The following is a 288,358-nucleotide window of genomic DNA, read 5'->3' on the forward strand; positions in this document are numbered from 1 at the left end:
AGTGACGGGATTCAACAGGAAATTGCTCAGGAGGAAGCCCCCTACAAATAATTCTCTCTCTTCCTTTGCCAGAGGTGTAATGTGAGATCACAATGAAAGTACCGGCCCCACCACAGCCCCATCTCCTCTCCTCCTGTGTTGGTGTAGGATGAGTAGCACAGGATAATGTTTCTTAAAGAGCAGATGCCCCACCTGAAGGCAAAGGGGCTGCCAGCTGATAGCTACCCCTGAGGAAATGAACACGGCTCATTCATTTCTGCTTTCCTGGAGAAAGCCCCAGTATTCAAGTGCTACAGCTCTGTCTCTTGAACACAGAACTGCTCTGATTTTCTCATCCCAGAAAGTGGGGCTGTCCTGGCTTATCACTACTGCCAGAAATAACAACATGCCTGTAATAATTTCAGGCCTTAGTTGGGTTATCTGAGCACTGAGCACTATGGCTTAAATGGTGATGCTGTGTGGGAACAGAGCCTGAGAGGAGTGGTGATAAAAAGGAAAGTGGTCTTGCCCTCATTAGGTTACACAGCTCATTAGTTCCCAACAAACTACCTGGTACCCACATTAGAGGCAAGACAGTAGTTTTTTCAAGATCTTATGCTCAACTTCTGTCTTAAATGCCAAAGCATTTGCATGTCTGTGCTGCCATTAAGGTCCTGGCAACTGCATCCTATTATAAGTGCAATTATCTGAAGTCCATCCAGTGATTAACATGCTGTACAGCACCTGAAAGACAGCAGCTGACTCTCAAGGGTTGGCAAGGCACAGGGTATGGCTGTGGATACAACTGGCAGGATGAATAATAAAATACTCACGTAAGAATCTCATGTGATTTCAAGTATGTACTATTTTGGACACTTTTGAAACATCATTTTAGATGAGACAATGAAAACTGACTCATTTCTAAATTTTTTGCAAAAATAAGTTGGATGAAATTGAGCTGCAGGAAGAACAAGTTAAAAAATATACAAGATGGCCTTCAGGCATCTCAGAAATAACAGCAATTGTCACATAAATACACCTATTAAACCTTTTTGCTTATTTTTATATCGACACAGCAAGTGCTCAGCCATGATCTTGTTTTCCATACACCCTTGTACCACAATTATTCGTGTGCAATTCAGTCTTCCTCACTAGAGAGAAAACTTTATATATAATAAAGTTATAGTAAGATCCAGTCACTTCATGGCGCTGTTCAATCCTTGCACCTTGCAAAGCAAATTCCAGGGCCTTGCTGTTCACCTCTTTCCAATGCACACGGAGCCCTGATGTAACTCTGCTACCAATTAAGGCAGCTGAGCTGATTTAAATATTAATGATTTAATGAGTGCTCTGTGATCTGGTCAGTGCCTCCCACAGAACTGGTGGGCAGGGTGCCAACACCCAAGTCCAGCCTCTGTTCAGACACAACTGATAATTACCTTTAAAAGCAGCAGATGTTACAGGCAGTAAAGACAGGCCCACAGGATTTTTTGAGATACCAATAAATCATCTAAGGGAAAAAGGTTTGGGTTAGAAACTCCATGAATCAGAGCATTGCAGTTGCTCTTTTGTAAAAAAGAAGGGTGTCTTCTGTCCCACTGCAACAGAAACACAACAATTCTGAAGTAAGAAAGAAAAAAGGTTCTGTTTCTGAGAAGTCGTAGCCTTTGTCCATATAAGATGGGGAAGAGGCTGAAGCTTCTTTAACTGTCCCATTTTCCCCTCCCAAAATACCAATGTCTATGTACTACTACTACTACTACAACTACTACTACTACTAAAATTAGTAAATAAAAAAAAAATAAACAACCACAAATTTAAAATTATTACCATTATTACTGTTAATTTAAATATCTGGTTTTCCTATCACATTGATACAATGCCCCTGGTAACCCAGCCAGTATCAGCACTGGTCTGTTAAGCAGCACCACACCAAAAAGGAACATTTCCCATCTGTCCCTGGCTAAAGGCTGGCACTGTGCAATGCCTGATTGTTGTGTGTTACAGCAGCTTTTTAAATGCTAATCAAAAAATGCTCTGGAGCCACGATGTCCAACCTCCTCCACCACCTGAGCACTGCAGGAGAAAAAGTACTATCATCGAAAAATCCAAGAGGACTGATTTTCCTTCTTTTCCTTTCTGGCAATTTGGTACTTCCTGAATTCAGTGGGATTTGTCCTGCTAAAAGGGCACAGTATAAAAGATAAAAAAATAGTGATATTCAAAAATAGTTCATTTTATCCCAGAGTAAGAATTATCAAATAGCAGAGTATGATGGACCTACTAGGATGGCAATCTTAATAAAGAAAAACATGACAGTACCAAGGAATCAGGCATTTTAAAAACAGAGGCAGCCCCTTTATATTCAGGCACAAGTTCTTTGAATTTCTATAAATATCCAATGCAATTGAAAGAAAAAAAAAAACCTCTGGAAAAGGCAGTGTTACTCCCTGATTAAAAAAGAAAATGAGCCACAGATAAAAGAATGGAAATAATTTATAAGTCTTACCAGAAACCCATCAAGAACAGTAGCCAAATATCAGATAAAAGTAGGTTGTTCCACAGCTTTACAAAATGGTGTTTTAATTTATGATTTCCTATTTGGGACAAAATTGAAAGAGTTCAGGAACAGCAACAGAAAAGTATATTCTCTGCAAAGTCAAGGCTGACCTGACTGTTCAGAGAAATGCTTTGACCACTCTAAGATCAGAAAACCTGTTGTAGATTGTGGCAGAGCAGTTTAAAGAAAAACCCCAAATCAAAAAAACTCAGAATATTTTTTTCCAGTATTTTATTACATAAAAAGTTGATTGTCCATAGGAAATTTTTCACAAAGTGCAACCACATCCTGCATAGCATCACTGACAAACTGTTTTTTCTGAGTAGAACAGCTGGGTTAAAAATTTAGCACTAGATCAGAAAAGTTAGTTCTAGCACTAGAACAGAGAAGCCACTATGCTGGGAGGAGAAAGGCAGCAGATATTTCACTGTCATGAAAACAGATGATTTTTCCATGTACCTCTGTATAGAACTAGAAAAAAAAAAAAAAAGGAAATAGTAAGAGCTATAATCACCACCTTAGTTTTAAAGGAGGTATCTCAATGGCCTGTATGTGGAACCAAAAAATCTGTTATTGAAAGCCTGACAAGCCTCCAAAGAGGCTTGTCATCTTCTGAGGTACTCATGGAACGTTCCTGGAATTATGTAACTTTTTGAGGCTATTTATACTAAAAAAGAAAAAAAAAAAAAAAAAAAAAATATATATATATATATATATATATATACACACACTCGTGTGTGTGATAGGGTTTGGGCTTCTTAAATCATCACCAAACATTTACTTATGTAACACTGTCCCAGGACATGTGCAACTACCAGTTTAAAAACGCAATTGAGGTTATTCTTGATTATATCCTGATATTCAGGATATTCAGTAATGAACTGTGACAGCAGAGAAAGATTGGCTGGGGTAAAGCAGCTCCTGCCAGACTGCCATATTACACTTACTGGTATATTTCAGTATTTGTTTAGTGTAAAGGATGAAAAAGGAAGAAGAAAAAAGGAAGAGTAAAATAAACTTTTTTTGTGAAGGCAGCATTTTGTGTTTTATACCAAAAAGCAACTACCAAGTCATCACACAGATTAAAAGCATTAAAAAAAAAACAAACCAAAAAAAAAAAAAAAAAAAAAAAAAACAAAAACAAAAAAAAAAAAAACCCAACCAAACATTTTGAAATCTGATTAAGCTATTTGGCACAAGACTCACCTGCATTTGGCATGGGAAACTGACCCAGAAAGAACTAACCAACCAACCAACCAACCAACCAACCAACCAACCAACCAACCAACCAACAAAAAAGTCAATTGGCTGGTTCAATTTCAACAAAGCTCCTTTTAACTACAAAGGGGAAAGACCTAATCTATGGTAAATGTAGATTTATAAATGACTGACGTAGATAAACTCAAAAGTTGGGCTATAGCTGCAGTGTAGTAATTGTTTCTCCAACAGTCTCAAACCCAACCTGATCAAAAAGAAAACAACATTAGGAGGAATTTAGGAGGAATACAAAACTGCATTTCCATGTCATTCTGATCAAAATCTGAACTGTCACCTCTATACCATAACTTAGAAAAACAAAAACTCATTAATATTTCATTTTTATAGTCTCATCTGACCTCTGTTCTTCCCTTGAGATGATAAGCAATATTGTTTACAAAAGGTGGTGCTAACCCAGAATATGTGACCAGATGATAAATTAGTTATGCACAAAAATTGGACTGCACAACTCAACTACCCAAGTATCACTGAGACTCTTCTCAACTCTGCTGCACATCTGCATTAGTAGTAGAATATAAAAAGTAATAGTTAATCCTGAAAGAAAAAAAAAATTAATTTTCCACTCAAACAGGTACAGGCCTATTTAATGAAGTGTAGCTGCAAAGGTTTCTTTAATCTGAATTCATACAAATATAATTAAAATTAAATAAAATGAATCAACTGGAACCTTCATCATCATTTAGTCCTTACATACAGAAACCAAAGATGAGTTAGTGTGCCTCTTGAATACATAACCAAATGCAGATCTATTTAAAAGGTTTTACTACTCCTCAAAACAGTAATTTTAGTGACATCTTTTATTTTAGAACAAGGACTCAGTTACAGTTTCATACTTTTGATACCGAAGTATTCCACAAGATCAACCATTATGGTTCAATTAGGACCTTTTATCCAAGACACTTGGATTTTAGCACCTTAAAGAAAAAGTAACACCATACCAGTATTGAATGAAGACAGCTGATACTGCGCTCATCCTCTGCAAAATGATGTGGACCACACTACTCGGTGCCTTTTGTCCCTAACTGGTAGTAAGGCAGAAGGGAAACAATTCTAAGCAAAGCATTGGACTGAAAACAATCTGAGTAATAATAAAAGCTCCCCAATTATATACAGTATTGGCTCCCATATGTCCAACTTCATAGTATTTGAATCAAATGGTCATTTACAATCCGCCAAGTCAGTCAGGAATCTGTACCAAGAAAAAACTCCACCAAAATCTAACCAGATCAGCATCAGTGAGTGATATGTCTGACTCAAAGTTTAACTCTGTACTCTAACTAGCACTTTTTCAAATATTTAAACAAACCATTAAATCAGTAAACCAAATTAACTTCAGAGCTAAAAGCTTTTTCTTCCAGCTCACTGCCTGAGTAACGGGGCACAAGGAACAGGTGCTTCCACAGGCACAGTCCTTTGGCAGCAGGAGCAACCTGAGTGCCCTGGGTTCATCTTCACTTTTCACCCTGACACTGCTCGTGCAGGTGCTACAATTCCATTCACTTCTGCAGGGCACAGAGTGTCTCCTGTACACATCTGGAGTGCAGGAACAGAGCTCCTACCCAGAGTCCCTCACACTCCAAAGCACAGATCTCCTGGGACACAACGGGTTGAGTTCATTTTAAAGAAACAGCCAGTCTAACCAAACATGTCCTAAACTCCGTAATTTCAGGCATCTTTGGCCACTATTCTTTGCTACTTTGGGCAGCTTTGTGCCAGCTATGTCTATCAAACCATCTTCCAAGAGAATCTCTGCACACTGTACGTGGCTCTCAGCAGCTGTGAATCCATGATTTGCACACACCCAAGATGGACAGAGCTACTACAGATGAACATCAGCGTATTCTGAGACCATAATTCTTCTTTGCCACTTAAATTTGTGATGTTAGACACACAGATTTGTATGCTAGTTTTAAACAACAACAAAAGCATAAAAAATTACAAACTAAAGCAGTCAATTGCTGCCATGAAGCATTACCTTTCCTGTAACTAACCAAATGGTCGACAGCAATGAGTAAACTTGTGAATTTCAACATAAATTTAAACTTCAGTAGTCTCTGCTTCCTTCCTCCCCAAAACCCAGGACTCATCAGCAGATTCCCTTCAAGGAGCAGCAGAGCAGGATTCAGTCTGGGTACCGTGGCTGTCATAGCTCCTCTCTCTGGTTGGTTGCTCGGTTGTCCTCTTTGACACCGTTGGATTTCTTCTCTGTGTCTTTTTTCTTCTTTGCTTTTTCAGGTTTTGTTTTGTTTTTCACTTTCTCATTTCCATCTGCTCCCTTGCCAGGATAAACCTGACCTTCCAGAGTAACATCTGCACACCTTTCCTGATTGATCAGGAAGTCTTTGATCTCCCAGGCATAGCCACCATCCCGCAGCATGAAGATGGCCCGATTGGAGCCAACAATAAACCTACAGGAAAAATCCAAATTTTCTTCTGTTAACTCTGTGCTTTTCAAACACTCCAGCATTTGCTCAGAGAGCCTCCATGACTGAGGCACGTGTTTAAGAGCAAGAAGCTGGTCTAGTTGTTGCCTGGGGATGGGGACAAGAGAACAATATTCTAGGACATTTAAGAATAAAATGTATGAAGTATATCAATGAGTAACCAAGGAAGTAAGAATAAGGAAACAAATTTAGAACTAATTTGGCACTACGTAAAATCCACGAATGAGCATTAAATTTGCTTTATACACATACTGCAACCTTTCTCAGCCTCAATACAAGAGCACAAAATTCTTCTGTTTCAAAATTATTCTCTCTCTCAGAGAGAAAGAGAGTCTCATTTTTTAACAGGGGAACAAAAAGCCTTTTGTGGTGACAGTCTTCAGAATGTGATGTTTCCCATCAAGCACATAGAGGCAAACTAATGCAGCTAGAACTGATAAATAGCTGAACCATAGTGAGATAAAAAGAACTGGGGCTATACACACACACGTAGTGTACAAGCATTGAAGAGGTTTCTGCACCACACCATAAATTTAGTCACAAATGACAAAGAAACACAAGTAGTAATGGATGATGGAGATGGAGAACAGCAAAGGATGAATAGGTTGAAAAGGTTTTCAGGAAGAAAGAAAGGGTTCTGCAAAGGCAAGAACTTTATCCTTGGGCACAACAGCTCACCTTTGCACATCATAGTTTGCGTTGAAGAGGCTGCCCTGCCACAAGCTGGTGATTTCTTCTGTCTCCTTTTCTGTTGGATTTCCTGACACTGTGACAAACATCATCAAAGTCTTCCCCTTCTTTGTCAGCTTCAGGATGCTTTCAGGCTTGCCTGGATCTATTTTTGAGAAATCTATTGGTGCCGGAGGCCTCTTGTGTTCAGGGAGATCTCCCTCTTCAATGTCATCATCTTTCTGTTTTGAAAACGACAAGGAAACTTTAAACTCAACTGCTCCACAAATATATTTTGGGTCTTATTTTTTTAATTTCTCTTTTTTATAGAATAACTGTGCTTTGATAAAATATTTTTTAGTTCAATGATGGAGATTGTGAAACCAAAAGAAATAGTGACTGTTGTTTCAAGATACTTCACCAAAAATGCTCTCTCCATTTATACCCCTCCCCTGAAAAAGATGCACATTTTCATACTGACAGGTGGAATCTCATTTTATCACATACTGAGAAATATTTCAGCCTTAAGGCTAATTCAATACAATTCCATCTATGGAACTCATAAAATGGTATTTTTTTTCTTCAGTTTCACAAATATTTATTATGCATGCAAGATGAAATGGGAAAGTTGCAATAAAAAGCCTCATACACACACATATGGAAAAACATTCATCCAATACTGCTTTCAGAGGTCAAAACTCACTTCTGGGAATCCTGTGATTGCTTGAGAATTTAAGTTCCCTTACTTTGTGTCTTTAAACAATTAAACCCACAAGAATTCAGATCTTCTGTGTGCTTATGCCACAGAAATACTTTGATTAAAGTTTTCATGACTTTTCTAATGCACAGATGCAGCTCCCAGCCTGACAACATCATCACCCAGAGTAAATCACTCCCACAAAAACAAAACAAAAATAACCTCTTGATGCCTCTGCTGAAGCTGACAGCCATTTAAATATCTGGAAAGGCACAATCAAACTGCTGCCCCTTAAAACAGCTCAAAACTGTGAGCTGAATATGGTGACAACTTACATCAAGCCAGAACCTGATTTCTGTAACAGTAAACTTTAAATTTTAGGGACTACAGAACAGAAGCTGTAGGAGCCTTAGATTTTATCCTTTCTCTCCTTACTAATTATGTCTTTGTTTCAATTTTGCAAGTCTGAAACATGCTTCAAGTAGTTCACACGCCTTGAAATTTCTGAAATGAGTGAACTGGAAGGAAAGGAGAGCCCAAGAAAGTCCCTGCCCTCACTAAGTGGGAACATTATCTTACAGGAGGCCAGAGAATGGTCAAATTGGTAAAGTACAGTGAAAATACAAAATATCATGTGATTGACTGAAAAACATTCTCCACAATTAAAAGAAGTTTAAGTCCGGTTTGATTAGAGCAAAGCCAGCTTATTCCACAGTTTTGAAAGAAAAAGGCAGAAAGAAACATCTCCAAATACTCTGAAATATAGATACGAGCTACTAACATGTATTACCTATTTTTTCCCTAACTAAATGCTCCTGAAGTTGTACTCTTTCACTTTGAATGGAAATATCATCAGAAGATGCCAAGAGCTCCCCTACATGGCATTTATTTTCTTATTTCCTGCACAAAATGTCATGCAGCTGTGCTTAAAGCTATCTAAAAGGAAAAAAGTGAAGGAAAAGTATAAGCTTTTGCTTTGAAAAGTCTAGCAGACTGTCCTGGTTTAGGGCAAACTTGGGAGGAAACTTCCGAAGGGCTCCCTCTAGAAAGCAGATTCAAGAGGCCACTTTTTCTATTGGTCTGGGAAAAGATTTCCTTGGAGAAAAGTGGAAAAAACCCTTTATTTAAGAAGCAAAGTACTCACAAGCATAAAAATTAAATAATATTAAAGAATTAAACCTCTCGCTGTTCTGAAGAGATGGCAAATTCAGAAAGTCCTTTTAGTGGGGTGTGGCTCAGCTCAGTCTCCTCTCAGTCCCTCCTGCACTGGAATGCAGTGTCCCAGGCCCTGGTGGGCCACAGGTGTGAGCTCCAGTGTTCTCCTGGGTTTTCAGTCCAGACCAGGGCCAATCAGTTTGAAAAAAAAGAAAAGCCACAGTACACAGAACTCTCTGCCTCAGCTAGCTAAAAACTGAGAGCAAAGGAGAGCTCTCTCCTGCTGTCCATGAGAAGGAAGGCTTGAAGCTCTTATCTCTGTGTTTTTGAATACAGCTGCCTCAGACATCCCACTGCTTCTCCTTCTCCTCCCCCTTCATTCTCAGACCTAGTTTTAAGAGTGCAAAACTTACTTCTGGGCCAAACAGGCAGACGGGGATACAACTCAGCATCATAAAGTCACCCCAGGACTCACTCACTTAAACAGTAACAAGAGGTTCCAGAGGAAAAGCATTACACAGACATAGGAAAAACTGCATATTCCTTCACTTGCTCCTCTCCTCAGCTTCCATTGTCAGAAATTTTTTATAAATGCCCTGCATTTTGATTTTAAAAAGCATTAGTAACTATCCCACTTTAATTGCTTTGCCTATTCAGTGATCAGAGTCAAGCCTGAGAAATCCTGAGCTTGTAACATTAATGAACTATTTAAAGCACTTGACATTTCAATAACTAAGAGTCCTCTGGCCCAGATTCTCAGTTCTGTGTCCAGCTACCCAGGACTCCAGGCTTCAGGAGAGTCCCTTTCCATGAGGAAAATCCCTCGGTGGCTTCCTCCAAGCTCTAGCTCTGCAACTGAGCTGCTGAAGCTCCTCTGCCTCTTTGCCCTGCTGCCCATCCTTGTTTTCCACCAGATCACTCTCCTGGATCGGCAGGCAGTCATGCACAGGGTGCAAGGGGCAGCACGAGACCCTGTGCAGAGGTGGCTGCTCCTGCTGGGAAAGCTGCTGGAGCCACACACTCAGGCTTGTGGCCGACCCCAAGCATGTCATAACCACCATCCTCCAATGGATTTAGACTAATTGCCAGGGAAATAAAAAAATCTTTGGAGTAATTTCATTCAGTTGAAAGTAATGACATTTGATTCTGTACAGATCATTCCTGTGTCCCTCATTCCCAAGCACAGTTCCTGCTCTTACCGAAATTCACAGAGGCCCCTTTGTTTCTCATCTCACTCCATCAAGTGCACTCACGCCCTTTCTTCTGCTCCACCATCCCCTCAGGCCTTTGTGTCCTGACTCCCACCAGACAAAATGCCCTGCAGCTGACCATCCCAGGAGACCAAACAACCCCCAGCTGTTGAGCCCTGCCTCGGTCCCTGCTCTGCTCTCTGTGCCTCCCCCCAGGGACCCCCCAGGCCCAGCAGTGACTCCTCAGCTGCTCTGCCACATCTGCATTTGTGCAGGACACTGTGACCTGGATCAGGGACCTGCCCCAGCTGAAAAGGAAAAACCCTCCAGAGCCTCCTGACCTGCCCACTAGGGCTGGAGCAGAATATACAGTCAAGAGTTACAGCAGCATGAACTCGAGTCTCCCTTTCAGCCATTTCATTAAAAAGAGATGCTCGCCTTTTAAGGCTTTTTTTTTTCCTACAAGGCTAAATTTGGTTCAAGTTGGGCAATATGAAGCCTTGATATTTTGGAAGCTGGGCCTGCTGGGTCCTTGGCTGATACCACTAACAGAAAAGTGAACTTTGAACCTTTTATTAATTTTATTTAAAATTTTAACTCGATTTTCTAAGAACCTCCCTTCCTAAAGGGACACATGGAGTAACAATCCATGGAATAAGCAGGTCCATAACCTGCCAACCAGGACCAAGGCAGGCATCCATACTTCCTGTTACTTTATCTATAATTTACATATAAAACACAATTCTCCACCTTGACTTACAGCTGCGACTGGTGTTACATAAAACAAGTTCTCTCTCTATTATTTCTTTCAGGGTTTTTTGCAAAATATTCCAGGGAAAAACCTCACGGGAAAGAACAAATGACAGTGAGGAGTGCTCTGGCACTTATCAGAAGACGATGGAACACAACATAATGAAAAGAACCTAACAGTGGCATGACAACCACATGAAAAAGAGAGTGATGGGAAACCGCCAAGGAAAGTTAAGGCAGCGGGCTGATAAGAATGCAGGCGATGAGAGAGAGCTGGAATTAGAAGTTGTTACTATGAGGAAAGATAGGAAAAAAACACCAAACCAAAACAACGTATCTACCCTGTAAATGTGAAATTAATACAACTTGTGCTATCCACCCCTCGGTCACACAATGTGTATCGCTCAATACTTAGAAAAAAACCAGACTTTTCAGCCAGACGAAGCTGCTGGCAGGCACCGAGCACCGGGCTGGGTGCTGGGGCTCTGGGAAGGCGGGGCAGGGCCAGCCGGGCAGGGCAGGCTGAGGGCCGCTCGCCCCGACTTTGAAACCCCCGCACACGGACCCAGAGCCTCGGAGGAAGGAACACGGCACCGGCCACCCTGCACCGGGCTCGGGGATCCCTCCCGCCCGGCCCCGCCGCCCCCCGGCAGCCGCGGCGCTCCCTCCGCGTGGTGCGGGCGGACACAGCCGGCCCCGGCGCCTCCCGCACCTCCCACTGCTCCAGCAGCCGGGCCATGTCCGCGTCGTTGTAGTCCCGAATGTCCTTCTTCTTGGGCGGCCGCTTCCCCTCGGAGCCGCCGGTCGCGGCCGCCGCGCTCAGACACAGCGCCAGAGCCAGAAGCGTCCAGCCCGCGGCCGCCGCCATCTTCTGCCGCTCCCGGGAAGGCGGCCCCGGCTCCCTCATGGGCGGGGGCAGCGCGGCCGGGCCCGGAGGAGGAGCTGCAGGGGAGCGGGGCGGGGTGGATCGGGCCGGGAGGAGGAGCCGGGAGTGGGGCGGGATGGATGGGGCCGGGAGGCGGAGTTGGACGGGCGGTTCGGGCCGGGCTGGGCGCGGCCCGGGCCGGGTCCCCGGAGCGTCCGGGGCTGACGGGCACTGCCGGGGCTGACGGCACTGCCGGCCCCCCGCCGCCTCCCCGGGTGCCGCTGTCCCCGCACCAAGCCCCGCTCCAGGCGGAGCAGCCCCCGGTGCGGTCCTGCAGGGCCCGGGCAGGGAGCGAGCGCTGGGCACTGAGATGATAAAACGAGTAAATAAAACATGTGCCCAGCGCCTGGCATCTAAACTATGTGGTTGCTTCTTGTTTTTTGTTGTTTTTTTTTTTTGTTGTTTTTAAAAGAGAATGAAAAGTATCTGGGTTTGCTGATCTGTGTGATGGGAACTGGGCCCATTGCAGGAGTCTTCTGATTTTGACTACTGTCTCAGCAATATTAGGTTCCTAAAGGAAAACTATTAAAATGAATTCTGTTTTCTACTAAAATACAACTCCAGAACATCTGACCACCACAACAACGTATGAGATACGGGTTTTTCTTTGTACAGGCTGTTTTTCCATTATCCAAACCAAATTACATGCATGGATGTCTGCACAGCCTTATTTAACTCCCAATCTTCATTTTTTCCTCATGACAGCATTTTAATTACAAATAGCACAATCTTCTCTTCTTACCTTTCCCCTTGGATTCCAGAAAGTTTAAACTTGGGAATTCAAGGAAGCATCACTGTTATTGCTGCTGGTAGATTTTTATTGCAGTCAAGCTGATTAGAGAAGAGGCTGCTTTTCCATTTCAGCATTGAAGGTAGACCAGGTTCAGAGCAGAGGAACTAATTGTGTTGAGAGAACTCTTCAACCCCAATTCTGTTACTGTATCACAGAATCCTGTAATCATAGAATGGTTTGGGTTGGAAGGGACTTTAAAGATCATTAGCTTCAACCCCAGATGATCCAGTTCTGGTCGAATAATGAACCAGGAACCCACTGCCTTTATGGGCAAGGCGTGCACACAGAAAACAAACAGAGTCAGGAGGCAGAGGTGTGGGTTTGGGGGGGCTCTCCAAAGCCTGGCTGACTCTTGGAGTGAGCAGACACTGCAGGGCCACGTAGCTGGTGAACTCCAGGGAGGCAGCACCTGGAGGAGCAGCTTGCCAAGCACATGTACCATGAGAAACAGCAGAGGAGGATCTGGGATCCAAGATTTCAGTCCCCCCCAACCAACCAGCCTGGGCTGCAGCCTCCATACATTTTATAATATTTCAGACATGCTGCCAGTGCCTGAGGAACAGGAAGCAGCTCAGAGCTATTCGTGGAGCTTGTTAAATGTACATAACTGAAACAGGGTTTAGACAAGTACTTCTCACAGAGCTGTCCAATACCAGAGCCACTTATGAGCCCATTTGCTTGGTGATCTCTCATTAAATATAATGAACATCAGGTATACTATATCAGATTGCTGTGATTAATAAGGTTTTACTAAAATAGGTTTCTGCTAACTTTTGTTATTACTGGATCTTGCATACATTCACTGGGGAAAAAAATATCCTATCTTGGAATGCTGGACTTGCAGTGTAAAATATTTTCATTGAATTTCTACTAGGAAACATTTTCTTCAATTCTGTTTTTTCTTGTTAGAACCAAGCCAACTTTCTTTAATATCTGAGACTATGTTCAGATATGGATCTCAAAAGTAACCTGATTCCCTTTGCTAGGTGAACAAGTTGTTCAGTATACCCAGGGCTGCACCACCAAAACTATACATTTCATTGTCGTGCCAATAAAAGCTCTAATTTGAAAAGGAGGTAATTTTCATGCTTGGCTCTGACTTTGCAACTACCTCTGTTCAGGCAAAATTCTGTGTCTGGGAAGACTCGTTCAAGTCTGCTGCTTGTGGGGTCAGCTGCAGGATAAACACCTGTTCAGCCCCTGCTCTCTGCTGTTCCTCTTTCCCATGCAAGAAACAAACGCAATACAGCACATACCACCAACAGCAGCAAATTAAATTGCATTCTCTTTTTATTGAAGCACAGTGTGTTTTGATCAGAGCATCCCCTGAATCATGCCAATATGCTTTTCATGGCTTAAAAATTTTCACGTTTCTTAACAGTTTTTATAGTCCTAGCAGCTAACACTATTAGGATTGCAATACAGAACATCAGATAATACATGGCTACTTTCATTGTGGATTGCAAGGGTAAGATGGTAAATACTTACCTTGTAGCTAAAAGTCCCATCTAGTCATGCCAGGGAAGGTCTCAAGCAGTGACTGTCATTTTTGCTTCTGCAACACTCAAGTTTAATTAGTATTACTTTTAATTACAAAGTTAAATCTTACCAGAAAGGCAAATCTACCTTCCCTTGTAAACTGTTTTCATGATTGAGCAGGGCTGGATCAAGCTTTAATATGAGGATTCAGGATGTTCTAAATTTCTGTTAATGAAGTTTTAGATTATCTCCTTTTTTTCCCCATTTTTGGAACTATATTCCATACCATTCTTTCTTATGAGTTGGGAGAAAAATGTGAATTTTTAACTGCCAAAAGCTCTCTCAAGTCTTAGGTGGTGGTGGAGTTTTAGATGCAATTTTCTATTTTAAAGTGGATTGCTATTTGTCACATTTTACTTTTCTTTGCAAATACAGTGCAGTAGAATCTTAAAGCTTGTTCTTTGTCAATCCTTGGAATTAAACCTTAGAAAGAACAGAGAACTTGACTTCATTAAGGAAAAGGCACTGCCTACCTTTTTGGAAGGACATACAGACAAGACAGAAGATCAGCACTGAGCATGCAGAAAGGAGAATGAACATGCAAGGGCTGCCTGCTATCTGTGTCTGGAAGAATCAATTCATTTAAAGAACTCTACTGGCACAGAAGGATGTTTATTAGAAGCCCACATGAATTAAGTGTTGTGCAAGGCAGCCTTGCAGTGGTAATTTTGGATGCAAGTTTTGAGATGCCCCAGCATTCAGCATATTCTTCCCTGTTTAAAAGCACTATCATGCATTTTACAGAATGTCAGGCTATTATGAGTTATTTGCAGTAAAACATTCAAAATTATTGTTTTCATAGGTCAAATTATCTCAAGTACCTGAAATGTTCCCCTGCAGAGAGAATCTAATGCCCGAGCTCTCATGCACAGACAGTGCATTTGTTAATCCAACCCTCTGAATTTACTCACAGGCAGAATTAAACCTGAAGAATCAGAACATGTTATCTTAAAACCAAGAAAATGTCTAAGACAAAAAACAGCACAGCAAGCAGAATATGCTGTCATCTCGAGCGTGAACATTTGAATAATTCAGAATAATTTCAGTCCTCAATTTAATTTCATGCGTAAGACAAGCACACTTACTTGCCATCTATTAAAAGAATACAAATTTTTGTTCCACAGTTTGTCAGATCTTGAATTCCTGGACCCAATTTAAAAAACTAAGTCTTTAATTAAAAATTTTCCCAGATTAGTGATTAACTATGATGATTCTGACATGAAATTCTAATTCAGGTACTAACCTTGAAATTCAGATTCTGACTTGAGTTTTGAACATAAAATAAATCTTTACCCTGAATTTGTGTTATCATGTGAACATGCATTTTATAAATTAAAATTCATTGATGGGACGGAGATGCCTGATAGATGACATCACAGCTCTGTGTCATTACCTACCTGCTCAGAGCTGGGGAGGGGGTATGCTGCCTGTCTACTCAGCTGCATTAGAGCTATACAGTGTGATCCTTGAATTCAGAAACACCACAGAATGTTCCTCTTAGAATCTTCCATCTGACTGCAAGATTTGCCACAAATATGTGCTGGTTAAAACTATGTGCTGGTTACACAATTTAAAGTTACCCTATTAAGAAAAGAATTACATTAAATCAATGTCAAAGAAGATTTACAGAGTTCCCACAAGAATTCCATTTATACTCTAATTTTCAGAATCTAAATGAAATTAGTTTTGTAGTCCCAATTTCATTTTAGGTTTACAGGTCAGTTTTGGCACCTACATCTAATGTAAGTAATACATTACATGAACTTCAGATGAATTAGAGGTGCTAGGCTTAAATTGTTAGTGATCAGCAGCCCTGCTCACAGAACACAGAGAGAGGCACAATGAGAGCAGTGTAGGATCAGAGACTCCTGTGAAAATATCTATTAAACTTCTCTCACAACACATTAAAAGAGGGCAGGGAGGGGAGAAACCCAAACCCTTCTGTAGAGTATTACAGCTGCAGGACAGAACATACAACCAAGAGTACAATTCAGGAAGGGTGGGCCCTTGCACATTTTCTTCAAAATACCATGTTCTCCTTTGATCTCAAAAAAACCCAGACGTAAGAGACTAAGGGAGGGTCGTGGATTCCTGTTTATGCTGGACCACTCTAACCAACAGCATCTGCCATTCTTGCAGTGAGTACTCCTGAGCTTCAAGGTTACAAACCTGCCTCTGGCCCTTCTCACCTGCTCCAGGGAGGGAGAAGGGAACTACATGGGGGGAAGGAGCTACATGGAACCTCCTGGGCACCGGCCCCGAGACACATGAGGTGCAGGAGGGATGTCTGTGTGTGAAGATGGCAGGCAAGAACAAGAAGCAACAAGCCATTGTTGGCTGTATTCACATAAAATATGGCACAGCTGTCCATTCAGAGCAAGAGGAGTTTTGTAGCTGCATTTTCCTTTTCATAAAAATGTGTCTCTTTTCCACATTGATGTATTAAATATCCATGGTAACACCAGGGGACAACCAATTGATTATATACAGCAAGTGGTGAAAACAGTGCAATAAATAATGAATGAAAGGACAACAAAAGAAAAACCTCTTTTGCTGTATTACCTTTCAGTTGAGAAACAGGAACTGACCAGCATCCCACTACTGGGATGTTTACATTAATGTTGTCTACATAATGAATTTGTTCTACCTTTGATACTGTGGTTTTGACTATGCCACGTTAAAAAAAGAACAAACACAAACCACCGGAACATCAGAACACCAGATTAATTAAACCTGTATGTGAAAGCCCACCCCCTATCCTAAAACCTATTTATTTATAGACAAAAGAAACAAACTTGTGATTGTGTTTGCACTTTGCTGTCTCAAGTGCCTAGTTAACTGTTCCTCCAGATCTGTGTTTCTGGCTACAAGCAGACCAGTTCTCAGGTTGCATCCCTGTGCATCGACCATGGCTACCTCGGCAGACCCGAGACAGACCAAGACCTCACAGTTTAATCTCTCATGAAGTAATGGCTGTAAGTACTGACCACAAAACCCTTACTCAGCACCAAAGCATTTAAGACAAAATAGATCTTAAGAACAATAAGCTGGTCATTCTTGGAAACTTGCCTTTCCTTCTGTGTGACTTACGCTGCTGCAGAGAGGAAGGCCCATCTTAATCCACCCTCTTCTGCAAACTCTGCTTTGGTATTGAAGTATGTCTTCCATCAGTCCCTGCCAACTTTATCCTCCTGTGATTTTTAGTTTACAGCCTGACAAAACAGCTGCATCCCTCAGAACTGGAGCTATCATTCCTGTAATTACAATTACCACCTCATGGGTTTAGTCACATACAGCTGACACAGGGGAACCACTGAATTGCCTTTTATTCCTTCATCAGCTAGCTCCCTATTAGGTTAGATCAATACATCTGTACAGGAAAGTAATATAAAGAAGTACAACCCACCATACAGTAACTTCCTCTCACCCACCTGGCCACATACAGTGCTCATGAAATTATTACAACTTGGTATTCTTCAGCTATTACTCAACAGTGGCTACACTGGCAAAAATCAATTCCTCCTTCACAATGAAATATTTTACTAAGCAATAAAAGGGCTAAGTTCTTTCAGATGATTCAGGAAAGAAGACTTCAGCCTCCAGTTTCTGTTGTACTAAGCACAATGCAAAATAAAGATCAATGTGACAAAAGAAGAGCTCATACAAGTAAGCCAATCTTCTGTACACTACTAAGCCACATTAAAAAGCCTTTTAATCCCTTGTATCTGACAATGCCTGCTGGTTTGAACCCCAGAGAGTTAATTCATTCAGACTCTGTCACTGAAATCGTTTTAAAGCCAAGCATGGCCACCTGATTGTCACATCATCAAGTTTTTATACCAATGCAGTGAGCTGCCCAAGCCCTGTGGATCACCTTTGCACTGAAATAAATGGGCATGAATACATCCTCCTTGAAAGAGATGTGCAGAAGACTTAGGAAGAAAATACCCACCCAAACATCACTGAGTACAAGTCTCCTCCTTAATCACAGAGATGCATGAACTGGCACTTCAAAGCATGTACCTTGCTCAGGTACCAGCCCAAGAGAATCCACCTCCAAGGCTGCATTTTAGAATGAGACTGCATGTTCATGGGAAACACAGACTAAGAGGGAATCCAGCTAGGCCAGGTGTACCTAGGCAGCAACCCTAGAGTCTGTAGGATGGATCTCACAGGGACCTGCTCCAGGAAAAGCCACTTGCATGATAAAAATGACTAATGAAGGTGGTATTTTCGACATTATTTTTTCAAAAAGCAAAAGCTAAGTGACTCTTCCCCAAACATTTAATATGCAGAAAAACTAAACACCCAAGGCTTCTATGGGAGGACAATGACATTTGGCAAGACTTCCTTGGACACTGTCCACATGCAACACCTACTACAAGACAAAAATTACCAGTTTTCCCCCTGGCTAATACCAAGGCAGATGAGGACTAGATCAGCCTGGTGGATAGGTTAGAAGAGCTAGAAAAAAAAATTGCTTTATATTGTAGCAGTTACTAAGGGCTTTGGTCAGGAACTGCCATGGTTAAGGCCCAGCTGGGTATCTGTGGAGGGAGACTGGTGGAGGAGGCACTGCAGGACCTGTCCAAAACAAGGATCTCTCCCCTTTGTCCTTGGGGCATGGCACAAATCACACAGAGCATCGTGGCAGGCAGCAGCATCTAAAAATGGAAAAGATTATTAGGTCATGTAACACCTCTTCTAGCCAGGGATGAGACCTACGTTTTCTAAAATGAAATCTTTCAAACCCTAATTAAATGTAGTCAATCCTCATTAAAGATAAACTAGGTTAATATTTATGAGAGACATTCCTTGTGCTGGATACTATCTCACCTCATTTAAGGACGTATCTGGAAATACTTTGAAATACAGTTCAGCTGGCTTCTTCTGCCCATTGATTTTTATTTTTCAGAGCACTCTGAAATCATTCCTATTTATACTTTTGAAAACAAGTTGCTGGCAGTAAGCCAAAATTGTTTAGGCCCAAATCATGACCTTCCTAGAAACTGCTATAATCTGACTCAAGTAAACAGAATTTCCCTCACACTGTTTTTGTGAGGAGGGATGGGTGGAGAACTGCCCTATTTTTGACACACCCATAGACCAGTATCTACCCCTTTCCTCAAGCCTGGATTTATGGCAAAGGCTTCCCCTGCCCTCCAAATATGTACACCCTGTTAACCTCCCACTTTCACATCTGTGCTCATCCTGCTCTACAAGGAGAAGGCCAAAGGTTCTTCTAGCCAATGGCTAAGAATGTGTGCAAATAAACTTGTCTGAAGCTCTTTAAATGTATGGAATCCATTTGCTGGGCTCTGTTTGTGCCAGGATATTGTTGGACCTGAGCTACAACTGCAAGTGAGGAATCTGGTTCAATTTCCATTTATTTCAAGGTCACTTACACCCCTGCAGCAGTAGGAATGTAGCAGGATGTTAACTGCGAATCGGGACAAATGTACTTCTGAAGCTCTGTAACCTGCTAAATGCATTGTAAATGCCTAGAATTAGGCAGCTGGCTTAAAAAGAAAATTCTGATTTAAAGGTGCAAAATAATGTTATTATTTAGCTGCAGCTTAAGCTACAGCAAAATACATAAAGAAATGTAATATGTGGTTTCAACATGGGCTTTGATTAATCAGAATTATATTGATGCAGATACTGTGCAACAGGACGGAATCTGATGTGTGCCTCAGGTTTACTGAGCGTAACATCTTGCTTTTGACAAGAATCATCTCAAAAAGTTCTTGGTGTACTGCAGAATGGAATCAGATCAGAGGAAGTCTTTGTAGAGCTTTCAGTACACAGCAGTGTCAGTAGGTTTACATTTTCCCTGCTGAAGTCTAATAAGCAGTAACCAGTGTTCAAAAACAGCGACAGAAACAGGAGAGCAACAGACCAAATTCGTCTTCATTGGTTTAAAATCTGGGTCAAGGCCTGTGCTGAGAGCAGTATTTCTGTGTAAAGAAAGCTGAGGCAGTCCCCCATCCCGCGTTTTCAGCACTCCCGACGGCCAGCCCGGGCCGGGTACCCGGAGCCCCGCGGGATGAGAGGCGGGCCCGCGCTCCGAGCCGCACTGCCTCGGGTTCTGCCACTCGGGGCCGGCTGGCACAGGGACGGGTTCTGCCACCCGGACCGGGACAGCCCGACACGGGCGCTGCCTGGCGGGCCGGGACCTCCGAGCGGAACGCCGCACTCACCTGGCGGGCTGCCCGGGGCAGGGGCCGGGCAGGGAGCGGCACCCGGGCCGGGGCTGGGGCGGCTCCTCGCTCTCCGCTATCCGACCGCTCCGTGCGCCCCCGGGCCGCGCTCTCCCGGCGGCCGCTGTCCGGCTGCCTCTCGCCTTCCTCCCAGGGGCCTCTCGCTCCGGCATCCCCGCTGTTTATTCGTGGAGCCCCTCCGGAGCCCGGCGCGGCGGGGACGGGGCAGCGACGGCGGCGGACGGGCGGTGCCGGCGCTGCTGCCCCCTCCGCCTGGGAGGAGCGAGCGGCGGCGGGCGCGGAGCGGCGGCGGGGGGAGGGCAGGATTTAAACGAAGGGCGGTGACACCGCACAAAAGATTTCGATAGGCTCAAGTGAGGTTACAGCAAAGGCAGCGGGGCGGGGGAGCTCCCCCGGAGCCGTGCAGCGTCTGGCTGGCAGCGCCGTCGTAGCCGCCGCTTCCCAGTAGTTTGTCTGAAAGCCAGAAAAAGGGAATTTAAACGAAGATTTCCTAGCTCTCTCCTTTTTTTTTTTTTTTTCCTCTTTTTCTTTTATTTTTTTTTCTTTTTTCCCTGGGAGTTGGCCGCTCAGCCAGGGAAGATGGCAGGAGGAGCGCAAGGCCGGGCGGGTCGCAGCATCCGCGGCTGCAGCCCGCGGCCACCACCCTTGTTTGCGGGAAGAGCCTAAGTTGGTGCGGCGGCGGCCACCGCGGGAGCCGGCGAGGAGGGCCCGGGGCGCAGGGGATGGACGGCGGCGGCGGGGAGCGAGCGCGCAGCGGCCGCGTGAATGATCGCGGCAGGAAGGAGTGAGGCAGCGGCAAAGGAAGGGGAACGGATCCGCCCGCCCGCCCCAGCACCCGGATCCGGTGGAGCTTTTTTTTTTACCCCCTCGTCTCTCTCTTCTTTTTTTTTGTTTTTCCTTCCCCCCGCGGTCCTCCGCGTCCCGGCTCCCCGCCGTGCCCCTCTCCCCTCCCGGGCCGGCTCCCCGCGGGTGCGCGGCGGGGCCGTGCGGGGCGGGCGGGCCACACCCTCCGCGGCGCTTCCTGCGAGCCGGGGCCGCGGCGGGCGCCGGGGGCGGCACATGGTGCGCAGCCGCCGCCCCTCCGGCCCCTGCGAGCTGCGCCCGGCGGGCGCTCCCCGACCGGAGGCGCCGGGGGCGCGGTAGCAACTTGGAGGGCAGCGCCCCTGCCCCAACTCCGCGCGGCGGCGGAGCGTCCCTGAGGTACCGCGTCTGGTAAAGGGAACTTCGCGCAGGATCCCGCAGCCTGGGAGCCGGACGAGACGGTGGAAGGAAGGCGAGCCAGCCTGCGAGAAGGAAAGGAGAAAAAAAATTACGTATTTTTAGCTAAGGGATGCCAGACCGGGGCCCGGGGGCGCCCGGCGAGCGCCGCCCCGCCGCGGGAGCGCCGTAGGAGCGGAGGCTGGCGCCGGAGCGGGGCGGGCGCCCCGGCCGAGCTCGCTCCCCGAGCAGCGGCAGCCCCGGCGCCCAGAGCCTTTTCTTGCCTCCCGGCGATTAATGGAATGATGTTGCGGAAAAGGCAGAGCGATCCTGCCGGGCTCAGTCGGGACTGCTCGGGCGGCGGCGGAGGCGGCAGCAGCGGGGTAGCGAGCGGCATGCGAGTGCCCCCCCGGCGCTATGGCTAGCGGTGGCTCCGGCAAGTCCAGCAGCGAGGTCTCCGGCGGCGGCATCCCCAGCAGCAGCTCCCTGCAGAGGAAAAAGCTCATCTCTATCTGCGACCACTGCAAGATCAAGATGCAACTGGTGGCCGATCTGCTTCTGCTGTCGAGCGAGACCAGGCCGGTGAACACCGAGAGTCTGTCTGTCTTCGGTGAGTCCTTTGAGAAGTGCAGGGACACGATCATTGCCAGGACCAAAGGACTCTCCATCTTGACCCATGACGTCCAGAGCCAGCTCAACATGGGGCGCTTCGGGGAGGTGGGAGAAAGCCTGATGGAAATGGGGGAGCTGGTGGTCTCCCTGACCGAGTGCTCTGCCCACGCTGCCTACCTGGCTGCAGTGGAGACTCCAGGGGCCCAGCCTGCCATGCCTGGCTTGGTGGATCGCTACAAGGTGACCCGATGTAGGCATGAGGTGGAGCACGGCTGCGGGGTCTTGAAGACCACCCCTTTGGCAGATATGAGCCCTCAGCTCCTGCTGGAGGTTTCTCAGAACATGTCCAAGAACTTGAAATTCCTGACAGACGCCTGCGTGCTGGCCAGTGAGAAATCCAAGGATAAATTTGCTAAGGAGCAGTTCAAACTCAGTGTCAAATGCATGAGCACCAGCGCCTCTGCCCTCTTGGCCTGTGTCAAGGAGGTCAAGACCTCGCCCAGCGAGCTGACCAGGAACCGGTGCGTCTTGTTCAGTGGACCTTTGGTGCAGTCTGTCTATGCTCTGGTGGGCTTTGCCACTGAGCCCCAGTTTTTGGGTAAAGCTGCCACCATTAATCCAGAGGGCAAAGCTGTGCAAACCGCCATCCTAGGAGGAGCCATGAGTGTGGTATCTGCTTGTGTGCTCCTGACCCAATGCCTCAGGGATATAGCCCAACACCCCGAAAGTAGCACCAAAATGAGCGATTACAGGGAACGGTTGAGGAACTCAGCTTGCGCCGTCTCGGATGGTTGCAACCTGCTATCTCAGGCACTAAGAGAAAGATCTTCACCCAGGACTTTACCGCCAGTGAACTCCAATTCTGTGAATTAACCCCCACATCTTCTGTTTAGATCCCAGTCATTGCTAAAGGAAAATAATATCCCACCTCCTCACCCCTTTTTTGTATACCAAAGAATTTGCTTGGATGAGCCCAATCCTTTGATTTCATGTGGTGAAGAAGCAGAACGTATTCAAACTATATGTACTAATAAAGGTAGCCAGTTTTGGCTTCTTTTTATTTTACTTTAAAGTTAAGCAAGTGTCTGCAGATAAATTTTCCTTTATTCCACAAGGTCTTCACACAAGTGGTAAAACTGTTTCAAAGTTTTTTATATTTGGGGAGGTGGGGGTATCTTAGAAAAAGGACAAAAAAAAAAAAAGAGCTTTAATCGCGCTGGGTGCGGTTTTTAAAGTTTGTCTTGTCTTGTCTTCCGAAGTTTCCCTTCTAAATTTTGCTGTTCGGTTGTGCAGGAAAAAGGTTACCTCAGTTCTAAGTCATTTAAAAAAATGAAAAAACCCAACAACACATAGATGATGGATGTAGCTACTATTTTGTTTGTTTTTGTTTTGTATGACTTTTTTTATTTTGCATCAAGTGTTAGGTTAGAAGTGCATTTGGTGTGTAGGAGTGGAAGGACTGGAGGTTGTGATTATGTTTTCCATGTGTTGATTTCCAAACTGGGGGAAAAGCTACTGTGAGTGTTTAAACAAACAAACAAAATTACACTATAACAAAAGTGATTTTTAATTTTTTCCAATGTCAGTTTTTATCTTGCATGTACTGGAGTATTTATTTCATCTATTAAAATGTTATGTTTCTCAGATGCTTTTCTGTGAATCTTTTAATACTTGAATAATTGAACAACTAGGCCTGTTTGTATTCTATGTCATTTCCCCCAGGGAATGGGTGGTACAAACCTAACTGTAAGTTCTAGACAGCAGCATGCAGGCTTCAATTCAGTTCTTTTATTTTCATAAATACTGTCCCTCTCCCAGTACTACCCCTAGCACCCTGAGCTGCTCCAGTTGTATCTGTGGGCAGCTGGGCAGTGCTGCATACTCTGGGACTGCTCTGCAGAGCACTGGTGATTGCTGCAGCAGGGCACAGCCTGGCTTTGTTTGTCTTTATCAGCATTTGGTGTTACCTTTTGAGAAGGTTTTGTATTTTAACTCTTGCAGGTGTTGTGGGCCATCTGTGTGTAAATCTATGAGTTTCAGTACGATTTCTTAGAAAACTGCTGGTTAGCCTGGCGTGTGCCATACGTCTTCTTGGGATTGTGAAGGTTTGCTGGAGTGGGTACTTTAATTCCTCAGAGGTTTGTGTTGGAGCTCCTCAGTAGAGATTTCTGTCACAGCAGTTTGAGTTTAGTGTTGTAGAGGATTACAGGAGACCATGGCTAGCTTTTGAGGTGCAGCCGACCTCCAGTTGAATTCCTTGGGAGGTGTGAGTGGAGCTTAGTGCAGACTGCAGTAGTTCCCAGAGCTGCAGTGATGAATGTTGTCAGCCTGGCCCTGTGAGATCTGTTGCTTTCTATATGTTCTGTTCAATAGAAGAGCAGATCTTCTGGAAAGGAGGTTTTGTTTCTCTGTCCTGCTCCATTGCCTAATTGGGTTTTTTAATAGGTCTGCAGATCGAACCATGTTGAAAGCTATTGACACCTTAAAATGTTACTGTGGCTTAAACCTCAACAAATACCGTCCTATTTATTCCTTTGGAGAAGGAAACCTTTGGGCTTTGGGTATGGAGTGGACCTGGAGTAGTGAAAGGTCTTTGCTTTATAGCATTATTGTTTCTCTTGCATATGATGCTTTTACTTACTTAAGTGGAGTGAACCGTTACTGGGTAGTGGACAGACACATCTGTTGGAGGAGATAAAAGCTACATCCGTATCTTCAGGGTTAGAGAGAAATAATTCCTTAAGTACAGAGGACTTCTGTATTAGGTTTTGTTTACATTTAAATGGAACTTTTCTGACTTCAGTGAATTGTATGAACAATTCTTTGCCATAATCAGCCCCGGCTGCACTCCTTCAGGGTGGGATGTTGTCACCATGCAGTGTGTGCTGCAGAGGCATGGCTGCCCACAGCTGTGTGGTGCAGTATAGAAGTCCTCTCACTTTTCTTTAATAAATAAATCTATGCACACAGTGTTCTAACTTTGACTGGGATGCCTCCACAGCTATTTGCTCAGAGGCTCTCAGGTGTGCACACACAAACCTGTTCCCATAAGTAGGCAGGAGCAGCTGTAGGTGTCCCAAGGGACTCGCAGGAGGCCAGGGCCATGTCCAGGTGGCTCTGTGCTGGGTGCAGTCTCTGCTCAGCTGTCCTTTGGATCTCCCTCCCTCGCGTGTCTCCGGGGGAGCCGAGGCACCTCCCCAGTGACTGTTCCTCCTTCTCTTTTCCGCCGGGGCTCTGGGGAAGGAGGAAAAGGGGCAGTGTTCAGGATGTGCTATCTCCTGCCGCAGACAGGAGGTGAGGAACCTGCCCCACCCTTCCTGTGCGGGATCCCGGTGGGGCAGGATCCGTGCAGGACGTGCAGGGATGGGGCTGGGAGAGCTGCAGGGCACAGCTACAGCCAGCATCCTTTAGCTCCAGGGCTTTGCAGGTACTGTCACCTCCTTGGTGAGGCCTCCTCCTGCCAGACAGAAACCAGAGAATTCTCAAGGGTAGCTCTGCAGAACATCTGACAAAAAAAAAAGTAATGTCCCACTGGCTCTTTTGATGTTTCTACTTATTAGTTTTTGGTGCTGCTGAACTAATTAGATCCTTTTTGATTCATTTTTTCATTATTGAGATTATATGGATCACAGTACAGCCTCCTTTCTACCTCTGCATATGAAAGGCACTGTATTATTAACGATGATAACGCTGATTTTTGTTGTGGTAAGATCTTGTTTGAAGTGGTTTAGTGCAATTTTTGTTTTAACAAGGTTACTGTAGATTCTTCCTCCCCTTTCTTATTATATTTTTAAGTGAGGTACCTGCATACAGATATAAATAAGTATGTATCTTCTTCTTTTTTTAATACTAAAAGAAACCAGACTGCCTTAGGTGTCCTTTTGCTTTTGAGCTGTGTGAGTTCAGGAAAGATTCAGTTTTATAAATAAAGTGGGAAATGTAGCCAGGCCATGATTTTTTAACAGGCTGACAAAAAAAATACATATACGCAAGTAGTAATTTCACCAAAGTAACCTCCTATAACATTTTAAAACAATAGTAATTTTAACAGTTCAAAATGTTCAATCATTTCTTTCGAGAGTAGAGATCACACAAAGGGAGGCACACACTGCACCCTGGCCCCAGCTCAACACTATATCTGTCAAAATGTGCTACTCATGTAATTAGCACAGCAAAGTTGAAAAAAAAAAGTTTTGATGGCAACAAGCACAACTTGCACATTGTAGCATTTTTCTGAGCTGAAAAAAGGGGGGGTCCCACTACTAAGTGTGAATAAATGTATCTTTTAAATGCTGTAGAGCCACATTTATAGACTTAATGTATATTGTGATAATTTATTTGGAATTTGTTCCTATAGAATATTAATTCTGACACAAGACATTAGTTCAATAGGTAGATTCATGCTGTTTGCTTACTCTGTACTCTCTGGGCCAGAAGAAATACCAAATGGATGAGTTTTCAGGGTGCACTTGAAAGGCCCATCCAGGTCAGTGATTATCACTTAGCACCATACTTAGGCCCCTGCTCCCAAATCTTCCACACCATTCAAATTAGCAGGTACTGTGACTATTGCATCAAGGGGTTACACAAGCATGAGATGTTTTCTGATGTGGAGTCTTGAAGGAAAAAAAAAGTTTTAGGGTGCTTATATCACATATGTCATAGACTACTCTAAAAGTGCATTTAATAAAATGGTTAACTTATTTCTAAAGACATTATGCAATGCACATTTGTAGCCAAAAACAACGCTATCCCCACCACAAGAGAAGTAAGCTTGTTTTTTAAATGTAATAACTTTTTAACAGGGAAGAAGCTGCCACCTTTGTATTGTCTGTAAATTTGATACTATCTTGTGGTTGCTTCTTCAGCATGGGGAAGGTCATTATTGATGTAATAATACAGCAGCTGAGTTCGAGTTTGAGATCAGAGCAATGTGTTTTCTGATTCTAAAAAAAGTAAGTTCTGTAAGGCAACCAGTAAGCCAGCAGCAGAATGCTATTGGAAAGCAAGTACACTATTTAAGGGAACTTGCAAATGTAAAGCCATGTTATTTTTCAAAACTAAGAAAGGAAAAAAAAAAAAAAAGACCCTGGGTCAGATAATTCCCTTTACTTTTTACCACAGGAAATGATCAAAGTAGCAGAAAATCTGCTCTTTTTGGCCAAACTTCTGTCAGAGACAGAAGGGGTCCAGCCAACACATGGTGTATGCAGCCTTGCAGTAACAGGGGATGTGGCTGATGGGAAAGGAGGTGGGACCAGAAAAAATCTGTAGGGCAATACCTCTTATTAAACCCACAGGAATTTTCCTATTCTAGATAAAACAGCAGCTGATCCAATAAAGCAGATTTCAGACAGCACAGCCTTTCTCTGGGGGCTGTCAGGAGGCTGGGAGGGAGGACGTGGGGCTGGGAGTGTTTGGGATGCTCTGTGCTCAGCAGCTGTGCTGCTGTAGGGAACCAGAGGTCTCTAGGGGGGCCCTAAGATATGTACAGGCACAACCTGTACCTGCCAGAACAGTTTGGTGGGAAACGAAGGGGTTGGGTTTTATCTTTCTTTGCTTTCTTCCCTGTCAGGTTCTCTCCCGACTTCACAAGCAGAAGCAGATGGTAGGGGCCAGTACATTTTACTTCTTTGTTCTTGCTGCCTGTGAAAGGTGCCAGATGGGCAATGATAAAGATAGAAATTCTCTTCCTGTAGCCCAGGGATAGCGGAAAGCGCAGAGCTTCAAGGCTGCCCTATCCACACAGGATCACCATAACATGTTTTTTTGGGCCCACTGTTTCACTCTTTGATTTTTTGCCAAGAAACTGACAGAAAATCCCAATGGCAACTTGACAGGGGCATTGAGGACCAGTTAAATATTTCCCATATGACACCAAACCACCACCAGGTTTGGATCACTCACAAATGATCCGAAAAGGGGATGGGCTAGGTATGAAATGCAAGGCCAGATCCTACATATGAATAACTCAGAAAATTGAATACTGTACGCTCTGAGGTGTTTACTTATATGGGAATTAGAATTACCATATTTTCTATATGTAAAACTACATTCAAAAGTGTATTTAATTTACATAATTAGCAGCAGTACTCAGAACCATCTTCTTAATGAAGACAGACATCTATGGACATGAAGGGCCTTTTCCATGACTTTAATTAAATACTGATGTTTCCCAAAGTATGTTCAAATATTAAGGGTTGTTTTTTGTGTGGCAAAGTAAGGAATTACATATTGATTTTCATTAATCTGAATATTTTCCTAGAGCTGGTTTTATTGTGCTTGAGTCCTTTGAACCTAAGAGGGTTTTTTATTTTGTTTTTCTAAAACCATGCAGAGCATGATGCTATATTCCAACAAGTCAAAAGCAGCATTTGAAGATTAATGCAGAGATTCCTGGGGTCTTTTGTTAGCTTGCCAGGCTCTTGTTCCTGTTCTAATGTAATTCTTTATAATTTCCTTTTATGTTAATAAAGTCTTCTTGTGGCTGTAAAAGTTGAAGTTGTCTCACTCCATAGACAGCCTGGTTCTTATGTAGATACTATTTAGATTATTTAGAAATCCTGCTGGTTGCCAGATGGAGCTCTTCTGGCTTTTATGTTAAATACTTGGAAAGCTAAATAGCTTGATTTTCCTCTCCTCCCTCCCTCAATAAAATAAATACTTGAAAGGTGATTACTAACAACTTGCTTAAATTCAATTTTAAAATCAAATTATTTTCAGCTGAAGTGACTGGAGTACGAGATGGCTCAGAGTAGTTGGGTTTAGGTCTGACTTACCTACCAAGATCTTAAAGCAGCAGTTTTGTTTGGGCAGCAGGAACCTGAACTTTAGTCTGGGGATAGAGAACACAGCCCTGAAGCCTGTTGGGCACTGGCACTGATGAACTTCTGTTTCATACTGAATGCACACCAGGTGTCCCCCAGGTCATGCAGAAGGTGCTTGGGAAGCACTGGGAGTCAATGTCCCACTAACCATAATTCTGTTGTTGTCAAATTACAAAATGTCAATAGAGCAATTCTGGCCCTCGGGGTTATGGTTTTAAGCGCAGAGTAAGAAATTGCCTTTTCCTAGTCAATTTTTTTCAGTATTATTGATTCTGTCTGGTTCACATTACATAAAGGAAGTCTCTCAACTGGCTGCTCAGGTGCACTTTGGCCCTTGTTTGCATTCTGACCATGCACACAATGGAAAAATGTGAGAAAAGTCATCTTGATCTATATAGAGAGTGACAAATTATAGGCCCTGCAGCACTTCTGAATTGGTGTGCAGTTAATGCTCTGGTCTTATTTAAATGCTTCAAATTTAGTCAATGTTTAAAAATTTACTTTCTGTTTAAAAATTTACTATGAAATCAATCTGTTCTGTTTGTATTAGATTCATAGTTCAAAAACTTTATCCTCTTTCATCATCTTAGAGTAGTCATTGGTCTAAAACTCTTCAATCTCTGGGTCTGGCTTAAAAAACAAAAAGAAACTGAGCCCTGTATTTCAGTTTAAGTACTTTTGAAAGCTTTAAAGCTAATGAGTTGACCCATTTTTAAATTACAGAGCATGGAAAAATAATGGATGTATTCTTTTTCATGCTGAAGTGAGCTATTGTTTCTCTGCTCATAATTAAAAACTCACTTTTAGAAACTCAGGTCCTAGGCATTGCAAGAAAGTCTGTAAGTGAAACTGCCTGCGTGAAATTTCCTTAATACTGAGTTTAGACATGGATTCATTGAGGATCTGTAATCTTGTCTTGTCTTGTGACTGGCATTGGAGGGGTTTGTGCCTGCAAATGGAGCTGGTAACATGTGAGTGGGCTGAAGAGCAGTTGTTGAAGTGAGTCCTACATGCTCCAGACACCAGCACTATCTCTGAAACTCCAGATAGGTGCTGCTGCCTGGGCACTGCAGGTTGTGGTGCTCTCAAGAAATTACAGTGAAATATAGGACTGAAAAAAGCTATGAGCAAGAGAGGCTCAAAGGGACAACACAACTTGGGGTTTTTAAGGGGGGAAAAAAGGAAAATACTTGGTCAGAACTATTGGAGTATTTAGGGGCTGAACTCCCACTGATTTTCAGTGGGGGGTGTATGTCTGGGTGCTTTGTGGGCCTGGTCATTTGTGATGAACTTTAAATGCCTGTGGGTTTAAAATTAATTTAGGATGTTGGGTAGGCTCTTACTGAAACTCTGGGAAGCTAGGGAATTTGCAGTTCCAGTACCAGCATGGGCCATAACTGTGTTCTGCCATCCTGACCCCTCTGCATGGGTTACAAGCTCTTGTTATCCTTGCAAGCACCCTGGCTGGCAACAGCCCAGAGGCCCAGCTCTACCTCATGTGTCTTTTATGGCTGCCAGATGCCAGCATTGTGCATCTTACTTTCACATCAAAACCACAGATTTCATCTCTGTCCCTCCACCCTCCGCTCCTGGTGCAACACCCAGATTGGAAAAGAGATCCCTTTGTGCACATTATCCCTGCAGAGGCCACGTGTATGAGGCTAGATCCTGGTCACCAAGGGCCAGATGGCATTAGAAACATACCTGCTCTCTCTGGATGTGAAGTCCAACCACCTCCATGCCATGGACATCCTTTCAAAATGTGTCTTGAAGAGTTGCCCCAGATCTGTGTTCCCTGGATCTGCATTTCATATGTCTTGTCAGAGCTCTAATGCTCCCTGGAAGGAAGGGTAATCTGCTTTAGGTATTTATGAGGTGATTTGAGCTGGGGGGGAGGCAGGGGTGTTGGATAGTAGGTTAGTGGCCAGCTTAGAGTTATAGCCCTTAAGGTGTCCTTTTGGGCTTTTGCATGGCATTTTCTGCTTCTATTTTTACCTAATTCTGCTGTTTGCTAACCTTGTGTATTGAGTTGATTTGCAGCTTTGAGTTCAGCAAGACAGAGGAGGCATCTGAATTTACACTGCTATGTAATACTATTTATTGAAGAATCTCCTATAACTTTCTGATATTGGACCCTGAGGCTTCTTTTTTATCTTGCCATGAGTGTTTTGTTTATGAAAATTACCTTAGGTTTCTCTCCAGCTGAAGAAAATAACTTCAAAGGAAACCCTATTTGGTGTATTTATCCAATTCCTTACCTGTCTTCCTTTTATGGACAGTTTCAAGACAATTAGATGAAAATTACTTTCTTTGAGAAAGTAATTTTACTCCTAAATATCAAAGTCATACTCTGAAATTTGTGAGCATTTTCTTTTGCAAGTGATTAAACCCACATCTGTTCACTGGGTAGAACAGAGGAAGAGCCATGCTTTTCTGTCTTGGTATGTAAGACAACAAAAGACCAAATGTTCTTCTTTGGTTCACTTTCATGACTGTACTGTAGTACACAGAAATGTCTGACTGCATCAACAGTGCTGGGTTGGGCACTGAGTGTCCTTTGATTAGAGGCCCAGCACTTTGCAGACACTTGTATTGGGGAAAAAGAAAAATATGGTAAAGGACCCATGTTAGTACATTATATTGTTCTGTATTAGGTTTGGTTTTGTTTGAAACAAGAAAGCTGAAATCAGAATTATGTGCCAATTCTTTATAAGATCCCACTCATTTGGCAAAGGAATTGCATTAATTGCCTCTTGTTTTCTGTACTGTGTCATTACAGAAGAGAAAGCACATGCTGCACTTGTGAATGAAATAATTCACTCTCATCTTTGAAGCCTTTGCTGTATTTTTTCCCTTTTCCTTTGAAAATAATGGTGGCTTGTAGAAGACTTTCCCTGGATGATAAATATACTTTGCAAATGTACAGTGGTGATCAGGAAGAAGCTTGAGTAAAACAGACTTCTACAATCTAGTAAATCTATCTGATAGAAACATGATTAAAAGAGTCAAAGTACCTTTTAAAAGCCTTTCCCAAAGGTGTATTACCTTAGCCATAGCTTTTCCTGGGTTGCTGTTACAATAGTTTACTGTTACTGTGGACATCTCCTCCCCATGAGACGATTTTAGAAGATGGACAGGTTTCACTTATGGAAGATGCAGTTGCTCACTGGGTTTGGATCCTTTTTAAGACTGTGATCTCTGAGATGTTGCAGGTTCTTCCTTGTGAGACTGCATTTTTCTGAAGTGATCTGGAGTTTCTGTTAATCACTGATGTCCAAGTAAAATCACTCCTGTCAAGAGAATAGAGCATAAAGAATGGTCACAGTACTGCTGTAGGAAAATCCTGTAAGATGGACACTTCTCCTTCAATAACTCTGAACTAGCCTTCTACCTCAGGACTATAATTCCAAAATATAAAGAATTTCAGCTGCCAAAAAAATTTATGTTCAAGAAAGCCTTCCTTCATATTTTGCTCTTTTCAAAATCTATTTATCAAAATAACAGGTTAAATGTTGGGGGGGTTATGTCAAAAAGTAGCAGTTTTTTTCTATCAATGGGGAAAAGGCAAACTGCTTTAGTTTACAGAAATGGGCTGCAAAACAGCCCAAAGATACAAACTCATTCAGATGCTCTGTAACTAAGTTATTCTACTTCTTACATTATTCTAAAATAGGTTTTTACTGCTGATTAGCATTGACGTCCTACAGTTTTATTTTAGAAAAGTGCTCAGCTTGTTAATATGCTTCAGTGGTAGCGACTATATCAGAACCAAATAGTCCTGGTTAGTGACAGAGTGAAAAGATGTGAAATTTATTTCTAAGGGAAGAAGCTAGCACTGTGCTGAAGTCAGATTGATGATAATTTCAACCTTGTAATTTTAAATGCTGCTGTATCTGTAGTAGTGTTTGAGGATTCCTGTAAGCCTGAAGCATATTATTTTCAAACTGTTTCATTTCACCACTCCAGAAAGTACAGAATTCTCAGACCATTTTTTAGGGGGGGAATTACAGCCCTTTAGAATGTGCTTAGCAAAATGTTCCTAGTTAGGTCTAGTTTGCAGAGTGAGTCCTACCTGCCAATATAGGACTGGGATGTACAGGTTTAACATGTTCTGAGAGAGGTTGTTGTAATGTTACCCTGAGGTTTGGGTATTTTGACTTTTCAAAGAAACACAGATTTTTTTATTATTTATAAGCAACCTTTTAAATTAGCTTTTTGAGATGAAAGCCCTAGAAGTATTTTAATAAATGTCTCATCCCTCTGTAGTTCTTGTCAAATAGTTCCATTGCTTATCTATTTATTTAATTATTTTTAAAATACACAGCACTGTACCCTGTGCAAATATAAAGTATTGATGTTGGCAGCAAATCAGCTTCTGTTTTCAGTGAGGACAGAGTTTATACCATGATTCTCTTCATTGGATAAATCCTTTGTGTCTAACATCTCCAGATAAACAGCAGATCTACCAAATTCCTACTAAATGCTTATTAAATACTAAGTAACTATTAAATTGCAAAAAAATCTGCCTCAGAACTAGCAGCTAGTTGAGGGACTATGTAAGCAGGGGCCTATATGGAAATATATTTGGTAATAAGGTAAATGCTTGTCATCATTGTTCTCTGCCAGTGATGTTGGGTCTCTGCATGTTACAACTGGGAAAGAAGGTGGAAACTTTTTTGGTCAAACAGTACAGCTCAGTTCTCAGGGAATCAAAAAGCCCTTGCAGGGTTGGCTTGGATGAGCTGATAAACAGGGAGCTGTAGCTTGCTGATAACTGAGGGGTTTGTAGAGCACATCAAGCCACAGGAACTGTTAAGGACAGTTGGGCCAAGTCTGCTCACAGTGAACAGGCTTCTTTCTTCTTCATCAGAACAAAAGGTCTTATTGTCTGTCCCAGGCTGCCATGTATCTTCACCTTTGAGGACTGTGCCTTTCCTAGCACAGATAAAAAACAATGCACCTGCTTCCTATGAGATATGTCCCAACAGTCATCACTTTTTTGTGGCTGTCTTGGTCCTGAGCATGGCACTATGTAATACTGTCCAGTGATGCTTTTTTTCCCTTGCTTTTTACACTGTCACTCACATATTCCTTAGTGCACATCATCAGACTAGAAGCCATAAATCACCTCTGTTTCTATTTCTTCTCTAATGCTTCCTAAGATCTCTTGTACTGACTTCTAAAAACAGCTGGAGCTGCAACATCACTCCATTTTAAGCTCTGAATTGTGTTACCCATTACATTGGTTCCACACGCTGCTTGGGTGGAGACATCAGTTAAAATTCCCAACACGGCCAGGAATTCCAGCTTTGTGCAAGTGGTGGTGACTTTCTAATTTTTAACTACATTACACTAAAAAAAGAGAGGATTTTTCCCTGAGCAATTTACCAAGAGGGGAAAAATGGAAATATTGTTTGAGGATGACCTTCCACCCCGGTGATCTGGGGGTGACGTTGGCTGACGTCTGTTGTTGCTCAGCTTTCCTGCAGTAGTTGAGTGCTTTGTCACTGCTACTAAACAGAAAACTCCTGAGCTCACTGAACAGTTTGTGAGGGGTTTGGGAAATGGCAGAAGGATTTACAAAAGCAACTGCAGAACAAAGTATTCCTCAACTTTACCTGAAACAAACGTGGGTCCTTTTCGAGCAGATTAGAATGCGTTGGTTCCAACAATTTCTTCAATCTGAAGTGCTATTCCTGACCCCAAGATCCTGAGAAAGAGAGGAGAGATAAAAAAAGAAGGGAATTGCTTTGCAGCACAGGAGCAGAAAAAAGTGTTGTTTTGATTGTCTCCAAAAGAGAGGCAGTGCTGTAATTCTGTTTCGTTTTCGTCCACAGAACTTGAAAAGATTTTTCCTAGAAATGTGTAATGGGACTGTCAGAAAACAGACCCCTCCCCTTCCCAGTAGTTTCCTGCTGAAGTCATTTAAGGCCTCTCACAGCTTTCATCTGTGTAGGCACTGAGAGCTCATGGGCCAAGATTTTTTTTTTTTTCAAAGGGAATACTAGCAAAACTGAAGCACTTTTTAAAAAGTCATAAGGAACAAAAGTTGGAAGTTTCTCTGCATGTGAAGCTGGCTCTCCACCTAATCAGTTTCTCATTTCCGTTCTGTTTCCGCCAGCCCCAGTGCAGTGGCTGTAGGTGTTTTTCTTGTTTTAGGTATGGCTAAAAGCATGTATGAGAGCTGCCCAAAGGGGCGGAGGGGGAAGTTGTTCCTTACTTCACTTCTGGGACTGTCTGTTCCGGGCTTTACACAGGAGGTGACTTGGAAAGGCTTGTGAATTCCATTTACTGTGCCCTCAGACCTGATGATCACAGTAGGCTGAGCACACAGAACCTGCTCTGCAGGCAACAGCCCTTATGCAGTAGCTATTTAGGAAAAAAAAAAATCCCTTTGTGGAACTGGCAGTTAGCCTGCATTTGCAAAGATGGGAATTTTTGTTGGTTATATATACACAGTGTTTAACACAATGATCAAGGCAATGTGCTCTTAGAAGAAACCATTACTACTCTGAATAAATGGATGCTACTCAGCATGCATTTTCTAGTTGGACTGAATTCAAGTCTCCCATTCTGAAATGGATGGCTTTTTTGGATCACATTCACTTGTCTCTCAGAGAAATCTGTAGTGTGGATTTGCTCCTCAGATGAATGATACACATTTCATCCGGTTTCTTTCAAGCTGAACTCTGCCTGACACAAGAATGAGAAATGTTTTTTTTTTCTTTCTCCTTTTGTTTAGAAGACCATGTTGTATTGTAAAAGATGAACTTCATTCCCAAGAGAGATGAAGTACATTCAGAGGTGGATTTACTGGTACATGTTTGTAATGCTACAGCAGTGCCACAGGCACCTCATCAGACAGACACACACTGGGGTAGTCTTGAGCCTTAGTCATACTGCAGGTATCAGTTCTTCTGTAAAGCTTTAATTGGAAGTTATGTGTCCTTAAAGCCTAGAGGAGTCTTCTCTCTAGGGAGTGAATTCCCCTACCTTGTTTTAGTATTAGTCTTTGAGGGTAGTACAGTATACAAGTATAATATACAAGTATTTCAGCCTTGGAGCATGAAAAGCTTCTTGATGTTAGCTGGCTATTATAAATTACACATGCATTGAAGAGAAGAAAATGCTAGTATTTAAGTAGGCCACCAGCATGCTGTTAATGCAATCCACTGCATTCATATGACATTTAAAGTGTGTATTTGCATTTGCTATGAAACTGTGCATACTTAATGTGTAATTTTTGGGGCTTTCCTTGATCCAGTAGATAAAGAAGCTCTGTGAATTGAGTACAGCCAAAAGAATAAATTTAGTGCTTTGAATTATACTCCTGATCAGGTCCCAGGATCATATTTGGGCCTGCTGAACTAATCACTACCCTTGGAGAAAAACTAAAGTTCACTCCCAGCAACTGACCCTTATCCTGCAGTGCTAGCAAGCCCTGAGCATTACCTGCCCCAGTCACCTGCCCACATCCCATCTGTCCTTGTGATGAGACCATAAGTTTGAGGCCAGCTAGACAAGATGTTCTGTGGCCTTTCTGATAAGGGCTGATGAGGCCTGAAGTGAGAACATGGCACTATTAGATATTCTGGATTCAGCTTGTCTGCAAGGGCCACTGGGAAAGGAGAAATTAGGTTATGGCTCAATACCTGTTTCTAGAAGTGGCCTTCTCAGGTACAATGTAAGCAAACCTTAATTTGCTATGGTTCTATTTGTGCTGAAAGCCTTATCCAGCCTTTCCCAAGGCTTTAGATCTTTACCTGCTTGCTTAAGTATTCTTGTTTGTCTGTCTTATTACTGGAGTTATTCTTGTTGCTTAATTACAGTGTTGGCAAAAGTTCTTGTCATATTGAAAACAAGATTTGAACTGAATCCAAAGACTGTGGAGTTGGTGCAGCTGTATGAAGGGGAGAAACTGGCACATGCTTTCTAAGATTTGAAACTATTAACCATATATTCAAGGAAATGGCATCTGAAATGTCCTTATTTCAGATGATAACTCATAATTTTAAACAAGTGCAGCTTTTGATTTTTATTACAGCTTCTGTTGAGAGGCTAAGACTAGCCAACTCTAGCCAACTAGCCAACTCATTGTGAGTTAGCAATGGTAATTAGAAATGCCTGGTCTACTTTACTGTGATATGTTCATACTCTGCTAAAGATTGATAATAGGGAAGTTGTCACTCAGAAGCCATTCTGCCAAAATGTCTGTCTGCTGTTTGGCCCCTTGTGTAACGAACGGCGCCAGTCACCACAAGTCACCGGGGGTGACCTAATGACCAGTCACCACTAGTCACCACCTAGTCTCAGGGCAGCAGCATTTTTATACAGAATTCCTTTCTGTGAAAGCCCTTCTAAGAATCAGCAGAACAGCTGGCTCAGTAACTGAGGCATACAATGCACAGGGGTGACAAAAAACCGTACGAGCAATGTAAACCTTCCTTGTGAAGAACAAAACAGTCAGAGCTGCTGGCAGAATTGCTGAGAGTGTCAGTGGCTGCCTAGGTTAGGGGAGGATGGGGTGTGTTCAGTGTTTGTTTAGGTTTTTCCTCCTGGGACTACTTTAGTATTTCAAGCACGTTTGGGAACTTTCTTTCCCCCAGTGGTCTGAGATGTGAACTGGACAGTGTGTACGGATCTGAGAGAATAAGAGTTACAATGCTTCAGAAAAAGCAGTTGCATATCCTATAATGACAGCTTTGTTTCTGGGTGCCTGTGTAGACTCAGTTTTTGTTTGCTGACTTTTCTTTCAGCTTAAAATACACAAGAAGATGTCTGTTGGGGCTGAAAAACCCTGAAGATAGACAACTGTAGAGTAAAATGGAGCTGAAGCCAGCCTTGTCTGGGGAGTCCCTATGCGTGCTGTATCAGAGGGAACAGCTGGGGTCTGCTACTGACACCATTATGAAACTCACATTACTTTCCACCTGACTGTATGCTTAGTGTGTATGCCCTGTCCAGCAAAATGGAGAGCTGATGCTTGTCTCCTTTTTACTCAGTGTCTGTGGGAAGGTCATTTAGAGCAACATTTGCCTGAGTCACTTTGTCACAAGCCCATTCAAAAGGCATTTGCTGTACATAAACTGCTCCAAGATGAGGAGTAGGCACAAAGGGACATACTTGTACAAGTTGCTATTCAGAGATCTTGAAACATAAAAGACACATAGCTTTGAAGGAAAAGGCCAAGACCCTGAAAATAACTGTGCAGGGTAATGGAAATTGTTGAAAGAATGATTGGGAGCAGCCCCAACCATTTCCAAAATCATTACATTCATCAAGCTGAAAAATGACCCTGGTGGTAGCAGTACATCCAGATGGCCAAGGACTCTAAGGAATATTGATAACCCACCCATGTGCCTGGTTGGAATCTTGTCCACACACCAGCTCAGGGGACACTCCAGAGGGGCTCCCAAAACCCCAAGCACTGAGCTGCAGGGGACTCGGGCTCCTCAGCAGTCTGACAGTCACTGAGGAGGCCGCAGGTGCAAGGGAGCTCTGTGTGCAAACCTGGCATGGTGATGTTAACTTGGCTGGTCCAGAGCCACTCCAGACCCTGCATTCCAGTGCCTGTGTGTGCTGCCAGTGTGGCTGGGTATGTGCCAGCAATTAGGGACCCCAAGAGGTCTCTGGAAAGTGATGTACAGGCTTGTGCAGCTCTCCTTGCAACACAACTTTTCCCAGCAGAGTATGATGGCTGTAATGTGGGAGGGAGCTTTGCTCTATGCATGCTAAGCACCCTTATCTCTAGTGCCCTAACTAACATAATTAGATTAAACTAAGAGGAATTGGGCCTAATCTTGTCTCTGTCTTAGATTCTGCCACTCCTTTTCAGAACCAGAGAAAGGGCTTTGAGTCCAAAAGCCTGCCTGTTCTTTCCAATTATATTAACTGGCCTAAAAAAAGATTTCTTTTGGTTATGTTCTTTTTCTACAAAATCTGTTTCACTCTTGCTACAATACAATTGTTAGTTGCATCCTGGAATGATTGGCATGTATGTAAATTGGAATAAAAGGATCTGATCTGAACTGTTAACTAAGTTAAAAAAAAAAGCAAAGCTATGCATTAGTGTAAGAAAGCTGTCATTAAAGGGGAAGTGGTTTTTAATACAATTAAAAGTCAAATATTATGGTTACCATGATAGTAAGTCATTCTCCCCACAATTCACCTGTCCTTTTAATTAGGACAAAACTTTCTCCATAAAGCATCTACTTTATTTTTAGACAAAACTGTGGCTATTTAATGTCTAGCTCATTTTAAAAACTACTAGCAAGATGGAGCAAACAGACAGTGGCATTACAAGTAAACCAACTCTTTGTTTACTCATTTTTAACCTTTTCTATTATACTTATGTTACATTATGATTTCTTTTTTACACTGACCGGCATCCTCATATACAACTGCAAAGGCTTGATGTGGTAACAGTGAACACTAGAATAATTGAAACTACCCTAAATATCCCCATCAGCACTATGAAGGGAGGTGTGTGTCACCTGCATTAGCAAAGTAAAGATGCCAGGGACAGGGACATTCTCTCTCTTTTCCTATTTAAATAAATATTTAAAAGACAAAAAACCTCCTCTCCAGTATGAAAACTGAAATGTGCTACAGAATGATTCACATCAAATAAATAAATGCTTTTCAGTTGCAATCATTCCCTATTTAGTTGAAGTGGTATTATGCTGTTTTAATCTCATCAGTTCCAGAAAGCATGCACAAATGAAAAGAAGTGATTTTAACACTGTAGGAGGGGGAATAGCAGCTTGTGCAGAGCATCCAGCCAAAGGAAGAGGAATAATTTTACAATGACTGACCTCAATTCTATGCCAGTTTACAAATTCCACTACAATTAATTTCATTATAATCTCTCCATTTCATTCCTGGAAAATTAACCCTGCATGGTAACCCATCATTCTTTAACCTATTCACAGTTTCCACACTTTCTGCCACAGAAGAGTTTAAAACACATATAACTGTTTCCCAGTTCCTTCTGATTGCCACTCCTACCCACCTTCACAGGGAAATTCAACTTCTGCTGCCATCTTCAACAACAATCAGCCTTAGAGGGTATCAACAAACATAGGCAACAGCCTTTTGAAATGGACCTTTTGGGCTCAAATGCACACACAGGAACACTCCCTGCCTAATGCTCAAACACAACCACCTCTTTGGTGAGCAGCATAAGTAATAGTGTTGCTTGTAGCAACACTAAATAATCATCTACTTAGCCTAGAGCAAAAATTGAAGCAGTGGGAATGTATAACCTTTGAATCAGCATTTGTTGAGGAAACATTTCTCTTGTGGCACAGAAACCTTATTGACTGCAAACATCCAGAAACTTCGTAGTGCAGCACCTAAAGCTGGTAAATTCAGAAAAAATTACTCCAGTACTCATGAATCTTGTTGATGGTACCTGTGCACTTTTGGAATGATCTCTTCTTACAAACATCAGACTTCTTTGGGAAAATTTTTCATATGTACAACAGGAAGCTCCAGTCCTGCAAAATGATAATATTATGATGAGATTATAGTCAGAGATGGTGCAATCAATAGTCATGACACTAATTCGTCATGTACAGCTAAATGAATGTTCTGCTTGAATGAATCCCTCCCTCTCTAGACTCAGCTCTGTACTGCAAACACTTGGTTTGAGGACTGAATTTGTTCTTTCTTTTAATACTTCACTACTCCTGGAGAGCTGAGGTCTGATGTTCCTCTTCACGTGGAATAGCATCTAATTTCCCAAGGTGTCTATTGGTGTGAACAGGATCATTTGGTATTAGACATACCATGGAGATGTTATAGATAGCATTTCTGAGGTTTTTCTGTGCTGAAAAACAGTTCTGCCAAGGATTTTGCTCATTAAAGAGCATGGAAAAGCAAATCTTGGTAACACCTGAGTGCATTTAAGTTAGTATGCTTAATAAGTATGCTTAAATAACAGCAAAAATATGTAGGTGATTTTCCTATGCTATTGGTAATAACACAAAGGTGTATTTCTAGCTTCATTTAAAGTTCAGTTTTTCATTAGTTTTGGAATGTCCTTAATATAGAAAAACAAACAAAAAAATCTCTTTTTTCCCAGTGGTGCTCATTACAGATGCAGACTTGTCAAATTGCCACTACACTGCAGAAAGGTACACAAATCAAAAGCCTTCATACACTGGAAATTTTAACAATTTGGCAAGCAGAATATACAACTCATATACTTAAGAACAGAGAGTAGGCACCAAAAGAATGGAAATAGCTGGTAGGCTTGAGGGCTTCTTATTACAAGAACATTGTCTTGAAATATTATTCATAGATACTTCCAGGTTATCTGAATTCAGTCCTACCAACATAGCTGCCTTCTTCTTGAAAAAAATACATGCCAAGACATTGTAATTAACTAAAAAATTCTGTTGTTAATTTGAAAACTGCACAGAATTAATTTCAATTGTAAAAATTTAGATCAAACTGTTTACTTCTATAACTATATATATATATATATATATATATATAATTAGCAGTGTTGAAAAGTCTAACCAGATCCATTTTGATAGCAGCCAACTGCTCACTAGTAAATATGCTCCACCTCTCTACTAGGAAGCAGCAGATGAATTCCTGCAATTCTCTTTGTAACTCTGGTCCAAGTCCTTCTGAAGCCAGTGGAATGATTTATATTAAATCAGCTTATTAGTTCTGCATTTTACATGTTTGTCTCACTGAGATGAGTGCTTATTTCATCTTGATATTTCAGAGCTTCCAAACTCAACTCTACAGTTTGTCAAGAGCTGGTTTTTCTCTTGAAACTGAGATAGTATACTAAAAAGAGCACTATTGGATAGCAACAGACATTTCTTACTGGTCCATGGCAAGATACCAAATTGTATCAATGCTAAGAATATAATTTCAATAAATTTTGAGAGAAAAGTCATGCTGACCGTACAGAATGTCCTTAGGTGACACCCATAATGAAGAAGTCACTTTTGATAGGCAGTTCTTGCTCTTGCAGGTGTACTCTCATAAGGCTGGGAAAGTCTTTATTTTTGGGGGTTTCCATGGTAATGCTGGCAGTCCTAAATGGAAACAAAAATATTTAAAAGGAGATGTTAAAAAAAAGCATTATTCCAATGTGACTGAAGTTTGTATTTTTCTAAGAGTAGAAAGCAGAAATGTTGTATATGGGTTTAAAAATTCTATATAAATTAAATCCCAAAACAAATTCAGACACATTTTTACAAACTCATTTGGGTTTGGCATTATAAAAGACTCTTTAGAGGCAGCATTTTAAGCATCTGCAAAAACAAAGTAATTCTTTTTATGTTTTTTCTGAACCTGGCAGCCATTTTCTACTACCTGACTTTCCATACAATCAAAATAATCTTTGCAAGGGTGCAAATGCTTGCTCCAAAATTAAGTAACACAGAAGTCCAAGCAGATTTAATTGATTTTTAGAAATAGCCTTTAGGCACTTGGAATGATTGAAGTGAAACTGAGGCTGCCATCTTGAAAAGAAGCCTGTGACACTGGAGAGATTTTTAGATTTCCATTTTGCTGCTGGCAGTGAAACCTTGTGAGTGACAGGGCAGAGCTCAGCGAGTGCTCCCTGCCAATCCCTCCATCCTCCAGCCCCTGGGATGTTCCAGGAGGAAGGCTCTGGAGCTGGGACCAGTTCTGCACTGTCCCCTCCAGAGAAGAGCCAACAGCACACGTGGGAGGGCAGTCCTGGCACGGCCTCAGCAAGGCTGTGGAGGTGGCACAGGTCCCCAAAGACCTCAGGAGGGACAAGGGAAGCCTCCTCCTCTCTGCTGTCACAGCAGGCTGGGAAGGAACACGTTGTGGGAGCCTTTGCCTGTGTTCCCTTTGCCTGGAAGGCTCACACTCAGCTGGCCCAGCACTCAGGCAGTGCAGGGACCTGCTGGCACTGGCTATTTATACACCCTGCTTGAAAAAGAACACTTGAAAGTGCCTCTGTTACAAGGTCTTACTTGTAAAAAAACAACCCAAGCAATTCCACATCTGTGAAACTTTCCAAAAATTGCTTTCCTCAGTGTAGAAGCCGGATATATATTTGTTGAATTAGGCTCTCGATTAGGTTGGACACAAAGGGTTTTCTCCCCCTGCAATACTTCCTGCTCAACAACAGAGTTCCCCCTGCTAACCCTGGGAACATTTCATGGGGGACATTTTTTTGGTGGTATTATTATTTAATTCCACTATAGAAATCAGCATCTGAGCCCTTTTCTTCCCCCTTCCCCCACTCCCATTTTAATTTCAGGGTTTTTTTCAGGCCAAATTTCTTCCCACTTACTTGGTCTGGTCTTTTCATTAAAATAAGTTCTTCCAATGACCCCCAATCATTTGCCCTTCCTGTCCATTCTTGGTTATGCCAAAACTGTTAGTTCACAACAGGAAACCAATAGCTTGTGCTATCAGGAGACATTTCCTTCACAGCACAAAATGTCTGAATAATAATTTCAAGAAAGGCTTCACCCATTTCCTGTGAGTGGAGGGAAGTTTGCCTATCCCAGTCCCTCAGAGCTCTTTGTTTCCATCCCTTCATGATGTAATGCTTTCTACATAGGGAGGATGGATCATTTTCCCTTAACAGCACTGAATTCAATGTCCTGTGCAAAGTTCTGATAAAGCTCTTCAGCAATAAAACATGTAACATTTACAAATAATAAAAAGTTAAGCTCTAGTTTATACTTGTGGAGTCTCTTTCAAAAAACAAACTCAACTTTTGGTGTCTGGAAAATAGCTATAATGAAAACACAGAGGCTAAATACAGTCTGGTTTACAAAATGTGTTACTTGCAGGCTATTTAGCACTACAGCTCTACTACTGAGTATCCTCCCAGCATGTGGGAGAGCACACCTGGGATAATTCACAGAAATAATGCAGATGGATAAACTTAATCATCAATTAAGCACTGCTTAGTTTCATCCCTATATAGCAAAACAGGCTTTGACCAAATAGTGAAGAGTGACTGCCTTTGTGATATGGTATATCAAAGCCTTATTAGAAAGGCAATGCTAAATTGCAAAAGGGGAATATCAAGCAGTACATGTTAGCTCTTCGGTGCTGAAATATTTAGGATGCCTATTTTTAGGCAACAAGTGTGTCAAGCTATTCTATATCTAAAAATGTAGGCATAGAAAATGCTATATGAGAGCTACTTTTTCCCACTGAGCCCTACTGTGGTGCTTCTAAACTTATTTTTGTTAAATTATGCAAACTAGAATCTGAATATATATTTTATTTAATTTTCTACTTTTCTTTTTAAACAAGCTTTATAAGGGCTTGCAATTGTGATTTTTTTTTTACATCATATGATTTTTTTTCCAACTGTTGGGGGAAACAAGAAAGCTTAAAAGGAGAATTTGTCAAAGAGTTTGAGAACCCTACAAATCGCTCGTCACACTTGTTTTTATAGTGCAGTCTTAATTACAGCATTTTCTGTCACACAAAAACCATAATAAATCTCCCCATTATTCTGAAAACAATAAAATTTTTATTACATTTGTGTCCTCTCTGTAATTTGAAATGTTCAAGTCAACATGAAATTCTACATCTCTTATTCTAATTCACTTGTTCCCAAGTGACTGAGCCGAGTCAAGTCTCTGTTTGCATCCCCCCCTTAACCAGCCCTGCCTGCACGTCCTGCTGCCTGTCTCCTCAGCTGGGATGCTGCAGGAGGCAGGCACCTTCCTCCTCACAGACTCTAGTCATGTTTGTGTTAGGTAAATAAACTGATTTAACACCTCTGCACCTCTGTGTTTAAGAGCAGCAGCTTTGTGTTTCGACATAGAATGTAATTTTCTTGCTGCCAACTGGCAGAACCTCTGCATTTTGTATTTTCCAGTCCATTTCCAAAAGTGCACATGTCAGTTAGGGACCCTGGCAGCAGATGTCACCCACTCTGACCGCCTTCAGTCCTCACTCTCCCCATCAGTGACTGTAAGACAATGTCATTCTCTTTGTATTTGCTTCAAAGGAACTATAAAGATGAATTCTATTTCATTTCACTTTGGGGCTGAGGAAAGCATTTCCCTCTCAATGTCTTGGACAGACGAGAAAAATGTTTCTGAGGGAAAAAAAAAAATCTGTAAGATATTATTCAGTCCTTTATCCAATTGTTCAACCTTAAACATGGACATCTTATTGAAAACCTCCTTTGAGGGTGATACCTCAAGACTATTGCTGCATTTTGCTCTTCTTTCTTTCCCTTCCCAATTTTGAATCCCCTTTCATCTGGCCATTAAAGTATGAAAAAGTTACATTTAATTGTGCACTAAAATCTCAAGCTGTTGTTCATTCAGCAGTTTGTAAGGCCAGATCTGGAAACCTTTTCTTTGTTCTGGCCATCTGCCTCCAAAGCAGAATAGCAGGTGAGCTGGGGAGAAAGCAATGCAAACACCAATGCCCAAAGACACCAGCACCTGAATATGTCTAACTGTGCCTAGTGGCAAGAAAAGCTAATAGCAGTTTTATTCTATTAACTATTAGGAAAATACCAATGCCAAGGTATAACTTAAAATGACAAAAAATCAGGTCAATCATGAGAGAAAGCTTCCTGTCAATCCTGTGTTTTAATACTACAAAAAAAATCTTATAGCAACTGTGGGAACACAATGTCCTTTTCAGCTTGTAAAACTACATTTGCAAAGCACTGTAAAAAGGTCTGTGGGACCACAAACTGTCAAGAAGTGACATCTTTCTTCCTATTATTAACTTGTATAATACTGTATGTACTCGAGTAAACTTCACTAAAAATCCAACATGAATGGGAGTTTGTTCAGAGTATTTCTGTTTTGCTGTGGAATAGATGTCAGACCTCTGTACATCCATCAAAACACAGGAGAAAATGAATGCCTAATCCTAATTCTCTAGTTGGTGAGCTGAGACTTGGGGAAACTAGGAAACTTGATAAAGGCTGCACAGAGAAAGAAGCAGCTCACAATCTGTTAGGCATTACAGGGGCTGCAACTGCACATGCCAGCTTTTGGGACACATCACACAGAGTTAATGTGCAGAAGGTTCTAGAATTCCCTATAGAATACATGTCAAAATGGTCAGAACTGTCTAGTGCTCTCACTGCAGCTGCAGTGATGCTGCCTGACATGGCTGCAGGGGAAGGGAGCAGAGGTGCTTCAGAACAACCCCAGAAAAAAGGCAATGCCAGGAGCTGGGAATGATCAGATGTCCCTGCTAAACTCACAGAGCTACAAGAGGAGCTAATAGTTGACATTTTAACACTGGAATTTTCAGGCAAGTGAAATCATAATTTTATCAGAATAGTGATATCAACATTGTATCATATATAACTCTTGGCTTAAAAGTCCTGGTAGACAACAGAGCAGTTCTGGAAACCAGATACCTTTAAAATCTATGTCCCTTAAATAGGTTAAATCCCTCTAACACCTTTCACAGCAACATTTCTTCTGCTTGGACCTCAGGCTCTCATTATGTTTGACATTTTATTTCCACTATTGAGTTGTCTTTTCCTTGTTTTTGCCCACTCACGGGGAATGCTGGCCAGCCTACAAAAAAGTAATTTGAATGTTTTAAACTAGACTAATATATTTTGACTGTATCCTCTCTGACACAGAGGACTGTAATGCAGCCAGCTGTTCATTGTTACTATGTTAAATAAAGTAGAACTCCCTTGTGGCATTCCATATGCTAACAAATGATGTAATGAAATTCTGGTCATGTGAAAATTCTATCATTATACCACCCAGCATCCCCCATGAGCTCTCAGAGGCAAACAGACTTCCCTGAAAAGCCCCATTATCACATCCTCCTTACAATGCAGAACTGCAATTGGTTTAACCTGATGTGCTCCTTGTTTTCTGTGTGCTATGTGCCCCAGTGGTACAAATACACTTTTCTCTGTATTGGTGAAAAGGTGCACAAGACAGAGAGAGAAAACTGTGTTGACATGATGTTAACTTTGTAAACTTCTGTAAACATGGGGTGTGAGGAGCTGATTGCAAGAAATTATGGTCTACAAGTGGCAGGTGAGACTGCTCAGGTGGGCAAAGACTGAGGAGGAGTGAGAGAAAGCCATGCAGGGAGAGAAGGAAGGTGAATCCTCTGAAAGACCTTGGTGAAGTCAATTTAACAAGTTTGTTCTTCCTCCCTCCTTCCCTGCCTCGATAAATGTTGTACCATTTCAGTGATCTGGTTTCTAACACAAGCCCACACACAGTTGTAGGATCACAGCTAAAGGAATAAAGAAATGCTGAGTGGGAGTGAGACCAAATGCCAACTGTTAAAGCTTTACATCAACACTGAAACCAGCTTTCAGAGAGCTGTGCCTGGAAGTGTGAAAAAAGAAGCAAGGATAAGAAGGAAAAGAAATAGATGAGCTTTACCTTGGAAAATGTGGCTACAAATTAGAAATAGAAACCTTGACAGAAATTTTAACTTTGATTTAGGTGATTCTGGGTCAGCTCTGTGACTTACTAACTTGAACCAGGGTGGCAAGAGGTACAGCTCAAATGGGCTAGAGGCAGCTGAGGAAGCAGGAAAGGAGATAAAAGCAAGCACAGTGTTTTTACCAGGGGAATTTTCAGACAAGAGAAACCAAATAATAGCAAAATAAATTTAAACTTTTAGAAGCTGCAGGTGGGTGATCAGTTCCTCAAAGTAAAATCAATATGTGGGGGGACCATCCAGCCAGTCACATGCTGCACAGGAGACTTGGTTGTGGAACTGAGTCCCTTAAATCAGCCAATCAGCTATGGAAATTGGGCACTGCAATACAAATCTGAATTCCCTGGAGATGTAGCAAGCAATAGCCCTGTGAATTCTGTTACATTTGAACCATGCATCTCTTGGCCTCTTCAGAGCCCATGGAACCCACTTGTGGTGGGCAGCAGATGCTGTCTGGAAAGCAGTGAGGAGCAAAGGGGAAGGTTCTGGGCCAGCAGGGGAGCTGGGGAGAAAATGACTGAGAGCAGCCATTCCCAGAAAGCAGTGGGGCTTCCAGGGCAATCCTGCACAATGCTGGGCTTTTTGACCACCTGAATAGGATCTCTAGAGCATGAACAGGAGCACTGCATCATACCTGACTGTTGGATGGCAGTCTCTTTTATCAGAAATGAAGACAGTGGGAGATCCACAACTCTTCCCATTGCACAGCCATAATTCAGCACTGCTAGCAACAGTGAGGGCTGATTTCTCTGGTGGAAAAGATGTGAGTTTGTCTCTGTGAGTTTGTCAGTTTGTCAAAAGGAAAGGCAAAAATAACCTGAAGCATTTACAGAGACTAAAAGTTTGAAATGAGAAGAAATCCTGAGCATGTATGAAGCCAACAAGTTTTGTGCCCCACAAGGCAGAACTGTTTGAGAGTTACCTCCATTCTCCTGCAGCAGACAGTGGGGCTGTACAGCCCAGAGTGTGGCACACAGAAGTAGCAGCACATGATGATTAGTCTTATGCAAAGCCCCACTGGCACAGCTGTACTGGCTCAGGTTCTGGAGGAAACCTGCTTGTAGCCAAAACAGGTATCTCTACTGAGCAGCGCAGACATAGCCCAAGAGCCCCTACAACCAGGTTAAAGCAGCCTGGATGCATCTCTGACAGCACTGGGTTATGTTTCTCTCCATGATTCACAAAGGACAGGCAGGAACAATAAGTCAGCAAGCACCAGTCCCACATAAACTTGGCCTGATTAAGGTTTTCATTGGAGGGATAAAGTCTCATCTGAGCTTGAGCCTGGCTAAGCCTGGCTTGATAAACACCAAGTTTTGTTTTGGTGTTTATCTTTCCAAGAGAATTCAAGGCAAAAATGTCAGCAGGCTTTCAGTAGCAATGATGAGGATGAGGAAGAACACCATATGGCATTTCCCAAACATGCTCACATGCCTTTCACATGTTTACATTTCTTGACCATGGTCTGAATCCAACCTCAAGGTAACCTTGAAAACTAAATACAACCCTGCTAGTGCAGCTGGAACAGGTGAGAGAGCCAGATAATACTGAGAGAGCTTAATCCAGAGTCTTAAGAAAAAAAAAATAATAAATTACTCCTCAAAATCTGTGCTGCTAGAGTCACTCTTCTTGGTACACTGACAACTTTTTATTCTGGAAATAGCAGTGCAGTATGAAATTCTGAATGAAAAATCCAATAGTTTTATTGCCTAAATATAGCACAGACTAAGGACACCTTAAGGACAGAGAGAGAGACTGCTGACTCACCCACCCTTGCTTCCAGCTGAGCAACAGCCTTGGGGAACAGTGCAGCAGAAAAGCCATTATACAAATCTGCTCCTACTTGTATTCTGTCTGAAGAAAATAGAGAGATATTCCCTTCCTGGACCCTGGATGGTGTCTGTGAGCAGGGCTAAAGCTGTGCAGCTCCCACAGAGCCCCATTTCTACCCGAGCTCCCAGGAGAGCTGCTGACCCAACTGGAGCACCTGGGGGAATACTGTGTTTAAATTCCCACCAGGGGACAGGACTGTGAAGCTGTGGGCTGTGATCCAGGCTCTGAGCCTTCCTGAAGCAGTTTTATTTCTGCAACATAATTGGTGATGTAAATGAATTGGCACTGAAACACCAATAAAACAATTCTTAATTCTTAACATGGCCTCAGATGTTGAATCATAAAATACATGTTATATAATATTTATTTTCTTTTTAAATTCACTTTTTAAAAAACCCAAACAAACAAAACTGTTCTCCCCACTTCCCCTGAGAGACAGATAATATTTTGTGAACCATTTTGGCAGAAGACACAGATTATTGTATTTATTGGTGACATCATAATGAATTAAAGGGAAAAAATTAAAGCTATTACAAAGAGGTCAAATTCCAGCTATCTGTCTGGAGTAAGGCTCACTTTGAAGTAATTTTTCAAAAGAGATTTTACAGTTATAATTTATAATGAGGTTAATTTGAAACTGAATATGCTAATCACTGGTTTGATACCCTTGACACTGCAAATGTATTGCTTCCCTTGGTGTGATAATGTTATTTATCATTTTTCTATTGCTACTCTGTCAAAAGAATAATTTCAATTTCAGTCAGAGGCTCTGACTTTCATATTCATGGAAGATTTTGCTGTTCCATTATCTTAACACTGGAAAAAACCCATCTCTGGATGAATCACAACAATTGGAGTTGGTAAGGATGGAAAATGGGATGCTGCCTGCTGAACACTACCCATTCAGGATTGCTATGCATAGGCTGGGAGTCTTTTCAGAGAACCAAGCATGAATTCCACCTCATCTAAGTTGCTAGTCAGTTTGTTTGGGGTTTTTTTAATTACTTTTTTTTTTTTCTGTGACTTTTCTGTTATCATTTATAGAACAACTCTCAGGAAGTAATGAGTTTAAACATTTTCAGAATTTGCAGGTTTTCATCCCCTGACTTTGAAGCCCATATGAATTCTACAAGGCAAAAAAGGTGAAAATAATGGTTTGCTTTCCACCTGCAGGCCACTGAGCTGAATCATGGTGCCCTGTAAATGTTGTTCAGCAGCATAATCAAGTGGTGCTTACACCTTCAATACATTTCCTAACAGAGTTGTTAACAACATCCAAACTCCTCTTCTGTCTAGCCCTACACAGCCCAGTCCTCTGGCAGAACTTAAAAAGAGTGAGAATTGAGAGAGGCAGCAGCCCCAACACAGATGTTTACTATGCAATTAATTAACTCTGTCAGTGTTAGTCACTGCACATTCAGCTCAGAGAATGGAAACGTGCTGGGTGGACAACACAACAGAAAAAAAAATCACTAAGAAATGAACCCATTTCAATATGAATTGGGCAGAAAATAAAATGAAGATTTCAACCCAAAACCTGTGTGCTCTGCCCACAACTCAAAACTGACAAAACTACCCGGCAATATTGTGGTTTCCAAGTTTGTTCTGCAACCCAACAAACACAGAGGCATTGCCATGGAGCAAGTTCTGTGAACACTGAGGGTGATCAGTCCTCCTTCCCTCCTCACCCTCCTCAGTGAATGTTCCTTCCTGCAAGGCTTCACCACTACACAATTTCCCTCTTTTCCCATTCCTGCCCAACTCACAGGAACCTATGAATTAGCCATCATCCCTTCCACACATCCCTTTTCAGAGGCCTGGTGAAACACATGGATCTACATGGAGGAGCTGCTTTCCTGTTTTACTGCCTGGACCAAAGTGTTCTGAGCTGCTGCTTCTTAAACTGTGAGAAACTAGCTAGTGCAATACAATGGCTATCTCCACCCTAAAGCCTGTGTTTTCCAAAACCACAAACGGACTACATGGCAGCCAAGTTCCTTACTTTTTAATATATATTTATGTAGATATGTATTTATTTATATTTATAGATTTATATGTGCATTACAGTATATTTATACTCAATAAATGGATAACAAATGAATCTACTGTCTTATACACAGAAGATGTTGGTGCAGGCCAGTTTGGATGCAGGATAGAGTTTGGATACAGAACTCCATTAATTTTGTTGAGAGGAAAAAACATCAAAAATATCTGTGCTACATAGTTAAACACACTTCTGAACTCTGCCTAAGCAATTACTTCTGTACAAGGCTTGAAAGTACAGCTGCAAGCTGTACAAAGGAAATGACGACAGGATATAAAGGACTAGGGAATATTCAATATTTACTAAACAAAGATCTTACTTTGAGCATGTGTTCAGTCATACCATAAGTATTTGACAGAAACAGCTCTCTGTGCCTGGATAGTTCAGACAGTCATTGCTGTCATTTTGCAGTGCATGTAGAGTAACTCACTTTGCATTAAAGGTACGTGCAATAGCTGACTTTATCCTCCCCTCTTAAATTATGAATTCAATCCAGGAAGGCTCTGGCAAGCCAAAAGTCACTGATAAATATCAGAACAAAACCTGGAACCCTGAAAGACCACGAACATTTTGAGAAATTAATTTCGTACCTTAGTTGTTCAAAGGAACTCTCTTCAAAGGAAGAATTTCCAAGCTCAGACTTGAAGACAGGTTAAAATCACACCAAGTTGTTGAAAGGGATTTTACAACTTCATCTGACTTCTTGGGCGACTGGAGAGCAGTTCAGAACATTTTTAATATTACCAGATGAGAGTGGTTCCTTTAACACAATGTGTTACGTCTTCTCCTTGGGAACTGAAGAAAAGGGCTATTGTAAAACATGATTATTTATGAACTGTGTTATGGTGTTTGCCAGATGACTGTGCAAGGGGCCCCTGTCTAATCAGGCTGTGCAGAGCTTAGGCAGTGACAGACTGCCACATTTTGGGAGCCTTTAGTCTGCAGAGGCAATGGAGGCAAAAGGTTGGAGCTGATCACCCCTGCTGGAGATGGCCAACAGTGATTAAATTACTTGTCCAGCTTCAGAGACTGAGATCTGCCATAAAGCAGGAAACAAGCTCAGATCTCCTGAGACCCATGGTTGTACCCCTGATGTGCTGTGACTCTCAGTTAACTCATGGTTGATTAATGATAATTAGGATTTCAGTTAGGAGGGATCACCCATCTCCTCTGCCATTCACATTTTCTAGGACTACTTAAGTAATCACATTTTATGGCACTTATTTTTTGTAGAAATTATTTTTGAGGCCCAGATATTGAAGCATCTGCAGACATTTTGGTTCACAAAAGATGATAAAAGACATAAGAGTAAACTGATAATTCCCTGCCACTCATCTGAGCCTCTGTGAGCAAGCAGCAATCTCAGTTCTGATAAGAATTATATGAAAAGACCTTTGATTTGTCAGCTATAAATTTGGGGAAACTGTGATCTTTTTGCAGTAGACCTTGGCTAGAATAAGAGGTATAGTCCTAGAATAAATTATTTGCTAACTCCTTCAAAGTAGACTCTGTTGGAGGCGGGACGCTCTGGTGCTCCCACATTTATGGTGGACTTGCAGATTTTCTGCTCTCATTTTATCAGGATCCTCTGCCATCATTGCATTTCCCAAATTTTCCCACCATCAATTTACTTTTTTCTCAGATGCTGCTTCTGCAGCAATTTGAGCAAAGAGTTAAGTAAACTGGATCAGTGTAAAAGTAGGTTTCTCTTTCTTCCTAGCTGCTAACATGGGTATGAGATTGAAGAGAATCACAGACACAAAAGAATAGTGGTAAGTCAAGCTTTTTGCATCTTTGGAACATCTTTGTAATGCATCCTGCTCTCATTTTACCTTCACAGTTCAGTAGTGAACTATTAAAGAGATCTCCCTTGTTCAAGCAAAGCCTGACTCCTGTCTAAGATAGCAGTTAAGTTTTACACCCCTGCACTTCCCATTCATTCCAGAAACACTACAGCCTTCTCTGAGTTGGCTGCAGATCTTCCTTCCTCCCCCACCCCCACCCAACTGAAAGTTGCAGGAGCAAAACGTTGTAATATTTAGTTTCCTTGCAAATTTTTTCATGCTGCTTATCTCTGGAAGGGGTTTGATCTTTTCCTGCTTTGATTAGATGACCCAGATGGGAAAGTACAGTTATTTTGTGCCATCAGCAGAATTATAATTTGTTCAAGTTGACAAATTTACCACTAGATTCTCACTAGGTGAGGATTTATTGTAGGAGGCCTTAAGGTATAGAAAGCAACAAAAATAGATGTACAGATGGTTAGCAAGCCTTACCAGAGTCATTTGCTTCAGGTGTGCTTGACATTTCTGTGCAAGGAGCCCAATCACTGCTCTGTAGTTAACTTTCTCTTTTATGATCCCATTTTTCCTTCAAACTGTGAAAAGGAAAGAGTTTTGCTCAATCCTACCAGCTTGTTCCAAAGTCAGAGGACACTGCATTCAGTACTGAACAACACAACAACATGTCAAGAAAAATAAATGAAATGGCTTTGTGGTGTCAGTTTGGGAAGAAATGAGATGAAATATTTTTTCCATGTGCTGAATGAGCCCAGACAAAATCTGTCTAGATACTAGACTCCCTACAACCTGCTTGTAGCATTTTTGGAGGAATTACCAGTCTGTTTTATGGCAGACACTCAACCATGCTACACACTCTGAAAAATACTCCCTTTTCTCAGAATAAAATTCCTTCATAGTTAGATAAAACAGAGTGGAAGTTATTTGGTAGAGTCTTCTGGAATAGCAGAACACATTAGCTCTGATTCTACACAGCACTCATATTTTTTTCTTCATTTCTAACTCCTCTTGAATCAGAACTAAATTAATAAATCCCAATAAAAAGAGAATTCAAAAAATCAAGTGCTTGTTCCAGGTGACCTCATATGTTGGAGAGCAAGTTCTGGGTAACTGTGGGTTACTGGAAGTCTATTCTGGCTGGAAATATATGTGATTTTTTTTCCTCCAAGGCAAGGATGAAACTATCTTAGCTTCTACTAAGCTGATTCCAGGTAAATACATATTATTTAGGCCTTAAATTTTCAGTTCACAGAAAGTTCAGACTGTTACTCTCTAATTAATAACAAACAAAACTAAGCCACAAATACACAACAAAAACCCCAGCACTCCCCCCAAACAACAAGAACACACACATACCAAAGAACATCTCAAAACCAAGTTAATATGAAGTGCAAGTTATTCCAGGGAGGACTATCCATGTGTAAAATGGGCATTTTTTCTGCCTTTGACCTTCCCATGTTCTTGTGAATTTCTATTAAATTACTATTAAATTACTATTAAACCACTATCAAATAGGAGCAACAGCATTTTCTGTAACCTGCAGCCAGTAAGTCTCATTTTAAACACTGAAAATATCACAGTTCTCAGCTTAAGGACAGCAAATTGAGCACAAAAGAAGAAACTTTCTGGATAAGCTTTATGTGCAGAGTCTCTTAGTGTCCTTGGGGGCAAAACCAGTACTTTAAAGAGATTTATTTTTTTATACAGCCAAGAATTCTTGAGTTTTTATTCACAGCTTCTAAAATATAACTACATTAACACTCATAAAACTGCTTTTTCCATGGCTACATTCTACATGCTAGAAAGACTGTTTATTCACAGCAATTACTAAAAGCACCACCCATTCTCACTGTATCTCTCAGGCCACAATCACTGGTGTCAGATGTGTTTTTACTAACCAGACTGTGGAACTGGTAAGCAGAGAGCTTTCCCACCCTTCCCTTCTCCCAAGCATTTGACAAGCTGCAGTTTCAGGGTGGCCACACCCTGCTTGTTATTGTTAAATTGAAATATTAAAGGTGGGTTCTTTTATATTTTTCCTTAGCCTTTCACCTCTGTTTAAAATAGAGTGCATTCAAGGGACATCTGTGTTATTGGCAACACCATCACATGAAGGAGCTTTCTATAAATAGCACCACTACTAAATAAACAGCTGAAGCACAGCCCTCACCAGCATGGTGAAGTCAGTATTGTGTTATTTAGTCTTAGCAGATCTGGTGGGTGATGAATAAAGTTTGCATTTGTTTTCATTTTGAAATAATATGGTGAAAGTGGAAATAAAATTAAAAAGTAAGAGTCACAAGATGCATTGCCAAAATTGCTAAATTTATTAGGACACACTGGCAAAATGATTGATATCTGCATTCAAAAGGGGCTCCTGAATTTTTACACTTATGGTTTTAGAGATCATTTTTGAAAGTGTCATTTCTCATCTCTCTTATCTCTGTGTTTTTCAGCTGTAAAATGGGGTTAATAACACTTAACTAGTTCACTAAAGTAGTATGATGGTGAAAATATTCAAGTGAGTAAAATGCATTAAGTTTCTCTGACTGAATGAATCACAACAAGACAGAAATGATTTCAGTTTGAGATGTCTGGCATGTGAAGGAGCAAGGTAAATACCAAATCATTTTCTCCTGTTCTCACAACGGAAAAAAATCACAGACTTCATAAAACAGAGGCCAGACTTTCAAAGAGCTGTGGAAAAATCTATCCAAATATACATTCAGAGCTTTATCTCATGCCAGTCCTAAATTTTTCTGCTAAGGATTGTTCAAGGACTTGTCAAATCTGTGATTTGCTGGTGAAATTCATTAATTACTTGCTCTCTAAATTACTACTCCTAAATACACTAACTAGGTAAACTTAGTTTGGTTGTTTATGTTTCTCAAAGCAGACCCAAAATACTGACTAATTTACTTAACTTTTTCTTTCCAAATCACTCAACATCTCTTAGAATAAATTCACACAGAAAACCCTAAGAAAGAATAATCAGGAAAGAATAGAGAACAAAACAAGAAATATCTTTTTGCACTGTGTAAATACATTATTTACCTATACCTTATATTACTATGTGCAGCTCTGGTTGCTCTACTTCTGAATCAATCATTGGGAATAATGCCATGTGTCATTAAGTGGAGGTATGTTTTTGTATTATTTTTCAGGGCTGATTGAGTAAGATCTCAGATTTTTTTATTGAGATGCATCATTAAAATATTGAATGCTGAAATCAGTAAGGTTGAAGGAATACAACTGCCAAGTAAAACAAATCAGAATTAAATGTACATTTCCACTGCACGGCTCCCATGAGTTGGTATATGAGCCTTAGGAGAGGAGTAGGCAGGTTAGGTCTCACAGACACTTGTTTTCTTTGGCTGGCAAACAGCTAATCATTTTTTAACTTGGCTCTTGTTTCATATATCACATTCTATGTGACTGCCCTTATGTTCCCCTCTTTTAAGTATTCTGAGTTTCCTTCATATAGAGCAAGGTCTTCTAATTCAATATCAGTTTTTCACTTAGAATAAGAAGGCAATCTGCTGTGTAGTATATTAAATGGAAACCAAATATTTTTGGTGACAACTCAACACCTAAGGGTTCAAGCTGACCTTACACTAATGATTGTTATCCTATCCTGTATTCCCCAAGCCATATGGATTTTTGATTCCAGTGCAACCACAGACTTGCATACTAGACCAGTCACTACAGTAAAACACCAGTAATGACACAATCAGATGTGTAATTTGTGCTGCTCAGCCATCAGTTAGAATCTATCTGGAGCTGCAGTACCCTGGGGGAGAAGGGTGAGGCACACACAGTCTCTTCCAGAGCAGCCTCACAGGACTGAGGACAGCAAAGCTTGCACCCTCTCTTTTAAGTTAAGCTGATTGACTGTCAGCTTGTTCTCTGGCATGACTGCAAAAACAGATTAAGAGGCACTCAGCAAAATGACCCTTCAGGAGCAAACTTTGATGGGTTACCTCAGGTTAGAAGTAGAGGCTCCAGCTGTGATTGACTTTTGCAAACTTCTCTGGGGTGCTGGACTGTGGTGAGAAGCTGGTTCTCCTTACCTTCTCCCAGAACTGTGCATTTTCCAGCATGCTGGTCTTCTGAGGAACTTCAGTGGGGTAAATCTGCAGAGCCAGGTATGACAGTGGGAATTCCATTTTCAGTGCCATGTTTGGGAGGCTGACTACACAGCCTGCATTCATAAAGAACAGTATTGGTGCTTTTTCATAGCATTTTGAGGGTTTATATGTTAAAAGGAGTGAAATGCAGCTTTTTTTGTGGAGCAAGAACAAAATATTGTACTCTGCATATATTTACATTTCTTGATTAAAGATAACAAAGATCAACATTCAACTACTCTCCTTTTACAACGTCAGAAATTTATGTCTGATTTTAAGAGAGGTTGCCTGGACTCTTACAGATCTGATTCCATGCAGGAAACATAAAAGTTGCAAGAGGAATTAAATGATTGCTTGATAGGGCAGTCAGGTCACAAACCAAAAATGCAACGGGAGAACTTTGCCTTTAACAGCACTCCCAGATCAGTCAGGCTGCAATCACACTTAGCACAAGAGGAAAAGTGCACTGATGACAACATTATGCTCAGGGCAGACTTATTTAACCTACTTATATAAGTCTGTATTTGACACTCTGTTCTAGCAGACAGCACATTAATCATGTGTATCTGACACCATTCATGAAGATTCTCAGTTCACATCTATTACCAGTGCATTACATTTACTTTATGGCTTACTACAACTTGGAAAGGAGCAAACTGCCTTTGCTGATGTTATACAGCTATTTCTGCAGTTTTACTTTTGGATTGACCCCAAAACTTTCACAGCAGTGAATCCCAAAATACTTACAATCAAGTACTTGCTCATCTGGGAACTACTGAAAAACATTATTTCAAATAAAAGCACACAGAGCTCAGCTAATGTTTGTCAGTCTATCAAAATCAAACAACAACAACAACAAAAAAATCTCAAAAGAATGACATAACATTAACAGTAGTTTCAATATTAAACATCACAGCAATATCTGGTTTTGTTATGTCTTTTGTTTCTAATACAAGAAAAGGCAAACTCACTGTACCATACCTGCAAAGCCTGTTTTCTCTCCCATCTAAATCTGACAGCAGGGGATTGGGGTTTTTGGACTGTGTCAGAGAGATGAGCAGAGAGGAAGTGAAAACAGCCACAGCCTCATTTACTGACCTCACTATGGGAATGAACAAGAGTCACTTCTTAAACAAGGTGATTTCCTCAGAAAATCTGGCATCTCACAGCTAACCTGCAGGCAGCCAAGTTAAACACCTGCAGGCCAGACAAAACCAGCTGTCTGTCCATCTCTGCCAGCCCACCTGCTCAGTATACCTCCTACCACTGGGCTGAGATCTTTCAGGAAATACCCAGTCCAAACACAAGGTTGTTTAGTATTTTCCTTCCTTTTCTCTACTCTTCCTTAGGACTTTAATTTTCAAAGCATCCATTGATTAACTACAGTGATACAACTACCTTTACTTTCACCAGCAGCTTGAACATCACCTCCATTTTAGTTGATGACTGTGGAGATATAAGTAACATACACACTAAATAAGGTACTATTAAATTGCTTTTGTCTTCATTACTCATAGACACATAAATAGTATGTTACTCAAGCTTTTGTCAAAAGAATTAAAAATTAAGGATAAGATTATGTTTTCACACAGTTAATTTATCAATGGATTCAAGAAGGGATTCTATAAGGGAAAACAGAAATTTCTTTTGTCTGTCCAGCATTTAAAAATAAGTTAGCTGCTATGGAGCATACACAAATTTAACACACAGACACAGAATGGATAGACAAAAGGGATTGTATAGGTGTTGGAGTCAGGAAGGAAAAAATACTTAAGTTGCCTTTCATTTCATCTTTAGCAGCTCCACAGTTACACACAGATGTTATTAGCAGTAACAGATTTTGAATTTGTATCAAGGGAAGAAATGCCATCCCACCCTCCCTTCTCAGCACAGAGGTTCTCAAATCCATCCTCACAAAATGAAGTTTTCACAACTATTAATAAGATATAGGTGGCTTTGCTTTTTACATGTGTAACAGGAGTCTCAGAAAACCCTCATCAAAGTCCCACAAAACCAAACTTTGCAAGCAGTCTCTGCTATCAGGCCTGAACATGGTACCCCATTTGTTCTAAACAACAGGATTTATTTTTCCTTTCCTCGCCCACAGACTCACTTTCTCCTTAGTTTCCAGGTTAGTTGCTCCATCTGTTTCAGAAAGCATTTTGGCATCTGACAGGATGAAGGGCGTCACTTAGAAAGACTAATAATAATTTTAACCTCTTTTATCTCTCCTCCTCCTCATTCCTGTGTTAGTATTTTGAAGGAGGAGGACATGTTAAATTTGTACAGAAAGTGTGCTGTGTCTGAAGAGGAATGACTGTGCAGTCACCTTTGAAAAGTTCCCAGCAGCTTTGCTCTCTGTTTGCTGGGTACTGGGAAGCTTCTCCACATGGTGAACTCTTGGTTCACTCTTTGTTCACACAGACTATCTTCTACTATCACTACTATTTTCAAACTGGTAAAGCTGAACTGGTGCTACACAGGATGTGCCTGATCAGGGAGGCTAATACAAACCAGCAGGACACTTCCAGCATTGTGTTCATTCTCTTTATATGATGTCACCCTACTGCTGTCTGGGGAGGGGGGAAGGTGAATGGATTGATGACTGACTTTTCTAAAATTTATAGGTAAATTACATAAACTAATTAAAAATTCTTAATTTCAGTATATTTTCCTGTGTAAAATACTTAAAAAGAGGTAAGATAGAACTTTATCCCTCCTTTTCTAGCTTGAAATCACTTGCTGTAAGGTTTGCAGGTATCCATGAACTGCAATTTAAAATGGAAGTTTACTTTTAAGTAAGGTGATGCAAAAAGATTTTGGAAGTGGATCATGGTATTACTTAATTCTACTGTACCTGGAGTGTTCCTCTGGCTCCTCCTCTCTCCAAGAATGCCCTACTAAAAAGTGTCACCTTAGGTCCTGGAAGAGACAATGCTTCATGGCTACTTACAACCTGCTCATAAAAACACAGCATAAATTTCATGTTCAGGCTGGTTCTAAATGCTGATGGTTTAGCAGCTGCACAACAATCAGTGCAGAAGGGCATCAGCCATTCCAATGTGAGCTGTGCCCCAAGTACCAAAATCTCTGAATTTGATATTCCTTTATGGCTATCTAATCATGGATATACAATCCTTTGTTTTCTTCCTTTCACTGCTGTTTTTTAAAAATTAAAATACCTGGGGATGAAAACATATCAATATATTTTATAGGAAATTATTTTTGTTAGTGGTACAGAACTGCATTGCTTGCTTAACTATGGACTGATCCCATTGAACTTGAACTGGCAGAACTCCTAACAGTAAGGTGCTTCTGGGAAGTTCTGTTGTCTTTAACTACATCCAAACCAGAGGTAAAAAAACCAAATTATTTTAAGTTTGGGCTCAAAAGCAAAACCACACTTTTGAATTCACATCGATTATCAAAAATGTGGGATGGAAAATGGTTCAGAGTAGGAGGCTACATCTCAAGTTCCTTTCTATTTTAAAGTAGTGTTTGCCCTATTTGCTACTGTCAGAATGGCAAGAACTCAAACAGAATATTCACATCAAGGTCATAGTTCACCCCTCTAACTACTGACTTGTGTGAGGGAACGCAAAGAATTTAATACAAGCTGCAAATTGTTCCATTTCCCTTAATTATTTTCCCTGTGTCAGATACAGTTCTTTGGTGGGTGTTTGTTTTTGCAACCATAGTGATGAGATATATTTGCTGGCTGCAGTCAAAATAATTCCAAACATTTATCTACTGGCAGCATTTTTTATTCTGAAAATCCAGACATTTGCCTGCTTTACACCCAAAGGGTAGGAATTTGGAGGCTATACTCCCAAAATAACTCTTACATTATTTTTCAAAATCAGAGCAAGAGTTTAGAGGTTTTTACACTTATTCCCACAAAAAGTCATGGCCACTGCTCACACTAACACAGAGCTGCATCCATTTAAATTTTTCTTACTCCTTTCTTGAAAAAATCCCCAGATGATCTCATTTAAATCATAAATATAAATATTCTTCAGAGCAACTTCCCTTATAACATGTGTGCAATAAATCACTTTTCCCACAGTGCGGCTCTGCTACTACTCCCCTCTTGGTGGGAAAATCTCACAGTATATGATTTGACAAACTGCTGACAAAACCAGCTTCATTTTAGAACCATAGAGGAATCAAATGCTCACCAGGAGATCGTAGTTAACAGGCAGAAGTGTTTTTAAAAGCATGTGTATACATGCATACAAATACACATTGGCTAGTTGACTTCCCTGACCTTGCATGCAAGCAATGATTTTGACAGATCCATACTGGTGACAGCTCTGAAGAACAGGGTTTAACCCCCTGTGATTAGTTTGGAGGCTCCTATTACAATTTTTGCTGGAGTAATGAGTGCTAGCAGGATAGTGACCTTTTCAGCTGCTGAAGTCAAAATCCATAAAGAACTGTGAATTGGAGCCTTCAGCAACTGCTGCTCACAGGACAGTAAAAACTGAATTTTATGGCTGCTTGTTCTGCTATCCCAAACTGGGTGTCTCAGGGCAAGAACACTGCCCAGCTGCCACCCCTCCCACTGGCCTGACAGCATCTAGGAGAACAGGCAGAGAGCTGGAGGCAGGGATCTCTTTAGTTATGCCAGCCGGAATTGGCAGAGTTTGGGATTCCAAGCACGTAGTCACATGAGCAGGCCTTATTCTCAGAGCTGGAATAGCCCCATTGATTCAGTGTATCCAAAGCAATTGGATTATGAAACAAAAGTAAATTCTGTCCTGTTTTCTCTACATCGCTTCCTCTTTGCATGCGCTGCTTTGAATTCTATTTTCCAAAACCAGACCATGGCTGCAATATATCTATGCTCAGAGTGTAACCAGCCAGTTAATAGTGCTGAGAAGCTGTGGAGAGCTGAATATGCTGGTAGGAAAGGAAGGAGACACTTGATTTGGGAAAACGTCAGTGGTTAATACTGTTTCAAGTAATTCTGGGCAAGTTCCCATCTATTTGAACTCAAAAATTGTTTCAGAGCAGTGGTTATTTTGCCAAGACTTTCCAGGAGGTGCTCTAAGACATTATTGGAAGTAGCACATGACTAAATACTCCAATTTTTTGTCAAATTACAAAATGACATTGACTGTTAAAAGGTAACGAAGGCATAATCTTGCTTGCATAACCTGCAATCAGCAAAATACTCCTTGTCTCTGGCACACAGTTTGAATCCAAACTGAGGGCAGAGATGAATTCAGGTCCCCTGACTGACAGCTTTCCAACATATTCACTTTCTGTCATGAAAAACACACTGGCACAATGACTCTAAAGAAGCCTTTGTGCAGGACTGAGTGCAACAATACAGCATTGTGGGAGTAATTTGTTACCTTTTCAATAATGAAGATGTGTAAGACTTGAAGTACTGGTCACTGACTTTCCATCATTTCTGTGAGAGGTGGCATTTTCTGTTCCCAATTTAAGCAGGAGTGGAGATGACAGTCAGAGCAGCTGATGTCCTCTAGGATGGGTGTTGCTAGAGAGTATTATTGTTTAAAAATAGTTTCTAAACAGAATCTTGTAGGAGGATGAAAGTTCAGTTGAAGTTGGGCAGTGGCCAGCCTGGGTTCATGGAGTAATTGCTAATTGTGTAAGCTCTGCCCAATGCTCTGTTTACCAAGGATGTTTTGCCCATTTTAGCAGAGGTGGGGCTCATTTCCTTAACAGACACAGAACAGAGCTGCAGTCTGCTCTGTATCCTGCTTGACAGAGCATGCTCAGATCCTTAGGCATTCATAAAATGTAAAAGTAACTTCTCCCTCTCCCTACTAAGTAGTGAGCTCACATAAAAGGATCAGGATGTCCTCACATTCAATATTTACCTTTTCCTACTTGTATATTTCAGAAACATTCACAGTCAAGTTCAAATCAGCGCTTGTCCCAGTTAATCCTTGCTGTCAGACTTGGTTTAAATGCAGCATTCCCAGTATTCCATTTTGGTCATTAGGGCATGACAGCAATACAAGAAACTGAATACACAGTCCCTGCCTTGAGTTTGTTCATTAACTCCTCACAATTACCAGCAGTGCAGCAACACATGTGGTTGCTGACATGAGCAAACCTTAGTCCTGACTGCAGTCAGAGGAAAACTAAAATTTATTTAGTAACAAAATTTGCTGTGGGTAACAAGCTCAATGGTAGATATTAGTGCATTCATATAAGTGATTTACCTCAAATAATAGCCATTAGCTGCAAAACCACAGAGTATACGAGCATCAGTTTTTTGTTAATGAGCTCTTGTTTCCTTCATTATAAAATTAACCCAAGCCTAAATCAAATAAAGAAGTTTTTGAAATAACCTAAAACTTAAAACACAAGGTATCTGATTGAAGGAATGGTTTTAGAATGCTCAAAATTCTCTGCCAAGCATTCAGAAACTACAGCCACAACACTTCTGTAAATCAACGCCAGGTCAGAGGATTATAATTATAATTTACTATGATTATTCCTCTCGTGCCACATTACACTGGTAATTGCTGCTACTGTTGCAGTTAGGGCACCCACCTTTACCTTCTTATCTTGTAAACACCCCATTCTTAGAAATTGCTCAGATGTTGAGGTATTTATATTTATTTATATAGTTATACACTTGAACAAGTATCCAGAGCATGTTACATGGAACTGGGTAGGCAGTGGATGGCCCACATGGAGCTGCATAGCTGCATTACACGTAATGGTGCTGGAGTTAATTATGTCTGCAACAGCAGCCTTAACTCTGGATTCCTCAGCCTTAGCCAAGTTACACCTAGAACATGGAAAACCTTGTATGCCTCTGTTTGTTTAACAGCAGTATGATCCACATACCTCACCCTTATAAACAATGAGGAAAGAGTTGGGTGCGTGAGTCTTTCACTTTTAACAATGATACGGCGCTGGAGGAGGCAGCAGATACCAAATAAAGCAATTCCTCGCACCCTGTCCCAAATCTGAGTCATAGCCCCTGGGACCTCAGGACCTCTGAATAGTATTTCCTTTGCATGTTGTCTTTAGCTTATTAGCACACCCATCTGACTGAAGGAGACTGCTACTGATTGTGTACCACCTCCAACAGTAAGTCAGGGTGGGTCCTGGGGGGAAGGATGTTTGAAGTGCTTTGGAACAGAAACCCTGCAGCCAAAACTTTAAGGAATATTGTTCCCCAGGGTTTAAACTCACTGAATTGCATGTCAGTGCTTGAGACTGCAGTGTACCCACTGAACAGAGAGGACATCCAATTGGGCAAAATTTGTAGAAAATCAGAAAAAAAAAATCCTACCCTCCAGGAAAAGTTGCATTCTTGGAATTGATGTTCACAGCCTTCAGTATAGCCCTGGCAAGTTCTACTTACAAAAGGCAACATGTTTTGTGTTTCAGCCAGGATCACTGCACATACTGCCATTACACTTTTGTTTCCATTCTTTTCTATTCCTGCATGTTACAGCCCCACAATTCCCTACAGCAGGGCTTGGCTGCCACACTTTGCAAGATTTCATGGACAGTGAAAACGACATACTTATTATAAAATACTTCAGTGCTTCTGGTTTGTGTTGGAATTATCAAGACTATTCATATTAGAGCCACAGGAGGCTTCTGTGCTACTGCCCAAAAAACATCTGACTAACTGCAAATGCACTCTGTGTCTGTTCTGAAAATGCAACATGGACATATCTGGAATCTCCAAACTGCAGTGTCTCTGCCTAAGCTACTGAACATCCATAAATCCTGGACAAATGTAGAAATGGCTCAAATTCCTCCAGCAAAAAAAAAAAATTCCAGATGGAAAAAGAAGACTTGCACAAGAAAATCAGACCAATCAGACCTAATTTAGAGATGCCTTTGCTTTCCCTTGTCAAGAAGGATGTGCTCACAGTCTCTTCTTTTTCTATTCCAGTCTTCTGATCCTTCAGTGCAGAAGTCAATGTTTCAAAGGTATCTTGTGACACACAAAAATGCCATTTAGTTGAAGACAAGTCCTTACCTAATTAACTCATCACATATTTAAAAAGAATGTTTGCTATAAATAGGGCAAACAAGAAGCACACATACCAACACCAACCTCTCCATGCTCTTCCACTACCTACTGCTTTGCCTTTAACAATGAAGTATTTTCCAGTTACCTAAATAAATGCTTCTATTTACCTTCTCAGATAAATCAGGACTGTATTTCATGGTGTAGTTTCACAATAACCTGAGAAAAACAAAAAAAAACCAAAAATGGGTAAGATTCTGTTTCCATTCTCTTTTATGCCATTCCTCCCTTCTTTGTTATGGTCCCACCCTTGTTACTTGCCCAAACCACAGCACTAATCACCTATTTTCATTAATCAATTCCATTTATTAACTCAAGAAAATCCTGTCCTTTTCCTGCAGGGTGAACAGGTTAAAGTAGATTCTCTCAAGGGCTAGATAACACACAGAAAGTGCTGGGTGTGTTAGCTGGGAGCAAAGGAACAAGATTATCCTTTCAGAAGTGGTAAACTACTAGATCAGCTCACCTTGCCTCATGAAACCACAGGCTTAGAGGTTTACCTCAACACCTGAAGGCCCACAGATAATCCACTTAACCTTTTCTGGGCAAAGAATGTGCTCAGCCAACAGAGAGCTCACCAGCAACCCAGAGCTCCCTGTTCTGCCACTGAAGGAGGAGAACTTCTTCTTCATAGCACCTCATGTCCAGAGCTCCAGACATGGCTGCATTTACATCAACATCAGTGGGGACTGCTCCTTTGGTAGATATATAAAGGGAAAAGAAGGAGAAAGGGAGAAGGAACTGAATGAGAAACCAAGTGCATTTAATATTTTCTGCTTGCTTACTTTGTTATTCACACACTTTTCCAGTCCAGAGGTTAATTCCTTTTGCATGTTAACAAAATTTGATTTGTTTGAGGTGTTTTTGGTTTTTTTTTTAAACATGGAGTCACATTTGCTGAGGTAAATCCTTTCAGATGTCAGAATCTCATCTATTTTAGTTAAATGGAAAGCAAAACTGTCTTCCAAAACTTTGTTGAAATTAAAATATATGGAAATAGAGGATTTTCTTTCAGCAGAATTTAGGAGGGAAATCTGCTTTTGACCACAGCCATGTAATATACCGGTACAAAAAAAGATCTAGTTTATTACTAAAATGTAGGAGCAGGTTTTAGTGCCTCTAATGTCACTTTAGAAGTATCACAGTTTAAACTTGTGGTTCATGCATAATAACATCAGTTACAGACTAGTATACATTGCTGACTGCCTTATTTCTAAAGCTTATAATTTCTAAAATTATGTTCCATAATTAAACCAAACAATTCTATAATATAAGAGCATTAGTTTAATGAAAACCAGTTATGTATCAGTCTTAAGCTTAATTTGCTCTTCACAGACTCCAGAAATAAAGGGATTAACTATTGCAAATCCTCCTGGTACTTTACATTTAATCACAAGCAGTTTATGATAATTTATTCCACATGTCTGATGCAACTGAAAAAAATTTGCAAATAAAGCTTGCTGATGCCTCCAGGAAGTGAGCTTTCATTCTGTTCTAATCTTAGCAGCAGCCTGCACCAGTGCAGCATGGAGCACTCACTCCATACCCCCAGTGCTGTCAGCCATCACTTTATGCACACACAAAACCAACGAGTGTTTGACAGCGATTGGGCTGAGGAACATCTGCCACATGAGCACTGAAAGACTTTCAAGAACTGAAAAAGAAACTTTACTGACATTTCAATCCAATGGTAGAAGAGTGTCAGAATCAATTTTCTGCTTTTTTCATAATTGAAATAAGGTCTCAAAGTGAGAAAATACTTTTAACTATGGCATATGTTTTCCTGTCATGATATTGCACATAGTGCAATTATAGTGCATCCCCATAGCGATGGTTTGTTTTTCCATTTTATTTAAATCTGCTAGGTTCTTGAAAATCATAACTTTCTTCTTATACCAGGATGCTGCAGCAGAGGAGCTGCTTTCTAGGTTACTGCCACTGATGACTGACCAAAGTACCCCTGGTATGGCAACCAGGGGCTCACAGCTCCTGTTGAATTCAGGGCAGTGAGATCCTCTGGACTCACTAGCTCTATCCTCACTCTGGATGAGGACAGGGCACCTGGCTCTCCCTCAATTTACAGCTCAGAATTAACCAGGAAACCTACTATTGGCACACACAACTTCTAATTTGGGAAAAGAAAATACTGCCTGGCAAGCTTGCAAGGCTGCTGACCCTGGGCTGCTGGAACAAGGCAAATCACCCTGCTCTGTGCTGCATCCTGAGCTAATCAGTCCTTCCTTGGCTGGCACAAATCCTTTGAAACTGGTCTGTGAATCTGTGTAAAAGATCCACCACTCCTCTCATCATTTTATATCCAGCTTTAGGTGTATAATTTTGGTATTTGATGTAATTCTTTTTAGGGCTTTTGAACTCCCATGTCAAAGCACAACATGCAGTCATTTTTGGACCTTTAGGATTCTCTTAGGCAAACTAGAGCTCCCCAGGAAATAGTGGCATGAAAATGCCTGTCTAGAAGCTGCCTCCATGGCTTCCAGCTCTTATTTCTAGAAAAAAAAATACAGTAAAATGAGTATTTACACTGCAGAGAGAGGCCTGATTGGCATTTAGATTTAGATATTATTCAGTTGACATAATAATGACTGTTTTTCATTTGTCCATATTTTGGAAAGAGTTTAGAGGCTGGCTTTCCCTGGACCCCCCCCTCCCCCCTGAAACATTTGTTCTCTATCTTCCTAACCATAGCTCTTCCCTAAAGGCTGTAAACCTAATTATGAGAGGACTAAAGAAATTGATTAATTTCCCAGTAGCACCATGTCTTCAGTTACCATGTGTATGTCATTAAGGAATACTTTGGTTTCTTAGCTTGCTGCTTTTTTAAAGCCCCTTTCTGGCCTGTAGAGACCAGCAGGGCCAAGGAACAATAGCCATCTTGGCACAAAAAGTACTACTGACCTTGAAATCCAGATTATTAATTCACTTCAAGCACTTGTTGCAAGGCATTGTTTCTTCATGTTGTATAACATCTTGCTATATGAGGTGGTAGGATCCAAGCTAGAAAAAATCATAGAAATCCTGCATTATTAAATGTCTTCAACCATTAATAAATAAATAAATTTCTTGAAATTAATTTAGAAGCACAAAGCAGTTTTAAAAGGCTAGAAGTGCTTGGGCCACTAGGTAACCAAACATAAATTCTGAAAAATTTAAAACATTAAGTCAATTTTCTTTTTACAAATATGGCAAGAAGAAAACCAGGGAATTAAGATTTAACAATCAGAAATTTGGTCAGGACAGATTACACACCCAGAAGATTTGGAAATAAGGTTTAAAAGAATAATTAATTTTCATTAGAAATAAGAAAGAATAAGACCTGGTTGGTGTGGCATCTCTGTATGATTCATTTGGCTTTGAAAATGAGAAGCATTGTTACACATTTGGCTGGGAATATTACAGTTGAACAGCTCTGAATGCTGTGGGTAGAAATGGAGGCTTTATGTGCCCTGCAATCAGATTAGGTAGCATTTTATTTAAGTTTAAAAATAAAGTCCCTGCTATTTTTGTCACCAGGGAAAGTTCTTAGACATGTAAATCACTGAAACTGCCCCACACGTTTCAGCAGAATTCATGCCATGTTTACAAGCAAATTTAAAACAAGGAAATCCTTCTCAGATACAAAGGCTCTTACTTCCTATTGTTTTCCCCAGATTTAAACCCTGCTTCCTGTTGTATACCAGAGTTTTTAACGTTAGTCCACTACTGACATGTCAGTTTTTATGGGCACTTTCAAGAGTTCAAATGGTAGCATGTTTATCATTTTAGCAATTCTTTGCTCTCAAGCAGCTCCTGTTTTCTCTGAAATCCAAAATACCCAACAGAAATTACATGAGCAAACACACAATTCTATCATATGAATGATGATCTTTGAACACATTTCAGGAAAAAGTGTGTGCTATTCTAAACAGCATTAAAAATAGCTTCTGTGCAGACAATGTTTTCTGCCCAGTGGTATTTGTTCTGTGTAAATGAATCACCTTTACAGCATAAAATGTGAAGGAAAATGATGAGTGGGGAATGAGTGATGTGTATGGGAATCTCAAGGATGACACACTTCCATTGTGTCTTTGCAGTGTAAATCTTTCCAGCTGTAAGGTTACAAAACAGTTCAGTTCAGGATTTTAGGGCAGGTTTGCTATTTCCTTCTGAGAATCTATGGTTGGTGAGGATTCCAGAACTCTTTCTACTGAAGACTTTCTGCTAAAGAACAAATCCAGTTTGCCAAAACAAAAGTAGATGTTTCTTTTCTACTACAAGGTACTAAAGCACAGGTTTGATGTAATTCTCAGAATAAAAGATAAAAATGGATTTGAATAATTGTCAGTTTGTCAACATATGTTAGGTCTGCATTAGTAATTTGGGCACAATAGGAATGTATCAGTACATCAAAACAATTTATTCTCAGGCCTTTATGCTTACACAATGTACTTTTCTAGGTTTTCTCTTTGGACAAGATTTAGTCCTGCCCCCAGATTAAATGTCTCCCACACGCACAGTTTTACATCAGCCAAAGGATCAGTCACTGGTACAGACTGCAGGATTATTGAAGAGAGAGGTATAGCTAATACAATTTAAACACTGTCCTCAGTAAAAAATGAGTCTAATTAGGGTAAAATGGTATTTTATTCACTAAGAAAACAGGCATCCATTCTAAATTCCTTTCAGACTAAGGCATGATGACACATTTGGCATTAATTACATTGTGGTGCTATAACACTTATTTGCAGGACTGACTGCCACTGAAAGACATTTTCCTGTTCCTACCTTCAGCAAATTTCTAGAAATAATCAGTGTAACAAGCAGAACAAATCAATTTCCAAGGGTCAGAGTACTTTGGCATATCTACCACTAAAAACAAAAAAGCACCGAGGCACTATTTGCTCTTGACCACATTGAGAAAAATCATTCTGTCTCACTGCCTCCTCTTCCTTCCTGAAGTTCCAGCCTTGTTCTCCATTGTATCCACAAGGATGCTGGAATCATCATTTGCTTTGCCTGACACTCATCATGTTTCATTCCCTCCTTGAATCTCATTTGCAGGTTTCAACTCCCCCCTCCAAGCTTCCTGTCTTTACCCTTCATGTCTACATAGCATCACCTGCAGAGCCTGCTCTGACTCTGGATCCTTGTGCTGCCCAGACAGCTGAGGTAAAAACTGCACCTGAGTACTTTTTAAAAAAATGTATAAAAATACATTTTTCAGGATACTACTGTGGCGAAGCCCGAGGATGAGGATAACACAGAAATACATGAGAATAACTTGCTGCTGAAAAGAATGGTAAGGACACCAAAAGATTCCATCTGCTACCAACAAGCTGCATGAAAATACTACAGATGAGAGTCTGGACAACAAGAACCACCATAAGGATGTTTTTAATTTCAGTGCTTTGAATTGCCTTAATTCCTTTTTGCACTAATGACTGGTCATAAGCATATAAGCAATCTAACTCCAGTGAAACAGAAAATACCTGGACAGCTCTGGATACCACCTATCCATCTTGCACTGAAATGCCTCTCTTAAATGATTCACTGATTATGAATTCTACTTGAAGAAAACTGTCCTTAAAATATTTTTTTTCTCAGAAGTTCATTTCTCTTTCCAAGCCTGCAAGTAATCCTAGTGCTGAAAATGGTAACACAGAAGAAGTGAATTTATTATACGTGGCAAAAAAGAAGAAAAATTTCCTGGCCTGCCTCAACAATCATTGTAATAATTGCCAACAAAAATCAGTAAAGTGAATCTTTTCAAATGTCTCTCAGGGATATCATGTGCTATCCAGTGTACCCATCACCCTGGTTTTCTTCAAGATATGAGGAACTCTGAAGCATGAGCTGGAAGTTGTTACAGCTCTAAGAGCTGACATTATAATGTACAGATGACAATCCAGAATTGGTCCTCTATGCTGCCCAGCTTCAGTTTGCAAACATCAAAATCACAGAACCATAGCATGACCATCTCCATTCAGAATTTTTTTATCTCAAAGCTGACTCTACTGAATCATTTACATACCCTGTTACATCATGGGAAATCAAGCAAGTCTTCTGTAAGACACCATTGCTGCTTTAAGTTCTGCCAAAGACTGCTGCCAGGATCAACAGAGATTAAAAAGTTCTTTGTGGATTTAGTGATTGTTCACCACAGAGAACTCTATCACCACATGAATTTTTTAAGAGACAGAACAGTTTTTGATGCCAAAACACTACACTAAATGGAGATATAAATGCAAATGCATTTCCTCTTTGATAATCATCTTATACAAATATCAGTCCACTTACATGAGTGGTGTACCCTGCAACAAGAAGAAAATCTATCTAAGCTTTTCTCTTATTGAATATAATTAATTAGTTTTTATATCACTAATTTCTTCTTTAATTTCTTGTTTGCTGTAGCTACTACTGCTTAAGATTGCTCAAATGTTGTATTTGGGTTTCTCTTTCCATATGAAAGTCCTAGTTAAAAAGCTTAATAACCTTGACATTTATTTGATATTGCTTGCTCCTCAGTAACTCCTATCAAGATGATAGGGAGTATCAGAAACTTTCCTAGCGAGTAAGATATAAACAAGTCATATGGATTATGATGACTCTATGCATTCTTTTGTGTATCTGCTTCCTCCCTCCAAGATGGATTCTCAAAAGTTTAAATAATAGCAATGCTTATGGTCTGGTGATCTTCATAATTAGTTCTGATATATTATTGAAAATACTTGCTGCTTCCAGAAGCAGGTAGAAGGGAAAGCTGCTCTTTGATTTGCTCAATCAACATAAATAACACATTTTGAACACAATTTATTCTGAACTTCAACCAAGAGTTCCCTATACCGATGAGATGCCAGTGCAATTCTGAGCTGCCTCCAGGATCTCCCCTAAGAGGGGAGTACAGGCCCCCCAGAGCTCTGTGTGATCACAGAGACCCCATGGGAGCAGCACAAAAATACATTTCCTGCACACAGACCAGATACTCTGCCTCCTTTGTAAAGAGCTCAGCCCTTGCTTTTACAATAATCCATTTTACTTGCTTTTTTTTAGGAGGCTTCAGTTAAAACTCAGATTGAAAATGGCCTATTCTGTATCATTCCAGTCCACTGAAAACTACATATAGGATGCCTCTTTCTAATAATTAAAAGTTATTTCAGAAAGAAAGTTATTCCTCTGCAGAACAGGTGTTCATGGAATGAATGGTCCAGCTTTTTGGTTTGGACTAGCAAATAAAATTTGTATATTACTGTACATTGCAATGACCATTTTAGCAATTTTCTTATTTATTCCATTATTTGTATCCATTTGTTGCATCCTCAGCATTACATTGCAACACAGTTTCTCTCCCACAGCTCAAATAAAAGCCACCAGCTAAGCAGCACTAATTTACAAGCCCATTGTTACATAGAAATGCTAAAATCTTCTGAGACTCAAATTAGAACAGTTGCCAGGGTCTTCAGACATATAAAATATTTTCTGTAGGCCGTGATGTCTGACATAAATACACTGCCAGAGTAGGGTCAGCCAATTCAAAACCATAAATAGCAGAATGGTGGCAGAAAATGTTAAAAACAACTACAATACACATGTTCTTTCCCCCTTAGGACAAAAGAGTCTCATCACGTTCCTTTTTGCTCTGCCAGAAATATTTAACTGATTCATGTTTTGTGGTATAAATATATAAATCAGTTTCTGTTCCTGTTTCTAGACAGCTCATTTTATGTAACACAGATTCATGTGAACCAAAGTATTCTGATCCCTTTAATTTCCTTATCTCTAAACCTTAACTACCACAAATAAGCTTCTAATGGGGGCCAGTGGGATACAGTTTCTAGCAAACAAATTTAGGAAAGGTTTGAAGATAGACTGACCCATATCTCCAGTGTTATTTGTGTACATCATTACTTTGCTTCAAGACTGGAGCATATATTTACACCATGAAAAATGAAGGGAACAGACTGGTCTATTTTTTAACACTATCCTCACAGGGAAGGAAAACCCAAAAGGAGGAAAGTGACATCACTTGTGTGAAGTGACATGACAGGGCAAGGATTGATCCAATAGGCAATTCACAATAAAGAAGAGGAATCATGCTGCAGGCAAGGCTCAAAAGGGAAGCAAAGACAGCCCAGAGCACTATCTATAGATAGCCCTAAAGTGGGAACTAACAGAATGATCTGGGTCACAAGAGGACGTGCAGAAACGTCGCCTTCCAGTTTCAGGAGCAGTATGCTCATATTGGCAGGACTTTATGCCTGAACAACCCACACAGTCAAAGTCAGCTTAAGTCATGGAGCTTAGGGTTATTTTTTTTTTCCTCTACAGATAATCATGCTATTGCTTTTTACATTGCAAAAGTTGCTAACAGAAAGCAAATTTCAAAATCTCAAGCATGAGTATTCATGGAAACGAAACTTTAAACAGATCAGCGACCTGATTTCCATCCATTATAATAGGACCATCCCTCAGCCACAGTGATTTTATGTCAGTGCCTGTTCTGAGGACAGAACTCTGCAGCTCAACACATGCAATACACTCCATACCTTGGAAGTGGGTGAACATCACAAGTCTCTTCAAGCAGGTCCCAAACAAGCAGTTCTTAAGAGATGTCACCTGAGACTATTTCTTAGCCGATGACATGGCCAGTCTCATTGTTCTGGTCAGACACCTTGCAGAAATACTCCACAGCTTGGAAAAGAAGAATTTTAAATTGCCTAAGGGTAGACGTACATGATACACAGTCCTGTGAAGAGATAAGTGTAAGAAGCAATGGAGCTTGTTAATGGTGTTTCTGCTCACACTAAACTATTTATTGCTAATGAAAGTATTTTAGCTGATTCAGAGTTAATACAGATCTCTGAAAAATAAAGTGTTATTTCTTGGAGACATACTTTAAAATTTCTAGATTCTTTTCATAAATTACTGCTTCTGGAAAGACAATATTTTTCTGAGAGATACAGAACTCTAGTGGTTTTTCAAGTCCATCTGCTGAATGGAATTCAGCCAGGAAGAGGAGAAAATCTTCAAATGGCTGGCATAGTCAGTCATGATGGAACAGCTCAATTTGAAGAAAAAATATTCATTATACAATTTCTCTAAAGGGAATGCTCTATACAAATCTAAATTAGAAACTAGTAGAAAACACCATGGAGATGTGTATAACTCAATCCAAACTTACTGGCAAGTATTATTATTACTATTATTATTATTATTATTATTAGTCTTAGACACATTGAAAATTATTCCCTTTCCCTTCCCTCCTTCTCCAGCAGAATCCTTTGGTTAGAAAACACCAAATTACCAAAAATATCCATTTTTGGTGCCTTTAACCAGATCCCGTATAGGGTAAATTTCCTCTCATGTACCTGTATCAGCAACTTACTGCCAATATGGCACACAAGAATCCTGCTCCTTTTCCTTGTAAAAGGTAGACTAAAAGGTCAGCTTAATGGATTGCTAAATTTCAGAAAATAATGTACCATGACCAGGTTTACTGCTTCCCAGCAAAAATCATTACAGGAAAACTCCACTCTGCATTCACAGCCAAAATGGGAGGCATCCCCACAAGTGACAAAACAACAATCCTTAAATCATATCACATGAACTACTTAATTCCTTTTGTTCTGTGAACAGAGGAGTGTTTGGGGCATAGGTTAGAATAAGAAACTATAGTTATATTATTAACAAGTAGATTAATCATTTTAATAACCAGAAACCTAATAGCAGCAAAGAAAACTGATTCACAGCATGTGTCAGAATAATGCTAGTGTAAAATAATAACATGAAAGGAGACAAATTGTCCCAGAGAACATTTTACTCATGAGCAGTATTATTTAGTCTGTGTTCTTAGTCAAATTTGGCATACTCACAACTTTCAAAAGGAAAAAGAAAACAGGAAAAAACCCCATAGCCACACTCCCCAGGCAGAAAAGGCAGGTAATAAAAAAATTCTCATCCAACATGCGGGTGATTTGATTACTTATTTTTAGTGTTTTTTGGTCTGCCACTTTCTCTAAGTAAGATCACATTCATCTTTCATGGACATATGTTCACACCCATTCAGACCCTGTCCTTTTAGCCAGACTGGACCACACACAATAATTTTTAGTACTGATATATAACAATGCATTTATAATTTCAAGAATTTAAAACATGTTCTAGCTCACACATTTCTGACAAGCTTAAGGCAATTAAAAGTCTAACCAGCCCAGCCTTTTATGTAAACTAATGGCTTAGGCAGCTCTAGGTGCTATTTGGGGGCTTCTCAACAATCTAGTTATCTTCCATTAAAAAACAAAAAGAGAAGATAAAAAGGGTAAAAGACCTGCAATTCCAGACAGTAGAACAGTCTCTGAAAGTAGCTGGCTAAAATTTTACTTAACAATGACTTAGAAAAAAAACAAAACCTAAAAACCTGCAATATTATTGTACTCAGTAAATCACATAGACCTTTAATTCTGGTCAATTTGTATTCTGGCATAACTTGACACACAAAACAGATCAACTCTTTCACAAGCACAGCTTTTCTTCACACCATTTAATAAAGCAAACAAATGTTAGGAGTAAACACAGTATTTATCTGCACATAAGGCAACTGAGCTCAGTTGAACAGCCTGTAACCTTTCTTGCAGGGAAGATGTGCAATTTTCAAACACCTTTATAGGAAGCTCTTTTTGTTTGTTTACAGGAAACACTGTGTAATCAGAAATTAAATCCTTCCAGCTGACAAGGATACTCAGCATAATCCTGCTAAGAGATGCTTGGAGATATTTCTGTACACAGCTACATTTTAGTACAAATACTTCTCTCTGCATCAGAATGTGTAAGTAAATAAGTACAGACAGTGCATAAGGCTACAAAATTCTGGAAGCTTGCTGTGAATTCTATATATGCTACAGCAAGCTGTGCACCTGCTCTTAATGACACAGATAAGCATAATAGATGATTTTATAACAATGATTTATTACTGAATATTGATTGAAGTGGCTTAATTCTGAAATAAGAGAAAGGTGTTTGGCTTTTAGCATTTGAGTAAGATGCACAAAGTTTCTTCCTTGTTTTAATTACAAGTTTCAGCATTGCTGACAACAGAGCTAGATGTAGGGAAGTGTCACTTACCAGAACTGAACACTGAGTGGTGCTGTTTGAACAAAAATAGATAGAATTTGGTCATTAAAAGTTTGGGATTTGCTAAATAACTTTTTGAGTAATAACGTTTTGGGTTAAAAAACAAACAGGAAAGAGCCAAGTTTTATGTGAATTACTGTCAAAGCTGCCTGATGATAAGATGCAGCCCAGCTGTCCATGCAAAAAACCATTTTCTTTTAATCTTTGTAAGTTGTCCTGCATTGAAACCTCACAATAGCAAGCTTGCAAGAAAACCGTGACAGTGGTAAAAGGATTAAATGTGTTGTGCAAGGATTTACACCTTCTCTGTAGATCATAGGCTTAGCCTATCTGGAAAATAAACACAGGGCATAGTCACTTAGCTTAACTTGCCATGTAGATTTCAAACCAAGATAATAACAAAGCAAAACATCTACAATAAAAAACATTCATGTGATACATTCACTCCCTCTAAACACTAGGAGGTTTTTCACAACAAGGAAGGTAAAACACCAGCACAGGTTTCTCAGAGAGGTTGTGGCTGCCCCATCCCCAGAAATGCTCAAGGTCAGGTTGGATGGGGCTTGGAGCACCCTGCTCTGGTGAAGGTATCCCTGGCAGGGAAGGGTTGAAACGAGACGATTTTAAGGGTTCCTTTCAACCCAAACTATTCTATGATTGACAGCATTCACCAACAGTGCAGTGATTATGAACTAATTTGTTGTGTTAAACAAGTGCACATCTTTGTCTAAGACGCAGTGCAGAAGGCGGGTGCCCGAGGAGGCTCTGGCCTGAGAGGCTCTCACTGCTCTGTAGAACACACATGGTATGTGCTGGAACACACGTGGTATGTGCTGGAACACACATGGTATGTGCTGAAACACACGTGGTATGTGCTGAAACACACGTGGTATGTGCTGAAACACACGTGGTGGTAAGTGCTGGAACACACATGGTAAGCGCTGGCACAGAGCGAACAGCCTCAGGCTCTGGTGGAGCTCACACTGGGAACTGCTCCCCCGAAAGGACTGGCAAGCACTGGAACGAGCTGCCAGGGCAGTGCTGGAGCCACCACGCCCGGGGGTATTTATTTATGTGCACTTGGGGACATGGTGCCGGGAGGGCCGGGCAGTGCTGGATTCACAGTGGGAAGGGACGATCTAAACGCTCTTGTGCCCGGTCAAACACTCCATGATCCCATGGCCCCGCTCCGCCCTCAGCGCCACTCAGGCCCCACCCCTGCCCCCTCCCCCCCTGCCTGGCGCGAGCTGGCCAATCGCATACCTGCCCTTCCCAGGCTGGCCAATCGCCGTCCAGCCCTCCCCGGGCTGGCCAATCGCAGCCCCTCCCTACGCGGACTGGCCAATCGCAGCGCGGCGCGGTCGCTATGGCGACGCGGGACGCGGCCCGGCCCGGCCATGGCTTCCTACCGCCTGGGGGTCCGCATCGGGAACTGGCTGGAGGACGAGATCGCTCAGCAGGTACCGCCGTCCCTGGGCACCGCCGTCCCCGGGCACCGCCGCCTCCCCCGCTCCGGGCTGCGCCCCGGCTCGCTAAATCCACTTTATACGCGAGATCGTGGGTGCTGGATAACATATCTGCTCTCTCCTTTGCCAACAGGACCTCCTGAAGGATTTTATCCGTAAGAGAGAGAAAGGACAACTTTTTGTACAGAGATTGGCCAGACTTAAAGAGAATATTTTCAAGAAGGTAATTTTTAAAGAAGGTTGTGTCCACCTCCCCATGACCCCTGCAAAGTGGCATAACACCTATTATTGTTCTGCATGCACTAAGAATGCTGTGGAAATTATATACTAAAATACTTCTGATGTTAGGTTCAGATAATTCTGTAAAGTACCATGTAAATTCTAATTTAGGTAGAGCTGTCAGTATCCTCTGATGGATTTGTTCACTTTGGAGATACCGTGTTGCTTGTGAACCCAGACAGCAAATCCTCGGAGGAGAGGGACCCCGAACTGCGTGGTGATGTCACTCTGGCTGTTGACATGGAAGAAGTGTCCCTGTACTCAGATGAGCCCCTGCAGATCTCTCGTGGACTCAGTGCAGTCAAGAGGGTGGACCCCATAGGTCGAAATGCTTTCTGTATTGTAAGGTCTGCTACCTTATTCCAAGTTGTTTTCAATTAGTAGTTTATCTTTAGGTATCTTGTTTTGAGAAATACACAGCAAAGTTTGCTAATATACAAAGGAATATGAGTAAATTTAGTTAAGAAAGAGTCTTCAATCATGCATTAAGCTTGATTCTACACTGCATATTACTCTGATTAATTCCAAGGACCTCTAAATCAGCTTAAGTTTGAAGACAGAATCAAGTTCAGTGTATCATTTGGTAAATTCTGCAGCTGTTTTTATTCCAGTTGCAGACAAAACATGTCCAAATATCACTAGTATTAATATTCACTCTCCTGCAAGCAGAAACACGTGTCATTGCTTTTGCTTTCCATGAAGTGGCTCTGTTCTAAAAAATCCAGCATATTCTCTCTCTCAAATATATAGAACAGAAGAACAGGGTCCTGCTCAATAGTCAAAAGTTCAGCCTCAGGTTAAGATATTTTACCTATTTTAAAAGGTAAACAGCACAAAATGTTGCCACAAAGCAACATCTAACTGTAGCCCAAAACAGACAAAACCCCTAAACAATAGTAAAACTGATATTTGAATGTACCTTTTTTCAATTTTAACAGTGTTGATGGAAGTGCAGTGGGTGAACCACTTAGATACGGGCAGAACTTTCTTCTTGGGACAAAAGGAGGGGTTTCTGACAAACTGGTAAGGCCACAAAGTTACAAATGGCAGTGGTAGCATGTACTGATAATGTGCATTGAATCCCTCTCCAAGAATAGATATATAAAGCTGTACACTGGTGCAATGTCTTAGTTTTACAAAACAGGCTCAGAATCATGCATTGATCAAGACAATCAATACCTAATTAGAAAGTTCATGCTACTTACCTGAGGTCAAGTGTGCAGACCAAGGGGGCTGTTAGCCAGAATGACTGAATAAAGGAAATCTAAAAAGGAAAGAGAAAGAAATCACAAATAGATTGTGAATCATGAAAGAATTCTTCAAGGAGATTTTAGGGTTCTGTCACTTTGAACAACTCACTTAGGTATTGGAGTTGATGATCCTTGTGGGTCCCTTCCAACTCAGAATATTCTGTGAAACTCCAAAATGAGAAGATTTCCTTTCTTGTGCAGATAATCTGTAGTAGGAATATAAAGTCATGCATTATTCCATCACTCTGAGGAAGCAGACTTCTATTAAATGGTAACATTCTTTCCCTCTGCAAATTAAAAGCAAGTAAGGTATTACACGTATGTATGCACTCAAAATAAATCACCACAACTTTGAAAATGTTTTCCTTCTCAACAATCACTTTGGTGAAATAAAAATATTTGGAATGAAAATTCAGTTTTAAATTAGTATTCACAAATCTGCATATAGAATAACTACTTAATGAGTTTATCAACAGTATAGAATCTATCCTATGGGTTTTGCCTGCATAGTTTTAGCTGGGAAGACTGATCTGTCAGGAGCCTAGAGAAAAGTTTTTGTTCAAAAATATGTTTCAAAATTGCATATCTTGTTTCTTTTACATTAATACTGTCCTTAATATATATCTTTTTTTACAGTTTTATCTGGCAAGTGACCACAAAACATTTAGAGATTTTGCTAATAAATCTCGCCTTCAGAAAGTATTTCTGACAGCTGAGCTTTCCTATTTGACTTTCTGGCAAGCAAAGTGCTTGGATCCACAACTGCGTCTTGAACATGAAGGATTTCCAGTTCCTGTAAGAAATTAAAACTGTAGGAAATGTTATGAATATTTAATTGAAACAGGTGGACTACTGGGAAAAAAAAGTTATGTTGATTTTATTCACATATTTCCCTCATGCCAGTTCTGACCTCTACTTTTAGGAAGGAGGAGAGGGAAGGAACAATCTCTTTAATTAGGAATCTGCTTATAAAAATTGTTTCTACTGTTCATTTTGAGGCTGACTCGTTCAGTTTTTCTCACCAGAAATTTTCAAAGCTTGACATTATAATGTTGTGAGGGTGCATTACTTAGCTGTTTTTCCAACCTTTTGAGGCAGTAAATTCTGTTTCCAATATTTGGAGATGCAGTTAACTAAGAAGTCCTGTACATTAAAGGTCTAATAAAATTCTCAAGGCATCTGAATAAATGGATGATTTTCCAAATGTTTTCAGCCTTTTGTAAATACAGTATTTTCCTGTACCAGATAACTGCTAGGCTTCCTGAAGTGGTGTACAAGAGAGTATCACAAATACAATTGTTCCTTCCCAGCCTTGAACTAAGACACATTTACATGAATAAGCTCACTAATAAACACAGTCAAAATTAACTAATTGTTAAAGACAGTCTTTATTCACAGTATTGGTTTAAAAATGTTTGTCAAGTGTCTTCCCTTGCTCTTTTTTTTCCAGGCAGAAACTAAGATTGTTATTACTCATTGCTACACCAATCGCAACTTAGCTGTTCCAAGGACCTTCTGTGTGTGGTAAGAGTAACTTACAACTGGCAGGGGAGTGCACAATGATGGGCCAACAGCAAGAATTACTGTGAGGAACAAGAGAAGTGCTTTAAGAACACACTGAGGAAATGGAAAATAATGGAAAATGCCGTTCTCCTTTCCCTTATTTTACTTCTCGGCTGTAACATGTGCTGCTGTGTTGCTGCAGACAGCTGGATCAGTCTTAGTTTGGAATTTTTTTTTCATTTTTCATTATCATATCATGCTTTTAGTGTTCTCTAGTTTATTGGTGGTTCTCCCTTTGAATATCTTGAGCAATGTCAGTTTTTTGGGTTGCTTTTGGAGGAAGAAAAATGATATACTAAGAAGTGTAAAGAAAAAGGGAACTAAATAAAACCACAGTGCATAAAATTATTGATGCTTATGTCCATCTAAATCAATGTCTCAACAAATCAAAGTTAATCTCTTAATTCAGTTAATATACATGCATTAAATTAATATTGATTAGGCATTGCTAAGGAGTACACCAATGTTTCCCATTAACTTCTTAGCAAGACCTGAATGAGAATTTGTGTAATGTTTTTGAGGATGAAAGTTCTGAAAGTTTGAGACTGAAATCCTCCTCAGTCAGAGAGAAGTGGGGATGAGGGCCTGCCTAACCAGCTTTTACAAATCGAGTTGGTCTATCAGGGCCTTATTCTGCTGGGGCTTCTTTTAGCTCTGAGGCTAGAAAGGTGGCATTTGTTTTGGATTTCAGATTCCTAAATTATTCATAAGAAACAAAGTGGGTTATTGTGTTTCTTGTAAGGGTCTGGTAGTTGAAAGTGCATGGTGATATTTCTGAGTATACCAAGAGAAAAATGAGAATATCTCAAACAATTCACAAGTAATGAAGATTTGCTGAATTTGTATATATGTTGGTTCTCCCTGCCTATCCCATCTCTTTTGACTTTGCAGGTCTTATTTTGGAAGAGAATTTGAAGTCTTTTGTCACAATTATCTGGACTCTCGCAAAGTTGAAGAAGATAAGAATCACTGGGAGATAATTACAGGAAATCCTGGTCCTGAAGATGGCACAATGCCTGAAAGACCCAAGGCTCTCCCAGAAGGGTATGAGAATAAATTAGTTTCATGAAAAGACAAAGGATATAAAAGCCCAAGACCAAAGCCTGAGAGATGAGACTGATTATTGTTTCTTTCTCTTTATATTTTAGAGATGTTTATTTTAAAAATGGAAATTAAAGTCTGCCATTAGTAATATTGCATAATCTCATTAACTCATCAAGGTTATAGTGGGCAAAAAACTCTTAAAACTTGATGAACCACATGTAAAAAATTGTAAATGAGGAAAGGCTCCTTTTCCCATTTTCACATTCACCAATGACAAAAGCTGTCAGAACCCAGGAAGCCTAATAGATTTCCATTAAATTACTGGCTCTCAGAGTATATTTAACCAATTCTTCCAAAGCCAAACCAGTGTCACAATTTTTAAAAGGGTGAGTGGACAGTTTCCAAAGCACTGAAAACCAAACACACACAAAGTTATCATGGGATGCTTTGACATTTAAAGTTCATCTGAAAGAAAGTTGGTTGCTGAGTTTGTTCCACCCTCCATCAAGCAAAACATTGCAGATTATTAAATTACAAGTTAGACTTTTTTATTTTGAGATTATCTTCTAATTCATGGATATAAATTGCACATTTTCACAATGGATTGATCTAAGTCTGTTTATATTTTGTAGATATTAAAGTTTAGTAGATAAAGTTTTGTAGATAATTAATTTTAATAAGACTTAAACTGCAGGAATGCACTGTAGTGTTTCTAATTTGGCCATTAGACTTTTCCTGGTATTAGATGCAGCTATTTCAACTCTAAGTCTCTTAACTCTGGGTCAAATGTTGGAAACAAGAAGAGGCTTTAAACCAAAAGCATTTCTGAAAGGAAGCTTCGTGTAAACTCATGTAGGAATGAGGACTGGGTGGGCAGGGTGCCTGGGCTGGCTGATGTTTTGGGTAGGAGTATTTGTGTGTGTGAGTGGAAGGAAAGCAATGCACCCTGTACAAAAACAAGTTTTGCAAAGACTTGGAGGAAAAACAAAGAAATAAACAGATACAGAAATGAGTAAAAAAGCAGGTAATGTTGGAATTTGGTTCTGATTAAAAGTGGCTTGGAGACTTGTGTGTTTTGATCACTTTGTGCTCATTAGAAAGGATTTCTTGAGCTGAAAATAAACAGGATTGAATCAATATTCCTGATTCCATTAGCAGTGTAAAACCCACAGATTTGTGCACAGCTCTTATATCATATCATACATATTTATAATTCATCTAATTCACCGTAACAGACACTTACCCATTTCCCAATTTTTTTTTAAAGCCGGTTTTTGCACGTTTTAATATTGTCCACACGATGGCAGCACAATTTCTAAACAGCACAATTCCTGCCGTGTCTGTAAAAGAGCCTGAGATGTTCAAATCCAAACGAGTCCCTGAAACAATGCCACAGAAGGAAACCAAGTTAAAACACACTTGAATTCTAGGCTAGGATATGTCATTAAAGTTATAGCATCTTTTTGGAAAATCAAGTTAAGCACAAAGGTAGACAGAGCAATGCAGGACATTGTGTATTGCATTCAATCAACTCCTTTATATTAATGAGAACATTAAGTAATTTGTAACAAAAGCATAATTAGAGTAAGTTAGGAGCTTTTTCTTTCACTTTCTATGTAAAGATATGAAACTTGATGTGTGACAAGCAATGCATATTTTTATAGGGCTATTGCCATTCCTTTTGCCAATTTACAGAAATTAAAATTATTCCCATTTTCACAACAGTCTGACATAATTCTGCTTTGATTCTGTAGGTACTAAACTAGGAAAAATCAGGCTGTGTAGAGTGCACTGTAGGGTTGGTAATTTATCCATTTTCTGATAAACACAGGATTTATTATAAAGAATGATGGGATTGAATATTAGTGGAGAGTATGAACAATCCTGCTATTGCCAGTTAGAGTCACAATATTTCTGGTGGTTAAGGCAATGGAGACCTGAACCACACCCCAGACCTGACCACTGTGTTGCTTTTTCTTGTCCTAATAGTGCATATCATGAAATAAGGGCAGTGCCCTTTTCCCTCCTTTGCAATGCACTTTGTTTTTTGTAGGTGTATGGCACAGTCATGTATTTAAAAAGCTTTCAATGCTTCTTCCAAATTCCAATATGGATAGCTCCACAAAGTACATTGTGGGCAGATAAAACTCACTTTGCCTCCATCCCAGACAGCTCAAAAGCTGTTAGGATGAAGCTGGTCCTGAGCTATTAGTCCTTGCTGAGGGCCAGAGTGCATTAGTCCAAATTTAGTGCTGGGTTACAATAGCTTTTCACAGGCCTGAGGCACAGAGAGTGCTCATATCTGCACGTTTTGCTCTGCAGTTGGGTGCTAGCAGCACAATATTGAAGTAAAGAAGAGAACTCAGAGTCAGCAAAGAAAAGCTGACTGGTTAACTCACACTTAACACTGGAAAATGAAAATCCAGCTTAAATATGCCTTTTCACTTCCCTCTCTTCCACGTTCTTCCCCAGCTCATATTTCACATCACATCACTTCTCTGCCATGTTGTCAAGCCCAAATGTACTGATTTACTGTGGTTATAAAGTGCTCTTCTAGCACTCAGCACAAGCTCTTGGCCTCACACCTAATCACATCAGTATCCTCAGAGCTGCTTTTCTGTTCAGTGATTGTCATCAAGTATTGTTTTAGCTCAGACAGCTGATAGAGGAGGAAGCCATATGCAGATTTAGTAACTGAATAAAACATCTGAGGGGAAAAAAGGCACAGAGAACATTACAATAAAATTCTACACATCAGTGGAAGAAAATATCCAAGCACTGGAAAATTTGGTGGAGTTGGCAGGTAAGAGGGTGATTTTGCTAACATCTGTGCCCACTCACCCTAAATTAATATTGCACGTCTGTTGTAATTTGAGTGGGGTGGGTGTGAAATGATCTTTTAAAACCATAGTTGTTGTTTTAGAAACACTTAAGACTTCAATGTACGAAAATTGAGCTAGGAGGCCACAAAATAAAAAAAAATACAGATGTGATATGCAAAATGCATTAAATACAGGTCAAGATTGTGAAATCTCTGTGTCAGTTTGTCAGCTACATTTCTCTTCTAACTATATTCTGCTTTAGGCTTTGTCCCAGATCTTGTATCCACTCTCTGCCTGACCTGCCTTGCTTCCTTGCCTGAACACAGCACAGAGGGGCAAGCCTTGTTCTGTCAGCTCCCCTCTTCATGCTAGTTTGACTTTGCCCTGGAAGCTGTAAAAGGGAATCTAATCCTCAACACTCGATCCTCCTGGCAAAGAGGAGGAGTGGGAAAATCTGTCACTTTGCTGGATGTGTGCTGTGTCAGCAGGGATATGAGCAGCCATAAGGATATAAACTGCAGGATTTGCATGATAAATTAGCATTACTGACAAGAAGAGGGATAACTTGGCATAAAGACACAGGGAAACCCTTCCACTTTGGGGTTTTGGGGGATTTTTTTGGTCAACGCTGTGTGCAGAGGGTATGCAATGAAACAATTGACACTTTTCTTCCCTTTTTTTTCCACTGCTGGGCTTGTACAAGGCAACATTCACTCAACAGAAGAAAACTGTCAGTATAGTGCTAGAAAGTATTGCTATAACTGAGGCAACTTCTCTGGAGAAGTTTCTATATTTTCTGGCAAGGAGGACTCAAAGCACAGCAGAATAGGCACAAACATTTAAAAATGCCTGATGACATTAATGCCCACATTCAGTGATGAAATTAATTCATACACATGAATCTCTGCTCTAAGTTTATACAAAAAACTCAGAGAGCTCATTTCCCAACATCTGTTAAATGCTGCTTCGTGCAATACGTCAAAACAAAACTAAACAGACCATCCAGTTAGAGGCCAGCTAGAATATATGTTTCTATAATGCTGGTCTTGTTTTAATTAGAGCCTCCTTGGGGCAGGGACCATATCTTCATCTTCATCATGTTTTTTCCAAATACAAAGAACTACAGCAGAGAAGCTCAGTAAGTAATAGCAGAAAGCTGTTATGAAAAGCATTTGTAAGATGACAAGAAACTGAAGTAACCCTGAGCAAATAACCAGAGATATGGGCATATGAAATCTGCACATAAAGTAGCAAACTCTTAGTGTGGGGTATGAAGATTCAGCTGCCCAAGTAATTCTGATGTTAGTAGGAGTTGCTAGGGGAACATCCCACAAACCACAGTGCTGTTCCTGTGGGTCTGACAAACCCACAGAGGGGAATAAGAATTATCCATGGTAGCATTTATTTTTATGCATATATTTAGTTTTTTAATTATATGGCATACAAGTTAAAAATACCTAAGCAACTCTTAGCACAAGTCCCATTTGCAACAGAGACACCAGTCCTGAGAGACTGAAGAGCTGTTTCTTCAGTTTTTTCATGTTAAAATTGTCAGGAATTATGTTTCACATATCCTTGGAGATGTTAGTCTAAGAAAATAATTTCCAAAAATTGCATTTAGATGTTCCTGTAAACATTACTGGTACAATTTATAAAGATATTAAATTCCTAAGCAAAATGAAAGCAAGAAATTAGTGAATAAGCAGAACACAACTGAAGTTTGAATTACCTTTTCTTTATATTCAAATCTCTTATAACTCCTGAAATGCTAATAACTGTGGAAAATTGTTTTGGAGTGTCTAAAAGATCAAACACAGAGGTTTGTGAAATCCATGTCAGACAGAAATTTCTATCCTTCCTCCCTGGTTTTCTACCATTCTTTTTGCTTGGACTTTCTGCCTCTTCCATATCCTGAAGAAACAACTGAGCAGTTGTTTGGGGAAAAGTTAAGGGTTCATCAGCTTTTCCGGTCTTTTTGCTGACAATTTTGGCAGCATCAGTTTAGCCAGAACACCCAAGATGTATTATAGTCTCAAAAATAACCAGTGAATGTAACTGTGCCATGAAAATAAACACATATAGAGAAATATAAATTATTTCCTGCTATATACACACACACACTCTGGGAACTTTTATGCTAACATGGAAATCACATTTAGTTCAGCATATGCGGAAGAAAAGACTTTCCTCATGTTAGAGAATTTACTGGTTTCTTTTGAAGCTACCTGAAGTAATTAGTTCTTTCAGTGTAATCTAGAGTGGTCAGGGACATATTCAGGTTTGATTATGAATGGCTCCATGACATCACATGGTGATCCAGAATAACAATCTAGCTATTGTTTCACCGTGCAGCCTTTTTCCTTTCTGTTTTCATTCCCCTTCCTGCTTTCTCAGATTCTATTCAGTCTTACAGAGAAACTAAAAATTTGCCTAAAGATGGCCCAGTGTATTGAGCTGTGCTCTTTGTTCATCCCAAGCCAGTCAGGGTGATAATTCTCTCCAGAGCATATTGAGCAGAGGGCCTAGATCACTTTGTGGTCAATAATTCATAATTACAACAAAAGCAACTTTTAACTTTGTTGGTGTAATTTCTGTGATAAGCTCCCAATTTATTTTACTGTGTTTTGTGAATTTGCTGCCAAAATGGCAGCTGAAATTTACTTGTAAGACTTTCTTACTGAAACACCAGGTTTGGATCAAATCAGGAATTCTGTCAGAAATCACCATATTGTAAGAAATTTTTATGACCAATAAAACATTTTTAGTTCTTGAATCAAACTAACTTACATTAATAATTTAGTCAGGTTGCTGTGGTATTAGTTGAATACATTTCAGGTGTCTCAAGCAGGCACAGTTGAAACCATCAACATTCAAACTCTTGGACAGAGTGGGCAGCTTGAAAGGCAGCTAAAGAATGCCTCCTGCTTTGTTGCCTTGGAAGGGGAAGCCAATCAGGATAAAAGGGAAGGGCTGAGTATGAAACAGCAACTCTTAGAGCCTTAGTGCAGTTAGCTCTGGCCTGGCAAGCCCTTGAAGAAAGCAGTCAGCCATGATAATCACCTAGACAGCCACCCACAGCTGCATGGCTTTACAAATTCATGTTTATCCCTGCTGTGAAACAGAATATCCAGTAGATAATAATTACAAATATGGGGGTGGGCTCATTTCTTACATAGATGGTAAATTGCTGTAGCTCAGGTAAGGAGCGGTAGTTAACTTTGCCTTTTATTTTTATGGCAACACTAGAACTCAGTGATCATAGTACAGGTAAAAAACAGAGACCAGCCAAGCCAAAATCTCCTCTGCTTGAGCTTTGTATCTCCAGGCACTGTTTCAAAGGAAGACAAAGTTCTTTCCATCTCCCTGTCTATCAGAGGTAATGGTGTTCTGCTCTGCATTTCCTCATGTGTCTATCATGTGCCCTCTCTTCCTTCATTTATTATAACCATGCACCACTACCCCTATTGGGCATTGCTATTTCACAAAGGTAGTAAGAAGTAGATCGTGGATGTTTACTAGGTACTAATAAGAAAAAACAATAAATATTACAAAGAAAATTTTTTCATTGTTCTAAAGTATGTTGGCATTCCAAAGTTTTCCATAAAATATGTCTGCTTATACTTGCTCTCAAATGGCACCAAATTCCACAGGTTGAACTAATCAAATTAATAATTTTGATTAAGTTATCAATTTATCCAGACACAAGTTCCCCAGATCTTGGATTTTTCCTCCACATTTGTTTTTCAGAAACAAATTACAATTTGTTTAAAAGGAATGCATGTAGCTATCTCAATAATTACATGACCCCTGTATGGCATCACATGCATGACCTTTGATACAACATAGCTTATTGTTCTCATTGCTTGTTGAAAATTTTGGTGCTGCCAGAAGTACTTGAAATTCAACATTTTTATCTGCCCCTCGCTAATTAATATCTAACCATATATCAGCTGATTGTGCCGTGTTGGGCGGTTATGGAATTTGGTCTGTAAGTGTTAACTGATTTTAAACAGTGCCACACTTTGGGACTACTGAATGGTTCCTTCTGAACACTGGGCTTTATACTGCATTCAGAAACACCAACACAAATTCCTGCTTCCTATGAAATTAGCTTAACAAGGATTTGGGGAGTAACCATTTGCACTCCACGGTTGATGTGTGCGACCTTTTCATCCAAGCAATTATTTCTGAGAACAGAATGTTCATTCATCATGGAAAGAATTGAGGCAAAGTCAATTTCTACCACACATTTGGCCTGTTACATGACACAACCATTTGCTGTTTGGTTTTAGAAGTTAAGCACTACATAAAATCCAACAAGTGGTGAAGGATTTTTGGTCAGCCCATGTAAACTATAATAATTGTAGGTTTTTTGCAATAATTTCAGGTTATTGTTATAACAAAATATGTCAGAATTAGTATAAATGCCCAATAATAATTTTTCAAATATATTTGAAGGTATTCTACCGAAGAGAAGTTTTTATCATGCCAGGGTAGGTCAGCAATTTTTTTGCAAATGAGCAGTGTAATTAAGTGAGAGCAGTCCTCCTGTGTAACTGTCATGAAGAAAGTATTCATCACCTGGAATTCTATGTGCTTCAACATAACAGCATGTTTGGTAAGTTTCCTAAGGATGGGACAATGAAGTTGAAACTGAAATGATAAGCAATAAAGGAGTTCTTAAAGAGTTCAGAAACCATCCATGAAACCAAATTTGCAGAGAAAGAAAAGAACACAAACTAAGACTCTTCAAAATATATTTAAACTTTCAGAACTACCTCTTCCTGTGGAGAATCCAATATGATATTAAGCTTCTACGGGTGAACCTAGGTTGTTTTCCCCACAGAAATAAAAAATGATCATTACAATTTAGTAGACAAATATAGCCACAGTTATAGTCTTCAATAACAGTGTACAAAGTTTTGTGTTGATATATTTCTCCCTTGTTCATTGAAGCTAAAAACTTGGCTTGAAAGAGCATTTAAGAGATCAAAGAGGATTCACCTTTGCCACACTTAAAAACAGTTTGTGTCATCCAGTTCCTGTTACTGCAAAAAAGATATTGGTATGATAAATCCAATGGTTATGGAATAAAAGTGTGGGTTTATGTCTCACATTTCATTAAGCTACGTAGCATTTGTATGTTGATTACAATCAGGACAACACATAGTAAGTTAAAATTAATAGCAGAAAAGAAAAAAAAAGAAAACAAACCATTAGTGAGGTGAATTCATTTCACCTGATCCTGCCAATTACTACATTGCATTCTGCTCAGTCATTAAGGCAAAATATGAATGACTGAGCAGGCTTTCGAAAAAAGAGCTAAACAGAAAGGTAGCTCCCAAAATTGATTAGGAGGGTATTAAATGTTGAGGTGAAATCAGCCACTTTTCCAAAACCAGAATATCACTGCTGTGATAAACTGCATAGAGCAGAATAAACATTCCAGGAAGTTCTAATTACCTTAATGATGAACTTCTATGTAACCATATTTGTGATTCAAATGCATCTGGCTTCATGTTCCCGTGCTCTGAATTCTGCCTCATGCCAGTACATACACAGACCGCAAAGACATCACATTGCAACAATCTGCTGGAAGAAAATAAAACAAATTCTTTAGTCTCTTACTGCAAAACACAGTCCTCTGACTTCTTATAATGGTTTGCTGAACTCTTCCCACCTTGTTGCCATCTGTGCTAAAATGAGTGGATGCCAGAATTGGACATGGAGTGGTCATTTAATGCTTTATTCAGTAGTAAGGATCCTGTTCTTCCTTGATGCTTTTTGGCACATGCATCCATTTTCAAGGCTGCATCCAAGACAGTGTGAGGGTGGGTGGCCTGGAGATAGCTGAAGAGTTACATCCTCAAACCCCACTCCAGTTCCCATTTCTCTTTGCCTGAGCAGTTTGAGAGCAGAACAAGCTGTTCCACTGCAGCCAGGGAGGCAGGGAGGGGAAGATGGAGAGGTGACATTGGGTGCACAGAAGAACAGGCTTGAGCTCAGTAGTTAGACTAAGAGCATCTGGGAGCTGCTTTTCTGAATTCAGCTGAGAGAGGATTATTCCACACTGCTCTGGAGAGACTGAAAGAGACTTCTTGCAAACTGAGGTTTTGACTTTGTCCTGCCATTCTGCTCCTCTAGGTAAACTCTAGCTTTGACTTTAGCTACTCTGGCTGTAGTTGTCCCTACAGAGTTTTAACAGCCAATTATAATTAAATTCTTTTGAAAAGACATTAGGATAATGGATAAAAGCGTAATCTTAGGGGTATAACCTAGTTGTTTATTTTAAATGTCATAAAATGTCTAAGGGTAAAGAATAGCAGAGGACTCAGAAAGTTGTGAAGACTAAATAAAAAAAATACAAGTCAATAGTTATTTTGAACGGGGAAGTATATTAACAAGTAGAGATCCTAAGACCTACACCAAAAATGGGGTTAATTTAATCTATATGCTACTCATCTGGAAAGGAAGCATTCAGTAGCAGAGATAGCAAATTTGGGAATTATGTGATCATTTAAAAAAGCCATGACTTAAAAAAAGCCCCAGGAGCAAACAAAACAAAACAAAAGCCTAAAAGAAGGGACCAAAAAAGATGGTAGGTGAAATTCAGTGTAGGCAAGCATGAGGTAATGTGTACTAAAAGGAACAACTTGAACCACTCATATACACTTGATGGTTTGCAAAATCACTCAAGAAAAAGATCTAGGCGTTACTGCAGACAGCTTAATGGAAACTTCTACTCAGGGCACACTAGTGGTCAAAAAAAGCAAACAAAATGTCAAGCTATATTAAAGATAGATTGAAGAATAACACTGGAAAGAACAACAATGCCACCAAATACATCAACAAAGTATTCTTCATTTTAAGATTAGGTTATTTTGCTTTCTTTATATGAAAAAAAAAAAGGGAATCACCTAGAAAAAGAATTTAAGTGAGATTTAGGGGCATTGAAAAAGTACAAAGTGAAAGATATTTAAAGGGTATCAAAATTATGACATCCTTCAAATCAAGAGAGTTTTTTCTAAACAGCTTTTCTATTTCTCAGTCCTTGAGTTTGCAAAAAATGTTAGCAGGAGCATATCTGTCCCCTTGTCATACCTACTGAGATAAGGGACATACAGACTGTAGATAAGCTTCTTTTGAGCAATAGGCCTGAATGTAATTTCTGTCTAGAGAAAAATGCAAAGGGTCAGCTCCTCACAGGACCTCACTGCTCTGCTAAGCCCAGTCTGCAGAGCCCAACCCAGTGCTGGGTCTTCCCCAGCTCAGGCTCACCTGATGATGCTTGTACCCAGAACATTGTGTTCAGTTTTTACCCACTTACTCAAATCCAGTTTAGCACCCTAACTGAATTCTTTCCTCCTTTAATCCCTTCCTTCCCCTCAGCCCCTGCACTTACATCCCCAGATTACCCTCTACTCAGTCTCACACCAGTTATCCCCTGCTCCCCCCATGGCTTTTTAGCCCACTTTCCCCTCCTGCAGGCACATTCCCAGCTTAGTTCCCCCAGTGTGTGTGTCAGGATTACCAGCTCTGTCAGACCCCCAGGAATTCCTTCCCCTGCAGTACCCACAGGAACTTCCCAGGCTCTGCAGACCCCCAGCAGAAGCCCATGGTGCTGTTAATGTTATCAGTTACTCTTCACAGTAAACATGAAAAACTACAATCAGAGGTTAATTCACAGCAGATGAACACCCCCTTCCACCCCTACACACACCACCCACCTTGGGGCTTTATCATGCCTCAGTGCATCAATTGCTTAGATACTAATTAGATTTCCCTCCTAATTATGTGACAAACCAAGTTGAAAGCTGGCCTGTGGATTAAGGACAATGATATACACCAACCTCTGTGTTAGGGTAGAGCGACTGCTATAAATAGATGTTAGAATTGTAAATTTAACATTGTTTAGTCTGAGGATAAGTGAGGAAAATGGGAAACTCATTTGCTCAGTAGTAGCAGGGTGTGGAGTGTTGTTTTCTGCCCAGGATTATTTTTATTTTTATTACTAAGCTCTTGAGAGCCTAGAGATGTCACAAGGTCCTTTTGCTGTTCTGGGCTGTGAAACCAGGAGAGGAAAATATGAACTTACACAGTTTTATATAGCTTATAAATGTGTTTAGCATTTTCTGTGACAGTGAAGGCAGTCAGAAAATTTAACTGTTTCCTTTGTGAACTTTATTTTGTTTGTCTGGAAGTTTGACCTGTTTCAGAGCAGGGGCAGGACATTTTCCTACATAACCAAATAATATCTAATTACAATAAAAAGGGGAGGAAGAAAGAAAAACTGAAGTTATGCTGTGAAATGGCACCATTACCTCTCTAACAGGAAGCATATGGAATAGTAGCATGCACATAGGTCTGAGAGCCAGGAATAAATCAGTCTAGACATGCTGATTCCAGCTGTGGTCCTGAAACAAGCTGTTAGGGCTAGAACCTGATTAATTCTAATGTCCAGCTGGAGAGGATGATGAATGAAGGCAGAGTAACTGTCCCATCAGAGCTGCTGGGAGAACAAGGGTTACCCACTGTAATCCCTTCTGTCTAACAGTGGCTGGATCCACAGGCAGTATCAGAAATCAGGGTGGTACATCCTATGGAAGAGTGCCTTATCACATAGCCACATTCTCTGCATTATAGAAAAAGTAGCAGAGGAAATGTCTTCATTTTATCCTATTTTCCACTTCTTAGTAAGGCCCTCACTTATTGTTCTGCTTGTGCTTTGCCCATTGTGCTTATAATTAATGTGGTTAACTAATATTTATAGGCACCCAGCAGATGGAAAGCCTATGTATTATCTATTTAGGGTAATTATCTCACTAAAGGACCTAAATAAATATTGATACAATTCCAGAGAGCAAAGCTCTACACTCACAAAAATACCTCCTCTCTTGATCCTGCCTCCACTCAAAACAATGACTCCATCCCAATTGATCTCATATGAATAAATAACATTTGCGCCTCCTTCACTTTTATCTTATTTTCTCACAGCAAGAGGATCCTAGTTTGTCTGTTTGCTGTAGCCTAAATTCTGCCATCCTCAGACAAAACTCTTCCCTCCACTACACAGACTTTATTCACCAAAGAAAAACCTCCCAAAGCCCTTACAGACCTTATGAAAGACGTTTTCACTCACTTGGGTTAAATGAGCGCTGTGTGTTTTCTTTCTTCCTTCTTTTTTTTTTTCCTGGGGGTGGCGTAAAAAGTAATAAATGAATCATTTCAACTTTGGGCAAGAAGTTTAGGTGTTGTATTTGTACCATGCAACTACATAAACACAGAAGGAGCCAGTTAACCAATGAATTTCAGGAGTGAGAAGCAGTGAGATGATCTAAAACGTTTTAACACATTTTCCATACACTAGCGCTCGGATTAGTTGTGTTTTGCTTTCTTACAACAGACACAAGTCAGTAAAAGTCCAAAAGGAAAGTCTGAGGTTTTATATTTCTGTTTGTGGTACAGGAAAAGGGTTACGATCTCAGTGGTTGATTCAGTGAAATAACATCTCTTTTATACACATCTGCCTAGCAAGTAGGGCGGTAGTTGGAAATACCCAATCTAAAGCATTAAAGATTTGCTGGCAAATAGCAAGGCATTTTCTGCAGAGGAAAAGTTGTTATATTGAGTAGTCACTTTGAATGCTTAGGAGTTACAGTCAAATATCCAAACACTGTGGAGTTACACTGCATTTATTATTTTCTCAAGTATTTAACACACTGGGAATGGACTCTGCTGCGTATTTTGTATCCAAGAAGGCATGATAATAGCTGATTTAAATAAGAAGATACTTGGCAATGTCAATGGTAAGTGATATTTTTATAGCAAATTATTTAGTCATCATGCAGTCAGCTCTTTTTACATGTCAGTATGTGTTATTTTCAACTGCTTTAATTTCAGAATTTGAAAGAGAGAATAAGCAGATAAGAGGTATGACACAAATTACTTTTTTGTCTGTCTATTCACTGTTATCACTGCTTTGTCTTTAAATTGTCTGAGAAATTTGAAGCAAATTATTATTGTTGAATAATCAGCATTATGAATTAAACAAAGATCCTCTTCATGGAGTACCTTAATTTAGGACACTTCTGGTTTGCTGTAAAATATTTCTCTTCTTTCTCTTGATGTATGTAAAAGCCTGCAGAGACCAGAGACCTTTGTGAGTTCACAGCTTTCTTCAGTTTTAAAGGCCCCTGTATACCTGCCATATTATAAGAGCCACAAAAGAAACAAAATCACATCAAGATCAAATGATTCATTACTCAGAAACATTTTTAAAACTACAAAATATCTCATAGGCAATTAACTTTCATAAATAAGATTAATTAATTTCAAAAACAGATGGAAATGAGAGGATATGGGGTTTAAATTCTTTTTTTTTTTAGCTTCTGCTATGTCCATTTTTTTTCCAGAATTTTCTTTAACCTGTCTGTCATTTCCACTGTGCTGTGTAACTGAAGGCTATATTCTTTGAATATTTTATTTTTCTTTAAAGAAGCGATACAGAAAAATATATTCCTACATGAGAACTAGGTAGGGCCAGTATCTAACAATCTGAAAAAATTTTCTAACAATTTTTAAATTAAACATTACTATGATTGCCTACTAGAGTTCCAGAGCATAGATCCAAGCAAGCCATTCAAATGCAGTATTTAAATCTGCAAATCTCTGTATGAACTAGCCTATACAGGAAATCAGTAAATTGCTCCTGAGTCTGAGTCTCAAAGGGAATACGTATTTGTTTAGTCATGTATTATAAATAACATCTGTAGACTTGAAACCTTGCCAGCATTATTAATGCAGCGTTCACTTAATAGGATCCGTTATTTTGCGCCTCATTAGTGGCTGATCGAGGCAGTGTGAGCCCACAGAAAGAGGTGCAGGCTGGTGCAGCACAGGGTGTATGTGCTGTGCTGTCCCTGCTGCCAGTGCAGCCTGCTTGGTGCAGCTGGGGAGCCCAGATTTGGCACCCAGCTCCCGGCCAGCAGAGCCTTGGGACACGCAGTCACTGCAGGGCTTTGGAGCAGGATTGCTGCCAGGGTGGAGGTGGGGACAAAACCCTCCCCTCTTCCCCCATGGTACCAGCCTGGGAACAGATGACATAAAGCTGTGGGGCTGTCAAATTGCCTCAATTTGTTCTGAAGGACTGACCTGACAGGAGAGGTGTCTTTGCTGCTTTTACAGCTCCTGGCTCTTAGAGAGCACCAGGGCTGTGATCTGCTGCTTTACTTGCCTCCTGCTGTTCTAATATTTCTGCTCTTTGCATTACAGCATGGCACATAGTGCACCCTGTGAGATAGCTTGCATGCCTTATCATGTGGAATAAGCTTTGTAGGCAATAGATTCTGCTTAATAGGAGGTGGGTTGAAAGGATATCATTCCTTGCCAACAGCAAATTCTAGTTGTTTTCTAAGAGTAGTTGTTAATAATTTTGTGCATTATCCCATTAAAAAAAGCAAACAATAAACACTTAATTATCTTACTGTACTTTTCATCAGAGAAATTCTCACCCCACATGTCCAGAAAAGAAGGTGACCACAAGGCCATAACCCTCTTTCTTTGATGAGGACAAGGATTCAGAAGTGAGGAAAGCAAACCTTGGGTCAAACCAGCAGGTCACCATCAGAGCTGGAAGATCTCCAGACTCAGAGTGTTCAGTCAAAAATGAACTGGGGCAGATTTTTACTGCTTTATAGTGCATTAGATGTGGTTGGCAAGATTCAGTTATGGGTAGTTTACTTCTTTGCCCAAGATTAATGCTGAGCCTAAACTGAGATTGTCAAAGTCTTAACATTTTTCTGATACCAATTTTATGTAATTATGGTCCTTTCCTTAAGACAGAAATAAGGAAAAAACCCCTCAACTTATGGAACCCTCAAAGGTCTAGGAATTCTTAAGTGTTTGAGTAGTCTTTAAAAGTTGATGAATAAAAATAAAACATTCAGAATCAGTTTAAAAGGTGTTGAAATAAAAAAGAAAGAACCAGAGAAAGAAAATCCTGGATAATATTGGTGTCTTGGAACATGATTTTGGAACATATTTTTGTCTTGGAACACGATTTTGGACAATTACTTGGGAGTTAAATCCCAGAAGAGGCTGCTCCCTTTGGGAAATCCAACTGAGACAAAGAATATAGCATCAGTTCTTATGGAAATCATTATCAGGTATTCTCTGGGTCAAAAATGAACATACATAAGAAAAGGACACCTGAAAAATTTGCTTCCCTGAGCACATCTGTGCTGCAGGGTTGAGGTCATTCAGTGGCCAGGTGCACCAAACCTTCTCTAGGAGATGGATTGTGCTGAACCTCAGCACACTGTTTCACAGCAGCTCTTTGAGTGTCTCCAGCCTTTCCAGAGAGTCAGTTCACAAGTCAGCCCTGAGTCTGGAGGAAGAAACTCTGTCCCTCAATCCAGTTTATAGCTGGTTTTCCATGATTCCTTTCACTCCATGGTCCTCCTACTGATGTTCATAAAAAATTCTGGGGAAGTGATCATAAGTATTTACTGTGCCATAAAAGCAACAGTCAAGCTCTTTTGGGCCAACACAGAATAAAGGCAAATGAGGACACAGTGATGTTTAACAGAAATGATAACTCAGCAGCATAACAATCTGTCTGAGCATACAGCAGGTTTTCAAGACTGTTGTAATAATGTCCTTACATTCAGATTTGGTGCTTATTTTAAAAGATAAGCTTTAGCTGGAGTAGGAATTATTTTCATCAGTACAGGAATTACAGGTGAACATTTTTTCTTCAACAGGTTAATCATACTGGCTAATTAGAACAACAACTTCTAGGCTTGAGAACTCATTCTGTAGAAAAATCTAAACCAAATACAGGAATCCTCAGCTGAGATCTCTCAGCCACTAGCTCTAAATTGTTTAACATTGGATAAGCTCTGCTCTGGAGGTGTAGACTGATTTCAAAACATGGAAGCAAAGTAAACTCCCACAGACACTAAATCCTAGACTGGATGGAGGCTGCAGCTGACCCCAGCACCATTTATCACACCTATGATCATCAGATCTCATGAAGCACCAGAAACATTATGTTTTGTGCTTTACCAGGGACCTATTTATGTGATAGATTATACTCTTTCCCTCATGGGAAGCCTGTAAAATACTCTGATTTTTCTGTAATGCTGGTGAGTGACGTATGTGGTGTGCACTGCCACTAAAGTCAGTGTTAAAAGCTACAGTATTGCCAAAAAACAAGTGAGCTGCCTTGGAACTTTATACTGTTATCTTCAACCCCACAAACAAAACTAGTCTGCTCAGCTTCATTCTGATTGTCACAGCCTTAGAGATAAGGTACAGCAGCAGAAATGTGAAGGGTCCTCAAGACTTTTCTAAGGCAGATTTAAGAAGCAGTCTGTGTTAAGTAGCTTTGCCTCTGCCAAGCTCCAGGGATGACAAATACTCAGAAATAGCTGCTGCTTAAGCCTTGTGCTTAAAATGACAACTCTACAAATGTGGTAAAGTCATTTTATTCATACACTAATATCTAAGAGAAGAGGTTGTGTAATTCATCACCAATCACTGACAAAGCTAACTAAAAAAACCCAAAGAAACAAACAAACAAAAAGCGCAAACCAAACCATAACAACACCCCAAAACACTGTGCAATACCTTCTACCCCTCAAAAAGCCCTAACAGATAACCCAACCCAACAATCCCAGCCACCCAGAGAGGACTGTGCATGTTACCTGTGAAGTGCTAAGGGATGACAAGCCCCTGACTCTGGTGAGCCTGAGATCAGATTGTTGGAGCAAGTGATGCCTGGACCAGAGTGTAAAATATGGAGCAAATTCTGCCTCTGGTTCTTAGGTGGAATAAGTATATTCACCTTTTCGGTACTTCTATTCATTCACATCTGTTCAAGGAGTAAAGAAGGCAGCAGCAACAAACACGACAAAATCCAACGAGAATTCACAATAACAGGTTAAACAAAAGGGCAGGTCTAAATACACTTTTAACTGAACTCATGAAAAATAAAGAGAATTTTTTAAAATCATTTTTGTAGGCAGAATCAATTCAGTTTTCTTTTGCTGTTGATGTTTTTTTCCTTATAAATCACAGTTTGGCTATTGATAATTCTCCTTTCATTCAGCCTAAAGGGGCCTTTATGTATGCCTACAGTTTAGGGAACTATAAATTAAAGGAAATACTAAGTCAGATGAAAAAGGAGCATTATGTGGAAAGAAAGTAAAGTCATAACTTTTAAAAATATTTGTTTAAATTTGAATGACACCATATAGGAGAGCTCACATAATGCTTTTACTACTCTGGTGCTGCATTAAGTTATAAAGTATGTATTGGTCAATGGTTTAAAAAAAAAGAGATGGACCTTTTCTTCAGTACTAGATATTTAGCAGCTTCATAGCTGACATAAATATTGAGTGTTTCTCAAAGACCAGCATAATTTCACACCTAGTCTATGTACACACTATAAAAATATTACAATAAAAATACAGATCACAACACTTAGCTGAAAGGGTACAATTTTTGCCTCATGCACGTCTCCATGGCTACAGCCAACAAATTTTACACTCACAGTGCTGTACTTTTTCAATCACACACTCTTAACATAATCACATTTGTAAATCACATGGGCTACTTTGTAAACAAACATTGCATGCATAAAGTAATATATTCTTCATGGAGTTCAAGGATATGTTCTCAAGATGAGGTAAAAATACTTTTTATGGGTGTACACTTAGTATTAGACCCTCTTGCATGGAACTATATAAGCAGTATTTTACTGCTCATCTCTGGGGCACTGCAGCAAGAGAGGTTAGTAATCACAGAGTGGGAGTGCAAGTCATGAAACACAAATGTTTCTGGCAAGACAAGGTCTAGGAACTTTTATTTATTCACAGGAAAGCAATTCACTTGAAAATAGTCTAGGAGGTTGCAGAGCTGGATACCATCATAAAATAGTCAGGTAATAAAGTTCACAAAAGGATGAGATTTTTTTCAAAAAGGATCTGAAGCACAAGGAGGAGTTCCAAACATATGAAAGCAGTGTGAAGCTGGAAGGAGGGACAGAAGACAAAAAGATAAAAGTGTGCAGAAGATAGAGGATGACATCAGTACAGAGATCAATGAGAAAAGTATTCCACAGAGATGTGACGATCAGAATATTTTTCCTAGTACAAGAACTGAACAAATCTTAGAGGCAACAAATTTCAAACAATTAGAAGGAAGTACATTTATATGTAACACATGAAACTCATTGCCTGTGCATACTCTTGAAATCAAAACCTTAATGTGAGCCAGAAATGGATAAATTACAGTTATATTACACAGGATTAATTTCATGTGTAGAAGGGAAAAAAAGTCTTTGTGCTTCCTGGCATAAGTTAGGTTCTAAATAATGAAAGGAACTAAAAAGAGATTTACCTAATTTGACATTATGCAATACTTATCCAGGATGGGGTAGCTGTAATTCCTGCTAAAACAAGACTACCATATAATATATCATCATATCATCATATCATGATATGTCCAAGCATTCTGGAATAATTAAAAAAACATCACCCTACTCTACCAAGGTACTCAGAAACTCTTTCTGAAAGCAAGCTCTACCTTGATTTTTTTTTTTTTTTTTTTTTTTTTTTTAGTTAATCCCTTTAAAACAATTGCTATCAGTTATTGCTGGAGAAGGATACTGGATTAGCTGGGCTAATATGGTGACTCAACATGCCATGTAGCTATGTTTTCATGGATGGAAGGGCAGTGTGAAAGTCATGAAACCCAAGGCAGAGATGACTAATCCAGCCTGGTTTAGCAGCAGTGAGAGAATGGATTGTCCTGTGCAACATAACTAGTCTGGAACATGGCAAATGTGAAAATTGTGGCTGTGTTTAGGGCAAAAGTAATTTATCAGTTTGCTGAACAACATAAGGACAGGATAAAAACTTGAACACTCCAAACTACTGGCTTGCTTTCATATGAACATAAGCAGTATTTGGGGTTGGGTGGAGATCAGGAGTGAGGCTGTTCCATCATTACTTAAATCTGCTTTGCCCAGTACTAATGTCCTGTTTAAATTTATACATTCCTTTTTGGAAAAGGTTATCACCAGTAGCAACAGGCAAAATATTTAGTGCTGAATAGTCTGCATATTTGTCGTCTAGAACCCAAACCTGTGTATGTGGAAAATAATTTGGAGAAAAGAGGGATCAGCTCCTGTATCTGCTATAGCTCCAGACACATCCAGATTTTAGTAATGCAAAAGAGAAGAATTGCCATAACTATTGAGTGCAGTGGCTCTTCTCTTTCCTTTACCCACTGCCAACAGATACTAACTCCAGACATCAGAAGAGTTACTCCATTTGTGGTAACTATCCCATGGCAGGAGTATCACTCTATCTGTAAACTGCACTGTTTGACTTTCATTCTGGAGCAGGAGTTGCTGCCCCTTCTGTATGCTATTCCCTTTATCTACAGATACATATTTTCATCAATTCACTCAGGGTAAAATCTCTGTCTGACTGCAATCAAGGACAAAACAGCTAACTTCAAAGTGCTCATGATTTCTGCTGCCTTCTTGTTCCATACATTCATTATGGTTTAGATTTTAAGTATTTCCTTTTATTTGTTTGAACACTCTTTATTTTACCACATTCTTTTCCTGTCCCTCACATGAGAAGGAAATAAAGAAACCACACTGATTTGCCTTATATTTCCTACTATCTCATAAAATTTTATCAATGTAGTTCCTTTCTGCTTAGGAGAGTCCATATAATTTCAATCTTTTAATACAAAATTCCAGCCTCTGATCAGTGTTCATTGCCCTTTTCCTACTACAATCCCTTTGAGCTAAGTAATGAAGATTGACCACAGTATCCAATATCAAAGCCTACCATTAATGCAAGAGGCAGGCACAGTAGAGGTTCTCCCTCTCCTTTTCCTCATGGCTTCTAAAAACCTGTTTTTCTGTTCACCACTGGGCACTGAACAATTACTTTACAGAGAAGATGGAAAAAACTGAAAAGGTTAGAGTAAAGCAACATGAAAAAACAGCCCCTCCTTGTGATATTTATGTTTCTGCTGCTGGCCCTGGCAGAAGCCCAGACTTGGAATGAACAAAACTCCCAGTGGTTTAGGGACTAAATTATTCAGCCCATAGTCAGGAAATGCAAAAGCATGTGACAATGGGAAGAAATAAAGCAAGCTTTCCAATGCTTTTGAGCTTCCAGCTCAATCAGCTTGGATCAGAACTCAGGGACTATTGAGAATTTGTGTGAATGAGTTCTCTATTGCTAAACAAAAACATGTGTGTGTTGTAGTTAAAGACAGTAAAGTGGTAAACAGTCTGTGGCTTTGCTTCCTTGTTGATATTTCTTTTTTACAGTACTAGCACTACATATAAAACCCCATATTATGTACAAGGCCACTGTGCTCTCTCTTCAAATACAGTGACAAACTCTTTCCCAAAATAAAAAATTAGCTCCCTTTTTCTCCTCCTTTCCAGGAAAGCTACTTCATAATTGTTGATCACTACTCAGTGCCAAAGCTTTGTTCTTCTCAAAGAGTTGGGTAATGTTCCATGTCATTTGTTAACCAGTGAGTCAGGTAAAAACTCTGTTCCTCAGAGAAGATTTCCTTGGGGAATGAATTCCCAATGACATAGATGTTTGGAAAATTATGTCAAATTCTCTCAATACATGTTTAAAATAAAGAATGACCAGAATTGTGTTATCATGGACAGAGTATTCCAGGATTCCTGTAGACACTGTACAGAGCAGAGATTTCATGTTCCTTTTTCTCCCAGTATGAAATCATTCTCATGGGACATATGTTTGTCTTTACAGTCTATGTTTTACCTAGAAGCCATAGGATCACTAAACATGAGCCCCTCTCCCTGCAATATTTTAAACCTCTTCTATAATTCCTCTCTCTCCTTTGCAAGGTTAGCGATAGAGCAATAAAACCAGAACATTCAAGACACAGAAAACAGAGGGCAGCAGGTATCTAAGCACTTTCATATTGACCATTTCCATGACCAGACAGGGCCAGGTTTATGATCACATTTTCCTGAAAAGCATGAGATTTATGATTTGTGAGAACACTCTAAAGAGGCCTGACTATTTCAATCAGCTAACATTAACTGTTTCAGATACAATGTTTTCTTTTCTGGATTTTTTTTCAAATTAACAAACACCCTATGCATCTTATCACAAATTCATTGAGAGCAAGCAGGTTTTTGCAGCAATTTTGTTACCTGTCTGTCTGAGCACAACTGAGGATCGACAGGTGGGGATTGACATGATCTGCATGAGAAACAACAATTTTCTGAGTCCTTGATCAGGTGGAATCACAAAGTTGCAGTCTAGCCCATAAAGAGCTAAGTATTTAAGAATTGGGAGATCAAAGAGATTGTGTTCATGGTGAACAATACAGGGGTCTGGCATTCAAAAGTCGTATCTCTTATATTTTGCTCTTGGAACAGAATTTGTCTTTGAAACTCTTACTAGCTTACTGTTAAAATATCAGCTGAAAAATACAAGAAACTTGCTTGCCATCTCAGTCTTCCACAGAAAACCTTCACTGGATTAGCACAGACTCTGCTGTTGCCCCAACTCCCCTCAGGTGGGTTTAACATGCCTGAACCCCATCAAACCTTGGACCAGAGTGCGACGGGTGAAAACAAATGACACAAACTCCTTAAATGGTGGTGCCATGTCTGGGTAGCTGGGAGCCTGCTGGAAACAGCTTCCCCAATACTGCATCCCATTGCTTTTGTTTATCTAGCCTTGCTGACATTTTCTTCAATTAGGAAACAATAGCTCCGTTCCAATGTACTGAGCACAATTACTGAAACTGAGTCACGTGGCACCAGGAGAGTGTGTTTTCAATTATTCACTCTGTCTTTTTTTGCCAGGCCTATGAAGAGGAACAGCCTTCTGCAGGAGTCAGGTTTGTCTGCCTCGCTGTTGTAAGTTCCTCCTTTTCAATTTTTATTTTACCATTAGGGTTTTTTAATTATAATTTTTTAATTCTACTCTCTGAGAGTTTCTTACTCTTTATTAGAAAATTTCCAAATCTTTAGTTCTACCTACTGTGGGGAAACCCTAGACATCTGCAACACTTCAGTGCTAATAGTACTGCGCAGCAATGAATCTGAGTAAGATCACAAGATCTAGATTAAATTAGGATGCAAGATCTAGATTAAAAGAGGATGCTGCTAGCACTTGGTAATGTCAAACTCATCTTGTTCTTGCTAGTAAAGTCCTGTATTTCCTACTGTCTGGTTAACAGCAGAGCATTCGCATTCAATCTGGGAGCTACACCAAATTATTTGTATCTTGTAAATGCTTGGTTTAATATCCAACCAAAAATTTGAACCAAATGGCTACAGCTCAGATCATGTATTTTGTTTGCAGAAGACAGTCTGAGTTTGGGCTTTTAAGATTTAAGGCTGGAAAAATAAAGCTTGGGGGAAAAAGAAAAGAAACATAGAAGGAACATTTGGTTTGCATTACAAACCACAGACAGCTTCCATCAGGCAAGCTGGAGGTATAAGAATGGCAAAAGAAAATGACAAGCAGTGAGTGCACTGGAGAAAAAAGATGAATGGTTTGGAGAATTAACTTTGAAGTAATTGTCCATGGCCATCAATATCTCAAATTAAATTTGGTGGAAGATGGCAATGAATCATAAAGCTTCTCCGGTACTTGTGATGTTGTATGCTGTGTAAAATAGCATTTCTGGTTATTTTAATTGGAAAACTTATAGACTATGTTTTTCATACCTCCTATATTTCTGTCACTTATGCAACCCTGAATCAGCAGCTCTGGAAGGAATGTTGCCTTAGTTAGGACTTGTGATCTAATACTTATAGCAAGAGCAAGTATTTAACTGGAAGTCTTCAGGTCTAGTGGGTTTATTTTCATGTCTCACTGTGGGATTGGGTAAGTCATTCAGGCTTAAACTTGGTCTTTGAGTGGATGGAGCTCTCATGGGGGCAGGGGAGGAGGAAACAGCTGATAGAGCAGGGCAAAGAGTTCTCTCTGCATAAGATAAAATTCCTCAGGAGCATTACAGGGGGATAGGAAAGGAGGATGCACTTAGACCTGTGTTTCCTTCACTGTTTCTACAGGTGCTTCCATCGTCCCTGCATCCCAGATGTTTAGCAGAGCCAGAGACACCTCTTGGACATTTAGTCTGATGGCAGTCCTCAGTTCCATTTAGAACTGATGGCAGCTCTCCCTTAAGCCCACTAGCTTCAGGCAGAGCAAGAAAGAACTTCATTCTAGCATACCAGTCTCCAGAGAGCTGCATTCTGACCATTAAGCTATCAAGTCATCTGCTTATCCAAATGCTTAACAGCTCTTTTAAAATTCTTCCTCTTTGAGAAAAGTAAGAGTGTGTTTAATGTTTGTACAAAATTGAAATACTTGAATGAAAAGTGTTCTTTTAGTTTCCCCACACAGGCAGGATTGTTTAGGTCTGAATGTGCAGCTGGGGTATATTTGTGGTGGTGTTACCAGCGTCTAATAGCAATTTCCAGTATCACTGATCCCTATAGCAGATTTTCAAGTGATGTACATTCCACTCACCTCCAGCTCTGTTGCTTCCTACCAAGGTGCTGAGAGTAGAGGCTTGCAGAAATTCCCTTCACCCCAGCCATTCTTTCTTTTTCAACTCCACATTCTGGTCTAATGGGCCAGATTGCATTTTTACACTTAGACATACAGGAAACGCATCATCACAGGCTTTAACGAGATTAATTTCCTAATACAGTGGAGATGCTAACAGGGATTTCTGAGTTCAAAAATTTAGTTCATGTACATGATGGTAGACTAAGGCTTTAGGCTTATCAAAACACTAAGAAGTGGATTTTTAAAAAGTCACAAACAAGATCTCCAAACCTTACATTTGTGTGCTCTGTGTCACGGGAAGGCAGCGTGGCTGTGCTGCTGGGCAGCTCTCAATCACTCCAAACCCCTCATTCATAAGAGAGGCTATCCTGAAAAAAAGAAAAAAAGTAGAATGTTCTTTGAATTGAAGGGGATGGAGAATATGCAAGTCTAGTTTGACCCTGAAAGCTTCCCTCATGCCAATGTCAGGGAGGCTGGGAGCCCAGTGACTTCCATTCCCCTGTTCCAATCCAGTGGGGTCAGACTCACACAGGTGCAGAGAGGATCCTCAATCCGACACACAGAGAGGGGCAGAATGTAGCCAGCTTTGGGGAACTTGACATACTCTGGCTACTTTCAAACTTTGCCCTGAAATAGTGTCTTGCTAGGAAATCTCTGGAGTTCCAATAATCAGGGAATGAGTTGCTGAAGCATTAGGGATTTTGTTTTGGGAAAAGAGACATAAGGGCTGAGCAATAATAGGACTGGTGTGATAGAAAATATCATGGAAAGATGAAGCATTACCTATCCAAAAACACCAGAAAAGACTGCACAAATAAACATCCTTCTCCCTGGGACATCTCTCCTGCACCTGAAAATTGTTTTATTTTTACAAATTCAAGCAAATTCAGATTCATGCTGAACTGTGGATTTCTCCAGCAATGCCATATAGCTTCTTTAGGCAGATGTTCAGTGGCATAGTGTTTATCATCTGCTTTTGTTTTTCCTGTTTAATTTCATAAGAAAAAAAACCCAAGAAAAATAATCCTGCTGCTTTATTACCAAGCTGACTTGGATTTATTATCCTGGCTTGGTCTGAGTTTGTAGTCCTGTGTTTATTATTGTGGCTGTAAGGAGCCTTTAGAAAATCTGCCTCTTTTCTTTCTGTATCACAGTGGAACTTCAGGTACAAAGTTCATATATATATATCTGCTTAATTCTGCATAGAAACGGGAAAAAAATCCCCAAACCAAATGAAACAACCCATTGGACAAACTTTTTCTCTCAATAGGATACCTGAAAGTGCTTTTCAAACTACATTGATTTTCAGTTTAGTGTATAACACCTACAGAATCTTTGATTTATGCAAGTACTTACATTTTAATTGGTATCTTCTCTAGAATTACAACATTGGTATCAGTTAGGCTCTGTGAGGAAAAGAGAAAAGTTTGTGTAGTAAATATTATGATAAAACTTAGGTGAGAAAATCAAAGTATTTTAGACGTCCTCTTGTTGAATTTTTATTGCTGACACATGCCTACCAAAGCATTTCTAGAAAGTTTTTTGGAGAGAGTTTTAACCACTTTGTTATCTTAAAATGCTCATTACGTTACTCATTTTACAAAAGCTCTAAATTTTGCTATATTTTGATTGTATATATTTTTTCCAATTTATCCTAATTTTATATGTTGAATCATGTGCTGAAAGAAACCATTTCTGTAATAGGACACTTTTTGATTGATGTACTGGAGCTGTATTCCTTTATAGAATTCAATCCCTAATCAGATATTCACATCTTAAGTGCTTCACTGGATCCTCCGTTACTCTTAAATGCACAGTCTAAAGTGAGTTCTGGTTTGCAAAGGTGGAAGTTTTATGGCAGCCTGACATTCCTTACTCTCTCAAGGCTAAGATCGACTTTTGCTAAACCACTTACAACTCGGATGTGCCAGGCAGAGAATTTAGAGTTGACAATTTGATTAATCTTCTTTGAATTATAGTGGTTTCATGAATCAAACTTCAGAAGGAGCTTCTTCTTTCCAAATAATATTAGGAGGATAGAGTAATGCTTTTAAACTATCTTCCTTTTCAATTTGGGATTTCAACATGCAAATTCAGCAGATGCCCGAAGCAAGCAGACAATGGCAGCATCACAAACATTTATTAAAAGCACTCCACTCTGCTTGGGAAACATGGCAAGAGAATGAAAAGGTGAAGGAAGATCTAGGAGAGTTCTGCACAGAAGCAGAATTAGCAAGTCATGAGATATCACGTGGCTGTTCTCAGACTGAAAGGCTCTGTTGATTCGATTTATTCATTAGGGCTTTCCAGTAGCGTAGGTTATTAAGTGGGAGAAAGTAGGGTATATTACAACTTACTTTTCTATTTCCTTTCCTGGAGGATATTTAGCACCACAGAAGCAGAGAAAACTACTGAAAGTATCATGCCACATAAATGGGAGAATGATAGGAAAAAGAGCAGCAGCTCTCTGAAGATGGATCAAAAGAACAATGCTGGGAACAGGAAGTCAAGAAAGTTTCGCTCCATTTCAAGATCCCTCATACTCTGCAATGCCAAAACCAGCGATGATGGGTCAAGTCCCGACGAGAAATGCCCTGATCCCTTTGAGAACTCTACCAGCTGGGGTCAAGAGGATTTTGACTGCTGTCCCAGAACTCAGCTGCCATGCACATCAGAGGCAGAGGACAGCCCACCCAATCCTCCACGTGCGATCACCAGCATCCTCCAGTCCAAAGCTGCAGCAAATGAGAACTGCAACAATACAAGAAGAAAGTTCCTTACCAAGGTAGGCAACTCTAGTTGTGCTGTGTATTGTAATGTTTCCCACTGCAGTAGTTCCTAAATGGATTAATTAATATTTCTCAGGAACTTAGGGTTCTACTTGGCTTTTTCAGAGCCTATGAACCTGCAGTATTCCTGCTCTGCATAAAAGGCATGAAAATATACTGGCTTCCCTGCTGTGCTGTTGCACTCTGCTGATGCACAGTCTGCTGAAATCAGTGCCTCTAGGCCACTATCAGTGTTCAGACTAGTACAGCTGGCGTGTTCCATCTGCAAGAGACTCTTCAGCTCAAAATATAAACCTGTCACTGTAGCAAAGTGCTCTTGTAGCGTGATACCATGATATCTCACAAGCCATGCAAGCATGAATTATATTAGTACTGTGTCAGACACGGGAGAGTCAGTAGACAGATGCTCTTTCTCTCTGATTCAGGGAGAAGGTAGTGATGGCTCTAAAACCACCAGAGATGTCACATTTCCTAGAGATGTGAAAAGTCTAAGAGCCTCATATTAGAATGCTATTCTTTAATCAGCTATGTGAACCCTAACAATCTGAAAAAATTTTCAGTCTGAGCAATATATTTTAGATGGCTTTAGAAAGTTCTTTCAGTAGGATAGCCTAATTTTTCCACTTTCTCTCTACCTGTTGCTGTGATGTGAAAAAGGGACCTCACTGCAAGTGTCATCCTGGCACCTCCTTTATTACCTTCTGTCTTTTACCTGTGCAGATACGTGCTTATGTGAAAGAACTGATTCTTTCACCAAAATGGTTGTTCTTGTATATTCTATTTTATTTTCTACAAAATGAAATATAGATTGGCTAAAATTAGACATCTATGTCTAAACACACAGTGGCAGAAGTGGTACTGAAAATCAGAATCTCCCCTTACCCTTGATAGTGACCCCAGTATGCCCAGCATCACAAAGAATGCAGCAGGATGAATGCAAGGTGTTTCCACCCGTGGCAAAGCCCCAGCAGGAAGACAAAACCAAACCAACTTGCTATTGCACTCAGACAGAAAACAAGAGCCAAGTCCCAAAACTCAGTCCCCTGCAAAACCATGCCAAGTCCTCCTTTTTGGAAACAGTCCTTATGGACCCTGCTGATGTCTCCATGAGTAAAGCAGGAACTGGCCTCTGTGCACTCCACATCTTTTATTTTCAAAAGCTGAAGCACTTATGTGTGTGTCAGCTGCCATAGTCTATTTCCTTGTACATGTCCTAAGTGTGCAGGGCTCCAATAATTGGTGTGAACCATACCCACATGCAACTCCTCAGTATATTACTTCAGACTGGAAGTTTAGATTGCTTTTATAGCTGGCAAGCAGCTAAAATAGGGATCTGGGGAACAGAGTAAGTCCCACAATGCCTTTGCACATATAAAACAGAACTGCTAAGGATATAAATCCACTCTTAGGCTGAAGCATCAGTGTGACTGAAGAACATGTGTCAGACGCTGACATAAATTAGTCAGCAGCTCAGTCCCTCACAGCAGCATTTGGGTTGCTTAATGGTGCTGTAGACTATGAGTACCATTAAATTCCCACTCCAGAGCTCCCATACCAATCTAAACCTCTTCAAATGCCACTTACTGATCTTCCATACCTTTCAGAGTCATGGATCAATGAGTGATTCTAAAGTCTTATCTTGGCTTGCTACGTAGGATGAACATTGGTGACAGCCACACCAACCTGTCCTGTACTGTTGAGGCTTTTCCCCTAGAGTATGAGGCAGTGATCACTACCTTCCATATGGCACAAGCCTGTCAGAATAATCTTCTGGACCATATGTCTTACAAAGCTTAAGCCTTCTCTCTTTAAGAAGTCAAACAGGCATTTTTTCATGTCCCAGTCTAATTCTCTCTCCTCCATCTAAATGTGACACTTCAGAAATTCATGATGTGTGACTCAGAGCTGAAGAATCCTTGTCTTTGTTCAAGAAAATTGATTCCATTCTTTCTGTGGTGCTCTTGAGGATATTCCACTATTCTACTTTCCAGCACCTCCAGCCCTAAGCGTGACTCTGAAGGTGTTAATTACTCCCACAAAAAGGAACAACTTAATATTGCTGTCACAAGGAAGGAGAGAAAAATGCCTAAAAGTGATGCATAATTAAATGTTCCCTGTGCATTTCTTCTCCAGAGTAAGGAGGAACCTGTAACATCAGTATTCAAAAAGCAAATTCCTTTTTTTCTGTTGAAAACTTTAAGTGCCTCTTTGAGCCATACTCTACTGACTGCATGGGATTCACCATAAACAATAAATGATTAGCAAATCAGTGTTGCAGGACTACATAACAGAGGTTTGTTTTTCCTTCTCTAATATTTTGTCAGCAGTGAGAGCAGATGAACGGTCTTTCAGTTCTTTTGGCTTCTGTGACCCACTGTTCACATATACTGACTATTCCTTGCAGTGTCTAGAGGCCTAGGGTTACTGGTGTGACTTGTTCAGACACTTTCTGAGAGGAGGTGAGCTTGGTCTGGTATGGTGGACTGCCAGCTGGCCTATGTTTAAACAAGCAGATCTCCTTTACAGTTTGCTTCTCACAAAATCAGCAATTTTCACATGGCCTGAAAGAAAAGAAACCAAGGAAATGGTAAGCAGTATCTGATACCCTGAGCATGGACACAGCAGACACTGTGAAAGATGTCTTTGCCTGCTCAGACTGAAATCACTCCAGTTGGAGAACTGCGCAGAAATAGATGATATCAGCTTCTTTAGAGAACAGCAGGCTGTGCAAGAAGCACTTCTACTGCTCCAAGAAGCATTCCATTACATCTTCCCTACACCCCCAAAACCCTGGGAAGCTGAGAGCTTCCAGTGGGCTGGTAGCAGGGTTGAAGTAGCATCTAGAATAAACTAGAATAGAAAAGGGCTGAATTCACATGAAATAAATACAGGAACTAAACTGACCTGGCTGCATGGCTCTACTTGGTTCTAGAAACTTCTGCACCCTTTCTTCCTGTAGTCCCTGACTCTCTGCTTGAAGGAGGGAAAAGGAAACAGGTAACTTTGATCATCAGCAGAATATAATTTTATTAACTTCTCTTGATGCAAACACCAGTTAGCTGGCCCTTTGGTACCAGGACAAGTGCTATGGCAACAGACTGTAATGTCTCAAACACAAGCCCACGGGCAGGATGGAAAACCAAAGCCAGGAGAAGAGACTGCATTTATTTAGATATTTATGTGTTCTCCTCAGTTTTCACACTTCTCTCTTTCTGTCTGCCCAGCCTTCTTGCTTTTGGTGCACATCACCAGGTCATCTTCAAAGCAAGCTGGGAGAGGAGCTGTTCCATTAATGCAGCATGTGGTGCAAAATGCAGGCCAGCAAAGGCTCCCAGGAAAACACACCAAAGGGCAGAAGACAGGGGAAAGGTCCTTCTGTAACATCTGATGTGCTGAATTGTCAGTCTAAGGCAAAGCTTGATCTCATGCCCTGCTCCTTGCATCATCCCAGCTTTCCAGCTTCTGCCATTTTACTGGTTTCAAAGGGAATATGCTGCTGGGAAAATGAATTACACCTACTATAAATATTTTTAAAAGACCAAGGCATTGGGCTAGTGTACGTCAGAGCCAGTGGAGTGAGTTTATGCCAGACTCTGGATCTTTCTGTCAGAACTGATGCAGAAAAAAATTGCTCCTTGAAGAAAATCCCCAAAGACCATATTCTCTCAGAAATCCCAGACTTTTCAGAGTCATAAGACTGTGAAAGACCAGAAAAACTAAATATTTTAATAAATTATTGTACTGCTATTAGATATATTTTTCCTTTTATTTTTCTTTTTTTTTTAAACCAGCAGTCAATTAGCTCATTGTCATGCACTTGGTTAACTGAGTCCAAGACCTTACTTGAACTAGCCTTGTATAACATTTCAATTCAGACAATCTAACTACTGTGTCTTGCTTTAAGAGTGCACAAAAGTTTTTCAGTTTTCCACAGATGCCATGGTTACCCTTATTTCTAAACAACATCTGGAATTAGATGTTTTGAGATGAGACTCTGGGTTAGAAATGTCTAATGAAGGCATGAAGGAAAAAGGAATCTTTTAAATGGCAGATAAAAAACATCCTCAGAAGCTTTGCATTTTGGATGACAAAAAATGGGAACAGGAAGAGAGAGTTGGCCTGAATGTAAAAATTACTTTTCCAGAACAAAACACAAGAAAAGTTAATCTATTCTCACCTGTGTAAAATTCAAGAAGGCTCTTAAAGTCCTTTAATTTTTATCTTTCAGCCAAGCAGACTCAGTTTAAATACAACTTTTGCTTTGAGTGGAACTTACAATGCAGATAAAAGTTTCCTCAGAGTCCTGAAGAGCTGGAAGACAAAGCAGAGAGTTTATTCACTGGCAGAAAATATATGTTTAAATATATGTTCTAATAATGAAGAATCAAGGCTGACCTAGAATCCACCTGCCCCCACCTCAAACCTGACAACCTTCTTTTAGCAAATTTTCAGTATTCACTGTATTTAGACCTACAAATCACCTTTCAAAACAAACAGAACACTTAAAAAAGGAAAAGGATGTAAAAATAAATCCTTCCTTGATTCTTGGAACCATCAGCAGTATCTCTATGCATAAAATAATCAGAGACAGGAATAAAAATATTAAAGAACTAAACGCAAAGCAAATTGACTGCGGGCACAAGAATTGGTCAAACATTTATTTTTCTGAAGAACAGCTTTTATTAATTTTCTGTCATGTTGCAATAACTTGGATATGAATATAATGATCTATATCCAGGACCCAAAAAATACAGATGTTGACAACATACAGATATTTGCCACATGTCCATAGACCAATAAAAACTTATTTTTTTAAGTAATTCACCTAAATGAATTGCAGCAATTATTGAGACATGGAGCTAATTTGAAAAGTAGCCCAACTGGGTAATATGACTACAAATCTAAACAAAAAATTGTTCCCAGGATTTTTCTGTTGTGTACAAGGGATTTAACCTCTACTTTCCTAGTGACTAAGTGCATGCAACTTACAGTTCTTGGAAAAATCTTCATATCAGTTTTGATTTGGTGATGTTTCACATGGATGTCCCAATACAACCCAGAATTTCCAGCCTGGCACGTGTCCCATTGTACAGAATACAATCTCTTCCCCAAAAGACTTTCATAGTACTGCAATGAAAAACCTCAGAGCCAAACCCACTGCTCTCTGTGATGTCCTGTGAAACTCAGCAGACACACAACACTTTTGGACAATTAATTAGGAGGATATTTATAAACATGATGAACACAGTAGCTATATACTGTGAATAAGCTGTAAAAAAGGCAGAAGTCAGCTTTTAACAGAGATGAGTTGGGGACAGTCTGAAAAGGCCTATGAAAATCAATAAAATGAAGCGTGGAGAACAGCTGTGCAAAGTTATGTGTGTGTCTGACAGGTGTCTGTGAGAAGATATGTGTATCTTTCAAGGGAGCATTTCACAAGAGTCGGGACTCCTAAAAAGAGAAGCTGGCAAGTCTAAACTTGAATTCTGACTACAGGAAAAAGAAAGAAAATTACTTTTTTAAACACAGAGTTTTAAATACCATTATTCTTTCCCAATAGCCCCAATCCACAAGGAGCTGACATCTCAGAAATACTCAGCCAAATGGCAAAGTAATTTCCTACCTTTAATGTCTCTTACATCTCTTGTGTTTTACAAAAGCACATCACCTTATTGAAAACCCTGTGTTTCAATGGATGCTCCATGTATGCAGAATCTGACCTGTAATGTCATGATCATACCTGAAATAAAGGACAGTGCAGACAAACAGAAAAGGGAACTCACATTTTTTGCTACTTAAGGTCTCAAATTTTAAGGCATCAGAATGTTAATCTTTATTTTGTTACCATGCCGAAGGCTTCAAAGAACTGCCATAAGATCATTTAAAAAATGAAGATAATGTAATCCTGATTTCAAGTAAGTATTTCCCAAGATATTTATCTTGGGTGAAAAGTAAATATAAAAGCTCCAAAACTAATATTAGAGTTCAAGCCAATTGGTTTAAGATAGAACTCTGTCCATGCTTATATCCTTACCAACACATTACTCACCAGAAAAATTCTTCAGGAACAAAAAAGGCTTCGTAAAATTCAGACACTCCTCATTAAAGGCAGACAATCTGGAATGTAAGCAAACCCATAGAGTTAACGAGTCAGTCAATACAAGTATAGCCCTTATCCATTACCTACTGAATTCAGCCCAGGGCCCCAGGTTAAGTATTTCATTCATTCACAGCCTTAGATTTACTCTGGCAGGTTTCAGAATGGGAGCCAGGCTTCGGCAGTCAGCCTGAAAGATAATGACCTTTATTGACATGGCTGTAATTTGCATTTTGTGTTTGCTGTCAGTTAGGAACGATGCAATACCTATTGATTTTTGGTGAAGCAGGACAATGATTCTCATCCTCAGAGCTGGATGAACCCTGCCTAGGGCGGAAATGAAGCCCTACTGATAGTGAAAGTGGCTGCACAGCTTTCCTTGTGCTCTCAGAGGACAGCAGATTACTGGAAATAGTTTATGCACTTTTACCAGGGGCCCTGGGAGCAACACAGACAGTTGACCACTGTTATGTTTTGTGGCCTGTCCTAACATATGAAATTTGCCTCCCCTTCAGAAATCTATACCTCAGTCATACAAATCTCTTGGGAACAAGCCTGGATCCAGGATACACTGAGAGCCCTCTTCACTTTGTGGAGTATGGAGAGGCTGGCAAGGGCAGAGGAGGTGGGTTCAGCTGGGAGCAGAATAAGGGAGAAATGAATGATTCTCTTGAATCAGGAGAAATACTAAGCAAATGGAAAAGAAATTGTGTGCTAACTTTCCAGCTTTCCTCGTCTCTTTAAAATTTTTAGGTGTTCACATTTGTGCCACAGGAGTGTATTTCCTAGTCAAATGTGTTGTGCCTCATGTGCTTAGTTGCTCCTTTCTTTGCTTTCCATATATGTCTCAAAGCACTACTTCTCCTCCTGAATGGCCCTGTGTTAATGATTCATAACTGCATTAAAGATATGCTTACAATTAGTCCTCCAGATGCAATGCAGACTACAGCAATTTCAACCAGTCTGGAGTGGACAAAAAATTTTCCACTGCTGCAGACCTCCCTGGTCCCCTGCCCCCACTTAGCAAGTCAGCAGCAGGGGTGGAGCTTCTAGTGTTTTGTATACACTTATTTCACTTATTTTCCATTCAGACCTCTTCTGTTTTCCAGAGCATTTAATTTTCTGGCATGTGTTTATTTTCCTCCCTGTCTATTCTTACAATAGTTAGCACAGGCAAAGTTTACCCAGTTTCTATGAAAAGTCTGTTATTTGTTCTCTTCCCCTCATGCAAAGGGACACTAAATTGTAATTCTTCCCTCTTGTAGCCAGAAGCCACTGAAGTCCTAAGGATAATAACTTCTGTAAAACACTTACTCTATAACACCATTGTTTTTTCTCAAATGGACAGTGTTAAAGGCTGCTGTTTCTCCTGGGAGGCAACCTGGTTCTAAGCCTTTCTTAAAAAGGTTCAGAATAAGTGTAAGTAACTTTTAACAGCTTTTAGTACATTTTTGCTCATGCAACCTTTCATCTTCTGGATCAGGACAGCTGCATCTGCAGGCTGTGTTCAACATCAGGGAACAGCAGCTCAGGAATCAAGCTGTCCAGGAGTCCAAGATGTGCATCTTTCTGGAAAGGGTTAACAGGCAGCCATGTGCCTGCTGAAGGCCCAGCAAACAGGTACAGTACATGTGGAGTTATTACAGAGACATTTGTTTGCACAGAGTTTGCACAACCAGCTTTTTGTGACATGCTATGCCTTGAAGCTCAGTTCCAGAGAAATGTTTGGGAATCATTCCTTACATTGCTTCCAGTTGGAGACGCAGGTTAAGATTGTAGAAAAATAAAACTGTGACCACTCAGGGATCTATGCTGCTCAATTACACCAAGAAATAAAACCTGGAAGGAGAGAGAGTGTATGCAACAAAGTTTTCAAATGGTGATCCCTTGTTAAAGGGCACTGTAGGCTGGCATCAGTCCCACAAGGCCACTGGAAAGCAACGTGAGTCAAGGTTCCTGACAGGAAGTAAATGCAGTATTAATTTTTCAGTGCAAGACAGTGAGAAGGGAGGAATATCTTGCCTAAATGTCAGCTGTGTGATCACCAGGCAGCCAGTGATCACCAGGACTAGGCAGAAGAGAGCAGCAATTGGGAAAAATCCTAGCAGGGGTTGGGATGTATCACACACCAGGGCACCTCATGGCAGCCCGGGTAGAGGCAAAGGGAGAGCTGCAGCTGACTCCTCAGATAGTGAGACAGGGATATATTATTCTGTGTGAAATAATATACAAATGTGTCTTTTTTTCCTTTAAGGGATGGTTGCCTGAGCCCAAGGGATGAACTGTTAGCACTAAATGTACAATCACTGAAAGACCTGTCCAGAAAGGAGGCTGAGCCTCTCATTCCCCCCCCAACACGGCTGGTGAACATCATCATGGCTCACAAAGTAAGAATGAGCAACTGTGGGGTGATTGGACATTTACTTTAGAGAGGAGGGGAATTTGTTCATCAGACATTTGAAGATGGTTTTGCCTTTCATGACAAAACCCAAAACCTCTTGTGGTCAGACTCTGGTGACTTTCAGCACAGCTTTTTCCCAGATAAATAGAGGCTGTGGGGAAGCCAAGGCTCTGGGAAACTCTAGCAAGGGCTGTTCAAACCCTTCTTTTAGAAACACACAGCTTGCCAATATTAATTTTCCATTTAGAAGTTGAAGAAAGGCAGAAATGGATTTAAGGGAAGATCCATGAATCCCAGAGAAGCCAGAGAGAAGGCCCTGTAACAAAGTAGTTCTGTGAATCTAGGATCCATAGCTAATAGCCAAGACTTTTCAAGATAGCTAGCTTGGCAAGAGAAACACTGCAAAATCATTTTCAAAAATCATCTTTAAGGATCTTCTCCGTGTTTCTAGTTCTGAAGAGTGCCCTAAGGGAAAAGCCTTAGTAGGATTTTGCTACTTGGCAATACCCCCACCTGCTGTCCAAGAGGAAAGTTAGCATTCCATCGGTCTTGTATCTCCAAACAGAACTCCTGAACGTGCTCTGACACTGCTCCTGTCTCAGCTCCTGCAGAATAACACTGAGCAAAAATCTGGCATTTTGTTCTACTTATATCAGTTTCCATATGGTGTCTGTATTGAGTAATGCTCTTCCTTTAACTGGGATTCCCTCAGGATCAAAATAATTGTGTCATGGAAATAGGATCAGAATCAGGACTTGCAGGAACCACCTAGAAATTATTCCTAAGATCAACTGTTATTCAGATGTGATTGTGTACTTATTTTCCACCAGTTCTAACAACCTGCATTTAGAAAGCTGAATGTTTAATTTACAAGCTTTTAAATGCTAGAATCAGGGGCCATATTCTCAAAAGAAACAGGAGATTCCAACTGGAAGGTACTGATTTTTTGGAAAGCTCTTAAACTTAGCCCTCAGAAGTTTTTGAATGCTCAGATTGTATTTTGACTAAAAAACATCCATCTGAATCAGAAGTTAGACACATATCCACCATTGCCTAAAATGGGATTAAGAATTTTCTTCTTGAATGTAACACCTCCCTAAGGTGCTTGAGTACCTGAAAAGTATCAGCTACCTCCAGAAATTAGATAAGCATGGCTATATCTTACCCATCCATCAATCTGTCTGCACCAACTGGGCGTGTCCTATTAATTTCCTGTTCATTTTGTCTAAGGACCGGAATCTATTTCTACCTTATTAATTTGCCATAATCATTTTAATAGCAAACTTTTGAGCTTCATTCCCCTTTATCCTCCTATTTATTTTAAATAATGAATTTTGCTCCATGGTTGGTTTTTTTTTTTTTTTTTTTTTTATTTAGGCTGAAATCTGTGCAAGCCAAGTTAGAAGAAATTTGTTTTTTAAGAATAGATCGCTTTGGAAATTTCTTGCATAGCAATGGGTTTTGTTTGTTTTGTTTAGGAAACATCAGCACGTAAGGACAGGCCTTTGGAAATACAGAATGGTTTTCTGCACGGTAAGGCTGCATGCCAGCGGACTCGCAGTAACTCCACCAGTAAGTTGCAGAGCAATAATCTGTTTTCTTGCAAAACTCAGGGTACTCACACCCATTGTGTGATGGCACTACGGTGCTAAAAGAAATGTTGAATGTTGTCCAAATTTATTCTGGGATCCTTAGCTAAGAATTGCTGATGGAAAATCATCAGCTGCTCTATTGACAAGATCCTGCATCTTAGTTTGGTGCATAAGGTTTGCATTTTATGGTTTGGGACCGTTTTTTATGGTGTATTCTAAACACTTTTTTGGTAGGGAATGCATGCTTTTTACTATATTTAACATCAATTGCCGTCGCCAAAGTGACAACTGAAAACATCAATCCCTTCACAGAGAGATTTAACAAAGGGAAAACCATTTCTGAGTAATTTACCTAACATGCCTGTGCTGTTTGTCCAAGCCTTGCGAAGTAACTCGGCTCTCTGCCCACCCGGCAGGTGCGAGCCCGCTCTGGGCCGGGGCTGTGGAGGGCCCGGCGCCGCGCCGAGCTGCGCCCCTCAGGGACCGCCCGCCCCACGCCCTCCACGCCGGCCGAAAGTCGCTGTCACAGCAGCTGGACTGCCCTGCGGGGAGAGCCCCGGTGAGTGCCACGGAGCTGCCTGAGGATCACGGACAGGGCTCTCTGCATGACCATGGCAGCCGCTTTCCTGCCAGATGCCCCTGCCCGGCAGGCCCTGCCGGGGGCATGGTCACTCTGCCTCCTCTGGTTCCTGCCCCCAACATCTCCTCTCTGAGGGGTGGGAGAGCGGCAAAGGCTCCGTGCCAGCAAACTCCCATTTCTCCAGGTTCTCCCTCCCGCTGCCCAGCAGGTTCTATGGTGTGGTTAAATTCCCTAGGGTGGTTTAGAGCACCCCGCTCTGAGCCCCAGTGCCAGTGTCCCCTGGCACCTGCGCTGGCCCAGCCATGGCCACAAGCGGGTACGGACTCACCATGGTCCCCACTGAAAGAAACAGATTTAAACACCTGTTAAAGGAGGCGGGAGACTTGCTCCTGTGCTCTCCAGAGGGATGCCAAATGATCCATCAGAGGCTGGGACAGGTTTGGGGGATTTATGGACAAAGGTCCCCGGGCTCAGACCTGGAGGAGGAGATGGAGGCAAAGCTCCTCACGCTCAGCTCCCACCTCCCTCCCTGCCTTCTCCCGGCCCATCACCCACCCTGAGGGACCCAAGGCTTTAACAGGAATAAGGAGGCTGCAAACCAGAGCACAAACCCCAACCAAACCACACCTGAGTGCACAGACTGGTCCTCAGGGATTCACTGGGTTTCCTTCTCCTCAAAGCTCCTTCATGGCATGTGCTGCCCGTTTGAAGAGGCTTCTTAGCAGCATGGTGGCTTTGGGTATTGCTACCCACCACAAAGAGAAATAAAAAATACACCTTCTCACATAGAAGCAAAGACATTTGAAAATTTCCTGTTTCAGATTCAGAAGACCCATACCAGAATAAACAGTCACCCTGGTCTGACAGAGGAATGCATTTTGGAGAGTGTGTTTTTGGTGTTGCATACCTGTTCATCTCTTAATCCCGTTCCCAGTCCCATGATGAGTAGATAATCTGGTTTTCATGTCAAAATTGAGACTCTTGCATATGCAGAAGCCATAATTTCGGCCAGTTTTTCACTCTTCAACACCTGCTAGTTTCACTTTGCTGCATAAAAAAAAGAAAAAGAAAAAAAAAAGAAAAAAGAAAAAAAAAGTTGAACTCTCAGATACGTAATGAGTGCAATTAACTCTGACCCTGCTGAACCATAGCTAGCTTTGGGTAATGACTTCTGTCAGTGCTTAAATTATCTTGTAATACCCAATTCCATGTTGGAATAGGAGCTTTTCATTAAACATTTCACTAAATATTTCATTAAAAGTTTATTAAAATGGGGCAAATCTCAGAGGCTGAATTTAGGAAATGCTGCACAAATTCATATTTTGGGGAAAATCTGAACACATGTTTGGTATGTGCCAAGACAAAGTTTTTAGTCACAAGATGAAGGAAAGATTTTGAATGTCTTGATTCTAGTTCAGTTCTTGAAGGCAAAAATGATAATACTTGTTTATGTCCCCTAATGACCACAAATGGGGTTTTGGCATGGGGACTCAAGCCAGAGCAGAAATATATATCTTTCTACACCATTGCACCACTTCAAGGACCAACATCCTAATTTTTCTCCAATTTAGTCCCTACAATACAAATTCAGTGAGCAGAGTTTTTCTGAATTACTAATGGCTTATGAAAATTAAAAGGATTTAAAAAAAAAATTAGTACAATCAGTTATAAGGAGGAAAATTTCAAATAAGCAAGTTGCTGCAATGTATATTCAAGAATTCCTGCTTATGCATAAAGGAAAATGGTGGTTTTTGGTGGTTTTTTTAATGTTCACAGGCAATTTCGAGGCCATCCAGATCCCTAAGTACAGCACAACTGGTGCACACAACCTGTGGCTCACAGGCTTCAGTGATTTCAAACATTGTATTGATGAAAGGACAAGGGAAGGTAAGACTGGCTCTGTTGATACTGTGAGTTTTACTTTACGTCACAAATGTGATCTGCAATGTGCAGAGAAGTGACTGCAGGTTGCTACTTTTGGGCTGCCAATTCATACCCAAGAAAAAAAATTAAAAATAATTTAGACACCTTCCTATGTGCATATAATAGTGAATTAATTGATTGGAACAAACAAAAAGCAAATCATGAGAGGATTCTGCTGAAATTCCCATTTACTACAGGAATGTGATTGTCTCTTTTTTATGTATTATACTACTCCACTAACAATACTGCCCATGTAGGTAATGCAGAAGAAACTGCAAATGAACTGTTGTGAGAACTGAACATGGGTTCTCACACACTTTTTCTTCCATAAATTAGGGTTTAGGCTTCAGTATCGTTGGTGGCAAAGACAGCATTTATGGACCAATAGGCATCTATGTCAAAACCATCTTTCCTGGTGGAGCTGCTGCTGCTGATGGAAGGCTACAAGAAGGTGGGAGATACCTCTTCTCTCCTTTTTCCACTTGCCAAAAAATGACACTGAAAGACAGATTGAAGCTGAAATGAGTCATAAGTGATTTCTACACCTGCATCCATTTTTGCATTAGTCCTTTGGAGTGCATGTATTTTATCATGTAACTTATTGCACAATGCAGTAATAGTAATATAATTTTTTCTCTTTCAAAACAGGTGATGAAATCCTGGAACTGAATGGAGAATCCATGCATGGATTAACACATTATGATGCTTTACAGAAATTTAAGGTTATGTACTCTCCCTCCAGAACAACCTCTGGTTTTAGACACAATGTGCATGTGAGCTCAAGCCATTCACTCACTGTCTGTTCTTTCCAGCAGGCCAAAAAGGGTCTTCTGACACTTACAGTCAGGACAAGCTTCAGCACACCTCATTCTGCTTCCAGCTGTCAGTCACCCCTCTTGTGTCAGTCACTGAGCTCCAGTACATGCATAACCAAGGAAAACAGCTCTTTCAGCTCAGAAAATGCAGCATTCTCCTTAAATCCTACAAAGCCCAATGACAGGGTCATAATGGAAGTTACCCTACACAAAGGTGAGTGTTGACATTAACTGAGCACTGCCAACAAAGCACTGACTGACAAACTGCTGTTCTTTTGCTCTCTGAATGTCTTTCCTCACAAACCTGATTCTTTTCCTGAACTAAGTTTTTTAATAGACTAAATTAGATCTTGGTGCCTGTCAGTGCTAACAAGTATCTATCAACAGCAGGATTTTGAACACCATCTGTCCTCAAGAGCCAATCACTGAGGATTTTTTGCTCTCAAGCATGAGAGTCACATTCATAACCTTCACTTGAAAGAGTAAAGCTCTTGCCAACAAATGCCTCTTATTAAGCAGACTGTGCAACTCTTATCCATAATTATGCAAGCAGTTATTTCACTCTTGAAAAGGCTTAAAACAAAATAAAATATATATCTACATCTTCTTGTAGTTCTTTCACCTCCTCTCCAACTGTCATCATCTTCTTTTTATAAACAACCAGAGGCACAATGAAATAAACTTTTAAATATGGGAACATCAGAGCAACAAACAAAGGAAACCCTCTATGAGGTACCAGTGACTTACCAAACACACAGGATGGGATCTGACATCAGTGACTGTCCAGAGCAAAGAGGGTAAACTCACAGAAGTCTTCAGCTGTATTATATAAAACAGAGGGAGAACTGAAATTATATAGCTAACAGTAGCCATGTATCTTTAATTTTAGCTTGTTTTCCCTCTTTATTTAGCTCCTTAATTTTTTTTCTATTGTGTCTCCTTGTAAAGTCATTTGAATTCTTCTATAACGAGAGATATTTTGCAAAATAAACCTGCATTCCATTGTGTCTGTTACACTTTAATCATGAGGAGGACAAAAGCCCCCAAACCACCCCACAATAAAACAATAGAAAGGTTTAGAAAAATGCAGTGGAAGCAGCAGCAAATACTGAATGTGCAACTTTCATGAACACGAGAATTTGCTTCTGGTTCATGTAGAAAAAAGAATTAAATTTAATTAATTTTTAAGAAGTTTCTTCAATAGTTTGCTTTGACTGTTTCTTATGGGTTTTTTAAAATTATTCTTGATTCTTTCAGAGCCAGGTGTTGGCCTTGGAATTGGGTTGTGTAGCATCCCTTACTTCCAGTGTATTTCAGGGATCTTTATTCACACCCTCTCGCCAGGCTCAGTGGCACATATGGATGGGAGACTCAGGTAGGATGAGAAAGGCTGGCTATCTTATGCTACAAATTTCTCATTGATCTGTTTTATGGGTTTATTTTTGACTTATTTGGGCAGGAAGTAATATTGATTTCTGGGAATTTGGGGTTTAAAGCACGTGTGCTTCAGGGTTGGAGCATATCTTCAGGATATGTGGGATTTACAGAAATACAGCAACCCAGTGAAATCTCTGCCTCTTGTCCAAGCTGGGCTAACTTTGAAGGTATTAGACAAGCTTGTAGCATTTCTACTGGAGGAGATCTTCAAATGAGAAAGTATTTGGAAAAACCTAAACATGGCATAACTTGGCTTGTTTGAGCACTAATTTTTTTGCCGATACAATCTCCTCAAATTCTATCACTTCTTGCCCAATAGAAAAACAGATTTGGTGAAATGAGCTTTAGTGAGAGTTTAGAAATTCACTTTCAGAGATTTTTGATCAACTAGTAATGTTGAACATCTTGAGAACTGAACAGACCACAGCAGTTTCAGTGCAGTGTTTCTGATTTAAATTTAGATGTTCTGTAATCCTCCTCTCTAATACTTTAGCTGAAAGAACTGTAGTCTTAAATTATTTGAATATTTACAGGATACAAGTCAGTGCCTTCAGTCAGGCTCCTAATGTGTGTGAGAACTAGAGCAGAGCAAGGCAATCTGAGTTTCCATATGAGCCAAATTTTGATTTCATCTATAAAGATCTGGTTTAGCAGATTTTGATAGTTTGTCATTGGAATTTTTTTTTAACGGGTTATTCACATATCTAGCAGAAAGATAACATCCTTTCTGACCCTAAATAGCACTAACATAAAGATGTGAGAAGTGAAGTGTTAACTGGAAAGGAAGGTGTAGGTGGAAGCAGCAGTTGAGCTGCAGACAGCAGAAAGAACACCAAGTGCGCACAGCTGAACATGCAGAAAGCTCAGAGGTTGCATGCAACATGGCAGATCAAAACCCCTTGATATTCAACCCATTCCCATTCTATTTTCTGTGACAGGACAGAAAGACATGTAATCTGTAAGAAAATTAGGTTGACCTTATGAATTTGCTTTTTGTATGTTTTCACGTGGGTGAGATGAGGTCAGGAGAAAATCTGTTTTGTTTACATCCTCTCTCTTTTGTTTTTTTTTTAATATCTCTCTAGGTGTGGAGATGAAATTCTTGAAATTAATGAAACTTCAGTACAAAATACAACCCTTAATGAAGTTTATGCTGTGCTGAGCCATTGTGATCCTGGTGCAGTACAAATCATTGTTAGCAGACACCCTGAACCACAGGTAGCACAGTTGTATTCTTTCTGAATTTAAATATAGCACATATTGAGAACTAAGAGAGAGCAAGTGCTGATCTAATACAGGTGAAAAAATTTTGACTACATAGATGCTGATCTCTTTATGATCATCACTGCACAAAAAAAAACCCCAAAAAACCCTGAGATATGCACTCTCTTAAGTAGAATCATTTAAGATTTGAAGATCACTGGTGGCAGTCTTACATGAGGTTCTATGCAGTGAATAAGAAAGCTTCAGAAATAACATTTAAGGAATAACCCAAAACATAATTCTTATGTAAGAAAGAATTTACAATAATAAGTAAATAATTTGAAAGAGGGAACATCCTCCCCAAAAAGAAATAAATGTTTATACACTGTCTTTCAGTAATTAAAATTTAGGTCTTGCTCTGCAAATATTTAAAATTAAATTAATATTGATATACAATGTTTTATTCCTGCAAGGTTTTTCAACAAAACCCTTCCTAACACCAAATACTGTATAAATTATTAATAAGTTTAAGTAGTTACATAAACTATGCTGTATTGAGTTACCTTATACTGGTAAATCCAGGACTCCACTTCTAAAAGAACATTTATCTTTGAAAGGTCCCATTTAACCTAAACAGCCACTAAAAAGAGCAGATCCATAGATATATTTCATATATACTGGGATTTATACAAATATAATGGTGTGCAGTTAACTCACCTCATGAGAGTCAAATGGCATAATATTTCCTAGGTGTCTGAGCAACAGCTAAAAGAAGCTGTTGCACAAGCTGTGGAAAGCAGCAGATTTGGAAAGGAGAGACACCAATGGAGTGCTGAAGGTAAGGGAATAAATGTATTCATTGAGACATGGTAATTTTGATTTAAAATGTGTCAAGGATGAGTACACACTGTATTAGAATCCTTGAAAACAGTCAAGTAACCCAAAGCAGAAAGAAAGAGGAGGAAACCTCACAGGACAGCCTTCCTAACATGTCTCCAATGATATGTTACCAGAGTGATGAGAACAGAACAAATCTGTCTGATTACCAACAAAAATTTCTCGTGCAAACTTCCTCTCACAGTTGCTCATCCTCTCCAATTCACAAGCTCTGCTTAGAGCTTTTCAAACCATTGTCTATAGGTGACAGGACCATGATAACAAAGAACTATGAAGGTGATGTCCTGGGGGTAAACCTTGTTAATTCCTTTTTTTGTGAGGAAATGCAGTCATGGTTGGAGCTATTTGCCCAGCTCAGGTATAACATCCTCTCCCAGTAATGATACTCCTTTGAGTGTCTTCTAAAGAGCCAAAAGTAACAGTCATCATCAGTAAAATTATAGTTCTGATATACCTATATATAGGGAAAACGTTATTTGGTTGTTCAGGAACTTGGCTGTTGACTCTTGACCCTACAAGCCTTCAATGCATAAATCACACCTTTGCATCCACCGAGGATGATATTTAGCTGCAGATTTCATCAGCTGAATCTTAGAAGCGAGCACTCTGTGTGTACTGACCAGACATTTTGGCCATGTTGCTGGTGCAGGTGTAAAGAGGCTGGAAGTGAGCTGGCACGGGAGGCAGCCCTGCGAGAAGCACACGGACAGGAGCGTGGGCTGCTGCAGCCGCAGGGCACAGCGGCTCATGACCCGCTCCAGCAGTGACAGCAGCTACAACCCCCGGGCCTCCTGTGCCCCTGCTGCTGTGCACCAGCTCACAGACTTGAAAGCAAGAGTACACAGTGTAGATGTACCAATCACCCAGCAGCCTGGGCTGCTCTACTCATTCTCTGCCAATAATTCAGGAAGAAGTTCCCCTCCCACCTGTAGTGAAGGTGGTCGAGCTTCGCAAAACACTAAGAAGTCATCAGAGATCCTCGTTAGAAAACCTAAATCATCAAAGCCCAAACCTCCACCAAGGAAATACTTCAAGCAGGACTGCACGTGTGTGGACCAGGGTAATGCAGACAGAAAAGAAAAGCTTGTCTCAGAAATGGCTGCATCATCATCTGTAAGTGTGCAGGTAAAGTAAAATTTACAGCATTTTTCTTGTGTCTGCATATTTGTGAGGAGGGGAAAAAGGAAGGCAAATTGGTTTTGCATGGCAGCAGGAAGAAGAGTTGGAAAGAAAGAGGAAAATATATATACAGGTGAGAACTGGGAGAAGATGAGGCTCTTCTGTATTGAAAATAAGGTGTGTATCTTAGTGAAGCCAGTATAGCACAAAATGTTATGTTCAAAATAAGGCCAGAAGGCAGAGAATTGTCTGAAGAAAACCTTCCATACTAAGGTGTCTGAGTTAAAATCCCAGTGAGAGCAGCTGCAAGAATGAATCTGAGTCCCTGCCTCTCCTCATGAGCATGTGCCATTGGTAGTATTATTCAGTGTTATGCCCTAGGCTGGGACTGGAGAGGTTTACACAGCCTCTGATGCCAGCTTGGTGTGGCTCACCCCAGCTACCTGTGTCACAGAGTCATATCATTTATGGAAGTAGTCATGAAACAATAATTTCTTTGTTTCAGTAGTGGATTTTTATTGGAAGAAAGCACTAACATTTGTGCAGTAGGGAATCTTGGGCTCAGATACATTTCTAGAAACCAGGAGGTATTAAATAAAACCATTTAAATTGTGGTGCACATACATCTTTGTTAATGAGCTACAGTATTTGAAAACAGTGTACATTTATACTTTACTAAATTTCAGTTCCCTCTCATCTAGGGCAAGAGAGTGTTTCACTTTTGCATGAGGGTGAAGGATTGCAAGATCTGCATGTTGAAACAAAATTGTGGTTTGTTTAAAATCGAAACTTCTATTCCTCAGGTTTAGTAATATGGCAATAGAAATTAACTGCTCTCAATACAGTGCAAAGGAAAAATACAAAACACAGAAAAAACCAAACCAAAACAACAAATAACCAAACCAAACACAAAAAAACCCACAGACTGTCCCCCCCAACCAATTCCCAAGCTGCAAAGATCAATACAAAATTATGTAGAGCAAACTGAAGTCCACATATAATGTTAATATCCAAGAAAATTTCAGTTAAGCATCTTAGGTAAGGTAATTTTTACCATCCCCTAAGTAGAAACCACTGCTAGAAAATCAGCTTTCAGAAGTAAAATTAAGGGCAATAAGTACTTGTTGAACTTACCACGCCCTGCAACTTCTTGTTCTTTGTACTTAGTCATTCTAAATGACAGTGAGAAAAACCTAAATCTTAAGATCAATAAAATCCATGAAAAATCAAGGTCTGTTAAGGAACACAACTTCCTCCATTAAGATAGTCTGTATATCTGTATATCCCCAAGAGAGATATTTTATGGTCAGAATTTATTTCAGATCATTAAGAGAAGGTTTTATTAGTGCTTTTAATTTTTTTTAACCCTTATTCCCCACAAATTTTGTATTAGTCAGTCTGAGGCCTGCATACCACAATTTTATATGGGGTTTCTGTTTTTTTCCGGATTCATATATTTTTTTCAGATTCATATGTAGTGTGGTTTGCATAATTGCATTCTGACACACTTCTCTTTCCTGTTTGTTCAGCAGGAAGTTGGAGAAGCAATGCTAGAGGGACATCAAACCGATGTAACCCACAGTGTCTTCACCATTTCTCCTACTGCATGTGATAAGGAACACACAGCTGCTGCTCCAGTGGGCAGAGAGCAAGAAAGGAAAGAAAAGTTAGGTATGTTTAATTCCATGAACTTTTTCCCCCCAGCTAAATATATAGTATTTAGTTTGGATTTCAAACTGGGTATTGAGCTGACTTCACTTTCTCTTTAAATGTAGTCTTCAAGCCATATCTCTAAATTTTGGGATGAACAGATGAAATTTCAAATTATTGACTAATCTGTAAAGAAAGGGAAAGTAGATCAAAATAAGCATAAGAGATGTTTTATTGTAATTTTTAAAAATTATTGATTAATCTTTGTAAATAAGAGAAACTAGATCAAAAGCAGCATTAGAGATGATTTATTGTAAAAATTGTATTGCTTAAGATGACACTGCTTATTTATACTGAATATCTCATATTAAAGCTTAGTTTTAGCATTTCTAAAGGATATTTTTATGCACAAGTTCAAGACTCTAGTGTTGCAATGGTACAAACCACTGATAAGTTACATTTCTGCTGTGCTAGTTAGAATTAAGGAAACTTAGTGTTAAGGGAACAAGACAATCTCAAGAGGTCTCTTACAACATATAGGCTTATGTAATTCTCAAAGTTATGGCTCAGATCATTAAAAAAAGTAAAAGTGTTGCCTTCAAAAAAGGTCACACTAAAGCAGAAAACAGTACCTGTGCAGCTGCACAAACAGAACTTTGCTGCCATTCAGCTCCACCATGTCCAACATGAAGATGCTCAATTGCTTTCTGAAGTAAAAAAATATTCCCATATTAGAATCAAGTTTTTACTTATCAGAAAAATCAACTGGAAATGCCTGAGGAAACCTGAGGAAGCATAAATGTAGAAGATCTTCCTATGATAGTCTTTTTAGAGTAGGATATATTATAAATGTAGAAAATAAATGTTTTTTAAAAGAATTTACTGTAACACCAGCTTTTTCTCTAGGCTGCAAAAAACATTGCATTTTCACCTTTCTATTTTAGCTGTTGCATCCTGTATCAAGATTTCAGCACCCCAGAATTTCCGTATTTGCAAACCCTCTAAAAAAACCAATCTCGTATTTAAGTGTGCAAGAGCCTTGTTTTTCAGTTAATTTCAGTGTCTGGATTCAGAACTAATGGATCAAGAATTAAGAATTTTTAAATATTTAAATTTTTTAGAAACTTCAAAATAATTTATCAGAGGCTTGAATGAAATTCAGGGTTAATGAATTAATAATGATGCAGCAAGAAGTAGACAGGTGGTGGTTTATAATCGATGTCTTTTTATTACAGGGACTCCACTTTCATCAATACAAAGGCCTGTACTTAAAAGACAAGCACGGGTAGATTATAGTCTTGATACAACAGAAGACCCCTGGGTTAAAATTTCTGACTGCATAAAAAGCTTATTTAATCCTACCATGAGTGAAAACAACGTCCACTTAGATTTGCAACCTGGCATAGACAAAAAAAAAGAGAATCAAAATCGAAGCAGCTCAGAGACAGTTCTGAAGAAATCAGAATCAGAATTAGTGGGTTCCAAAGTGCTAAAATCAGATGAAAATGACAGTGTGAAAAAGGGTCCTCCTGTTGCACCAAAGCCCACCTGGTTCCGCCAAAGCCTGAAAGGATTGAGGAAAGCAAATTCAGATCTAAAATCACAGGCAGATCAAAGTCTTCCCAACCGTGACAGTGTTTCCAGTAAAAAACTGCAATCCAGCTTATCACGTGTGTCACCTGGAGGATCATCAATAAAACAAAGAATAAGCTCATTTGAATCCTTGAGTGCTCCACAGTCACCTGAAAAAACCCCCCGAAGGCTGAGCCTAAAACCATCAGCGCAGAAGGAACCTTCTCGCCCTGCAGCAGGGGCAGAGGCAGCTCCAGCCTGTTCAAACCAACCCCTCCTCCCACGCTGTGAAAACAGCCACCAACAGCCACCTGCGGCCATGGCTACAAAGAGCCTGGATAGATCTTCCTCTCGCAGGGAGAGCATTGCCAGACCAGAGAAAACCAGCTCAGAGAAAAGCAGCAATGCCAGCACTGAAAGTTCATCCAGTCTCCTCTCTCCGGGAGCTGTTAACTCCCATCTTGTGTCAGTAGCAAAAGCTCACAGCCTGAGGTCACGAAGCTTCCCTCTCACTGCTGCCCAGGCTTGTGAGATAATGAAGCCTTTTGATGAGAAGTGTAGCAAAATCTATTCCATCAGCAGCCAGGTGTCATCTGCTTTAATGAAATCATTGCTTTGCCTTCCTCAGTCCTCAGCCTCTTCTGGAAACAGTGCATGGGAAACTTTGGACACAGTGTCTCAGTCCTCCATGGAGGAGGATGGGGCTTCCACCTCACCTGCGAGTGAGAACCATCACCTGGACACTGGCTTTTCCCTAAAGTAAGATACCATATTTAAAACTCAGATTTACAGATCAGCACTGGTGAGCAGCTGCACTGATTCACTGGCAGATTAAAGTTCTAAGGTAGCAGCACAGAGAAGTAAAGCACAGACTAAGTTAAGAACTTTTTAGACCATGAAGGTTAAATGACTCATGACTGTTAATCTTGGTTTTGATTTGTATTAGATCCGTACATGGACGGATTTCAAGGACCATTATTTCTAGAATCTCCATGATAAAGCAAATTTAAGAGCATTTGCCTGAGGCCACAAATTTTTTCTCATTCTTTTATGCAATGAATTCTACTTCCTTAAAGTGAACACGATTAATTTCCATTTGCCTGTATTATGTTAGTTGTAGGAGTTACCACCTGAATTACATGCTAATAAGATGAAAGATGACTGCTCTAAAATTGCCTTTTGCTTTAGTGGGTATGTTCTCTCATAGCTCAATGTTTCTTTTTTGTTCTTGTCACAATGGGACAGCCTCTCAGAGCTGAGAGAATACACGGTGAGCCTGGCAGACAAAGAGAAGGAGGAAGACAGACAGGAACAGGGCTCACCTCAAGCATCCGGTGTGTTGGGGCAGTCAGTCATCTCTTTGCTTTCCCCTGAGGAGCTGGCAAAGCTTATAGAGGAAGTCAAAGCCTTAGATGAAGAAACCTTAAAGGTAAACCTGCTTTTTTTTTTTCTTTTTTTGTGCATGATTTTCAGGAAGCTGTAGAGTGAATGTGTCTGGTAAACTTTGCAACTTAATATTATGTTTATGCCACTAAGTCTCATTAAAAAATGCACAACAGACTTTCCAATCATTGTGACATATCTTCTGGGAAGTTCTTGACTTTATTCCTTTCTCTGCCTAGGAACTTGATGATATTCATGTTACAGTTTTGCATAAAGAAGAAGATACTGGGCTTGGATTCAGCCTGGCAGGAGGCATTGATCTAGAAAACAAAGTGGTAACAGTAAGTAGCATCTTAAAAATTACTCTCAAATCAACACTCTATCTAAAAATACATACCTTTATACATACTTGGTTTTCTACTACAGTTTTTAGCTTTTAGATAATCAAAGCAGGCAGCTGTATTGATAAGGTTAGAAGGACCATAGTGGGTGAAAAAAGGTTCCTTCTGCACAGAGCTGTCTCTTCAGGTGTCTGGTAGCAGTCTACTGCTTGCTTGGGTGCCTCCTCCCCAACAACTCTGAAACCTGAGGTAGAACATACAGCCCTCAGAAGGAAATAACCAACACCTTACTCACGTGCTTATAGAAGACCGTGCAGGATGGTCTGGAGGAATGGGGTGGGTAAAAAACACATCAGAGGTCTGGAGGCTAGAGATAAGTCTCATGCTTCCTTCCTCTCACTAGCAGCAAGAGAGTCAGGAAGTAGAATATGCAAAGTACTTAGCACAGGTAGCATGGCTTTAGCCATCTGGTACCAGGGCCAAACTGCTCCCCTGGCTGCTTGAGGAGGATGTGCACAGGGAAACTTCTCTGTGCAAATTTATTCATCCTCCATCCTGAAATGTGATAGAAGCAACTTGTTCCAGGCAAAGAATGAAAAATGCACATGGTGTAAAGTGTTAACTAAGGGATTTAGTGATGTCCTTTTTTTCCTCTTCCCTTGTGTGTGTGTGGTGACTGGGCTCTTCAATAGGTTCACAAGGTATTTCCCAATGGCCTGGCCTGTCAGGAAGGAACTATTCAGAAAGGAGATGAAGTACTCTCCATTAATGGGAAGTCTCTGAAAGGTGCAACTCACAGTGATGCCTCAGCAATCATGCGACAGGCCCGGCAAGCCAGACAGGCTGTTGTTGTCACCAAAAAATCCAAAGATGGAGCAAAAAATCTCAATGTTTCAATCAGCTCTAGTACATCATCAGTAGCAAGTGATGCCTCACAAGAGTCTGGTAAGTTTACTGGCATTATCTTGCAGACCCCACTTGATAAGTGTTTACTCATCACCTGAAATCCAGGTGTTCATAAAACCAGCAGTGGCTGATAAATCTGTGAACCCTGATTAAAGACAGCACAGTTAATAAAACATTCCTGAAATAGATATTGAAATATTTGAAATAACTTTACTTAAAAGGGAAAGAATCACTAGATTTCTAAAATAAAAGAATTCCTAAAAAACCCAAGCATTATTCTCTATGTGGATTTCTGTAGATGTACAAAGATGGCTATTGTAGCACACCATCTAATTGAAGGTATAATGACAACTCAGTGAACAGTAATTCTTTATTCTAATATTGTTACAAGACAAGTTCTCCATGAAAGAGAATTTCAGTTTGAACAAACAATATGCTATTGTTTGAAATAGCAGGTGGCTGTATCTGAAACACAGCAAGGTCAGAGTTTCGCAGAATATTTTACTTTCAGAATAGTTTTGTGTTTTGATTTGGTTTTGGTTTTTTTCCTAAAGTTTGAACTGGAGATCTGTAGCTTTATTTCCATACTGCAAATTAGCAGCCTAGTAGTCAGTAACAACTTCATAGCTAATATGAAGTAAAATATTTCCCTCAGATTTTGTTCATTTAACAGATTTTTATAATTCTAGTAAATGTCTTACGTTTCCATTCTCCCATTAATTCAAACATAACTTTCTTTCCCCAGCTTCCCAGAGGGCCTTAAAATGACATAATGAGAAATTAAAAGCTTTAGTTTTCTCTTTCATTTAGCAGTTTATAGGACCTTTGCAAACATTCCAAAAGTTAATTTTTTTTTAACAGATGTTTGAGCTTTTTAGACTGTGTAATGTCCATGTGGTAACTTTCCATTTGTTTCCAGCCACTGGGGATACAATCTGTACTGTAACTCTAGAAAAAACATCTGCTGGTTTAGGATTCAGTCTGGAAGGAGGGAAAGGCTCTATTCAGGGAGATAAACCCATCATCATCAACAGGATATTTAAAGGTAAACACACTTAACATGTTCCCAACTCAGGCGGCCTTGTGGGGTTCATAAATGACTGCTGATTTATAAGTGTGGAAATGTTATTTTTTCAAATGCAGCATTATATTGTTCGGTGCCAGTAATTTGTTGCCTGCTGGGACCAGGTAGTTTATAGCAAACATGCTGGTGATCCATTCACTAGTAAGTGAAAGATCCATTAAAGTTTCCTCCACAGAAAGAATTAAAGGAAATTTTCTGTCCCTAGGGACTGCACTGGAACAGAGTAGCCCTGTTCAGCCCGGCGATGAGCTCCTACAAGTGCACACAACTGCCATGCAAGGACTCACTCGTTTTGAGGCGTGGAATGTAATCAAGGCATTACCTGATGGGCCCATCACAGCCATCATCAAGAGGAAGAATCACAGCTCTGTTACCAGCAAGTCGTCCAAAACTTTGTAAGAGGAGGGATTAGACTACTGCCAATATTCAAACAAAGGATTTTATTACTTGCAGGCACTTGGCTGCCTCAGCAAGATACTCAGAAAGCACCCACGAGGAGTACACTGGAGCTTACTGCCAGTTACAGAGAAAGCTGTCTGGGATTAACTAAAACGTGCAGGAAACAGGCATGATTCTTATTTCAACCTTCAGAAACAGATGTTGCAAAGTGTATAATTATAAAATAATGACTTTGTTAATAATATAGCGGTTGTAATAAAATACGTGACAGCTATAGTACTCTCCTATTTTAAGCTATTCACTTAACAGGTGAATAAAAGCAGATCCTGTGCTGAATTTTCAGTGCTACTCTCCAAGTCCTGCTCCTTACCTTACCTTCCCAGCAACAAGAAACGTGTCTATGAGCCTACAATTAAACACTGCCTTAGAGAATGGGTAAGGCAGAGAAAGAGGTTGCAGTTTTGTGTGTCAAAACAACATTCCCTAAAAACTTCCAGCTTTCCTATAAAAAACACAGAACATTCAGGACAGCCAAAACCTGTCAAACTGACTTTCTACTAGCAGCTGACAGAGCCATCTCAACTGCAGCAGGCAAACACAGGGTGGAAAGGAGTTTTCATGGTATTCCAAGGGGGAGGCAGGAAGATGAGGGTAATGTAGTGGAAGTTTTCCTAACCTTCCTCTGGCCCGAGGTCTCAAGAGGACTACAGCAGGAGAATAACAAGGCCATTCAGAACAAAACCTTACCTTCTTTCTTTTAAATGTCTGTGTTAATTTTGCAAGGGAAAGTACCAGCAGGAGTAATTGTGAATCCAAGTACTTCTGAAATGAAATGTTTACTCTGGAAAGGCTAAATAACTTGGAGACAAATCTATGCTTCAAACACTGCTTCCTATATGCACGGTATGGAATTCTACCAGCAGCACAGGTACCTATGGCAAGATGGTCTCATGCACCCACTTGGTCTTCTCTGACCTGCTTCATGAAAGGGAGAGATGCAAGGGCAGGATGGAAGAAGGGACTCCCCAGCTGAGAGCCAGATGGCTGATCTAGTCCTTGGCTGCTCACCTTCCTGGAGATGGGAATTTTCTGTACTCTTCTTTGGTTACCTAATTTCATCAGGAAGAAGGAGCTCAGGAGCTGTTTTCCATACACTTAACACAATGCCTCAAAAACAGCAGTTTAGAGAAAGGGAAGGAGGATAAGCAGGAAAAGTTATTAATTAAATCCAGGCATTGAACTTGCTGTGGCCTTTTCTCACAAGACAACTGTAAATTAATCCTTGAACATTCTTGACAAGACTTCTGTCCCCACACTTCCAAATACTTACTCAGCTGAGCTCTCTTTCCCAAGAGATAACCTCTGTCTCAAAACAAAAAATTTATTAGTTGGGTAGCAACCAAAAGAAGAGAAAAATGTGACAGTAAATCTTCTTACACTTTTTTAAATTGGTACCTACATAAAAGTCTTTGCCAAAACATTTCCAACTCACAATCTGGCAGGGCAGAAGGGTGAATATGAAGGGCTCTTAATTTCTGGATAGATGATGGGCACTCAGAAAAGGGGTTCTTAAGTTATTCCATGAAGTGTCTCACCACCTTTATTGCTCAAAGCAATAAAAAAGAAGTTATAAATAGCTAATAAAAAGCCACATTATCTGCAAAAATAATATGCATTACTTGCAGAAATAATGAGTGGTGACCTCAGCTGTGCTTCTTGAACTTTCTACTAATTAAATTCATGATAATCCTGGCAAGACTAGGCATGAATATTATAATTCATGCCTAAAAACACCAGTACACTTACAAAAATATATATAAGCCTCTGTAGTATCAAGGCCCACATCTCTTCTCAGTGAACTTGTTATTCTTCTTAAGTATAGAAACAGCAATTGGAAATAAAGACCAACCAACACTTTGAGTGTAAGTGTTCTTACCAAAACACCTCTTCCCTAGGTAGTGGACATCATCAGGGAAGGCTTTTCCCCTCACACTGCCTTAAATTCAGAGAGATGCTGGAGGTCTTAGCAGCTGTTTGCCTTCCTTGATGGCAGAACAGCATATGAGGAACCATTTCAAAGGATGATACAGGAAAAACAATAAGATGTAGCACAAAAAATATTTATTTCACCACACTCACACAGGTTTTTACATCTTTGTATACAAAGGAGACAGGACTAAAAACTATTTCCTTGAAAAACCAGTCCATAGGGTGAGGTTTACAGTGGGAAACTTATTGTGCAAGTCCATGCCCTATACCAAAGATAAAAAAATAGAGGGGCAGAAAGCAGAGCATATTAACCTTGTTAAATAATCGAGTCACCACAGTAAAATCACAACCTGCATTTAACTTCCTCACTCAGCAATTATTTTTACTTTTGCAATTATATGTAATCCATAGTAATGTCTGATGTTCCTGCAGCAACCAGCACCAGAGGTATCTCTTAAAATGGACACACCTTGGCACAAAACTCAGGTGCTGATTTCCCAATGTAATGTTGGGAGGCAAACCAGTCTTAGAAAAGAGCAACGTCCTTATGGCCTGTCAAGGCAAAGCTAATTAAAAGATTACTGACCTGTTAAAACCTCTTCCCACAGGAAACCAAACACCATTCAAATACAGTTCAAAACAGTCATTTCATATGCCTTTTAAAAAATGGCAATTAAAGTGCTTAATCCTCTTTATTTATTGCCTCTACATTGGAGCAGTTTGTGTCATGAACTGGTTTTGGTACCAGAGAAGGGAAAGGGAGAGCATCCATCTGCCAGCCCACACACCTGTGCATTGATTAGCACTGCTGGACCTTAACATATAAAAAGCACTTAAGGCATATTTACCATCAATATTGAGGTCTGCTGGAACAAACAAGCGAAATCCTCTACATAATCTCATTTGTTCTGGCTTTCACAATGTGCTGGCTGGACCCACTGAGGCTTCTTAGCAGCTCTAGCAGTGCTGGCAGCAGGAGGGATACATCTTCTTTTGGTGGAGAAACATTTTTCCACAGGAATCTACAGGGAGTCTCAGAGACCAAACAGAGCTGACCTGCACCTGGCTGTGGTGCTAAGTGGATTTTAGCAATGCTTCATCTCAGAGACACTGACAAAGAGTGGGCAAGAACAGATCCAGTATGTCTGTCTTCTCCCTGAAGAATCACCACCTACTGCCTCCAGGATTCTTCCAGCCTTGGGAGTGGTATTTTTCTAATCATTAAAGTGAAGATTTTCATATTACATAAGAATGCATTGTTCTGCATGGAGTCAGATAGAAAATGCTGCTTTAAAATGTACTCAGTTCTTTGTTTCATGTCACCTTTTTTTCTATCTTAGCAGATAGAAAAGCCCTGAGACCAACTTTGTATTTTTACCTACAAGCTGACAGGTTGTTTCCTACCCTCAGCTGGTGGTGTCAGCAACTCATCTTGTCATGCTTTTAATGCCTTAACAGCTTTGGTCAGGTTGCTGTAAAATCCAGATATGCTAGATGGAAAAAAGGAATCCACCACTGTCTGGGGAAGATAGCCACCAAGATCCGTCTGAAAGAAAGTGAGGAGCTCAGTCCTGTCTGGCTCCCTGCAAAGACAATGAAAGTGATTTTAGAGACAGTGGTTTAAGAGCATTAAGAACTTTTCAGTCACTCTTGTATTAGAATAGATACTTCCAAATGCTTTTTTGTTTTTCAAACAAACAAGATAAATTTTAGTGAATGCGGCTACAAAATCTAAATTTATCCAGGCCCTAATTAGCTACATGACTGTCTATAAATAAATTATGGCAAATCAACCAGATACTCATTTACCAAAAATTAAGACCATACTTTTATGTTTTGCTGAATTTCTGAATTTCAAGAGGTCAGGGATAATTGCACCATGATAACAGTTTCTGTAACATTCAAGACTTCCCTCTAGGAAATGAAGATAAACTGATTTGTTGCATAAAAATGAGAACAAGGAAGGCACTCAGTCATAATGATTACTGGGAAGGCAGAAATATACCATAAGAGGTTGCAGGTCACATGTGGCCACATACACATAAACACACCACACAATGGATAAGGAGGGCTTTACAATTTGTAACATTCAATCAGGATGTTTCTTACCCAGGAACAGGTATGCAGAAACAGCCACAAGGATAATTAAAACCTCTCACAAAATTTGGTTGAGGAGGACACAGCGGGTGTTCCACATTGGTGGCTGAAAGAAAAAGCATTGAAGGAAAATGTCATTCTTCCAGCAGACAGGAAAGAGTCCTTGGTAGGCAAAACTCCAGATGGGAAGCAAACTCATTATTCAAAATGGATTTAAAAAGAACTGTAGTACAATCTCTTCAGTGTGGGGCTGACAAGTGGTCAGAAAAGACCATTAAAAGGAAGCACTCTGGCCTTAGAATGGGGAAATCAAAGAAGTGCTGAATTTAGAAGCAATTGTTACTGAGCTCTGGAAGAGGAAGCATTGACATTTGACACAGTTTCATCAAGCCCATGTTGTGTGAGGGCACTGCTTTTCTTGAGAGGTCATTTGGGCTGCTTCCAACAAATCCACATCACACAGATACATCACTTGGCTGCTGAAAAGCTGCACTCCAGCAAGTATATAAATTCCTGACAAGGCTTTTCTGAACCGGATAGGAAAATGGGACATCTGAACAGTGGGCAATAAAAGCTCAGACCTGTAACAGTTAAACAGCAGAATGAAAGTGAAAAACCAAATAAATATCCTTCTATATAGTAGCAACCCCCTAAAAATCAGCATATTTTTTCATAAAACCAATTATTTTCACATACAGGAGTGAAACATTTATTCAATGGCTTCACTGAACCCTGGGCAGAAAATGTTAAAACAGGATTTAGCCTAAATGAGATTCCTTTTAGGAAGTTCTGTAGATTCTTAAAAAACCAAAAAACCCACACTCAAAATACCCCAGAATTTAACACTAAATTAAATACTTATTCAATCTCAAAAGCATAGCAAGGGAACAAACCATAGGCCAGTCATTATCTGAGTCTTAAGATGATTTTTATACTCTGGGAACAACAATGTAGAGAGATTACTATTTTCTCTTCTGATCAAGATCAAGTCAACAACTACTGAACAGCTTGTTACTTAGTTTTAATTTTTTAATTTTATATTTGTTCCCAGTAGCTGTTGGTTATCTCCAAATGTAACATGAACCTGTGCAGAACACAAGTGCCTCACCAGCAGACAGCATCGTCCCATCTTCGTATTGCTTCATCACTACTACATCCACAAATTCCCTTGGTGAAATAATCCTCATGCAAGCTGAAGGGGTTGTGGTTCTGCATATAGAGACAGTCTGGGAATCATAGAACAGAGTTAAGTCAGTTGATGTTTTCCAAAGTACAGCAGAAAAATCTCTGCACTTTCTAAACTCCATCAAGGTGTTGTTTTACATCCTTTGATGAACAAAATGTAAATCGGCACAGTCAAAAGGCATTACCATGATTAATCAAGGACCGGAAAAAAACAGAGTGACAAGGTGTTGCTTCCATGTTCAGAGGGGCCAGATACCACAAGGGATGCTGAAATGCAAATCTGGCACATCTGTGCTCCCAGGACAGTTAAAACCCTCATCCTCCCCAGGACACTGGCAAAAATTATTTCTTTGTGTAGTATGCACAGGATACACCTTGATAACTCAGTTTGTTACCCTGCACAAATATTAATGCTACCTTCTGCTTCCCCGACTGGCTCCCAAAACAGAAGTTTCTACCACATTGGTAGGTGCTGGCAAGTCTTGTGAATTTCAAGTGGCAGGCTGCAGCATTCCTGAACTTGTCTATAATGAATACTAAACGCCTACAGGATTTCCACAAGAAAAATAAACTTCCTGGAATTTCCACAAACATTTCTGGGACTAGTTGTGTTTGCACCTGGCTGCCTCTAAGTAGCGACCACTTCAGATTGGTGATCTAAATCCAGCACCCTTTTAATTTTCCCACATGCTTTTAAAAAAAGGAATTAGACTGTACAAGCGTGGCAGCAGAAGCTGCTGCTCATACACAGCCCTGCTCATCTGTCTGCTCAAATTGCAGCATCTCCATTTTAATGAGAGATGCAAAGCACTGGGTGCTGAGGCCAGCTGAAGGCAGGCTGTGATGTGCAGGGCACAGCGTCACTGCTGCCATGGTGAAAGATGGGGCCTGAACTGATGGCTGATGACGTGAATGCTTCACTGCTTAGCTAAGTCTGGTTATACTTTAAACCTCCTCTTACATCACACTGAGCTTACTAAAAACAGTCGTGCTTGGCTTGATTTGCAGCATTAACAATGTAGTGCAGGAATCTTTAATGTTATATATTTAACGTTATACATACATACATATATATGTGTGTGTGTATGTTATACATTTGCATATTTTAAGTACACAGCATGTAGCCACGAATGATTTTCCTTTCAGAAAGATAAGCTATTGGCTATATACATATATACCTACATACCTTAATAAATTATATAAAATGTATGGAATAAGATAAAGAAAAAAACCAAAACCAAATGAAAAAAGGTTTCTTAACCCAGCATCGTTCAGCTGATCCAGCCAGAGACACAGAACAATTTAAGACTCACTATCTCCCTCCCTACACATAACATTGGCTGTCTCTAAGGCCCAAACGCTGCACAAATCTTGCCAGAACAGTTTTTAAGGAACTTACATCACTGATAGCTTCGATGACCTCGAAGTCCTTCACGTTTTGGTCCCACTTGGTCCTGAGCCCGCCGGCCACGGGCTTTATGCACTCCCAGACTTTCTGCGGGCTGGCGGGCAGGATGCCCTCTCCCTTGTACCTGCGGGGGACGAAACGAAACCGAACCGCGCTGCTCTACCCTGGCTGGCCCGGGCAGCACCGCGGGCAGGACCCCGCGACCCGGGGGGTACTTACAGATTGCCAGCGAACTCCGCCGAGGGTCTCCAGGACACCGCCACCTCACCCTGCGGGACGGGAAGCATTCAGTCCCCGGGCCGGCTCCCGCCGCAGCCCCCCGACCCACCGTGCTGCGGCAGCCCCGCCGGCCCCTGACCCACCGTGCTGCGGCAGCCCCGCCAGCCGTCGGGGTCCCGTCGGTAGAGCCGCAGCTGCTCGGCCGCCTCCTCGGCGCGCCCCGCGCAGTCCATGGCGGGCGGGCGGGGCCGCTGCGGCGCCGCTTTGAGCGCCCGCGCCGCGCCGCCCCTGGGCCGATGGCGGCGCCGCCCCTCACCTGAGGGTGACGCCGGGCCGGGCCGGCCGCGCCTCACGGGACAGCGAGCGCGGGGCTGGGGAGCGGCAGAGCCCGGAGCGCGGGGCAGGCACGGCGGGGATGGGGGGGTAACGCGTGTGGGATCGGAGGCGGAGCAGTGCTTCCTCAGAGAGCCGCCCCGCGCTCGTCACTGGTGTAATCCCAGTCCCGGTGACGCGGAGAGAAGCGAAAAACCAACCAAGCAATCTTCAGTATCTAAAGGAAGTGCGAAATTGCAGTGGACTGTGAAAGACGGGATAGAATTTGGAAACTACGAGTAATGAAGCGAGTCTCTTAAAGGCCATGGATCGAAAGTTTACCACTGAGAAGCTTACCAGTCTGGTATGAGGCTCACCAGAAAATTAATAGAGGATCTAGGATTTAATCTGGAAGTCTGACTCACGTTGTCAAATAACTCCCCTGCCCATTTGATACACTCTAAAGAAACTCACTATTCTCTCTAGTTAACATTTTTTTTCCTGATTTGTTTGGGCCACAGCACATTCAAACAAGGCACAGCAAAATCTACTCTAAGTAGCAACTCCGCTTGCAGGAAGCTGATTCCCTGCTAAGTTTACTCAGGAAGCATCTTCAGCTCTGGCTGCATCAGATAAAAGGAGCCTCATCTGATGTGTTTCTGTATTTTTTTTAATTGAAGTGCCCCAAGTACATTGCTTTTGATTTTCCAGTAAGCAGAGATTTTGGGTTTTGACAGTGTAACAGTAGGGAATAAATTGGAACAACCTTTTCTAAAATTTGCGACATATCAGTTGTGATATTAAAGCAAGGGACAATATAGAGTAAAGCACAAGACTTCTCCCAGCTTGAGTGGCTGCATACACGATTCTGACAAAAACTACATCACAGTTACTCTGACCTCCAACAGCAAGTAAAGTACGACTGCACATACACGGGCTCAAAACACAGTGAGGCTGGGGCACTTTCTCAGACATTTGAGCACACCAGTTCACTAGGCTCAGGCATACTTAGATCAATACTGTTTTTAGATTTCTTTTTGGTGAGTTTTGCCCCAGTTTTTGGATACTTGTCCTTGGTATGAATGACCTGGATGTACTGGTCATTGCTGCTGTTCTGCGGATCACTGCTGGATTCAATGGAAATGGAATCAGACTCTGTTAGAGATTGTTCCAGTTTTTGCTTTGATTTTGGTTTCACACGTGGCTCAGGATAGTTCAGGTGTACTTTCTTGTAAGCATATGGAGGCCTGTCCAGGTCCAGCTCAAAACCATCATCCCAGGATTTGTAATGCACTCTGGCTAGATCTTTGCTCATTAGAATGTGGCCATCAGCACGATCCCCAATGTAAAACCGTGATGCTGGGCGAAGGTCAGACAGCGAGCGAGGGCGATGGGATCTGTTCATGAATTCCTTCTCAAGTTCTTCTTCATCCTCCTCATCTTCACTGGGATGAGGGGAATACATCTGGTGTGGTGTCCGAACCACATATCTTCTGATGTGGCGGGGATACAACTCAATAATGTCTCCTGGTTCCTCCTTTCTGAAATGCCTTTGGAGTCGGGAGGTAGAGCGGAGCGATTTTTTGCGGGACTCGTTTTCATTAACCAGAAAATACCTGGTAGCATACGGCCTGCATCCCAAAAATACAGGAGCCCCTGCCCCAAGGGCATCCGAATTTACCTGCCGAATGGCTTTTCTGAAGAGAGGGTCAGAATGAACATCTTCAGTGTGCTTCTTGAAAGTCACTGGTGTGTAGGGCTTTGTTTTGCACAGCTCACTTGCACTCCTATGAACAACACTTGGGTATCTTTAGGAAGGGAGAAAAAGAGAGGAAATATTGATATACACACTTATCAATCGATGGAATTGAAACATATAAAAGAATTCACTGCTCTGGAAGTCAAAGACTAGGTTGAAAAAGTAGAGGTTATCATATCTCCACTGTTGCAAATTTTTAGAACCATTTTGAGAAACATATCCTAGAAATTAGGAGATATATTTGTTCCTCTCTAGGAAAAGATAACACAATCATCCTCTCAAGTTATATCCCCTTTCTGTTTTCTTATTGTTCCAAGAATTATTCTTTATCCACTTGGAATAAAAACCCCAGCAGATAATTCAAAGCATCCATCTACTGATATGCCAGACTGGTTGTTTTGCAACTAAAGCTGCACAGACATTCTGCAAGAGTTCCTTCACTCTGTATTTGTTTTGTTCATGGAGATGGTATCCTGCACAAAGTATTTTAGTTATGTGCCTGAGGGCAAGTCTAGTATTTACCTTTGCTTGAGCTGTGTGTAAACTCCATCAGCTACATCATTTCAAAAGGTTTATAATCCCATCTCTGTTAAGGGAGAGTTAAGGATGTGGTGTCACCAATGATATCAATAGTACCTGTGAATGAGTCTGCTTTTGAAAAATTCCTCTGCTGTCTTACAGCTCCAGACAGTCTGAATGCACAGCTGTTTTGTAAATAAACAGGTATGGCATGGAGGTGGCTGCTGGAATAAATACCATTTCAAAACCAAAGCAGCCTTACCTGTTTGTGATATGATCATTTCTTGGTTTCTGTACACTTGACACAGAGGGAGCTGGTGTTAAAGAGGTCGAAGTTGTGGGAGTTGCATTGGCAGGTCTGACAACATCAGTTGCTGGCACAGCTTGGGGCACAGACTGGGAAATGGTTTGTATTCTGGTGCCTTTGCTGACAGGAGACTCAAAGTTCAGGACACTGCCATTCTTTCGGGGTGTTGAGGAGCGAACAGAAGACTCCTGGCTGATGATATCAGTTTCTTGCTCTGGTCTTTTGTCATTAGCATCCAGATTTTGAATTCTGGCTAGAAAACAGAAATTATTATAGGAACTTTCCAGGTCTCTACATTTAGAAACTGCTGTACAATTTCAGTGGCTTGAATTCCCCCTTCAGTCAGGGATCCAAGGCCAATAGAACCCCCTGTGTTCAGAAAATAGAAACTGTTGATAAAGGGGAAGATCTTCATACGACAGTACATAGCAGATGGAGTATTTGGGACAGAAAAATACTGAATGTTGCACTGTAGGATTGCAAAAGGGGCAACAAGCCAGTTTTTCTTCTGCCCACCAGCCTCTGAGTTGCATGCAAAGTCTGAGATGATTTGAATTATCAAAGATGCATCCCAGGTTCTTCCCTGTTGGTGATGAAAGCAGGAGAATTCCCCGTCCAAAGATTCCAGGTTTAAACTATGCACAATGTCTTTCAGTGTTGCCAAGATTAAGTCAAACTGAGCTCAGAAACCATCTAAAAGGAGGATTCTACAGGAAATACAGTTTTAAAAATGTAATTGCACTTCCCTTGGAAGTGCAATTACATTTTTAAAAGAATTTGAATGTAAACCCAATTACATTTTAAAAGAATTTGAATGTAAACCCAATTTGATTTCTCGTACTATATGTACGAGAAATCAAAATGGGTTTACATTCAAATTCTTTATTAACAGTGGCATTTCTAAAGGTTACCTACTTACCTACTGCCATCTGAACCACCTTTTTCTTATCTTCAGTTCTTTCCTAAAATACATTCAGAAGAATGAGAATTTGTAAATTATTATGGATTAGAGAATAAATCCCCGGCTCTGTAAGGATGAAAAATACAGGATTTATTTTACGTTGTGAAAGATTAGAAGTGACTTTAGAGATTTAATTAGGCTCATACTTTACTGAAGACCCCTGAAATTACATGTAAAAGTGTTTTTCACCATACTTACTGTTTGTATCTTCATTCTCAGTTGATTGTTGGTGAACTTTAATGATCTTGCAATACTTTGTAGGTAGTAGATTAGCATGCTAGAAGTGAAAGGGGTGATATGAGTCACTTCAGACGTTCTTAGTTTCTTTTTGAGGGTTTATAGGTCGAAATTATGTACAAGTTCAGCTGCTGCTCCGTAGCATTTCCTTATATTGTAATAATGGATTAAAGCTTTCTTATAAGCAAACATAGATGAAAGAAATGATTTAACAGCAGTTCTAATTTCACCTGTTCCCAACTGTGAAATAACCTAACCCAAATAAGAAAAGACTTCCACTGGAGAGTCTGCAGCAAGTTATATTAAATTAACACTTAAGAGCAGACCATTATAATTGATTCATCTTGTCATAAATCTGGATGACTGAGTAGCTTCTTTAAACGACAGACTGAGCCCTGTTCACTGTCAGAAACTGAACTAATGACCATGAAGAAATGGAAAATTTATTTCTGAGGAGCTCTTAAGAGGGAAGAAGGTTCTTAAACTTCCTGGAACCATCAGCACTGCAAGCCTTGACATAATGCAGTGAACATGCTCTAACAAAGTATCCCAGAAGGAGAAATTCCTTTTGAAAGTCTTTTTAATATACTTTCATTCCTGTCTGGTCCATATACCACACATTCAGTGAGGTGTTGGAATTGTTGTTTCAGTTATGCTTAATGAAACTACAACAGTGCAATGTTTGATCCTCAGTATCTACATTTGACTCTCCAGAGATAAAGCCAGTATTAATACAATCAATTTAACCTGCCTATAAAGACCAAAGTACTTACAATAACAGTAGTAGTGCAGGGAGGACAACCACAGGACTGCTGATGTAAGTAATCACTGTGTTGAACCATGTGGGAAAATCATTTTGAATCGTTTCTGAAACAATATCATATATTTTTTCTTGACCACTATAGGAGGTGTGGGAGGAAAAAAAAATAAAATTAATTTGTAAGGAATCCTGAGTATATTTTTTTTTAGCAGTGTTGCACTAAATAATAAACAAACATGGAGGGTGCTTGAATGCAGACATAAGACAGTAATGTTTGAGAGATTGCTCAGTGGCACATTACATTATGTAAATATAAACTAACTAAATTATGTATATAAAGCAAATCAACTCAGAACTTTGACCTATTCACCTTATTAAGCCATAAACAAAATATTGGCAGCAGAAAAGCATTGTCCTCTCAACTTGTTTTGCATTTACATCTGGAATTTGTGTATTATGAAACATAGTAAGTTTATTGTAAGAGGGGGCAATGAAATCTTTGCAATTTTCATGGTCCATCATAGCTTACCTGAAGGGGCCGCAGCTCAAGGATGGCTTATATCGGGCAATAGCAAAAATTGTTGGTAACATGCACAAGAACAGCATAAACAGCAGCATGGCCAAGTAGAAATTATTGGATCTGCAAGAAGGTGTAACATGTTTCAGATTTTACTTGTCAGAGAGAAAACCAGATGCAACATAAAAGGTGCCAGTCTGAATCTACCTATCTAGTTTAAGATCGACATGTCTGAAAGATTAAAATCATTCTGCTATAATTAGAAAGTTTGAATAGAGATGGTTTAAACAGACTCCTAATGATCAAAATTCTATTTGCACTGCTTTCCAGATACTGCTGCTGCAGCCAGAGCACTTGTTACTGCAGCTTCTCAGTAACTATGTCTATTTTCCACAGATCTTTGCTATTAGTGTTAGTGTGAAATTTGATTGCCAACTTTTAGAGCTAAAATTTCCCAAGATTTTCTTCATATTGATGGAAGATACTTCCATTGCCTGCATTTGATTTTTTCCTTCTCTTTCATTCTCATTTTGACTCACCGAGATGCTCTGAAAACCTGCTGATGTGGTACATTGCATGTCAGCACAGCCCAGCTCCTCAGGTACATGAGTCCAATCAACTTGAGTACATTGAATGCTGGTAAGCAAGGTGAAAAGAAAGCTCCCATCCTGGAAAAATCATATCATACCATATCATGGCAGTGCTCAGTGTTGCCAAAAGCCATTTTGGTAGCAAGAGAATAGACTAAAAAAAAAACCCCAAACCTCACACCAGGTAAATAGATTAATAGCTCACTATTAACAGATGATCTCTTAATACACCCTGTCAATATCCTAATTAATAGGTTCATTTAAATAATCCAATTGACTTAGCAATCAGCCAACAAAGGACAAGAAAAAACACATAAGGATTACGTACCAGATCATTCCTTGGTTGTAGACCAAATGCAATACATTCTCTGCAATTTTGAATTCTCCATATTCTGGCTATAAGAAACACAGTGTAAGATGAATACATTTGTTTTAATCTTGTTTTCAGGCCATTTGTTAGGCACATTTGACTGAATCAGTTTGCAGAGAGTACATGGCCTGAAACATCCAGATCAAGCACCTACTGCTGGCAGGCATTGGGAACACAGCAAAACCTTCTCTGCAGCCAGAGATTAAACAAATTTATTCCTCTCTAGTTTACTTCACATCTTTAAGGACAAACAGTCCGCAGCCTTTCATGCCAACAGCTTCCTGCTAACCAAGTATTACCCACTGTAATTTTCTTAGAGGGCTGTGTGATGTTGGTTTCTGTTTTTTAGACCACTGTCTACATTAGGTAAAGATGTTACAGCTGCAGAAAAGAGGGTGTGGGCAACAACTGCGTGCTCTCTGTGTCACCTTAGACTGTGGGAACAGCTCTATGATATTATTTTGTGAAAACCAAAAATTTTTGCGTCGGAGCCATGTGAATAGGCTTGAGAAAAGCATTAATCTCAGTGTTTATCCTGTACCCTCCAATTTAAACTCAGTGTGAGCTGTGCCTTTCTAGATGCGTGCTACCGAGAAATTACTCATCTGTGGAAAGACTTTAAGGACATTTAGTACCGAGGGAAGGAGCTAACCAATCTTCAACATCTTAGCTTGATAAAATAAGGATTGTACTTACAAACTTGCTTTCTAGATCCCAGCACCAGCAATCACTCAGATACCGGACACACAGCCCACGGAAAAAATCAATTAGCAGGATGCTTGCGACTGTGAAAATCATGTCGATAATTGAAAGCTTGAGCATCTCCTGAAATACACATTGTTCACACATACTGAGTCATTCTGAAAGCAAATGGACTGCATATGGCTCTTTTGCATTTGAAATTGTATTTTTGGCTCAAGCTCAGTATTCTGATAAAATATGAATTGAGTATGTTAATGATTTCCTTTTAAACTTTTCTTGTTTGACTTTTTCCACACTTTGTTTTGTTGAAGACAATAAATATAATCAAGCTTCTAGGGTGCCTTTTATTCCTTGCAGCAGTAAAATTCTGGTCATGATAGTCTTTTTTTTAATGACTTTAAAGAAAGTCATTAAAAAACTTTCTTTTTAATGACTTTGTTTTCAATGTTCTAAAAATGTATCTAAACTGAAATGTTTTTTTTCTATTGCACCCATTCTTTTATTAAGCTGACTATTGTAATACATATTTGCAAAGTGTCTCACAATGAGAAAATTGTATTATTCAGACAAACCCACAACCCAATGGCAGAGGATCATCAAACCATAAAAAAATAGTTGCTTTGTGCTTACAAAAGAATGTGGTTATCCTATATTTAATTGATCTTTAAAAATCTACAATTAAAATAGGAAAAATTCAGTTCTATACATCTCTAGGCTATTCTGGGGAAAAAAGCAAACATTCAAACCCTTTGTTTTCTATGAGATTGTGCAGAAAGGATATACAAGAACAGAAATCAGGAAAATAAACCTCAGAGGGGTCTTTTCCTCCTGATCTTCAAGCAAGACTTTTAATATTCTTCATTCTGGAACAAGAAGCTCAGAAAATCAGGAACACATTAACATGGTTCTTAATCCAGTGGCTTGGACATGACTGTGACACTGTCAGAGACCACAGTCTCAAATAGATGAGTGACATCTTCTGCATTTTTATGGTTAAATTTTCTCTCTTAATGTATTAATGCCCCTGGAAGTCAAAAGCAATGTACCCTTCACATGTAGGGAAGCAAGAGGTGTCATATTAAATCTGCACCCCAAATGTGGGAACATGGCACTGCCATCCAACTGTCCCCATTCCGACAAACATGGGATTTTGAAACCATTTGTTGTTGTTCTCTCTCCCTCTGAAAAAGTGAAGAGCACTTGATTGTCTAGAGATTTATTGAGGCAGAGACTTCTGATACTGTACAAATGACCAAGAGCACAATCTTGTGCTTGTTTCAGGTCTGCGTCTCCATCTCTTGAGGCAGCAATCTGAATCTGCACAGAGTGCATGTTGCTGCTTATATGTCTGTATGGTCTTGTTTCTCTGTAGGGCTTAGAAGAATATACCCTGTTAAAATAGATTCCATGTGACAAATCTGTACAGATCTGCCTGTGCAGAGCTGAAGACAGAGACCAAACCTGGCAAAAGAGCATTTGGACTGCACTAAAAATACTGTAGATACTGAACAAAACCCAAAGCTTGTATCTGTGGCCATAGCACTTTGCCCAGTCTTTACTGTTCCTACATCATCCTTAGCTAAATCCTGGAATTTAGACAAATAAAATTCTAAGATTAAACACAGCACAACATGATTTTAATTTTTTGTCAAATGTGAATTAAGTGGAGTAAGTTGATGACAATAAAGCAGTTACATACTTGACCAACATATGTCTCCCAGCACTGATCCTGTGGGTTCTGGGTGTTAAAGGAAATTGTTTGGTTAACCAGAGAGTCTGTCAGGCCTTGGGTGCGATGCTCTTCTGACATGACAAAGCCATTTCTCTGAATTTGTACATTAGGAAGGGTTAAATTGTCATCCTTAGAAAGAGTGTTGGTTGCTAAGGAGGTGGTAGAATTACTTGCGTCGTTGTTCACATCAGAGTCCTGAAATAATAAATGTCCCAAAAGCTGCTTTTTAACTGTACACAGGTGCACATGTCTGCACCTTCTACAGCATACACACATACACACACAGACATTTTTTCATAACTTTCCAAGCAGCAGTTAGTCAACTGTTAAACAGCTTCAATGGACAGAGTCAGATGGAGCACCAAAGGGCAGGGCATAAAGCTAATTTAGGTAGGTGGGAATATTTGACCTTCAGTGATGAGGTTTTGTTGGTTTTTTTCATAGTTCACCAATGCACAGAAATCTATTTACCTCATAATGTCAGCAGTCAAATGGATCCAGTTATCAGTAAAAAATTAATAATGAAATTAATTTATTTAATTAAAATTAATAACTAAACAGACTATAAGTAGTTGTAAATAAACATTTCTATCTAAACTTAACTTTGCAATCCTGTCAACCCAGAATATTTTAATAAATTTCAAACAAATTTTCATCTAACTTCATATACTTCACAAACAGAATTCTGTCTATGAAGTCTACTAGCTTTATACATCAGAAAACATCAAGTTAAACTTACAGTGACACTCATACTGTCCACTTTATCCAGGAGGGCAATGATTAAACTGTAGAGGTTTCCCAGGTATAGGACCAGAACCCTGACAAGAGAATAAAATAGGATTACCAGCACTGGTAACCATTGACTGCTCAGATGTTCTCTGCTTTGGCTGTACTAAAACATGAACCAGAACACACCTCTCCTTTTCTTCTTTTATCTCCACATTTTTTTTGTACTGAATAATGCCCATACCTAGCAAGCTGGAAGCGAAGAGTGGTCCTTGGATGGTACATCTCCAGAGCTGCCACAAGTTCAAAGGCAGAGGGTGCAATCATTGTGATCAGTGACACAACTACACTGACCTGTGGAACAGAAACATGCAGTGATTGATGATGGTCTTCTGTGGAATCTTGGCCTGATTGAAATACTGCTGAGGCACGTGCTTTGGTGATTGCTTTTCTTGGAGGATATGCTTTAAAATTAATTATTGACATTAGAAATAACAGTAGTTGTGATCCAAAATTATAGATTTGGAATACCACTCAGGAATCTTTATTCCAGATATTGTAGCTTCAAAGTTCTACTTTATTAATTGAAATTAAAAGTTAACACATAGGAAATATGATGCTAACATCTTCCTCTGGAATGGGTGAGTGGCTTCTTCATGCCTATTCACTTCCTACTCTTGCTCACTCCTCTGAATGGAAATAGTCACAGAATTTTCATTATACTCTGATACTGAATCAGTTACAGTTATCAAAGTCAATTCCTTTCTAGTCCATCAGCCCAGCGTTTGGTCAGCTCTGTCCTGGGTGTAAAGGTAGATTTGTAAGTGACAGGAGAGATTAAGCTTTGTGCTCAAAAAAAGAGGGACCTGCTAGAACTGCAGTGTCTGTGGAAGGAGCACCTGCCCCACTCTGCCCAGCTCAGCTGCACCAACACCTGGCTGCAGAGCTGAGGGAGCAAGTGCACCAAGGCAGATCCACTCTGCCCACTAATTCCTCATTTCTCCTGGCTCATCTCTTTCTGTTTACAGCTCTGTGCACACTATTGCTACAGAAAGCCCCCAGACAGCAATCCTGCTTCTAACACAGAGGTGGCAGAAAGACAGTGTACCTCATTTTTTTCCCAAAGAGTCAATTCCTTTTTGGTGCGCTCCAACCTTTGGGATCGATCCACGACAAAGTAGATGATGTAGATACTTCCAGCAAGGGACAGAAGCACGAGGATGTTTGCAATAATTCTTAAGCTTATGGTCACTGCCCTAGGAAAAAAAATTATACAGTCTTATGACACCTGGGTAATTTCTAACAGGGTTTGGAAGTACAAGACAAGCAGATTAGCACTGATATCTGCATTGAAATAGTGCTTTGAAAAGTATCTCTCATCTCATATACATACAGGTTTTTGCTTTTCTTCTTTTCCTGCTCTTCCAATATAGCTTCCTTGAAAGAAACACAGCATTACCATTTTAATAATGTTCAGCGAAAATAATGCACATATCTTTCACAGAAATTAAGGTATACTAATAAAAAAAACATCCCATCCTGGAGGTGCAAGCAGATTAATATCACTGTCCTTATTGATTTGCAACACTGATATGTGATATTAAAAACTGGTGGATATTTCTGAGAACAAATACACAGTAATCAGATACTTGGGCATTTTCAGCCGTGCATGTTCAAGGAGATACAAAAAGAAGGTTACTCTTCCAGATTTTTTGGCAGGATGTCCCTTTAAAATTTGAGGGTCACTAATATAATACAGTACTGTCAAAGGCTATCCTCAGTCATTGAAATAACTAAATATCAGAGCTTATAAGTCATTTTTGTACAATGAGAATACACCAAATTTGGGAAATAAGTTACTTTTGATAAAACCACATATGCTTTTAAATTCTAGATGCAAAACATCTATATTTTTAACAGTTTTCTAATATTGAGAGACCTGTAATATGTTCCTCCATTTGTTATGGAGAGATGAAATAAACCACAGAATCATAGAATATGTCACATTGGAAAGGACCCATAAAGACCATTGGGTCCAACTTCCTGATACTCAGAGGAATACTTAAAACTGAACCATTTCACTAAAAGCATCGCCCAGATGCTCCTTGGACTCCAACAGGCTTGATGCCATGACCACTTCCCTGGGGAGCCTGATTAATAGCTGATAAAATAAAGAAGAAAGAGCAATAAATTGTGTGCAGAAAGTTATAAACCAAAGAGAAGATATAAAACTTATTATCATTTAAAAAAGCATCTTGTGAAATATGAGCTGTTGCACATGGATTCCCTGAGGCATAAAACTCTTCCTTTGCATAAAAACAATTATACATTCTATAAATTTGTTTATTTTCCTGCCAAATCAATTTGATTCCAACACTCAGTGAAATTTCATCACTAGCAGATTTGTTTCTAGATATCTAATTTCTTGTCTCACATGCAGGCACATTAAAGAAAACTCTCCCAAGGAAGGACACAATGGCCTTGCTGGGATGTCAGCAAAAATGATGTGCCTGTAATATCACACAGATGTGATACTAGCCCTCCCCTAGGCAAATAGATATGCAAATAAATACAAAAAATCAATAGGAAGTGCAAGGGGATGAGTGGAAAAATGTACATGGCTTACAGTGTAACAAGTAAATCAACTTGAAATAATCCAAAGCTCAGTTGCTCACCCTGATGCTGTTGACTATGGCAGCAGCTTTGCTCTCTGCAGCCTCAGGGTTTCCTATCAAATAGTCCCAAGCACAGAACAGTCTCCAGCAGAAAGTGTAATTTTCATCAGAGGCACTTGCTAAACTCATTCTTGAGTTCTTTGCCATTCTGTAAAAAAATAACTGGTATTTAACTTCTGGTGTGTGAAGATGGTAATGAAGGAAGTCATTGGTTTGGTTCATGGTTTTCAGATGTTTACACATTTAGAGCTACCAAAGGTTGCAGAAATTAGTATCACTGTTGAGAGCTTTCTGAAGAACATAAAACAGGGTAAGGTGCAGCTCATGAACTTGACTTTACATTTAGAGAGCAATGACTCACTGTGAAAGGGCATTTCAATATTTACAGTCTTTACAACTGAGAAATAAAGCAAATAAATCTTACTACTGTGTACTTACACCTATTTCAGTTTTACAACCTCTAGGTAGGACCCAGCTGAAATATATAATCCCTAAGATCACTGGAATTAAATCTAGTTTGGCATAACTAGTGATTGTGCACAAGGTCTGTTTGTTTGCTGTACTGTTTTAGACCTCAAATTATATATTACTGTCAAACAGAAACCCGGGGCCATTTTACAGACCTTGGGAAAAAGAAAGAAAAGCCCTCCCACTCATGTCAGGTGAGCAAGGTGGCAGAATATTGCAAAACCTAGGAAATGAAATGAAGATTAATAGCTTATGAAAGAAAGGGCATCTGAAAGGACAACATTAAAGGAGAGCTGTACACAGCTAAGCAAAGGATCACTGAGCTAAGTCAGAAGAAAAGCTGATGCTATCTAGAAATTGCAGATGTGTAGATTGGTGTCAAATATACCAGTGACCCTTGGCACAAACAAGTAGGTAGATTAAAAATAAATGAAAAGGGAAGGTTTGACCTCAAAACTGAGAGCTATTACAGACAGCACTGAAAACCTCCCTGGACTGCACTGTGCCAGATGAATAGGTATCCAGAAGGGAAGAGAAAGCAAATCAGGAGAGGATAGAGTGACCTTGCTCCTTCTCCAAGCACTGCACATCCCTGGATTTATGGTCAGCTCGGGCAGTCTTGCTCTCTCTGCTGAGTAACTCCTACTCCTTCCCTTCCACAGCAAAGAAATTAAGCTTACATTCCAGTGGGATGCCACGTACCCACTAAAGCAGTGCAAATGATATTACACCTAGGATGGCACTTTTATATTTATATTTCAATAGAGGGGAATATTTATAATGCTGAAAGCATTACTCTTCAAATATAAATTTCTGTCATAGCAACATTTATAACAGAAAAGAGGAGAAAGGACTTCCACGGGTGTTGGGCCTGAAACTGCACAAAGACAAAGCACACAGATGATCTGTTCTGCCCTTCCTTTAAAGGCTGGGAAATGGAAGAGAGGGTGAGGATTAGAGCAAGATAAACATCAATCTAGAGTTGAAGTCATTCTGCCTCCTCACCACTAGCAGAGGTGAGCATGTTAATAGAACTACACAAAATAAATGCAGAGGAAGGGGAGATAATACAATTGCTGATTGCCTGAGCACATGGGTTTATGAACAGCAGTAAATGGGCAGTCTTACTTTTTTAGAAGAATGATGAAGCTGTAAGCAAACACAGCCATTCCAACAAGGAAGTAGGCAAGAGGCAGCCTGTATCCAGCTTTCCCAATCTTCCTGTCCCGGCCATAATAGCCATAGAACAGAACAGAGTACTGGAGGTAGCCCTGCAGAGACCAGAGCCTGTTAGTAAGAGCAGGAACCAACAATTACAACAGAACAGTGACAGACAACAAAATAACAAGGAGTGGTTTGAGTCTTGCCCCTAGGGACCAGATGGTGTCCAGGTCTTGAGCAGATGCAATGTGCTCCTTGGGAATGGTCTTGCTGAGCGTGCTGCCAAACGGGGCTCCGGCCAGGAGCTGTGGGAGAGAGAGGAGGTGTCAGGAGATGGGAGAGAGAGAGAGAGGAGGTCTCAAGAGATGGGGACAAGAGAGAAGGTCTCAGGAGATGGGGACAAGAGAGAAGGTCTCAGGAGATGGGGACAAGAGAGGAGGTCTCAGGAGATGGGAAAGAGAGAGGAGGTCTCAGGAGATGGGAAAGAGAGAGGAGGTCTCAGGAGATGGGGACAAGAGAGGAGGTCTCAGGTGATGGGAAAGAGAGAGGAGGTCTCAGGAGATGGGGACAAGAGAGGAGGTCTCAGGAGATGGGAAAGAGAGAGGAGTTCTCAGGAGATGGGGACAAGAGAGGAGGTCTCAGGAGCTGCACGAGCCCATCTGAGCCAGGGCTGCACAGTGGAGCCCATCAAGAGCTGCCCACATGGGTGGTGCTCTCAGGGTAGCAAGTACTGTGTCAGCACTGTGCCAGCTTTAAAAGCCATGCTTTCAACGTGAGCATTTTTAAATTAAATGGGGCAGTGTTTGATCTCAAGATGATAGTTCAGGATTAAATTGACTTTTCCTTAAAAACTAAAAAATGAACGTGAATACCTTTTTTTTCCAATTTACTTTTTATTGTTTGAGGGATATTTAATTTTATTTTGTGCAGTGAGAATAAAATCAGGTATTCCTATGTTTTGGGAAAACACTATTAAAGCACGGGGTAGGTGAGGCAAAATAATGTTTATGGATAATTTAAGAAAGTTAACAAATTGCCTTACTGGTATGCAAGAGCTAAACAAAGTTGTGGCTGTTCAGAACTTGTAGGAAATGCTTTCTAATGGACAATAATCCAGAGTCTGGAGAGGGATGCTTTGTTTTTCTTAGTGTCATTTAAACTTCTCATTAGTGAAAATGACACTAATAGGACTTAAGTGTACTCAACACCCACTACATCTTTTAAAAATGGGTTCTTTATTTTAGTAATCAGATAAAAACATATTCTCTAAAAACATTAGTACCAAGTTGACAAAATACAATCTTGAACACTAATAGAAAAAGTCTGTTATCCTTTGGCAGAGAAAAACCTCTTAATAAGGGAATTTCTTTTAAATAATTCATTTGGCAGTGTACATTTCAAACTGATGCATGACTTAAAGCGTGGTGTTTGTTCCATTGAGAAAGGCAAGTTCAACAGTAAGTGCTTCTCTGTAAATATTAACAGTGTGTTCTTACCTCTGGTAGGACTACAAATGCTCCTGTCATTATGGTAAGGACAATATTGATTCCAAACAGCCATCTCAGGAAGATGAAGTAAGAGGCAACTCCAGACCCAAAATGACCTTAAACCACAAGAAACCATTATGTGACTTGCACAGTCTATAAAAGCTTGTATCATTTATCCATGAAGTGGTTGAATAACAGGCCAAAAAGAAAAACCTCTCTTATGGAGCCCATTCAGCAAACTAGAGAATTTTTTCATTTTCAGAATCCCAAAGGGACAAAATTGACGTTTTACAAAGTTACCCTCCAACTAAGACCATCAATGAGAACTGTGCAGGTTCTGAGGCACCAGGAAAAGATGATAAAGCAAGATTTTAAATAAAAAATTCACTGCTGAAAATAGGCATTTAACTCCCTCCCAAATATTTAATTCAGTACATTAAAAAAATACATCAAAACCTCAGCATTTTAGCGAGTGTTTTACTAATACCATGAAATCTTTATACTTACTCTCGATTTTCTTTATCCTCATTTCCCAAGGAATAAAAATTACCACAAAATTGTATGCAAGTCGAAGAAACTTCTTCCAAAGCTGAGGAAAAAACAGAGAAATATGACCCTTCTTCACATGAAAATAAAATTAAAAATGAAGGGCTGAGTATTTTTGCTCATGTCTTATCTTTTTTCAGGAGAATTGTTACAAACATTGATGACTAAGGTCTTATTAGGAGCATAATGCCTCAAAAGAAATTCTCTTAGAGGAAAAATACACTTTTTTATTCAACAGCAGCAAATTTAATTACTTTATTCTCAGCTCTATGTTGTGCAGCCAACACCTGCAGAAATCCTGTGGTTACATTTTGTAGAGTCTTTACTCAAACTCCATTTTTTTATGGTCAGATGCTCTTCCTGCAGACACTGCACACAGAGGGGGAGAAAAAGTAAAATCCACCTGTGCAAAAGTGAGAGCAGTTTTTGAGTTGTTGAGTTACAGCTCTAGCTTCACAGTGTCAACAGGAAAAAAAAATATTCCAGGCATTATAAATTATTTTTAGTACAGCTTGATATTAAAATTCCACCTACACTTAAGGCATTTTGATACCAGTGTCAATATTCTATCATATAATTTGATCTCCTAAAATTAAAGAGGAATAAATAAAATTTTAATTACTGAAAATGTAATCAGTCTCTTTGGCCAAAGTTAATTAATGTTTATGATGATATGGACATTTAATTGCATGAATAGGAAGTATTTTATTTAAAGAAATTTAGATGCTGGGAACTGCATGGGAATTGCATGTATTCAACCACTGAGTTCTTAATTTTGATGATGTAGTGCTTGTTTTGCTGTGCTCAATTTTTGTATCCTTGGTTACCATGCTATTTTCTAGGAAAATATGTGGGGAAATAAAAATCTCTTCCAGTTAAAAAAAAAAAAACAACAACCAAAAAACAACAGCAAAAAAAAAAAAAAAACCCACACCAAAAAAAGGCCTCTCATTCTGTTGCTTAATTTAGCCCTAATGTAAAGGCTATACCCCGAATTTGTGCTAGGATAAAAGAATACAGATCCCCTACACCTAATGAGTGGTACTAATTAACTGCTGAATTACATCCCTGTGCTGAATGTCTTCAAATACAACAAAGGCAATTAGATTAGACACAAACTTTTATTCACTGTGAACTCTAAGATAAAAGCTTTTGGGTTTGTATAGAAGAATTATATGAGCAAGCACTGAACCCAGTCTCTGATTTACTGATATTGCGATTTAGCACTTCTCTTTCTAGCTGAAGTCCAAGTGCCACTCATGTCAAAGGCCAAAAATAGTGTTTATTTTAACTGCATTTTTACTTCACTGCATTTGCCACACATGCAAAGGCAGAACAAGGAAAACTTACTCTTTCTACGTTGGGAAGTGCTTCTGGGGCCAGCATCTCAGAGCACCAGATACATTTTATTCCTGTGAACCAGCTCTTCACTGGTTCACAGGAATAAAATGCATGTTCTATTGGCCTAACCCTGCCTTTTTGAATTAAGATAAATTAGTAATTAAAAGTCTGCTTGTTATGAGGACAAAAATATTCTTGACTGCTTAGATGACCAAAGAAGTCGTCTCTTGGTTGCTTATTAAATACAATTTCCTGTATATTATAAATTTCCAGAAACTCAGGCCAGTGTCTATTTTCAGTGGTCTAAATAGATTTGCTACGATTTGATTCAAATACTCTGAGTATAATGCAAGCAAAACCCTTTCTTTAATAATGTATTTAACATAAGCTATTGTAAGATTGTCTTCCAAACTAAAAGCTAGACACATTTTTCATACTAAGCTATTGAACTGTGGCCCCAGTTTGTTGAAATAGCTCTTCAGAGGATATTGCATGATGTTTATTGTTATCCCTTTCACATCTCTCCCTCTTGCCGGCATCAATATTTGTAGGCTGGCTGAAAAGAAAGCTTATACTGCATTAACAGAAGGATATTCATCCCTCAACACAAGAAATTTGTCTCCAAAAATGTGATTACTAAAATTACAAGGGGGAAAAAAAGAAAAACAAAATAATAAAGACGCTTTTAACTGCTTTTTTCTCTCTCTCCAGTCCTGAGGTGAAGTATCAGGAGTGCAGAGCAAGCACACACTTCTCTGAGTCAGAGCTGCAAATGGCTATTGTAGAAAGCAGAAACTGCAGAGATTTGAGACCAAGCAGCCATACCTCTGCCCCAGCAGCCTGGTAACCCCTGGTTCTGGTGAGCCTCCCCTCGTACTTCAGCACGATCTCCTTGGCCTGCCTGCGCGAGAGGGGAGGTCAGAGTCTGCACTGCTCACAGCGCTCATTCTGCACAAGCAGCAGCTGCCAAAGGGCTCAGATGCTCTGAAATGCACCCAGGGGCTGTCCCACCATCAGCCCCAACACAGGCAATGCTTTTTCTCTCTGACTATTGAGCTTTTTACTGAAACTTTAAAACCACTCAGACTTTTGTCTGAGGGAACTCGGCCTTCAAGAGTTTGACTGCAGGGAGAGTTTTCTGTTCCTCTAATTTATTTCTCTGTCCTTCTGTTTCAAAGTCTTTCTTTTAAAATGGTAGAAACCAAGTAAGTAAAATAGCAAGATCCCCTTTACAGCCTGGCAATCTCCTGTGGATACTGACACCTCTTCTGCAGGTGTGGTCTTGTGAGATGCAAAGAGGTGCATGTTCATGTGGTCATACACAGGCTTTGACCTCAGAAAGGTGGATTGGGACCACCAAGATCTGATCAAAAGGAACAGCAAAGCAGGAAGTCACAGACTCTGCCTAAGGGAGAAAAACCTGTCTTTGCTTCCCAGATAACACAAGGGCTCTTGGTAGGGTAGGGATTCCTCATGGCTGCACTGCCATCTGAGCAGTTTGGAGGGAAAATGCCAGATCAAAAGGGCAAAAAACCCCAAGCATCACACTGATCATGAGGTGAAAGGCCTGACTCAGTTTAGACAGATGGCCTGAAGAGTTAGTCACATGCTCTTTCATTGGAAATCTGGATTTATAATAATTGAAATCCTAAACTGTGAAACAAGTTCTTACTACACTGGCCATACTTTTTAAACAAGTGCCCAGTATTTACTGTATGTACAATACGTTGCCTGAAGCAATGATCAGCTTCTGTCCTCATACCATGTAATTACCTTAAAAAGGCAGGCTGGTTCTCCTTTTTGGGACACAGTTTAACTTAAAAACATCTCATGGAGCATTACCAACAGCCTTCCTTGAGACCACTGAATAGCTGACAGTCTCTTTTAGTAGTTAATAGCCAAAGCATGATTTCTTGCTCTCTTTTCTGCTGTGACTTTCTAAAGGGAGCCACAGGCATGCACCAGAGACAAGTTCACTGTCCACCCAGAGGCTGCTGCGTTCAGCCAGCCCTCAGATCTTAGATCATCCTCATGGGAGCCTTTCCTAGCAGCTCTAAATCATTCCTGTGCTCAGTCCCGAGGCTGGCAGCACTGTGACAGTCAGGGAGCCTGGAAAGCTCTGCACAGGCACCTTTACCTGAGCGCCCTCAGCTTCTGCCTCATGGGCCACGGCCGGCAGCGGATGTTGGACATGATCTCCTTCTGGTACTGGATGTTCTGAAAGATCTGCTCTGGGTCATGGCTCTCTGCCTTCTCCTCACCTGCATCGTCTTCTGAGTTGCTGGCAGGCAGCACACACCCCAGGAGAGCAAAAAGGAGACAAGTTACTGCTGTGGGATTGCCAGCAAAGCTCTGATTCACACAGGATCCAACCTTTTAGAGCATTGTAAGAACAGGGAGCGAGGGAACTCACACAACCTTGTTGTTTTAAAGGTGATTAATAATTTGGATAGTTTCTCCATCTCCAGGATATACCTCTTTCCCTCCCCACCATTTGCTGGTCAGTCATAAATTATCCCCACTCCTGACCATGAATCCCAGTCTTTCTTCTCCGAGCATTTCCAGCCATTCAGCTTGTACATCACGCTAGCAAGACTCTCTGTATATTTTTCTGGAACAAAGTGCTGCCTAAACATTTCCAGAAAGAGCAGATAACATTCATTTATTAATCATACCCATTATTTTTATTTCAATAATGACAAAATACTTTATTGTTAGAACGAGGGGAGCAGGTGATTCAGTCATGGTCAGCATTTAATCCTATTCCCTGCTGAGGGGCACAGGGGTGTGGGACCCCACACACCAAGAATTACTTGTCCCTGTGAAAAGATTCCTGTGCTTTGATGCAGATTTCTGTGGATGGTTATTAAATCATCTTTTCTGATGCTGTCACCACATTTGCTAAGCTGCAGCTCTTGCAATTCCCTGTTGGTCTGTGAAAGAGCAGCAATATTCATTCTTACAGAGCCTTAGGTCTAAAAGCCTGTGGTGACTGTCTCTGTCTGAATGACCCTAAGGGATCTGAAGTACTGCAGCAACCACCAGCCAGAAACTTTCCCAGTTGTATGGCTGTGTACTTGCTGAGAAAGATCCCTGCAATTTTGCTGAAAAGGCAGCCTTTTAATCACTTAGAAATAAATCATAACCTAAACCATGCCATGGAATAATATTTGGGGGTCATACTTCATCAGACCACTAATTCGTTAGTCTGCAGTCCTGTCCCTTCAGTCACAGGGGACATTCAAGGGAAATTTGTAATTACACAGGAAAAGAATAACACACTTCTTACCATGCTATACCCTGAACTCTTTGGAGTTACTTTGCTTTACTTACTGTGTTTATGTTTCAGTATGAAATGTGACTTTGACCAAAAAAAAAAAAAAACCAAAACCAAAGAGGTTTGAAACACATCTTAAAATACAGAGAAGGATTTTTCTCATGCTCATTTCCATCCTACCACACTGTTACTCAAACCAGACTACCTTCCCCAGTCTGACACACACTCTGGCTGCATGGAAGTGAAAAGACAAGCTCCCACTGCTGTGCTAGACAAAGCAGACTGTTCCTTGAGGAGAGGGTGGATCCCTTACCTGTGGGGAGGCTCCTGGTAGGTGTAGATGCCCGTTTGCCGCTTCACCGTCCGCTGCTTCTTGCAGGACTTGGCAGCTCTGAGCGCAGGGGAGGCTGGAGCTGCTGCCATGGTGCCAGGTGGGACTCTGCAGGGCTGCAGGCAGCCTGCAGCTCGCTGGGCAGGCGTCTCAGCAGCAGCCAAATGTTATTAAGCAGAGAGCAGCGAGTGCTGCGAGCCCTGTGGAGCTGAGGATCACTGCCTGGTGCTCCAGCCTGGAGAAGCTGCTGATGCCTGGCAGAGCCTTAAAGCCACAGCACACAGCAGCCCCACCACTGCCCCTCCAAGGCCAGATCAAGGTGGGAAGCAGAGTTCAAAGGAGGCCCAGCTCAATTCACAGCCAAGTTTGCCTTGTTGTGGATGGGGACACCCCTGTGAGTGCCACCCAGCCCACCACACCGGCCAGCCCTGGGTGGTGTTACAACAAACGCTCTGTAGGTGCTGTTGATGTTTCTGCTTCCTGTGCTTGACACAAGGTTCTTGCTCAGGAAAAGCAAGATGGTGTTTGGGCCTTCAGCAACAGAGAAACGTGCAATGTTTTTCTCCCACAGGGCTTCCAGTTTTAGTGGTGGAGAGTCCCCTGACACCCTTTCTATGGTCAGCACTGACACAACCTCCCTGTCAGCATCTCTGGGATGCTGGGCTTGGTTGCCAGGATAGAATAAATGCTGCTCCAGGTTCTGCTGGGCCCAGCAAGTGAGTTTTAGGTGCTTTTCTCCATCATAAAAGTCACAGATATTCTGGTGCCATTATCAAAACACAGCAAAACAGACCAAAAGTACCAGGTATTAGTAGTTCCAGCAGCCATAATTTGACGCTCAGAAAGTGGGAGTGAAAGGAAGAGTTTAAAGAGAGTTTTTACTTGTTCCTAACTTGGTATTTTCTCTCCTTAATAGCTCTGCACACAGTGCAGCAACAATTTTGATTGCATAAATCAATGGTCTGTTGTAGCTAACTTTCGTTTGCAGCGTCTGACAAAAAGAACATTTAGTTCTTGCTTCTAAATTTCCTGTAGAGAATAGCACAGGCTGCTTTTTCTCTCCATCCTGAATTAATCTAACATACTGCCACTTTTTCTTTATTACTGTCTATTGTCCTAGACTTGTTCAGTTAAGTAACTGAAGGGTTAAGTGGTCACAAGCCTTATCTTTTGTTACAGTATTGAAAGAGTAAATTCATTTGGTGTAATTCACTGAATTTCTGAGATGACAACCAAGGACCAGATAAATATGATTCTGCATTTCCAAAATGTATCTCACTATAAAGCCTAGAGTTTGCTTGCTGGGTGAAGCTTCCCTAGAAATCTGAGAGTTCCAATAGCACAAATCAGAATGGTTAAGAAATGCCCCTATTCAGAGTTCAGCTGTATTCTGCACAACAGGATGTGTCATATGCATGACTATTAAAGCCTGCTGAAACCCACTTACTGTCTGAGGCTTTTTCTGTGGACTGAACTCTCTAGTCCCAGCTTCACTCTGAGCATCTCTTGCACCCACCTCCTTTAGCCTCAATAGAGACTAAAGCCTCTGGACTCCAATTTTGGATGGCTCACAGAAAAATTTACTTTTTTTCTGTACTGTGTTTGATTTATTTTATTTTTTTTTAAGTTTGTAAAACAAAGGCTGTTAGAGCTTTGACATCTCAAGTCTTTCTGTACCATTCTTCAACCCACAAACCTCTGAATGGCTTTCCTATTTGGCTTCCAGTTCACATGACAAAGAAAACATACCACTAACCCTCTGTCAGACCATTCATCAAGAGAAAGCAAACAGCCAAAAGGAATAGATACCAGCCCAGAAGCACATCTGCACTACAAGTCTTATCATCTCTTCCTAGCTGGAAAAACAAAAGAACTATTCTGGGTGCCAGGAACGCCCTTCAGAGCTTTGATGCTCACAGAACTGCAAACACACCCACATCACCACTTTTTTTTGACATGCCAAAAGATACATTTTCCATTATATAATTTAAAAGCAGGAATGTGTTAGTTCAAATGTCCTTCCTTGGCTGTAGTTATTTTCCATTGCATCTCAGCCAGTGGCACTGGGGGCAGGTTCTGCTGCCTTAGCTCATGAGGGTAAGTGCCTCTCTGCTCAGGCCACTCTACCACAGTCCATCAGCTCCTTGCTTATTCCAGCATTGTGCACAAATGTTAATCTCATGTTACAGATAAACACTCACCCAAATGCCCCAAAAAGGCAGCTTTTGACACAGTAATGGCCTGAATTCCCCAGAGGACATAAGCTAGATCTCCAAAATATTCAGGAGAGAAACAGATATCTCTCCTTCTGCACTACCATTCCTGCCTCATAGTTTTCCTTGAGGTTTTAGATGTTCTGCTTTTCATTTGAAGGAATCACAGTGGAGAGATTAAAATCTAACATCATCTATAGTTCCTAGAGATGGCTATTTCACAAATAAAGCACTATCCTTCATGTCATGGTGTTACAGCACTACCAAACCCATTAAAACACTAACATTACTGATTTACATGGATTTAATTGGTTAGTGGATGCTAATGTGTCAACAATGCAGACAAATTTTGTTCCCCTTTGTTAGAAGAAAGCTGAGAGTCTAAAAAAACAAAGGGACAATTTAAGGCTGACATTTATACAGCTCTCATAGTGCCAGTGCTTGAGGCACATACATCATGAGAAGTTACTACCAAACCCTAAAAGCACAATGAGCAGCAAGAGACTTATGAATTCCAAGCCCATCTGACAGAAGGATGCAGGGAAAATGGAAAGCAGGCTTCAAGGGCTTAGCCCTGAAGTTGGCAATATCCTCTGTTGCCCACGATCCCTGCAACAGCCTCTAAAGAATTCAAGTGTTAACTCAGATCACAAAGAGGGTTTTGGTTTTGCTTTTCAACTCAGCCAGCAGTTCAGCAACCAGAACACCCAGCTGCCCATTTCAATCTGCTCTATTGAATCCAGAAACCTGCTTGGGTTTGTTTTAGTCTGAGTGAATACTGCAGGGGTTATAGATTTGATTTCAATTGCTATTAACAGGATGTAAAACAGGACATTAGCCTTTTACTGCACAACTTTCAGCTCTCTGTGTGTAATAGGAAGACTCACATTTGACTATAGGATCATTTTGCATTTTCAAACACTTACCCAGGAAAGAGCTGGGCTGGTGAACTCTGCTTACTGACAATTCAAGGACACAGTAGGCTTTACTCCTTCCCATATGCTCTATTCCTATAGAGGTAGAGTTTAAATTTTACCCATCATCCCAGCACTGCAGTTCAACTCAGGACCTTTTCAAAATCTCCCTGCTTGGGAGATTCAGAACATTGCTGACCTCAGCTTCAAGGTAAAAAAATTAAGAAAGGCACACGTTTTCCAGTCATCTTGGTAAGAAAAAGAGAATATTATCCCTCCACATCCTTAAGTACAGAAAACAAGGGGTGGGAAGCATTTGGAAATACTGACCAAGATACTTGTGTATCTTTGAGTGAAGTAATTATCAGTGGTGCTGAAAACATTCACAGACCCCAGTGACAGGTGATGATGCTGCAGAGCATCCAAGTTTGTGTGATAACATTGGAGCTCCTCGTAGCTAGAGGACCTTGACTTGTAGAGCTGAAAGAACTAAGATCAAAAGTTAGACTTCACTTAGACTTCAAAGACAGGCATTTAATTCTCAAATTGCAATTTCAGTTCACCTGTTTAGCCCCCAGAGGTTACAGAGATGTGCAGCTGGACATTAGAGCAGTTGTGGGATTTCCAGGGAAACAGTGCCAAAGCCATCGTTTTCACTTACTGAGAATAAAATTGATCTACTGAGCTCTGGTAAATCATTCTCTCCTCCTAGGATTGTTTGGACAGTCTAATTTCATGCAGTAGGTTCTGCTCTTCAATTTCAGCACGTTCATAACTCTTGCTGACATTTATCACACTTGGATCAAGGGGAATGCTCCCACTGTAGTTCAATTTGCTTTGTGAATTCACATCCCACATAACAAAAAATTCCATTTAAAAAGCTCCTCCTGTGCAGTTAACTGATCTTACAGCATCATGAGCTGAATATTTTTATTCTTGGATGAGTTTCATTACTATTAAAATATACATTTCTGTGACAATACATCTCAAAAGAAAACATATTGAAATCAGGAAATTTTCAGGCATGTTTTAGAGGCCAATGCTAAGATGGAGGGTAAGGAAGAAAACCAAAGGAAGAAAAGAGGCTGAAGAGAAACAGAAGCAGCCCCATGCCAAGCCAAACACCCATGGAGGGGCAGACCAGGCATTAAAGCTTTTACAGCCAGTTCAGCTGATGCCCTGGCTTGCAGCCCTCTCTGGCTCACTGTCCCTGAGAATTGTGGCTACTTTCAGGTGGCAATAAAGTAATTAGACACCATCAGAAAACCGATTTTTCAAGAATAATACATAAGCTGCAGCTTCTTCTGCTATGAGAAAATCAGCATTTTCTTTGTTTAATGATGAAATCAGTATTTTCTTTGCCAGCAGTCTGATGTGCATCCCACAGATGTGTGCATTTCACCAGAGACCTTTTTGAAAGCCCTGTAACCAAATTATTTTCCAGACTTACGTGAGTCGTTACAAGCCAGACCTAGGAGTCAGTGAAAATGAAGATAATTTTAGAATATTTAATAAATCAATTAAGAAAAAAAAGAAGAAATTTCTCATTTTAGAAGAAGAGAGGAAGAATTCCAGGAACTGACAATGGCAGAAAGTAAGTGAATAGCCAGGACTTTCCAGAGTGGTGATATTTGGGACAAGCTTGCTAGTCAAAAGCCTGGAAGAGGTGGGATGTATCTGGAGGAGACATCCATCAGAATCTATTTCTGGTTTCCTTGGGTTTTGTAACATCTATTCAATTTCCCAGGCTAAAATCCCACCCTAATTTTAAAGGATTTGGCATTAGGATAGTAAGATTAGTTCACCTACATCCATTGGCTAACATCTTCACAAAGGAGATGTTCCTAAAAAATGGGCAAGGAAATTCAGATGAGCTTAATTCACTGCATAAGGAATGTTAGTAATTCTATTAAAACCTAGGAGGTTGTTTAGGTACACAATACTTAACTCATTAGCAAAGAGTAATCATCATTTGCCCCAAGACCACAAATGCAGCTCCTCAAATTACTGTCTGCAAAGAGATGAGCTTATTCCTCTTGCCCTCCAGGATATTGCATCAACACTGTCCTTGGGAAAGCTGGGGGTGCCAGGCTGTGGATGCATGATCATCTGAATTCAGCACCTAACAGATTAGTTAAAAAAAAAACAGATCTAGAAATAGATCAAGAAACTATGAAGGAAAAACTCTGAAGGAAAGTGTAACAGAACAAAAAAGAAAAACTTTGGAGACCTCAAAATATTACACCCTTGCAGAAACTTACTTTTAATATTCTTCACACAAAAACAGTGTGCAATGAATACTGCAACAACTCAATGCAATAGAATTGGTCATTTCTTCTTACCCTACCCCAAAGACACACCTCTAAAGCTAAAAATAATGATGTTCAGACTGATGTTTATTAAAAGTAGGCAAAATGTTATTAATTTTATCAGTCTCTGTGCTGCCTGAGCTTACTGAATATCAGATGACCCTGAAAGTGCCTGAGTCATGGGCAGTTCAAGCTGCAGCCTAAACAACCATCCTAAATCTTATACATCATCACCCACTCATTATCTGGGCTTTGTACTTCCCTACCACTGAGGGATTTTCACATAAATTATACAGGAAATGAAGCAAAATGCAATTACATTCTCCAACAGCTCCAAGGCAGATAGACAGCAAAGGCATGCAGCACAGTTCAAGAGTCAGCTTTCAACAAATGTCACCTATTAGGAGGAATCTAAATGAAACATATATCACTAAGCCTCCCACTTCTAAATTATATCATTATCTCATCACTAGGACAAGCAGTTATAAGGTTACAGCAATTTCAAATAATCAGCTTTCAAACAGATTTCTCAAAGGGACTTTTCATCTTTGCTTTTACACATCACCATTTGGACTTTCACATATCCTAGAAAATTCTATTATCCTGTATTAAATTGAGTTATCCCAATGAAAACATCTCTAGTAAGGTTAACCCAGGCACTTAATAATCCATTAGCACCCTTGGTTTTTCAATATAACAAGTTTTCTCATAATGGCTTTTCAGTCTCAAAAGGAAAAGACACAGCTATGGAACTTCTGAGTGTTCTGAATTGATGGATTCAGCTGAACAGTGGGAACACTGCAGTGATGAATAAAATCACATTTTTTCCCCTGCCTTCTGTAGATGCTAAGTCAGCCCCACAGCCTTTGCATTCCCTGCTCACAGCCCAGGTCCCAGGAGACCAGGGAACACTCACACCTTCAAGGGAGGATCCCTTCTTAACCCATTTTTTAAAGTGAGGATCTTGGACTTTTTGGTTGCTTGCATTTGGGGGGCTTTTATAGGTGCTACCCTCAGTGCAAAAGCATTAAAAAACCAACAGAAAATGCAGTTTACAAACATTAGGTAAACACTAACAAAATCTTGATACATATATTTCAAACAGTCCTTTCTTCCCAGGCTCTCACCATGCAAATACCTTCATCTGCTGCTGAATTAATTATCACTGAGCTTATGGACATCAAGTCTTTGAGGCCAAAAGTTACAAGAAAAGCCTCAAATCTTAAAGCAGTGAAGAGACTTTCTTAGTTACTGTGGTAATGATCTCCTTCCTGCCAGCACACATTAAACACATGCTGGTTTTTGGAAGTTCATCTATTGTGTTCACTGGTCTCATGGTACATTTTATTTCCTCTGTAGGTGGAATGTTTTGAGAAAGCTCTTTAATAGCCAGCATGGGCTTTGCTAAATTAACCCATCTAGGATTTGGGATGTGCTGTGAAGATGCATATGAGCAGCCTCTAAGGCTCAGCTCAAGCAAAACAGTTTAAATCTTAATAAGAACATTATGACTCACAACCTATCATTAATATTTAGCTTTTTTTTATTATTACACAACAAACTAAGTCTGATTTCTTTTTTTTTTTCACTCCTCTTTCTTGTATTTCCTGCTCATAATCATTAAATTCTCATTACAGTGTTTAATTTTCACACTTCTAAACAACACCATATATTCTTCTCAGGGTTTTAAGATGTGCAGTTCTTCACTATTTAAAAATATTTCTAAGGTGACACCTAAATGCAGAAAACATACCAAAAGAATTGAATAAATTTGTTTAAGTTTAATTAAATGAGTGCAATCTCCTTGCAACTTGTAAATCATCTTAGCTGTAATTAATACTGATTTGTTTAATTGGGTAACTGGTTTAAATGCTTAAAGGACTAAACTAAACCAGCTTCAAGGTGGGAAGCTATTTAATTCAGCCTGTGCAAATTTAGATTTGTATTGTATTTCAAAGCACATAAAGGTGAACAAAAAACCAGAACTACTGAAAATATTGGTTTAATTAGTCCTTTCAGGATGTGTTCTTGGTTTTGAATAGATAACATGTCTATCAATAGGAAAGAAAAGGTTATGAAAGTGGTGACATCTGGGAAAAAAACCACAAAAAGAACATGAGTGAAAGTTCTTACAAAAATTCCTACTTTTTATGAATAAAAGGATTTTCCTTTGAGGCTCTGTTTCTATTATCACACAATGGATCTTCTGCCATCACAAACACAGATGTTCCCTTAACTCTGCACAAATGCCAAAAGCTCTTTGTCTTAATATCCACTCTGGGAGGGCTTCTATGTTAATGAGGGTGTATTAAAAATTTGTTAAGTAAAGTTCCTGCATCTGCTGCTGCTCCTTAGCCTGTCCCTTCTGTGTGGTCCAAATCAAGCACTGCCCAAGATGAGGCTGGAGGAAAAGGCAAAGCACATCATGAGCTTTGCAGGGAGAACAGGGTGAGGACAGCCCCCTGCCCCTGTCTGTACCATAACTGGGTTTGTGTGAAGCATTTGGGGCAGCCAGGGGTGATCAGTAGGATGAGAACCCCTTCACCTGCCTGTGACAGGAGGAGAAGAGTGCAGTCCTGATGCTGAAGGCAAACTGGAATTGCTGCCTGAACAAAACACCCTGGTGATTAATTTCACCTTTAGATGCTGATTCCAGACCTGGGCAGGGCAACAGCCATTCCCACCCTTATTGCACGAATGAACATAAATCAGAGCGGTGCTGCCAGGAGAATTCAGGGGAGTTGCAACATCCCTCTCTGCTGGAGGATCCTGGCAGGCAGGCAGGCAGCGTTTGGATTGTTCCCTGCAGAGATCCGAACGCTCCACCGTGTGGCCAAGCTGCTCCCTCCACAGGGCTGCTCTCAGTTAACTCATCCCTTTGGGAAAGGTGCTTCACCTCCTAGAAAATTTAGATTAACTCTTGGGAAAGAAGCAAAACATTGAAAAGAAGGCGTTTTCAGCTAAAAACCACCCTTCAAATAAATTCTCCAGATACAGTCACATGTATCTGGTTTAATTGCAGAGCACTGGATAGCCATAGATAAACCCAAGAGCACTAAAATCACAGGAAAATGATGTAAAAGGCTAGAAACAGTTAATTCTCCACTTGAAGTCCATATCAGAGTTTAAAAATCATAAAACGTTCTTTTCATTTGTTAACAAGCTGTGAGCAACTAATTAGGGAAAAAACCCACCTATATATTATGCAAAAATGCTTTTATTATCCTTCTTCTGTCTGAGATATATAAACTGCACCACTTTTTCACTTAGGGTTGGGGGGTTTTTTCTTTACTTTTTAATATAAGAAGCATTAAGAATAGAATATTTTTTTTACTTTAACCTTTTTGCTTAATTCTCCAATGAACTTTTCAAGCACTTCTTCCATATAGCCTAAATATTCAGTGCCACATTAAGTGCTTAATATCCACAGGTGACTAGAAAAATAAATATTATTGTTATTAACATTTATCAGCAAAACAATAAAAAAGAAGGGATATTTAGGCTCCCATTGAGAGAAATAACATCTTCTGCTGAAAGGTGAAGTTCTCAGAAGTAATTAGATGTTTTTGATACTAAAGGGAGGCATCTGTTTCTAATGAGTAATGTTTCCCAGAAATGTGACTCCATTGTCTAATTTTCATAAAACTAATCTCTTCTTCTCGTAATGATGAATAATAAAATCAATATATTGGAAGTGTCAGAACATAAAACAAGCTTGGAGTGCAGAACATGTCATTTGTCACATTCATGGTCCTTTTTGTAGAAGGCAAATGAAAAAGTTGAAACAGCACTGACATTTCAACTGCCAGAGCATACTTCTGAAAATTACTTTCTCAGACTATTAGTATAATCCACTGTTTACTTACTGTGAAAAGTCTCCTTGAAATAAAATTGAGGAGTGGTGCATTCAATACTGAGTGCTCTGCTCCTCCTGCACGCCCAATCCAGACAAATTCTGTAAAACATAAGTTTTTAAGTACCAAGTCCAGACATTTAAGTGTTCTGTTTAAGCACAAGGAACTAATCTGATTTTCTTGCAACCTGATTTGAAATTTGTAACATAACCTTAAATGAAGAAACCAAATCAATGAGATTAGGAACCTGTACTTCTTTGAGGGAAAAAAACCAACAGAATAAATCCACAGACATGCACAGAAACAAAACAACTGGAATCTGAGATGACTGTAGCTAAACAAAATTCTGTCATTTGAGATGACATACACTGATTTCCTGGAGCATTTAACATCAATGTGATTTGCTGAAGATCAATTAGAAACCAAGAATACCTGAAAGGGAAAAGTTCAAGTCACTGGATCATAAATCTCAATTTTAGAAGGTGAAAATTCTCAAGCCCCCATACCTGAAAGTCACATCCTCCCTGTGGCCAGTGCAGCACCTTCAAGAAATTCCATAGTGGAAAGAAAAATTAAAGCATGAAAGCAAAGCCTAAAACATTTGTCCCCTGATTAGGGGAAGTGTCTGTGAAATGCAACTTGATAGAAGTGAAACAAGGATAGAAGGAAACAAGGTCATTAAAAACCAAACCTGAGGACTGGAATCCTCCCATTTTTAAGGGGATGGTTAAACATGGTCAGCTCACCTGGGAATGGTGGTGGTGGGCCAGCCTGCTAGGGATCTGCAGGAACTTCCCCTAAGAATTCAAAGAAATTGTATTCAGTGTGGTGAACATATTTCTACCTGGCTGGGTGAACAGCCTGTGACACCTTTGTGTCCCAAGCTGCTGGTGAATCACTGGCAGCAGAAAGGGAAGCTTCTCCTGGAATATTTAACAGCACTTCCTGGGGCTAAAGGCTGGCTGCTGGCAGTGGGATAAGCAGAGTCAAAAGGCATTAATAGTCCTTGGAGAAGAATCCATGAAGTGAGTGGTCTGTACCTCCATCACTTCATCCTGTCAGGACAAATCAGCTTGCTTGGTCTCTGCCTTTCTGTAAGCTGAATGAACAAAACCCTCAGGAAAACAATTGCTTTTTCCAGTGAAATGAGCAGCCTTTCTTTCACTGATTTGCCAAGGAAAAAAATGCCAAGAAGATAGAGAGAGGAAGACAGTCAAGCAGTTATGAAGAAGGAAATACAGTCCCCAGTTTGAATTTGGCTGGTTGAGCTGGCAGGATGGGATCAGAAAGGGTATAATCAGAGAGAACAGAATAACAGAATGCATCTGAGTGGACTGGAGGAGGAAACAGAAATAGATTGTTCAGCCTTGCAGCCTGTTGGTGCTGCTGTCAGCCACAGCCAGCCCTTCACAAGGCTCCTTTGGGAAGTTGTGTGCTTTGCCAGGACACAAGAGATGGAGCTCCAGCATCCAAGGGACCTTTCCTGCTTTGCAGCCAGTGCCCCAGGCTCTGCATGCTCACTCCTGTAGTAACTCTGTGATGATGAGGGAGGGGAGAACACCCAGGATTTGAATGTAAGTGAGAAATCCCCTGGCAGTGTGTGCAGTCACTACTCACTGGCAGGTGCTGTAGGACTCTGCCTACTGTGCCCAGGACAAATTGATTGTGACAGGGAGGCAAAGCCTGGAGCTGAGCCTGTCCCAGGCAGGCTGTGCTGCTGCCCAGCCCAGTGTGCCAGCCTGGCTCTGCTGGGTGAGCAGCACAGTGTCCCCACGAGGTGGCTGCAGAGGCTGTGGCATCGCAGCGAGCACACAGAGCCCGCAGCTGCCGGGCTCAGAGTGCCTCAAATGCACGGGGCCACTGCAAGAAGTTCCTCTTTCAAAAACACAAACCCTTGAGACATTTCTCAAAACATCATTAAAATGATTTTTTTAAAAAAATGAATTTAATAATTCTCCTGTTTTTTATTTTTTCCCTTCCTGTTTGGCATTTTCTTCTGCTCATTTTTTGGTTATATGTTCCACACAATTCAAATAATCAGCATCAGATTATTTTTTCTTTCTGCTTTTTTGAAATCAATCTTTTTTTGGGCAGTTCTTTTGAAGCTTCTGAGTCTCTATTTTCTGCAATTAAGCTTTTTGTGTTAATTACAATGATTGCCAAAACTTCCATCTCTCCCATACTTGGCTGCCATTCCCTGCTCACAGTGCCTGTTCACCACACCACCCATTCCTTTTCATTTTGGATTTTTTTGGTAACTGGCCATGCCATTTCCTAGCTGGACACCAGCTGTGGGTCTCAAGCTCCAATTCAGCCAAGAAACATATGCATAATTCTAAACACAAGCTTGAGCAGGAAGAGCTTGGCTGGTCACCCAGCCCTGGAAACGTTGCCCTGACAAAGAAGATCAACAGCACCTAAAGAGCAACCTCAGCCAAGGACTCCCACTCCCTCTGAGTGTGAGCAGATAAATCCAATTCTGCCTCATCTGTCTGAATCAGCTTTAGCATGGCTAACACAAACACTTCAGTCCAGGGACAGCCACATGCCCTTATGACAATTGTAATTTTCTGAGGTCTGAAGGACACAGTGCTGGAAACCTCTTCTGTAATGGGTATTAAATGTCAAACAACCCAGAATCCCTTTTTAGCCTATATCTAATAACACCCTTGGTTTGGAAAGTCCCACAGAGAAAACCTACATGTGATTTCTCCAAAATCCATCTCTATCCCACTCTTGGTTGAATCCCAGCTCATTGTCAGGTTTCTCTGCTGTTCAGAATTGTAACAAATCCATTAATTATGTCAATATTGGAGCAAACTTTGGCTAAACAGTAAAGCAAACCCTGCCTATTTCTACCCAGCCCAGCTTTAGGCATGATTACTTACAGATTTACATCCCCATTTTTACCATGAACCCATTTTTTGGGCTGATTCTTCTGAAGTTTAAACAAACAATTGATGCCAGCCTCAGCCACAACCACAGCAACAACCTATTTTATCCTTTAAAGAAGGATATCCTTTCAGAAGCCAACAACCTATCCTTTTATCCTTTAAATGTGCCCAACCATTAAGCAATTAAAAAAGAAAAAAATCTACCATCACACATATATTTAGTACATTTGGGTTTTTTACATCCTTTTTTTTCTGCCCCAAGAGGAAACAAAATTATTCAGTGCCAGACTTCCATGGGCCTTTTTCATCAGGGAAAAAAAAAAAAGCTCTGGTCTAAATTTCGACCATGAATAAACCTTCATGGCCTCATCTAAACCCAGTCCCTTAATTTTCATTATTACAGTGTATGCAAAGTGTGTGAGTCACCCAGATATCCCCTCTGGATAAGGCCACAAAGACTCTGTTCTAACCCTGAATGTGCACATTTAACCTTCTGAAATCAATTCACGTGGCCATTACCAGCTGCTGTTTCATGCCTGTGGATTTGAGGCTTGGCTCTTACTGGAGAGTTGATTGATTAATTTCAGCATTGCAAAAGCCTCATTTAGCCAGGGGGACATTTATGGAGTTCAATTTTCTAACTGAAAACCAACCATAAGAGTACATTAAAATGATCTAATTTTGACCCTCTGAATCTTTTCATGAGAACTTGCATATGGATGTTTTTCCCATTTATTGTTTAAAAATACTTTCAGTCATTGTGCCATTGAAATTAGACTGTATATGATTTTTTTCCTCATTTCTAATTATAGAATCTAAAAAGGATTCTCTTGTGGCTTGCTATTTACAACCTCTAAAAAGTGTGACAATTGAGACAGAGATTTAAGAGACCCTCAAGCAAGGTCCAGAACATGCCATGTATAGGTGGAAGTTCTAGAACTGGGCATAAATATATGAGACAAATGCTAAACCAGGCAAAACTGTTTATTTTAGAAAGATCTCATTGCTGAAGCAGAAAGGACAGTTAATCACTTTGCTTCTGTTTCCCTGGGAAACTGTTCCATTAATGGCATTTCCCACCAAGAAAAGTTAGCACTTCATTAATATTTTATTTGAAATTAAATCAAATTATGATCATTTGAAGAAAGTAATATAATTGCAATTTAATCTCTTTTCCATTTTCCCTTCTAATTTAATTCAATATGTGATAAAGAGTGTGAAAATCAGAGGGGGTGGATTTTTTATATCTATACATCTTAGCTGTGAGAAAAGAGTGGGTAGTTGTAAATATTTGTGGAAACTCTAAATCTTAAAAAACTAATGTGAAAACATGGGACACTTTCATGTACAATTCAAAAATCAGCCTTTGAGGTGAAATAAAGTGTGCTGCAACCTTCTAAGATTTTTAAAAGCACTTACAATTTCTTATCCAGGCTTGGGAACAAAGGAAGCTGCAAAAGAAAGATTTATCAATAAGCACAGATATAAAAATATTGTAACAGTACATGATGGATAAGAAAAGTTTTACTTCCCCTGCTCAAAAAATTACTGTTTTCTCCCTTTCACTGAAGTTCTGTAGTGGATGACTATAAAAAAAAAAAACAACCTGCTAAGAAACAATTTATTAATATATATATATATATATATATATATATATGATATATGTCTGTGTGTGTATATCTATATCTATATCTATATATCTATATCTATAATCAATCATCTACTATCTATATATATATAGATATACTATATATATATATATATATATATAAAACATAACAAGCATTTTCAATCAGTGATGAACCCTAAAATTTTTGGAATATTTTACATTCTGAAGTAGGATTTCTTTTCCAAACGATGACACATGGATTTTTAATATTAGTAGTAAGTGATTATTAAATATATTATGAATATAAACATTACCTTTATATTAATTTGTTTTAAACCATAAAATATCCTGCATGTATTTCATTTCTCAAAGTGTGACATCAATATTAATATATCTGTATATCATATAAAATTATAGAAATAACTGGAATATTAAGATTACTATGAAATTGTATGCATTCATACCACTTACATCTGCTGTCTGCAAGGGTTGTATCAGATATTCTGAGCAGAATAATCAAGTGCTGTAGGCTTTTCTAGTTATCTCTTTTTCCAGATATTACTGTAGTCATTACAAGTGACACAACAAACTAAGCACTGAATAAAAGACAACTCTTGGACTGAAAATAAATCTTGTCTCATTGGAAAAAATCATATATGGAGATGAATTCCTTCTCAGGACAAGAATGTAAACTGACTTCCAGACAACAGCAGTCCCAGGAATCTCAGTGTTGGGGGAATCCTGGCAGGGCAGCAGTGCTGTGGGTGAGGATGGGATGTCCTCTGCACCATCTCCTCTTCATGTTGCCTAAGAAAGCCACCCCTGTCTCCTCCTCTGACAGGGACATGGTTAACTCATAGGATCCAAGAAATCTCTGTACATGAAAAAGAAATGCACTCCATCCCTTATTTGGCTAATTAAGGAGAAAACCAGTCTTAGCAGCTTTGAGAAAACCCAAGACAAATGTAAGCATCTGGTATTTTCCACTCATCTCTTCGTTTGGGCTTTCTTGGCATAGGAGCTGGAGTTTTGGCTGGTTTCCACTACAAGCAGAGAAGAGAAGAAGTCAAGAAGTGTCCTCACTTTCCCACCATCCATCTTCACTCTTTTCCAAAAACACAGTGATAAGGCCAGAGTAATCTCTGTGGGCATCCCAGGCATAGTGGAGCAGCTGACTTCCTTCTAAAAAACCCATCCTAGATGCAGTTGCAATAATTTTGACATATTTTTCTCCCCACACATCCAATTACTTGGAGACTCTTGATGGCTCTTTTGGCAACTCCTTTTCCTGCTGCCTCCTCAGCTACAAAAGGCTGTTTTTCTTGTCAGCCCTAGCTGCATTTGCAAAAAAAAGAAAAAAAAAAAAAAGAAAAAAAAGCCAGGGAGAGATTGCCAACAAATCAGCAAAAGAATAAAAATCTTCCCCCTTCCTCTACAAATATTTTCATGTATCTACATTCTGTACAAATAACTGTGTGTTCCCAGGTTTAACCAGCAGTTGCACTCATTACTGAAAAAGAAAAATTCTGTGCTACTCATCTTCAGAGGGATGGTGTGTGAGAAATATTCAGCCTCCAAACAGAGCTCATTTGACTTCACTTTATCAGGAACACAAGTTTACAACTGATGACCCAGATAAATAAAACCTGTTTCTGGCACATGAGGAACACAGGTCTTGCTCACATTCCCATCAAAGAGTTCAGCTTCAGTCAAGCAAGACTACAGTGAAATGTATTTTGGGTCTCATGTTTAACACCAGGAGAAGAAATCACAGCAATATAAATTACAGTTTGATCTCCAGCACAGACAGTTTAATAGGCCATGATTTAGCAAAGCATTTAAGCAAATGTTTAAATCCCATTGATTTAAGTGGGATTTAAGTACATATTAAGTACTTAGCTGAATTGAGGCCATACTGTGAAGGGACTCTTAGAGCAAGGAAAGCACAGTAGGCTTTAGGGATCTTTATTTACAGCTCAGATGTTTAACTTTGCAAATTTGGCTTAGGAACCTGTATAATGCAAAAAGGAGCCAAGGACAGACTGCAAGAACATTTGGCTGCCCAGGGTCACTTCAGGATAATGCAACATAGCAATATGGGATTTAGTTTCTAAAATGCTTTTATCCTGAAATTTACCACATATAATTTCTAATTAAGCTGACTTGCCTCAGTGTGTCATTCAGCAATTGTATGCACAGATCTCTGATGCTGCCAAATTTCTTGTGCTCTCATTTATTCTTTTCCCATTTTCCCCTCTCACTTTTAACCCCAACCTTCTGGTTGCAGGGTGAGGAGGAGGCATTTGGCATTTGCTGTTTGTCAATCAACTCTCACTGCAGAACCAGAAATATAAAAAGCTAAAAGCAACAAGTGTTTCATCCTGGAACATGAAGATGTGTTTCCCCAAGAGGGGATCAAAACAGATATTTCACTTAAAGAAGCTCTGTTAAAATTATATCATTTCTCCCATAGATGTATCAAAACTGTTGTGTCTGTATGGACTTTGCTAAATATTGTAGCTGTAACAAAATATTATATTGACTATAGGGTGACTTTTAGTTGTTTATCTTTTCTTCTTGACCTCAAATCTTATCTGACTCTTGTGTATCTCATCTAACTCTACTGACACTATTGCAGAGGACTGAACTATTTCTATTTATCTTGCAGAGTAGGAGTGTGCTCTGGGACCATTAATCACTCTTGTTGTCAGTTTTTTGGGGTTTTTTTTTCCTGGGAATCAGCCCATTTCCGGAGAGCTCAGGAAACAGAACATTACATCATGTCCAAACATTTTGTAGGGAAATAAAGACTAAATAAAATAAAGATTCTATGGAATCACTAATCATATATTAAAAAAGATTACTTTTGAGAGAAGTTCTTACATATCAGTATTCCCTGAGACTTATTAGAAACCTTCTTGGTACTGTTTTTTTGGCAGGTCCAAATAACAACATAATCAAATTTTAGACATCTAAAAAACCAAAAAAATCTCCTAAATTTCACTGCTAGGGCTTGGCTTATTTCTAATAAGCATCTAGTTATATAGATAACACTGTAGAAATCAATGCTATTCATAATTCCCTAAATAAATAATAAAGAGTATTTTCTGTTAGTTAATAGGGATGAACAATGTTTTCAAGGCATTTAATTTGGTGTGGGGAAAGTATCCTGGCAAAACTAATCCCTGATTTATAAATTCAATTTTCAGATTTGTTCTGAACAAGTTTGTGATAATGCTGCAAGTAAATCTCACCCTCTCCTGACTCCTACCAGGTGGTAAATTTTCAGAAAAACATTTTTCATTCCAGAGGAGACCCAGAGATCCATTTACAGTGCAGCCTCTACAATCACAGTGCTTACAAACTCAAAAACATACAAGTGCAAGACCAGTTCAACTGCATGATAAACTGATTTTCTGTCACTGTGTGCACTTTGCCTGGTAATTAAACCCTGCTAGGGAAGTTGCATCAAGCAGGGGAAATCCTGAGCTCTGTGGAGAAGAGCACACACAGCACCAGCCCCACCTGAGTGTGTGCACAGTGCTCTGACTCCATTGCTCAGCCTTGCTCTGGGTTTCTTGGCACTGTGCTAATCCCAGCTTGGACCCCAGGACACAGCAGTCTCTGAGCTGAGGCCAAATGCATTTCTAATGATTAGCAGATAAATTAGGGAAATACTGAGCCTATTAAAATGAACATACCCAGGAATGTAATGGGATAGTGAATTAAATCATTCCTTTCACACTGATTAAACCAATAAAACAGGATGATGGCTCGTGCTCTGAAAGTGTATTACCTGACATTTCATCATACAATCTGTCAGAAAACAGAGAAGAAAGAGTCACCAAGCTTTAGCAACAACATTCACAACATTATGGCTATTTAAAAAACAGTCTGTGCTCCCACTGTAAATACCTCAGAGTAAATTTTTACACTACCCAACATGTAAATATTTACAGTGGAAAGAAACTTTTCTTCATTCTCAACCATGACAAAACACATTTGTCTCATTTGCCTCCTCAGCTGAATCAAAGCTTTTTGATAGTAGTATGATGTGGCTACAAAAATCTACTTTGGGAAAAGATTTAGGCAAACAACTAAAGAGGATTACCTTTTCAGGAAATGCACTAGAGGTTCCCAATACTTTTTGTTTTCACTTGCAGTCTCTCCAAACAGGCTAAACTCCCAAGCAGTAGGAAGCAAATAGCTTGTGTGGCACAGGAAACAGTGCTGCTGTGCAGGAGGGGGGGAAAAGAAACAATTTTTCAGTAAACAGAAATCTACAGTGAGCCATTGTCAGTTTTATTCCACGTTGGTGTTGAAAGGTGTGTATCTTAACAAGGTAAATGCCAGAGAGGCTGTTCTCATTCAGAAAATACAAATTAATGTCCAATTTCAATTAACTGTGAAGTAGGAATCTCAGGAATTACAGTAGGTGTGAGAATCTCCTGCCTATGGAGTTAAAACACTCCCTGCAGTCACACCCCAAATGTCTTGGGGTTTTGTTTGTTTAAGTTACCACGTCAGTGTCTGTTCTAGAGGGTGAATGTGGGGCTGGTGAGCTCCAGCCAGGGCAGCTGCACCTGGTCTGAGTCCTGTGAGGAGCAGAGCACATCTCAAGTGTCTGCCCAGCCTCCTGTGCTCTGCTCTCTGCAGAGCTGCCAGCCCTGAGTGGGGAACTGAAGCAGCTTTGATGGGATGTGTCTCTTTCCAGAGCCCAGGAGCCCTGAAGTGCTCGAGCTGATGCTCCACAGACCTGCCCAAGCCTTGGAAACCATCCAGAGTCCCCAGGGAGAGATCAGGAGAGATTAATTTCATCTGCTGCTGGAATCAAGAGTGCTGCTGCAGGGTAAAGCAGCACTTTGTGAGCTCAGCCTGGTAAGATGAGAGTGCTCCTGGTACCAGAGACATTTCAGCACAGAGAAAGGCTCCCCTGCAGCCTCCAGAGCAGGCTGGCTGCTCTGTGCCCTCCTCTGGCTTTGTGGCCATCACTCCATCAGCACTGCCAGCTCTGGGCAGTGCCACCACCCCAACGGTGCCACACATGGATGGGGACTCCCCCAGGAATGAGCTTTTCAAAGGAATGTGCTGGAAACCCAGCTTGGCCTGATCAAGGAATCATCCTGGATGAGAAGGGAATTTACTGAAGGAATTACCCAAATGAGACTGGCAGGCTCTAAGCAGTGTCATATGTTGGTTATTTCCAGCATCTAGGGGATATATTATCCCTCAGATAAAAACTAAACCCATAAGAGGGGAAAGTTATTTGGTAAAATCACCACAAACCAGAAGGAGTCACTGAATCTTCAAAAGCAAAGCTTTCTCAGGCCAACAAAGAGAAGGATTTTGAATTCTCAGCTATAAATATTCGAAATATTCCACGAAGCACTTTGAGAGCCCCTTAGACATGGCCAAGAGCCCAGGCCTGACTGCTGTTCTTGTTTCTGTGACATTGGCATCAGGTGCTTTCCTACCATTTTCCACAGAAACCTTTGCCCTGTTCTCCAGAGCTGATGACCTGTGTAAGGTTCCTGAGAAGCAATGCCACTGACAGCAGCTTTCCCTGCAGCTTCCCTCCATTTTTATAGGTTAGGCTTTATGGTTTCAATGTACTGAAGTAGAATTAAAAGGCAATTACTTCTTCCAATGTCCTACAAGTTTTGTACCAGAGCTGTGATTCCATCACAGAGATTTCTGCTCATCTCAGTGCCAGTTGTTGCTCACTTGCAGAGGACAGAGTGTGTCCATCTGAATTCCTGCTGAGAGTTACTTAAGAATGTCAAGCAACTAAATTAAACAAGTATCCTTATAATCAAGCCCACAATAATCTCTATAATTAGTTTTTTTTATCTTTTTTGGTTTTTCATAATAGAACAGCAAAAGACCAGGACTTCTCAGACAGTAAGAAGAATCAAGAAGAGAAAATAAGATCAAATATCTTTGTTTTACCAACAATTTTTAGGCTCAGAGACCAGCAAGTCTGTGGAAAAGTCAATACACAGACTTGTGGGCACCATTATATAATTTCCTGTTGCTTTTCCAAGAATCCCATGATCATTTAATGTGGCACTTGCAGGAAATACATAAAAAGGAGTATTGAAGACAGAACTGCAGCAGTGTGATGACATCAATACAAATGCAAATATACACCATCCTGAGATTATTCCAAGAATGTCATTAAAAATAAGCAGCTCTCTGAATTCTGGGAGCCCAGGAGGGGTGTGCCAGAGTGCCTCTCTGGAAGGCCACTGCCAGCAGAGTACAGGAGGCACAATCCAATAAATGAGACTATTCTTTGGAAGAAATGCTGAGTTTGATCCATTTCCAATACCTGAGGAACCACCCAGATCCTAGGAGGGCAAAGCAATTCTGAAATGAGTTCAAAACCACCTGAGGTTGCCAGAGGCCTGGGGAGGCACCCCTTTGTTCAGAGGCAGCCAGCACAAATTATTCACCAAACACAATTTTCCTCTGTGCCAATGATTCTGTGGAGTCACAGCCCAGAGCTCTGACACCTCCAGAGTGTCACCTGGATTTGGGCATTGGGGAGTGGCACCTGCAGCTCACCCCAGCCCCAGGCAGGGGGTCTGGGAGCCCTTTGTACCAGCCTGGCACTGCAGAAATGCCCAGGACAGCAAAGCAAGAGGGAGGAACAATTCTTGCTGCAGTACAGAGCAGCAGAAAGCAGGGTGGAAAACCCAGGCTGTTTTCATCAGGGTTCAATCTACCCCTGTGCTAGCCCAGCTCAAACTGTGTTGGTGTCAGCTGCTACTCTGAGATTTATTAGAAAAGAGTTTTAATGACACCTTCAAACAGCAGCCTTTGTTTGGGAGAGGGAAGTACTGACTGCTGATATCATGCCCAAATACACTTAAGGCTCTAAAACAGGCTATGGGCAGTGGATTTATTAGAATCAAGTATTAGCAATTTATTTTCAGTGTATGTCAAGCACTCAGTGGAGGGGAAGAGATCCCCCAGCAAGAATTCAATTAGTGACAATGATCTCACAATGTATTCCTTCTGCTGGGACACTCATAAAATCCTGAGCTCTGAATACTGGCTGCAAACACTCCCACCCAGTGTGAAATAAGGCACTGGGAGAGAATTGGGAATAATAACAATAGAAAGAAGGACTTCTGAAAGTTGTAAACCGATAAAAAAGAGTCTGAGCCTTACCAGGTAGAAAGCAGGAGGTGTTAGAGAAATGCCCACATGGGAAAGGCTTCAGGCTTCTTTCCATGGCACCTATCCCAAAGCCCTTGGAAATCCATAGGTTTTCTTTGGTGTGTAGTAACTACCTACTAAAATATCACAGGATGGATCAGGTACTGCAGTTCCCACCTTAGTTAGTCTCAGAGGAAGGTGAGACTTTTGTGAAGGACAATTATAGGACAAAGAGAATGGTATCAAAACCTCTGCACAGGAGGAAGAGTAGTCCTTTCAGAATTTTACAAATATACTCTAAACTCTTCTTAGCTCCTCTGCCAGCCAGAGCTGTCTGCAGGATGCACAGGTCCAAGAATTCCCCACGGGCCCTGAGCTCAGCTGCTGTCCAAGAACCTCATTCTGCAAGAACAAATTTGCACTGACATCACACTGCCCTGGCACTTCCCTTCAGCTCTCCCTGTGCTGTGCCACCGTGGGCATCATCTCAGTGGGAGTGAATAAAGTTTCTCTGGTACCTGATGACTTTCACCTGATAGCTGGAGAGGGCTCTGGCCAGCAGGAACAGGAGATGGATTTTCCCTTTGTCTCTGTCAGGGTTACACCCCAATTTGTTCTTTCTGTGTAAGGCAGTCAGGGACTCAAGATGGCAATAGAGAGCTGGATAACTCATATTCCAGAAAGGAGCTATAAATATCCCTTTTGTTGCTTAATGTGTTGTTAAACCACTTGCTAGAAAGGCCTTTAGTGTTAATCTGCCCATCAGTCTCTCAAAAATTCCCATCTAAAATTATCCACAAGTAGTTTGGTCAGTAGAGAATGTTTATTTGCAGTTGCACAACTCTCAGTTTGCAGAATATTAACTGCTTAAAACATAAGCAAACAGCCACAGTCTAGGAAAGCCAGGACTGTGAAAATTAATTCATAACCTTACTTTGCAGTAAATTTAGTGTTGGAAGATTTAGCACCATTACTTTGGATATATCATATGCCTTATGGGCAAATATTGCATTTTTTTTTCAATGGCTATCAGTAAAACATATGATTTCAGAAAGCAAGTGTGTGTTTTTGCAAAGGAGAGGTTTCTAGCTCCCTGGGTGTGGAACCACCCTACAGCAGAACCTGGATGCAGGGATTCTGGCTTGGCTTGGAGGCTGCTGTGCAGAGCTGCTGTGTGCTCCCTGCCAGCTGCTGCCTTCCATCCCAGAGGTGGCAGCCTGGAAATGATGAATGAACTAATTCATTCAGTCTGCAGCTGAGTGTCAGAGATACACCCAATGTACATCACCCGTGCCTGGATGGGAGGACACCAACTAAATTTGGGTTACTAGCACTGAAAAGCCAAGGAATTGTACAACTAGCACTTAACCAGCATTTCCCATGTTAAACACATCCAAAAAAGGGTGACATTTTCTACAAGATTATCCTTAATCAGTCTTTGTTGCTCGAAGATCTTGTAAGAGTTTACCTCTTTCAGCCTAAGTGACTCTGGGTGCTGTGTGAGGGCTGGGCCAGAGCTGATAAGGGTTTATCCCTTCACTTCTGTGCACTCCACATCAAACCTACTGCCCCTGCTGGGAGACAAAAAAAAAATGGTTTTTTAAATAGAACAGGCTAATTTATGCCTAAGCTGCTGTTTCTGATGAGAGTAAATGTTGAAAGCTTTAAAGCTGATTCCAAATTAAAATGTCCCCCCAAATGCTCACCTAACTTCAAACAAGTGGCTGCTGAGGGGGAGCTGCAGGGACAGGTGTGCTGGGCACTGACACCCATCTCAAGATCAGAAGAGGGCACTAGGGCTTAAGTTATATTCAGCATAATCCCAGACAAAGAGAGAGGGGGGGAAAAACCCAGTGAAAAGTGTCAGAAATTTTCTTTTGTCATTCCACTGCTTCTCTCTCTTGAAGTGAGAGAACAGGCGGGGCTGGAGGCCCTTGGGACCAGGATCTGTGGCAGCTCCAGCACAGCTCAAGGGACAATTTCTGTCACCATCACTTACAGCAGAGCTGCCAAAGTGTGGGACCTCACCCCCCCAAACCAGCCCACCCTGCTGGGGTCAATCTCTGCCTGTGGTTCCTCTGCTGGGCTCTGTGCAGGCAGCCAAAGCAAAGCCTCCAGGGTGGCAGCTGCTCACAGGCACAAAGAGCTGCCCATCCACCCTGCTGAGCAGCAGGGAGGGTCAGGAGATGCCCCTCACACAGCACATTTTACACTGCAGCTGAAAACACCCTCACACCCCCCAGCAAAAAGCCCCTTTGTGTCTTGTTCTCCTCAGAGCCATGAAACAGGAATTGCACTAGGATTGGCACGAGCTGTTAAAGCTGATCTGGTGTTTTGCAGCAGTGCAAAATGGATTTTCATTACACAGGACCTTGCCACAGACTGTGCATGTCCTGTGCTGAGGGGGGGACACTCAGTGCTGGCGTGGAAGCCACACAACACCAGGCAGGTTACATCAGCCAGCTCAGCTGGTTCATCTCCCTCTGCTGCCATTGCAGGGAGGATTACCTGGGCAAAGAGAACCCAAGGTTGCTCTGAAACACCTTCTGCATGAATATTTTCCTCCCCTTTGGATCTGGAAAGGATTTAGGAAGAACAGCACCACACACTGCATCACACCACTGGACATGTGAACATCCACTGTGTACCAAGAGATCCATGCAAACCTGAGCTGCCAGACATACAGACAGCTGTACCAGCTGAGGCCAGATTATGTTGGGTGACAAAAGATAAACTCAGAAGACTCTAACAGGAGAGTAATCAACACTTCAGGTGTTCTCTCCCAAGTCCCAGCAATTTCTGGCTCAGGGACCTCAAGTCAGTTGTTGCCTTTTTTAAATATCCCTTGGTAGATTTTTCATGTATGGATTTCCTCCAGCTTCCTTTGGAGAATGTAAGGAAGATCCAGGAAGAAATACAGTGAATTCACTTTCCTGGCATTGGTTTCTGTTGTCCCCAAAAAGACCAGCCCCAGGATTCAGCCTTACCCCACACAGAAGTCAGCCCATGCAAGGCTGCTGAGGAACAGCCTGCTGGCCACCATTGCCTCAGAGACAAGAGCTTTGTGTCCTTTCCTTACTGCTGAACATAAACCACATCTGAATGTCCCTCCTGAAAGTCCATGTCCACCTAGACCACCCCAATGGGAACATTTGGCTTCCAGGACTTGGAGAAATCAGAGGCCAGAAAGCCCTTTCAGAGAAGAGAGGAAAAAAAACAATCTTTAAAAAGAAGAACCTTGAACCCAATCACTGTTTAAAATTACATTTACCTCTTATTAAAATGGAAAATTCAGGCACAGCATCAATGTTGGGACTGTAGAATTTGTAAAAGCAGGAGGACAGAGATGGATGTGCAGCAGCCTTGAGGGCACAGACAGCTGTCCTAAAACCCCTGCAGGACCACTGCATTTTATCCTTCCTGCTGGCCTTACCTGTAGCATGTATTGAAATAGGAAAGGATTCATTTACCAGGAAATTTGTGTCCTTAAAACTTTTTCTGTCAATTCTGTAAAAGAATTATTGGATTCCATGCACTAAAACACCTGAATAATGTACATGAGTTTTCAGTATAGCTTGTATTATTGTTAGCTTGCAATATATGTACATGTAAACAATGTAAACAAAATATTTAAGAGGCATCTCACAGTGAGCAACAAATTATGCTTCAAGTATTTATTATCTAGTGTATTCCTCTGTAGGCTGGAGGGGAAAAGATTTGGTTTATGCCTAGAAAAAAAGATATTCTGAACCCACTGAGAATAATTCAAATTGCATTTTATAAGAAGAAATTATGGGTACAAGAGACCATCTGTCTTTGGTTTTTTAAATGGTGCCTTTCAAAATGCAAGATCCCTGAGACTATTTTCTATTTAAAAAATCATTATTGTGTTTTACTAGAAATTGAGTGAGGAAAAGCTGAACTCCTCATGCTTCTTCTAAGATAGACAGGAACAGAAGGGGACTGGCACATTTGTGTGTAAATCAGGAGCAACCTCATCAAAGAAATTAATTTGGTCAGAATGCAGGAAAAAAAATTAAAAATCAGAGAACAAAAGATTTGGATTTCTGAAGCAGCCTGTGTTACAGCACCTCCCCACAGGCTGACCTGACAAAGTTTATCAGTGTGGTTTCCCAATGTGTTTGAGGGTAGCAGGTGTCTGTCACTAAAGTCAAATCTTCTAAGGTGACTTGATATGGCCCTGGCCTCTCCCTTTGGCCAAGACTTTTAAATCTTATTCTGCAGCTTTGAGATCACCTTGCCAGCTCAGACAAGTATCCCTCCTGTTCCAGAGAGAAGGTGTTAACACATCTCCTCCCAAACCCTGGGAAAAGATACACAGCTTAGCACAAATACCAGCATGGACCTGAGAGGAAAGGGATGGAAAGTCAGATTACAGGGAGGAAAAGCTGCTGTAGTGCTGTGCAAGGGGCTTGCCCAGGCAGCCTCTGCTCTTCACCTGTATGAATGTGTGTGGGTGCTGAATATCAATTACAACAGAACATGCAGAATTTCTGAAATATAAATTTGGTTCACATGGAAGACCTTGTCAGAGCTTCTTTTTTTCCTCCTTGTAACTGAAGTGTGACACCACTGAGGTTTTCTTGAGTGCTATCCCAGGTTGGCTATCACTTCTCTCTAAAACAATCTCCTTTTGTCTTTCTTTGCTTTTCAAACTCAAACATTGAGAGAAGAACCTAAAAATTCAGATTATCAGAGAAACTCAAGCAATGATGCCTTTCATCTAGTCCATCCCATGCTTACAGCACACTTGCCATATTTATCTAAGGACCAAAACAAGAGCCCAGATCTAGCCAGATTCTCCTTGATGTCAGTGCTGTCACCTCAGAATCAGGCAGGTCACAGGAACACATCCCTGAGAGAAATTGTCTTCCTGGGGAATTGGTTCTTCACATGCAGAGTCACAGTCAGGACAGCAGAGTCTGATTGCAGGGATGAAAGGTTTGATCTCCCACAGAGATCTAAAAAGGCAGCAACACCCACCAGGAATTTACTACAGTTATGATTCAGGATCTTGCCACCAACGTCTTGGAATGTCTGGATGTTTTAGCAGAGACATTCCAGGGGGTATACACTGTCAGAAATAGCCAAAGGATTTCCACTAGCCAAGAAAAGGAAGAAAATGCTTCAGGAGGGTGTATTCCTGTAAATGACACTTGTGTAATTCTTACAATTTGGAAATTGATCTCCCTACTCCACCAGAGTAAGGCTGGCCAGGAGAGGAGGATTCTCAATGGTACTTTAGGAGAAATGGAAGCTGAACTTGAAATGAAGCAGCCAATTTATGGCTAATGGCTGCTAATGATGGCAGCAACATTGTGTGTTTATTGCAAACATTTAAAACTTTACAAAGGTGAGAGTCAATAGTCCCTCCATAAAGCTGGAAAGTAAAAAGACATAAATGAGTATTAATGTTTTGTTTAAAAGGGAAAAAAACCACCAAATACTAATGCAGATGTAGAATAAAACACAGCAATTCAAAAAAATAATTAGGATAAAAAGTGCAGCAGTTTAGTGGGATTGATTTGCTCTTTGAAAGTCAATAATAAAAAATCACTGCTTTGAAAAGGAAGGACAGATTCAGTGAAAGGCAAATGCTCATTACTTTTATTTTTAAAAGCATAAAACATAATGAGGAAAAGTTGAAAGCCAGGGGTTTACTTTGGGGGAATATGCCTGTCTTAACCTAGACATTAAATGGGAACAAAGACCACAGGCTTTCAAATTAGGACTTTTAGAGACCTGAGATACATATTATATATCTCTTGGAAAAGGGAGAGTGATTTTATAGATCTTCCTTTAAATTTAGATCTTTGGTATTTTCAAGTATTGAATATGCCATCAGGAAAGGTTAGGAGCAATGTGCCAGCTTCACTAATATCATCCATTCCTAGCTGATCAAGCCAGTAACAGATTGGACACAGATTGATCAGGATAAATTTGTGTGGAGTTCAGCTCTCCCTGGAAGAAAGCACTATGTGAAGTTCAACATGGTTTCTTGGTGTTGGGAAAAAAATTATGAGAATAGAACAGAAAAGCAGAGAAATGCCTTGGGAGAGTCAGAATTTGTAAATGCAGGAAGTGATAGAAATGGTGCAGGGATTGCCCTAACACCTAGCACTGAACCTTGAGGGCACACTGCCCCCAGGGAGGGCACTTCTGGACTGATTGCTGCAGGACAGCTGGACATGGACACATCATTATTGCCCAGGAAATCATCCCAGCCCTTCATAGTGTCAGCAAAGGAGACATGAGGATATGACATGAGTCTCTTCTCAGAGCACAGTGGGGATTTGGACTGAGGGTTTGATTTAGTGCCAGCCTGCACACAGCTCTCCCTAATAACCATCCAAGTGACCAGAGTGTCCCAGGACAGTGCCTCTTGAATTATAAAAGATGCTTTTCCAAAGACAAAAGAACTACCACCACCCACCCATTCCAAAAATTCAAAACAGACTAGAATCTTGGAGAATTTACAAAAAAATAAAACCATAACTCATGTTTAACAGATCAGTGCTCTATCTTTTCAAGCTTTGTGTAGCAGCACATCATTCACTTCACCTTAATTTCACTATTATTTTATAGTTTACACCACTGTAATTGTCTCTCTGAAAACAGATCCCAAAAAGATTCAGAAAGGCATCTCTCTTCTCTACCCAGTGTGCTGACTGTGCTTATTGATCTAAGTGGTAGAATAATTTACATGAGAGCTATCAAGATATTCTACAGGCAATTTGTAATCCTCTGTTTTCATGGTAGAGAGAGCAAACATTTTCACGAAAGAAGGCCAACTTATTTGACTGTATGGATTTTTAACTTGGGGGATGACAACTTTCCTTTTGGAAAGGAAGAAAAATGCAGACCTCAAAAAAAAAAAAAAAAAAAGGAGAAAAAAACCCTGACAAGTTCTGTTTTTCTGTGGAAGATGCTGAGAGCTGCACATTACACTGCAGGCACAAGTGTGCAGACCTGTTCCTCAGGCACAGCACACACAGAACAGCATTTGAGGTGACTGAATGGAAGAGTGCACAGGCTCACTCAAAATGCTCCTTCCTTTAACCACACAATTTACTGCTTGTAGCAACAGCTAAGAGAAAATCTTCAACTGTGGTTTTTACTGAAGTGCAGCACTAACCAGCAACTCTGCCATAAGAAAAACTGATTACAGAAAGCCACAAAGCATTGCAGCAAAACATTATACATAATTAAGAAATTAAAAAGTGGTTAGGAAATCTCACCAAGACCTTGGTGGAATTAAGATAAACTTTTACAAACTTGAGGAGCCAGCACTGAGACTGGAACAGTTTTCACAGGGAGGGCAGTGTGTAGGGCTGGGTTTTGTAAAGCAATGCTCATCCATAACTCAGGAAATGTTTTTGGTGAGCCTCATGGGGCAGAGACAGCTCCTTCCACCCTCAGGCCACAGCTCTCAAGTTTCACACACAAGTCACAATAACCATAAAGGACACTGTTTAAAAAATAAACTAAAAAAAAAAAAGAAAAAAAGAAGCAGCTCTATTTTCCCACCTCATCTATTCCTGCAGTAACTCCCACAGTTCTGAAGGCATGGAAGAAATGGTAATTTCCTACAGGAGAAACCTTATGTGCTAAAATAATGTAACACAGATAATGACAACTTACTCCTTAAGTAAACATGAACATTTCCCTGCAGCCCCATGGGAGGCTGGCACACCAGTGCAAGTTACACCCAGGGTGATTTTATCCAAGTTCAGTTTTATCAGAACTTGGATAAAATCACCCTGGGTTTGGTCTCTAGAAGGAAATGTCACCTTTTGGGAAGGGCAACAACTCTTGCTTTACTGTGATGGGTCTTTTTTATGCTGGTAAACAGATGATGAAAAATCCTCCAGCAAGGTAAATCTGCAAACCACAGCCAGACTGAACTGGAGTTATCTGAGTGGCACTGGGGTTTATGCTTGTAACCAGATCCTGTGGAAACACAACTGAACTTGACCTTGCCCTTATCTTTGGACTTGCAAAATGATCTCTGCTGGAAACTTCCTCACATTTCCTTTCATGTGCCAGATCAAGACTGAGACCAATCAGATAAAGCAGCAGTGCCTTGAAGGCTCCACTGCAGCTGTCCAGACAGTTAACCTTAGCCATGGAAGAAAAAAAATAATCAAACAATCTCTTTTCTTTGCAGCTCTACAACTGCTGCATCACATGATGGGACACTGATTTCCCTACAGTGTATGCTTTGAAGCTGACAACTGTTCAGCTGTGATTAGAAATTCCAAGTGGATGTAAGTACCTGTCACTCAGATGGGTCTCTCAGTTGCACTGGTGAGCACAGGAACAACCAGGAATCCACCAGCCCATTTATGTAGGAGGAAAGTGCTGCAGAGACTTAATTAGAGGGTGCACACTTAACTTCCTCAGCAGATACAGACTTGACTCACAATCAGCCTGAATGAAAAGCAGATAGTTGTTACATTACCTTTAGGATCAAGGGTTATGTGGTAGAAAAATAAAACTAACCAAAACCAAACCAAACAAACCCAAACAACAAAACCCCCTAAAATCACCATAGGAAATTTTGCACAGCTGCTCCCAGAACTCACAGCTCTATTGTGATCAGTTTTATTACCTGGTTCAGGAGTATAGCAGTTTTATCAGCTAGTTTTCATTTCCCCATGAAAAACCTCTACCGAAACACACTAATTATAATAAACAAACAAGAAGTGTAATTGGATCACTTCAGCACCTGCAGGAGAATTGTGCCTTTTGAAGTAACCTCATGTCAGACAAAAATGACAGCTTCTTCTAGACACTATTTCTTTCATAACTATGTTACAGCTAATTGTAAATGCTTTGAATATGCACTCACAATTAAACAAATATCTTGTGTCTTGTTAGCAGGACACAAGATTGAGCTATTTTAGCTGCTTTGATGAATCACTCATTCCAAAACCTTCTTAGAGTAATGAATGCTTTTTAAGTAAAATGCAGCTGAACTGTAGAGGTTATTAAAGTGTATTAAACAGACATTCTAAACATTAAATACCAAGGGAACACACTAAGTAGGAGCACTACAGATGATTTAAATCAAGAACCAAAGCTAGAAAGCGAATAGAAAAATTAAAAACATTTTCAATAATAGTCACAGCAAATACTCACACCAGTTGTTTAGTCTAAGATGAAATCCTTATTTGGGACATATTAGACCAAAAATGCCTTCTGATGTTCATGTGCTGGCTTTCTTTCATGGAGGAGCAGGAGGAATGTGGGAGAGGAGCAATGACATTTTCCTCTCAAACACTCACTTGTATGAATAATTTTACCACATAAAGACTCCTGTTGGGTTTACCAGGGCTGTTTGTGTAAGGAGTTCCTCATGGGCATGATTGTTCACAGGTTCTAGGCTATTAGAGGTTATTAACTCTGCTCCATGGTAATAACATTATTTACATGTTTATTCTCAATGAACAGTCCCAGTCACTAAGAGGAAGTAAGGAAAATATTTCAGTGGACAATACATTTCTCAAAACTACAGTTATTTAAATTATAGGTTGTCAAAGCTGCTATCAAGCAAAGAGTTGACAAAAAGCAAATTACAAGTTTGAAAGTAATTTCCTTTTTTTCAAACTTTTTTTTTTTTTCCCTGAAAATTGACCCAAAAGAAGAGGGGAAAAAGTCCCCGACACAGGAAACATCTATAAATTGTGAACACCCCTCTGATTATGCTGCAGAAGCTTCAAGTGCAAAACAGTTCCTTTTCCCTTTCCCACACCGAAAATATTACAAAACATTTCCCTTGTTTTGACTTACAAAATTCCACATGGATTTTGATGAAAACAGGAACTAAATAGGATAGCATTTTAGTCTTAAATTTGTATAAAAAACCCCAGTGCTTTCCACTGTCATAGCTGTTTTCTTTTGTCATTATAAATACCCAGAGGAGTGTGGGCAGAGGTTTCTCTGCAGAGGATCTCTGGGTAGTGTATGTGTGTGCTGGTGAATTCCAGGGTGCTTCTGCAGCAGTGCAGGAAAAAAAACTCCTTGTCATCACCCAGACCTCAGGGCCCTCCAGGATGAGAGATTTTCCCTTCCCACACCTCTGTTCATTAAACTGGGAGAAGTCAGTGTTGGCATTGGATGCCTCCATGGATTCCAGCATCCCTGTGCAATCACCACAGCTGTTTCCCAGACAGGAGAAGGGCTGACCTTGCACTCCAGCAGAGAGGACAGGATGGACTCAGAGTTACCCTATTTGCACATCCACCTCCTGTAACTTCTCTTGCCTTTGCCCATCTTGGTTTTTGCCACTGAAAGTGGGAGTTGTCCCAGCCAAGAGCAGTGGGCTCCAACATACAGAGTTATACCCATTAAAGACCACGCATGACAAGAAATTAATATCTTGTTAGAAACATGACACTGATACAAGGGCATTATAATCACTGAAAGATTTAAGGGGACATGATTATAGTAATTTATCTCTTGATGTGATTACAGTAATTTGTATCTATTAAAATTAACACACATTTTAAATCTCTTGCCACATTAACTTTTTTAAGGAAATGATATGCTTCAATTTCATGATATGAAAATTCACCCCAAGCATGCTACTTATTTCTTTCCAATTTTGTTGCACAGCTATAACACAACCACAAAACAAAGAGTACCAGATAGAGAAGGATTAAGTTACCTCACTGATCAGAACGAAATTGTGGATGTTTCTGGCAGTTTTAGTGAAGATTTTTTTTCTTTTGAAGGCTCTCCTGCATAAGTGACATAACTGTTCTCTTCCCTTGACATCACCTGTCATAACCATTGCACTAAAGGGACAAATCAACATACCTTCAGCCCATACCAGCATTTCCCCAGTCAGGTTTTGCTTGCATGCCACTCAGATACATCCACATTTCCAACCTACAAGGGAGAGAGGATTTCTGATGAATAAATATATGGAGCAATTAAATGAATGCCCATGGTGGAATCTTTCCAGGATAATAACAGATAAGCAAGAACAGATAAGCAATGCTCACGCTCTGTGTGTCCAGAGGAATTTCAAACCAAGACTCACCCCAGCACCAGGTAGCAGATGTGCTGTTGCTGTTTTACAGCTGAGGAAGGCAAGTGGCAGCAACAGAGGCATTTGGAAGGAGGATGAAATAGTTACAGGGACAAAACAAGAGTAAGCACAGCTTTTCAGACTCTAAAATGAAGATCTCAGGAGGCTTCTTTTCCTTCTCTCTCCTGTCTCCCAGTGACATGAGGGGTCTCCAAGCTGCCACAGATCTATGCTAAAAATCTGGGAAAAGAGTGTTGACCAACTCTTCAGTCCACTAAGTTTTACCCACTAGCTGGGGTTCAGCTATGAATGCTGTCCAAGCACTTTCTCCTGGGTTTGAATTCTGATTCCTGCCTTTGGAGAAGGACGTGTGAGCAGCAGCAAGCCCTTGGGTGAGATGATGAAGGTAATGAAGGAAAATAACTAACAAAAGAACTCACCCACCAAAGAAGCTGCTTTGACTGGTTTCTATTTTGTCAGCTGTTCAGCTGCTGAAGGGCCATACTGCAGAGTATTTCACAGGATTTTAGTCTTTAAAATAAACAAGCACAAGAAGCCTGCAATACTGGGATAAATATCTTCTTCCTTTTTACTCTTTTAAACAACTGATCACTGCTATTTCTTGAAATAGCAACATACAGCAAAAGACAAGAAATTACCTCAAGCTTGGTGTTTTTCAAGATGTCTTCCCAACTCTCCTGTGCAGAATCACAAACTCATTGTTCTGTGACCCTTTTCCACTCCCTCTTACACCATCAGACCAGTCAATGACAACAGCCTCACCATGACAATGCCTGTAAGAGGTTCAGAGTCTGTCTCTGAAAGGATGACTGACTAAACAATGACAAAGACAGAAAAAAATTCTGTGAAGTTGCACTCACTTTCCCCCAAAAAGCCACATCAGAAGGAAGGAAGGAAGGAAGGCAGCTTGACTGGATACACTAAGGAATGCATTTAAATTTAAATTAAAACCTGATTATTGTCATAAGGCATTTGTATTTAGGAAACCCAATAATTAACTGAAGAGAAAGTCAAAAGAAATGAAGCATGGCCTACAATAGAATTGTGGAAGCAGCACACTTTAATTTACTTGAAATGCTGCTATCTCTATGTAAAATTGTTTTAGGTTTTGATTGGGTTTTTCTTGGTTGTGTTTGTTTTGTGTTTTACTTTTCAAAAGACTTAACCTCATGAATGGTATGTGAAAAGAAATTTCAGTGCCAATTATTTTCTGTAGCTTAATAAAAAATACATTCTTAATAATGCAGATATCACGTGTTTAATTTCTTTTTAATATATGATGAGGCAAATGCAGACTAAAAAAATGGTTGTGTTTCTGCAGGTAGAAGGGAAATCAGCTAATGTCTCTGTAACAGAATCTCTTGTACAGATTTCATCAACATTTCTAATCTATCTGCAGCTGCCTGAGCAGGTGGAATGTGTTAGGAATAAGAGCAGCATTAGCTTTTCAGTGCTATGTCTATAGATGTGAAATTCAAACATTTTCTCTGGTAATTTGCATGTGTCTGTATCATCACCAGTGATGCTACTAACATTTTGACTAAACCAATGATATATTTGTCAGTGTTGTGTTAGAATTATCTTTTTATTAAAATAGTATCAGCCATTCATCCATTCGTTCATTCAGGCATTTTTTAAAATGTTCTGGTTTTGTTTCTTTTTAAGGAACCTAGGGACATTTATATAAAATATAAAATATTAAATAATAAAGAAACAGCTTGGACATTTATATGTTGAATTTCACTTCCAAGTGAGGCTGACCAATATTTTTCCCTGTCACTGCAAATGAGAAATAGGAACTAAAATCAGAACTCAGTCTCCTGAAAGATGAAATGACCAAGTACTAAAAGCCTGGAGGTGAAAAGTAATTGGCAAGACAACTTCTGGGATGTATATAAAATATACTGAAAGGATCACATTGCATAGGAATTCTGGCTGCTGGGATAACAGAGAACCATCATGACAGAACTTTCACCTCCAGAAGTGTTTGGACAATGCTCCCAGGCACATGGTGTGGTCCTGTGCAGGGCCAGGGCTGGAAGAGCCTTGTGGTCCCTCCCAGCTTAGCCAACCCTCTGATTCTGTGATAAATGAGGAGACCTTGATTTATCAGTATTTGATCAGTAAATGAAAAGGGGCTCCAGGAAGTTTTGCTTTTTTTAATAAAAATTGTCAAAGAGGAGAAGAAAAATTCATCCTCAAGGTACTTCTGAATTAGGCAAGTCCAACATAGCAACCATCCCTTTCCTGTGCTTGCTGCTGGGAGCTGCTCCAGACATTTGCCATTGGGTAAAAGCCCCCTTGCAATGGGTCAGTGCTCACCCACTTCCATGTGCTCTTCCAGATCCTCTTCCTCTTTCCACGTGACCATATTTTCATTTTCATGATACATAATTACAGTGCAATCCTTTGATTTCCACTGCTCCCAAGAAAGGACAATAAAAAGCAAGCAGCAAGGTAATGAAACAAACTTATCTGAAAAAAAAAAAAAAGAGATTAACAAGTTTATTAATATTATTTCCTCCTTGGCAATGATCCTCCTCTACCTTTTTAATAAAAAGCAGGAGTGTTCCAGAATATATATGGAAAAAATCATCAGTGCCAGATGCAAAGGGTTCCAGGTAAGTAGCACTCCCTCTTTAGCAAATTGTAAATGTTCAGAGTTGTTTGAAGCTGAGACTCCACAGACAACAAGCTGCCTTCAATGCCAGCATTAGCCCATCTCTTCCTGCCCTGGCTGCCCTTTCTGGGGCTATTTCTGTAAATATAACAAGGTATTAGATTGCCAAGATCACCAGCCAGAGCACTTCAGGTCCTGACATCTACTAAGAGAACTATTTGGGCACAAACTTTCATCATTTTAGATGTTTTGACCATGAAGTCATGGGCAGCATCACCCTGGGAGTTCTATTTATAGCTCTTGTGCTTCTTTGTAAGGTCTTGAATTAAAGGTAAAGGATTACTTCACTTCTTTTACACACACTAGAAAACTTGTTGAAATAAAGTCAGTTCAGTTGAATTTTTAGAGCAAAAGGAAATCAGGCATTCAGAGTGCTGCCTTTTAACAGTGAAAGGAGCTTTTATTCTTTTTATAAATATCATATTTTATATGAGGTTTATAAATACACTTGGCAAAGAAGCTCCCTCCAAATGTTAGCAATTTCATATCTTTCATTTAAAGGATTTTGACCCAGTTGATTTGTAATTAATTGCAGCCTTTTTTCCCATTAGCTTATCGATTGAGGAGCCTGCAGTGCATTCCTGGCTGCATTATAAATTACAGCTGTGCTTCCAGGCTACATTTGGTTGCAGTTAATTCCCATTGTCTACATTTTTCACATTGTAAGAGTTACCTGCTCTACATCTTGCCAAACCATATCCCTTACAGTAGAGAACTACAGGTCCTTTGTTTTTGTAGATCTGCCTCTATTAGTAATAAATCCAATTTTCTGCTTATTCAGATTTAAGAATGCAACAGTGAAAACCAGAAATGGCTTCATTCTCATGCTCTCAAAAAAGGCCTCAGCCAAAGCTCATGAAACCTTCTGGAGGTTTTTCATTGACTTCAGAGATCTTTGAATCAGTCTGATTCAAACCCAACTGAGAAGCTGTTGCTAAAGTAGGCTTGAAGACCAACCTTTTAAAAAAGCTCCACACCTTCAAATCATTACTTTAAAAAAAATCCTTTACTGGAAGCTCAATAAACCTAGCAGCAGTATAAAAATTAAAACCTTACATAAAATAAAAGCAAAACACCTAGGAAAGGGGTAAATTCCAATTGTGTTCAAAAAGATGGAGGCATTAGAAAACAGCATTCATAGAAGCTTGTTTTTTAGTAAAGGTAATTTCTCTTACTAAAAACCCCAACCAAACAAAACTTGTGCTCAAGTAGCACTTACCTGAATTCCCAGTAGTGGAGTTCAGTAATATGCCTTGGAGTTCTCATGTCATCCACAACCTGGACCATCTTTAGTGCCTATACAAAAGAAAAACCAAACCAAAAAACCAAAACCAGTAAGAAAATAAACAAAAACTAATTTAATCTAGATCATATCTAGATTGTGGCAGGAGAGAACAGTATCACACCCTAAATTTTGTTTAAGGACCAAGCCAAGAGCAGCTCTCATTGCAAAAAGAAGAGCCATTTCTTTTTCTGCTCCAGGAGGAGCAGTTCTGCATGCTGGTTGTAGGCACAGATGTGTGTCCTGAGCAGCACCTCTGTCAGGCTCATTCTCAGCAGCCCATAATTCCATTTCAGCCATTTAGAAATAAGCTGCTTTCCCCAAAATGCATCTTCTTGGCACTACACACTCAACATCCTGAAAATGAAAAGAATCCTTAAGTACCTAAATTACTGACATGTTCAAGGCATTACCAAGAGGGAACATCCCTTGGAACACTGGAATTATGGCCCATTCTGGCCAACACTGTAGCACTTCATTTCCACCCAAAATGGGAAGGCTTCTGAGGCCAGTCACATTTTAGAGTCCATCTTCTCTCCCTTGATCTTCACAGCAGGATTTCTTCTAAAAACCCAACTATGGGGGAGAAACTGATGTCTTGCTTTTATGGAAAGGTTTTCCAACAAATGAGATAGAATTAAACTAGAGAGGATAAACCATTCCAGCTGAAAAAAGCCTGCCTCAGAGAGGGTTTCTGTGCCAGCACAGGCTAAACCAGCTCCTAAAACAGAACATGGTTCAACACCAGAGAGTTGTTTTACATTTCTTCCAGAGTCTTTGCCAGCAGAGCAGTATCAATTTAAAGGCTCAGCTGCTTTGCTTCCTGGGCAGCACAGCTGCATCCAGGAGCACTGTTCAGCCTGGGCATCACTGCATGAGCAGGGACAGGGTCCCCCATGTGCCAGTTCCTTCTGACAGAGCTGCCCTTGCACCATGAGCTCAGCCAGGCCCATGCACTGCTCACTCCTGCCGAGCAAACACGTGCAGCACAACCAGAAACATTTCATCTGCTCACACAAATCTGCCTGACAGGGATCAAACTCCCCATCAAACCGGGTTTGACACAGTCCTGCCAGCAAACATCTGTAGCAGAGACATGGCCTAAAAGTCACTGCTTTAAAGGGAAAGGCCACCAGCTGAGCCTGGCTTTCTCTTTGATCTTTTTGAATGTTATATCAAAGCAATCCAAAGGGCCTCTGCTGAAGGGGTTGTTGCTGCACTGAAAAGGCAAAGCCAGGAACACAAGAGGAGGTGAGGGATGAAATGCACACACACACACACAGAGTACCCTAAGCCCCCCAGAAATAAAGGGGGTTCTGGCAGTATTAACTATTGTGGGTGCCTGTCACTGGCCATCTAAAGACCAACCCTGCTGCTTATATAAGACCCAAAATGTCTGAATGCATCTGGCCAGGGATTACATGTCCATATGTGCAACCAAACCATTAATTAAACAACTTCTTTTTCTTCTGCCACTCATCAAATTTCTTTCAGAATGGTATCAGTTAAAATGTTTGCACAGATGGCAGCTTCCAACAGCAAAGACTGAACACCACATACACAGACACACAATGTAAAACTACCATGACACTGCATTATTTCAATCTCTGCACCTAATTGCTTCAAGCCCTTGAAAAACGTTCCTGTTTAAACCCTAATTTATGAATGGTCTCAGAGTAATCTGTGGCTGCAGCCAGCACAAAGCCATTGATCAGGCTGGATCCATTCACCCTGTTTGGAGGGAGGCTGACAGGCTGTGGGATGGGCTGCTGGGCAGGTTCTCTGTTCCCAAGTGGAAATTCCACCTGCTTTTCCAATGCACCAGCTGACATCAGACAAGGCTATGCTGAGATGTGTTCTCACACAGCCTAAAGCAACCTGAAATGAGGATTCTGGATATCTGTGAATGTACACTCATTACCACAGAGCAATTTCTGCTTACCTGGAGACCCTTGTCCCTTTCTCCAAGGCAAGCCAGCCAGCCTCTGCAAGGAATGGTGACCTTGACACACATTTATTTGACAGAGCTCCCATGCCTGCTGTTATTCCCTGGAGGAAACAGACAGCACTGGCCAGAGTTCCTCAGGGGATGGGCTGTGTCTCATAGTGTCCTTGGAAAGCAAAACACTACCACTGCCAAAATAGTGAAAAAAGGATCTTTTGGAAAAATCAGTGACCAGACCTACTGGGTGTTTTACCTTCCACAACACAAAGAAGCATGAGACACTCCAACTATCTCCCAAGGAGGGTAGAAACTCATAACCCATTAAAGCAAATACTGAGAAAAACAGAAATCCCCAAAGGAGTTCTCTTGTACACATTTATTAGCAAAACTAATCTTGGCTTCTTAACTCCCTGATTATGCTTTCGAGGAATAAGGAAGAGGCTTTCAGTTTTCTTGGCAGTCCCAATGAAAACTGCCAAGATGAAAAACAAGTAAGAAAGGTCATTTCAATAGCTAAGCAAATGGCAGAAGCAGACCACCAAAAAGACAGACATGATCTAAATTGAAATGTGCTGGACAGAAACAATTCCCCCCAGCAAACTAAAAAAGAAGGCTGGTCCACATCCAGCTCACAATCTTTTTGCTTCTGTTACATCCCATGCTGCCTTCCATCTTTGCTCCTCAGCAGTCTGACATTGTCCCTGCCCCTGCTCCTGGCCATTCCCACAGAAACACACATTGGCACCACACACAAACACCTCTCAGGAAACAGAAGGTGTCTCTGCAGTGCCAGTCACTCACCTTGCTCTGATCCACATCCTCCTGTTTGCCCCCAAAACCACTTTCTTCAAAGTGACTTTGTGATGTGGACTCTTCATCAGAGAACCTAAACCAGGCTTATAGACCTACACACCTAAGCTTTGATAAATTACTAGAGGCTACCTTGACTCATGCCTGAGAGTGAAATATCCTTAGGTAGCTCATAACTGGTTATTTTTGTAATGAACTTTTTTATTTACAGCATCCCTACTGAAATCCTTGATGTTACACTCCTGTGAACAAGCAGCAAATATTTTTTTTTTATTCAGTGTTTTGGCATAGACAAGCTGACTAGGAGTTAGCAGCATTAAGCCAGGCTTCTCAGCTGTGTAACAGGTATTAAGATGAAATCACAGCTGCATGGGTTTTGGTTTATAAATATCCTTCTCTGGGTGAGGGGAAGGGGAAATTAAGCTTAGTCTCAACTGACATCAATTGCAAGGATTGCAAACATAGTATGTTAGGTCAAATATACAATTACTCACTAGAAAGTGCTTTTTGTGTGCTTGAAAATCAGTCTAATGGACTGTCTCAGTGGCAATGGCCTTATTTGTGCATGCAGAGCATGACAAAGGATATAGGTAAACTGCCTGGTTTTGATGAAAGAGGGCCTCAAAAAAGGCTGGAGGTGCAGACAGTTTTTAGATGGATTTCAGCAACATAGCTTGTGCTGGTCAATCACAAAGGCATAAACTATATTAATTCACTTTAATGTAGTAACTGCACGATCCATGCTAAAATATTTATCAGCTGGTTCTCCCTCATCCACCAGAACAAACATTTAAGCAGATTGCTTAAATGGTTTAACTGAATGGATTTAATGCAATATTTTAGTGAAATTCAGGCTTCTGGACAAGATGCTTCTGTTTGCAACTGTGACCCAAAGGCAGTATAATTCAGCATTCCCATATAAAGTCAATTAATTGGCTTTCATTCTAATTTGTCATGTTATCAGAGATAGACAAATAAAACCACAGGGTGGAAAGAAAGAAAACACAAAGGAAGATGAAAAAGGGAAACTTCTTCCAGCGAACAAAGCACAATTTATGTTTTGTTTTTCATTAACCAAATATGATTAAGCTATGCCCAGTAGAGCTGGAAAGTCAATACCCAGCATTCCTATCAGCAGTGATACATGCCTCACTCCTCCAAAGGATGATTAAATGGGTGTAAAAGTCCACTGGGATATTTTCAGTGTGACATTTCTGCCATGACTTTATCCAAAACACAGAGTATCAGCTCTCAGGAAACATGCCACTTCCTAACTCCAAGGCTTCCGAGAGACTCAGTGGCAGCCCAGATAGAGCAGGAATTGCAGGGGCAGTTTGATCATGCACCTTGCTCCATGGGGTTTTCACTCCCTAGAACACATCACCAGAGAGCAGGGTCCAAGCTGCACAGGCTATAAAGGAAAGAGCAGGTCTGCAAACACAAACTGCTTTGGGCCTTCCCCTGCACCTCCCTGCCCTGCTCACCAAGGACATTTCCAGGGAGAACAAAATGCAGGTGGCTGAATCCAGTCAGATCCTTCTCACTGCAGAGGAGGGGGAAAATAGTATCACCAAGGCAGCTGAAGCAGGGGGATTTCAGCTCATTAGACTTGTATAATAATATTCTTAAATAATTCCCAGAGAAGTGGAAAATCAGGGAAAATTATGAGAGGCAAAGCCTGGCTGCTGGTCAGAAATCCAAGAGCCAGTCCAACCACATCTGACCTGTCTGGCATGGCTTTTTGTGGCAACTGGTATCAATAAGTCACCTTTTCAATAAGTGTGTACTTTTTCCAGGAGTGGTCAGGATCTGATTTTTTTGAAACAGATGATGCTTCTGTTAATAAAACCTGTAGTCCATAAGATGATTGATTAATGTGACTAATATCAACAAGCTTGAGAGCCTATGTGTCAAAGACAAACCAATCATTCCTTCCTTTGCTCTTTAATGTATTTATGGTCTTGTGCAGAGGAGGAAAGCAGTCAGGAGAGGAAAAAGCTATAAATAGTAATGGGCAAGCAACTATAGCAATTTATTTTTTACCATGGTGAAAAAAGTGTTGAAGCAATTAATACTAAAATCAGCCTGTACTAAAAAAAAAAAAAAATAAAAATAAAAATAACAACAGCAACAACAACAACAAAAAAAACCCCACACACCAACAAACCAAGCAGGAAGAAATTTTAAGAAAAGGGTTTCTCAATCCCTACTTTATCAGGAATAAGCTGACCTTTGGGGAAGAAAGCTGGGTCTCTTGGAAGAGGACCAGCCTGGATTTCTATCAAAGCACTGGCAGTGATGTTTTTTGTGGTAAGCCATTGGGATTAAAAAAACAAAGCAAAATTATATTCTCATTTCTTAATGTCAGAGCTTTGCAGAGCTGCTGTAAGAACACAGAACATGTAGCAGCAACCCATTAGTGGTGCAAGGCTCTTTTCACAATCCCTGCCTCATCACTTACATCCCTAAAACAAAATTAGCCAGCACAAGAATTTGGAAGCCCAGAGGACAAAACACCCAGCAAAACATTCAGACAGTTTAGTCAGGAGGAGTTCAGGACATTTGAATTAGAAGCATGTTGATAGGGTGGTGTCTGCAGCTGGAAAGCTTACCCAAAACTCAGCATAGGAGTGCTTAGCTCACTGCCCAGGGCTAAAAATTGATAATGGCATCCACCTCCAGAGCAGGTTTTTTTCCACAAAGAGATCTGAAAATACTCCCCCAAAAGAGGCTCCAATCTGAGCCCTGACATGACAGAAGTCTCAGCACTACTGAGGACAAGTTGTAGTTGGCAGGACAATGCCTTTACAAGAAACTATTAAAAGAGATGCTGCTGCACTGGGTTTTGCTATAAAAACAAGTGAACTTGATCACGAATTTAAAAGTGTATTCACAATTGCTATTTGATATTTACAGAGAACCTTTAACCAATTCAAAACAAATTAATCCTACACAGAACAAAGAGCTCCTATATCAGCCTCACAGAGCATATGACATGTTCTCATCATGCACATGAACAAACAGGAAAGAAGGGATTTATTGTGAACTGGGGCTTTTGCTATAAATTAAAAGGCTGTTCCCTTTTATATGTCATGTGTATTTAATTTCACTCCATAGGGTAATCCACTGAGAATTCAGAGAGTGCCAAGATCTACTTTCCCCATTCCTTTTATTTCCTTAGGCAAATATCTAGAATTAGAGACAGAGAAAAGATGAAAAAAAAAAAAAAAAAAAAAAAGGCCAAGGGAAATACAGAGGTCCAAGAAAGAAAGTAAGACCAGTCTAAACAAGGATTTTTCCTGGTCTGTGCAAGCAGCACTGATTATTTATAACAGGCAAAGGCATCTGTCTTTGATTATGATTTCATGTATACTGAGGATGGTGGTGAGCCTAGTGTGTGCAGAGAAGACTGTCATCCTGCAGTTTGAAATTCTAGTGAGAAAAATGAATCTCTCTCTCAGGGAGAGCCTTCTACCTTGGACTAACTGAGGGACAAACGGAAAGAGCTTTTGTGCCAGGAAAAACAAAACTGCAAGCTATTGCAGAATGTAAGGAAATCAGATTCAATTTGCAAGCAAAGATAGAGTCAGAGCACACAAATTTTACAGCAATATCCTTTGAAGTGTGACTGTTCAAAGGTGTTTCAAGCAGTTTAAATTTAAAACTGAGGAATCCATATGATGGAAAAGATCAGCTTTCCTTTCTACAAAGCTTTGCTTGGTAGGCTGCAAACAGCCTTTGGTTCTGTGTTATTTGAGAAGCATATGCACAGTGGCCTTAGGGAGCAAAAGCAGCCCAAAAAGGCACCAGGTAAGTTCAGCACGAGGATACCCAGAGGACACACACAAATCTGAGAGAGGCACTCTACCATCTCTCTACTCATGGCAAGATGTTCCTGTCTAACAATCTATTAAACTGGCATGTAAAACATTAAACCTGCTGGATCTGTGTGCTGTGGTCCCTTTCAATGCAAACAGAAACAGCTGGACCTCTGCAGCCCAGCCAGTCCACAGGGGGAGGGATAAAAGCAGCCAGGAGCACCTCCCAAGCACAGGCTTTTCTCAGACTGGGAAATGGGGGCTGTTGCAGTGGAAAGGGTGGAAATTACACACTGCAGTGACAGCCCTAAAAACCAGCACGACATGTGACACTTGGCAGCCTGAGCAAGGGCTCTGAGCTTTTGTTTCATTTCCTAGGGCTGAGAGAAGCAGCTTCCAATGAGTCATTCCTGTCCTTCAGGGCAGCCCATCCCTGCCTCGGATCAAAGGAGCAAAATGCCAAAGTCCTCAGTGCTCCCTTCTTCCCACTGCCAGGTACATCAGCAACAGGCATCACTTGTTCCTCTCTCCTCATTCAGAACTAGATCTTAGGCCTCAGTGACAATCAGAAACTCTTTCCTGCCTTTTGAAAAAGCCACCAGGCACCCTGACTGTGCCACCAGGAGTGCCAAAAAGGACATCTGCTGATTTGATGGACAAGCTATGGTTAAGAGTCATCTGAAAGCTGTACAGCTTGTCAAGAGGAAGGAGCTGACAGCATTTTGTTGACACATTTCCTCAAAGTAATGTGCAGTCTTAGAGATTTGATTTTGAAAAGCTCTGCATTTGAAAGTTGCCAAGTGATAAGATGTCATTTGCACTGAAACTCCATTTTATCAGTTTCTCATCAGCTTGAACAAACTAGAAGGAAGGAGTCTAGATAAGTTTTAATTATGGTGGCAGGGTAATTATGGAAGTTTAGCCACTGGAGTAGAATGCTCTCAAAGAAAAGCTGTTTTATTGATTGATTGGCTACATCTGGTAAGATATATAAAAACTATAAATCACATTAAATTATTTTTCTTGTAGTAGCTAGTCTTTTAATGCTTCTCATTTAACACACTCCATTAAAAAACAGAACATAAATCCCAGATAAAATAACAGAACTCCAGTCAGTAATCACCATTGGATTTCTTCAAATAATGGAGCTTCAGGCCTGAGCCTAGGCTGTAGATGTGACTGGGATTTTTGCCATTTCAGTGCCACTGGAATGGGAGCAGACTTGGGCTTGGTGAGTTACACTAATAATGATAATGAATGATAATTTCTATCAGGCAGCCTGGGTTAGCAGGGAGAGCTGTCACATTCTTTATGTACCTGACACTGTGCTCAGAAATTGCTATCGCTGAGCGAGCTGACTGAGGGCAAGTGTGATAAAAGAAAATGTCAGACTGAATCCAAACTATTTTCTTATTCTCCCACTTCACCTCTCTCTTTTACAGCATGCTTAACCCCTTGGATTTTATTTTCAGACCACAGCATTTCCTAGTCCAAACACCCCTGCCATTTCTCAAACCACTCCCATCATTTCTTTCAACTCTGAAAATGGAGGAGGAAACTCCTTAGAAGAGTCACAAGGGACAGGGCATAAATCCTGGAGCCAGTGTTTATTTATTTATTCCTTTATTGGCAGTGATTTTAGTGATGGGTGCAACACACCCAGTAACCCAAGTCTATCAGGAAAGGCTATTCAGCATTTTAAGACTGGTGGGTTTCTCTAAGTGTCCTGAACAGGACATTTTAGGAATAAGGCCACAAAATTCCTAAGGGTATTAAAGTATTTTAGCGAATACCCAGTGGGAATATGCATTGAGTTTGCTTTGCACGTTTCCAAAATTTGACTTCCTATTACCTTCTTTATTGATTTCTGTGTGAAAGGGGAAATCAAGTGAAGCATCTGTTTCCTTCTTCAGGACAAAGTCCTGGCAGGAGGAATACAGCATTCATTTTTTGGAAAGCCTTAGCTGAAGGGTTTTTATCCTTTGGGTATATAAAAAGATCATTTCTCAGAGGGCACAGATGAAATTTCAAAACCAGCAGCACTGGCTTCTCAGACAACAATGAACACCCTCAGATAGCCCAGGCACTCAGTGTCTCTTACACACTTAGGGAAAGCCAGGTGCAAATGGAGCTTCCAGATCCTAAAACCTGCAGCTGAACAACTTAGAGGTTAAATGTCAGTGTCTAGAGAAAGCAAAAGGCTTAACAGTGCTGGAGAACCTTACTCAATGCCCAGGTACAAAGATAAGGCTACCAAAAAAAAAAAAAAGACTACTAACCATTATCAGGTGCTCTCCCATTTAACAAAGAACAGGCAGGGAAAAATGTCTCACACTTGTACACTTGCCTTGCTAATTCCTCTGTTTATTTTGTTCCTTTGTAATCTCTGATACTCAGAAGTATTTTAGGCTTAATAGTGTGGTGAGGCAAACATCACAAAAGCTTGGAAGTTACAAGGGGATATTTGGAAGGATGGGTTAAATGTCCAAACCTTTCAGCCAGGCCTGGGTCTCTGGGGAAAATGAATTTGTGGTCTCTGTGGACACAGATGGGTTTCAGAGTGCCACACCACATGCAAATAGCTGCAGTCCTGGGAAAACAAGAGCTCCAGGAATTAACTGCCAAGAACATTCTGGGCCAAATTCAGGGACCATGCCAGGAGGTCAAGGTGTTTCCAGTCACCACCAGTCTAAGCTGGATCAGAAGCCCCCCATTTGCTCTCTGTGTTACCTGGAGGTTCTCTGGGATGGGGTGGCATCAGTAAAAAGTGACACTTGTCCCATTCAGTCCTCCTGACACATGATCCCACGCTGGAGAGTTTGCACCTGGCAAGACAGGTATGGTTAAATAATAATTAATAATAACAATAACAATAATAACAATAATAACAATAACAACAATAATAACAATAATAACAATAATAACAATAATAACAACAACAACAACAACAACAACAACAACAACAACAATAATAATAATAATAATAATAATAATATTGTCTCCTCAGTTTTCCCCTCTGAGTTTTTCTCTCTCTGGAATTGCTCAAGTGAAATCTCTCCCTTAAACACTTCCCTGTGTTCTTAAATGCAAACTCAAGGAGATAATCCATGGGCAAATGGGAAATAAATGTGAATTCTGATTCAAAACTGATATTCATTGTTACTCCTAAGAACTTACCAAAAATCCCAGATATTTTGTTTGTTTTAATGGGCAGGAATCTCATCTGACACAACTAGAATTACCTCGTTGGTCTGAAGTGATGCTTTTGATCACTGTAGCTTTAAGGAGTGTGTTTGCATTTCTGCTCAACTGTACACTTAAGAAAAACTGAAAAAAAATGTTGCTTGCTATGCCAGTCTCACTAGAATGGGATCTACAGTGATAAAATTTCCATTATGTTCAAAGTCATCAGCAATCAGTCAGTGGGACAGAACTGAGAGCTGCACTTTTAAACAACATATCTAGGTTATTTCTTTTTGTCTTTAATGCAAACTTGGTGCAAGAGAGGTAGGAAAGGAAGTGCAGCTTCAGCATCACAGACAAACCTGGCTTGGATCTGCAGAAATACAAAATAAACACCTGGTAAATAAATTTTAAACTAAATATAACCCAATGTATTTTAAAAATTAACAACAGCACTAAAATATAATTCAAGTTTGATTATACTGTGATGTTCAGAATGGGGTGAATTTTTCCAAAATGGGGTGAATATTTGTGCGTGACTCATAAAATCCCAGCCAGCTCCAGAAAGGGTGACACAGCTCCACCAGCATTTCCCCTCTGCCATAATGAGCTTTAATTATGTAATTATTTCTCACTTCAAGTGATTTGCACATGTTGTTCGTGATCCTAGGAGCCATAAGTAGTAACATATGAGAAATTATGAGGCTCTGTCCTCAAAGCTAGATGTCTGCAAGCAGCAGGAACAACAGAAAATCCTTAGAAATCTTGTTAGAGCTGGAACATCATTTTCCTGCAAGATCATAACAACTCTCACCCAGTTCAGTCTTGCACTTTTTGGATATTTCCTTTTAACAGGATGCACCCCTGCTGAGGCCTGAGCTAGATTAGCTCTCCACACTCAGATAGGCTGAACTGCTCAGATGTAAACTGGTGCTACTGAAAGCTGGAAGTGGATAGACAGCAGAACATAATTTGAGGTTTAACAATGAATAGAAAACAAGGAGATGCTTTTCATTGCATTAGGCCTATTAAAGACTGAAGATTTACTGCACACACACACTCTCTGGAAATGATCAGTTATTCTACTTGGGTTAAAAAAACCTTCAATTGTCTTTGCAAAACAAATCATTAGATTTGCATACAATCATACTGTGTAGCCACATGAAAATAAATTATATTTTCTGCTTGCATTTCTATTGCAGATTTAATTGATGTAACAGTGCAGAAAACTGAGACAAAATTTTATTTCTTCTGCCTTTTAATTACCATCTGCTAACATAAGATTACATTTCTTAAAGTGACTGGGTCTACCTGCCAGCTGAATTTTTCGCCTGATTTCCTCAAGCTCTGGCAGCTGCCTTCATTATTGGTGAAAATGGCATGGCAAAGCTAGCATGAAAAATGAGGCTAAGCACCTGTCACTTCATTTTTCTGCAAAGAAACAAAGAAAACACATGAAGCTCTCTGCTCTGCACCATCTATACTCAGCAACAATTTGCTGCAAATAGAATAAAGCTCCAGTTTGCTCTTGCACAGAGGGAGAAGCATGACATATAAAAGCACCTCTAGCAACTTTACATATTTATGATAATCAGAAAAGATAAATCTCTGAATAAACAGTGCAAGGAAATAAAACAAAGAAACTGTGCTTCTATAAATAGAATCATTCCCTAAATACCAACTATTTGGTGATAAGAGCTTTTTACTACTGAACCTCACCTAACAAGCAGCAGTCAAGCCTCTGATTATTTCCCTCTACAGCACAAAGAGCCTCCTATTACAGCATGAATCAGCCAGGTACTGAGCACATTAGGCCATGAGTAATCTCACTGCAATCACAAGTGTTTGGATGCTCCAATATTTTCTAGAATTGAGCCCTTGATCCCTATGAGAGATGGGTAAGACTTGATGGGTTTCAAGCCAGTGCCTGCTGGAAAAGGTACCCATTACATCAGAGCCAGCTGTTTGAACATCCTTTGAAACCTGTCAGCCTTTATGAGTGGGAGAACTCACCTGAAAAGAACCCAAGAATGGAAACTGTGGAGGAGGGCAAAGAAAAAGGCATAAAAAGCACATTATACCAGCTTGTTTCTATTGAATTTTCTGCTTCATCACAAAATAAGCGTGGCTGTGTCAGCTGCTCTTTTCCAAAAGCAAAATAACCAGATCAGGATGCCTGGAGCAGTACTAAAACCCCAAACCAGGGCTGGACCCCCTATTTCCTTCAAGCTCAGAGCGAACATTTTGGCCAATTTGTACCAGTTCTTATCTGCACCCTGTCCAAAGTACAGAGCTACAGCAGGGGCTCTGATTGCTGAGAGGGAAAAGAGTGAATCCATGAGATAATTCCTTTAAACAAGTGCAGAACTAAGGAGTATGGGCAGACTCTGCTATGACTGAGTCACAACCTGGTTTTCCCAAAGGGTGGAATATCCAGAATCACCTGCCACCTTGAAGAAACTTTATCTCCACTAAAACACACCAATTGTCAGCTGTGATGGCTCTTAAGAAATCACTGCACAACCAAAAGGAATGTGTAGCTGCAGAATGTTCTGAAGTGATGGGAATTTTCTGGCCAAGAGTTACCTCTGTGGTCTAACAATACCAGGAACTAAACTGTGACACAAGATGTTGCTGATTTTGCTTGAAGATAACTTTCTGCCAGGCAGGATGCAGAGAGCAGCACTGCCTGCCTTGCACAGTGACAGTTAAATCTTGCAAATGATAAAAAAGGAAAATAAAATAAAACATACAGATTTGGTGTTTCTGCAGTTGTGTTTTCTATTGTGTTTTTCCTCCATCCATTGTCTTCTTTTCTGCCAAATTTTGAGGAAGCATCTGCAGATGATTTTGCTGAAGTGTGGCAGGAACTATGAACAATCCTAGTTTTACAAATGGTCCAGAAAGTGCCTAAAGGAAAGGCCTCCAGTTATCAGATGCTGAAGTTTGTTTCTACAAGGTCACCAAAGAATGTGATGCAAATATAACCTAATCCTTTTATAGAATTCTCAAAGTATTTTTTTCAATCACAAAGACTCACATTGCTGTCATTTTAAACTCTATTTCAGACTCTTCTTTCCCCCCTCCCCTAGCAGAGGCATGTGAAACCAAGCTTTATATTATGGAGATAACTTGTCTTTGCTCCATGAAGTTTCTGTAGTCATCCTCTAATGCAAATGATCCATGAGAAGCCAAATCACCAACTTTAATCAAAAGTTTGAAGCTATATCCAAAAGGTGTCCAAAACACTCACTCTGTGAGATTCAGTTTTTATACAAAGCTTAAGTTGTCCTGTTTTCCTTTGGAAGTGAATATGCACATGTCCAAAAATTGAATTTCTTTCCTTCTGCTTTGCCAAAAGAAGGATTTCTAGAAGGAAAAACCATGAAGAGTTCTGAAATTTCAGTCATTCTGGAATGAATAGACTCGTTTATGGGGTAAATATATACTTTTTTTCATCCATATTTATAGAACGATAATTGAAATTTTTTGCATGACAATCTTTGATGGAATTCACTTGAGCATCTAGTGGGAAGTGAGGAGTCTTATTGGTTTAATTCTTTTTAAAGACACTTCTAAATTTTGTGAGACAGTGACTGAAATATCACACACAGAAATCCTTGGCAGAACAATTTAGCACTTAGAGCAGTCAAGAGTTCAGATCAGGGTCAGATAATAGCAATGCTGTGTGGGCTCCTGTTGTCTTCACTTCCACTGCCATCTCTTATAATTGGTGTGTTAAAACACACATCCTAATGCTTGCAACAAAAAGAGAAATTGCATCTGTTAGCAAGTGCCAGGCTGCTGATCCAGTGCAGTGATGGATGGAGCTGGGTCATCCAGGGACCTTGTCCATCACACATTTCTTACAACAAGAGCAGGATTTGGTCACAGCCTGGGGTGAGAAATTGGCAAATACAGATGTTGCAGGCAACAAAAGCAGGAGTTCAGTAGGTGGCAGCCTTCCCTTGGAGTTGGTGTGGAACCCAGGCACCAGAGATGTTCTGGGAGGAGAGAGATGCTAAAGAGAGAATTTTACCTCACGAGATCAAAGATGCCAAAGAATCTTTCCCAGATGATCAGGGGCAGCCCAGCCCTGCTCAAGCTCTGTGCCCTGCCTTCCTGGGGGGCACAGCCCAGGGATTTCCTCCTGTTCCTTCAGCAGGGTGAGGAACTGGGTGGTTTGTGCTGCCCAGTGCTGCCATGGCTGCAAGGCTGGGTTTGCTGGGGCACCTGCAGTTCAGGTTGTTCAGACCAGGACAGCATCAGCACATTGCTCCCAGAGCAGGACACCACTTCCAAAGCTCCAAGGCTCACTAGATTAAAGCTTTGGTGAAAAGAAGTATTTGCCACAGCTATTCCTCATGACTAAATACATCCCTGGGTGGATTCTTTAACTTTTCCCTTTTGGCCTTACTCCTAATAATTTTAACTATGAAAGGAAAATAAAATCAATATATTTTTAAAAAAAACCTTCCCAACCTCTGAAAAAAATCCCATCCTACATTATTTTAAAGATGTGGCAAATAAAAAGCATGCTTTAATGAAAGACATACACCTATAGGCCTCTGCCATTGTTTTAGCCAATTTCAGTATGGCAGCTTTTTATCTGTAGACTTTCATTGAGAAACCCTCAGCCTTCATGTATAAAGCAATAAGCTGAGTCAGCAGTCATTTAAGCCTTGATTCTTAAAGAAAAGTTAAGAGCAGAAAAATAAAATATATATATATATATATATATATATATATATATGATGGGATTATGGGTACTTAATTTGAAAGAAAAATATTCACCTTTTGTTTGTTCTACCTTAGTTGAAGGTAAGCATTAAGTGTCTTCCTCTGGCATTAAGGGTATTGAAGGATTTGACGTCAGAAGACTCCAAGTGTGGTTATCTAAAAGGCAAAGAAATAATCACCAGACTTCATCATCTTGAGGCCCATCCTTTGAAAAACAAATAGACATATTTTTGAAGCCATAAAAGACAATTCCTATCATCAAGCTTGACTACCACATACCACAAGCCAAATATCCCCTCTCAATTATTTCTGGATTGGATCTACAATTTCAGCCTTAGCTATGGTAGCTTCTTCAAAAGGATACTCAGACTTTATTGAGGGAGAATATTCATCTTCCTATTCAGGACAGTCTGTTGGTAGCCCTGACATCAAGATTAATTCCAGTTTTAACTACACCCCTCTTCATGCCACAGAGCCCAATCTCCAACCTCTTGTCCAGATTTCCACCCTGTTCCTTTTGCCAGGCTTTCATTATGCACTGCTTAACCATTCCTTTTAAATGGACTGTACCCTAATGCTGGCTGGGCCTTACTGCAAAACTTCAAGGCTCCAAAAATAGGAGATTCACTCTTCTCAATTATACAGAGCATTATTCCATACAGCACTCTTGAAATCTCAGCAAAGAGAGAGTATGAGCAGAGGTGATAATTTTTATATCTGCTCCTTTGACTAGATCTGTGGTTTAATAAATGAAAGAGCTGAAGATACATTCAGTTCCAAAAGCTACTGAAGGATTGACCCAACACTCTATAGCAGCTCTTCCTTTCCCAATCCTTTCCTACAGAGCTCTTCCTTTCCCAGTCCTAATTTTAACCACATTTTTGGTATTCCTTGACACTTTCTTGACTATGTTCATGTTTTTGTAGAGACACAGCTGAGATTCTGGGCTAGCAATGCAAAGGAATGGAAAGCAGAGAGTGGCCAGAGCATTCTTTGACTCTCTGAAAGACAGGAAAGTCAACACTTGTTATTTTGAGGTGTATTGGAAGGTTTCCTTGTCTGAATTTCAGAGGGAGCATCACCAGCCTCTCTAACCAAGCCCCTAAATTGCAAAACCTGATGCAAAGCACTTCACTGAGGCACAGGGAGAAAGCCAAGAATCTGACAAATATCAGGTGCAGTCACTTTGGTTAGATAGGAAATGTTCTGATATATTTGAGGAATGTGCTGAAAATGCAGTGTGAATATCAAAAAGCTGAGTAGGACTTTCAAGTCATTTGCTGTCCATATGCAACATCATTATCTAATATCAATCCAGCCTTTCCCAGAGAAATCAATATTAGACTGTGTGCTCAGTTCATATTTTATTAACTACTGCATAGAGCAGAAAGTGCCTGTGCTCAGTTAAGCTCCCCCACTGACTGTCATTTAAAGGTGATGAAATCTTTTAGATCCAAAACCTTTCTCAGCATGCAACAATTTTACACCAACTATGGCAAAGTTATTAAAAAGAATAGAGGGAAGATGCAAGATAGCATCCTTTCAGATTACCTGGGCAACTTCTACCATCCTTTCTGTTTCCATAACATATATGGAGCAGGAATCAGGATTTATTTATACACCACACCAGTAATCTGCACTACAGCCCTGTACTTATGTAAAAGAATAAAATGTTTGAGGCATCCCAGTTAGAAAACTTTGACTGGCAAACTGCATTTAGCAGGCTGCTGGGAGGTCTGTGTAAACAATAATAATTTGTGTCAGGACTTACGTTGAGGGTCATTGTGACTTCTTAGTGCAATGATGCTAAACAGCATGGCTTTCTTATCAGTAGATAATATATTCACAATATTTAATAACTAGTGATATTGTGGTCCTATGACAAATTCATCACTGGTTATGAAACACCCCACAATTGTCTACTATTTCCAGCCAGCTCATTTATATTAAAGGAACTTTGGGAACAAAACAGCTTCTGTGGTAGCTCAGTTTTATAGCATGCTACACTGCATATGAAGGTGTGTATCAACAATTTGCAGGAAGCTGTACACAGATGCTCATGACTTCAAAAATCAGAGTGAGATTACCTTCTAAACCCAGCTCTTTTCATAAGTTCAGTGAAAGTCAGCAGAGGCCAACCAAATTCATTTGACAATTTTTGGGGCAGGACTCTTCTTGTCTCCAACAAGAAGATCCATTTACTTTTTCCTGGTATCTTCCTTATGACATTTTCCTACTCTCTCAGCTTCATCCTTTTGCCATTCCTTTTTCCCAACTACTTCTGGCCATGAACCATTTGATAATACATTGAAATCTGCTTTTTATCTAAAAATCAGTTATTCACTCATTCTCAAGAAACCTCAGACTGCAGCCTACATGTAGCCAAAGAGAGATGAGTGACCAGAAGAGCACTGGTTATTTATACTCTGTCCTTCCCAAGCCTTTCCAACTGTCAGCTTTTGATGCTGTCCTCAAAGAGCAAAATCTATATTTGAAGCTTTTTTTCTGCTTTTAGGCTTGATATACCTTTGCCATTCTTCACTGCTCAGGGCTCTGGGCTTTCAACCTCTTTTTTTCCTTTAGCTTCTATGCCTGCTTCAGGCTGGCCCATCAATTTTATGCAATTGATGTAAATTTATTTATGGTCCTCAATTCAAATCTGATCTACATCAGGATTGTATGCATGCAACTAAGGTAGTTCAGCAATGGGGGGAAGTGAATCTATTGGTCCATTGTCTTTTCCTGTAGAGGTCAAAGGTAGAATGTTCTGATTCTGCTATTCCTGTCTTCAGCTAAGAACTCAGTTTTACTACTTCACTAAACGTCACAAGACTCAGACCTTACCAAGAAAGTCACAAAGACTTTTACAAAGAAAACCAGGATAAAATCCCACCATGGGAAAACCCACTTTCCTTTTGCAGAGATGGATATGGCAGGTCGGGAGAAATGAGAAAATGTCCTGGGTGAAAGGCATGTGAAATGATCTGGGGATGACCACCCAACTCAAGATACCACATCATCTCCACAGATTCCCATATATTTATCCCCTCACCCTCATTCCCTACCAGAAAATTTACCACTATTTCTATATTTTAATTATGACTCTTGCTCAGACCAGAATTAATTGTCAAAAATTATCTTTATACCCCCCCTTTCTTGATATTTTTCTTCCTTCACACAGTTTAATCAATTCTTGATTAAGCCCCTCAGTAGGAGCTCTATCATCAGCCAGAAGCTATCAAAAGATTTTTACCTTTCCATCCTTGTGCTGTTTCTCCCACAAGTAACAAATTCAGCAGCATGCTGCTGAGTCCCAACAACACAAATACCTGTAATGGAACATATCATTTAGCACCATGTTTCATCACAGAATAGTTAGAAGCTTTACTATTCTGCCACTCCTACAGGAAGTTAAACCTTTTCCCTACACTTTTCAGGTCTCTTCTATCAGAACTGCTCTGTATTGATACTACTCCTGCTTTTAATTTACAGCTGTCTACTCTCACTCAAGTCCAACCTTTGCCTTGCTATCTACATGCAAGTCACTTTTCCCAGTTCTGTAAAGCATTATCTCATTATTCTGTCTCTCGCTGTTGAGCATTTTCAGACCCTCTGTGTGAAAGATGAGATATAAAAATAAATTGAATTGGAATACATGATGCTAAGTCCTGAACTTAAACAGACTACACCCACAGTGCATATATAATTTGACAGCTACAGGCTATGCTTTCATGGCATACATCAAAAGGAATAATGCAAGGGAAATAAAGTTCTAACCATCCTGGGCAGTCTGACCTAGACATCAGACCCATGGCCACAGAACCCCAGGCTGCTGTTAAACAATCTGCCAAAGAATTGGGGTGATTCCAGCAAGAGTTGCTGTGTGCCAGAGCCAAACTTCCAAGCTCATCTGGAAACATTCCTGTCTTCTGTTCCCAATGTCCAGGTAGCATCCAGCCCTCCTTAGCACAACGTGAGAAAACATTTGGGAGCTCAAAAGTTTCTGTCAGACAGAACCAAACAATAAAAAAACCTCTCAACAGAGGCAGGGTGATTTAGAGCATTTCTAAAGCTGTGTGGGATGGAGCTTTGGGTGTTGGCTTTGGTAAAACTGGGCAAATATTTTCGTTCTAAGGAGGAGCAGCAAAGATGAAAATACTGAGGATGTAGGTTGACACAAGGAAAAGGAAAAGCTTCATCCAGTTGTGTGGGTTTTAAAAAAATCCAGAGCATTTCTGTTTTCCATTAGTATTCCAACTGACATAAAATAAGGACAGAGATATAAGTAATTTCATGCATCAGATCCTGTAAATATGATTACTTGAACATTAGAAGAATAGAAAGTTCATCCCATATCAATGTGTAAGATTTAGGGGTTATAATTGTTTCACTTTGTGGCCAAACAATAAAAGAATACATCAGAGAATCAATAGAAGTCATTCCAACTGCTCTAACTTCAGTTAACTCTCCTAGTGCAAGAGCTGTGACTTTGAAACTTACCTCCTTCATATGGCCTTTAATGCCAATAATAAAGTGGCACTAAAGTGATATGAAGAATAAATAATGAATGTACTTGGAGTTTTTATTTACCAATATATAAATCACTATCATCTAAATCCATCCAATAAAACTTAAATCTGAAATGGTGAATGTGGCTTTTGTTTAAATTCAATAATTAAAAATATTAAAAATGATCAGATTTTAAATATATGACACTCATATTCCAGGCCTTTCTGAAAATTGAGTTCCACAGGACAGCTTTTCCTACACTGTCTGCAATAGGATTAAAGTTTCATGCCTGCTTATTAATCTGCTAAAATATCAAGCCCCAAGACAGACATTAATTTTTGAGTATAGGAAAAATTATTTTTTACTGCAGCGAAGCTCAAAACTGTAACTATGTAAGGACTTTTTATTTTTAAACCCTGAGAAAAAAAAGTACTAAAAAAGCCTTTATGCATATTCCTTCATAGTGCTGAGGCACACAGTGTATTTCCCAAAAACAAACATCTCTCTGAGCCTAATGGGATGCCACATGTGACCTGGTCCTTCATTTCATGTAGATTAAAATAGCTGGAAGTTATTCAATTTTCAGGATTTATATTGCGAAATATAGATATTTTTACGTAGAAGAAACACCTGTTTCCACCACTTTTTTCCCTACTCAACACAAGTGATGTTTATTGTGGGTTGTGTTCTCCCTCTAGACAACAGTGACATAACATTGGTAAAGCTGCCTGATAATGTAGGAGGAATTTAGCCAAGAGCAACAGCCATTGTGAAGAGGATTCAATCCTTTCAACAAATCTCCACTAAAAGTAATTTAACTCAGGTAAAACTTGATATTTCACCTCAAGCCTTCATTTAGAAGTTAGTTACCCACCAGTAGACAGATTTTAAATCCTCATGGCATATATTGAACAAATAGAATAAATGTTTTTAAAGAGAAACAAAGGAAGATTATGTACAAGCTGGCAAGTAGAAATATTACAGGAATATTTATTGCAATTATCAGCCAACTTTATATTTTAATGATCTAGGTTTAAATTAGGGAGAAGCATAAAACCTGTGCTATAAAGAAGCAATTCCATTTATTCCACTAATAAGTTGCAACCTGTTTCCGTTTTATGAGCATGCACATAAATGCATTCAGTTAACTTGAATTATGCATGCATGCCTGAATGTTCATGAACCATTTCTAATGGCTTTGGGTTATTGCAAATCTGATATCCTGAGAGTAACTTATCCACAAGTATGTGTGGAAGTGGCAAACCCAGCCCTGTGCCCCATTTGTCAGTTTCTGCTCGAGAGTGCCAAGGAAAAGGGATTTTAAACTCACTTCTGCTGCTGCAGATGGGTGGCCTTTAGCTCAGGGGCTGCTGTAAGAGAGTCCTGATGGCCCTGGAAAGCTGGTCCTGCCTGCTGAATTTCCATAACTCCCTGACAGTTTCCTGTGGAGAGATGAAAGAATCTGGGGACATTTCAATGAGAGAGAGAGAGATGGTCTGGGAAAGGGACACCATAAAAAGAGCACTGTGCTGCTTGGAAAAATTATGTTAAATTACATTTGGGATTTGTAAATAATGAAGCACAACCAGAACTATTCAGCTTCTAGACAAAATCCATTATAATTATTACCATCAATATTTTAGAATTCTGGTTTGCTTATTCTGTAACTTTAGTGCTGAAAAAAAAAAAGTTAATCACTGAAATCACTATTCAAGAAAATTTATGCATCTTCCTCTACAATGGATTGGCAGATTACCTGAGTCTTAGTTTTACTTTATGCTGCATTCACCTTTCTCTTGTCCACAGAGCTGCTCTGTTCTGCAAGCAGCAGACTGGTAAAATGTGCTCACAGGTAGCACAAACCAGAGGAATACTATTTAACAATAATATTACTAACAGAAGACAAGAAAAAGAAAAGAAAGAAATAAAGATTCTTGAGCCAAACCTTGAACCCAATACACAGCTTATCACAGGCCAAAACAGGAATATAAAAGAACAGCCAGGAATTTAAGCTATGTAAAGGATTGTTTGTTTGACTGGTGTGTGGGTATGATGAAAAGGACAACAGACAAGCAGAATTTTAGAAAGAAAAATCCAGATGCAGGCTGGGCAAATGTGGGATGCAGCACAAAGAAAATCCTAGACAGAGCTTTTGAGTCTGGGTACCAGCTGAAAACAATCTCCTGGTTTTGATCCTCCTATGCTCAAGGAAAAGGTACTTGGCATGTCTTTTTAAATAAACAGGATTAGATGAAAGACATTTGTCTCCAACATCAAATTCTCCTTCTAACTGGAACAAACTTGTGAGACTGAATGCTTGACTAACTCAAAACCAGGGACAATGTTTTTTTGAAAAGCCTTCCAGTATTTTCATTAACATCATATGCACCATGGCAAGGAGGTGGCCTGTACTTCAGCAGTTCAAAAATAAAACTTCACATTACACTTTTACCAGTAAGCTGTAAAAACACCCATTCTGAAAGTCACTGTGAAGTTTGATAAACCATTACAGTAAATAGCATTTCTGGGGGCTAATCTGTAGTGATGACTCAAGACATACAATCTCTTTCCTACAAACCTGATTTCTGGCACTGGAAATAACTGCACAGCTGTGAGATTTGCTGACTCCAGTATTTAACATCAAGAACTTGGAACACAAGATCTCAGTTCTAATCAAGCAGCTATATATGTTTAATGTAATTCTGTCACTGTAAAGCACAAGCTCTCCTTTCTTTGAAGAACTCTGATGAAGGACAGATCCAGAGTCGTATTCTAAGGAACAGCCTGTGATACTTCTGTGTAAAATGAGCAGTACAACATAAATTCTGAATTTATGGATCACAGAACATGAATAAAGGGACACATACTTAATATCAGACTTTTCCTGAGAGGTCAACAAATTACCAAAATATGCTGGTGGGTCCATTTTACAAAGCAGAGGATTCCTCTGACTGTTCAGTTGTTATTTTCTACCACTGCAACATGCCTATACAAGAATTATATAAGAAGAATATTATATATATTATATTATTAATTCTTATATATAAGAATTAATATCAAGAATAGCCATGGCCTTAGAGAAGATTTGGGACTAGGCATTCTCGGACAAAACACATGACTAAGCCATCACTATCAGCAATACTAAATTTTATCAGCTGATGAGGGCAAGACAGAAACTGCCTGGCTGAGTAATAGCAAAGGTTCACTTAATTCTTTTCCAGTCTCCAGCTAGGCCCATGATCAGATACTCTGGAGGAAAGGGTGACTATTTACTGGCATATTTACTGCCATGTTAAACCTCATCTGTGTGTCAGGTAACAGCCCAGGGAGTGTCCATGCCCACGCAGATACCTCCCCTGTGCTCAGCCCAGGTCCTGGTTACACTGCTGAGCTGGACTGGACTCCCAGCAGCTGCACACATTCCTTTCTTTTTCTCAGCTTCATGCTTCTCTTTGATTTTGTTGACTCGATGGAAATGGAGCCAACTTTTCTGCCAGTTATACTGGATTTCACTTTGAAATAAACAGAAAAATGCCCATCTAGAAGAGCTGTTAATTTAGTTCCTAATCTGTGTTATGCCAGACAGGAAGTTTCTTTGGCTGACTCTGAGGGAAACAGTAAGAAACCCAGAAATGAGAAAGGGCAAGATTTATCTAGGAGGTGGCAGCAGCTAAACTCTTCAGCTAATGCAGCTGCTGACATTTCCAGCCATTCAGTGCATTCCTCCCTAGGGAGAATAAAGCTAAAAGAAACTACTTAGTATGAAGCTACTGGATGTCCATTAAAAGTCATTCTGGTGGTGAAGATGAAGAGGCTCATTGGCAAAATACTTTTTGTCTAAGTCTAAAAACAACATTAAAAGCCATCCAAAAAGCAGGCAGTTAAATAGATTCTTTCACACTGAGAATCAGCAGTACATGAGACTAAAATGGATTCTGGGGGAAAAAAAAATTACTTTTGATTCCAACCACTGATAAAGAGATTTCCCAGTCAATGTCTGCGTAATGCTGAAGAGAATGATTTTTTGCACAAAGCCCTAAGAGGTCCTAGAAAATATAATTCAAAGAACAGTTTTAGAAGCAAAATCCTAAAAAATTTTTAGGGATGGCAGATGACTTTCTTATATTAACACATCTTATACAGGAGAACAGAAATAAAAAATAGCTCCATTCTAACGAAGTATGGGACTTAAAGGTTCTCTCTGTTCAAACACTATGGAAATTATGGAATCTGGGAGAGTAGTAACATCTGATGCTAATGAACTTTAAAAATGAATGGAAATTATTTAAACTAGTTCAGAATTAAATTTCCTCAAAATATCTTTAAAATAACCAGCCTATGAAACAGGATAGGCAGTTTTGGGAAAAGAATCCTTGTAAGGTACCTGCCAATGAAGGTATCCAACTCCAATAAATGAGAATATATCAAACATCTCTCTGGACATGACTCTCCCATGGAACATTCAGTAGTAATTCCATAGCCCCACTTCCTTATGCACAAAACATTTCTGCACAGGAACCTTTCAGGATCCAAATCAAGGCCAACTCTTCAGTGCCCCAGGTTTTTACAAAACAGCAACAATTCCTGCTCCCAGAACTCCAAACTTGCCAGCTTACCTATATATTAGCCCTGCTTCCAGCAGATAGCTCTGGGAATGGGTGAAGACTGAATGAAATAGGAATGGAAAGCAGCTCCACAGAAGTACAATTTTACCTCCATAAGTGGATAGCTTGGACAAGTCTAAAATTTATGTTCCCTGTAGACACTACAGTCACAAGCAAGCCAATGCATCCCCTGATTTAACCAGATTTTCTAAGGGCATGGGTTTAAGTGCTGCTCACTGACCTCCCTCTTCATTTGAGTTCTCTGGCCATAATGAGGTGTTGTGAACTTCACTGTTGGATTTACACTTTTGTTTCACATTCATCTCATCTGCTCACCACCTCCACAGTTGGACAGCAAGTCAAGACATTTAGCTCTTTATGAAAACTGGCAAGATTGATAAATCCTTTACCTTGTTATATAAGCCTGAAATGAAAAGCTAGAAGAGACAAAAATCTTAAGTGGGAATCTTCGTCAACTTCTGCGAATGCCATTTAAGAAAACTGAACAGAAAATAGATGAACATGGAGAAGGCGGTTAAGGAAAACATTTCAATTCATTTTCAGCAAATCTGGTTTTCTACTTTGCTGCTGAAATGAAAGCACAAGTGGCAACAACTCCATGCCTACGCTTGTTATTGCCTACTCAAGAATCAAGTGCTCTTTCACTCAAGACTTGATTGTTGGAAAGAAAATAAACTGTCAACCGGTGAGACTTGTTATCAAGCTGGAAAGTGAGAAAGGCTTGCTTGCTGCTGCTAGTCTTGGGATTTCATCAAAATGGCTTTTAGAAGCACATTCTTTTGCTGTAATCCTTGAAGGAGCTCTCTTAGAGGAATAGCATGCAAGGAGATCAGAGGGAAAGAGCCCCCCACCCAGGCCTGTTTTCCTTACTGTCCTTGCCCCTATAATTGAGACAACATGGTTCAGCAGAGACAAAAAAGGGATTCCAGAGGCTTCAGTTCTTCCCTTAGTTCTACAGTGCCCTGTTTTTACACACAGGAAAGCCATTTAATCTTTCTCTACTTCAGTTTTCCCATCTGTAAGACATGACTGATATTCAGCTTTTGATGACACACTAGGAGGTCTCGGATGATGTCTATTTACTCAAGCTAACTCGCAATAAATTAATTTGGCATTTGATCAAACCTCATGTTCTCAGTTCTCTGACAAACAGCCTCCTCTGGGCTATAACCCCCTTCCATTCTCTGGGCAGCAGTTGCTCTCTTTGTGCTGTTCACCACCCAAACTTCAAGCTAAAGATTGCTTTGCATGAAAAATGTTGAACAAAAGCTTCTTGGCCTGCCACTGACTGTCACACAGGTGTGAAAGTCTTCTGGGAGTAAACCCTAGGAACAGCTCCAGAATGCACACAGCATCCCACTGTGCTCATCACTCACTTCTGGCTCTCTAAAGCAGCACTTCAGCAGGAGATTGCAAATATTGCTAATCCAAAGAAGACAGAGCAATGGGGATTGGAGCAGAAACTATTTTAAGTGATGTGACTAATAAGTCCAAAATGATAGTAGCAGTTTCATTAGATTTCATTTATTAGTTGCTTGTGGAACAGCTTTCAATGAGACCTATACACCAGGGTCTACATATTAGTTAATAATATTTCAAGGTTATACTTATCCTAAAAAGATGTCTTCTAGATAATTAAAGGTAATTGACCCAGGTCAGTATTCTTATTAAACAGCAACAGTGAAGATGATTTTCATAGACCAGATTAAAATAAACATAATATGGGCCAGTGTCAATATAACCTGATAGGGAGAAGACAATGCAGGACAGCACAGTGGGAAAAAAAAAATCATAATTTAACCACTAAATTTAGCCCAAAAGACTGGGGTTTAGTCACATGTTTAAATAATACTGTAGATGAAAGAGTAGTGTGTGCAGAAGTTAGAATTTTTAGGGCTAAATTGCATCCAGTTTACAGAGCAGACAGTGCAGGCCTTTCCTGCATTGTTTAGCAAGAAGAAGCCCACATGGCAGGGGAACCAAAGATTCTTGTAGCCCATTTAGCCCCAGAGTCCTGGCTTTGGGAACAGCCAAAGCAGCTGCTTAAGGGAAGGTTATGAACACAGGACAAGCATAGGGTGTGTCCTGCCAATTCTCAGCAAACCTGCAGTTTGGAAGCTTCCTGAGCTGGAGCCTGGCCCTACATCAGTATCTTTACTGGCTCTTGGTGAACTAATTTTTCCATGAGTTTATCTAATCATTTTAAGAAACCATTTCTATTTTGGCATCTTCAGTATCCTGCAGCAATAACTTCCAGAATTTAATTAGGTGTTGCCTGATCACTTCACTTGGTTTTATTTCAAGTGAGAGTAAATAATCACTATCTCTTCACTCACTTCATGCCCCTCCTAACCTTATGTAGCTCCAGCATATCTTGCCTCCCCCTTATTAGTCACCTTTGCTCAAACCTGGAGAAACCCAGGTGACTGAATCCTCCCTTGCACAGAAACCTTCACATCCCTCTGATCACATTGTTTTCTTTTATACCTCCACAACTTGCATCACATTCTTGAGATGGGACAGCTGGAATTGCACAAAGTATTAAAAAATGAGGTTGCACCCTGTATTTTATTCTAAATGTGGAAGACATGAAGGACATCATTTATAACCCTCAGTGCATTTCCAGCATGCCCCAATTCCCCCTATTCAGCTGCCACAGTATGTCTCTGCTCTTCATGTTTTGTCCTCAGCCCAGCTCTGTGCATCCCATCATCCCTTTACCTATGCTCTATCAGCACCACATCTTTCTTCTTCCCCTCAATTCCTTCTGGCCTCAGATACAAGACAGCAAGCTCCCTGACCCATATCCCTGAAAATCTGGAGGATTTATGGTTCCTCTCCCAGCTTTGTGCACTCCCCAGACTTACATGCTGCATAATATCTGTTGCTACTTTCTTTTAGCCTGTCCCTCTGTCTTAGCAGCTGGAGCCAGAATTCTAGCTTCAGAAAGATTCCCTGCAAGCTTTTCAGACATTTTAAGGGAAGTTTTTATCTGTAAAAACACCACAAGGCATTTTTCCTAAAGAAGTAAAGGTAAGTAAGACATACTTGCTCATGTACAATCCCTAACACAGTTAAATAAATCAGACATCACAAATTGGGGGTATGGTCACATGCACTTCTCACAACCATATGGACAAAGAAAAGTTCCCTTCAGGGCAGGCTCAGCTCCTGCAGGGGGCAAATTACCCTTCAGAGGTGCTTGTACCTCATGGACTATATTGAGAATCTAGGACATGTGTGATCCTAAAATTAACATCTCAGCTAAGTGAGATGACTCTGGAATTTTGCATTTCTAGGACAAAACAACCTGGGGTTATATGAAAGCAGAGCAGCAGTTAAGAATCCAGCCTAGACTGCCTTCATCCCAATATCCTGAACCTTACAAGGAATACCTTAAGATTTAAACCCACTTTTCCCTAGGTAAATTTTGTACAGTTAAAGGCAAACCATACAAAAATTGTTGTGGACTGTGCCAAGCAAAATCCCCGGGGTGTTTGGGAATAATTGCCAAAGTGGGCAATTCATTGTAACCTCAGCTATCGGGTTTCCTGCTTTCCCTATAAACTTTTACAGACTGGCCATTTCAAAATGGTCCAGTTTATATCCAAGTGTTTCTTCATGGCAAGGATTTCTTTTCAGCAGCACACAGCTAGAGGTCCAATAAGCAGCAAAACCACAGCATCTGCAAACTCTCTCCTTCTTCTCCTGAATGCTGTGCAGTTCCTACATTGGAATTGCATTTCTTGTCTTGGTTTCTCAGCCTTCTAGTGTTACTTTAATGCAATTGCCTAGTTAGCAGAACACTTCTTGCCATCCCCTTTCCTTGAAGCAGCCTCATGCTTCAGATTGACACAATAAAACCAAACCTCAAGAATCTCTCACACAAATGGCACACAGACCAATTGGCCCTGGGTACTGCTTGTTTCATTTTTATTTTTCATTTTATTTTTTCATCATGACTGTAAACCAAAATGAACTGAAGGGAGTGAAACCACAGACACCAATGTACATGTAGGACTTCAGCTGAAGTCTCCAAAAAGGCAAAGTACCCACTTCCTCAGGGGAGCCTAATCTTTTACCCACATCTCCATAATCCCATGATAGCAGAGAACACATTTGCTTACAGAATTTTGTCTATGGATCTACAGTATCTTGTATGAGGGTGAGACTGCACAGAAAAATTAGGATAAACTGTTCATATCCCACTTGTAAACAGGGAATGACAAGAAAAGAATTAAAAATACCCACCTAAACTAGTAAAAGCAGGAGTCAAGGAGCTTAGTATCACAATACTCTATTTTTGAGCACAACAGCATTCAATTTAAAATCAAAAATATTGAGTCAAAATATAATGATAATCCAGAATGCTCCCAGGCAAATGCTGCATGAGAATGTTTGCTTTTCCTGTGTTTCAGATAAGGATGAACAACTTTCTTTTTCCCCTTGGTACTCTAGGACTATTTTATCCATCTGCTACTTGTTTATATTTCTTGCAATTATGATGGGCTACCTTTGGTTTACTCAAAGATAACAACCACACATCCAAAACTTAGTTAATTGGAAAAAAAAAAAAAAAAACAAACCTAAACATTTATCTGGATTAATCTCCCAAATGCATTTAGGTAGTTTTTTATTCTACTATCACTTCTTGCCAAGGAAAATTTGTACTGGAAAGGTGTATAAAAAAGAGGCTGAGTTATTCACTTTACACAAGGAGTGAGCAATTGCAGCACAAACTCATCCATTACATTTGTCCTATGAAAACTTCCTTCAGTGCTTCTCCCCTGTCCCCACTGCTGTGACAACAAAAGGTGGCTCTTCCAACAGGTGCAAGTATTTACAAGAATTTAATTCAAACACATCATATCACATGGCAGATTAAAAAACAAGAATGGCAACACTGCTAGAAAGCACCACCCAAAACTATTATATATATATATATACACACACACATATATATTAATGTTGCCATGTCATCAGACATGAAAGAAGAAAAGTTTTTCACCCATTTGAACAGACATTGTTTGCTTTGCTAACTAAATCCCTGCCACAGTGGCATTGCTTTAGAATAACAAAGATGATCAGAAGAGAGACATGAAAGTGTGACTCCAGATTTTCCCTGCATTAGTCAGAACGGTGAACACAGAGACCAAATACCAGATAAACAAAACACTACAAGCTCACAATCAAGGCTGAGTGTAGGATGCTCCTGAAGGCAGCCCCTGCCTTGCTGTAGGGCTTGTGTGGGGTGATCAGATCTGTGCCTTTTACCATCAGGCCAGAAGTGGCTCAGGTTGTTGGACAGGTAGCCCTGAGTGCTGTGTTTGGAAAAGCAGGCAAAGAGAGCTTATTGAAGGCATTGAGATGTAAGATCCCCAAAAGTTAGTGGGTGATCCCCACAAGTAACAGAAAAGACAAAATTGGCTCTAGTCAAAAGTATGGCCTGAAGTGGCCCTACTACAAAGGGCAGAAAAGGAATAATTTCACAGAATGATTGCCAGCACATATTCCTACCCATGTATGTGCTCTGACCTTCACACTGAGCAAGATGATCCTGAGACTGAGGAAAAAAAAAAGAAAAAAATTATTTGCCCTTTTGTGAAGTTGGTGGGGTTTTGCCTTTCTTTCCTCACTCTTGACAAGTAAATAAATAATAACAGGAGTAAAACCAAGGTCTCTTTCATTCCAGTTTGGGCAATTCATATGAGACATTTGCAGAGCAGGCTATTTTATGGATCTCTCTTCCTATGCCATCACTGATAGTCTAAATTCTTTGTCACTCACTTTTCCAAAGAGAGTAGAACTGTCCTCTTTACTATTTCCCAAGCCCCCATGTCCTATTACACCAAAATCCTGGGAAGACACTTTGGCGGCATTATTGCCACTTTAGCTTTTGACAAAAAACACGTTCTTCCTGTTTGCCACTTTGGGAAGGGGTGTTTATGTGACAGAACAGAGCCAAGGATGGTACTTTGTGAAATGCCTGCCAATAAACAGCTCCTTCCTCTGTTTGTGGACCTGCCCAGTCCCAGGGTCAGGGGCCAGATTTGGACGTGCCTGGACAGGTCTGTGCGTTAGAGCTGCTCAGCATTATGTAAGCCTCACTCCTCCCAAAACAAGGCAAGCTCATTTCCCCATGGTCCCAGACCCTCCTGGGGGCAGGATAAGGATCTGGGCTGAAACACAAACCCTGACACAGAGCCTGATGTGCTGCCCTCACAAACTCAGCCCTCCCTTATCACCACTCGTGGCTAAACAAAAGCTGGATTCTTTTGACTGAAAGCAACACCAGGTTTTCAACTCCTTTCCCCATCAATACTGAATCCAATATCTAAATTTAGATTTCTAAAAGCTTCTCAAAGAGAACTGATGAAAATTATATGACTTTTTAAACAATCTATTAATTTGCTCTCTTTGTATTAAGAGGCTGTTTCAAAAATGGTTATGGTTGAATTCCAAAATCCTGCCCTAGAAGATATGCAAGGAGAGCACAAAACATCTCCTATAAAAAGATTTTTCAACTGGGAAGGTAAATATGTCCATTTTCCAAGCAGGCTAAGCCTGCAGATGCAAGAGGCCTTGCTAAAATAATTGAAAATGTAAGCTGCATGGCAGAGCTCTGCTCACACACTCTGCAGTGATTCCAGCCGTGGATCTGTGCCCACCCCAGCAATAACTGGAGTCAGAGGAGGGATTCATGCAGACAGGGCTGCTCCACAGTCTGGCTCCTGCACCCTGTGCTAGATATTCATCCTGATCTCAGCAGGAAAGCATGTGTTTGCATTGCTGGCTGGGGCTGCACAAAGTTAAACTCTTTATTAAATTTTCTACTTGGCAGTAGTCAGCAACAACTTTCGAGCATGCTAAAAAAGTTTATTTTTGAGATCCAGATTTATACAGTGGAGTGCAGCACATGTTTTCTGAATCAATGTTTTTCCCCTCCTTCCCTGTGGAGATCAGGGCTGCAATTTTTCCAGAGATGTTTAAGATTAAGAGTCGAGCCCCCCTCTTCAGAAATTCCAAATTTTAACTGGCTACAATCCCTGCAGTGCAACCATTCAGTGCTATTGGCACTGGTTTTAATTGTAATTTTTGGTTTAGATGAGTTCCTTATCAGGTGAGAGGTGCTACTTGAGAAAGGAAGGTACCAGCAAAGATTTGAGGTTAAAGATGCTTGAATGCAGGGTGCTATAAATAATCAATTTTGTCTGGTTTTGGGGGCTTTTTTCCAATCATACAAATTTGTTCTTATTTGGAAATAAGCAAAACTTTTGCAAAGACTTTTCCAATCTTCAAAGCAGCTCTTTTCCAAACACCCGAAAACCCCAAATTTTTAAACTATCATTAAACTAAGTGGGTAGTTACCTTACTAACCGGGGTAATTGCTAAAAGCATAGTCTAGCTCTTAGAAACACATAAAACCCATGGAATGCATGGCTCTATAAAATGCAGATTGAACTTTTGAAAGCTCAGATTTAACTAGCTATTGGCTAACTGTAGCACACTGGTTATCAATAAATTCAATTTGTGTCACCAAATTGATGGTATACATGTACAAGTTAAGACAAAATCTGGCAACAGTGTATTTTAAAAAGACTGTCATGCAATTTTTAAACAAGCTGAATTAAAATTAAATCTCAGCACCTATAAACATAGACAAATTGACCTCTCCACCACCCCCTGCACTCATTCTTGCCAAAAGAAAATTACACACAAAAGATGAAATCACTCTCAAACCTATCTGCCAAGCCCACAAGGGGAATTCAGATCACATTTTCTATCTATAAAATGCCCATTTTAGCCACTAAAGCAGGAGCTGCAAATATAGAACATTTAATGCCAGTGTCAACTGATAAAATCAACTCCATAATTTAAAACCTCTGTCCCTCCTCTGCTCAATTGCACATTGCAACCAAATCCACTTCCAGCTGAAAGCCTGTGCACCAGTGCCTCTCTTTTTCAGGGCACGGAGACTTCCTGCTGAAGAACCAGGGAGCACCACAGCTGGAGGAGAGGGGAGCACCTGCAGCAAGGTGCAGGTTTAATTCTACACTGATTCTGCAAGACAGAAGCGTTGCCTTCAACCACACAGCTCGTGTTTGCAGATCAATCAGTGCTGACATGACAAAATACATCCACAAGGCTTTCAAGGAGCACTTCCCCTAGCTGTGCCCTGCTGGGTTACCTAACAGTGACACCCTGTGAGGAGCTGGAAACTCCACAGCCTTGGGGCTGAATGCTCCTCTGCCAAGCACAGCAGCAGCACCAGTGCTCCAGGGGACAGGGAGAATTATCCCTGCTGCCTGCACAGGGCTGGGGTCTCTCTGGAACAGCCAATCTCCCCTGTCTCCCCCCTTGCCCATCACCAGCAGTGTGATGGGTGGGATGTGCAATCCTGCACCTGACAGCTTAAATCTCCCATTCATTGTGCTCCAGCCCCTTGGGGTGAGTTCCTGGCTGACCTGGGTAAGGGAAAGCTCCCTTCTCACAGGAAAATTACTGGATGCAATACTCACATGTTACTGGTGCCCTGAGAAATCACTGAAGAGCGAGACCCCTGAGAAGACACTTCATCACCCTCCCAAGCACCATGGAAAGAACAATTTGCTGGTTTCTTCAGCAGTGCTGATACATCTCCTGCTCAGAATAAAACAAATCAGGGGCCCAGCAGCTTCTTTTCCATCAGGACGTCCTTTAGGTTGCATTAAAAAATTTAAAAAAGCAAAAGTTCAGGTACAAATTATTAGCCACATTAAATCAGTTAAATGGTAGAAATTTGTTTATGGTTGCTTAATAAGTGCAAAAAAGGGACATTACCAAGTTGCTGAGAGCCTTCCAACTGAGGCAACAAATTACAAATTTTCAACCCTCCTCCACATTATTTCAGCTGCACATATTTTAACATTTCTAACTTGGTGGATTTATAATTACAGAGAAATTGTTATTTCAAAAAAGAGAAAATTAAGTACAATTAAGTTCCTACTGAATTAGGTAGAATTGTAACAACATGTTGTGGGAAAGAAGAGCAATAGGGTTTACACAGCAAAATTTTCTCTTTTTTAAACAATGCAACACTTGTGTAGCTACAATGGAATGCTACTCCCCCTGGATTTCAACTGCACTTCTGCAAACTAGCACATGTAGATAGACAAAATAGGAAGTGTTCTTGGATGGAAAGTACAGCTTTTCAGTTGAAGAAACTGTGGCTGTTCATAAAACTAAACTTCAATGTAAAAGGGTTTATACAGTGCAAACACATGCAGCTGAACTTACTCTGCAAAAATTTCAGTTTTACACACAAAGAAAAGGGAGAATCAAGTAAATCAGGACATTTTTATGAAAAGAAAAGCATTAGTGGTACATACAAGGACTGGCATTTGGAATTAGCCTAAATATGCCAAAGTGTCAATGACAGTGGAACCAGTCACAGAAAATCTCTTTTGCTTACAAGGAAATATAAGGGGTTCCTGGCATCTGATTTGTAGTGATTTCAGAGAATTCCACTTCAGAAAAAATCTATTACAAAAAACACTACATTAACATTTAGTTCTCTCTTTTCTGTCTTTATCCCTTCCTGTAAATTAAGTGAAGACACACAAAATGTATTTAGAGAATGAATAGGATGAAACTGCTGTATGACATGGCATCATCCCCTGCTCCACCAAAAATGCTTGGGAGTTCTTTTAAGTGCAAAACATCCTAAAAATGAAGGGAGAACTGTCTGGAAAGCTCACACACCTACAAAGGAATTGCATCTCAGGGAGGATACTGGACTTGTTGCCAGTCCAGGCACAACTGGGTATCCTGGTATTCTCACAGCCACCAGGATTTTACTGCTCATGGAGCACAGACCCCAACTTCACCAAATTCAGACCCTCCCTGTTGCTTCAGTTCTCAGCAGCCAAGTCAAAAAAGCAAAAGAGGCCAACCAAAATTTTGCATGGAGTGTGTATTTCCTGACTAAAAAAATTAATTGACATTACAGGTAAATTTAGGCCTTACCAAGGACAGCCAGCACCTCAAATTCAAAAGAAATAATTATCTAGCAAAAACAATACACTGAATACCAAACAAGAAGAGAACAACAAAATGGAAATTCCTTCAAAATATGAGACAGGCATTATCTTAAAACCTTCTTTGCTGCATGGGACTTGAACTTTGAGGAGCACCCTGGGGTTCAGAGCTCATTCAGCTTTTGCTGCCCTGCACTGTGGCTGAGAACCAGGAAGGTTTTATTTGCAATGCTTTTGCCTGAGATCTTCCATCTGCACACACTGCTGCCACACAGCTCTTTCAGGAGCTGCCAGCACTGCCCAGCCCTTCAGACTAGGCAGGTTTTCCCATCTCCTTTTTACCAATAATTCCTCAAAACCTCTATTAAAAAGCACACACCATGCACCAAGCAGACAGACTGCAACTAAGCTAGTGGCTACAGAAAAGGGCAATAAGCAATTAATGATAGAAAGCATCCAGGCACCAGGTTTCATGTTTTCTCCCAAAATAAGAAGGGGATGTGTTAAAAACAAAACACATAAACCATTAGTGAAATACACGTTATTACTGCCCATTTATCTCTTTCTGAGTAACTGTTTGAGGAGATACAAATACCACAATATTTAGGCACATTTTCTTCCTTGGCACAGGTGGCTGCTGGAAAACAATCAAGTCATGAAATGCTCCAAGTTCTGCTTTCTGGTGGTTTAATCCTTTAATTTTTCCCTTACTCTTTATATAGGCTTTAAAAACAAATTAATCCAACCATTTTGAGCTAACACACATCTATGAAACAAACTGCAGAGCTGGCTCAAGCAAACCTCTCCAATGATCCCTATGAAATTAATTGTTGAATCTCTCATCATCTTTAAAATGCATTTTTCTCTGAAAAGAGGCAGCTCCCTAATTAAAGGCAGGAAGGAGCTCTTGGAAACTCTGATTTTTGTTGGTATACACATAGGCAAAGCCAGCAGGAGCCCCTAAGCCTGGCAATCTATCTGCTTCTTCTAAAGCAATTTTGGGATGAGGACAAACAGTGGGAAAGGCAGATGGCAAAAGTGTAGCTCTCAGCAAAGGCAGAGCTGAGCAGAGGCACAGACCTCACCAGGGACACACCAAACCATCAGAACCTTGGCACAAATAGATGTGACCTAAACCTTTCAGAGGTGGGACAAGGCTGCTCTGGAAGGAGTGTAGAACCAGGCCCAAGTGTAGAACCACTGTTTCAAAAAAAAGCTGTAAACTTCCTCCACATTGTTCAAGCCTCTTCCAACTGCCAAATCCAACTGAAAGTTTTACAAGGAGATACTTTCCAATGTTGTCACTATCAGAGACCAACTTCCTTATTGCTTAAATAGGGTGATGATGAGCAGGCTACAAAATCTGAGAAAGGATTAGATGGGCCAGCCTTGCGTGACTAGTCACAAAATTTCCTTTAATTCACTGCCAAAACCAAGAGAATTTGAGGACCAATGCAGCCAGGAATATCACAAGAAATACACTTTTCCAGAAGGAAAATAGACCTACTACTTCTCATTAAAAATGAACATACACACGCACACAAAAGAAAAGTATTGCAGCAATATTTTCTAAAAGAGCACCTAAAACTGCAGATCCATTTGCTTTAAATGATTTCATCTCTTTGGTCCTCTGGGACTTCCAGACATATTGACAAACTAAACTGGTCTAACTACTCTGGCATCTTGGCATGTAATCATTTAAAACAGAGACACTTCCTAACTTGTGCAAAATTGAAACATTTGTTTGAGAATAATTAGTGCCTTAGCCCAACAACGCTTGGCAGATTTTTCTCATTAGTTGAGAAAAATGATTGAGGCAGGCAGACAAGCAAGCAGAGTTTGTCAGGCATTCTGTGAAAATAATTTGGACCACACACTTGGCTGCAGAGCCAGATAACGTATGTCATTCTTTGCTATCTTAACAGGTAGGATTAAAAAAAAAAAAACCACAAGAAACAACCATCTGGCACTTGAAAACTGAATTGAGGGGACTTTTCACATCTTCTGGGGCAGCTCTTCCGTGTTCTCTGTGCAAGCCACAGTGATCAAGTCATCCAGTGTTAGGCCCCCACTTATATTCTTTTCTATTTCCTATTGTACAGTCAGAAGCAGAGCTGAAGATATTCACTGTGAGTCACAGGCTGTGCAGGTCCCAGAACAATATTTGCAGAGTATTCATGCTGGGATAGCCAACTGTGCTTTCCTTCTCCAGGGATGTTTTAACGTGCAGAGCATGCTCAAGGCACACTGGGATCAAGGAAATATCAAATCACAACATGTTTCAGTGGGCTGTACAACTCCCAAACTTGTTTCCTTGCTGAGGTCCTTCCAGAGATCAGACTGCTGCAAACAAAGACAAAGCTCAGGGTGCCAGGGAACTCAGCTGTACCAAACCAAATTTCACAGGATTCATTCTATCACTGCAACTATTTGCTATTTCAAGTTAAACATTCATATAGCAATGCAACTAAATTAGGCACAGGATAGAAGCTTTTTGTCATCCAGATATATCAAGAACTTCTGAAGTGTATTTTACACTATTTCAGTGAGAAAGCAAATTTCAGGTTTTAATGCTAATTTATAAAACAAATCAGCTGGTCAAACCATCAGATGCAAATTGATCTAGTACAATTTATAAATGTCAAATTATGAAATAATTGCATTTGCTAGCAACATTTACATGTTTCCCATGTCTGCCTGCAGCCTGTAAGTAGCCATTTGGCCTATTATGCTTAGATCACCACCTGGAACTCCTCCCTGGGAAAGCTCCCAAGTCTAGACACTAAAAATCACATATGTTTCCAATTATAAGAAACTATTACTATAAGGCTGACATAAATCTCCTACATCAACAATCAGTTGCCAATTATATCACATTCCACAATGTGCCTTCTTACTATAACTAATTTATGGAATGCTTAGCCTAGAAAAATCAATAAAATCAGGAGAAAAGAAGAAGGAAAAATATCAGACCTTGACATCAGGGTGAATATTTGAACTCAAAAGTTAGTTTTGTAGGGAATAAAAGCTGCAATGAAGTGGATCAACAGGACTATAAATTGTACAATATAAAAAGCTTCATTGTGCAAACAGTGTTGGCTGTTACCCACAGTATCCATCACACTCATTCCTCCATCAAGCAACAAGATTTTTTAAAAACACATTTAACAAAAGATTGGGGGGTTTTTGTCTTGCTGTGTTACTCATCTACTACACAAGAGGCCAGAATTGCAGTAAGGCTTTTCTGAACAATGCAACAAAATCCAGTGAGATCTGTTCTGCTTCCTGCCAATCACTTTGAAATACTTTTACCATGGTTGTAAACAGCAACTGCCAAAATTCAGCTGATTTTTAGGAAACTCTAGAAAACAAAGATGATTCAAAATGAGATTAGTGGGAAAACAGCCTTTACCAAAAGCAAGCTGCTTACAGGAAGAAGGACATTTTGTACATAATATATCTACATATAGAGAGGGAGATACCACACTTCACAGGACTAGTAAAAACACTTGTAATTCACCTAAAGGATTAGAGAATTTTCCCTTTGTTTCCCACTGAGTGGATTGATTAATCTATAACCAAGCAGTATCACCTTAATGTTTATGGATGTCACTCTATTAATTTAAGCATCATTTAATTCCTTATGGAAAAATGCGATTTTTTCAGAACAAACAGTGTTGTTTCAATTTTAAATTGTAAATTTCTTATGAAAATGATAACTTCCCTCAGTTTACCAATGGGGAAGGGCATCCAGAAATAAAAGGATTGGAGTCTTTGTTTTCAGGACTAAGGACTCCTGAAGATTACAGCCCCTCTTTCCAGGCAAATCAATCAACCTTTTCAGATTATATGTTATCAAATATATTAGTTTGTTTTGTTGGCAGTATTTTATATAGAAAATATTAAATACAAGCAACAATTAAATATTAAATAAATAAAACTCTGCTCTTTTTCTATTTGTCCTTGTTTTGTTCTCTCTAGCATGTAAAGTTGATCGAGTGTTTTTTGCAGTCTATCAATTTTGAAAGTAAAATCTCAGGTCCAACTCAGATTTTCTCTAAACAGGAACAAGAGTGTCCTTCCTTTGCTATATTCAGATTATTTTGGCCCATATTTCTGTAATATATTCTACTGGAATGTTCCCCTTTGCACAAATAACCAAACTGCAGTAATGGGAAAATAGGTCTAACTACATAAACCACAGAGGACAATCTTTAGACATCTAAATCAACGAATCCCATCTTCCTCTAGACCCCTGCTGCTGGAATATCTCAGCATCTCCTGTTGACAGCACTTGCATAAAATTAGGAGAACAAGGAGAGCAAAACTCTACAAAGCCATCTTCTGAAATTACCAGAGAAAAGTTTAGTATGTGACTGCATTCATTTCAGTTCAACAAATTCCTGACATTCTGACGACTGTAAAACATTCTAGGGAAAATTGTGCTTGTTAAATTGCTAAAGGTATTTCTTTTCCTAAATACCATAAATTGCAATGAAAGTTGGTCAGAATCTTAATTTCAGCAGCAGTTCAGAATCAGAAATAGCTCTGATATATATATATATATATTTATATATAGATATAGATATATAGATATAAAATATATAACATTGAGGCTTCAGTTGGTCTCCTTCACACTCATTAGCAGTTGTGCTTTGGAACACAGGAGTCACCTCAATAATGTTTCACTAGGAATTACCGGGCATGAGACTTAAATTCCTAACACAAGGAATATTTTCTTCCTTTAGAGGATTTTCCACAAGTTAATACATTCAGCAAAGCAATAGTGCAAAAAAAGGGAATTTTGGGGCAGGAGTTTCAAGGTTAGTCTCTTTTCCTCAGTATTTGAGGTCTTTAAATCTTCAGAGCATGGAGATGTTAGCACACACATCTCATTTGAGAGGTCCATCAGCAGTAAAATATGGATAGCAGTTTTCACCTGTCACAGCTCAGAAGTGATCTGCATCCCAAAGGATTCTAGCAGAGACTACAAGAACAAAGCACTCAGGTACATGGTGCAACCACTGCCTTAGGAAAGGTGCACATTCCATTTTGCCCTTTATTCTTCTTCTTGAAATGGAATTATCCTCTAGTTTAATGTATCTGCTTGTACAGACAGTTCCTTCAAGGTTTAGCAAAAAAAAAAACAAACAAAAACAAAAGAAATTTAGAAAAGCATAGATGCAAATGAATTTTTTTAAAGAAATTAAAATTTTCCCCCAAAGAGAGGATGGTTTTAAAACCCACCATTTCTTAGTATTATTGTCAGATTAAACCCAATATAATTACAAACCAAACAATTATCAGAATGCTAATTTCATGGACAGCACATTAATTCACTTCTTTTCTCATTTCCTAATTATTCACCTTATAACACCAAGTTACATTACTGCTTACCTTCAAGCAATTCCTGAAAACAACATTGTGTGAGGCAGAGGAACTTTGAGGTGTTTTTAATGACATCTTCAAAGAGTAAAAACTTGGCACAGTACTGAAAAAGAAAATTCATGCTTAAACTGAAAAAAATTGGATTAAGATTAATCATTCAAAAGCAAAACACACTTGCTTTTATGTTTTAAGAACTTCATATGCTGGATAGTTTTTGCATTCATGGCCTCACTTCTGTGAACAATTTAAAACTTTATATATTTTAATTCACTCCAACTGACCTTTTTCAGACATGTTCTAAAGGAAATGCCCTAAACATCCAAGGAAGTCCCTCTTTTTTGACAAGTGGCCTTGTATTTCAGAATTATTTTTTTCCTCAAATGTATGTAGGGCTTAGTACCAATACAAAACCACTGATGCCTATATCCCATTGACTTCCAGTTAAATGCAGACTTCCCACCTACCAGGATTACCTTTCAAAGTATACAGATATCCAAAAATACAGATCATTTCCAAGAGTACTTAATGGTTTAGACCATATTTCATACATTCCTATGGAAACTACATACCTTACCTGCTTAGATCCTTCTAAAAATCCTAGAAGGTGCCTGAAAGTGGGAATTTTAACCCTGGTCCTTCCTACTGCATTGACTTGACTTTACATGCATTACTCTTTCAGCACCATTACTCATTTTTATCATTTAAATTTCTAACTCTGCAGTAGAAACATCTGCATATTCTGTATTGCAGCTGTACTGGCTAGGTGCAGTTGATTATTTTGGAATTGGGTTATGACATAAAAATAAAGCAGCAAAAAATCTCAAAAACTTTCATTGACTTGACAGAAAGAACTGCAGTTGGGAGACTGTGAGAAGGTGGCTGTTTTGATTTCCCAAACCCACAGAACTGCAATATTTAGTAGCAGCATGTGACAACTGCATTGGCAGCATTTCCAGAAACCACAGCCGTGCCCATGCCCCACCCACTGTGCCAAACAAGACACTCAGCACTCCAGCACCAGGTGGGGAAAAAGGACACCAGGACAGGCAGAAATAAGGATTGATCCTCTGCCCACTGCAGGCAGAGAGGATTTTATCACTGCATTACAAGTAGCAGAACCATTAATTGGCTTACCTGCAAGAGAGAGCATGAGAGCTCTTAAAAAGAAAGGTAGGATAAAATAAAAAACAGCACTGATGTGTCAGTAACCATAATATAATCAGGGATAATTTGTGACCTAATTGAGAAACAGAGGCAGGGACATAAATTTCCCCAGTGCTGTGTGAAACATTAGATGCACACCCTAATAAAGATGATGATATTTGTGTCTCTAATTTGGCCTGAAGTGCACAAACTGTCCTATCCTCAAATATTTCTCCAAGTGCATTTTTCAAATTTCAGCAAAGGAAGGAGTGCAGATTATGTGGCCTGGAATGAAATGAGCCATCCATCCATAAATACAGCAGCAGTAATAAGCAATGAAATCAGCTGGGATAGGGCATAACCAGCAAATAAAAAAAGAGAAAAAGGCAGAAGAGGTGATGCTGAGGATACACAGTTAACATGAGGCAAAAGGAATGATAAATAGGGAGAGGCACAGACTGTGAAAAAGGAAAGTGCCATTCACCAGCAGTGACACACTAACACACTTTGCCAGGATGGATGGACTCAGGGATCAGACAAGGCACAAGGAGCAGCTGCATGGGAATGTTACTGACAGACAGACAGAGCTGAGAGAGATCAAGTGCTTGCTACAGCCCAGTGTGGGCAGGGGGGGACGGATGACTGATTCCTAAAATAGGACTGTGGTCTACTAAGAGAAGGAGCTGAAATGCTGTAGGAACTTTGGCTCATAGAGCTGCAGATGATGTTTCAATCTAAGAAATAATACAACATCCTAAATTCTCAATGAGAAGGAAATTACCTTCCAAGCTTTTCAGATGTTAAGCTGGGGAAGCAAGCAGGTGTTTACATTTCTGGTTAGACACAGGTCCCTCAAGACGAGAGTGGCAGTGAAACAGGGAGAAGATCATTTTTCCTAGAGCTACATCTTGACTGAAGGAAAACACATCACATTTACTTCAGAGACCTTCCTTCACCAAGCAAGGAAAACAAACAAAATCCTACTTTTTGCAAGAAAGCAAAATTCTAATCAAAAGCATTAAGTCAAACTCTTCTAGTTTTTCAGACTCTCAAGTAAACCTCCACACCCTGGCTGCTAAAACTCACCTGAGGCAATCCTGTTCCTCTTCTGCAATGCTCAGCAAGCCAGTGGAACACTTAATGAAAGACAGGATGCAAGTGTTTGTAGGGCACTGTAAAGAACACTGAAAAAGGAAAAAGGCAAAATCACAAAGAAAAATTGGATTTTGCTAAGTTTAACTTTGATATAAAAACAGAAACTTACATTTTAATCACCAATGAGAAGTACAAAGCTGAGAACAGCAAGAACATGATTTTTACAGGACAGTGTTCCCTACAGGGCCCTTTTCAATTGTTTTCATTGCAGTGGGCAAAATCCCACAGGCTCCAATGGAGGACAGGTTCACCTCTCAGGTGTACTATAAATAGGAAAAAATAAATATCACCTGTTTCAAACACCCAATAGTCTGAGAAAGGAACACCCAATAGTCTGAGAAAGAAGACAAAGAGCAGGAGCACAAACAGATAAGCCAAGCTGGAAAAGCTCCCAGAACAGCACAGCAGGCTTCACCTCTCCACTTCCAGACAATGTCTAAGTGATCCTACCTTCCACCCCAGGAACCTGCCACTTCCACTAGAGCAGACAGACCCTGAGGACATGCTTTGTGCTACTGACACCACTCAATGCCAACAGAAGGCTCCTGGGAGGAGATGCACAGCTCTGTCTGAGAGATCCCTGGGAGCCTTGGGTGCTGCCTGGAGGACATCCCTGCACACAGCACTCAGCACATGAGCTAAATTGGGTGGAAAAGCAAATGGCACAAAGCAAAGGACCCCTCTCAGATGTGTCAGGAGAAGGCCCAGATGTGCATCTCTGAGGCAGGGCTGCAAACATCTGTTAGGCACAACAGGCTCCACTCACTGCTGGGAGGCAGCTCCTTTAAACTGTTCCAACAGCACAAAAGAGTTTCCAGACCAGCTTTGACTTTCTAGGAGAATTCCCCAAGGGTGGAGAAGCCAGCACATGATATTTCATGGAATTAGATCAGCAGTTTGCTGGTTCTTGTGTGGCCATTGGTACAGCAGGGTATGGAAAGAGGAAACACTTCAGTATGTGGACAATCCCTCAAACAGCTAGAAATACATGACACCAGCTTTTTTTTAGTTCTATTCTTACACCAGGACGAGTCTTGGCCTGTATTTAGTGGAGTACAAGATGGTTTACAGATTTTTTTTTTTCCTTCTAAAACTTGTATGGGATAGGGAGTCTGACCTGGAGAGAGAGCACACATGAGAGCAGCACCCTTTAGGTAGGATGCACCATTATTGACAAGAATTGGTGAACAGTTTGAAGCTCAGGATGTGCTTGGTAGGAATTCTCAACATTTGGTTATGTCTGAGTCCAAGATCACAGAGCTGTGAGCTGCTGGGAGTTCCACAAAGAGCTGCAGAACTGCCTGGCTGCTCTCCAGCTCCTGGGAGCCCCAGGACTGTGCCTGGCAGGACAGACCAGGCAATGTCTCTTCACAAAAACCTGCTGCAATGAGAGAAATCACTCCCAAGGTAAGAGCATAGCAGAAACAGGGGCAGACATGCAGGACAGTGAGATTCAGGACCACATGAATCAGCACAAGGAAGGAGCTCCAGGGTCAGCACAGACAAGTACCAAAGCAGCTGGATCAGAGCAGGAGGAGAGTGACTTCAGCTGATGTCATGGACTGGGGAGCAGCTCTCAGGGGGCTGGAATCACTGAGGATGGGTGAACAGCTTTTGATATCAGCCAATACACACCTCCCTCCAGATGAAGAGCTCCTCATCTCACATGTGCCTGTTTTAGGGATGCAGGAGAATAAACTGTGGCAAACATTGTAATAATCCATCTCTTTTCTGAGCACACTTGAAAGGTCAGGAAAGCTAAAATTTAAAAAAAAAAAGCTATTAAAAAAAAGCCATTCTTTCTTTAAACTTTACCTGCCAAACCTTTGTCAAAACCTAATATATCCACCAAAAACTTTGGCATTAAAAACACTTCTGCAATTTTAATTACTAACATTTGAAAAACCAGTGATAAGGAACCAGACTGTTTAATTTACCCATGAATGCAAGTAGTGGGCAGCAACATGAAGGAATTTGTCTCAAGCTTAACCCTAGGGAAAACATTTATTTGAGGAAAAAAATCATAAATCTTAAATTACTGATATTTACTAGTGAGGCAAATCAATTTAAAAATGGTTCAAAAAATGCTGAAAAACATCTTGACTACCATGAAGAATTCAAAGCAGTTTTTTTTCAAAGATAAGCTCAACTATAAATTTCAATTTTAACAAATTGGCTTAAAAACTACACTAGAAAAACACATAAAAGATAAACTGCTTTGTCAGCAGTGATCTGAAACTAAAGAATGAATCCTGGCTTCAGCTGAGGGTCAGAAAATTGATGCCCAGGTGTGACAGCCTGCCCCAGCAGGGACAGCTGGGGCACAAACCCCCACTCACCTGCTGAAGGCAGGACTGCCAGGAGAGACAAAAGCCTTGGGCACCAAAATCCCACCCCCTCATGGTGCCAGTCTGCCACAGATGTGGGATTTCTGGAAACAGAGGCAAGAGGATTTGCTGTGAGGAGCAGCAGATGAATACAAAAGTAGGAATTTAGCTAATACTGCCCACTCACATTTGTTTTAAAAATCACTGAGTGACCCACTGCAAGAGCAGGTTTGCATACTTAGCTCCATTTAATTTCATGTTTCCATGTCTGTTCTTTTATCACTGTTGCTAATTACATCCTTGAGCATATTCCTGCCAGCAGAATGGTTCTGCTCACCTCCTTTTGGCCAGGGACTGATGCAGCAAATTCCACTGCTTTTCCTGGGGGTTCCTCCACTGCCCAAAGATTCCTTCTGTCTCATCCTGGACAGACTTCCTCCAGACCTTGGGACAAAAAAGGCAAAGTGGCATAGTGAAAAAACCACTGGGAAGGAGAACTGGCAACAGAAGCAGAATAAAACTTCTTGACAAGATGATCTCACTCCATTCAGGGGGAAAACGTTCCTAAAAACCAGGAAAGCAATTTCTGCTTAAATGAGCCTTGGCAAAAGCCCTTCATGAGAGATGTTTGGAAGCACAGACCCTCTGAAAGGTGAGCACTGCACCCTCCAGGGTCTATTGATTTCTTGCTAGAGCCTCAGTTCTGCAGAAACCAACATTTCCTGGAAATACCAATGCTAAAAAATAGATCTTTTTGTGGAGGTTTTGGGCTTGGCCAAACCCTGCAACACCTGGCTGGCTCAAACACTGACTGTTTATTGTTTGGGGTTTTTGCCAATGAGATGCAGTGCAAGCAGTTTCTCAGCACATCTAATATGTGCTGTTTCCATTTGTGACCCTGTGTTTCACTGAAAATACAAAATAGATTAAAATAAAGCAGAAAAAAATAATTTCCTATGCCATTTGGAAATTATTCTGATCCTTGCTACTTTCTGCAACAGCAAGGACAGATGTTTCAATTGTCTGGGGGGAACTCTGCTTTGTGTGCTTTATTTTGTATGGGGTTTTAGTTTCTGAGGGCTTTGTTTGTTTGTTCTTAAACAATTTTTGCCTTAAAAGCTGATCTGGCTGGTTCCCTGTGGCAGCAGGGTACAGCTCTAGATAGAACTATCTCTGTTAATCACAGGGGGCTGCTGCAATTCAATCACAAGGATTGTCACAACAATCCTCAGAGCCAGATTGTCAAAGAACCACTTAATCTAACACACATTAAACATCAGCTACTGCACAGAAGTTCACTAATTTCAACCTAATTGGAGTCACAATGAAATCCTCTACCTTGGTACAGGCTGCAGAAGGAAAGCTGCAGAGAAACAGATTTGATTAACCAAACACACCACAGAAGGAGAATATGTAAAAATGGGTCTGCTCTGCCCAGATCTCTGTGTAGGCAACTCCCTGCTGAGGACACCAAGTGCTGCAATTACCTGGCAGACAAAAAAAATTGACTCAGTGGACCTTCCCTCCAAGTTTCTACATATCACTGAGCAGACAGTTCCCAGGTAACTGGAATCAGGATTAAAGCAGACTGGAATATCTTCATCTGATATGGTCATCTTGCAGTTTGGGTTTTTATTCTTATTTAGTGTGGGTCAAGGGCAGGGTACATCAAGGCCAGTTCACACAAGTGGAATTCAAAGGAAAATATTCTAAAATGCTGTAATGGCAATAAAAATTGAGCACTGATCCATAATTCACTTAAGTAAAAGTTATTTCAGAAATAAAAACATATTTAACATCTCAACCTAATTACAAGCTTAATGGATCAAATGTATGAAATATATTATGAATTTCTCTATGATTTATTTCCTTGACTCTATGTGAACAACCTCATTGGAAAATATTGCATAAAACAGATTAAAAGTGGCTGGAAAATCAGTCAAATATTTTTAATCACAGAATAACATCAAACTCAATTTACCATCTATGCAAATAAATATAAAGGACAAGATACCTGAACAGCATCACTGAGCATTGTGATCTGCAGCACCAATGAGAGGGCAATAAAATCAGACCTATATTAATTAATAATAATGGGCAGTAGCTGGCCTATCAGGATTCACCTCAGAAAAATCCACATCAGCCTAAACCAGACCACTCTCAGCTCCTTCTGCTGTAGTGAGGTGTGAGCTCTGGGCCCCAGCCCTGCAGACACAGAGACTGTGACAGCAGCAGCACCACCCTCCTGCCACCCTCCATGGCTGACAAAACCAAATAATTTGGAATTCCCAGGCTTGTATTCAAAAGCTTCCATGCTGGTGGTGTTGATTTGTGATTTTAGTGCCTGAGAGTTTTTGCAAATCATTGCATTTCTGACTTGTGCTTATTTATGGCCAGCTCCAAATCAATGAAAATCTTAGAGAGTTACACTGGCTGCTGTCTGAAAGAGTAGGAATAAAGTGCATTTTATGGTGTATTAATTACTGTGATCCAGTGGTTAATCCCTTACAACACCATCACAAGTGTAGCCACTGCTTCCCAGTACACTTGCCAAAGAAACAAAGTGTTAATAAAAGGCTTTTTCACTATTGCCTCTGGTTTAAGCCATTGCTGCAAGGCAGAAGGAAGCTTTTAATTTTTCTTCTTTTCACAAATTACAAAATCTGCAAATTATTAGAGTACAAATTAACAAGTTTCTACTGTGTCTAGTTTATGTATATTTAAATCCTGCTTTATTGGCTCTTAATTAAATACATGTAAGGAACCTCAGTTTGAAATACCACCACACTCTCCTAATCCCTTCATCATTTTCTCAACACAGTCCCTTTCTGATTTCCCAAATCAAATTGTTTTCTTTGTAAGCATTTCAAAACCAGCTTTTACTATTTCCACTTCCTCATTGCAAGCACTCTAAGATATTAATTTATCCTAACAGAGCCTCCTTCTTGGCAAGTACTGTTTCTAAACAGATGAGAACTAAGGTGAAAGGCATAAAGATCTCATGATAAACCATTAAAGAGACTTGCATCAGAAGCAGAAAGAGGTCAGATGAGAAGGGAGTTGAGGGACTCTCTTTGGACAAAAAAAAAGAGTTTCTTAGGTATAAAAATTATTTTCAAAACAGTGATAAACTGTATGTACAATTTATTTCAAATCCCACAGATACCTTTGGCAGAAGAAAAACAGTGAAGTGAAAGGCTCAGCAATGTCACAGTCATTATTTCTGAAGCAGCTGCATTCTTTCAGGCTAGACTGAGACACAGATGTTGGCCTTGCTGCACTCTGCCCTGATTGCCCAGGCTCTCCAAGGGCAGCTCCAAGCAGGGCTATGGCTGTGCCAGGATGCACATCCTGCTATTTCTCCTCTTCCTGATGATTCACTTGGCATGGCAACACCCAAATTAGCAGGCCAGAGGCAGAACCAGGGGATGGACACACATCATTCCCTAATTCCACTTGTTACTGTCCCTTCAGATCATCTGGGAGCTGCTCATGGACATCCCCTCTTAAACAATAATTTTGCCAATCCATTTGCTTTGTCAAAAGTGGAGCTCCTCCAGCAGCTACAAAAGGGGTTGAATGTCCAGGCTGGGGAAACAATAATATTTTCAGTCAGCTGAGCTGCAGCTGCAGGAGGATGTTTGAGGATGTTCAAGGATGCTCACCTGCAGCTTTGGCACCAGTGCAGCAACCAGCATTAAGGGAGTGTGCTGAGATACACTCTCCATTTGCAGGCCTTGGCCTTATGGATGCACACTTTTATCTTCTGAAACAACAGCTAAGTTTGGCAAATCTGTAGGTCACAACTCTTCTTTTCTTGCATTTTGTGGAGCTGTTTGTTAAGCTGGAGAAGAGAAGTCATTTCATGAATAAAAGCATTTTTCATTCCTAAATTATCTATAAACAGACTGATTTTTATAAACTCATGGATTATTCATGCATAAAAATCCTGTATTACTGCCTACAGTCTGTTTGTTTACTACATGCTGCTCTTACAGCTTGAACTATTTATGTCATACTCGATTGTAAATCACATGGCATTGTTTCTGATCCAGAGCTGGATGAATGAAAATGTTACAAAGGAGAAGAAAAATGAGAGACTTTACAGTGAAGATGAAGCAGTTTTGGAAGCCATCTTCCAGAGAAACCATACACTTAGAGTCTCATGTGTGTAAATGTAACTCAAGAGAAAGACAGGTAGGGTAAAAAATCCTCAGTCATTCAGGCAGCACAATATTCAAATGTTTGCAGATTCATGTAAGTCCAGCTATTTTACTTCTGTATCACAGGGAGCACATATGTTGAAGGAAATACAGTAAAACCCAGGTCCCTGGAGCTCAAATTTAAATCCTTTACACACAACAAAAGTAAAATGGAGACTGAAATGGGGAAGCTGCAATCTGTTCTTGGTTTGCAGCAGCTTCTGTTCAATTCATTTACTGAACAGCAAATCTTCTGCACTACAGCATTAATGAGAATAGATACAAAAAGCTTTCAAACTTAAAGAAATGGCTGCTACTTTAGGGTATTTTCAAGAATTTCCCAGAGATTACTGTATGAGGCAGATGCTCCAATACCAGCACACAATACTTTAATTTAGTTCAGCATCTCTGCAGGCAGTGGCTTCTCCATTACTGCTGGTTCCCAGAACACAAGAGAATGTTATTGCAGGGCACTTTTAAATTAAAATCCCCAAATAAGCTGTTAGACTTTACACACATCAATCTTTTGTAAATACAATAAGGCAGATTTAATTGGTTTTACTTTCATTTTATAACAAATGTTGCTATCTATTATATAAGGAAGATATTTTTTAAAAGACCCATAAAAAGGATTAGAAAGCAATTCTATAAGTGATAAAATAGGGGCAGAGAGTTATTATGGAGCAATGTCAGCAAGTGCCCAGCTAAGGTTGTTTACTCAATGCCAAATAATCATCTTTGGAAGTTGAAATAATAAACTTAAATAGTTTCATATTAAGTCTTGCAAGAAATGGAGGAGTTATTGAAGCAGTAGAGGAAATTGGAAAAAAAAAAAACAAAACAACCCACCACATAAAATGAGCCCACATAACAAATATTAACATGATGACAATGAATGTTTTATCCAAAAGAATGAGGATGAAAAATGCTGGGCTAATAATGACTGGCCTGATCTGCAAAGCTCAGAATGGAAAGCAGCTTCATGGAAATGGAGGTATTTGAGCACATGGTCTCAGTTTGAACCCCAGTTAAACCTGAAAAAAAATATTTACAAGCTGCTCTTCTGTTGATTTTCAGTGAACAACACTTCAGAGTTATGAATTTCTAGGGTTAGAAAGGATGTCTGACAAAGCAGAAGGAGTGAGCATGGAGAACATGAAATCTTATTTACGGCTGTGCAATTATTCAAGACTATTCTCCAGTTTTATCCTGTTGCACTGCCAATGCTCAATACAGGGTCTGTTTGCAACAATACCCACACATCCACATGTGAAAATACTTCAGTTCAAAGCCCCAAGCACCTCAGCCAAGGAGGAAGGTCTGTACCTCTCAGTGACCTGTCCTTTTCCCCAGAGGACCAAACAACACACAGGCAGATCTATGTATTCAGCTTCTAGGCTGCATTTGTGTCAGGGAAGTTTTAACCTTTGCTGAGCAAAACAATTGACAGTGAAGTCACTTACAATTTCTGAGAACATTATCAAGACAGAAGGTATTAATTAAAAAAACAAAAAACCCCAAACAGTCAACCAAAAAACCCAAAAACCTGTGTTAAAAACAAAACCCTATTAAAATTGTATGTATTTATACATATATCTATTTATTAACATTTTTTTTGCAGAAGGTTTTTAAGCTCTCTGGGAGGATTGCTACTGAGGTCCAGAAAGGGCATGGAAATGACAGGACCTGAAAATCTGAGCTTTTACTTCAGCAAAGTTGTTTCCATAAAGTCCTGTTTCACCTAATTAGAGACTTCAGGCCCAAGGTGGAACAAATTAACACAGCCCTGTAACTTATTGGACAGCTGACCTTCCACTGACCTAGCAGAGTCACAGAGTTCCAAGAGTGAAGTTCTCTGCACTCAGACATCCACAAAAAATGTATTAAATTCAGATTGTTTCATTTACCTGTGTCTATTCCATATCTGAAATCATGACATTATTTTTTTTTTACTGTTCACCTCCTGAGGGGCACCATAACTCTTGCTCTCTGACTTGTGTGTTTCTGGCACGTTCCTCTCCGCATCCAAATGGGTTTCCTCCTCCTCCTCCTCCTCCTTGCAGAGCTCACAGAGATGTCTGTGCACACTCTTCCTCCCTCTTTGGCTGGCTCTAATTTCCAAAGCAGGAAACTCACCTTGCTAATAAATCAAAGAGCGTTGGAAGAGGTGGCTCATCACCTTCCTGCAAATGGTTAAAATAAAAATGGACTAGGGTCATTTCTGTGGTTTCCACTCCTCTTTTCCCTAAGCTCCACTCCCCCCCATCCCCATGCTGGAGATTTGATCATCTCTCTGAGTTATTTTCAGCTTTTAGTGCAACATATTAAATCTTCTCTCCCTGACTTTGTCATGGCATTTGATCCTGCTTTTCCCTCTTATGTGCAGCCTTCATCAGTCTGCTGTGTCATTAAAGTCTCTTCCTGTGTTACTCTCTCACCAGGGGTCACATCATGGAAGGGAATATCACCTGGAACATCCCTCTTTTTTCTGATCACCAGATGTGGAAGTTTTGTGCAATAAAACCCAAGCATCCCCAACATATATAGTATATTTGGAATATACTATAAATTCCACTATAGTGAATTCACTACAGTGAATTTTCTGCCAGCCTTATGGCAGGACTGCATGTCTCCAAATGTGAGCTACCCCTCCAAAATGCACTTTGATCCACAGCCAGCAATGCATTGCCTGTGGGTACATGTGAAGCTACGACCAAACTCTCCCACAGCTCCAGGAGGGGAACTGGTTTTGGTCACATTGCAGGGGTAGGATGGCAGCATCCAGCCCTTGAGGGCATCCAGAAGAAGTTGAACAGCAAAATAGCTCTGTAATAGAGATGTATTCAGGGAAAAAATAACTTCAAGCTTTAAAACAGAAAGCAATTATTTTCTCTCTTTCAAATACCACAAACCAGCAGTTTCACAGACCTCCATGATCCTGTATAGACAATACAGACCCCTGAGCTGCTTCACTATTTAATGGCTCCAAATTCCCTCAGAGCTGAGCTTTGCTGCTACAATAGCACCAGCTAGTGCAGATATGCCACACAAATTCCTCAGGAAATCAGCAGAGCTGCTCCCAAGCACAAAGCTCTGTGCTGGAGGATTCCCATGCAGGGTGCTCCGAGCTTTCACTGAGCTGCCCAACGCGCTCTCCTTGCTCTGGTGAGGAACTCCATCAGTTCGTTCCAGAGTCTAGGTCCTGTGTTAAAGCATAACACAGCATATAAAGGCAAGTTTACAACAGCACAGTGAAGATTTTCTGCTTGTTTGCTTTTGCTGAGCTGAGATCAGGATTTTGAAGTTGAAGCACAATGCGCACGAAAGCCAAGCCAGGAGAAGAGATGTTCTTAACAATAGAAGGAATGGGCCAATCCTTCATTCTTCTTGGCTCTGCCCTCCAGGAAAGTGAAATGCATCTGTCCAGCCAAGGTTTCAGCCTCTCCATGCTCAGTTCACCCAGGACACTGCTGCCCACATTTGTCTGTTTCCAAGCCAAGTACAACTGCCCTGCACACCGAGCTCTCGAGGGACACCGGGCTCTCCAGGGGCCAGAGGACAGCACCAAGCTCAGCCCTGGAACTGAGCCAGCTGCCATGGGACTGACTTGTGTCCCCCAAAGCCAAGGACACAGAAAACAACATGCAAATGTACCTGTGCCCTCCCTCACACAGTGCCAACTCCCTTCAGCCATGGGCCGTCTCCCTTGCTCCATCCAGGTTCTCTTTGCTTGAGAGATTTAGCCAGCCCTCTAACATGTCTTTAATTTAGGTGTCTAAAAGAATCATTTAACTTTCTTTTTAATCTTCCCAGATTTGCATGGCTTATATTATTTATCTTTTCCACTTGATTAACCAGCTGCAAAATCAATAACAGTGAATTTTATCATAGTTGCAGAGGAGCCCTCTGTTGTGCTAAGCTGCTATTTTAGGAACTGGAGCAGTTTGTGAATCTATCTAAGCAGTTTGGCAAGCTGCTCTTTCTGCCTTTGCCCTCCCTTTTGCTTTGGACACAACACAGAAATCTTTCTGTGCCTCTGCACGGTGAAAATTGATATAAAACAGCTTTGGTCATTTTTACATACTTTTTTTTTTTTCCTGCTAAGAAAGTTAATACCATGGAAAAAGCTGGTCAGGAGGATCAAATGTTTATGCAGGACGTCATGCTGCTCTGGTGTGCCAGCTCTCCAAGAGTCTATAAGGAAGCCAGCCAGACAGGCTCTGAAGCCTGCACCCTGACCCCAGTGACCTTTCCATTTTTCAAAGTTTATCTAGCCCCATCCCAGCACAACTTGCATTGAAACCAATCCCTCTGCTGCTGGATTTTTGGCAGAAGGTGACTTCCTTCATATGGAAAAGTGTTTAATACCAATTTAATGGTCTGTCTAGCCACTGTAAGCCCCCAACCCCCTCCCTGAGTCTCCCACTGGTAAGAAACTGTGAAATAATATGCTTGAAATAGCCCTAATTCTTCTCCTCAGTGTGATTGTTGTTTTTCTAATAAGCATTTTTTTGAAAAAGCCATAGAGGAGAAACCATTAGCTACAGAGTTGAATGACATTTTTAATAAATTCCATTGCATGTATATAATTTTTTTTTCATTTAAAAAAATTTGGTTTTTTCATTATTTCTTCTCTTATACATTTGCACAGTGAGGAAAGGGCCCCAACAGAACCCAAAAGGTTTCCATTCAGACTTGCAGGCATTGGAATAGCAAATCACATTTAGCCAAATCCACTTCTATGCCAAAAAAAAAAAAAAAAAAATCTAAGTAGCAACTTTATCTTGGTTGTAAAAAGAAAGACCTTGGCCCAATGCAAACAAAAAATCCTGACAAAGAGGGAAATAAAAAGGAAATTGGGAGATGCCTAGTTTTCCTAAAGCAAAGAGTTTGTTGGTGCAAGAAATGTCTTGGTTCAAAGGAATTGTCCTTTGAGATAAGGAAAGGTCTGAAAGTTTACAGCAGGGTTGCTGTGTCAGGGGACAAAGTGCAGCCTCACATCTCCCCCAGGCAGGGCCAGGGTGGGGAGAGGAAAACATCAGCCCAGAACTGGGAGAGATGCAATCAGTTGGCTTGGGGTGAGCTTCAGCATCCTTTTAGTCAAGGCCCTACAGTGGAACACCCCATCCTTCCTCACTCTGGGGATGCAGGAACCAAAGCTGCTCTAGCAGTGATTTCTATCAGTGCTTTCTAGCCTTAAAAAAGTAATCCAGCCCAGCTGTACAGCCCTGCAGAGGAGAGGGCTGTGAGTGCCAGCAACATCCTGTGCCTCAAGAAACCTCAGAGAATCTGAGGAAATTAGAAGGTGCTGCCTGCACCCAAGTCCCATTTGGACTTAAACCATTTAATTTTTAAATTAAATTAAAAATTAATTTAATTAGGAAAGGAATTAGGGAGGAATTAGGAAGAGGGAGGCACATTTACATAGGACCAATGAACAAACCCCCATAGTTGGATGGCAATAAGCTGCCCTGTGTTGTGCTGAAATGCTGCAGGGCAACATTGGCTGTGGCTGTGAGGGATTCAATGGCCTGTGCTGCTGCAAAGGGTCATCTCCCTTATCTCTTTGGAGCAACACAGCACACAGGAAACTATGGAAGGAAGAATGAAAGCATTGATATGGATTCTATTTATTACATTTTTTAAGTTAGAATTTTCTGGAGTGAATAACAAACCTAACTGTAAATCTAGAGTGATTGCTGGTTTTTTCTCCTTTTAGAAATACATGTTTTAACAATTTCAAAAGCCAGAGAATCTGGCACTGCCAGTCACATAGCTGAAGTACTAAGCAGGGTAAGACACAAAGGTTTGCAATTCCCATCACCTCCAATAGTGACCCCCCACAAACACCTCCAGCATCATCCTGCAGCTAAAACATCCCATCTCATTAACAAGACCAAACAGCTGCACTCCAAAACATTACCATTTGATGCCATTTTTTCCACCTCTTTGGGAGTGGTCAAGAAGGAGAAGTACCATCTCAGCTGTCACACAGCAGCCCCAGGGCTGATGTCCAGCCCACTGCACTTCAGTCTGAGCCCCAATCTCAGACTGAGGCCCAAAAATGGTCAAAATAATTCTTGTTTTCTCTCATGTGGCTGCCAGAGCCAAACATTTCAGAAGCAGTGAAGTGAGAGAAGTAAGGAAAGGGAGGAGAACATGAAGAACCAAAGCTCACGTGGAAACTTCCTGGAGTTTTTGATGTCTCCATGGGGCACGTTCTGCACAGACCTGCCAGTCTTCACTCTAAGATCCACTGCTCTGCTCAGGGAGCTTTCAAGCAGTGCCATCACTACCTTCCAGGAAGGAGTTCAGACTTTATTTCTTTGGCAACAAACAATATGGTCACCCCTAATTCCTTTCCTAAACACCACATGGTGGCACAGCCTTGGAATTGTGTCAGTCTCAAGACACCACATGTGCTGTTAAACTGGGCACAGCTCACACTCTGCAACCACAAAGAATCTAAAGACATGAGCAGGGGTCCTTCTCTGGAAAATGGCTCCAAAAGACCAAAGAAAATAAAAGATTTTTTCAGAAAAAAATGCAGGTTATGATACACCATGATGATGCAAGTTTGCATAGCCAAGATTATGAAAACAATCAACTCCAGTTGTGCAATTGTGTTTTCTTGCAATTTCTCTAAATCCATCACTAATGAAATAGGAGGAAGGCAGAGAAACATTGTGCTCAGGAAGTTTATAGAGAATCTATGCAGTGAGGTGTTCTATGTTTGTTCAATGCTTCTGAGCTGGGTTTAAGGTATTATGCAATCATAACTACTCTGCTTGCTTCTTTGGGTCCTACAATTTAGCTTCAAATAGTTCAGCAGTACAGCTTCCCCCACTCCCATCCTTTCACTGTTAAGTGCTTTTTTCTTACCCCCAGAGATCAAAGAGATGTTTTTGTGGTTCCATCCACATTCCCTCTCCCTCCTCTCTTCCTTCCTTCCTCTCTCCTCAGTGCAGCACACCAGCCAGCAGCCCCAGGCATTAATCACTCACACCAGCCACCTTCAGATGAACTCATGGAGCCAATATCCTGCTCTGGACATTTCCCTGGGCTTCAGCAGCCCCCTGGCTCTCACTTGCAGTGCACTGAATTCACTGCTAGCTTCACAACTCCTGTCTGGCTCTTTGTCTAATGTTAAGGTCTGATTTTGATCCTGAGTCAAATCAAGTACATTTGAGTGTTTGACAGAGACTAGTAATTATCATTTACTAGTAGGTAAATGATAATTGAGGGAAAAGTCTCCAGATTGCTCTTTTCCTGGACTTTGCTGCCACCTCATTCCCACAGTGCCTTGACAAGGCTAAAGTTACTCACTTGATTGGAACAGGGCAACAGCTTTATTTTCCAAACCAGAGAATCTGGGTCAGCTGAGGAATAAGAGGACAGAATTCATTTTTCAGGACATCAAATATAAAAACCACTTCTCAGAGCAGACTCTCCTCCCATTAGGCTAATTTAGGTTAAGTTTTACCAAACACTAAAATAAATGAGCTACAACTCTTTTTCCTGGCATGATACTGGGGAATGGTCAACTGAGAACTTGGATCAAGACCAGCTACAGCAGACCATGACAGATCTCACCTATTGCTTATTTCTTTTTATCCCATCACACCAAGCACACTTGCACATTATTAGAAGTATGCAATAAAACAGGTATGCACTTAGAGGTTTCCTCACAAGCATTTGGTTTTCATGCATTAATGTACAGACACCTTCTGCACCGTTTTGCCTGTGAGGTCATACAGCCAGAAAGTAACTCATAGTCAAAACAAAACCTGCACTGAGATTTCTCTTCCTTTTCAGGCAGGTTGAATGATTTTTTTCAAAGGCATCATTAAATATTACTTGTGAACCATCCCATAAATCATCCTTGCACATGGTGCATTGCAGCATTTAATATTCAAATTTCCAGCTATTCTGGCTGGACTCTCTGGTGTGTGGTGGGTTATGGGCTTCCCCAGAGGATAAACTGAACCTTCATCCCATTGTGATTATTCACAACTATATATTTCAAATTTACTGTCACAAATACATCTGTTATATACTGTTGAAATAGTTGTCAAAGTAAACAGCCCTGTCAAGACCTTCCCTTGCACTTATTTATACTAAATAAATTTGTAGAAAGGAAACAAAGGAACAGAGTTAAATAGAGTTAACAGTTAAAAACACATATTGTAAATCTCAGAAGATTGTTTTTCTGCTTTGCAATAAAAATACCAAAAAATACAGTGTGCATGAAGCCAAGGATAAATAACTCAAAATATTATGAATAAATCAGCAACTGAGTGTGAATAAACATCACCTCTCAATCCATGTGGAGAATATATGAGGCATATTGAGAATGCACAGTCACTTCCATAGGAAGTCCCCCAATTCCTGCTTCAGGATTTCTCATTCTACAGCACATGTGAATGGCATTGTCCTGCTCTTCAACTTGCTTGAAATTGTTTACAGTATATTATTACTTCACTGCTAATAAGGGACTCAGTGCAAGAACCCTGCCAAACAGCACTTTTGGTAAGGCCTTAATTCCAGGCACATAAACAAAAGAAAAAAAAAATTACTGTCAAGGGACAGGGTTATTTTCCCAAAGGAACATCTGTTCCTAACACATCTCATGAAAATGCATACAATAAACCATAAGTTCAAAACAGAAACTGTGCTCAAACACTGCCCAACAGAAGTCCACAATCCCTGGAAAACTTCTTTTAAATCCCCAGCAACCCATAGGCTCGAAGAGAACCATTTCCTCTGTGTACACTGCAGCTCTTCAGAACTGCAGCCATTTGGCAGTGAGTTTGCAAAGCCACAAAAGGATGGGAATTAGCCATGTCAGCATCTTCCCTAGCTGCAGCTCAATCCTCCAGCCTGCCAAAAATCAGTTGTAAAGCCAGCATGACAGCCGAGAGGAAGGTAATCCTCGCCAGCTGTTCCCAGCTGTAGCCAACAGCATCAGCAGCACACAGCAAGCACCAACATGCAGCAGCTAAAAATCTACCTGAGAGGTGGGGAAGCTGCAGTCTGATTGCAGGATCAATAAAGTGCTGGGGGATGCTGACAATGTTTAGCTCACCTCAGCCAGCTGGTCCAGCAGAGGCTGCAGCAATGTGCCGGCCACGCGTGGCTGCAGGACCTCAGCACCAGGAATGGGAAATTCCCATCCATCCACCACCTTTGGACACTGCAGAAAAACTGCTGACAAGAGTATCAGAGCCTAAGCACATCTCAAACCTTGATTAAAAACCAGATTTCATTACTAGGTAGGGAAAAAAGCAGGTTTTCCCCCTTCTCTTCAGTGTCTTAGCTACTGCCTGCCCAGACGTGCTCTGAGGCACATGAGGAAGGACTGACTGAGGCACAACAATTCACCAACAATTCACACCATGTTCTGTTCAACTCGGGGGGCAGCTGAGACCAAAAAACCTGTCTTGTCTCTCCAGTGCTTCTGCTGACAGTAACTTTAGGGATGTCAGATCTGTTCTTACTTGTTCATCTCAGCTTCCTCCTTCACACATACTGAGACAACAAAAGAGTTCTCTAACATATGTGCAGAAATGATGAAGGCTTACAGTTGTCATCTAAATATTTGTATTGAAGTGATAATTAACTGTTTCTAAGAGCTTGGCTTTACTACAAAGATAGCAAGTCAGAATAAGGGTATTAAGTTTCCTCTGTTATCAATCAGTAATTTCTGTTCTAATGCTGCAAAATGTGCCTTTGAGGCACCTTCTCCTCCTGCTGCTGTTCTGCTCAAGGGAAAAAGTGATGACTTTTTCTTATGTTATACTCCATTACACCACATAGCTTAAGCTACATGCTCCTGCTATACTGAATGCACCATTCTGCTCATCTCCACAGATAACTAAATTTAATTACATTAATAATTGTTGTGGTTTAGTAGGTTGCCAAAGTTTACCTCCTAGCTTGTTAGACCTACAATTTAATTAGCAGCAGTGAATTTTAAATGAACGATATTATCTAAACAATTATTTAAGGGGGTTTGCTGTTGTTGTTTCTGCACCACCACCTAAACAAAATAAACAAAATTATCTGTTTTCCTTACTGCACTGGTCAGAAGGGAACCTGTAAGCCCAGACTCTTGTGGCATAAGGAAGAGATTCCTTTGGATCCACTGACATCAGTTTTGAGGGTCAGCTACAATATAGTAATTTCTCAAAGTGCCAGCAATTCCTCCAAGTTTAATTTTACCTGATTTGCAGTAAATCCACGGTAGTCCTCATACCTCTGATAAGACCCTGGGCTGAACCTACATTTCCAATATTCACACTCACCTTGAGCTTTTTGTTTCCAATACACAACAGACAGAAGTTTCTGTCAGGTGCTTCCCTCCCTGACACAAGCAACTCCCAATCTCCTTCATTCACCTGAATCCAAACTAAATCCTCTTTGTCTCAGCCATGAAGATTATAATGCATACTTGGCATTCTCTTATAATCAACATAACCTTAAGCTTAAGCAAACTCTGATTTTAGCCAGCTGGTTATCACTATTCATTCCTCTACATTTATTTTAATTATGTCAGCCATATTCCATGACTATCACCCACAAACTTCAACCACTAGGAAAAAGAAAAGTCACCATAAAAGCCTTCAAAACAAAATGAACACCAAACCCACAATGTTTCCTGACCTCATCAGTCCCTCAGGTGGGTATTTTGTTGCTGTTTTTCATGAGGTGGGTCATTTGTGGGGGGTTTTGGATGGTTGGTTGGGTTTGGGCTGGTTTTTTTGTTTGTTTGTTTCATTAGTTGGTTTGGGGGTTTTTTTGAGGGGGTGGCAGAGGTGCTCTGCTCTGTTGCAGCCTAAGGTCTATGAATTTCTTACATCACCTTTCAGTTAAAAGACAGCTCTTCAAGATGTTTATTAACCATTCTCATGGTACTAAATCATGCTTATGAATGTTTTCAATTCTGCAGAGTGAATGGTCTGTAGAATCAATAAAGCAATCCACCACAAAGCCTAATTAACTCTCTCTCATAACTGCACTTACAGCAGCATCCATGAGGAGAAAAATGAAACCAAACAAATCAGCCTCAAACATCTACACCAAACTACAGAGGAGCAGTGAGTTACAGTAAAGTCAGAAAGAGGCTTCTGGATAGAGAAAACAAATAGATTACAGATTGTTCAGTGCACTTAGGAAGGAAGCATATTGGAAAACACACAAGCACTACAAAAAGAGCTATGAAGCTCACCAGCAGTGTGTGCAGGTGACATATGCCTGAACCAGAGAGGGGATGTCTCTCCTGTAACTGAGCTCATTTGGTTCCTGCAGTGATAACTCAGTTTGTTTCCCAAAGTGAGACTTCAGGAGTAATAAAAGGAAACAAAACAAATGTCCTTTGCCAGCAGAACAGGGGTGATTCCTCACTCTGCCAGCATCACATTAGCTGATATTACTGCAAGTGGCTTTTCAGTTCTTCATTGGCATTACTGTGTGCCTGACAATAGAAAAAGAGCAGAGAAAAAAGCCTGAAGCTGAGCTATGTTTGCCAAGTCATCTTGCTCAAGCCAAAAGGAGGAATACTCACCAAATTAACATCTTGCTCTGCTTCAGCTTCAAGTGGTCTGTCATTTCTGGGAGCATTTTAAAGAATATATACAACTGGCATGATGGCTGCTGGAGAGCACTGCTCCTGTGCTTTTTGCATGCTATCTCACTGTAACCCATGCAACAAAGCTGCCTGGATTGCTAAATTAAACAGTGACAAGGATAATGAACATCTGGAAGGCTGCAGGCCTGGCAGAGGGTTGACATCTTTTACACTTCAAGATAATGACCTGCAGTGTAATGTGCTTTCTGACCTGATTGCTGAAGACAGAAATACACCATCACCCACCAAGCCTCATCAGCTGGGATTACAAGAGGATTACTCAAGGAGAATTTCCTCAGATCAAGAACATGATTTATTGATCACTTGCAAGAGAAAATAGTCTCCCCATTTTTACATTTGAATTCAGCAATTCATTTCTTAGTAGTGAACGTTTAATGCTAATGATGAACATTTCCACAGAAACCCCATTTTCAGGAACAAATCTCAACTGGCTTAGAAATCACTCTTTCAAAATCTCAAAATTTCTATCTCAAAAGTTGGACAACCAAATGCTACTAGATTTTTCTGAAATGTTTTTTATGTTTTGTGATCATATTGATAAATAATTGCATCTCATTGATCTCACAGAGTAAACAATGTTCATCAGTAAAATAATGAATACAGCATATCAGGAGTATCCTCCTTATAAAATTAAAACAACATCAGACTATACACTTCGACTGGCTGTGAAAATGATGGTCACAAAGTAACCAAAAAAAAAAGCTGAAATTCAATGAGTCTGAAAAATTTGCATGTTAGATTCTGGGAATTAATTTGTGCTGGAATTTGCATAAGAAACTGAAGGAATGCCACAACCACTTAGGCACCAACTGCAGGGTGAGTTTCAAACAGGTATCTGAAAAATAACATTTCCAGAATGAATCACTGCCTCAAGCATGCCACTGAAGACAGAGAAAAGGTAACCCACAAATCAGTAAATCTTCCTTTAGTGCCAGTTCCAGGCTCTGTATCCAAGTCCTGCACTGCTCCTGAGAAGGAAGGCAGGTTTATGTGTAACCATACCCACCAGCCTGTCCCAAGAAATGTGCTCCAAGAAGATCAGCCTCCCTGAATGATGTTCAGCTATGGCTGCTAAGCCTGTCCTTCACCATAAAAGCTCACCTCAAACAAAACACATTGAAAGGAACTACAAATTTGAACCCAGATACACTCCTGAATTTAATTTTACTTTTCTTTCTAGAGTTCTTAAAAACTGTATGTTGGAACCCAAACCTGGCATTTTTGCACAGTGGTAAGTTCTTTTACCAACATACAAAATTATACAAAGGTTTCTCTCTGTGCTGCACCACACTGCATCATCAACTCCTGAAATATTTAGGAAAATATTCCATATAAATATCAGGTTAGCAGTTACAACTCTCATCTAATTAAAGGAATTTTTTCTGTTGCAAAAACTAAGGTCTGTGTTGTTTGGATAGATTTTTCCATATGCCCATTAGAAAAACTTTCACTGTTTTAAGTGTGCCATTTACCTCATGAGGTTAAAAAAAAATTACCAGCACACTATTTAATTAACAAATTCTCATTATTTGTGCCTTGTCCAATTTGAAAGTAAAGCCAAAATAATGAGATTCAGCTACTGTTCACTCCACTTTGCTGATTTTGTGGAAACCTTTTTTATACTCATTCCTGCATCCCATGGTAACAGTGCAGAGCTCAGAGATGCTCAGGTGAGGGGCCACTGCCAATGTCCTCAGCAGTGATACCGTGCCAAAATTGCTATTCAAGTGCTTCTCTGCAAAAGCAGAACAAAGAGATGATTTGGTCTGTATGCTGCTTAATTAGAATTGGCTCTCCCTGGGGAAAGTACAATCTCTGACACTTCACCTGAAGGCAAATTCCAGGATCCTGTACAGAAAAGCTCATCAGAGGAAATGAGGCACATCCTGTTTACTTTGCAGCTCACTTAGCTCATTAACATCCAGGCACACAGACACCTCACCAAAGCTGGGGTATTTTATGCATTCCTGCAATAGGAGTTTGTAGCCATATTATTTAATGACTTCGGGGTGTTTTGTTTATTTGGTTGTTATTTGGTGTTGGGTGGTTTGGGCTTTTTTCTTTGATATACTTGGTTGGGTGGTTTGAGAGTTTTTTTGCAACTTAATGCTTATGCTTTTTAAGTAAGTCACTGTCTCAAAAGAATAACTCTTACCCACAGAGATTCAATGAGGAGCTCAGAGGAGTGAAGCCCATGTTATCATGCAGTCCTTATTCCAGCAACACTCTAGAAACCACTGACTATAAATGCCCTGCTTGGAGCATGAATTCCAGCTTTGTTTTTAAATAATAACCATACATTCTTTTTTCCCCCACCATTTACTAAAGAGGAACGAGCAATTTAACATCACATTTTTTCAGTGCAACAGATCTTGGTTATGTTCCACTTCAAAGTCAATGCATAGCCCAAGATCTGACACACACACACACAAAAAAAAAAAACCAACATAAGAGAAAGATGGTTTATTGTGTCCTTTCTCCAAAAACAGTAGTCCCCTTAGCAAGTCCTTCTAGAACTGAATGCAGGCAAAACCCCAAACAAAAACTCCTTTCAAAATAAAAATACAGAAAACCTGGCAAAATGTAACAAGTACTACAGAGCTAATGCTCATTATTTGAGCACCAGCAATGCAGAGAGTGTGACCATACCACCATCCCCTCTTGCCCTTCTTGCAGCCCTAGAGCTCCAGTGAAACACACCCAGCCACAACCACAGAGCCGACCAGAGCCACCAGTCTGCTTTATCCAACAGAAAGGAATTATGCAAGCAGGATCAGTGCCCTGCTGCCTCAGCCCTGTGACACATCTGCACTGAGGCCAGCCCTGCCTGGGGGCCCTGGGGATGCACTGCCTGCTCAGGGTCACTGACAGCTGCACTGCTGGGAGCAGCACATCCCACAAACTCTGAATAAACCCATCCCACAGTCTGGGACCATGCACATCTTTCCTCAAAGCTGAATTAAAAGATGCTTTGCTTTCCCTTCCTATTAAGCTTTATTTTGCTGAGGCTCTCAGCACACACACCACAGCCTCGTCAACAGCTGGTTTTCCTTCTAAGCTTGCCCTGTCACTTAGGGATTTGAATTTTTGCTGATAAAGTGTAATAGAAGCTGCTTCCTGCTACACCACAGTGAAACAGATGTTTTAAAAATTGTGGTAGCCCTAAAGCTGGTCTCTGTAGCAAAATCTGTCTCAGGCTAACTTTCCTTCTGTCACAAACCCAGACATTATATTTATTTTCCTGCTGGTTGATTGAAGTGGGTATCAAACAAACATTCTAAATAAGATTTCTTTTTGGATGAGCAGCGTGCCACAGAAAACAGCAGCGTCAGAAGGAAAATACAATGATGCATGTCAAATAAACTAGGAGAAGAAGGTGCTCAGGTAGTCCCTGAGCTCACCTTACTGCTCCCAGGCACAGGCATCAGCACCTTTGGCACTCCTGGCAGATGTCTGTCAAGCTGATCTCACCAAGTTGAAGTGATTCCACAGCAGCCCTAAGCAATCCATTCCAGTGACAAATTATCCTGAACAATTGCAAAGCTCCTCCTAACTCCTACTCTCTTTTGCTTTCATTTAAGCTCTTCAGTTCTTGTCCTGTCCCAAGAAAAAACAGATTATTCTCTTCCTCCAAATGGCAGGTTTTGCATATACCTTCTCAGTATGGGAATAAAACCTTCTGCCTGTGGCTTTGGATGGGCACTTACCCTCTCCCCAACTGAGGAGCTGTGTTTGCTGACACACATTATTTCTCCCAGCTCACACACATTTGGATGATCCCCAAATAATTCCCCAAGATGCTGTCTGATGAGCTGATACCAGCAGGCTTTGCTTACCAATGTTTCTCCTCATCTGCTCCCCTGCATTTGCAGTACTCTTGAGTTCCTACTCCTACTTCCAATCACTTCATCTTCCCACACAGTATTCCAAAACCATCAGAGGTTAGACTGTCAAGGCTTGATATTTCCTTATCTTTGTCCTACTCCCTAAATTTTTGCCTCAAAGAAGAGCTTTGGAGAGGCTATCACATGCCAGGCTGCACATTCTTGCACCTTTCATGTCCTGTGCTTCCCCCTTTTCACTGTTATGGTGAGGTTTGTCTGTATCAAATGTGCTACTTAGACACACACACACAGCAGAACTTTGGGGCTGAGTTTGAGAAATCTTGCAAGTTCTGCACGGAAAGCAAAGAAAGGATGCCACAGCAAAATATTTCCTTACAAATATAAACAAATAACCAAATAAATAAACAAAGAAAACTCACAAACAAACAAACAAATAAAAATAGCTGCTAGACCCAGGGCAGCCATCCATTTAGAGTGACCAGATCTCCTTACCCAAACGAGGGCACAGCAAACACCAGCCAGGAGAGGATGCCTGCCTGACTCACTAAAATTAAGGGAACTGTTGAGCAGTAAGGTAATAATTCATTCAGCTGTAATAAACAGACATCTGGAGAAACTCCATTCCTCAAAGCTATCTTAGTAACTTCAGGGAGAAGCCTCAGCTTGGCTTGCAGTGACACACAAGAGTAGAGGACACCAACGGGTACATGGCACACTTGGTGCTTCTGTCATGTTTTTATGGCAGTACAGATGTCCCTGCAGAGCAATGGGAATTTCTAAGTCATGCACCAGGAAGGAAACAATTACATCATTCTATCCTGAGGCAGAAATAGAAAGCAGACTAGTCAATGAGAAGAAATTCCTAAATTATAAGAACTGGGAATGACATCTTAATGTCTCATTGGAAAGATGAGAAAGAGGAAAAAATTCAGCTTAAGCTAGACATGGGAGAAGCAGCCAAGGCAGACACCTTCAAAAGATCCTCAAGGATGATCTGTTCTCCTGTTTTCTACTCCCTCTCTTCCCCTCTCTCTTTTCATGTTCACTGCTCTTGCACTGGAATCCTACAGGTGAACCCCCTAACCCACAGATGCTGCAGGACTCAAAGCAAGGCTGCAATCCCATCCCTGGCATATTTTCCATGTCCTTTCTCAAACCACAGCATGAATAAGCTTCTTGCAATCATTTACTGGTAAGAGAATTCATTTCCCTTTATAACCAACAAAACAAAGCAAGAATTCTCCATCTGCTTTCACATGTGAGAAAAATGTTTGACTGAAATACCCATCTATGTGATTCAGATATAGAAACTCTTTGAAGACTTACTATAAAATCTGTATCACATCACACTGCAGCTAAGTGCAAAGACCATGTTACCACTTTTGAGAAAAGTTTTTCTATTACAAAAAGTCAGTTACCCAATACAATGTTCCTACCCAAGAGTCCTAGTCAAACAGCCTCTCTTCCAGAAAATAAACAATTTTATAAACCTGAGAATCAAGCAAAAAAGTCATTAGTCTACTCTACAGAAATAGTAATACAAACAAAACTCAACAACACTTGTAGTTCATAACTCAACAGATATTTCTATAAAACCCCAGCTATGCCTATACAGAGAGTGCAATCCCCATCCCTGGAAAGAGTTTCCATTGACTTTTGCTGCCTCAAAAGTTCACTTGATGAAACAAATTAAAAGCATAAAAGCAGGATCCCAAACAAGTGCTGGAGAATCTGAGAGCAGACCAGAGGCAAAATTGAGAAACTGATACAGAAAATGCAGGCAGAGGAGGGACCCCCTGGGTGCTGCAGGCAACCCTGACAGAAAACCTGAATGGGAAATGAAAGAATTTCTTTAGAAATGCACTCAGATTTACTAATTTGTCTTAAAACCTACACTTTTTGTGTAAGCAACACAACGTGGTTGGCTTTCTGTAACCCTAAAACCTCGGGGAATCTGAATTTCAAACTCCCAGATCTCCCCCCCAAAGTGCATCTTTTTCCAGCCTGAGGTAGCAGAGGCTGGGCTGGAGATCAGTGCTGTCTAAGAAGGTTCTGGCAGCTGAGCCAAGAGGCCCCGTTTCTCTGCAGATGAAGGGGAGCTGAGAGCACACAGAACCTGCCGTGCCTCCCTCCCTGCTCCTCAGCAGGGATCACTCAACACCCAGAGCCTGAGTGCAGCAGGGAACCAGAGCAGCCTGGGGAGTGTCCAGCTGGGGGGAGTATTCCCCCAGCTGTGTGACAACGGGGCTTTACAAATTACAGCCTTCCATGCAGAAATTGTGGCTGAAACCTCCTCATCTTGCTGGAGCAGGCTAACACTGCAGTAATTCCCAAGAACAACAAGGAGCAGTAACTCTGCTGATCAGCAGCCTTAAAACCCTGCTCCAATTAGAGCAGAGGGACTAACACAGATTAACACAATTGGATCAAACTGAGCCTGTGGAAAGCAAGGCCTTTTAGAGGGAGAACGAGGTTCACTTCCAGGGAACAGCATCGAGCACAGCACACAAAAACTGCTCACTTTTTTTATTAAAAGAGAGCTCTGGATTGAGCACAATGCAGTTCTATGTTAACAGGGAAAAAAAAAAAACAAAAAAAAACACCACCCACCCCCCCCCAAAAAAAAAAAAAAAAAAAAAAAACCAACCAAAAAAACCCCAAACAAACAAAAAAAGGGGTTCTAGGGATATTAATTATTTTAGTTTGTGCACATAATGTCTGAGTTCAGAAGTGTTTGGGCAGTGCTCTCAGGCAGGTGGTGTGAGTGTTCTGTGCAAGGCCAGGAGTTGGACTCAATGGTCCTGGTGGGTCCCTTCCAACTCAGCATATTCTATGATTCCATTCTATGATTCTCCCTAGCCCTTGGCTTGTTTAATTATAAGTCTATGTTTCAAGAAAGTTTCAAATGAGGCTGCTGTAAAAAACAATTTCCTCTCTGAAATGGATCGTGTTTCTTTTATTTAATATACACTGAAACTGCTTACAGATTGTACACAAACTGAAAAGTGAGAAGAAGAATATCCAATCTATTTTGTCAGACTTTGCAAGAGTAGATTTGCTGAGAGATGCAAAGCCTTGAAGAATTAAAGGATTGCAATTTCCATGCAACAGATCCTACACACAGGCTGGGAAGAGATTTTGCTGTACAATAATCAATATTGGCTGCAGGCTTCTCCGTTTCTAAGGTATTCTACACTTGTTTAAAGCATTTCTACAAAGCTGGGCTTAATATTTTTGCCAGTGAACGTGTTACCATCAGTGCCAGCAAGAGGAATTCCTGGAGCTTCTCTTGCTCTCCAGAAGGTGAAGAACACCAGTGTGTCACAGAGAACATATGTATAAAAAGAGACTCTCAGCTATCTCATCAATTATCCAGGCAACAGTTAATGATAGATTAATGTTCCAAGAAATAAAAAAATCTCTAGGTAAAACCTGATTCTACCCTACATTCTCTTCTGTGCCACTGGCAGCACAGTTTTAGATATTTCAGGTTAAAGTCAAATATCACAGTGAGTTCATGCTGCACAGAGAGCCTCTCCCTTAAGGGTCCTGCAAAAAGAAACTGGCACTGAAGATTGCTTTCATGAGGCTACAAAGATCTGTCTCCTAGCACTGACCAGGTGACCTTGAGAGAATTTAAGATCATCCTGACCTACTTTCCAATTTTTACTTTTCATTGACAATTCACATTTCTTCTTGACAGCAGACAGTTCAATTGAAAGCTGTTTGGATTATCACCAGACAGGAACTCGGGCAAGCAGAAGTAAAGAGGCTGATTAACAAATATTTCAGCTTTCAAAATCTGAGTAAGATATGAGTTGTTAGATTCCAAGATCTCCACACCCACAAGGTGACCTGTCCACCTTAACTCAGATCAGTTGGAAAAGAGGAACAAGTGCTCTGCTTGGCACAACCAATTCCAAACTTGTGTCCCAAGAAATAACATGATTTTCAAAACAGTGATTCTGCTCAGACCTGCTGTTCTTTTCTGGCTTCTCACTCACTTTAAATTTTACTTAAAATTTTTAGCTCAGATTAAACAACAAAACCCAGTCTATTTTCCCTAAATAACGTGGAGAATTCCAGTCTACCACTGCAACACAGGCCATGGCAGCCAGGCAGAGCACAAGCAGGCAGGTGCTGAACAAGTTTTCTACCACAGGCAGCTTTGCCAGCAAATATCTGGCCTGCAGTACCCTTGCTATTTCTGTCCTGGATGTCTCTGGAGGAATGGCTGCCAAATGAAAAGTACCAAACCAATTTGTGCGGTGGTTTTGTGATGTGCATAAATGAGTTCTTGGATAGGCTTAAATTCCTCCTGACTCGTGATTTAAGTGCAAATTCCAGTTCTGGTGTGTCTAAAGGGGAAAGGTTTGTGCATTGCTATGCAAGTCTGCCAGCTGGCCCCCGCTGCCACTTTGTTCCTTTGCTTTTAAAACTAAAACATGAAGCTTAAAACAGTTGTTTTAATATTTAGCATTGTAGAAGGCCGTGTTTGTATGAGGGCCCTGGAGAGAAAAGCTTTTGAGCAACTGGGGGAGCCACTGAAAGTCAGGATATATAGGACACATCATCTGCACTGCTTTTATATCTCACCTCTCCTGACAATGAGCTGGGAACCATCAGGCTTGGCCAAGGACTTATAGAGAACAACTGATACTGAAAATGAAGTTAAACATGAGATGCAAGGCTGAATATAGCAGTGTTCTTGGATTTTAAAAAGGCATGAACAAGACTATAGAGGTCTTTTCTAGCTTTAAAACACAGAGTGATTTTAAGGTGGAAAATTCAGCTCCACATGCCAAACACCTGAATCTTATAACTGTGCCATTCCAGGGGCTTGTTAGAGATAACTAGTCCAGCTTCTAGCTACTGGGTAACACATACCTTCCACTTATTATACTGGATACTTATGTCCTCTCACAAAATTTTTCCTTGTTTAATGGTCTGTAATCTACTCCTTAAAACTGCCCTTTCTTTGGCAGTATTATCCCTCAGTTACTCTATTTATTCTAATGTGGCTTTATGACCACTGAAACGAGATGGAAACTTCTCTCACTGCCCTGTGAACACCCACCAGGCTGCTTACCAGGTTAGCATAATGCCCCAGGTGATCATGCTGCAGAAACACAGAGATATTAGCCCTGGTTTCCCTATAAAACTGATTTAACATCCACTTGTGAAGGGACCAAACAGACACACAACAGGATAAAATAGAAGCCAGCTGAGCTTTCACTCAGTACTTTTCAAGATGAGTAAAGCACACAGGAACCATTATCCTTTCCAACTATTGTATAAGATGTTAAAAGGCTTTAAAATCAGAGGCACGTGTTTTAAAGCGTATTTAAACATTTACTGCATGCATTGCAATCTCTCAACTTGGTGCATGACTTTCAGCTCCTGTAACAGACACAGACCTCATACTCCTGGTACCTCTGCCAGAACACAGATTCTGCACTGCTATGGAAAGGAGGGGAAGTTAGAAACAAATCACTCCTCTTGGACCCCCTTCAGAGTCCTTCAGTCAGCCTACTATATAAACTTCCTTTAACTATGAGGAACAAGAAACAAATAACTATTCTCCACTAATGGAGATGTTTATTTATTAATACATTATGGAATTATAGTCTCATTTTCTCTCTCAATAGACCAGGGGCAAGTTAAATTTCTTTCACTAAATTTCTTCCCCAGCTTTTACCTACATTAATGTAGGCACTTTCCTGGTACTAAATTAGCATGACAAGCTACCTTGTTATGGGCATGTTAACAGAAATGTCTATATGCTTTTCTAGTAATGAAAACCTGCCCTTGCTGTTATTCTAATAATCAGAAATTCCATCTTTTCCTAGCCAGCTGCCAAATTTCTTCTTTCCTGAAAGTAAATAATGTCTATTCTACACTTGTATATTATACTCCTGGATCCAAGCCAAAAGGTTTTCGTGTCATGAAAACCTTGTGATTTAAATGCACCACGTGAGACAGGACAGCAACAAATCAAACAGAGCAGGATAATAGGTTTGAACAGGATAATGTAACAAGCAGTTGTCCAAGGTTTGGAAAAGGACTGGGAAACACACTGTTGGTAGAACAAGATCCTCTGCTGCCTTCAGCTTCAGTGGCTATTTCTGATTTGTTCCACTGTGCAAAGAAACACTGGAAAAAGCAATGTTATTAAAACACAGATGTGTGGAGAGAGCTTAATTCCTTCTAAATATGTCAGCATAGCCTGAGCTATGCCATCTTTCTCACAGCCTTGCAGGCAGCTGTCTGCACAACATCCACACAGAAATAACTCCTGCCCTAGCCATGGAGGAGAAGCATCACAATTCTACTCAGCTGAAGATAACCTGCATTTATCCAGAAACTTGATAAATGCAACTGATCACTTGAAAATGTGAACAACACAAATTTGGCAAAGATTTATTTTCTCCCTACCAATCCCACTGGTAAGAGCTGCAGGAAGAAATCCTTCTCACTTGAACATAAATATGTAGCAGACTTCTAAGAAAACAATCCTGTGAGCACAACAGTTCCAGCTGACAGAGAGTGGCTGGTGATAGATAACAGGAATATTAGTGAACAAGGAGCAGTTATTCCTGCACTCACTCAGCAAATCCAGAACACAGGCACTTGGTCTCTGCAGAGTTTCACTGTGCCACAAGAGCTGCTCAGGAGGAAGACTATGGTTTTAAACATCTTTCCCACTGAAGTGCACAACATGGTGGTTATTTGCATGGCCATTTAATTTGCAAGATATTGCTGCACCTTCTTTGGGCATTGAAATGCTAAGCAAGACCAATTTGCTTTTGGAAAATATCCCTGATGCTTCAGTAGCAGAGCAGTGCCACGGATAATTGCTTTATACCTGAGCACACAAGCAGACTGTTCAGCCCACAGGCAGGTGGTTTGCTACCAAACCTGGTCCTGCAGGGGCTGTGGGGACAGAACCACCAAGATTTGGGTCCTGCTTTGGGTCAGCTCAGGCAGGCACAGAGGGTCCTGCTCACACTCACAGCCTGTCCTAAGAGTGCTGCATAGCAGGGGCAGCCTGGTGCTCCCTTGCTCCAAGTGCCCTCAGGGGTGGCATCAGGCATTTCCAACCCCTGTGACAACCTCAAGGCTTTGCTGCTACGACTGTCCTTTGTTGGAGGGGTTGATGGCCAAGAAGCAGCTCTGTGCTACTGATGTAGTCATGTTCATATCACCAGTGTTTCTCTCTCTCAGCATGAGCCCAGGCTTCAGGCACTCCCCAGCAGGTGACAACAGCCAGCTGTCCCCACACATTCAGAGGTGGGCAGCACTGCCAGCAGAACCTGGGCATAGCTGACCTTCCTGCTAAACTGTGGAAAAGTCCCTCAAAAGAACAGTAAAAACCACTGTGAGACAATGACTATTCCAGCAGCTAACCCTGGTTCACTGCCAGCTCAATGAGTTGTTGGGTATCTCTCCTTTCTTCTTGCCAGCATTTCTAAATGCAAAAATAAAGTAAAAATTAAGGTCATCAGCAAGAGTTAAGGACTGTTCTGAATTAAAAATTCTGCCCAACATTTAAGAGCAGAAACTTAAGTTACCAGCTGAACACATGGAATGTAATGAAATACAGAGAAGCACAGGCCTTCATGAAATGCAACACAAGCAAGAAGAAATACTTGAATTTAGTCTGGTACTTTCCTATTTCACAAAGAGTGAGTTGAAGAAGCCAACAAATCAAGCCAGAGAATGACTTAAAACCCCAGAAGAATTAGAGTTACTAAAAATTACTGGTAGGAAAAAACCCTAAATGCTTTAAAAGGCCAGAGATGTTTTTGACAGCCATTTTAAAATCTATATCTGCTCCAGTGCTCAGGTACCAAATGCTGCTCTTCCATTCCTTTTTTTCTAACATATCACACACTTCTTTCCCACCATCCACAATGATAACTACAAGAATGGCCGGTGCAACACACTCAGCCTGCCCTTAGCACAGAGCAGCTACTTCAAAACAAAGCAAGAATCTGATTTATCAAACACAGAACACAGCAGTATTTCAGATGTCAAATCTCCTCATGCTAAAATATGTATATCCTTGACAAACTAATTGTTTTTCTGTGGCACTGTGACCTAGCCAAAGCCTGAAGCTGCTCTGCAGCCCTGATCAAGGGGCTGACAGCAGGAAGAGTGATGGATGGCAAAGGCAGCCACTGGCTCTGGCTGAGCAGGCTCCACTGTACCACCCATCCATCAACCCTGACAGCTAAAGAAATTCTGCTCAAATTTATCTACAGGGCACTAAGCAGCAGAAGGCAGAGCATACATCCCACCAGCTGAAAGGGTAGATAACCAGAGAGGAACATCAGGCCATTTGGTTTCCAGAAGTAAATTGGTAAATCCCATTTGGCTCTGCTAGCTAAGCAAGTGAGATTATGCCAGGAAGAAACACCATGGAATTACAACTGTGAAAACGGTAATGATGTATCAAAAATGAAAAATAAAGTTACTGGAAAGAAGTCTTCCCCTCCTTGCTTTTATTTAGAGAGAAAAGCACAAAGAAAAGAGTAAAATAATTAAGTGGACCCTGGGCACTGTGTGTGCTGGAAAGAGGAAAAAGATGAAAGGTCATAAAATAATTGAGTCCTTGAATACCAGCAACTGGAGTTTTAAATCAGGACTTGACTGACACAAAGGTTGAACTATCTCTGTCAGTTTCTCAAGCCATAAATAAAGTTACATTCTGCATTATTTTGCAGTGAGTGATGACAATATTCTCTCCTGCACATGCACTCCTTCCCAGGCTGACACAGTGTGTGCTTGTATTGTACCTGTCACATTGCTTGTGTTAATGTAATTCACCAGAATAAACCTTGTCTTATAGAGCAGTGATACACCTTAATGTGCCCCATAGAAGGATCAAATAAAGCTGACACTTCTGTTTTATACCTAGAGGGAAAATCGATTTGGTTGTGGCAGGCAAAAGGAGGCATTTTAAAATTAAGTTGTAGTCGAGACAGGGTTGGGCAGAAAAAATTTAGAACCCTCGAAGACATCTTTTTTTTATCACTCCTGCCTCTCTCTTTTTCTCTTTGAAAGGCAGCAGGCTGCAGCTTGACTGTACCAAATACTCCACTGGGTATTTATCTTGAGAACTTCCTGCAGGTGATACACTGATTTTCTGTAAATTTGAAGATTTGAGAATTTAATACTCATATTGAGTAAACAACTGCCTGTCAGATTTTCAAATGTTTTCCTGCAATAAGGGGGAGAACCATAATTGCCTGAACTGCTTTGTTTGATTTGTAAATGAACACCCTGCCTTAATCAATTGACACTAATTAGTAAATTGGTGATCTGCACATTTCTCGCTTTATTTTAATAAACTCCTGTAATTTCTGGTACCCTGCTCACGTGCTGTAACCAAAGGTTGTAAGGGTTTTCTCAGAAATATCTGATAATTTTAGCTTTGTGCAAGAATTGACTCATTGACTTTCAAGTTAACTGCTCTTGAAATAAGTATTATGTAGTTCCTAAGCACTTGCTTTTATTTCAGTGAGAAACCGATCTAAAAACCCCCAAATAAACCAACGTTGTTCACACTCTCGTGTCTGTTTCTGCATTGTGTCACTTGTAAACTTTTATGTTCTTGTGCCAATGCAAGAGCACAGGCCCTGGTAACTCATCCCTAAGACATCTCACATTCAGAACAGCCAAATTCCCACTGGCTCTGGGAGCACTGGGACACCAGTTCAGCCTTGCAGAGGCTGTAACAACAGGCACATCTCAAACCAAGATGGGCATTAATTTTACATTTGAGTACCCAAATGGCTGCTGTGGGCAATTCAAAGGATCCATGGCTGCAAGAACCTTTTAATCCTTCTGCCTGGCAAATTGCTAACTCTGGAAGTCACAGGGTTACTTTTTGGGGAAATTAATTTTGAAATTTAAAAATAAAGGAGCACAGTTTGATTTACCAAAAAAATTACAGACATTGTTTAGAAGGACAATTAACATATCTACCCCAATTAACATATCTACCCCAATTCCAGAGCAATCTCCATTTTGTAATTCCCCCTGGAAAAGAGCATAGTAAATCAGAATGTTACGAAGGCAACCTTACCAAATTTCACTTGGCCTGCCTGGGTCAGACTTGATTTAATCAAATTACTTGATTTCCATTCCAAAGTTCAGTGTTATTATTCAAACTAATCCTTGCTATTATATTAATAACCCCAAAGAAGCCATGCCATGCAAAAAGCATTTGTGTTAGGAAGAGGTTTTGACCATGGAGAAGTACAATCAAAGAAGTGCAGCAGCATTCAGGAGACAACTGAAAGAATAGATGTCTCTTTAATAGTGCTTAAACTATCTACTCCAGATCACAATGCTGGTGTTGTTCTTGCTTGGCTGACCATATGGAAATTCAGCTTTTCCCCTGTTCTTCACCGCTCTTTTCCTAATGTTGGCTTCTGAGCCATTTAATTGCACTCTGTCCTAAAACTGGGTGCTCAGCCTGACAGGAACGAGGATCACCTACGGGCTATTGTGGTGACCAGAGCACTTGTATAGGCAATGGAGGTGAAAACCTTTACACTTCAGAAAGAGAAAAGAAAATGCATTGCATCAGGGGCAGCACAATGCCCCTGCTAAGCCCAAACAATTGCAAATGTTCAGGCTCTGGACCTGCCACCTTCACAATGAGACCATTCATGGAGACTTTGCTGAGGCAACTTGGGGCAAAAGGGTCAGAGGGCTGTGAACTTTGATCTAGCCCTTCAAATTTGGCAGGCCTTAAAAACCCTCCTGCTTCAGTAAGTTTCTTGATTAACCTAATAAGAATTACACAAGAAGTGCTGTGATCTTAGCCCTGCGTCGGATTAGCTGCCTAGACGGTGTTCTGTGAAGCCTAAAAATCTCATCAAGAAGCATAATGAGAAATAGACGATGGAAGAGCCGAGAGAAAGGGCTCCAGTTTGTGTTTTAATTGTGCAGGCAAGGAAATGAAATGAAAGTTACACGAGAGCTGCATTTTCTGAAGCTGAGTATTTGTCCCTAGAAACATTATCTTTTAAACTCTGAGGGAAAAAAAACCACCCTAACGAAATTGAAAGCTGGGAAGTGAATTCAAGATGAACCTTCAATAATTCAGAGACAATTTCTCCTTTTGCCCCCTTCCCCATAGAATAGAATCTAATACTGGCATTCATATTTATGATAAATTCTAAAGATTAGTTCAACAAAAAATGTCACCATAAGCAGCACTAAAGGATATCCACAGCCACCTTATCAAAACCATGCCAAGGAAGAAAGAAATTTGAATTGTTACAAAGAAGAAGAATTAGCAATTAATCCCTGAATTAGGCCATTAGTATATTCAGAATTTTTTTCATTTAATGAACCACCACTACATTAGCCCATTTTTATTATAATACAATAGAATTTAATTTATAAAATTAATCAAATATAATTAATCTGTGAATTACCAGGATTATTCCTTTTCCATGGATGTTTTGAAAGACTTCATTGCTAACAATGGCCACAAGAAGTCTACTCTTCAGAAATATTAAGAATCTCTTCAAAGGCATAGGTAAAAAATATTCATGCTCCAGCATTTCTAGGTCATCCTTGCAATACATCTGCAGACAGGAGGATCAGTAAGTACCCATGTTTTGGTTTGTAGGGGCTCAAACAGTTAAAAAAGACAAGTTTAGAAACTGACTCGTGCAGGACAGTCCTCTGCTCAGTTCAGGATCAAGTGCCAGCAAAGGCAATTGGGCCTGAGCCTTAAAAAGAAGTGAGAGAAAAGTCTCCAGGTATGTAATGAGTAAAAAGGGAGAAAAAAACCAAAACCTCACACCACCAAATCAGTGGGTTTTTTTAAAGATCTCTGTTCCTGTTTAGAAGGTGTCGGGCTCCCATTTAATAGGAAGTGTTTGGACAGCCCTTGGGATCAGGCTCCCAGATTTCCACACTCACTAAAGACAGCCTCTAAAAAATCCAGGAGTGATGACACCTTTGAGCACTGCACAAGGCCATGGACAGGATTTAAAGCACTCCCACCAAAGGCATGGTGCACCTCAAAGTGGCTGTGCAGCCTCACCAGGGAGCAGCAGGAGAACTCAGCCCCAAGTTTGGGTTTATCTGTAGCATCTTGCTCTGTGTGCTCACACATCAACAGCAAAACGTTCCCCAGGAAACATTCCAAAGTTGTTCCTTTGAAAAGTGAAGGAAGTTCAGTTGTGGGTCAATGGGGTAATTATGGCAGAATGAGCCTGCCAAGCTCCAACAACAGTTTCACATTTCAGCAGTGCTCCTTCCCATAGTCCCAAGTGAGTGATTTCTTCTATTCCATGTGCTTCTTCTCTTATGAAATAATAACAATAAAAGACAGCTAATCAGTGCTATCAATTGGGAGTCATCTCATAGAATAGAATTATTCTCTGAATTGAAAAAGGAAAACATTTTAAGCTGCATTTTAGTCACTAACACCCTTGTTTGTTTTGCTATTCTGTCTCAATGTTCCTATCTGAGTTTTCTGTGGAAGAATTTGTAAGATCCTGACCTGGTGTCTTGTCTGCATATCAAAGAGCCCAGAGAACCAGGAGGGAAACTCCTCCAAAAAGCTTTTAAGATACAGTGAAGCAAAACTGGTGCCAAGTGAAAAGTAGCATGTTGAGTGGAGTTGCTAAACTTGCTGGGAAGCTGTTTACATATACAAGCCACAGTAATTGCAAGATAATACATTTATTTATCTTCAATTAAGCAAACCTCGTGGAATAAGCTTGCATGTCATTTGTGCTCACACACATGGTTTTTTATCACTGTTACAAAAGCTTTTCTGCAGCAGGGCCTGTTAACAGCAAAATTGAAATGTAACATGAAAAAACCATCCTTTACAGCCAATAGAGAAGAAAGCACCAGAAGGAAATAAGTGTTAATGATTAAAAAAGCAAGCAGCACTTTGAAAAGACATGAGATATATGTGCAGCTTAATGGATGGAGCAGTGATGCCATCCATCTGCTTTTGCTGTGCATCAAAAAAGAAAGTTATGAGCAGCTACAGAGACCAAGGCTGAGTGGTGACCCTGCCTGAGCACCCCCTTTATGGTCAAAGGCCCAGATGTATTTGTCTTCTGGTTTGCTAGGTAAGGAATTAAGCTGAGTAGCAAGTCTGGGCAATTCTAAACAATTAGCTACACAAATGATGTTTGAACTCCCTTTGATGTTCTAGCTGAGCTGCCACAAGCAGAGAACAATAGATCAGAGATGTGAACTGCCATGCAGGTATAGAACAATAGAGAAACAGTTTCAATCAATTTTCTGTGCCCCCACATCACACCTACAAGTCTCCATAAACTTGTACACTAGGGAGAAAGTTACCAAAGCAGGAGTGTGCATCCAAAACCAGTGTGTCTTGCAAAACAAATATGCAGCAAGTAATACAACAATCATATATACTTTGAAATCCAAAGCTCCTTCTAGAAAAGATTTCTCTATCTACATACTAGCACCTAACTGAAAATATTTGTTTGAACTCTCTATGAAGCATCACTAAAAAATATTCAAAAAGGTTTGATGTTATATACCTGGGGAATCATCTAAAATGTCTCCAGGAGAAACTACTATGAAGATCTTTAACAAGGAAAGCAGAGCAGTGTCTTTTTCTCTCATGCAGGTATGAAAAAGCCCCATCAATTTAGAACAAGATGAAGCCTATACTCACTTATTTTATTTTTATTATGACAGTACCTCCAGATTTATAACTACTGAACTGTTGACTAGGCTGCTTTTGTTTCTTCCTTAACTAAATATTTTAGCCTAATCACAGAGTGCCTTCACAAAACTGACACCCTGCCAGGCAGTGGAGCACAGTGTCTCCTAGAGCAAGATTAATCTCCAAATAAGTGAGGATAAGGAACAACTGTGTCTAGAGTGTGTCAGCATCCTTAGGGGAGCAGTTCAAATACAGTTGATATTTGAGTTAAACTGCCTGGGTGGTGGTCTGTCCATAGGCCCAAAGGCAGATGCATCACTCATGGAAATTATTATGTTGTGCCTATTTACCTAGAAACACTCCAATTTTAAACCTAAAGGTCTAATAGTATGGCAGGAGCCTTGGTTGGTAAACAGGCAGGAAATTTGACTGTGTGGAAAAACCAAAAAAAAACTGTTTTGAGCTTTGCTTGCCTCTCCTTTATTTTTTAAAGACAGGGATTTTGCAAAGATTAAATAGTGATCTAACTTGTGAGAACTATGCAATGTAACAAAACTGTTTGATTTATTGCATTATCACTGGGCTTTGCACAGGCTCCATAGGGGGGTTGCTAAATAAAAAATGTTCTCAGTTTTGGTATGAGAAATGCACTCCTCAGGTAGGAAAAGATGCATTTATCAACAGCTTTGCCTATCTGAAAATATTACTCTGTTGGAAAAACTATTTCTGTCATTTGCAGAAAGTGCATATTTCAATTTTCAGCCACATCAATATCCTACTCTATTTATGATTACTTTCAGTATTTGTGTTGCCTCTCAACCCAAGGATCCCAGTCATGAGCCAAGAAAGGCAGGAATCCAGAACAAAGAGCACAGTTGCTAAAAGCTCACATTTAGGCTGGGAGCAGTAGGCAATAGATTGCACAGGCAGACAGGAAACATAAAGATGTATCAGCAACAAAATCAGTGCCTGCTTTCTGTCAGTACCTGGGATAATTCTCACTGAAAATTTTCGTTTAAATTTTGAAAGGAAAATTATTGCCCGTATGTATATTTTGTGTTAATTCAAAATATTCTGTTAATACCAGTTATATGTAAATAAAAGCACATTTATTACTGTGATCACATATTTATAATTTCTATCATGAAATTGTTCAAGAAAAGGCAGGGAAAACACCCAAATTTAGGGGCAAGGGCATTCTCTGCTGGATTTATATGAAGGCATTCAAAGGGGCTTACATCTAGTGCTGTGCTGGTCAGGGAGGCTTTGCAACAGCAGAATTCAAAAAGGGGTTACAGCACAAAAGCTTCAGATTAGTTTTACTGACTGTTAAGAGGTGAGATAAAACGATTCATGAATTCAAAAAGATCAAGTAGGGAGGAAGATCAATATGAAAGGAATTAGTGCCTAAGTTTTCAGATAGATGTGCCAGCATGCTGCTTGGATTTATAATTATAAAGCAATTAATACTTAGCTCAATAATAAATTATTAGCTGCCATGGAAACTACTGAAATATAAGGGAAGCTATTAAAGGCAACGAGATGGCCTGCAGGAGACAAAGGGAGGAGGCAGCTTATTCACCAGGCACACTGTGCTCTTCCTCCAGCTCCTTATGCTATCACACACCACTCTGAGATTGCTAAAGGAGAAATTGCAAAATGCCTGAACTCACACAGAGACAATTGTCAGGGTTTAGCAGGATTTTTTTTTGTGTTAAGATGATAATTTGATTATAGAGTCAGATATTTTTCTGGTGTAATCCTAGGGATATCACATCCCTTTTTACCTGAGCAACTAGTTGAAGCAGCTATTTTCAAGAACTTGTAGGGGACAGGTAATGCCACTGAAAAGCAGAAATGGAGAGTTAATGCCTTCTATCAAAAAGAAGAAATTGAGGAGCAAGAAAATTATAGGCTAGACAGCTTAAGTGCAGCTTCCTGGAAAAAATTTGTGAACAAACAATTCATTTGTAACCACCAGGAATAAAACGAGAAGATGATGAGCAGCCAACATGGATTTGCTCAAAGCAAATTATATCAAACCAGTCTAATTTCTTTCTGTAACAAAATAAAAGGCTCTGAGTTAAAGCATTGAATGGTGCCCTGATGTCCTCATGTGCAGACAAGGGAAGGTTGGTCTGTGTCCAGCCACCATGTGACAAACACAATCTTGCCTGCAGATTATTGACCTGCATCTTGCCAAAGTGGAGAGGAGTATCAAACAGGGCTGCCCAAACCCCTCTGGATGCCACTGCCCTGAAAATCCACCACTGATGATTTTGAGCACCTGTCATTAAATGCAAGTGACATGGCATGGAAAGTCTGCCACTACTTTGGAAAACAGGATTAAAGTTCCTAGAGTTTATAGGGGATCCCAAAATCAATATGAACCAATGATGCTATTCTGTAGTGAAAAAAGCCCAAGAAGACAACTGTGATACTCTGACCATAATCAGGCTTCAGGGTACAGGGGCACACAAAGCAGAAGTTTAAGTCCATCCCTATCCCTTCTTTTGTGGGACTGACTACAGGACAGACAGACTGGCACCAGGCAAAGAGAAAGTCACTAGAATTATCAAATATGATCTATGAAAACAGGTCTAAAGATAGGGTTAGAGTTAAATTTTGGGAAAAAAGTTTTCTAATCTAAGAACAGTTAAATATGCAGTGACTTGCCCAGGGAAGTTCTGTCTACAGAAACTTTTCTTGGAGGTCTTTTAGGACAGCTAACAAAATTGTAATTAGGAATATCATGGGCATAAGTGACCTCATTTTCCATCAAGGAAGCACAAAAGGTAACATCTTTGGGCCTCCTGTGGTCTTATTTTTCTAAGAGTTCACAATATTAGTTTTTCCCCAATTCTAATCTCATCTCTCATTGTAAGGAATTTGTCTGGGGTTTCCAGACATGAGGCAGCCTTTTCCTGGCAGCAACCCTAGACTGACTACAGACATGCATACCCTCACAGGGCACATATGCAATGTATTGAATGCTTCAGCCAAGGACTGTTCTATATCCAGAAATCAACAGCACATGTGCAATAATCCATCACTTTTGGGAAGCATCAGACTTCATTGAATAGGCACTGGAACAACAGTGCAATATTCAGGGAAACTCAAGTCCCAGAAATCCTCCTATTCTTTGGATACAAGAGGAATGAAACAACAGGAGAAACATTCTTTGGTCACAACTCTAGGCCATCACTTCACCAAACAAAAGCACTCATTCTATCAACTCATATTTTGTTTCTCATACAATTTTGCTACTAGCACTCAACTGGCTGCATCTGTGATTCCTTTATATCTTTGAAACAAAACAAAAAGAAATAAATTCAGCAATATCTGCCTGAGCTCCTCTGTTTACTAGTCTCCACAATAACTTCTTCAATCACACACCTGAACTCTATGATCAGCATTCACATAGAGTACACAAGGTGATGGGGTGGTAATTTTTTCCAATTTATCTTAAACAAGGGAAAGTGGTTCTTCAGCTTCAGAAATATTTTTACCAGCATAACTGTATTTGGTCTTATGCTTACAGAATCACAAAAGCAATGATCTACATCAGAAAAATCTGTAAAGGAATTTAGACTAAATTGAAATAAAATAAGGAATGTTACTGGAGCTGGTTGGCATAGAATAGGAACTGTGCAAATAATTAGAAGAAGGAAGAAAGAATGCAGAGATGGTGAATTCATTGAAAATTCATCCTGAGCCATCCTAGAATTGTTCAGATGGGAGCAGAGAGGCAAATCAACTTCTGACAACTGCCCCTCTGACAGCAGGCAGCAGCTGCATCACTGCCTTGCCTTGCTGAGCAAAAATCTTGGGAGAAGGCAGTGACTAACTCCAGTCAATAAGCACACCCACTGGTATTGCAATCCAAAAGAACTGATGGAAGGAGCTCCTGAAAACGTTTCTAATTACACTAATGCCAAAATGTACCAGCAGAAACCAGTTGTGCATTCCAGCCTACAGGAGCTGAGGTGTACCTGTGTGTGCAGCCCCCCTGAAGGCAGCAGGACCTCAGAAACTCAGGGAACAGGAGGACCTGGTTTAGTCTTACCCTGAGTCTGGAGCTGAATGGCCCTGGGTTTACACTTTTAAAAATATGCTTCCTCTCCAGTGTGAACAATTCCTCATGGAATTACAGCAAAGCTTCTGTTGATTTGCCAAAGGCCATCATCTCCTGTTTATAGCCACACCCATGTTTGTTTACTTCAGGTGTTCTTCCTTCTTTTGCATCAGCTTGAGAAGAGTAAAAAACAACCCCCTAAGACAGTTCCCCTCTTCTCCTGTTCCCTGTATCAGCAGGAGTTGTCTTTGCATGAAGTTCTGTTAGCAGAGCATCATCACAGCAGATTTCTGAGAGGAGCAGGACCACCAGCACACACAGTGCAAGTTACTGCTCCAGACCCACATGAACCCTCTAAATAGGATATCCACAGCCCTGTGGCTCCTCTCCTATTCTCTTTTGGCTTTTCCCCTAAAGAAGCACCACAGAATAAGGTACAACACAAGGAAATGCAATCACAAAGCTGAAAAGAGAGCTGAGCTGTTTCTGTCAGCACGTCAGGGCCCTTTGGGTCAATGTGGCTTCTTTCAGCATGTAAATTCTGTGTCATCCAAGCAAGAAACAGCCCTAGTGATGCCTGTGGAGGGGCTGGGGATGGCTGGCACCCCCAACCATACCCACACAAAGTGAAAGGAATCCCAGTTAAAGCACTGTATGATATAAGACATCTTTCAACATAGAGAAAACATAAGGGGGATGATGACCAAACAAGAAAGGAGATCCTTTCTTTCAGAAGTTCCTTTTGTCCTGGTTATTAAATCAAATCTGACCATCTCCTAAATTTCTTTTATCATCTTTCATTGAATTTTTATATAACATTTTCCATGCCCATATTACTTCCAATTTTTCATTATTGCTGCCCTATTTTTAACCTCACTCTTCCCAGAACTTGGCTCATAGATGTGATGCATAAATCACAAGGCTATTCTGGCTAATCTTGTAACAAAAATGTAATTTATAATACTTTGCACAGAAAACAACAACACTTTCCTCAATTGACTCAGCACTGAAGTTTTAACAACCAAATATGTGAATAAAGCATGTACCTTATCTGGCTATTAGTTTTGTGGAAAGATCACGATTCTTGGAAAGATCATGATTCTCCCCCTCCCCAGGCTTCAGTCTCTCCATGGATAAAAGATACCTGCCATTAACATACTTCTAGAGAGGGTTTCTAACAGGTGTCAGGATGTAGATATAAGGTAGATGAAACAAAGATTCAGTCTTGATTTGCTGGCTTAGCAAATGACCAGTCCTCATAAATCAAACAGAATCCAAGCAAGAGATAAGACAACCTGATGGAGTTAGCCAGCCTCATCATTTCTTACTGAGATGTCTCTTAGTTTCACATTTAATTCAAAGGGCTGTTATTCCAACACAGTCCAACTGGATAGGGCTCCAAGTTCATGCCAGAAAAAGAAGCCAAATGTCCACAAACTTGCTGACACAACAAACAATAAAGAAGGTACTGAGCACTGCACCAGATCCAAATGTTAATTGTCATCTTTCAGTTCCTACAAATAATATTTGACAACCCTCTTCCTTTCACCTGAAAGGATGAGAAGGAGGAAAGATATGAAAAACCTCTCTCAAGCTGCTCCACCAAGTAATGTTTTGTGGTCCTAGGAAAGAAGTGGTGCAACTGAACAATTCTGAAAACCTTCCATCCTATCACCACAGGACAGAGCTAATACAGACAAATAATCAACTGCCTTACATCTGCCCTGTCCTTCCAGAATTGCTTTATCTCAATCACTGAACCCTTCACAAGGCACCAGCACTCTGACTTGCACTGCTGGCTGTTTTACAAACAAATCAGCCTCATCCTTTTCTAAAACTCTATTTTTCCTTTGATGAGCATTGAGTAATGTCTGTAACACATTCTTGATATGAAAGCTGCCCAGCATCATGAGTCAATGCCCTCCTCCCCCAGCCCCAGCAGGAATGACAGATCCCAGCACTGATGCCTCAGCTCAGGTTTCATTTCATTTCATCTCATTTCATTTCATTACACAGTGTAACAGGCCAATATCCACAGCTCGGGCAGCCGAGCCAGGAAATTCAGACTGCTGCTGCTTATTAAACATTGTGCCATCAAATCACATTAGGAGCATTAAAATGTAAATAAATACTGTTGGGTCACTGCTTAGACTTCTCCTTAGCTCATCCCTAAAGTGCTTTGAGAAATCTTTTTGCAAATACCTCGGTGAAGCACCAAAGGTTCTTTAAAGACGTTTGCCTTTGAAGATCCAGCTGCAACAGGATTAAATTCACTTGTACAGGAGTCTGTGGTTACAAAAAGACATCCTCCCAACTGGAGGGTACTGGGATACCTAGAGTGCATCCTAGCAGCTTTCAAACCATTGGAGCCAACCAAGGCAACCAGCTTTTGTGTATGCCAAGGAGGTTAAAAAAAAAAAAGAAAAGTTTAAAAAGTGATAATGCTGTTGAGGTGCTCCCAGTGTCCATCCCAGACATAGAAAGAGTTGAGGAAATATATTTCAGTTTCTGTTGTGCCACCTTGAGGAAAGGAAGGAGTAGGTAGCCTCTCCCCAGGTCACAGAGCATGAGGGAAAGGGATGTTTATTTTTCATACATTTGCATATCTTAGACATATGATCTATATCTTAAATTTAGCCTTATTCGAAATGAAGTCACTTCTGCATCACATTATTTTGAGATTTTTTAAAGTTTAAAATAAATCCAAGCCCAGGGTCATGTGTAGGCAAATATCTGAGTGAATGGGAAGCCAAGGATTGATTCCTTTGAGCCTAAAGACCTGCACAGATCAAAATGCAGAGAGTGTTTAATAAAGCACACTATGTGGATGACCCATGCTGGTGTTTTCCCACTGCTGTTCTGACCTAGAAGTGCCCAGCTGGGCAGGCCTCCCACAGCCACACTCATGCATGTGGAAGAATTTGGTATCAGGGTGTGCTGAGCACTGGGAGATCTTCATGGTTACTGAGCTGCAGGAACTGCTCCTTAACCAGCACCAAGGGCTGGGTAAGTGAGTGAGTCCAAACAGGGGGGATCTCTCATCACTCTAGCATGGTGCACACTACCTGGAACCTCTGCAGAGGATTCGAGTAAAACAACTTAACCAAGTACCAGGCATTAAAGAAATGCATTCTGACCTTGTAACAGGTATTTCACACACTCCTTAAAGCAGTCACAATATATTAATTAACATATTTGAAGAAAGGCATTAACTACAATCTCATTATACTTCTGAAATGAACACATCTGAAAAAAACCTAGGGAAATGCAGGATTATTATTTTCTTTTATTTAGTGTCTTTCTCTAATATGATAATGCAGCAATGAAGCCACTTACTAATTAGGTTAAGAAAATGGACTGGAAGGAAGCAGAAGCAGCTCCAAATATTGAGCCAATGCCCAAAAAGTCAAGGAAAGTCTTTCATTGAGCATAATGGCTTCAGAACAGATTCTGGAAAGAGCTCAGTGCCTCTACAATGTAAGTTCAAGGTTCATGCAGAGTGAAGTAAAATCATGGATCCCTGTAAATTACCAGAGCTTTAGCTGACCTCTACCTGACTGCTCTGGAGACGTGAAGAACTCCTTGGCTTCTATTGTAGAGGAAGCCCTGCAAATAAACAAATGGGCTTCCAGAGGTCAAAATGAAATAGAAACCTCTTTGTAGGGTGCTAACCTGTATATTTGTTTGGACAGGCACAAGAATGTGTTGAGAAGGAGGCTGAAATGAGCAAAATCTTTGGACCTGTGACATGAAATATAATTCTATCAGCACCTGAATTTTTTTTGACATTTGGCAATGCTTTTTTCCTACAAGCAGAACGTGTGGTATTTGAAATTCAGCTCTGGTAAGTAATCACACATGTGATTTCAGAATTTGCTTTCCATTAACATTAATGCCAATTCAAAAGCATAAAGGTTTGTAAAGGGAAAACAGGCACAACCACATCAAGTCACTTGAAAGGCAATCATGTGTGCATTCAAACTGCTTTTACAATCTCAACCCCATTCCTTTCAACCACCCCATTGCATGGTGGCTGGACTATTTCTGTTGCTATGGGTATGCACACTTTAATTTTCTATCACTATTAGAACTTGTGTTAAGAATCCACAAATGTTAAAGTTCCATAATGAAATTCTCATCTTGAACATGTTAAAGCACAGCTGTGAAAGACAGCAAGACCAGATCCAGGACAGTGGGTTTGCAGTAACAGCCAAGAAGCTTTAAACAGGATGAAAGTCAGAAGCTAAGAGGTTCAAAGCCAGCTGTAAAAATTCTCATTTGACTTCTGGATGCAAAGTTAAACAGGGCTACAATGAAGAAAGATTCTGCTGCCTTGGATTTCAAGCAGCCTCTGTATTTCCACAGAAATACAACAACACACTTCTCTAGAAGAGAAGTAGAGAAAAATATGTTAAGGTTTCCCCAAGCAGCACAGTGATGAAGCTACTGGGGGAGAAAATATCAACAGGAACATGTCCCTACTAAAAGTTAAAAAAAAAAAAAAGGTTGATTTAAGCAAAGCCTGGGCTTTACTCTGGACACCATGATTCTTACATCTTTATAATCCTTACACCACCACTTTTCAGCAAGGCTTGGGGTGGTTGTCTGAGTCACAAAGGCCAACAAGGCTGAAAGTCCCTTGGCTCTGCTCCCTCTTACTTTCATTCCAAATTCTCTCCAAGTTTAGATCTAATTCATGACAAAATTTTAAGATTAATCTGGAGAAACTCTTAATATTAAGAAAGTTTCCCTACTATTATTATAACCCTTTGACTTCCTAGGATGGTGTCCTTAAATATGTCCCAGGTTCTGGCATTTACAAAACCATAACCAGGCTAGCTCAGAAATCTAAGGGAGCTCAAAGCCTTGGACATAATCCCTTGTACATTCAATACAGTTCATGATCCTTTTATGCATGTTTATTCATTTGTTCCTAGTTTTGCAATGTTAATGAAAACCAAACCCAAGCAAGCTTTATTAGATTTTCATTGCAAATATTTGCAACTGAGATGCAGTTAATTAAAATTAAAACAAAAAAATATACCTTGCAGAGCATGTTCACTATGGAAAACTATTTATGTATACTTTTCCTTGATCTCTTTGGCAAGGTCTGTGTTAAATCAGGATTTCAGAAGATGGGACTGAAATAATTTAGGACAGAGCCACAAATGGGAAACTTGCTTGAAATTTTCATCATATTGTGGATAAAAGAGATCAACTCTAAATGAAAATGTAAGACATTTGTTTGTTTTCCCAACCCTGAATCTACTTTAACTGATAGCTGAAACTTGCCTAAGAAAGTCCTTTATCAAGAATGAGCAGCAGATAACACCAGACTGCCCCAAAAACCCTGCTTATTCCTACAGAAACAGTACTTGCAGCACTTACAGAAACAGTGGCATTTAACAATTAAACACACAGTTACTTGCTGCAGAGGAATTTAGATTTTATCATTGAAGGTGTGAGTTTTTACATCAGCATCAGTGAGAACAGAAACTGGCCAAGTAACACCTGACTGCACATGAAGGAAAACAAATTGCTCACAAGAAAACTTCATTTAGTAAAAATGCAAATTCCTGTTTATTATTTGCTGTCCCCTTTTATCTTATTTAACAAAGCTGTGTACACCTGTATATGTCTTATCATTATTGATGAATGTCATGACATTTAAAGATTATATAAGGTCTAAGGCTAGCTGTTATTTTGTACAGGGGGAGGATCAAATCACAGCAAAGTGAAAGGGATCTATCCTTGTGTGTCCTCCAAGGGTGCAATGCTCACTGGAGCTGAGTGCACCTACAGAAACCCATTGCAGCCACGTCACAGCATTCTGCAGCACACACACCTCCTGCCAAGGGCTCCAGCACAGCTTCCCCACCTGCAAAATGCCCTTGGAGGTGCTTGCCCTAAAGACAAGGTTCTAAGCAGGGCAGACCATCTGCAGTGGGGCTCTGGTGAACCAACCACAGCTCTGAGGGGCACAGGAGAACCAGAGCTGACCTATTGGCACAGCTTTGAAGGCCCTTGTTTGAGTGTAAAAACAGTGACTCGGGACAAAAGGAGGCCCAGCTCATTTGTGACACTTCTTGGACAGCAGCTGCTGCCACCCCTCTCTCCTGCTCTCCCTCCAAGGGACATGTGGCCCATGGGGACATGGAGGTGCCACCAGCTGCCTGCCCTGGCAGCAGCCCCAGTGGGGACCCACAGCCCATCTGTACTGCCCTGCCTGGCCCCCATGCCTTGCCTGGGTTCTCTAACATCCAAAATTGCTGCCAAAGATCTATTGCAAAAGCCCTTTAGCTCCCTTTTTCAGGGAATCCATTGAAGCCAGGAATCATTTGGTCCAAAAGCAAATTTATCTTCTCTGTTAGTTTGGGGAAAGCACCTTAACTGCTATCATTTGTCTGTAGGCTTGGTGTAGAAGATGCTCCACCCTCAAACCTCTCAAATTTATTCTTATTTACTCTTCTTTTTCTCCCACTGGGTCCATAAGGCCTGATGTATTTACACTAACACCTTTTCTTGCAGCTAGAGACCTCTCTGGAAATTTTACCTTTATCACTCATGAAGCACTTTTAATGCAGCATAGTAAATCCTGTCCTGCTGGGTTCATTGGTGTTTTTTGGGGTTTGGTTTTTTGGTGTTTTTTTGTTTGTTTGTTTGTTTTGGGTTTTTTTTTTTTGGTGGTTTTTTTTTTTTTTTTGTGAAGTCATCAGAAAACACTAGAAATAATTTCATGAGCCCCCCAGAGTAGCAAATTTAATTGGTGTTTTTTTCCAAGCTCTGTAGGACAAGTACAAGTCATTTTTCAAGCTGAAACAAAAGGACTGATTTATGCCCCTTTTTCCTTTGATATCAAACTGGGATCACTTCACAGGAATATGAATATTTTGAAAAGAGGCTGACTCATATTTTAAACCCTTTAAAGCAAGTCACAAGAATGAAACTTTATGACATCATTTTAAAGCAATTGAAGGGTAAAAGTAGCTAACAGGAAATACTAATATCTGTTTAAAACCTTAGAAAATTAAATCAAAACTTTAATTAACTGCATTTGGGGTTATATATTTGTACTTTCACATAGATGTAAAATGTAGTGGACCTAATTGTAACACTCTGGCAACTAACATTGGCTTCACTTATGGATGATATTAGCTATTGAAAAATTAATAGCATTATAACTTTCCAGGAAAATGGCAGGCTCTCTGGAGGAGCAGAGCATAATGGCAGCTCAATTTATTTTGAAATGTTTGGTTAGGGCTGATTCTTGGAAATGGCTCAGCTGTAAGCCCATACAAATGCAATCCACCAGGGCAGGATTGAGGAATGAAATCCTTTACCACACCTAGAAATGCAAAGCTTGATTCAAAACAGCTGTTTCTAAAGGTTCTATCATCTGCTCAGGAGGGTAAAATAACAAATAAAACCAGACCTTACTCTTTGAAATTATGAAAGGTACCCTTATTCCACTAGGTGGTTGTTTATAGAAGCTCTGCTTGGTTTGTTGTTGTGGTTCTAATACACCTTACCAGTCACATCTATCCTGCAGGATTTCTGGAGGGGATCTGTCTGCCTGCAATATCTCTTCTTTAGTGTTAAGCTCTTGCTTGGTTTAATAAATTTTCTCTCAGCTTCTAAAAGTCATGGTGCCATTTTAGGACATGACTGTGCTAAAGAGAGAGCAAAGTGTACCAGGTAGCTTTGCTAAAATCATTTGCTACTGTGTGATGCATCTGTTACAGATTTTCCCCTGGACTGAGATAAGGTTGGAGCTGATTCATCTACAGATGAATACCAGAAAGTTTAAATTGGAAGAGGCGATTATAAAGGAAAAAAAAATCCTAAGGCTTTTAAATGATGAACTGAAAATGAAATAGGCCTCTCCAAGTGACTAACAGGGTTTACAGCTCTCAGGATATCTTCCAAATAATCACCTTCCAGTGTCCTGTGTTTACCACAGGAAATTGCTCCTGGCCAAGACCCGTATGGTGACTCCAGACCACTCCAGCTCCAGCAGTGTGCCTTGCACTGCTGGCAGCATCTGAGAGGGCACCTGGGCTGCTGCTGCTCACTCAGCCTCCTCCCTCTCACCTGTGCACAAGTCAGGGGGTCTGGGTGCAAAAGCCCCTCTTGAGCAGACATTGGGAAGAGCCACGGTCTGGGAGGAAACCATATAAACCAAAAACCTTGGCTGTCTGTTATAGGACTGAAATGTCTCTGCTGAGACTTTGCAAACTCAGGAAAATCTGTCTCCCACCTTGTCCATGGCTCGTGCTCCCACATCCCACAGCTGACAGGAGAGCCCACGGGCTCCTGCAGGGCTGAACCTCCCTGTGTTTGCCAAGGGAGGGAATGGCATCCTGGTGAGGATGAAGTGTGTCAGTAGGACATAAAGCAGGGTTCAAAATTAGCCTGTGACCATCTTGTTGTACCAACATCATCACTGTCTCCATGCATATGTTCCATCTGACAGAAGATACAAAGACTCAGCTATTCCTCAAGGCATTTTCAGAAGCATTTCTCTTGAGCTTTTGCTTTTCCCCTGAGTCTTCAGCTCTAAAGACTGAGGGAATTGCTTAGGGTGACTCACACCCAGGCTTTACTAGAAGCATGAAACCCTGTGCTCTTACAGACACTCTTTATTTGAGCAGACTTTTCCTAAAAAATCACTAGAAAAAAAAAACAAACACTGGAATTGCAGAAAATGGAAAGCCTATGCACCCCTGCATTCCATAATCATGGACTTCAGTCCAGAAGAGCCTCCATTCAGAGCTCATTCCTACCTCACCAAAGCACATCACCTCCAGGGGATGATGCAGTTTTGAGCACATTGCACAGCTCTGTGAGTACTACCACTACTGAGATCCCATTTCACTTTAAACACTCATACACTTTCTAAGAAAGCTAGGTAGAGTGATTAAAATTTTGGCCTGACTCTCCCGAAGATTAGTCATAACAAAGTAAGGAATGTATTTCTTTTAATAGTGCCATGAAGATTCAGTGAGTCACTGTCCTATAGGTGCCTGGCAGGCAGCAGCCAGGGGGAATAGCTGTTTGTACAGTGAACCATAAAAATGCATTGAGTTCCAGAAGTAACTGTTAGCTAAGCTGCTGAATCATACATCTCATGCTGGAGCATTCACAGTGCCAGGATCCCCTGAGAATTCACCTCTTAAGCTAGAGCTCAGATGTCAAATCACAAAGCCCAACAAACTAGGCACTATGGAAATCAGTGGAAAATTGAGGTGCAATCCTGCAATTTACACAGCATTTAATAGTTACCAGAATGAAGATTATTTCATGTAAGTGGCCCAGAATCAGCCTCTCAGCAGGAGGTGTGTTAGCGTATGAATCAGCAGCAAAGCACCACCAAAGACAGGTACAATATTTGGGACTTCATCTGAATAAGAGCACACTGAACAACAAAATTTCATCACCTTTTGCTGTTGTATTCATCACCAAAGTGGATTCCTTACACTTATTCTTCATTTAGCTCTTTCTGTCATGAACTGCTCTGCAAAATTTTGGTCACTTCTGCAGTAACATGGCTCCATCACAGAGGTGAAGCAAGCCTTTGGTAAGGACTTAATCAGTGGATGCAGATCAGAAGAAAAATATTTGTTAAAAAAACCCAAAAACTCTTGGCTCCTAATTTGAATTTTGCTTTTTGTCATAACACACAGAGTAACAAGAGCAAAACTAGCACAGTCCAGCACAATACCTGACATTATTTCATTGTGCTTCCCTGGCAGCTTGCAGAAATCCTTCATAACATATTTATCATCTGCTCTTGAATCACTGAGTGATACCAGTCTCAGCTAATTTTTCTATCAAGATTTTCAAGGCCTCATGAGCAAGAAGCTATCTCCAAGAAGACCACTGAGAAATCCAATTTAAGACAACTTCACTAGAAAGGATAGCAGATTTCTTCATTTGCTAAAGCAGCTAAATGACACAATATATGCTTTAACTAACATGGCATTTTCAAGACAATCTGTACCTGTGAGTTTGCTCTTGGAGACTCAAGCCTTGCATGTTGGCTGCTGGACTCTGACAATGGGACTCAGCTGTGCAGGTATCACTGTTTCTGCAGCCTTTTGCTGGAACTGAAAATGTATGTTGATATTGT

General features: G+C 40.4%; 7 protein-coding genes and 1 long non-coding RNA gene across 11 annotated transcripts; 3 read left to right on the top strand and 5 right to left on the bottom strand.

Moving 5' to 3' along the window:
- Window positions 1–5,822: 5,822 nt before the first annotated feature.
- On the bottom strand, window positions 5,823–11,633 carry MESD (mesoderm development LRP chaperone). Its single transcript, XM_009089980.4, has 3 exons — window positions 11,435–11,633; window positions 6,940–7,172; window positions 5,823–6,225 (listed from the first exon to the last, which is right to left on the bottom strand). The coding sequence occupies exons 1-3, from the start codon at window positions 11,627–11,629 to the stop codon at window positions 5,961–5,963; spliced, it is 693 nt and encodes a 230-aa protein (XP_009088228.2). The 5' UTR covers window positions 11,630–11,633; the 3' UTR covers window positions 5,823–5,960.
- A 5,654-nt stretch (window positions 11,634–17,287) lies between these two features.
- On the bottom strand, window positions 17,288–21,794 carry LOC127060004 (translation initiation factor IF-2-like). Its single transcript, XM_050978555.1, has 3 exons — window positions 21,630–21,794; window positions 20,180–21,523; window positions 17,288–18,643 (listed from the first exon to the last, which is right to left on the bottom strand). Exons 1-2 carry the CDS (start codon window positions 21,792–21,794, stop codon window positions 20,507–20,509), a joined length of 1,182 nt encoding a protein of 393 aa, XP_050834512.1. The 3' UTR covers window positions 17,288–18,643; window positions 20,180–20,506.
- TLNRD1 (talin rod domain containing 1) lies at window positions 21,230–23,653 on the top strand. The gene has a single exon (XM_009089979.4). It carries the CDS (start codon window positions 21,815–21,817, stop codon window positions 22,880–22,882), a length of 1,068 nt encoding a protein of 355 aa, XP_009088227.1. The 5' UTR covers window positions 21,230–21,814; the 3' UTR covers window positions 22,883–23,653.
- A 1,597-nt stretch (window positions 23,654–25,250) lies between these two features.
- LOC108961998 (uncharacterized) lies at window positions 25,251–130,754 on the bottom strand. Its single transcript, XR_007778468.1, has 38 exons — window positions 130,655–130,754; window positions 129,309–129,439; window positions 128,393–128,467; window positions 122,202–122,273; window positions 121,481–121,620; window positions 119,624–119,763; window positions 114,096–114,163; window positions 113,036–113,786; window positions 112,224–112,357; window positions 110,951–111,016; window positions 109,644–110,607; window positions 107,801–108,008; window positions 106,614–106,663; window positions 105,533–105,625; window positions 98,355–98,521; window positions 94,720–94,786; window positions 93,788–93,838; window positions 91,754–91,820; window positions 90,329–90,457; window positions 90,112–90,237; window positions 83,070–83,205; window positions 79,329–79,425; window positions 79,175–79,233; window positions 77,488–77,829; window positions 76,216–76,237; window positions 73,641–73,840; window positions 68,017–68,115; window positions 65,679–65,795; window positions 65,211–65,259; window positions 56,916–62,568; window positions 53,413–53,513; window positions 51,727–51,931; window positions 41,760–41,894; window positions 40,250–40,334; window positions 34,455–34,546; window positions 31,882–32,126; window positions 30,541–30,674; window positions 25,251–25,466 (listed from the first exon to the last, which is right to left on the bottom strand). It is a non-coding gene; the product is annotated as an uncharacterized LOC108961998 (long non-coding RNA).
- Window positions 77,597–82,884, top strand: CFAP161 (cilia and flagella associated protein 161). The gene is made up of 7 exons (XM_009090150.4): window positions 77,597–77,684; window positions 77,824–77,913; window positions 78,081–78,316; window positions 78,908–78,992; window positions 79,856–80,014; window positions 80,670–80,743; window positions 81,674–82,884. Exons 1-7 carry the CDS (start codon window positions 77,622–77,624, stop codon window positions 81,849–81,851), a joined length of 885 nt encoding a protein of 294 aa, XP_009088398.1. The 5' UTR covers window positions 77,597–77,621; the 3' UTR covers window positions 81,852–82,884.
- IL16 (interleukin 16) lies at window positions 103,223–133,781 on the top strand. Of its 4 annotated transcripts, none has more exons than XM_030228319.2 (21): window positions 103,223–103,591; window positions 107,637–108,042; window positions 115,627–115,763; window positions 116,398–116,530; window positions 118,023–118,116; window positions 118,553–118,695; window positions 120,493–120,603; window positions 120,976–121,090; window positions 121,288–121,361; window positions 121,455–121,668; window positions 122,712–122,829; window positions 123,977–124,109; window positions 124,845–124,932; window positions 125,641–126,116; window positions 127,640–127,781; window positions 128,996–130,091; window positions 130,578–130,761; window positions 130,955–131,056; window positions 131,749–132,001; window positions 132,882–133,007; window positions 133,252–133,781. In XM_030228319.2, exons 1-21 carry the CDS (start codon window positions 103,542–103,544, stop codon window positions 133,443–133,445), a joined length of 4,389 nt encoding a protein of 1,462 aa, XP_030084179.2. In that variant the 5' UTR covers window positions 103,223–103,541; the 3' UTR covers window positions 133,446–133,781. The 4 variants fall into 4 exon arrangements, with proteins under 4 accessions (XP_030084179.2, XP_050834651.1, XP_030084178.2 ...); XM_050978694.1 differs by having other exon boundaries at window positions 127,643–127,781; XM_030228318.2 differs by lacking the exons at window positions 103,223–103,591; window positions 107,637–108,042; window positions 115,627–115,763; window positions 116,398–116,530; window positions 118,023–118,116 and having other exon boundaries at window positions 118,583–118,695; window positions 125,641–126,104.
- A 1,768-nt stretch (window positions 133,782–135,549) lies between these two features.
- On the bottom strand, window positions 135,550–140,635 carry STARD5 (StAR related lipid transfer domain containing 5). The gene is made up of 6 exons (XM_050978695.1): window positions 140,487–140,635; window positions 140,344–140,393; window positions 140,116–140,248; window positions 138,640–138,757; window positions 137,544–137,637; window positions 135,550–137,017 (listed from the first exon to the last, which is right to left on the bottom strand). The coding sequence occupies exons 1-6, from the start codon at window positions 140,574–140,576 to the stop codon at window positions 136,870–136,872; spliced, it is 633 nt and encodes a 210-aa protein (XP_050834652.1). The 5' UTR covers window positions 140,577–140,635; the 3' UTR covers window positions 135,550–136,869.
- A 742-nt stretch (window positions 140,636–141,377) lies between these two features.
- On the bottom strand, window positions 141,378–161,213 carry TMC3 (transmembrane channel like 3). The gene is made up of 22 exons (XM_050978454.1): window positions 161,104–161,213; window positions 159,651–159,794; window positions 158,339–158,414; window positions 156,134–156,215; window positions 155,636–155,742; window positions 154,346–154,444; window positions 154,107–154,249; window positions 152,511–152,658; window positions 151,229–151,272; window positions 150,944–151,091; window positions 150,080–150,189; window positions 149,849–149,927; window positions 149,077–149,304; window positions 147,372–147,500; window positions 146,634–146,701; window positions 146,255–146,383; window positions 145,728–145,838; window positions 145,212–145,337; window positions 144,400–144,478; window positions 144,160–144,202; window positions 143,196–143,493; window positions 141,378–142,463 (listed from the first exon to the last, which is right to left on the bottom strand). Exons 1-22 carry the CDS (start codon window positions 161,211–161,213, stop codon window positions 141,623–141,625), a joined length of 3,342 nt encoding a protein of 1,113 aa, XP_050834411.1. The 3' UTR covers window positions 141,378–141,622.
- Between the last annotated feature and the right edge of the window lie 127,145 nt (window positions 161,214–288,358).

The sequence above is a fragment of the Serinus canaria genome, chromosome 10 (assembly GCF_022539315.1).
Source record: "Serinus canaria isolate serCan28SL12 chromosome 10, serCan2020, whole genome shotgun sequence".
Taxonomy (NCBI): domain Eukaryota; kingdom Metazoa; phylum Chordata; class Aves; order Passeriformes; family Fringillidae; genus Serinus; species Serinus canaria.

Bases quoted from the DNA above. Each gene is read 5' to 3' on its own strand.
- MESD (XM_009089980.4), bottom strand. From the start codon at position 11,629: ATGAGGGAGCCGGGGCCGCCTTCCCGGGAGCGGCAGAAGATGGCGGCG. The intron at 7,173-11,434 runs GTGCGGGAGGCG...TTTTCAAAACAG, and splicing joins GGCTGCTGGAGCAGTGGGAG to AAAGATGATGACATTGAAGA. The intron at 6,226-6,939 runs GTGAGCTGTTGT...TTTTTCCTGTAG, and splicing joins GCAAACTATGATGTGCAAAG to GTTTATTGTTGGCTCCAATC.
- TMC3 (XM_050978454.1), bottom strand. From the start codon at position 161,213: ATGGCAGCAGCTCCAGCCTCCCCTGCGCTCAGAGCTGCCAAGTCCTGC. The intron at 149,928-150,079 runs GTATGGGCATTA...TTCTCTTGTCAG, and splicing joins CTTCGCTTCCAGCTTGCTAG to GGTTCTGGTCCTATACCTGG. The intron at 143,494-144,159 runs GTAAGTAGGTAA...TCTGTTTTCTAG, and splicing joins GGTGGTTCAGATGGCAGTAG to CCAGAATTCAAAATCTGGAT.
- CFAP161 (XM_009090150.4), top strand. From the start codon at position 77,622: ATGGCTTCCTACCGCCTGGGGGTCCGCATCGGGAACTGGCTGGAGGAC. The intron at 78,317-78,907 runs GTCTGCTACCTT...CAATTTTAACAG, and splicing joins AATGCTTTCTGTATTGTAAG to TGTTGATGGAAGTGCAGTGG. The intron at 78,993-79,855 runs GTAAGGCCACAA...CTTTTTTTACAG, and splicing joins GAGGGGTTTCTGACAAACTG to TTTTATCTGGCAAGTGACCA.
- IL16 (XM_030228319.2), top strand. From the start codon at position 103,542: ATGAAGAGGAACAGCCTTCTGCAGGAGTCAGGTTTGTCTGCCTCGCTG. The intron at 103,592-107,636 runs GTAAGTTCCTCC...CCTTTCCTGGAG, and splicing joins GGTTTGTCTGCCTCGCTGTT to GATATTTAGCACCACAGAAG. The intron at 116,531-118,022 runs GTAAGAATGAGC...TGTTTTGTTTAG, and splicing joins ACATCATCATGGCTCACAAA to GAAACATCAGCACGTAAGGA.
- TLNRD1 (XM_009089979.4), top strand. From the start codon at position 21,815: ATGGCTAGCGGTGGCTCCGGCAAGTCCAGCAGCGAGGTCTCCGGCGGC.
- LOC127060004 (XM_050978555.1), bottom strand. From the start codon at position 21,794: ATGCCGCTCGCTACCCCGCTGCTGCCGCCTCCGCCGCCGCCCGAGCAG. The intron at 21,524-21,629 runs GCCGGGGCGCCC...GGCATCCCTTAG, and splicing joins CTGCTCGGGGAGCGAGCTCG to CTAAAAATACGTAATTTTTT.
- STARD5 (XM_050978695.1), bottom strand. From the start codon at position 140,576: ATGGACTGCGCGGGGCGCGCCGAGGAGGCGGCCGAGCAGCTGCGGCTC. The intron at 140,249-140,343 runs GTAAGTACCCCC...CGTCCCCCGCAG, and splicing joins GCGGAGTTCGCTGGCAATCT to GTACAAGGGAGAGGGCATCC. The intron at 137,018-137,543 runs GTAAGAAACATC...TTGTCTTTGCAG, and splicing joins TTCTGCATACCTGTTCCTGG to GGAGCCAGACAGGACTGAGC.